The sequence below is a fragment of the Choloepus didactylus genome, chromosome 5 (genome assembly GCF_015220235.1).
Source record: "Choloepus didactylus isolate mChoDid1 chromosome 5, mChoDid1.pri, whole genome shotgun sequence".
In the NCBI taxonomy this organism is placed as follows: domain Eukaryota; kingdom Metazoa; phylum Chordata; class Mammalia; order Pilosa; family Megalonychidae; genus Choloepus; species Choloepus didactylus.
Window position 1 is genome coordinate 153,871,629 of NC_051311.1, and position 288,358 is coordinate 154,159,986.

General features: G+C 40.2%; 1 protein-coding gene and 1 pseudogene across 4 annotated transcripts; one reads left to right on the top strand and one right to left on the bottom strand.

Annotated features, from left to right (window-relative positions):
• Window positions 1-1,645: 1,645 nt before the first annotated feature.
• EGFR (epidermal growth factor receptor) lies at window positions 1,646-236,460 on the bottom strand. Of its 4 annotated transcripts, none has more exons than XM_037837162.1 (28): window positions 236,100-236,460; window positions 92,202-92,353; window positions 90,353-90,536; window positions 87,069-87,203; window positions 82,422-82,490; window positions 81,413-81,531; window positions 79,518-79,659; window positions 77,651-77,767; window positions 71,093-71,219; window positions 70,920-70,993; window positions 70,004-70,094; window positions 65,381-65,580; window positions 64,329-64,461; window positions 52,830-52,920; window positions 50,677-50,834; window positions 37,940-37,978; window positions 35,683-35,824; window positions 34,630-34,752; window positions 33,817-33,915; window positions 25,752-25,937; window positions 18,028-18,183; window positions 16,924-16,999; window positions 13,153-13,299; window positions 11,481-11,578; window positions 10,538-10,705; window positions 10,211-10,258; window positions 9,386-9,488; window positions 1,646-7,824 (listed from the first exon to the last, which is right to left on the bottom strand). In XM_037837162.1, the coding sequence occupies exons 1-28, from the start codon at window positions 236,185-236,187 to the stop codon at window positions 7,463-7,465; spliced, it is 3,627 nt and encodes a 1,208-aa protein (XP_037693090.1). In that variant the 5' UTR covers window positions 236,188-236,460; the 3' UTR covers window positions 1,646-7,462. The 4 variants fall into 4 exon arrangements, with proteins under 4 accessions (XP_037693090.1, XP_037693089.1, XP_037693091.1 ...); XM_037837161.1 differs by having other exon boundaries at window positions 9,386-9,491; XM_037837163.1 differs by lacking the exon at window positions 236,100-236,460 and adding an exon at window positions 112,759-112,883 and having other exon boundaries at window positions 9,386-9,491.
• Window positions 52,955-56,984, top strand: LOC119534798 (annotated as a pseudogene).
• Window positions 236,461-288,358: the final 51,898 nt, after the last annotated feature.

Below are 288,358 nucleotides of genomic sequence, written 5' to 3' on the forward strand. Positions count from 1 at the left end.
GTGGAAAGGGACAGCAGGAAGGCAGGGAGGTCTGTAGATATCCACCCAGGACCCTGGGCCCTGAGGAGAAGGCTGGAAAGTTCCCAATTTGCTCATGCTTCCAGGACCTGGTTTGTCCGAAGTCCTGCTTTCACACGAAGTTACAGTCCACTCTTGGCCCAGTGTTCATACGTGGGCGATCGACGCTCTTCACGATGAACACGAAACAAAGCTGTGATTTTCCTGGAAATGATTAAAGTCAACACTGCACGCATTGGGGGTGGTCGGGAGCCAGCAGAGCCTAACTCCTGCTCTGGGCTCCCCTGTGTGGAAGGAAACAAGGTGGAGCATTGTGGGAAGAAGCAGCTGGGCAAGAGGGAACTGCGGCAGGGAGGGTCGGGGCTTGATTCTCTGGAGTCAGAGAAACCAAAAGCCCCTATGGACTTTTTCAGTTGGCTGGGGCAGTTGTCTCCAGGTGCTGGTTCCACTGTCTCAAGCCAGTTTAGTTAACTGCATCCCCCTTCTTCCTGCCTTGTGCTTTCCCACCTCCCAGCCATGTGAGTGGCTCAGTTGTTGATATGGGGTTTCTGGAGGCTTGCTTCTCCTCTTTAGTAGTGTCATTTGCTTCGTCGATAGATTTGTTTTTTTTCTCACTTGTTAAGATGAATTCAAAGTGAGATGAATTTCTCACTTCTCACGACTAGTACAAAAGGATAACTTTTCTTATTCATTTACCTATTTAAGCATTTGAACATAAAGCCTGGATTTTCATAGAGCTCTTACCTCATCACAGTAGGTTAATTTCCTCAGCACTAGAGGTTAGTGTCCTTGATGTATGAGTAGAAGCCTGAGTAAATGAAATATAGCATGTGAAAAGTTCTCTTCGTGTGAAAGTTCTGAGTGGACTGTGAAATCCCTCATAAATTTAAGACTGGACTGTGAAATTCCTCAGAAATGTAAGGCAGATTGACAGTGAGTTGAACAGTTAGGTATGAAGCCCCTTTGCACAAAATTGTGGTCCATTCATTCCTCGGACTTTTAGCATATGTAACTTAGCAGAATCACAGTAATACTTCTGTTTGCTTTTATGCACCAAGGAAACAAAACCTTGGCTTGCCAGAGACAGGTCTCTTACAAGGAATTCCTTCTTGGCTCGGTGGAGGTGGAAAAACTAGGAAGGGAATCTTGGAAGGCGGGATCTTGGGAGATAGTGTGAAATAGTTGTGAAAGGTGTGCAATATCTGAAGAACTTACTTCAGAATGTAACTGTGAACGGCATTGCATATGAGAAGAAACCTAAGGAACTAAAAGGAAAATGGGTCCTGATTCCAGTCACACAAAGGAAACCTTCAAACTGGCTTGTAATTTTTTTTCCATTAAGATGTTATCAGAAAAAAAAGAAAAATCTGTAGAGCTGTTTAACACAGTGAACTCTAAGTTAAACCATGGACTACAGTTAATAGTACAATCATAAAAATGTGCTTTCATCAGGTATAACAAATGTACCACCCAATACAAGGTGTTAATAATAGGGTGGTATACGGGAACTCTGTATTTTAGGCTCAATTTTTCTGTAACCACACAACTTCTCTAATAAAAAAATGCTAATGAGAAAGAAGATCTTACAGTAGGTCAGATTTGATTAATAACTAATATCAACATTGCATTGTAACCACAGAATACAATATTATTAGAAGGTACTTACAAGTAAAGAACAATGAATAATATACATCTAATTTTTAAACACTCAATATACAAACAATATCTTCTGATCAACAGTATAATCCATGTAAAAGAGAATTTTGCTTTTCATTTGTACAAATATTGTTTTCTTCATTGCAAAATTTTAAAATGTTAAAATGTACCATATATAGAAACCATAAAGCTTTTGCTTGAGTTTTCAGCAATGAAGTTACTGCTGCCTGTTATTAATCAGTTACATTATCATCTCTAATATTGGTCATTAGATCCATGTGCCCTCTTAATTTCTGAGAGATTATGTTATATAGCAAGGTTATTTTGTAGCCAAATAAGGTCAATTGAGTTGCTTTCTTTTTTTAAAAAAATGTGTATATGTATTTAAAAATATTTGTATTTATATTTCCCTTGTAGTTTTATCTGCTGGGTGACAAAGGGCTGATTCTTAATACTTCTGCTTGAAATCCGGATAGGACAGACATGATAAAAGAATAAAAACGTAACTAGTTGTTTCAGTTTTTATCCCAGGTATAATTTATGAATTAGATGTTAAAAATATTTTTTAAATGCACAAATTCTCTTCTTGGGCTCTTGGTTTTATAAACACCATGCAACTACTCATGTGATCCTCTTACTGTCCCTTGTAATGTTAACTGATAGGTCGATGTTTTCTTTCACCCTGGAAAATAGCAGTTGCTTGGTTGCTATGAGAGGGCAACAATTTAGGGTTACACAAGGAGCAAGAATGCTCACTATCTTTATTCACTATCAGGCCACTTTTGTAGAGACAGCAAGCTTAGTAAATGGAAAAAGGGTGGCCATTCTATATTTCCTTTCCTTTCATCAGTTAGGAAGATCTTCTCCTCTCCCATTCTCGGGTGGCCACATTGGAGGTCCTTCCATCAGGAGAATTTGCCTGCAAGTTCAGGCACCAGTGATTAAACTCTAGGCTGGTGGTTCTCCACCTTGTTACACATGGGAATGGTTGAAAGAGCTTCATAAAGTAGGGTGCCTAGGTTTCACTCCTAGAAATTCATATTTATTTGGTCTGTGGTGCTCTTGAACCTCAAGGTTTTTAAAAGCTCCCCAGGTGATTTCACTGCACAGCCAGGGCTCTTGGGTGGTCATCGTTAGACTTAATAAGTTTGTTAATGGATTTCATCAGTGTATTGAGTATTCAAAGAAGACTGAACCTTAAGAGGGCTTTCCTGAAATTTCTCAAATAGTCTATACTGGTAAATGCATATCAGTAGTAAATATAAAAATAAAATAATTTGTCTCAAAAGTCAGATTAGTACATATAAACCAACCAAGTGCTATGTTATTGCTTTTCTTATATTTACAGGGTCATAGTGGCAGGTGATTTGCATATGGAATGCAGTTTAGTTCTCTTATTAGTGATAACAGACAGTAATCCCTTTTAATTAACATTGCCCTAACAGACTTAACAGAACCTGATTGGTTCAGACCAATACTGAAACTAAATGTACTATTTCTGTATTTCCTAATTTTACACATATCAAAATGCTGATTCTCCTCTTTACCAGGCTGATGACCTAGCTTAGCTCTGCAATGAGATTGTACCTATGTTAGAAAAAGCAAAGGTTTCATTTTCAAATTTTGATTCTACTGCTGTTTTTCTAAAGTAAACTGTTTTTTTTTTTTAGTAGAAAAATGAGTTTTCCTAAAAATATTCCTTACAAAATTCTAAAAAGTTACAAAACTAGATTTACATTTACAAATCCTGTCGGAATGTGTTTCTAGTTGTCCTAACAGGTCCCCTTGATATGGCAGTTGTGGCTGATCAAAGAGGCAGCGATTTCTATTCATTGAGATTTTACAGCCCCCAGTCAAGGCAATAAAAACAGAGAATTATCTTGCAATAAAAATGTGCGCTTATCAAAAGATAGAAATGCAAGGTAGACTTTAAGGGCAACTTCAGCAGCTGTCACTTAAGAAGGAGCAAGCTGCTCATTCATTGGGGAAAGGTTGATTTTTTAGAACTTATTTCTTAAAATAAGTGCAAAGTGTGCCAGGACTCTAATAATGCTCAGATTTGGGTTATTTGCCACTTTTAGAATCAAGTGCTGGTGACAGTGAATTGGAGGGTTTTACTATGGGATCTAGTGGCCAAGTCTTGGCCTATTAGCAATTGCAAATTGTTCTGTCTGTTGCATCTGGGAATCTTTATCACACCGTTTCTTTTATGCTACTCTGCCTTTCTTGGGGGCACAGTGTAGAATCACAGGCTTGTATAACTGGAAGAGACTGTAGAGGTTTTCAACTCTGATTGCCCATTAGAATCACTTGGGGGAGCCCCTGAGATTCTGATTTAATTGGTCTGATGGGGAACCCAGACATCATTTGCTTTAAATTGAAGAGGTGAGGGTAGTGTGCAGTGCGGGTGAGACCCGTGAATCACCAGAGTTCAATGGCCCCATCTTACACGTGTGCAACCTGAGGCCTAAGGAGGGCAAGGAGTGAGTTGAAGGTCAACGGGCCCAGTGCTGTGGTTTTCCACTCTAAAGCTTTCCCTTTCTACCAGAACTCAGATGCACACCAGAATAACCCCAGGGAGCTTTTAAAGAATCCCTGGGTCCAGGCTGCATCTCAGACAAATTAAGTCAGAATCTTTTTGGTTGGGACCCAGGCGATTCCCGTAATAGTCAAGCTTTTTGTGCTTTTGCCAGTTCATGGTTATGTCTGTAATTTGGGGGTTGTTAAGGCACAGAATTAAGAACTTTCAACAAATACTTTGTCTTATTGTCATCTGGGATGTAATATAATGTCTCCATGGTGTTCATTGTTATGAAATCAGTGGCAATCTGGATTCATAGCAAATTTAACCTTTCTTTCTTTTCTTTTTTATGGTATAACTATAGGGACTCCTTAGAGATTAAATGAGAAAATGTATGTAAGGTTTGTGGCCATTGTAAATGTGAGCCCCCAACTCTTCACTTAATTTACCTTGAACTGTGTTTCCAAAGACCTGATCTGAGGCTGGGGTCATGGGGAAAGACTTTCCATACACTGATTGTGGAAGAAACAATAGATCGTTAATGAGGAAGAATGGAAGGGACAGATTCTAAACTTTGAGATATGTCCAATTCAGGCTATGATATTGAAATAACGGAACTCAGCTGAGTTTTCCTGACCAGTCCACAAAGACGAGGGGGGGTCTTGGAGAGGGCTGGGGCCTGGTAGATCCCACAAGTTCCCTGCTCCTTCCTGGGCAGACAGAGTGAGAGCATTTTGGTAAACACAATCTTAAAATTAATAGAATTTATCAACTAATTTTTCTGCAAGAAAACTGAAATACAAAGGAGAAGAAAGCTTGAATAGTTTTTGCTGTTTATTATGTTATAGTAAAATATTTCAAATTACAAAAATACTAGGATTTCACTTGCTACAATTTGACTGGGTTACAATTGCCCTCCCTCGATCATCTATCTCTTCTTGATAAGTAAGTGGTAGCAGAATAGATATCATTCATTTTCCACGTTCTGAATAAGCTATTTTCTGAAGTGAATGAAAAATGAAAGCAGTTGAATGACAATGACATGAAATTTCAAATTTGTTGCTCAGTTTTATCACTAATCATTTTCAAAGAAGACAGCCCTACAACTCCAATGAATGAATTCAAGGGAGTTGGGGAATGCTACAAGCCTAATTCCTAGACTTGAAGGAGAGTAGCTTGTTCAGATGACTTAACTCTGCCTTTAAAACTACTTTCTGAGTGGACTCTTCTGTCAGATGCTTCCTGGTTCAGAGTTCCCTCTCCTGGGAATGCACTTTCCATTCGCCTTCTGGCTTAAACCTTGGTCATCTTCCAATTCTTATATTGCCAACTTGATCTCCCCAGGTAGAATCCCCTCTGTGCTCTTGTAGTGCTTGGCCGACACGTGTGGCCTACCTTTGTTGTATAGTTTTAAGGCTGTGTTTATGAATCCATCTCCTTTGCTAAATTGTGAGTTTCTTGGAGCTGGGGATTATGTTTTATCTATTTTGCTATCTGTAGTGTCTGTGCCTGGCTGGTATAGGTGCTTAAAAGTATTTGCAAATGTAATGGAATTGACTAGATTATTGTTTTATTTCCACTGAGACAAAAGCCAATATTTTGGTGACAAAATATTTAAATAATTAAAACCACAAGGAAAAATTTGCATGTGTGTGTGGTTGAGCACGTTTGCAGTCCCAAAACAGTGTCTGAAACATTGCTTCTTTGAGAAACTGGAAAGGATGGATGTCGAGACTGAAGAATATTCAAAGCACTTTCTACAAAGGACTGCCGTTTAGCCAGTCAGGTTGCAGGGACACACAGATCAGAGAAAAAGTTGGGATCCTAACTAGCTGGATCCCCCAATCTCTAGTGAAATTATTTTAAAAGGGAAATTTTTTTCTTCTAAAACATGTTTTGATGTTGTTAAGGCAAGAGCATACATTTTCAACTCTAATTTAATATTTACCATTTAAATTCCACACTAAAATTATTTTATCTTTATTTCTGCCCATAAAACGTACCTACCATGCCTTGGGCTGTAAATTCTTGCATAGTTGCCATAGGACCTAGAACCTTTATTTTTCCCCCACGAAGGGCAGAGAGAGGCTTTCGGGACAGCTTAGCTGGGAGGCACAAAGTATTCCTTGAGTAAAAAAGTTTTAAAGTGAGATAAAAAGAAAATTATCTTCCATGAGTACCCTAAATTAATTTTTTGCTGTGGAGAGGGGAGAAGAGGGTAAGTCTGAATGAGTTTTAAGAGTAGCTTCATTTTGTAGTCTCCTGATATGTACCCCAAAGGACTTGATGCCTTTTATCTAAGACACAAAATCAGGGGCTGTGTTTCTGTGTGAACTTTTGCATTTTTGTTCCACCTTAATTAAAGGCTATTGGTCTGAATGTCGATGAATCAAATGTGAGCTAGACTCTTAGCTGTTTTTTGATGTACCGTCTCCTCTTGCTGACTTAATGACAGCAAGCCAGGGAAATCATATCAAGGTTCAAAACAATGGAATGCAAAATAAACAAGTCTAATACTCATGATTAGCAAACACTGAACAAACAATGGGGAGGAAGTACCATGGAGACACATTTGTACAAAATTTAAGTCTGAGGCAGAACTCCCCCACCTGTTTCTTTTTTGCCCAGGCAGGGACAAAGTGGCTTATCCTTCTGTACCTTGCCATGATTAGATATAGTACCAGTCAGCCTTCCTTAGAGCATGGAGGACTTCTTTTTTTCAACTGTCTTGAAATGGAAGAGTCTTGAGGCAGAGCCAAAGGGATCACATATTCGTTGGAAGACTTGTAGCCCATGCTCCTCAGTCACAGTTTGGCCTGGATCAACTCAGTGTAGCAGGTGCTACAGGCAAGTTTCTTCCTTGTTGGAAGAGCCCATTAAAAACAAAACAAATAAGGACAACTAAAAGCCCCAAAGATTCCCGAGCAATGAAACTCCCTATATATACATGCGTGTGTGTGTGTTTTTCCCAAATATACCTCATCGAGAGGTAAACTTCTGCCCAAATGGACAACATTCTTGCTGGGTGCATTTTTTGGAAAGCCACCCAGTTTGAAGAAAAGGAATGTACCTGCGACTTCCCAAAGTACATCAGAGCAGAGGGGCGCTTCCTGGTTGGAAAATGGGCCGATCAGAGGAAATGGTGCAAAATCAGTCCACGGGCCTGAGCGTTAACCGGGACGTGGCTATCAGTACTGTAGTAGCTGCCGTGGCTTGGTCCTGGGTGGCTGCAGAGTCTGGAATTTCTATGGCTGTTATCCTCCATTGTCATGCTCCAATAAATTCACTGCTTGGTGGTGCGACCCTCAGGTACTCTGCATTTTCCGCTGCCGGAACCTTAAAGAGGCCATTTGGCTTGGCTTCCTTGGGAAAGAAGTCCTGTTGGTAGTCAGGGTTGTCCAGGCTAATTTGGTGGTTGCCTTTCTGGGCCCAGGAGATGGGGCTGTCAAACACGCCGTTGACACAGGTGGGCTGGGAGGTGTTGAGATACTCAGGGTTGGCCACTGCGTTGCTGTGGGGATTTTGGTAGTGAGGATCTCTGCCAGGAGCTAGGTTCAGAGGCTGATTGTGATACACAGGGTTCTGGACCGAGCCCGCAGGCCTTTTGGGAACAGATTGGTTTATGTATTCTGGAATTAAAAAAGAAATCGGAGGTGAATGGATTGGCAAACCATCCTACCAAGCAGCTCATTCAGAAGCTTGTGAAAATCTACAAGGAGGCAACTAATGATAGAGGTCTGGGAAGTCTGGGAAGTCTACTACTGTGCTTTGCTGCTAAATGAATCATGTTCTTTTCTGTACTTTTCAAAGCGATGGTCACATTTGTCTTTTGCAAATTTAAAGCTCTTAGATGACAGCCTGCCTTGAGATGAGACGGGGTGGATGTGGAGAATGTGTGTATGTGTGTGTTAGGTGGCAGTGGGGCAGAGGTTGGAAGTGTCTGGAAATAAAGCTTAGGTTAGGAAAATAGACACTTCACAGGCTAAGAATGGAACAAGGAGAAGAAAGCCACAAGGAGAAGCCAGAAGCTGTAAGTCAACAGAATCCAAAAGAGAAAGGAGAAGATGCCGTCACGTCACGGGAAAGCCAAGGCACCCATGGATTATTGGCCAGCCAGAATTCTCCCAACCCTAGGAGGAAGCAGGACTTTCAGCCTCCAAAAGTGGTGAAAATCTCTCCCGTGTAAGTATTTGGAAGGTGACTTTCCAATGCTAGTCAGGAGAAAGTTGTGCAACTGCAAATTTAAGCCTCCACTATCAAGGCCCATTCTACCAGTACATCCAGGGGACACACTTCAAATGGACATGTATCCTTTCTCTAAGCAGTACAATATAGACTATGTTAGTACTTTGGCTTTTCCCACCTTTTCAATTTAAAGATGGTATATGTGTGTGCTTGCGCGTGGTGCTACACACCGTATACCTTTGTGGACACACTGAGGTAGACTGATTACACACCCTGATTTAGACATGTTCTTAACCTTAATCCATGTCCCTATGGGTGTGAACCCATTGTAAATGGGACCTTTTGAAGATGTTGTTTTTAGTTAAGGTGTGGCTAACTATATCAGGGTGGGCCTTAATCCAGATTATTGGAGGTCTTATAAAGAGAAGGCCACAAGGAAAAGCAGGAAGTCAATGGGAACCTGGAAAAAGGGAAAGGACATTGCATATGACAGGAAGCAGGGATTCAAGCTAAGGAACCCCAAAGATTGCAGTAAGCCTGCACCAGAATGCTACCAACCCTGAGAGGAAACAAGCCTTCTAGCCTCTGAAACTGTGAGACAATAAATTCCTGTTGTTTAAGCAAACAAGCAAGCAAAAACAGTGGATCCATGAGAGAAGAAGGATAGAATCTGTCATACATATATGTATGTAAATAGCTCTGCTGTTTGCTTCGAATTCAAGAAAGTCTGCAGATTCATTAATGGAACACACCTACAGCGGACTCCCCGAACACTACTTGAGTGCAACACAAAGACCTTGAGGACGCTGAGTCATTTTGTATATATTTGCCTCTTACTCCCTTAATGGTGCCTGCCAAGTTGCCATAATCGCCACTTCTGAATCAACATCAAGGCACCTCGGGTGGCAGGAAGCATCTGGCTTGGGCACCACGGGCCCGTGTGGATGTAGCCGGCTGCTGCAGATGGAGCTGAGGAGCGTGACTATTTCAGAGAAAGCCACTCACCTGGCACTGGAAGGAAACTGTCATCTATGTTGTCCTCGGTCAAGGCTCCCGTGGGGTCTGAACTGTACCGCTGCAAGAAGCTGTCTTCCTTGACTGGACAGCTCTGCTGGGGAGGAAATGGGCAAGTGAAAAAAAATCCAAGATTATTCTAAAGGATGCTTCTCAAACTTTAATGTGCATAAAAGTCACCTGAGCTCTGTTTAAAATGCAGATTGAGATTCAGTAGATCTGGGGCAGGGCTTGAGTTTCTGCATTTCTGATAAACTCCCAGCCATGCCCCTACTGCTGGTCCATGGACTACAGGGCAAGTTGCATGGCCCTAGCCAGTGCTGCCCAACAGAACCTTCTGCAGTGATGGAAATGTTCCATAATCTGTGGGGTTCAAGATGGTAGCCACTAGCCACTCATGGCTATGGAGCACTTGAAATATGTGGGGAGCTGAATTTTAAATTTTATTTAATTTTAATTAATTAAAATAAAATTTAAATAGCCATGTATGACTAGTGGCTTCTGTACTGGACAAGTGCAGGTCAAGATCAAGGCTTCACTTTCTCATGCCTAAGCATCACCCAGAAGGCTGGTTCAAACCCAGATCGCTGGGCTCCACCCCCAGAGATCTGGAATCTGTAGATCTAGGGGAGGTGGCCTGAGAATTTGCATTTCTAACAAGCTTCCAGCTGCTGCCGCCACTGCTGATCGGTGCAGGGAAGAAACCATATCGGAAGGAAAGTCACGGTTCTTTTGGTCAAGGTGGGCATTTTCCAGGTTCAAGAGAACGAGGCCACAGAGCTGTTTAATTCTGGTTTATTAGGTGTTCATACATACCCCGTTTCTGTCAATGCAGGCCACAGTGGAATTGTTGCTGGTTGCACTCTGAAAAGGAAATGATAAAGTTGCTCACGGCATGCTTGCATATTCTCACCCAACTCCATTGGATGCTTAACTGTTGTCTTCAACATCAGCTTTAGAAAAAGGGGGTTTAGTTCTGACTTAATTCTGTTCCTTAGCTGATCTGGAAAGATGACTATCAAGTTGTTGCAGTGCAACAAGTTTACTTCCTTGTTTCTACGTAAATTCCATTAGATGGGTGGGGTTTTCTCTGAAGCGCGATGCATTGAGACACAGCTTGAGAGAGGGTGGAAAGCTTCATACCAGAGAATTTAGGAGAGGGGTCCGAGATGTGGAGGGGCTGTTGAAGAATCCCTGCTGTGGGATGAGGTACTCGTCTGCATCTACAACATCTTCCATGTCCTCTTCATCCATCAGGGCACGATAAAAATTGGAGTCTGTGGGGCTTGGCAAATGCATCCTTTCATCCCCCTGGAGCAGAGATTTTGAAACCATTAGACTGCGAGTGTCTCTATAGAGACACTCTATACAGAATACCCCATTTCTTGGCTATAGGGTTCTATCTTTAACAGGTGCCTATAGGTTTGCAAATTTAGTTATAATAAGAACTCCTGGCTTTCTGAGGTAGAGCTGCTTTTACCCACTGCCTGTAAGATGGCCTGAAATGAAAATGTTAAAAATTCCTCCATATGAAATGCTAAACAGCTAAGGAGGGAAAAGAAAGGGAAAAAGCTGTGCCATTTTTTTGAGTATGAACTAAGTGATTAGGCGCTATGCAATATGTCTTGCATATATTATGTATTTGAATCTTTACAACAGCCTAATGAGGTTTTACTATTCCCACATTAGATGATGAAAATAGGTGGCCCAGGACGACAGACTAGGAAGTGGGGGAAGTCAGGGATTTGAATCCAGGTTTTCCTGTCCTCAGGCTCTGGCCATTTGAAATAGGAAGAGGACACCTGGAACTTGGTGCACGGGGAGAAGTGCGTATGCAGACTTCAGAAGGGGTTGGTGAAAATGGGTGAAAATGGAGCTGGGTGGGTACCACAAAGGAACTGCACTTTGGCTTAACCAAGCCTTGCTCTAATGCACTGGAGTTAATATCGTCACCTAGGAAAGAGGGAGGCCATCTGGGCAGAGGATGGAACACATTTATATTGGATGCTACCCAGAGACTCGCTTTTTTTAAATTTTTGTTTCTGTTTTCCCAATGAGAGGAGAGAGCAGCCTGAAGGCCTGGTACCTGAATGACAAGATAGCGCTGGGGGTCCCGGGCCATTTTGGAGAATTCCACGATCAATTCACGGAACTTGGGGCGACTGTCTGCATCTATCATCCAGCCTGGGGAACAGACAGAAGAGACAATGCAATTAGAACACTGGGAGAAAGGCAACAATGGTATTGCTTTAAGGCACTCAAGATGAAACCCTTTCACACCAGCAAATGACCAAGAAACCTAATCTCTGCCATAGACCTTTCAGTCTTGGCATACTAGCACTGATTACTATTTAAAGCTTATGATAGCATAATTTGTTTAATTATGATGAGACCGTCACATCCTTTTGTTTTTCTATGTTCTACTCTTCCTATGACAAGCACGCCTGCCTTATCACTGTGAGTGGGGCAGGAGTGTCACTATCCCCATCTCTATTTTTTTTTTTTTCTGAACAAGTGAGTTTCTGCTTTATATTCCTAGCCAGAGTACAAAGTGACTGGATATCCTTATCAAAGCCAAGCACAGAAACAAACAAACAAACAAACAACAAAAAAAGAACCACCATGAAGGCAATGACACATTAATGCCACCCTCCCTGCAGGCTGCCCTTGTGCCTCTGCATTCACCTTCATTTATACTCAGGAGACTCTTAAGCTGGAAAGCAGATTTCATTTAGAGAAATCTAGAGGCTTTCAGGAATTTGAGGTTTGCCCTCTGCCCCATTGGTGCTTTCTTTGTGCAACATACCCAGTAACCATGTGTGCCCATCAGCAGGGGTGGGTATTTCAGTATTTTCCTTGGGAGGATACTTTTGCTAATGGGCCATTTGATTATAGAATGATTTAATTTAGATTAAACAAGCTGGAGAAACAGCTAGAGACTGGGAACCCTTGTGCCTCTTGAGGATTTGCATCTATTTTCCATCAGCAGGGTGCTGAGATATTTTAAGGCAGACTGCCTAGACCTAAGACAAATCATATAACCTCTCTGGACCCCAGCTTCCTCACCCAGAGCAAGGAAGTTACAATAAGATTTAGTCTGGGGTCTAAAGTTCAGAAATACATTAATATTTATGTTAACTTGGTCCCATCACATAGTCTCCATGTCACATTCTTGTGTAAATGCTTATCACATAAGCAATTTTACCTCCACACTACTGAACTTGTGATTCTGGTGGAATAATAGCATCAATCAAATCATCCACTCTTATTCGGATTAAAATGTTTAAATGCCACACTGCAGAAGACCTCACATAAATTCGCTGGTTGGAAGGACTAACCAGCAATGTTGATTTTATCAGCTCACGTGGTTACTCATTGTTAAGCATTTAAAAAACATTCAGTTTCTGGTAACAGGCTTCAAAATGTGAAGTAGCCTGACATTTCACTGAGCAACTCGGAGAAGGGAATATTTTGGTGTAATGGCTTATGGAGGACATTTATTTGTTTGTAAACGTGGGTAAAGGTTGGGTCACCTTGTTCAAGGAGTCAAGTAAGTGCCTTCTGAAGACTGCCTGAAGGGCTGTTTACAGATGTTTCTGGATTTGTGTGTCTGGCTTGAAAACTGTGACAGCTTTTCTACAGGGAATCAAAGCCCATGATTGTGTGACTGACAGTGGCAAGGCCTTTGTGGGCACAAAAAGGCACCCGAGTGCCAAGGTCCAGCCGAGCTGGCGTGGATGGCCGCCGGGCCCACTCACATTTGACCATGATCATGTAGACATCGATCGTGCATATGGGTGGCTGGGGAAGGCGCTCTCCTTTCTCTAGGATGGATGAGATCTCGCTTGCAGGGATTCCGTCATAAGGCTTGGATCCAAAGGTCATCAGCTCCCAAACTGTGACACCTGAGAGGGTGATGTGAGCAAAGTAAGTGGTCACTTTATGAGTCAACAGTAGTAATACCTTGTCTTTATTCACCGGTTTATATTACTGTTTCTCAATAATCTATTGCTGTGTGGTATATCCATACAATGGAATATTATTCAGCTGTAAAAAGGAAGTTCTCAAACGTGGAAAAACATGGATGAATCTTAAAGACATCATGTTGAGTGAAATAAGCCAGACACAAAAGGACAAATAATATTGTATTATTTCACTGATATGAAGTAATTAGGAAAAGCAAGTTCATAGAGTCAGAAACTAGAATACTAGAACAGGTTACTAGGGGCTAGGGTGGGTGTAGGGAATGGGGAGTTAACATTTAATTGGTGCAGAGTTTCTGTCAGGGGTGATGGTGATTGTGAATGTGGTAAAAGGGGGGAAATTTTAGGTTGTATATATGTTACTTGAATAAAAATTTAAAAAGAAACAAACAAACATAGGACAGTACAACACAATTAACCCTAGTGTAAACCATGGACTACAGTTAACAGTACAATTGTGATAATATCCTTTCATCAGCTGTAACAAAGTTACCACAATAACACAAGGTGTTAATAATAGGAAGAGTATATGGGAATTCTGTATTTTTGGTATGATTTTTATGTAAACCTACAACTTTTCTAATAAAAATGTATAATTTTTATCAATTTATAAATAATAAATAAATAAATAAATAAATAAAATATTTAAAAAAATCTACAGCCTCAGGCTAGTTGCTTGACTGCTTGAAGCTTCAGTCTTGCCTCTCTGTCAAGTGGCATGACAGTGTTTGTCTCAAGGGGTTGGTTGTAAGGATAAAATAAGATAATATAAATAAAATGCTTAGCACAATTCCGGCAAATAATAAATGATTGATTAACGTGAACTTTGATCATAACAAAGCCACAACAGCAACAATAAGCATTATTATTCATTGGGCAGGAGTTTATAACACCCAAACTGCTGGCAGTGACCTGTATCTAAGGAAGTGAAAAGATGGAGATTTTGAACAACGTTGTAAATTGCAGAGTTTTAAAATAATTTTAAAACATGGAAAAACTCCCCTCAAATCTGTTTCTTTTGATAACAAACTCTTTATATATTTAAAATTTCAAAATCATTTGGTTACCATAATTAAAAAATCGAAGCAGTGGTCATTTTAGAATAAGTGTTTTTTTTAGACCACCCCAAGTTCTGATGGTTCTTCCATCTCGTGCCCCCCTTATGGGAATTCTCTGCTCTAGAAACACACTAATGCTTGTGAAAGAAAAATGGAGTAACTTAGGCTAAGAGACAGAATGGAGTCTGAGAGCTGTGCATACAGAAGGGCCCTCACGCCACCTGGAAGCCCCCAGAATGGCTGATATAAGCAAAACCTAAGCAGCTAAAACCGTTCCCCCCTCTAGATTGTGTGGGGACCCAGGGCTCTGTCTCACCGCGGCCACCTCCTGCAGCATCACAGGGCACCTTTGCATCAAGGTAGAGACATCAGGGACCAAGGAAAGCACAAACTCTCAATATGGACTTGGTGACAAGAAGAAAATCACATTTCCTTGTCCGTGAAGTCATTTAATTCTAGGTGTTTAAAAATGCACAATGGATTCCCATGGAAAGGCAGGTCTTTTAGGTCTCTGAACAAGTAGTGAGAGAGTGAGGAGGTGTGCACCTGGTAGAGGGATAAGAGTGGGAGTAGGGGCTTGGTGTGAATTCCTAAGCAGAACATGCTCGGTCCCTAACTTATTAAAATGAATATTTTGCCTTGACTGGAGACTAGAGAGTGGAGTCATAGGATATGCTTTTTTTTAAACTAAAAATTCAGTCTCATAGTCTAACAATTTCAGTGTATTGCCAGGGAGAGTGGGTTATAATAACGGAAAACACAACTTCCAATGCCATTAAAGACACACAACCATTATGGTGATGCTTACTTCCTGATATCAATTGTAAACTTTTAAGGTGACTGACTTCAAGAGGGTTTTTATTTATAAGAAATAATATAAATACCACACAGTGTTGGCTGTGCGTTGGCATCTGCTGCTGGGGCACAGAGGGTGGGTTTGGGGTGGGTCGGAGGAGTGGAACAATGTGGTGTTGGAAAGGTGAGAGGAGCCGGGTCATTTATTAGCTCATTGATCATAGGGGTTTAGCATTTATTTGGAATATACTGGAAAAGAATATACTGGAAAATCAGGGAAGGATGTTGAAAAGAGAAGCAGAAGTCTAATACACTTAAAAGATGTACTTTTGTTGCTGTCTGGGATATAGATGAACGGGAGGGAGAGGATCAATCAGGTGGCGATTGCTGTGGTGTCACATTGGCTGATGTGGTATCATGGAAAGGGCCCGGGACAGGACACTCTTGGGGAGCAGATGTACCTTTTGTAACGGACTCAATAACAATGCATTGGAATAGCTGTATTTCCCTATTTAGTTCATTTATTGCAGGCGGCTCACTTATAAAAATTCACTTATTCACAAAGACCCTTGTAGAGCTTACATTCTAGCAGAAGATATAAAGACCCATGAAATTAAAAAAACAAAACAAAACACCTGTTTGGAATATTAGAAAGTTAATAGTGCTATGAAGAAAAAAAAATAGAAAACTGTAAATGGATAGTATCTTGAATGATTTTGTTTTTTGTGAAAATGACAAATTCCTCTTTCACCATTACTCTCCCAAAAGCACATTTCTGTGGTGGTGGGATGGACAGATAATTCTAAAGCTCCCTTTGATGTAAATAGCTAGGGAGGGACAGATAATTCATCAATAAACTGTAGTAGGTAAGGCATTTTTCCAACCTCTTGGCAGATTGCCGGTTGAAATCTGAGGACCAAGTACAGGTGAAAATGCCCAGTACAGCAGTCAATGAACATTTGTTAATGATACTTCCTTAAAGGGTGAAGGCCTTGTAGGCTCAGGACATGAACTATACACAGGCAGTGGGGCCAGAATATAAAAGGAGGATTAAAGAAGACCGAGGCACCATGTGAGGATGGAGCTTCTGGATCTGTAACAGAACTGCCTATGATCCCACGGAGGACAGAGAATCAGATCCTTCTGAGATGGTCCTTATTAGTGCTAGAAGCAACAACTCTCTCTCCTTACCTTTTTTCCCTCGGTCACGTCCTCCAAATGCATTGCGTCAAGCTATTATCTCTGATATACAAAGACTACCATTCAGTAAAGGAAACAATAGCCCCTGAGTTAATTCAACATAAAATCCAAATTATCTCCTGGGAAACTCTTCTCCATGAAACCTCATTTGTCATCTCTCTTTGATTTGCTTCCAATTCATGGCAAGAGGTCAAATTTGGTTTGATTTCCAAAGGCAGAGGCATTTCCTAAGTTCAAGTTCTCTTTCCTTCCCACTCTGTCTCTCTCTCAGAAGTTCATCCGTATCTTGAATGACAATTACTATGGTAATTCGACTCAATTGCCTGTTTTTTTTTTTTTTTAGTATAATAAGTAGATGGCAAATATTACATTATTATTAGTCACTGTCTTGAAAGAAAATACTTGGATGACAGCTCATATAATGTGAATTAGCAAACAATGAAACCCAGCTTAGCCTCAGTACAAATTCATTAGCATCAGGATTTTGACTCACCGTAGCTCCAGACATCACTTTGATGGGTATAAATTCGGTGTAAAATTGATTCCAAAGCCATCCATTTAATAGGCACCTTGGGATGATGAGAAATAAAGCAATAAGACAACTACTGGCTCTCTTCTTATAGAAAACAAATTAAATCCCCTTGGGACTAATTAAGAGAGACAAAAGACTAATAAACAGGGGGAAGCCAGGCCCCTCACCCCCCATCCCCAAGGCCCTGTGCATTCTTCCCAGCATGGGGAGCAGGTTTTAAATCTAGTGGAGAAATGGTTGCTCTGCACCCAGAGGAAGTTCTCTGAATACAGAGCTGAGGACCACTGAGCTACAGGCAACCATGGCTGAGCTGCGTATACATGCTGGTGGCTTGGGGCTCTGGCTGCACCCTGAAGTTCTTTCACTCAGAGTTTGTGCGTGTTTGCAGGGGCCTGTGGTCAGAGGGTTGACAGTTGTTTGGAGCTCTGCGGGCCACAGTGAAACCTAAGAGGCATGTCACTGATCTAGCCAGACGCTTGGCCGCGGGTGAGCATCCTGGGGGTGGTGAAAGGGAGCCGGGCAGTGTTCTCTGCATCCCTGGAGAACGTCAAGCCAGAAAGAGAGAAGGGAAATGTCTCCATTACTCTGGCCTCATGCATGGGTCACAGAGACCCTGGGGAGCTCTCAGAAAAACACAGGGAGTTTTTTGCATCTCTGAGATGTCCCAGACAGCAGGGGAGCCACCAATTAGCTATGACAATTTCCCCGCTGTTCTTTTGAAGGGTGCTCATTCCCTAGAAGGGGAGGTTGAAACCTAACCTTTGCTAATGATCACCTGGATGGAACTGAGGTTATGTTAACTGTCTTTGGCATCCGGACTTGCCAGAAGCATTCTCCCCGACTCTCCCAGCAAATCCTGCTCCCAAAGCAGCTCTAGCTTGTACTGCTGGAAGAAGACCCTGGCTAGACCAGGAAATCAGGGCAGCTGCTTGCCCTCATCCAGAATGTTCTGAGAACACCCCCTACATCAGTTAGAAAATATGGCAAAAATATGGCTAACAGGTAGGGATCCGTGGTCTCTGCTGTCAGGAAAATGCTCCCTGGTCTTCAAAAATGTTCCCTTACTTTGCCTCCTTCTGCGTGGTATTCCTTCTCCTCAGCCCCAAGCAGTTTGGCCAGTCCAAAATCGGTGATTTTGACATGCTGTGGCGTCTTCACCAGGACGTTCCTGGCCGCCAGGTCGCGGTGCACCAAGCGGCGGTCTTCTAGGTAATTCATGCCCTGAAATACACAGGCACTGGGTGAGGGGGCAGAAAAGTCCTGCATGCCTTCAAAACTTCCCTGGCAAGGGTGGACACCGAGGTTCAGGCAGGTGGGTCAAGGGGTTACTCCTGGGAAGTTGGCTCTCGCGCACTGGAACACAGTGTCATGTACACTCACGCTCAGCTCGGAGCTTCTCCCTGGCAGGGATTATGTCTGGATTCATTCTTATACTTTACTTGACAAACACAGGAACTTGCACATAGCAAATGTTAGTAACTATTTAGTGAATGAATGAATAAGGTAAATCAATAGAGATATAACTAGCTGCTGATTCATTAACATTTCTCCATCCAATTACTGAAGTTAAAAAAAATAGATGTAACAAGTGGAAGAGGACAGGAAAGAGCAGATGCTTGGCTGTCGGGCTCTGGGACTTTCCAAACATGTGCCCTCCTGATTCTTACCTGCCCAGTGCTGGCTTTCTTTATCTGTGAAGTGGGGAGATGCACACTGTGGCAAAGCAATGCTTCTCAATGTTTCTAAACCATGAACTACAGTCCTTGCCCACAGCTTTAGCCCTTTGGCCCTGTCATGTGCACCTTCCTCTCCCCTTCTGGCCTACAGGGGCCAATCCTGGCCTCTACTTCCCCTTGCTCGAGACACGCGAGCTGAGCCAGGCCCCCTGGATCTTACCAAGTATCCACCTTTTGACATGAGCTTGGCAGCCAACACCTTCTTTGCTCAGAGCCCAGCTGGCAGGACAGGAGTCCCCGGGCAGGAGTCACATTCTGCAGGAATCTGTTGTGGTTCTGCCACATTCTTTCCCACTGACTCACAAGTGTCTCACAAATGCACCCATCCACTCTCTCAGCCAAGAGAGTGGGCCCCATCTCCAGTCTCCAGCGGACAGGAGGCACCACAGAAATGCTGACTGCACTTCCCCAGATGGAAATAAAGGGCTTAACCAGCTCTGCTTTCCTCGCTAGCATTTTTGGAGCGGGGATGGATCTCCATTTTAAGGCAATTGCAGGGATGACCTGGTGATAAGAATGGATGCCCCGTTTTTTTTTTTAAACCAAATTCTTTTCTTTCTGTATAGATAGCAAGTGAAAATTATGAGTTGACTTGGCACATCAGGGTGAAATTTACATCATATGAAAAAAACAGGATCTCATAAAGATGTCAGCAGGGGTTAATCTTTGGGGGTTATTTTTGAGGCCTTTAATGTTTGTCTCTTTTTGGGAAAAAAAAAGGATTGCTTCCCATGTCTCAAATACATATGGACGACTTCCTTCTCCCTTGTGTTATCTAGAAAGCTCCTGGATATTTAAGATGCTGTTTGATTTAAATGCTCCCCTTCCTAAGGTTTCTCACTTGTCAGGAAATAAGGTTAAGGAGGCTCATGTCTACATAAAGGGAAAAGAGTTCATCTCTTGAATGGCACTTCCTAATGGGGAATTATTATTTGGGGATGGTGGTGGGTGGGGAAGAGGTGGGAAGATGCAGAAGCTGAGAAAATGCTTCGCAACAGAGCACTTATTTACTACTCCCTGTCATCTTGTGATGTCCTTTCCAAGGCTTGCCTCTTCCGTTAGCTTCAATCTTCCTTTGAGTTAAGAGACACTGATTGTGTTCTGTGCTCTGGTACCCCAGAATCTTCCAAAATTGTAAGGCTATTTATTAAATCCAATGAACTTTTACCCATCTAAAAAGGGTTTGTTATGCTTGGTTTTTTGCTCAGGTAGACTTGTCACCTGCATTACAGGCTGTTCTATTTCCTGTTTCCCCACCTCTCCTATCTTCTCATGTTTTTTGTTTTTTTTTTTTTTAAATTTCTCTTTCACCCTTGCTTTTTCTCCTTCCTTCCACCCTTTACTCCTTTCATTCATTCCTTCATTACACATTTCCTGAACTCTTCTCTGCATCACTGCTGCACATACTTACAATAATGAATCACAGGTAAGTCCCTAAACCATAGAAACAGTCCTTCTATTCTCTTCTCCTCCATTTATTTAAAATTTGTGTCTTTAATAAGCTCATCAAACCCACCAGGGGGACTTAAGAGGGCATTCCAGCTTCCATAACTACCAACACTAACTTTCACTGGGTCTCTTTAAATGCCTAACCATGAACCCGGGGCACAGGAGATATTTTTACTAAAGTTTGCTGAATGAATGAGTGAATGAACAAATGAAAGAATGGATAATAACAGCAGCTGATGATTTCGAGCACTATGTACCAAGCATTGTACATCACAGTGGAAGCCTCTTTTGATGCTGGCAATCCAGGCGCCCACTCCACCTCCTCCTTGGGAGGTGACTCAGCGAGTCCAGAGGTGGGCAAAGGCTATGTCACAGACCAAATCCTCTGAGACCCTGAGACCACCACCTGGGCCATGTCTGTTACTCCCCCTGTGGGGCTCCAAGTGAACCTTGTCTGCTTGGGTTGAAAAAAAAAAAAACAAAAAACACTCGGCACCTTGGCCCTGTGCCACTAAATTCATTTCACTGTGTAAACCTAATAAATCTAACCGAGCTCCACCCCAATCCAGTTCCCCCACACCCCTTCTCCAGGCCAACTCTTTAAAGGACCAGAGCAACTTTAATAAATGATGACGTTTTCTCAGGTCAACATCAGTCTTCAAAGAAGGCTTAGGAAAGGGGAGGAAAGAGCAGTTTGCATATTTTCCGGCACACAGCTAATCAGCCAGAGGCTCTTAAATCAGAGATAATTTTGGGACTAAGAGATTAGACCTATCTGCATTTAAATAAAACTCTATTCATCGGTCTCTATCCCACACTATCTTGAGGCAATTTGAAATGGCAGTCTCCATACCCCAAAGAGTTATATTTTAACCAGTTACCAAAGATAAGAGCCATAATATTACTTGTGAACTCACAGAATCTAAACAAAGACACCACAGGAAATAATATAAGAACAAGCCTCAGTGGGGCCTCATTGGAAACTCATTTCCTGACTCTTCTCCAAGATCCTTATTTTAATTAGTTTAGTTTAATGTGGTTCTTTTTATTAATTACCACAGGACAACTAGGGTGGAGTTTGAGATACTGAGGTTAAAAGGGAATTTGAAGAGCCAACCTGGAACCTAAACATAAAGAAGAGCATGGACTTATGTTTCACATGGATATTAAAGATTTTTCTGGCAAAACAGCTATGGAAAAAGAAAAGACACGTGGGTGGTTGGATTTGACCTTCAAAGAGTCTGGAATAGGATTCAGTTTGGTTCTATTTTATAAATTACTGACTCAGTGAACACGAAAATGGCAGAAAGTCAAAAAAGGAGAGGCTGGTGGAGGGTTTTGGTAAAACAAAATCATGAGGTGGCACCTAGAGCTAAACACAACTTTTCTGGAACATTCTGGCTCCATCAGAGTGATCAACTTCCTTCCCCTCCTCATCTGGACATAACTCACAACTGATTCTACCCATCTGTATCCAATCTTCCTTAGCAGCTCTCAAATATACTGGTAGTTCTTATAAATGTGTGCTCAATTAAACCTAACACTTTTCAAATGATCTTGAATTATCCCATGGACTTGAAAAGTGGATCCTTTGAACTAATTTTTTTTTTTTTTACTTTTATCCTTATTAAGATTTGTCTCATTGGTTGAGTACACTTTGGTGCTTAAAGAGTTGGAGTCAGAGAATGATATGCCACACATCAGTTTCCTCCTGAGAGCCTCAGCTCTCCCAGGCGCCAGCTATTTGCATATCTCACCAGGGCTGGCCTCCAGGATCTAATCAGTCAGTATGGCAAAACTAAATTCTGTGAGACCTTAATCTGTGTTAGGTGACAAAAAGGCCCTGTTGGACAAAAGGTTTGGGAAACAGTAGATTAAGTAAAGTCAAAGCAGCTTTAGTTATTGCAGTCCTTGCCATCATGTGCATTGTGCTGCTCCAAGGAGGAAAGTGGGGTAGGGTAGGCAGCGTTTTCCAAAGGAAGTTGATCACAGGATCTTTTGCAATACATCTGGGGTTTATTGGCTGGTTTATATAGTCATTAAGAGGGGATGTACTTTCTTTAGCCACTAACTTACTCCCAGTGAGTGAAAGACTCCCATCATCTCATGTGTCAGGAATACATGAAAATCTGTTCACTCTTTTGAGTTGGGGAAGCAATGGTGTTTCCACAGGCAATGAGACCAACGTGGGGAGCAGAAACCATTTGCATCATATATGGCAAGGGGGCACATCTCTCTCTCCCTGCTCTAAAATCCCACCCGGATTTCCTCCCAGCCCAGTACAAATTTTTTTTATTTTTCCTTCTGCCTAGATGATATAATTTTATTTATCCTTTTAGCAGTTTAGTCAGGACAATAAACTTGCATGATAGAGGCCGGCCCTCACTTCTATATTTAGAAAACTTCCCAAGAGAGTCCATGCCTTTGTGAATCAACATAGGACGTTTATAAGTCAATAATTCTCACTTTAAAAATGCCAGGAGTTTAGTTTCTGGTCATCGAACTAAGTGTTCCTGGTTTGTTTCACTTCAAGCTTTCAAGAAGAAAATTGTTTAATGCTCAGATAAATAGTCACTAACCCAAGAGCAAATCACTTGCTTAATTGGGGAAATCATTATTTTCCTTTCCTTCCAGAGACAAACAGTTCATCAGTCACAGTTATTGGAATACATTGGAATAAGGTTTCTTTTGTGAATTAAAGGGCAAATCTATCACCCAGAGAGAGTTAGTTAACTGTTCATAGTGTGTAAAGACTTCAAATCAAAATAAAACCAAAGTACAACAGGTGCAACAGTGGCTTTAAATAACAGGTTGATTTTTGAGTAATATTTTATAGAAAACTAACTTGGAAAACTTTCAGGTCCTGGAACTTCCAGTTACCTGGAAATTTGGTAACTTGTCCCTGAATGGTGCCCTTGCAAAAATGAATTCTTCTCTGAAGTAGATGCAGTTATATAAAGTTTTTGTGTTTTTTTCATTGTGCTTGTATAAGGCTAATTCTAGAGGTTCAATGAGCTTCCATTTATGTAGACAGTTGAGGTCAGGCAGATTTGAAAGTAAGTTTGCAAAAGAGAGGAGGGGAAAAGCCATTTCCTAAAGGTAAGTCACAAATAATAGAAGACTTGGAACAGGAGAAGCCACTCTAAGAAATAAAAGTTGATGGGGGACTTAAGACAACGGCTGTTTCAGGTTAGATTTTAGTCATCACTCCAACTTACTTTAGCTAAAATATGGGAAAAGGAATGGAGGAAGGGAATGAACATTGAGTGAGCATCTGACGTGTGTTAGAACCTGTGGTAGGTGCTTCATAGAGGCCAACTTAGCTCACTGTCACTACCCAGAAAGACCAATGACAAAATCCCATCCCAAAGAGGCTGGGTGCAAAAAGATTAAGAAGCTTGCCCACAGTCACATAGCTCATAAATCCTAGAATCAAGAGTTGAATCCACAGTCCACTGGAATCATAGACCTGGTTCTGTACTGGGCAAAACTCCTCTGAGATGACATATCCCTCAAGGTGAAACTGTCACATAACATTTCATCGTGCTTGTACGGGCCTTTTCTCCATCTAAAAGAGTCACTTTTGGGAGCCAGGCATTCACATAAGATAATTGGAGAAGAGATGCTAAATATTTTGGTTGTCTCTGGTGAAATGGATATTATGAATCATGTAGGTGAAGCTGGCCATGGTGTGCAGAATTCTGGTATCCCAGACCAGGGGTGGGGGGTGCAGACAGCACCACCCTAATAGAGCTTACATTCTAGCCAGGGCAGGCGGGGGACAAACTCAAGCGAGCATGTAAAATAAATCAGATCTTCCCATGGAGCAATATCTGCTTAAAAATAAATAAATGAAACAAGAGGTGTGCTAGAGATTGCCAGGGGAGGGAGGGCAATGCTATGGATTTCCTGCCTTAGATAATCAGGGAAGAAAGCCGAGGAGGACTTTCTGGGTTCTGGAGTCAGGACATGAGTGGAACCTTTAGGAATAATTCTACATTTGGTAAAACCTAATCTGAGCTGACCACCTCCAAGCCAGTCATACCCAGAAATAGCAAGCATTTTCACGAAACCACACCCTCCAAGGTGCACAGAATCCTTTTCCAGTAGAGTCATGTAATAACTGGATGATAAAACTTCACTATTCTGGGGATCCAGAGTTGTGACAGTGAGAAAGATGGCAGGTGACCTTCTCTGGGGAGTTGAGAGAATGGGCACGCCACACCCTCTGTGGTGCTGCAAGCCTTCAGCTGCTGCTGTTGAGAAACGGACACCAGACAGGAGGGGAGGAAACAGGATGTGCTGTTGTCCAGTTGTCCTGGGCAGTGACCTTCTGCTTGGCCAACCTGGGCCCCAGAACCTCTGCAACAGGGTGGGGCCGGACTCGCCCCACATCTATGTTCTTAGCAAGAGCCTGTCTTGGGGCATCATGAGCCAAGAGTGGGTGCTGGCAGAACCATGCTCAAACATGTTTTTGTTTATCTTATAAGTCACCTTCTCAGTCTGCCCGAAGTTGGGTGAGGCAAGTTCAAAGCATCCTCAGGAGTAATTCAGCAGGACCAAACTGGTGCCATTGACCATGGTGGATGTGAGGAATGCAGAACTGGACAAATCCTGGTGGCTGATCCAGTCCCTGCCTCCATGGCCATTGGCACCTGCTGCCTCATTGTCTGCAGGGGTTGAAGGGCACTGATGTGCCCTCAGAGGGCTCGTCCGCAAATTCTTTTTCAACCAAGTGAAATGTACAGCCATTGTCAGAAAAAAATAAAATTTAGCAAGGTGGGTTACAAGTAACTGAAATCATGCTGGAATTGAGGTAGGAAAGGTTTGAAATGAAAGTAGAAGTCCTTTCAAGGCAGTGTGAGCAGTTAAATACCTGCTTGTGGCTCTGCACCTGTCCTCAGCACACAGGAGGGGCTACCTAGCCACTCCCTGCAACTCAGCCCCTCCCTGGCTTTGGATCAACCCTTTAGACAAGGGGACATTTAAAGAGCCCCATCTAAGTGGCACAAGCATCTGCTCACATGGGTCAGTCCTCCTCTAACCTGCAAACCCAGACCTTATACCTGTACCTGCCCTGCCCACCTGGCCAGGCCATCATTTGAGTCCCATTCAGGCCTCTTTACTTGTCCTGTCATCAAGCCCTTTACTGGGTGAAAACCACAACACCACATCTACTACAAATCACCATAGCATTCAAGAAAAAAGAACTCTGGAGAAATAAGAACACTAGCATTAAACCATACTGAGTACTCAATAAATAGAAAACTGTTCAAATGTACCTGAGTAATTAGATTTTCAACATGAAGTTGGACCAGTATCAATTCAGTGCAGAAGACAATCAACTCAATATATTCCAAAATGAGGAAAAGGGTATATATCTTGTATGCACACATTGACACATACATCCTCTTGGCAAACTCTTTGTCAACCCAGGATGGAGAACCTAATTGTGGATTTTCCACTGGTTTTCCTTTTTCCCTCTTCTCCCTGACAATGAGCATCATGACCCGAACTAGGGGAGAGGGAGCGGTGGGCTAAGGGAGCTGCACTTCCTGCCTAGCTGAAATATCTCCCCTTCTTTTCAAAGCCTTTTCGATTTACCTTTGCGATCTGCACACACCAGTTGAGTAGGTACTGGGAACCGATGTTGTCCTTGTGCTCGCGGATGTAGTCCAGGAGGCAGCCGAAGGGCATGAGCTGTGTGATGAGCTGGACCGTCGAGGTCAGGCAGATGCCCAGCAGGCGGCACACGTGGGGATTGTCCACACTGGCCATCACGTAGGCTTCCTGCACGGGGAAGAGGAGAGAACGGCATGAGAAGGGCTTCTCAGTGGTTGGCTAAAGGGAGAGGCAGGGAGACCTCTTTCCACGTAAAAAAGCACAAACAGGATTTTGAGTTTCAAAATAGATACATGTGAGGGGCAAGTTAGTCCATGAAACACACCTAGTGCAATGGATATTTATGAAGGGCTATGAAATGACAAGACGCTTTGAGGAAGTCAGCATGCTCCCTGGGGGCACCTAGGGGATTCCACCCTGCAGAGAGACCCAGGTTCATTTACTGTTGGCACACCACTGGATGGAAATGGGAATGGAGCCCCCCTGATGTTTCCAAGTTTGAGCACTGCTGATGTTGTTGTTGTGAAGACCTCAGCCTCAAAGTCAAAGATGCTGCAGTTTAAAATGGTGCCAGGGCATGCAGACAACCCATGGTTGGGCGACTGGATGCCCTGGATATCGACTTGCCCACTCAATCAGGAACCCTCACTATGGATACTCTGAGGCGTAACAGCGAGAGAGCTTCAGGGGTCACCCAAATCAGGAGGCAGCCAGCAAGGAAGACTTCATTTCTCATAGAGAAACTTGTCCTTGACTGCATCAAGGGCAATGGTTAGGGGCATCTGAGGTAGGCACCCAGTGCTGTGACCCTGTGAAGGGTAACTGGAGAAGTCATCTGGTACAGCTGGGTCCCCTTTCAGGGACTGGCTCTGAAATGAACTGACAGCACAGACTTTAAAATACTTTACATCTCCCATTCCTACAGGCTCCACTAGCTGCCCAGGATTCATTTCTAAAGAGAGGATGTCTGTGTTGCCCCCCTGCTTCGGTCTGATGATGGGAAAACCATGCAAATCTGCATAATGCAGCCCCCTCACTACTCCAGGCTGGCTGCCAAGGCAGGATCCTTTGTTTGACACAGATCCATGAATATAGACTTTATTTTAACCCTTCTGCTATTCTTGGACAGAGGAAGCTGAATTTATTTATAATCATTCACACAATGGGACCTTCTCTTCTATCTGACTGAGAATTAGAGAAGCCTCAACTTCCACCCATAAATTCTTCTTTCCCTTGAAAATACAAATGATGGTGACCTTTTATTCAGATGTGAAAGGACCACATGGACTGTGAGAGAGAGAGAAAGAGTTCAGAAGGCTCCTTTTTACATCTCAGCACCCCTGTATTTTGAGTGTGGACTGAGCAAGTTAATCTCTCCAGGCAGAAGCAGACAGAGGCTGGGTCAGCTAAAGGCATCAGAGAGGGGAGTGTTTGCTTGGGAATGCTCTGGAATAGCCCGGAACACTGAATGGAACACCAAATGAGCTGGGAAGGCTGGTCAGTGACCTGAGGTTGCTGAAGGGAGACAGTGGTGATGGCGGTAGGAGGTGAGCGTGGGGGCAGAGATAAAGCCAGCCAGAAAGCTTCAATTGGTCCGAGGTAACAGGCAGGTACACAGAGACCACGAGGGGTTGCCTCCATATATTAGAAGGTCTTTGTACCCACTATGCAGTTTTCTCATTTGCAAAACTGAGCACAATACTGAAATTGTTCTTAATTACTAGTAGGTTCTGTACATAAAATTATCTTTCCATAACTGTATAACACTGAAACAACTTACTGAATGGTTAAAAAAAAAAACCACCTGTATTTACATCAGGCCTTGAGCATTTTACCCCCAATTTCTGGCCCTGCCTTCCTCACCTTCATACACCATAGGTGTGAAGTGACATCTGTCATATTTCTTTGTGATGGTTAATTTCAGTGTCAGTTTGGCTAGGTTATGGTGTCCGGTTGTTTGCTCAAGCAAGCACTGGGTGATTGTTACTGTGAGGGTATTTTGAAGGGAGATTTATGTCATTAGTCAGTTGATTGCATCTACAGCTAATTGCATCTACAATCAACAAGGAGATGGCCTTCAGCAATGAGGGGAATCTCCTCATCCAATCAGTTGGAGGCCTTAAAGCAAGAACTGATGATTTCCACAGTCAGAAAGAAGAATTTCTATTTCTACTTCAGCCAGCCAGCTTCTGGGGAATTCGTCACCTTCACTGGAGTTTCCAACTTGTGGCCTGCCCTATAGAATTTGAACTTGACAACCCCCTTGGTTATTTGAGTTAATTCTTATAATAAATCCCTTAATGTTTGCATATATATCCGGTTGGTTCTTTTTCTCTGGAGAACCCTGACTAATACACCTTCCCTGTCTATCCACTAGGCCATGGGCCTCATTACTTCTGCAAGTTTCCATCATTTTCTTATTTCCAGATTAGCAACTTCCAGCCCAATGCACTTACAGGCACAATATTCAATTTCTTAATTACATTGCATTAACCACGTCACACTGTCATGCACAAAACTCAAAGGTCACCACAAAACCTCCTCACATCTAAGTGTGGCTTTCAATGTCTGCTCACTCCAGCAGGCTCATTTCTCGCCCCCAAACTCTACACATCAAACCGGATACAATACCAATGTTTGTAGGACTCCCGTGGAATCCATCATTACTGTGTAATCCATTATTATTCTATATTGTGGTTATTTGTGCAGATAGTTCCTTTTCCACTCACTTGTAAATTTGAGGTGAGAAATCATGCTCGTCAATTTGTGTATCCTATGAGAGCACTAACCGCTTAGTAATGAGCAGTAACAAAATTGAGCATGTGCCCTCCCAAGTGCTACTCAAGAGGCCCTCCAAGGGCTTTGCAAGTCTTGATGGTTAATCTCCATGATGATTAATCTCCAAGCACTGGAAGTAGGTAGAACCATCACCCCCATTTTAGATGAAGAAAGTGAGGGGTGAAAAGATAAGGCTGCATGTTAGAAGGTGGTGGTGGTATGCAAGGTGTGTCTGATGAAAGTTGAGATGACGAAGGCAGTGTCTTAGCTCAGTACTTGGAATAACTCAGAAACCAACTGCTCTCAATAATTATACCTCAATGTGTGTTCTTTGGGTGTGTGCATGCATATATATTTTTTAGATATGATCACATTGCTTTTCTTGTTCAAACCCTTCAGCTGGCCCTCTCTGCTGTTGGAAGCTCATAGGCGTTGCAGTCTGGCCCTTGTGCTCTCTGCTCTCAGTCTCACTCTGGCCCCCGCAGGCCCAGGGAGGTGAGCCCTTAGTCTGGAATGCCCTTCCACCTCCTCTGACCACGTGAGGGGCAAAGGAGCCTCCTCGGATTCCCCAACCTACCTTAAACCCTCAAGGCTTCAACATTTTTCCATTAGAGGAGCAGCATCAGCATTGCCTGGAAAATTGCTAGAACCACCCAAATCTTGGGCCTCACCTCAGGCCCTACTGACGGAGACACCTGGGGTATGGAGTGCGGCCCAGCAGTCTGTGTTTTAAGAAGCCCTCCAGGGGCTTCTGATACTTAACGAGGCTGAAGAACAACTCCTTTGGAACACTCATCATAGTTTGTACTTACAGTATTTGTGTGATTTTTTAAAAAAAATGCCTTTCCCCCACAAGCTCTTAAAGAAAAGACTACAGGCTCAGCTCCTAGAACACACCTAGCAAATAGTAGGGGCTCTCGGGACCGTCTACACTGGCAAGCATTTGCTTGTATATTGCTTTGAATCCACCCCCTCTAGCCCCATCTGTGTTTACCTCAGCGAGTGTGGGAAACTCTTTGAGACACGGGCCTGGAGCTTTCCTTCTCCTGTCATCCTGACAGTGACTAACACAGATCTAGGCACACAACTGCCTCAGTGATTTCAGGATTGAACTACACTGAAAGAACGCAAAGCCAGAGATTCGTGCAAATTCAAGACCCTGCCATTTCCATCCATGACAACAAAAACAAAAAAAACACCACAGCTTTAAAAATCTCTTGCAGAACTCTGATTTGGATGTTTCCTGAGTGTTTAGGCTCTCTTCTTTCAGGCAGCGTTTGTGCTTTATTTACTTTTCTATTATAAACATAGTACCAAAGCATTAAAGAGCAGAGTATATATTTAATACCTATGTACTCAGGAGACATTGAAAATATCCCTTCAGTTCAGAAAAGTGTTTATTTACAAGTCAGAATTGGAACAGGCCTGAAGTGCGTTTGGTCTGATGCCACCACATCAGAAGAGGAAAGTGAGGCCCAGGGAAGTGAACACCATACCTGAGGCCACATGACTTCCCAGCATGAGAACTGGGGCCACATCTTGGTCCCCTCACAACCCAGACCTGCACCCCCTTCACAGATCCCTCTGCTCACCCCAACCTGACACCCCTCCCCATTGGGCCCAAGGTATGGCCAGGAGATGTGTGACGTCCTCACGGGTGCTCTAGTTACAAGGAGAATAGCAAGCATTGGATTTCATCGTACCCACGTGTGTGTACATGGCACATATATAAATGTGCTTTGCCTTCTCTTTCCATTGCCTTCCCGAAACTTAAACTGGAAAGTCTATGCAAAAATTAATAGGCCACGGGATTGCCAGGAAAGCACAAATCACGCCTCTCCCCAGAGTCTGGGAAGCTGTACAATCATAACACCAAAGAAATCCTCTGGCTGTTCCCATTTTCTCAAGATCTGTTTGAGATTTGGGTACATATTGCATTCATTTCAGAGGGGAGAGAGAAATCTGCAAAGCTGAGTGGTTTGAGATGCTCATCTGTTGCAGAGCCAGCGAGGGGCTGACCTGGAACTCAGGGGATTTGGAGCGTGGGTGTCAGGCCACCCAGAGCCAGGAGCCCTGCCAGGCCCCCAACGCCCATTAAAATCTGACAGACCAGCAGAAATGGGGCCATCACTTCCTCCCTGCCCCCCCAGGGCACAATGGGAACGCTGTTTGGTCACGTTCCTGGTTCAGAGTACGCAGACATTGAAATGTGCTTTGTTTGTGGCTGTTTATCTTGGAAATCTTAAAGGTACACTGTGACCCACGCTAAGCATGCTTGGTTATCCGACAACAATCTTGTGAATTAGCCTGCCCCGACCAGGCCACCAGGGGACCAGGAGGCAGGGCTCAGCTCACAGACACGACGGCTATTGTCTGAGTCCAGGAAGGTTGTCCCTGAGCTTCTGGTGACCTTGAAAGTCTATTATTCTGTCCCAACCACTGGAAGGATTTTTTTGGTTCCTTCCTCCTTGCTCAGCTGCCTCATCTTTGAACTAGTTTACTTTCAGGATTGGGGAAAAAGGATTGCTCTCAATTTTTTAAACTCCGTTCTCTTTGTCGCCCTAAGAATGAAGACTAGGTGGCCCCTAAATTAATAAAGCTCCCAGTTAACTAAGTTATGAACAGCAACGTCCACCAGGAGCTACAGTTTAGTGCGCTGAACACAAGTGCCTGGCTTCGGTAGGGGGACAAGAGTGTTGGGTTGTTGGGAACAATTTACGAGTGTGTGTGAGTGTTTCAAAGAACGAGTTGGCCCCACTGGCTATCCTGTCTCAGGGTTAACTCACTATTTAGCTCCCTGTTGAAATTGGCCTTGGAATCACTGGGTTTTGCAGAAACCACCTCTTTCAGCGTTTTTCCCTGTCCCTCAGGGGGCTCTCCATCACCAGCGTGTCACCCTGTGCTGACGTGACTATTTGTTCATGCTGGGCAGACGGAACTAAGTTTAGGAAAAGCAAACGAGAACGCCTCCCTTATCGTCCACTGACAGGAATAGCCGTAACATTTGTTAGAGGAGAAGGCAAAAGAGGACTAGAAGAAAGAATCAAGGAATGAAAGGAGGTTAAAACAGTGGGGGTAGGAACGAAGACCAGGAGACAGCAGGAGCAAGAGAGAAAACAGGTGATATAAAAAAGTTACATTTCACATCTAAGTATCTACCACATCCCTACCCCCACAAAAGCAGATTTCCGCCAATTAAAAGGTCTTGGGGGCCCCTTTTCAGTAAAAACTACTTCCTTCCCAAAGCACAGCTATTGTCTTAAAATACTTCAAAATCCTCTTTAATAAATAATTAAATATTGTTTAAATTCACATTTCAACATTATTTTGTGAAAGTTATTTGAATGTCTTGAAAGGATAAAAAATGAAGTAAGGAAGCAAATTCTGCAAAGACCTCTTTTTTTTTTTGACTGCATAAGTGGGGTAGCAAGAGATTGTAAGTGAAAAGCTTTCACAAATGGCTCGTCCAACTTTTATTTCTTTGTGGTTATGTTAATGGGACTTGACGTTATGTTAACAGGACTTGACATTGATTTGTAAACCATTAAAATGGAAAGATAATTTTCCATGAGAAGTATATCATCAATGTGCAAGATTTTCTGTTGCATTGTACTAATATACCATCTTTAATTTAGAAATGCACCACTGGGATTTTTTCCCCCACTATAATATAAAGGAAGGAAAACTTATTAAATTATGAAGTGCAGAGTGTTTTGCCATTGGGAATTTCACAGTGTTTGAACACATTTTATAAAGGTCTATGTTTGGTTTATTAGATTTTCATTCTGTGGGTTAGATATAGGATGGGGAGCGAATATTACCAAGTGGCTTTTGACTTCTTGGCTGTAAGTTCAACTAAATTCTCTAGATATTTAAAGCAATAATATCAGCCATTTTTCATTTTCTTTGATTCTGTTTCCCTAACCCACTGCCTGAGCCTTCCCTGCCTCCTCTTTCACTGGCTCTGGCTCAGGGCTAGGGCAAAAGCCTCCATCGAGCTACTGCAAGCTCAGCCCAACGCTATCAAAATCGACATGACCCAAGCGGATTTGTCCATTGGCTCTTCCTGAGCCTCTACTTGATACAGGCTCTGACAAATTCCAGAACGGCTCCTCTTCTTAAAAGGGTATACAGCCTTCTTAAGAGGCCAGTGACAGTCCAGAGTTTGATGAGAAAAGTTCAATAGGATTGAAATTTAAAATGTAACAATAGTCTTATGGAACATTCCAAAGACTCAATCCATAGGCAGACAGGGGAGAAAGACATTAAAATAATGTTGGGAGAAAGAAAAAAGGCTGGTAACACTTTATGGAGTGGGCATCGTATATCCCGGGGACCTTTAAAAAGGCCACTCCAGTTAGAAGGAAAGAATTGAAATGGGAACTGTAACCCATAGCATCCTTTAGAATTTGTTCTATAGCTACTTGTTAAATTGTAATTTAAAAATTATACCTTTTTATATATATGTTAGATTTCACAATAAGGAAATAACCAAAATGATGATACTATAACTCATAATAATTTGAAAATTTCCTATATATATATACTTGTTAAATCATACTTTGAAAGATTTTTATACATATGTTATAATTCATAATAAGGAAATAACTGAAACTGTGGAATTATAACCTATAATATTCTTTGAAATTTGTTCTCTTCTTGTTAAATGGCACTTGGAAAGTTATCACTTCCATGTATATATGTTATATTCTATAATAAAAAATATGATTAAAAAATAAAAATAAAAAGGCCACTTCAAAGTCTGTCTGGTTTAGGTCTGAGGAGGTGGTAAGATAACTTGGTGGAACAAAATAAACATGAGTTTTGGAGAGAGAAATATAACAATGGGCTGGAATTTTACCCCAGCTGTGGCAACCTAAGCACGATTCTCCATACTCCAGTTTCCTCAGCTAAAGAATCCTGAGCACAATATCCATCCCAGGGTTTGTCATGAGCATTCACTGAGGTAATGTGTAAAAAGCATCCAGAACAAATGCTGGGCCCAAGTAGGTGCACAGCAATTGTAAGTTTCCATCCTTTTGGGGAGATAATAAAATAGAATACGTGAGGCTTCTCTACAAGAAAAGGACCAGCAGGGAATTAATACCAACTATAGCTAAAAGGAAAAAAGACATGAAATGTGAACATTTAGAATGGGGTCATGAAAAAGCTCTAAAATAGAGCAACATGCTGACAGGTCAGTCTCAGAAAAGATGCCTTCTGATGTCCAGGGCCCCTGGACGGCTAGAGGAACAAAGCAGAAACTCACATCAAGAATCTCCTTGTTGGCTTTTGGAGACGTCGCCTCCCGTAATTCCTTGATAGCCACAGGAATTTTAACCTTCTCTCCTTCTGGGATCCAGAGGCCCTGTGACAGAGCAAGACAGAGAACATTAACTGGCAGTCTCCATTCTATTCAGTATGCTGAGAGCCAGATGGATTTTGTTAGTGACACAATCCTAAAGGGTGAGGCATGTTGAAGCCACATCTGCCCTCCAAGGCCAATGGCACCTGGAACCAGGACATCTTAGCAGCTGTACTGCTATCAGGCTCCAACAGTCACAGTAGTTACTTAGACAAAAACCCCAAGTTGTTGCAGTTTTAAAATCAGTGTGGGTCATTCGGTCCAGAATTCTAAGGCGCTGGATCTAGACTTACTTGATTAAATCAGACTTTATACAAAGAGGGATAAGAAAAAAAAATTAAGAGAAACCTATTTTGACCTGGGCTTTATTCTGACATTATAAAGGAGTGAGAGGGAAGCTTCCTTTAGTCCTCATGTGTTACTTTCACTAGCCTGTGACACACTTCCCTGTAAAAGATCAACGTCATCTTCCATAAAAATGGTTTTGGTTTGTGGTCTTGTAGGACCACTTATTTGTCACTGTGATTATAAAAGATTTCCTTTCAGCAACTTGGGAAAAAATTTGGAATTTCCCAAACTCTTGGTGACACAGAGAGTACCAGATGATGACAAATAAACACCCCCAGGACTTGTCTGGTTCAGCCACACATAATGTGAGGGGCATGGGGAACCTGAGATCCCCACCGCCTCTGGATGGAGTGTCCCCAGTGAACTTACCTTGTACACGGTGCCAAATGCTCCTGAGCCAAGCACTTTGATCTTTTTAAATTCTGTTTCCTTTAAGATCCTCAAGAGAGCTTGGTTGGGAGCTTCTCCGCTGGGCGTAAGAGGCTCAACAAGCTGTTGAAACATGAAGGAGAAGATGCACTGATGCCCTCTCAGTGCTGACAAAGGAGGTGGATCGTGGATATTACATAGGTTCAGAGCTAAACAGCTGGAGACCAAAAGTGTGTGCTCATGGCTTAGCACAGAGAACTCATCAGACTCATTCATAAGACTAACGATCTTTAGTCTAATGGGACACAGTAGAAACATGGTTTCTATGACTACAGGCAATTTTTTAAAAAGCAGAACAGCTACATTTCAACAAAAGGAATTTCTATTTCTGTTTCCGTGACAAATGGCTGGAATGAAAAATTTTGGTGAGGAAAATTTTTATTTGGTGGTCATTTTGGTGACCTGTTTGGCCACGTATTGCAAAAGCACCACTATGATTATAAGCAGCTATGGGTCTGTCTTCCCAGTGACCCTGGCTTCCACAGTGCTAGACAGGGAAATGCCAGCTAACAACTTATTCAAGGGATGCTCAGAGCCAAGGGCAATTCCAATTACAAATGGGCAGCTAGAAGAGGAAGAGCCATTTGTGTAGACAATGGCAAATTCCAAAGACACTCAACCACAATGTCTTCACAGGAGCTCAACAAGTATCTATTCACAGCCTTTCTCCTAAGCATAGATACTATATACTCAACAGGCTTAGCTCTACATAGCTTTATAATCGTTTGGTATGATCTACCCTAGAAATATTAGCACTTCATTGGATAGATGTACCCAAATATAACCAATCACTTATAATTGGACGTGCAAAGATTCTTTCTAGCTTTTCATCGAAACAACTAATGCATAATAATATGGTTACATATTTAAAATGCAAAACCTCAAATTGCAAGTCTTCATAAGGTTGCCCTTTATTCCCATGCTGGAGCACTGCGGGTTCCTGAAGGCGGCTGCCCCACCCAGGGAGGCCACCGGGACTTCGTGCCCACTCACCTCTCTTTCCTGCAGCAGTCTGCGTAATGTGCGCTTCCGGACAATGTGGCGCCTTCGCATGCAGAGGCCAATCCCAAGGGCCACCACCACCACCAAGAGGAGGCCGCCCACAATTCCAGTGGCAATGGATGGGATCTTGGGCCTGGAGAGACAAGGGAGGGTGAGGCTTGCTGATTGATTTCATTGCATTGGCTTTTTTAAGTATTTCATTCATTGACATCATCTAAAATTATCCCAGAAAGTGTGGTATTGCACAGCTTCTAAAGGGAGAAGAGAAAGCAGACCAAGAGTTTCTAGGAGAGTGGTTCTTAGCAATCTTGAGCATGACTACGTCTTTCCCTCTACTTTTTTGCATTTTTAAAACTGAGGCATCATCTGAACCTGTGCATATAATAGTAATCATTTTTTAAATCTCTTGCTTAAGAAAGTACATGATTCAAAAAGTAACTCGGACTTCAAGAATGCTTTTTATATACATTTGTATTTTGTCCTTCCCAAGAGCATTTCCATTCATTCGAAGAACTATATTCCAAATACATGAGATCTATTTTGTCCACAGGCCAGGCTGAGTGTAGAGACCCTTTCAATAATGTTCAGACTCCTCCAGGGGTCCTTGCCTCTCCAGTTGGGACCTATGGCCATGTGAATGAGCTTGGATGTGGTTATAAAATGATGGGATTTAGACACGAAGAATATCACTGCCATAGATTGGTGATACCATCATACAGTTCTCCTCCTATGGAGATCATGTTTAATTTCAGAGACAGCAAAAAACAAAACAAAACAAAACTTTGGTTCTCAAACTCAACTCACCAGGGAAAGGACCATCTGAATTCATAGATGATGAGTTTGCAACATTTATAAAGTTATTATTTTCAACTATCAATCACATTTGAGCTGCTGGCAAACTGACTCACATTTTCTAGTAAAAATGATAATGAATAATGAAGATTGAGTTGCTAGCAAATTGATCCATATTTTCAGGTGGAAATGATAATGAGTATCAAAGATTAATTAGCAGTAACATTTGCACATCAGAAAATGTGCCAATGTCCTTACAAAGTTCTCTTGGTGGGTCATATGTAATTCATGAAAATGATAGTCTACAGTACTTTCTTGTTAGGGAGTACAAAAGTCATCTCCCATGTTATCCCCAATGAAAGTATTTTGAAATAATGAGCATTTACTACTTTGAAGGGAAAAGTGGAAGATATCAGCACAAATTTGTTGCAGAATATGTGTTCCATTGGGAGCCATAGTATGTGTAAAAATAAGGAAATGAGTGTTAGATAAGAACAAAGAATCAAAAAGGGTAAGTATAACAAAGAATGGTCATTGACTATTGTCAAGGTGTCTGTGTGATGGAAAACCTCATTACTAGGATAGTGACTGCGTGTGAAGATATGAAAAACCGTGCTGAGTGCCCCTGTAAGCTCAGTAAACAGGCAGGGGTGAAAGGAGATGTATAGATATTGCAGAAAAAATGCCTAATTTCTCTTTAATATTTCAAATGATAGCAGGAGAGACTAGTTATCATGGTTAATTCTAGAATAGAAGAGTGCTGAAATTGAGGAAGGGTTGTTGAGGGAAGGGATTTGTAGAAATGCCAGAAATGGCAGAGGCATCTGGAAATTTGGGTCATATTTAAGGATGTCAGGAACAACCAATAGGTGTCTTGTGTACAATTTCCTGATCCATAGCCAAATTGTTAATTGATAATGCCACTCAATTAATGCCAATCAATTAATGCCAATCAAGCAATGATTGCCAATTGATCAGAGTTGAAATGCTGAAGGAAGTTCATGTGCCTTTGCTGGGCAATGTGCTTGGAAAAGGAAGTAAGGAGAAGGAATTAGAAAGCCCATTCAAACACAGGTTTGTGATAGGGCCAATTGGGTGAGTGGGGAAAAAGAAAATAACGGAAGAGAAGCTAGGAGAAGAAAAGGATCTAGCAAAACTAGTGGAACCCAAGAAGTCAGAGGGTTTACGGATAAAGAGAAGGAGCTGGGCACTGAGTGCCAGCTCTCTATATAGGGCATGTCCAGGGCCTCACATCCTGCTTTCCTTCAACTATAGCAGACCCAATAAAGTAGTGTTGGGAGGAGAGTGGAACCAGAGAAACAGACTCTGCTAGGGATCTTAAGTTGGGCCTATGCTGGCCCAGAGAAGTTAGAACTTGACCAAGTTAGAGGATAATTAGAGATACTGTAAAGTTTAGCTTTGCACATAACGTTTTTATTAAAGCCGTAACACTTACCCATTTGTTGCACAGCCTTGAAGACCAGGCCCAGCACAACTGTAGGAATTGAAAGAAAAATATATATTTGCTTATTCTACTTCTTTAGTGGTTTTTTTTTCTTAGAAATTTTTTATTAAATCAGAAGTCAATGTATCTTAAATTCCCTTCAAGTCATCAAAATCACAATGTGTCTCGATGTTGGGGTAGTGATGAGTCATTTATTTATTATTAACTTATTCATTTGGTCATTCATTCAGCGCACGTTTTTGAGGGTCTACTCTGGGCCAGGACTGTTCTGGCATTGAACAAAGCAGACAAAGTTTGTGGCTTTCACTATTAAAATGTCTTAATGTATTTCTCTGACATAGCTATGGTTGTCTCACAGCTGGCTCTAGAATTTCAATGTCGAGAGGGAACGGGAGGGAGCCAAGAAAATAGATTGTCTTCTGGGACTATACTGATTAAGGAGTAGGTGGGCAGTGGAGACACTGCATGTTTACAATGAAGACTGCTTTGAAGAGTCATCCGGTAGCGAGAGACAGGAGAAGACCGTGGTCATAAGACAATAACTAGGACACTAATTAGGATGAGAGGGAAGGAACAAGCACTGATGACTTAAGGAGCTGCCAATGGGAATGGAAGAAAGGAAGGGGATATGTGACACCACGTGAATCTGCAACCCACCTGAAGGAGTAGCAGAAAGGACTAAAGATGTGGAAAAGATGAGTGAAGCGGTGAGTTTGGGTGGCAGGGAAATGAAGATGATTAAAGACACAGAGAGCCAGGAGCAGGAGCTGGCTCATCTACTACCAATAACCTCAAATGATTTTTATGTGAAGGATAGGCACCATTTGTCTTAAATGTTCTTCCTGCAGCAGCTGTGTACCCACCACCAACCAATACTTTGATTACTAGATGATGGTTAAAAAGGCAAAGTAAGTTGGCATTGGAGTAAAGCAGCATTTGTCAATGCAACCATCAATTAGGAAAATATAAACTATTCTAGTTACATGGAAAGGGTTTATATTTCATAGCTTGGAGATAGATGGATAAGACATTCCAAATATGTGGATGAGATTAGGGGGATTCTTGTTTGATACTGTCATCCAGTCCTAAGCATTTTCTCTCTCTATTCCCTGGGTCTCATAAAAAGGAGTTCATCTCCACATCCTACTTTTCTGGGTTTTGGGATCTGAGCTCTCCCTGTTTCCGTATGGGTACATAATGCTGTCTTGCCCCCTGGTGTGTTAGGGCTTTTATCCATGCATCAGACACTCATACTTCTTCAGGCAGTGGAGAAGACTGGGTAGCCTTGTTATGTGACAATCTAACATATCCTGGAAAAACCAAAGTAGTCAGAGATAAAAAAAAATTCACAAATGAATGGACAACAGATAAACTTAGACCCTGCTGTGCCAGTTTGTATATATTATGTCCCCCAAAAAAGCCATATTCTTTAATGCAGTCTTGTAGGGGCAGATGTGTTAGTGCTGATTAGGCTGGAACCTTTGGATTAGGTTGTTTCCATGGAGATGTGACCCACCCAACTGTGATAGCTATGATTTAGATAATTTCCATGGAAGTGTGGCCCCGCCCATTTGGCATGGGCCTTGATTAGTTCACTGGAGCCCTAAAAAAGCTCACACAGAAGGAGCTCACTGCAAGAGCAACAGAGAGTGACATTTTGAAGAAGAGCAGCTAAGAGCGGACAAAACTCCAAGAGCAACATTTTGGAGAACACCATTTTGAAACACAACCTGGGAGCCAGCGGACACCAGCCACGTGCCTTCTGAGCTAAAGAGGCTTTCTGGATGCCATTGGCCATTCTTCTGTGAAGGTACCCTATGGCTGACGCCTTAGCTTGGACACTTTTATGGCCTTAAGACTGTAACTTTGTAACCAAATAAACCCACTTTATAAAAGCCAATCCATTTCTGGTATTTTGCATTCTGGCAGCGTTAACAAACCAGAACACCTACTGAGAAAATCTCTCTTCACTGGTGTTTTCTCCCATAATGTCTGGGTCTGGTTGTCTCTCTCTGATTGTTGCATGTAATACAGTGCAAACACAATGCAAAGAGAGGGCAAACTGAAACTGCAAATTGTGGACAAGATGCAAGATTTTATGCAGCCTCTGACAATGCTGATGGAAAACTGCAGGGGATGGCTAGCTAGCAAGGAGCTATTGACGAGTAAGAGCTTCCGAGGAAAATTCAGCTTTCATTTGAAGGGGCGACTGACAAGAAGAATGAGATGGCAGGTGTTGCAAGGGAGGATGATTTGAATATCAAAAGATTACGACACCCTTGTATAATTCTGCAGAAATGACTGGGACAGTAAGTTGAATATGAAGTAAAAGAGGCCATATAGTGCTATCATTTAATTTTATCATTAATTAATTTTGTCATTCATTAATTTTGCCATTTAATTTTTGACATTTAAATTATTCTCAGCCCCCATTTGACTTATTCTATTTTGTGAAGAATTAGAACATGATTATATATATGTTTGTGTAATTATATTTAATGATAGTAACTAAATTTTGTTACTTATAATAAAACATTATTTACTTTATCAGGATAAAAATCCTAAAGAAATTTTCTCCTCATCATTCATTTATTATGAAAATATGGTCACATTTTAAAATGAATTTGCTTTACGAGTTCTTATCCATCACTCTTGGAATCAGGTAGGCTGCTATGTTACATCTGGGTTCTGACACTTCCGGTTCATGAATTTTGGTGATTACTGAACCTCTTTAAATAAAAACTTCTTTAATTAAAAAAAGGGAGGAAGTAATACATCCTCTCTGTGCCGGTTTGAATGTATTGTGTCCCCCAAATGCCATTATCTTTGTGGTCTTTCTTCTTGGTGCTGGTTAGATTTGCTTGGAATGTGCCCCACCCAGCTGTGGGTGGTGACTTTGGTGGGATACTCCCATGGAGGCGTGACCCCACCCATTCAGGGTGGGCCTTGATCAGTGGAGCCATATAAAACATGCTGACTCAAAGAGACTGGACGCAGTGCAGCTGTGAGTGATGTTATTTGAAGAGGAGCAAGCTTGCTAGAGAGGAATGTCCTGGGAGAAGTCATTTTGAAACCAGAACTTTGGAGCAGACGCCAGCCATGTGCCTTCCCAGCTAACAGAGGTTTTCCGGACGCTATTTGCCATCCTCCAGTGAAGGTACCCGATTATTGATGTGTTACCTTGGACACTTTATGGCCTTAAGACTGTAACTGTATAGCCAAATAAACCCCCTTTTTATAAAAGCCAATCCATCTCTGGTGTTTTGCATTCTGCAGCATTAGCAAACTAAAACACTCTCCAAGAAATCATTGAGAAGATGTATTTGATCATGCTATGCTCATCATAAATATACAAAAAAAGAGCTGTTTTCCTATTTTCCCTTATACTCATAAATTTCTCCACATTTTACAAATTGACACTTTCTATCATGTAACTCCTAAACAATTAATGACTTTGGGAAAAAGATACAAATAGCTAATAACAAGATTATAAAGCTATATGTTCTTCCCCCAATAAAAAAGCTTAGAATCAGGAAGTAATTAAATATATGAATGGTAAAATATTCAAGAAATTCTGTATGTCAAATGCCAAAGTATCAGGTTGTTATTTGAAACAGAGAGAGAAAGACAGAAATTATAAGAAGGAAACACAATTTTGGTCGGATATTAGATTGGGAAGTACAATTGCCATGGGAGACTGAAGCCAGACCATGAAGATTTTTTTTTACCTGGAAAACAATAGTAAGAAATTGGAACAAATGACCATTCACATTTTTAATTTAAATCTTGAGTAAATTCCCTCTTTCTATGTTTTGCAAACTGTCTCTTAAATGGAGGTAAATTTATTGAAGATTCCAACTGCTCAAAGACTTTCTGGACCCCTTCTCGTCCCGAGAACATATGCTAACAAAAACACAGACATATACACACCTACATTTATTTCCAAAACATAGAAAAATGGGGAGAGATACAGCCTTTATTATATGCAGCTAATGTAATTCTGCTATACAGAATCTGCTCTAAAATAATTTATGAAAGAAATAAAGTGAAAACTAGCAAATCATAGTTTATATTATCTAGACTGCAAATTGGTCAATATAACCAACATGTTGATATATATCCAAAGATAAAAAAATATGAAAAAAATCTCAAATTGCTACCAAAAAAGCATTTGGTAACATTTAAAATCCATTCTGGATTTTAAAAAAAAGTGAAAAACTAGGAATAGATGACTAGTTCCTTAAAAGGACAGTAAGTATCTCCAATTATAGCAAATGTTGTTCTTGATGAATCATTACAGGCATTCCCAAGAGCATGAGATGTAAAACTTTTATGTCTACTATCACTGTGTTTGATATTGTTCTGGAAAGTCTGACTCCTGTAATAAGATCTGAAATTTTTGGAAAAGAGATGATATGATTGTCTTCCTGGAAAATTCAGTATCATGAACTAAAACACTGCTTAATTTCAAAGGAAGTTCAGTAAACTGTATCAATACAAGATAAATATGCCTCCCCTCCCCATCCCCAATCAACCCCATCCCCAATCAACAACTGTCTTACATATTAGCCATAATGAAGTAGAAGAAAGGACAAAAGAGATGAAAACCAAGATCCAATTCACAATAGCAAAAATAAATACAAAATATGTAGGCAAGGCATAAAGGAAGAAAACTACAAAACTTTTACAGTTCAGTAGAAAAGATAACTTCAATATATGGAGAAATATATCATCTCCTGAATGGGAATATGGAAGATTATAAAGATGTCAACCCTACTCAAATTAATTTATTGGTTTTTGTTTTGAGGTGGAAGGGTGTACATGATAATATATTACAAGATTATTTGGAGAAAGTCAATGGTTTAGAAGAAAATCAGGGAGAGGAGCAAACCATCTGCACAGCATAGAGGAAATGCCCAGACTTACTAAAGTTAGCTGTGATTTACTTTTTAAAAGAACATTTTTTAGAATAATTTCAAACTCACAGGACAGATGCAAAAATAATACAAACCAACACAAAAAAAGTCAACATACTTCTACACTCCCAGGCACCCAGAACCACCAATTTTAATGTTTTATCACCTATCTATCTATCTTTCTGTCTGTCTGTCTGTCTGTCTGTCTGTCTGTCTATCTATCTATCTATCTATCTATCTATCATTCTCTGAACACTTGCGAGCAGTTTGTACACATCATACTCCTTGAACATATAAAATCCTGTGAAGGATTTTCACTTATATAAAAACCTTAATTGCATTTATCAAGTTCAAGAAATTTACATTAATATAAAGTTTACATTCCATATTCCCATTTTTTTCTTATGTCCTTTTGAGCTTCTTCCCTCCATCCTTAAAGCCTATCCAGTATCATGTATGGTATTTAATTGTCATTATCTCTTTAGTTTCTCTCTCTTTTTTAAAAAAATTGTGGAAACACATATACAACATAAATCCCAGCCCTTCCCAAGCATACCATTCAATGGCATTAATCATATTCATAATGTTGCAGTACCCTCTTTACCATCTGATACCTTTCTCTTCAACCCAAATGGAAACCCTACACTTGTTTTGCCTTAAATCCCCATGGCCCCTGCCCCTACCCCTGGTAACCTGTACTCTACTTTCTGTCTTCATGAGTTTGCATATTCTCTGATGTTTTCTTTGTGATTACCATGTGGCTTAAATTAAACATCCTAAATCTATAACAATCTTGTTTGCTTTTATAGTAACCTAACAACTTCAATAGCATATACAGCTATGTTTCTACACCCATTTGTCTCCCCACCTCCATGTAGTTCTTGTCACAAATTATATATTCATACAGTATGAGTCCCAAGCCATTGATTCCTCATTGCATTTTATACATTTGCTTTTAGATCCTGTAGAAAGTAAAAAGTAGAGTTACAAATCAAAAATACAAATAGTAGTACTGGTATTTATATTTATCCTTATCACTATCTTTACCAGAGATATTTATTTCTTCATGTGGCTTCAATCTGCTGTCTATTTTCCTTTCCTTTCAACCTGCAGAATTCTCTTTAGCATCTCTTGTAGGGCTGGCCTGCTGGTGATAAATTCCCTCAGCTTCTGTTTATCTGGGAATGTCTTAATCATGCCCTCATTTTTGAAAGACAGTTTTGCCAGATATAGAATTCTTGGTTGGCAATTTTTTGCTTTCAGGACTTTAAAATGTCATCCCACTACCACCTTCATGGTTAGGATGAGAAATTGGCACTCAATTTTATTGAGGCTCTCTTGAATGTGACAAGTTGCTTCTCTCTTACTAATTTTCAGAATTCTCTAACCCTGGTATTTGACCGTTTGATTATAATATGCCACGGGGTAGTTCCATTTGGGTTTATCCTGTTTAGGGGTCTCTGAGTATCTTGGATGTGTACATTTGTCTTTTGTTAAATTTGGGAAGTTTTCAACCATTATTTCCTTGAACAATCTCTCTGCTCCTATCTCTATTTTCTTTCTGAGTCTCCCACAATGAGTATATTAGTAAGCTTGTTGGTGTCCTACAGGTTTCTCAGGCTTTGCTCACTTTTCTTCATTTTCTCCTCTTTCTGCTCCTGAAACTGGATATTTCAATTGTCTTATTTCAAGTCCACTGATTCTTCTTCTTCTTTTTTTGGACAGTGTCTTTATTTACTTATTTATTTTTGATTTTTTTTAACTTTATCAAAAAATTAAAAAAACAATACAAAAACATTTCAAACAAAACCAAAACAAAGAAATAAGAAAAAACAAATAAAAAACCAAAAATAACTACATTGCGTCCAACATGTTCCTATCCTACCCCAAGAAAATAAACAGACTATAACCCAACAAAGGAATAAAAAAAACAAATAACCTAAAATAACTACAATTCTCTGAACTTGTTCCTGCCATACCCCACAGAAATTAACAAACCATAGTTGTTCCTGAGCATTCCCAGAACATTAAGTTTACCCTCCATAACTTATCTGTTCTTATTAGATTATCGTTCCCCTTTCACTATCTACAGTCTGTTATTAGGTCCCCTACATTCTACAATATAAACCATTTATTTTACATTTTTCACAGTGTTCACATTAGTGGTAACATATAATGTTTCTCATTTTGTGCCTGGCTTATTTGACTCAGCATTATGTCTTCAAGGTACATCCATGTTGTCATATGTTTCATGACATAGTTCCTTTTTACTGCCGCATAGTATTCCATTGTGTGTATATACCACATTTTGTTGATCCACTCACTGTTGAAGGACATCTGGGTTGTTTTCATCTCTTGGCAATTGTGAATAATACTTCTATGAACACTGGCGTGCAGCTATCTGCTCATGTCACTGCTTTCACATCTTCCGGTATATACCAAGAGGTGCAACTGCTGGATCAAAGGCTAACTCTATATCTAGTTTTCTAAGGAACCACCAGATTGTCTTCCAGAGTGGCTATACCATTATATAGTTCCACCAACAATGAATAAGAGTTTCAATTTTGCCACATCCTTGCTAGCATTTGTAGTTTCCTGTTTGTTTAATGGCAGCCAATCTAATTGGTGTGAGATGATAACTCATTGTGGTCTTAATTTGCACCTCCCTAATAGCTAGTGAAGCTGAACATTTTTTCATGTGTTTTTCTGGCCATTTGTATTTCCTCTACAAAGAACTGTCTTTTCATATCTTTTGCCCATTTTATAACTGGGCTGTCTGTACTATTGTCATTGAGTTGTACAATTTCTTTATATATGCAAGATATCAGTCTTTTGTCAGATACATGGCTTCCAAATATTTTTTTCCCATTGAGTTGGCTGCCTCTTCACCTTTTTGACAAATTCCTTTGAGGTACAGAAGCTTTTAACTTTGAGGAATTCCCATATATCTATTTTTTCTTTTGTCTTTTGTGCTTTGGGTGTAAGGTCTAGGAAGAGACCTCCTAATACAAGGTCTTGAAGATGTTTCCCTACACTATCTTCCAGGAGTTTTATGGTACTGTCTCTTATATTGAGGTCTTTAATCCATTTTGACTTAATTTTTGTATAGGGTGTGAGGTAGGGATCTTCTTTCATTCTTTTGGATATGGATATCCAGCTCTCCCAGCCCATTTGTTGAACAGACTGTTATGTCTCAGTTCAATGGTTTTATCAAAGATCAGTTGACCATAGATCTGGGGGTCTATCTCTGAATTCTCACTTCAATTCCACTGATCTGTATGTCTATCTTTGTGCCAGTACCATGCTGTTTTGGCTACTGTGACTTTATAATAAGCTTCAAAGTCAGGGAGTGTAAGTTCTCCCACTTCTTTTTTTCTTTTTTAGAATGTTTTTAGCAATTTAAGGCATCTTCCCCTTCCAAATAAATCTGATAACTAGCTGTTCTAGTTTGCTAATGCTGCCAGAATGCAAAACACCTGAAACGGATTGGCTTTTATCAAAGGGGGTTTATTTGGTTACAAAGTTACAGTCTTAAGGCCATAAAGTGTCCATCAACAAAGGGTGCCTTCACTGGACGATGGCTAATGGTGTCCGGAAAATCTCTGTTAGCTGGGAAGGCACCTGGCTGGTGTCTGCTCTAAAGTTCTGTTTCAAAATGGCTTTATCCCAGGACATTCCTCTCTAGGCTGCAGTTCCTCAAAAATGTCACTCTTAGTTGCTCTTGGGGTGCTTGTCCTCTGTTAGCTTCTCCAGAGCAAGAGTCTGCTTTCAGTGGCCATCTTCAAACTGCCATTCATCTGCAGCTACTCTCTCAGCTTCTGTGCATTCTTCAAAGTGTCCCTCTTGGCTGTAGCAAGCTCGCTCTTTCTGTCTGAGCTTATATAGGGCTCCAGTAAACTATTCAAGGCCCATGCTGAATGGGTGGGGCTCATTTCCATGGAAACAACCTAATCCAAACATTCCAACTTAACCCCCACTAATATGTCTGCCCACACAAGATTGCATCAAAGAACATAGCTTTTTCTGAGGGACATAAGATAGACAAACTAGTACACTAGCTTTTCCAAGTCTGCGAAGTAGGTTGTTGGAACTTTGATTGGAATTGCATTGAATCTGTAGATGAGTTTGGGTAGAATTGACATCTTAATGACACTTAGCCTTCCTATCCATGAACAAGGAATATTTTTCCATCTTTTTAGGTCCCCTTCTGTTTCTTTTAGTAAAGTTATATAGTTTTCTATATATAGGTCTTTTACATCCTTGGTTAAGTTTATTCATAGGTATTTGATTTTTTAGTTGCTATTGAGAACGGTATTTTTTTCTTGAGTGTCTCTTCAGTTAGGTCATTTCTAGTGTATAGGAACATTACTGACTTATGTGCATTAATCTTGTATCCTGCTATTTTGCTAAATTTGTTTATTAGCTCAAGTAGTTGTGTCACCGATTTCTCAGGGTTTTCCAGATATAAGAATATATCATCTGAAAGTCTACTGATACTTTACTCTGCCAGTTCCAATCTGCTGTTTAACTCTTCTAGGGAATTTTTAGCTTTTCTTAGTGTGGTCTCCAGCTCCATTTGACTCCTTTTCACAATTTCTATCTCTCTATTGATATTCTTTTTGTGCTCATTTATTTAGTTCCTTGTCCATGTTTCCTTTAGCTCTTTGAACATATTTAAGGCCATTTTAAAAAGTTGCTGTTAGGAACATTCCAAGTTCAAGCCTCCTCATCTGATAGTTTCTAATGCTTTAATCTTCTCCTTTGCCAGGCCATCACTTTCTTTTCTTTGTATGTTTGTAATCTTTTGTTGAAACCTGGACATTCTGATATTTTCATATGTTATCACTGTAATTTAAACACCGAGGCATTTACTTTTTAAGCTTTTACCCAACTAGTGTTAGGACAGAGCCTTTTTTGAATGCTAGGAGCTAACAATGCAAAGCAAAGCAAAACAAGACAAAAAGGGGGAAAAAAAAAAAAAGAAAAAGAAGAGGAAAAGAAAAACACCTTTCCCAGTCTTCGCATATTGACTTGTGTGAGTGCTCTCCTTTAGAGTTTATCCATACAACCAGTTTACAGAATAGTTTCAGGCCAAAGCAAAGCATAGTGTCCTCCTTGGTCCTTTTTGTCTTGTCTTGGGCATGCATGTTTGGTCTGAAGACTTCCCACTTACACGAAATAGAATGTCCTCCTTCCTAGGAAACAGTCTCCTTGCAGTCCAGTCACTGCACTCTATGTCCTACAGCCAGCAATTCCTTGCCCCAGGCAGCTTTTCCCACAGTGTTCTGTAGGTAGGAGAGCTCGGTGAGCTGTCTCCTACATGCAGGGCCAATTCTGGGAAGGTGAGTCCCTCAGGCCAGCACCAGACAGATTGTGCCAGGTATTTATGCTCCCACCATATGCATGAGGGTTACTCTGTTCCCTCCAGGACTGGGGCCAGGGATCCATACGGGGTTTGTGGACCAGCTCCAGGCCAAACCGATGAGGAGTGGGAAAGGGGCCAGCCAGGGCACCAGGATATCCTATTGCTTATATTTTTTTTTAAATGCATTGGTATTGAGATATAGTCACATCCTATTGCTTTTCACTGTCCTTTTTCTTGATTTGGCATTTGCCCTGTTGTAATCCTTTAACTGTTTTCAGGAGCTTTAAGAAAGATGTTTCCACCAGTTCTTGTCAGTTTCTCAAAGCTTCTTTGGGAGGACAGAGACCTGAAGCTTCTCCCTCCACCACCTTGATTGGGGCAGGTGCCTGTGTTTGTACTTTTTAGTCACTGAGGATTGAAACCTCTGGACCACAAGAGTCGTAGACAAATGGAGCCCTTCCATTTATTCCAAGGCAGCTGAAACCCAGGAGGGCGAAGTGGCAGAGGTGGACAGGAGAGCAGTCAGTCCCAAGCCCAGGCCACCTGTCTCTATGCCCTGGTGGTTCCACAGAAAAGCAATAAAAAATTTTTCCTTCCGTGAACAATAAGAGTGACCATTTTAGCCCAAGGGCTGCACTTCTTTCTGCTCATAAATCAAATCAGATATTGCTTGTGAGTGGTTACGTTTTACCAAAAAGTTTGACGATGAGATTGACCCTTTGTCACAGCCCTAATGATGGTGTTTTACTAGGTTACTAGGTTCATGTCTATCAGTTCTATCATTACTTCTCTTCTGGTGAACTTTGCATGTACTTGGAAAATTGTTCAGGACTCATCATTTCTGGGAGTCTAATTGGAAGGTTTTGCATCCCTTAAGAATAGTAACTATAATCATCGTCACAATCATACTCATCACCACCTTCCACCAACACCATCATCACCAGCATCATCGCTATCATTTACTGAGTGTTGACCAGTTTCCAGGCACTACTGAGTCCCTCACACATATTAACTCCTGATCATTATTACCCCAATTTACAGATGAAGAAGTGAGGCAGACTCAACTTGGCAGGTGAAATCACTGCCCTCCCCACAAAGTGGGATCTGACACCCAGGGGAGTGAATCTCCCTGGCAATGTGGAATATGACTCCCAGGGAGGAATCTAGACCCGGCAGCGTGGGATGGAGAACATCTTCTTGACCAAAAGGGGGATGTGAAAGGAAATGAAATAAGCTTCAGTGGCAGAGAGATTCCAAAAGGAGCCGAGAGGTCACTCTGGTGGGCACTCTTACGCACAATATAGACAACCCTTTTCAGGGTCTAATGAATTGGAATAACTAGCAGTAAATACCTGAAACTATCAAACTACAACCCAGAACCCATGAATCTTGAAGACAATTGTGTAACAATGTAGCTTATGAGGGGTGACAATGGGACTGGGAAAGCTGTATGGACCACACTCCCCTTTGTCCAGTGTATGGATGAATGAGTAGAAAAATGGGGACAAAAAAAAAAAAAAAAAAGAAAATGGCACCCAGTGTCTTTTTTACTTTTTTACTTTAATTGTTTTTTCACTTTAATTTTTATTCTTATTATTTTTGTGTGTGTGGTAATGAAAACATTCAAAAATTAATTCTGGTGATGAACACACAACTATATAATAGTACTGTGAACAACTGACTGTATGCTTTGTATGACTGCATAGTATGTGAATATATCTCAATAAAAATGAATTAAAAAAAAAAAGTGAGGCAGAGAGAGGTTAAGATACTTGCCCAAGGCCACACAAGTAAGAGAGGGGTCCAGATGAAGAAAGGAACCATCCCCAATAAGACTGAGGATTTTGAGAGATACACGGTAACATGAAATAGTATACATGGTTACTAAGGAAATATCCAGGTGGATTGCCAAAGTTATCATTACAATAAATAAGAGATATACCATTAGAATGTCATTTTGATTCACTTAGTAATAGCTCAGCAATCAACTAGCTAAAAGAAATTTGTCTTTAAAAAAAAAAAGCTAGGAAATATTACCTTTTGTTAATTGTACAACAGAAACAAAATCAATTGCCATACGAATCCTGATATTCTGGAGATACACGTAAAGACTTTTGGAGAAAGGCAGTGGTGGCAGCTGGCAGGGCCTACATTCTCCAGTGACCACTTTCTCTTTCTGGGTTGGGCAAGCTGCCATTGCAGAACCGAGCACTGGCATGACAACCATCACAAGAGGCAGAGGGGACTCCCCAGCACCATCAGCTGCCCACGAACAAGTCACTGCAGCTGCCGTGCATAAAACACCTTAAGCAACTGACTCAAATACAAACCCCTGCAATTTATTGCCTGGAAATTTGAGACATTTGCAATTTGTGAATTTGCAAGATAGGAAACATCTCACCTCAAACTTCTGTATTTTCTTTTCTAGGCACAGAGCCCGCACTCACCCGTAGGTACAGTTTGGATGGCACAGGTGGCACACGTGATTGGCATCCGCGTACTTCCAGACCAGGGTGTTATTTTCACCCATGATACCAGCCGGGCAGGTGTTGACGCAGTGAGGGCCGTCAATGTAGTGGGCACACTTTATGCAGTTGTCAGGACCCTGTAGCAAGGTGTAGAAACAGATTTATGTACCCCTATTTCCATTTCAAAACAGAAGTACCGTTTTCTTAAAATACATGCTTATTGGGGAAACAGAAGATACGGACATTCTGAGAGCAGAAAACAACAAATTCTGTGTTTGCAGCTCAGTGCAAAATATTCCTGACTTTAAATTCATATAATATCTAAAATCGTAAAAGAAATCATACTGTACACTTCATTGCATTTTACTTAATACACTGTGGTTCTTTCCGTGTCAAAACAATCTTGATTGACCTACATGGTCTTTATGTCCTTCTTGGTCAGATGCTTTCTTATATACTTGAAGGTCAAGGGAAGCCCAATGTACTGAGACAAATTTAAGAAAACCAACATCTACATTTCTCCAGGGAGAAGAGGGTGGCGAAAGTGAGTGTAGTGGTGGTTACACAACTAACTATGTAATATGCTAAATTTGGTTCTGTTTGTAAAACTTACAAAAATGAAAGAGCTGGGGCTGCTTGGGCTGCGTCCCTCACACTTCATAAGGGTAGGTACTGAAATAAAACTTTTTTGGAAGGATTTTCCACTGGCTGGGTTTTCTAATGTCTCAGTTTTGTCCACTCAGTGCTGAGTGTACCCAAAGTCCAAACAACTAGATGACTCAGTCAATATCATCAATTATCTTATTTTGATGATGAAAACCTAACTAAACAACATGTAAACCTAAAATCCAATGGTTTACTTTGTAACCAGCCCTGCTGGCAGTCTGTACCTCAAACCACAGTCTCGTCACCTTCTGTCCTATTTAGAGAGAATGTTGAGAAACAGTTTCATTTAGTTGCTCAAATCCAAACAGAGCTCCTTATATAAATGTGGAGAATTAGCGTTAGGATATTTGGTTAATTAGTTAGGTTTCGTTAATTAATTAGTTTGGCTAATTAGTTAGGTTTAATTAATTAGGGAGCCCTGAATTCTCTTATCACTCTTTAAATGATTATTATTGAATGGTTTGTGATGATGGTATTGTGAATGTAATTAACATACTGAATTGTATATTTGAAAGTGGTTAAATGGGAGTCTGTTACCAAAATAAAACCAAAAAAAAAAAAAAAAAAGAAAAACCATCATAGGAGTGCACAACAGTGAACTCTAATGGAAACCACGGACCCTATTTAATGGTATAATTATGATAATACTGTTTCATCAATTATAACAAAAGTACCACACTATTTTAAGTAGGGAAAGCTGCATGAGTGAGGGGAGGGGTACGGGAACTCAGTACTTTCCACACGATATTTCTGTAAACCTACAACTTCTCTCTAGAAAAAAAAAAAGACTGAACAAGCAGATACGAAACTGCAGATTTTGAAAACATTTGCTAAGAGTTTCTTTCAAAGTTCTCCAAATAACTATAAACTCATGTTAAATAAGAATTTGATAATGTTGAATTAACTGCTAAAGCCACAGTGACAGAGTACGGAAATAGTGAAACGACTTGCCAGTATACCAAGTCCTCTGACTTCCTTTTTTTCCCTTTCCTCATCTTTCTTATTTTTCTTTCCTTTCTTCTTTTTTAATCAAAGAAATTGTGGGTTTACCAAACAATCAAGCAGAAAATACAGAGCTCCCTCTACCCCTTCACTCACCCAGTTTTCCCTATTAGTATCACCTTGCGTTATTGTGGTACTTTTGTTACAACTGATGAAAGAATATTATTATAATTGAACTACTATTAACTACAGTCCATGGTTTACGTTCCTATCACTGCGTGAGGAGAAACCCAGAGGGGAGATAAACGCCCACTGCAGGCTGGCATGTCTTGGGGTAAGAGCACAGGCCTCCTGAAGCTGATTTGGGGACGTCTGCCAGGAAGGGGCAGGCTCCTCCCAGGGTGGGCTGTGCGATGGCTTCACCGCAAGCGGCTCTAAGACCTCACCGCCCCGCATCGAGCTGCGGGTAGGGAAGGCGGTTTCCCTGAGGCGTGTGAGCGAGTGACCGCGAATGTGCTCCTTACACGTCCTGTGCAGGTTATGTTCATGACCTGGGGCAGGCACTCGGGATGGCACTGTAGGCACTCGGAATTCTCCACGAACTCCCGGGGCTCCCTGCGGGAAGGAAGAGAGGACAGGGATCAGTGCCATGGCTGGAGATCCCGCTTCCAGGCGCGGGGCGGCGGGGACGGTCTTGGTGGATCTGTTTGAAACTCCAGGTAACGCAAACCACAGCTCTCCTGTTCAAAATAATTTTAGGTATCGGTCAAATATTTTGGACTCTAGGTTTATACTTTAATGTGATAAACTGATTCTATTAATTGAATCTTGGGCCATCCTCCCCTTAAATAAATGCATAAACTTCATTTATTATCAAAATACCTTTCCTACAATTTTCTATGGGCATAGTTTTTTTTTAATTTTTATTTTGAAATAATTTCAAACATATAGGACAGTTGCAAATACAATACAAACCCCATACAGAGAACTCCAACATGCCCCCACCCCCAGCTATCTGTATCTACCAATTTTACATTTTGCTACCTTTGCAGTACCTTTCCTTCTCCTTCCTTCGTTCCTTCCTTCCTTCCTTCCTTCCTTCCTCTCTCCCTCCCTCTTGCCCTCCCCCCTCTCTTTCTTTCAACTATATCTATTACCTTTCTATCAGTTATCTATCAACCCATTTATCATCTTCTGAACATTTGAGAGCAGGTGGCATATATCATACTCCTTGAACTTCCATGTACATTTCCTAAGAACAAGGATATTAACTTATATGTCATTAACTTAACTGCAGTTAATTCAAAAAAATTAACATGGATATAAAGCTTAAATTCTATATTCCAAATTTTCCTTTTGCCCCCTATAGGCATAGTTTTTACATATAAGCAGGAAGTCAACAAATGAAAAAATAAAATGTCCTACAGGATCCCCTTCCCCTAAAGACCAAAGCCATGAATCTTTCAATTCAACAGGAAAGAAATGGTAATCAGAATAAGGGATAGGAAAAGGGAGGAGAGATATGAAAACTTGCTCAAATAGTTATTACTGAAAATAGTAAATATGAAACACAGGTGTGAAAACAATGTTGTTGGTAATATTTTCAACATTCTTCAAAGGTGTACAGATCAATGTTAAGCAAGAAGCCGATGTTTGACTGAAAAGACAAAATAGTTGGGAAAGCTGTTAGGAAGAGAGAAATGTGCCTGGTAATTAACTACAGGTCTTTGTTCCAAGTGGTGAACAAGGAGTGTTTAGACACCCAAAATGTGTACCACACGGTCTCTCTTTCAGGCCAAAGGAATCATTTAAATCAGATAGGATACCTGGATTTTTTTTTTCTTAAGGTTGCCGTCTCACTAAGGGAGCAGGTAGGTGCTGCTGGAGATCACGACACTGTTGTCTACACTAACAGGAAATTCACCAGGGTACCCCCACCGGGGCTACTTTAATTACTTTGTCTCTGTAAAGAGACGGACACTGAAAACATGAGAGTAATGACTATTTGTAGCAGTAAGGATTGCACCAATATTTCTTCCTGGAAGTTGAAATGGCAACATCAGTTATACAAATGTCCCTGTTAGGTTATTAATGATCACATCAGCTAAAGGATTCTTCCAGAATCAAACTGGTCTTCTCCTGCTCTTGAAAAATTCTGGACCCAAGTTGTGGTACAAGCCCTGATCATGCAACAGGAAGGAAAGTTAACTACAGTCATCTTTAATATTCCTTCTGGAGCATCTCACACAATTTCTCTTTTTCCTTAAATTAAAAAAAAAAAATTGCCTCTGCCTCTATCCTTCAAATTTAACTTTCATATTAATTTATTTATAGTCATTATTTGTGGTCATTCAAAGCCTTTCATAGACATCAAGTTATCATATTCTTGACAAGAATACATTTTATTGATTGCAAAAAAACTCAACAAACATTTATCTGATCACTTGTCTCTTTGCCCATCATAATATTTAAGGTTATCACTATTCAGTGTTTCTTGAACATAAAACATCAGGAAACATTATCAGCATTAAAATATTTTGGAACATCAGGCATAGTATACTGCAAAGAAAACACCAAATAGCCATGGTCTTGGCCATATGAACCATTTAGGATGGTTCTCCTTGGTCAGAAACTCTGTGCAGCTTCCAAAAGTATAAAATACTTTCAAAAAAAGAAGTCTAGAAATTATTGAATTTGAAATACACAAAGCATAATTTGTTAAAGGATGCAGATGCTCTCTGCTAAGAGTAGAATAAAAGGAAATGAGTTTACTGTGCAACTGAAAGGATTTTGGTTGAAACTCAAGTGCATTGTCTGATGTTGAATGTTAAGATGGATAAGAGAAAAGTCAGGGAATCTCTTGGACTGACCATAGAAAAAAGAAGCATTCTTTGTAGTTTAACTGGGATACTTAATGTAGCATCTTGCTATTAGCCTGATCATTGTATAATGACCAAACACACATGGTGATAACGGTGTCTCTGCCCAGCCCTATAAAAAAAGAATTCATTTCCAAGTCTCATGATCAGCGGCATTCACTTCACTGGAGGATTTCTCAAGCAACTTAATTTGGGTTTACATGGAATAATTTATTTTACAGAAAGATATCCCCAAATCTATATAATGTTTACCATTGACAAAACTGATGGTGCCTGTGACAATGAAAATGATGCTAATAATGGCATCTAACATTTTTTAGCATCCCTGTGAATTGACTCATTTATTGTCATGACCAATATATCTGGTATGATCCAAATTTTTCAATGAGAAAACTGAGGGTTAGAGTTATGTATGCAAAAATATTGTTAAAGATTTGTGTTCACACTGTGCAAAAAGTTGTGGGGAAATTGAAACCATTATGCATTGTTGGTAGGAATGTAAAATGGTGCAGCCTCTGGAGAAGTCATTCCTCAAAAAGTTGAACATGGAATATCATATGATCCTGCAATCCCACTTCTAGGTATACACCCCCAAAATCTGGAAGCAAGGACTCAAATAGGTATTTGTACCCCAACATTCATAGCAGCATTATTCATAATAGCTAAAAGGCAGAGGCAACCCAAGTATCCATCAGATTGATGAATGAATAAGCAAAATGTGGAACATGTACACAATGGAATATTATGTAGCCATAAAAAGGAATGAAATTCTGATTCATGCTATAACATGGCTGAACCGTGAAGACATCATATTGAGTGAAATACATCAGACACATAAGGGCAAACATTGTATGATTTTACCTATAAGAAGCGCCAAGAATAGGCAAATTTATAAAGACTGATAGTAGATTGCACGTTACCTACTGGAGTGGGGGAGGAGTTATTGCTTAAATGGGTGCAGAATCTGTTTGAGGTAATGAAACCTTTGGGTGATGGATGGTGGTAAGAGTAGCACAATATTGTGACCGTAATTAGTACCACTGATTTCTACACTTTAAAGTCATTAAACTAGAAGAACGCTCCAAGAGATGCCTTGGTGATGGCACAGATCCTGAAAGATAAGGGAATTATAGAGTATGAATCAAGGGTTATAAATCAAATGTTGGAATCTGCTTTCTGATATGTGACTATAATTCTGGATGATGCAAAAATTTATTCAAGCCAAGCTAAGAAACCTAATGTTGACGTGGATGATGTGAGACTGGCAATCCAGTGTTGTGCTGGCCAATCTTTTCTCTCTCCTCCCCTAAGACATTTTTTACTGGATATTGCAGGGCAGAAAAATCAAATCCCTTTACCAGTGATTCAGCCATACGCAGGACCCAGATGGCCACCTGACAGATACTGCTTAACAGCTCCAAACTACAGACTGATATCCTTGATTAAAAAGGGACCTAACCAAGGAAGACGAGTTCCACGGTTAAGTGTTGGTGCTGTTAGTAGCAGAACTACAGCTCCAACTATAGCGGCCCCACAAATAGTATCTGTCCCAAATAAAGTTGCAACTCTAGTGTCAGTGACAAGCCAAAGATTTACAGTGCAGACTCCACCTAATCAGTCCAGAGCTGCCAAACCAGTTCCTGCAGCCAGTGCAGTTCAAAATGTTCTAATTAATCCTGCAATGATTGGGCCCCCAAATATTCTTATTACCACCAACATGGTTTCATCACAGAATATTGCCAATAATCAAATCCACTGAAGAGAAAACATGAAGAAGATGATGACAATGATAGTATGTAAGGAATGTAGTCTATCCTAGATGCATTTCAAAAGTTTAGTTGGTTTTGAGCCCGGTATACTGAACTTGAACATTCTAGATATTCTCAAGTTGTATCTTAGAAACTTAAATGTAGCTGTGGTATTTTTCACTTCAGTTAAAACTGTTAGATTTCATTAGTAAAAGTAGAAATGTTAGGCTTTAAATACAAAAAGTTAAATAATTTCCTTCTTAAGATTTTCATTAATGCCAAGGCCTACCATGGCAAATCCTATTTTTGGAAGCAGTTTTCTGCCGTGTATCATTGACAGCAGCACTTAAATTTCAGTTACTACAGTAGGGTCAGATAGCATAATTTTTAATCTACATTTAAATACTACTTTCTTTGTAAGTTAAATAGTCACCTTTTTGTCACTAAATTCTTTGACCATGTCTCTCAATTTAGAAAACTTTTCTGAGATTGATTTAGAGGAATTCTAAATCCATTTTGAATGTATTTGTTTTTTGGTCTTTTCTAACTTCCCACTTCCTCTCAATACCCTTTCTAGATCCCATTCGTTTTCTGTACTCCCTACAGGCTTAAATTTCTCCTCATTCCTCTTAAATTAAAAAAGCCCAAACTGGAAATTTTGAAGTATCATTCCTGAATAGTACAGTTGAGTATCATTTTCATATTTTTAAAACACCCTTTACATGCCTGATGTTGGTTCACTTAAATTAAATATTATATTTGCTGTTTTCCTCTATTTACAAGAGCAGTTTGGTTTTCCCCTTGTCTTTCATGCCTGTTGATTTTACTCTGCTTTTGACATGTAGTCAGCTACATTCAGTTTCAGTCTTTTATTCCAAGTTGGTAACTATACCCATTCCTGAGTTCTACATTTAACATAGAAGATGCGATAGCTTATTAAAATCTGCCTTGATAAGTATATTTACACTAGACCGAGGCAAAACCACTGTAGAGCAACAGCTTTCATCCTTTATAGCACATGCGCTGTGCTTTGATCACTACTGCTTGAGCCATCCCTATTGGTATAATTCATATCCTTTTTCCTAGCTTGTTGCTGGGGATGTCACACATAAGATGGGCTCAAACCTCAAAGTAGATTGTTATGGTTCTCTTTCCTTGATAAGACCAAGAAGGAAAACAAATTTGCGTGATACGACTTGCAGTTAGGTGAACCCTGCCTAGGTTTCCCAGTATGGCTATGTTGCTAAACACTTTTCCCTATTTCCCATTTACACATATCGAAAAATTTTATTGGGAAAGATTGCAAAATGTTCGCAAATATAACCAGACCTGTTCTGTGTTTTTTGAGTTTAAGTAAATTTAACTTCAGAATACTTTTGCAGAATTTTCTAAAATAAATTGTTCATATAATTTAGAATTTATAGCCAAGGATCCCGAAAGCTTAAAAACATCAAGTTTCATCTTAGGATGGTGCTTGATAAGTCTGAGAGAAATCATTCTGTAATGGGGTAGAAATGTCCATCACAGTTTGAGTGTTTTTGGATATTAGGGAAAAGAGGTATAAAACTTACTAAAAATAAACCTGATCAGCATCATAGATGAGAAATGTTGATTATATAGCACATGATATCATAACTTGAATGTTCTCAGGGAGCCAGCATGTCCAAAGGACAAGGCTTTATTCACGGCTCCATCATTTACTGTGTGACCTTATTTCACCTCTGAGCCTTGTTCTCCTCTCCAGTAACAGGAAAATAACACCTACTCTGCTTACCTCACAGGGGTGTTGTGAGGGTTTAATTGGTATACGTGAACGTTCTTTTAAAATTGTAATATGCTATACAACTGTAAGGATTTACTATTGTATTTGTTCCAAGGTTATTAATAAAAATCTGAACATAAAATTTAAAAAGTGATTAAAAAGGAAATTTTTGTTGCATATAAGTTACTTCAATAAGAAGTTTTAAAAAAAATTCAAGCAGTTTGGGTAGAACGAATCTTCTTTGCAAGGAAGGAACGACCACTGGTTTCTTACTGGGAAGGATAACTCAGCATGCTGTGAGTGTGGGATTCTCTCCAAAGTCTGCTATGGAGGCTGTGTGTGTTGGGCAATGACGTACTATGTGTGACCTTGTAATGGGGAGCTTTTGGAAGACCTAGTCCCAAGAGTAGGAGACAGTGGGGAGGGGATCTGAAGGAGTTTTTATAGAGTATTCCAAAGTGGGTAGGTAAGACTTACAGGTTATGCTCAGAAGGTTTTTATCCAGTTGAAGATTAGTTTATAACTTATGTTTAACAGATTGAAACTGGGAGGAAGGCAATACATCTGGAAAGTCTGAACTGTTGGGGTGGAGGGTAGAATACATGTGCATGTGCATATATATGTGTGATATGGATTTTTTTTTACATAGGGGAAATAAGTGTATGTACTGGAATCCTGGAAAGTAAACAACAAAGAAGACCAATTCCAAGTTTAAACAAAAGGCATGGTGAAATCACCTGGTATAGCAAAGCTAGACAATAATGCTTGAAAATGTTCGCTAACTTGGCAAAGGTAACGTGTCCTGATCTCGGGATAAGATGCTCAGTAAATTCCTTTGAAATTTTTATCCCAATTTTGGAATTAGGATACTCCAGATAAAAAAAGCTATACCTTGAAAAACTTCAGAGCGTATCTGCCCATCTTGCTGTATACTCACCAGCACGTAGTATTAATAATTTTAAAGGTCAATTTGATAGTGGGCTGGGGTTTTAAGGAGCATGGTGAATCCAGGCAGGATGGAAGCAGGTGGAATCATCATAAGAGAACTACACTGAGGCAATGAACTTCTTGGGGAAGGACAATATGGCTTGTATATCTCCTTCTTTGCATTTGGATTTTTCCTTGCTTATCTTCTGTTTGTTGTCTACAAAAGACTGCAGATTGGGTACCCCCTTAAAGCATTCAAAGCAATTTCTAACAAATTTCTAAGCAATTTTCTGAAAGACTTCTAACATGTGCAGAAATGCTTTCCAGGATCCCAGGAAGGAGTGAGCTGTATAGATAATGTCTTTGAGTACAAGGCTGCCAAATGAGGCAGGGCCTGGGACCAACACATGGGCAAGCAGGGGCCATACAACTGGAGTCATCCAGTTTTGTGTTCACCTTCAGAACAAGGATGAAAAAGCATGGGGGAAGAGATGAAACGCTACATTCAGACACATTCATGAGTTTGATTACAAAGTTGGATCTTTAATATGTTTAAGAACTGTCCTTGAGAGAATCTGAGCCATTGGTTTTCTGTCATTAGAACCCTCAATCAATGATAAGAAGGATCAGGGATGTCATGAAAGTCTTATAACTGTGCATTTGCTGGGTGTCATATTTTAAATTGAGTTATGCATCATTTGATATACCCAGTAGCATTTAAGTAATGTTTTATGTTCAAACTGCATTTGAAAGTCCTCTTTCCTTTGTTAGAACAATGGTATCGGGTGATAATGAATGCTCATTTTGGGTCTGGCACTCTGCTAACTGCTGTAACAGGGCTGTTTTCTCTGGTGACAATAATGAAAACAACAACAGAAAGAAAGATAATTTCTCATACTTTTCACTTTCAGAGTCCTAATAAGTAATAATGAGAAAAGCTTGTTCATTTCCTATTGTATTGAACAATTTTCCAAAAAAATAAAAAATAAAAAAGGAAAAGCAAAGACTTAACAATGGACCTGAGGAGAACCTAAGATGGTGGCTAGGAGAGACAGGGCTAAAAAACACCTCCATGAAAAATACTAGATAAAAGCCAGAAAGTGACCCAAAACACCACTTCCAGCGACGCACCAGCCGGACAAGTTCTGCTAATTCCACGGGGACCGTGCACTTGGTGAAACTGGGAGTCTGCATTCTGAAACAAGTGAGTAAGCCTGCTGAATGTCCGGCAGCCAGGCTGCAGTGTGGAGAAACTGTGGGTTGGTGTTTGGATGTGGACTAGTTCTTTTTTAAAGAAACCCAAAAGTGGCTGCAGATATGGCGTGAGAACTGCACAGTGAAGTGCGGCGGGAATGGGCTGTGCAAATGCCTCATTATCTGGCGTGGAAGATAGCCTTTCGTGCAGCCACTGCTAATTGTCTCGGAGCGAAGAGGGTAGAGGGGAACCAAAAGGAGAAAAAAACTACACCCTTTGCAGTCATCTTCCTGGCGGGCTGGGAAGACTCCTGCTGAGTGCCGGAGCCACGGACCAGAGCCACGGACCACAGCCACGCCAAGGGACCCAGTGTGACACGAAGTGTTTCCAGCAACACCACCCACATGCCACAATATCAGGTGTGGACAGTGGCCTTTCGTGCGCCGACATCTGGTTGTCCCAGAGCTGGGATGGCAGAGCTGAGCGAAAAGGGGGGGAATCAACATGCCTCATTCAGCCATCTTTACAGCAGGCTTAGAATGCCCCTGCATGGCCTGTCGGCCCAGGGCTTCCCTTGAGGGACTGTGTGCACTTGTGATGTAGCACAGCCTTCCCCCAGCAGAGGCCCTGGAAGGGCACGGCTGGGAAGAGGGACCCACTTGGAAATCCCAGGGACCCTATGCCAACACCAAGGACTTGTGGGTCAGCGGCAGAGACAATCTGTGGCGAGACTGAAATGAAGGTTTAGACTCTTGCAACATCCTTAAATCTCCAGGAACACCTGGGAGGTTTGATAATTAAAGCTGCTCTCCCTCCCTAACCGCTCAGACACAAACCCCACATTTGGGTGTGGACAGCACCAACAACACAGCCAAACTTGGTGCACCAACTGGACCCCACAAGAACCAGACCCTCACACACCACAAAGACAAAGTTGAGGAGAACTGACTTGAGGGGAACAGGTGACTCGTGGATGCCATCTGCTGGTTAGTTAAAGTGTATGCCACCAAGGTGTAGAGACTGGGATTTGAAAATTCTTCATATTCTAAAAGAACACTATCAAGTAAAGCAAATGCCAAGAGCCCAAAAACAACAGAAAATTTTAAAGCATATGAAAAAACCAGATGATATGGATAACCCAAACCCAAGCACCCAAATCAAAAGATCAGAGGAGACACAGTACTTGGAGTAATTAATCAAAGAACTAAAGACAAACAATGAGAGCATGGCACAGCATATAAAGGACATGAAGAAGTCCCTAGAAGAGCATAAAGAAGAAATTGCAAGAGTAAATAAAAAAAATAGAAGATCTTAAGGAAATTAAAGAAACTGTTGACCAAATTAAAAAGATTCTGGATACTCATAGTACAAGATTAGAGGAAGCTGAACAATAACTCAGTGCCCTTGAGAACCACAGAACAGAAAATGAAAGAACAAAAGAAAGAATGGGGAAAAAAATTAAAAAAATAGAAATGGATCTCAGGGATATGATAGATAAAATAAAAATCCAAATATAAGACTCATTGGTGTCCCAGAAGGGGAAGAGAAGGGTAAAGGTCTAGAATGAGTATTCAAAGAAATTGTTGGTGAAAACTTCCCAAACCTTCTATACAACATAAATACACAAAGCATAAATGCCCAGTGAACTCCAAATGGAATAAATCCACATAAACCCACTCCAAGACATATTCTGATCAGACTGTCAAATACTAAAGAGAAGGAGCAAGTTCTGAAAGCAGCAAGAGAAAAGCAATTCACCAAATACAAAGGAAACAACATAAGACTAAATAGTGACTACTCAGCGGCCACCATGGAGGCGAGAAGGCAGTGGCATGACATATTTAAAATTCTGAGAGAGAAAAATTTCCAACCAAGAAGACTTTATCCAGCAAAGCTCTCCTTCAAATTTGAGGAAGAGTTTAAATTTTTCACAGAGAAACAAATGCTGAGAGATTTTGCTAATAAAAGACCTGCCCTACTTCGGATATTAAAGAGAGCCTTACCAACAGAGAAACAAAGAAAAGAGAAAGAGAGACAGAGAAATTTAACAGACATGTATATAACATTACATCCCAAATCACCAGGATACACATTCTTCTCTAGTGATCATGGAACTTTCTCCAGAATAGACCATAGGCCGAGACATAAAACAAGCCTCAATAAATTTAAAAATTGAAATTATTCAAAGCACATTCTCTGACCACAGTGAAATACAAATAGAAGTCAATAATCATCAGAGACTCAGAAAATTCACAAACACCTGGAGGTTAAAAATGAGGGGGAGATGAAAACATTTTCGGATAATCAAAAGCTGAGGGACTTCATCACCGGTAGATCAGTCCTATAAGAAATGCTAAAGGGAACTGAGCAGGCTGAAAGGAAGGGACACTAAACAATTGACTGAAACCACATGAAGAAATAAAGATTTCCAGTAAAGATCACATGGTAAATATAAATACCAATACTACTGTATTTTTGATTTGTAACTCCACTATTTACTTCCTACAGGATCTAAAATACATAAACTGTAATGATAAATCAGTGGTTTTGGACTCAATGTAGAGTATGTAATTTTTGACAAGAACTACATAAAGGTGGGGGAATGGAGGAGTATAGGAACATAGTTTATGTGTCCTATTGAAGTTAAGTTGGTATCAAAGAAAACAAGATTGTTATACACTTAAGATGTTAAATTTAAGCCACATGGTAAACACAGAGAAAGTAGCAGAGATATGATCACAGAGATGAAAAGTAGAGTATGGGTTATGAGAAGTGGGGGAAGGGGCAATAGGGAGTTAATAAGAAATGAGTGTAGGATTTCTGTTTGGGGTGAAGGGAAATTTCTAGTAATGGATGGTGGGAAGATGATGGCATTGCAACATTGTGAATGTGATTAATCCCACTAAATGGAATGCTTGGGAAGGGTTGGAATGGGAAGATTTATGCTGTATATATGTTTCCACAATTGATAAAAAAGACAGTCTAAATAGATAATGACAAGTAAATGCCACAGATGATCCTGGATAAGATCTAAGAATAGAGGAGAAAAGGCTCAAAAGGACACAATGGGGACATAAGAAAAAAATGCAATATAGAATGTAAGCTTTATATCAATGTTAAATTTCTTGAACTTCTTAACTACACTTAATGTGATTACATAAATGAATATTTTTGTTCATAGGAAATGTATATGTGAATTATATTATTTGTTCAAGGATGTGTGCTACTTGCTCTCATATGTTCAGAAGACAGAGCAATAGATGATGGATGATAGACAGGGAGGCAGGGAGGGAGGGAAAGAAAGAAATGGTAAAGTGACAAAATATTAAAGTCAGTAGATCGGGGTATCGGTGGAGGGGGGTTGGGGTATGCTGGAGCTCTGTGTATTGGGTTTGTATTATTTTTGCAACTGGTACTGTAAGTTTGAATTTATTTCAAAATAAAAATTAAAAAAAATGGACCTGTGTTTTATTTTTGATCAGAATAAAGGGATTATAAAAACAACATCTTACCCTTCCAGAATGTTGCACTCCTTCACACATTCCTTGCCACGGCTGACATTCCAGCAGGAGACACAGTCTTTGGGCTCTGGACCCCAGCAGCCCTCTGATGAGCACAAGGGATTACAAACATGGTTTATGGCCTCTGAGAAAGCAGAAAGGGTAACAAGGGGTCAGGTCAGGGACAGTGATCAGAGTGACCATTAGGACAACACCGTTAAGGATGTTTGAGGGATGCTATTCTCTGCAGTCTCGAGTTGTGCAGACAAGAAGCAATGCCAGGAAGCTGACTGCAAGCTCCATGTTTCCTTATTGGGTTCCCAGACCTGCCTAGTGTGGGTCGTGGGAATTATGATGGACCAACACCCTGCTCTTTAATTTCTTGAAAAATGCCAGTAACAACTGGGAAGGCTTGCTGATCGCTTGCCATGTGCTTGGCATCATACTAAGTGCTTTGCATAAAGAATTTCATTTAATTCTCTCAACACCATCATCTCCATTTTATGGACGAGGAAGCCCAAGCCTGAAGAAACTGAATAAATTGACCGAAGTCTCAGAGCTAGGGAGGGCCAATGACAGAATCTGAATTTAGGGCTTTATCTGCCAGAGGCCAGGTCCCATCATCAGGTTATCATATACCCCCAACCTGAGCTTAGAAATCCAGTTTAGGGCTCTAGAATCAGAACAGGAAATGTCAGTCCTATTGTATGTATGTGTGTGTGTATGTGGATAAAGTCACTGGAGGCTGAAATGAGCAGAGAGAAACCTAGAGATAAAAATGCAGTATAATTAATAATAAATTTAGTTCTGTAAATGACAAATACTTAGTAGCTTAAACCTCAAGGCAAACTCATCCTATGAAATGAGAATGATCTGGAGTCAATTCTGATGAACTTTCTGTGATAACATCACAATTAGGAATATACTGATTTATTTAATTTATTTCTTAAGGAATAAAAATAATAATAATTTAAATGTTTGGGGATGGCCCTGCAATATTTTAAATCAAAATAAATGGCCCGATGGAATAATCTGAACAATGAAAACAGAAGGTGATAACTTACTGCACTCATTTACCGCTTTGTTGTTTACAATTTTCGTTTTCTGACTTGACGTCCCAAATAATTTTTTCCAGTTTATTGTATTTGCATAGCACAGTTTCTGATTTCCTGAAATTATCACGTCTCCATCACTTATCTCCCTGAGGGAGCGTAATCCAAGGGATGTTATGTGCAGGCCCACCACCGCAAGAGAAAACTGACCACTGCATTGGAGAGACGAAAAATAACATTGTGAAAAGTGAAGGAAACATTATATCACTAAGAACTCTATTTGGATTTTCTGGACAGTCTCAGATTTATTGCAAACTGCCTTCCACTGGGTAAATACTACATTGTGGAAGGTGTATATCACAACTTGTGAAAATTACAAATTTTTTTAAAGCACTTCCAGGGCAAAGCCAGTCCTTGTTCATCTTATTATCTTTAATCTAGTGCTTGGCAGAATTGGGGACTAAACAAATGTCTTGAAAGTCATGATTTTATTTACTGAAATTCTATTTTGCCTGAGAATTTTTTTTAACTCTCCAACATCCAAATATACTTCAAAGGTTGTAGTTTCATCCACCCATCCATCAATCCATACTTCCATCCATCTATCCATATACTTATTGAACAAACATTTGAGATATTGTGTGCCAAATGCTGGGTAGGTTGAGAATCCATTTCTTACTCCCAAGGAACTCTCTGTCTAGTAAGGACACACCACATAAGCAGATCATCTGAACCTAGCATGGTGAGTGTGGTGACAGGGAAATACGGAGGGCATTTGGAAGCACAAAGCAGGGGCCTGGCTAGGAAGGGGTGGCTTCCTCGAAGAGGTGATGCCAAGGATTGTGAGACCTGGAGAGCATGAACTGGGCCAATCTCTTCACCACCCAGTTAAGACTCGACAAGGTGATCTACATGTGTTTGTCAAATGATTGAATGAGAAGTCTGCATACAGTGATCCAGAAGAAAGTTAAACCCCAGGAAGGCAAGGAACCACGTGATGTGTGCTGAGAACCACAAGCTACCACTGGGCCATCAGAGGGGAGGCAGGAGGGTTCAGAGAAGGGCCTAGAGAAAGCATAAGACACTAGAGCACAGGCCTTGCACACTTCCCAGAGTAATCTGACTTGTTGTTTGGAAATGATGAGAAACCACAGGAAAGAGACTTGCATTCTTAGGGAGCTTGCTGGATACTGGCAGGGGGAGTGGGGCGAGTGGAGACAGGACTGAATGAAATGGCTAATAATTAAAGATTTAAGGTATCATTTGGACACTGTCTCTCCATGTTTCTCTCTTCCTCCTACTCTTTCTCCACAGACCAGAGAGACGCAAGGGGCTGGTGTAGGAGACACACATCTACTACTGCTAGTAATTCTGGCTGTTAGTAATTTTCTGCCAGCAGTTGCCTGGGAAAGCCAAGACACTGTGGGTGAAGTGGGGGATGAAGTTGAAGTCTCGCTGGTAAGATGGGCCTGGAGTTTGGGTGAGCCACCCCCAGGAATCGGGGTCATTCTGCCTCAGGAAGCTGAGAGAGATGGTCTTTTAAGAGGTGACCACCTTGGCACAAACTTACTTTTTCTCTCCCTCATCTTTCAGGAGAACGCACAATGAACACATTTTTCTTTTTTATGAGTCCCTCATGCTATCCCATTCTCACTGACACACTTCAACTGGGAGTAAAAAGATACCAAGACCATTCTTGCTTTCTTCCACTTCTAACTGGTGGTTACATTTTACACCTTGACTAATAAATAAGGCATAACATGACACTAAAATTTAGCTTTGCACAGTGCCCACCTTGAGGTGCCCCTTCTCTGCAAAGCTCAGTCCCAGCCAGCACCTGCTCCGACCCACACGTGTCGGAAGATGGATGGGGCTGCTGGACCTCTTGGGCCTCCCTCTCCCGCCTGGAGGACTGACACCACTCTGCCCCTTGCTCTTTCCACTTGCCCCTTTTTGCTCCCTAGGCCAGTTCCTCCCCATCCCGACTCTTCTTTTCCCTGACCTGACAGCATTACTGAGCTTGTGGCCTGGCTAGTGCACACATCCCACTACAGCAGACATTCCGGAAAGTCTTCAGGCCTCAAATGGATACAGTGAAAACGGTGGGACATCCACAGCGAGTGGACTTAAAGTGCAAGATACTGTCCAGTAGGAGGCTGCTGAATCTGACACCTCGTAAAGCTGATAACAAATGTGGACCCTCTTTTGAGGGAGAAGCAATTTCTGAGTATCCCACGGTGGAGGGTGGGGGTTGGTCTTTCACACCCACTCCTAGGGGACAAGTCTCCACAGGAAGGAAGGGCTGTGTCTTTCCCCTCCATACCATCCCATCGACCTTACACAGACCCTAAGTGCCCCAACTGTGTTGCCAGGGATGGAGGGGGCTGGGATGTGGGGGGACTAAAGCGGGAGGGGACTTCTGGTTAATGAGGAGAGAAAAAAACATACAGTACAGGTGGATGAGGAGAAAGCTGGAGAGATTAAAATTTTTTTTTTAAACCACTAAAAATAAGAAATTAACTTGTAAAACTAGGCTAGAGAGATTTAAGCACTTTAGTACGAATGGCTAAAGGTGCAGGAAGTGGAATGTGTTCCCTGTGGGAATGCTGACATCACCCATGGAAGGTTCTGGAGCTGCTGGGATGTGTAGTAACAGCAAGGTGAAAAAAAAGTGCTTGGAATTAACTGTCTAGTCAAGTTCAAGTTCCTGGTAGAGAAGCACCAAAGCATTGATTTCTTTTTCTCAGAAACAGTGACCGTGTTTTGGCCACAGAGGACGTCGTTTTGGGTGAAAACCCATCCCTCCTCTTCTGTCCCTGGTTCTGCCTCTGTGGTTCTGATATGGCACCCTGGGGTGCTGGCCAGCAAAGGTGTTTTGGGAGCACCTTGTTAACCAGAGGCATCTGGGAGCAAGTCACACAAATTAGACATACCTGTCCCAAGACTTCTCCTTCCCCAATGTCTCTGACAGCAAGCATGGAGTGCTGACAAGCAGCTGGGTATCCCCTAGAGCAGACCTGTCCCACCACAAGGCAGGCAGGTGTTATTTTCTTCCCTTTCCTTCTTTTTCAAGGCAAAGTATATTTCAAATATGTTTTCCAATTCTCCCGATGGAGATGAGTGGCCATGTGACATGTTTTAAGCCTACAAGGGTAGGTGGATGTGTCTGGATGGTAAAGAAGAGGGAGGCTCAGCTGCCTGCCCCATTGCTCTTTGTCCATTCTCCCTCCACCTGCCTAGAATATGGGTGTGATGGTGAGCACTCCAGCAGCCTTCTTGGGAGTATGAGGTTGAGGGCCATGCCCTAAAAATGTTAGAGCAGTTGGTTAGGAGTCTGGAGACATCATGAAGCCATTACATCCACCCTCGACTGTGTCATTAAATGAGAAGAGAAAATGACCTGTGTCTTGTTTAAATCCTTAAAACCAAGCCTAATGGTATAATGTTTCCTACCAGTCATTCAACAAAAACAGTATAAATCTCTCATCTCTACTTGAACCTTAGGCAGAGGAAGTGTTCCTGAGAATTCAGAGCAAAGGGCAGTTTTCTGGGGAGCTATGTTAGTTGCATGTTTAGTATCAGAGGTGTATAGCCAAGACAGTATTTGGGTAGCAATATATATTTTATACATAGAGTATTCTGATTTTCTTTAACATTACACAATATTGTACACTACTTTTAGGGGTCAATTATGGGAAACAGTTCTAGTAAACAGAATATTTCCAAGGCTGGTTGGGCGAAGAGATTCCCCAACACCCCCTCCTCCCAGAAAGTTCATCATTATTCTTATCATATTAAAGATGCTTGTGTTGATATATATTTCAGTATTGGAGTGGAAAAGTGAGTATCCTGAAAAAAATTTTTAGTGTTCAAAAATTTCTGAGATGAGATATCTAGAATAAGCAAATTCATAGAGACAGAAAGATTCTAGGTTATCAGAGGCTGGGTGGGGAAGGGAAATGGGGAGTTATTACTTAAAGGACATAGAATTTCTGTTCAGAGTGGTGAAAAAGTTTTGGGAATGGATGGTGGTGATGGTTGTGTCATATTGTAAATGTAATTAATGCCTCTGAACTGTACACTTAAAATGGCAAAATTTATGTGCTATATATGTTACCAGATACATTAAAAAACAAAACTTTTCAGGTCTCCTTGATATGATAGGATGTGATAAGGACATATCATCTCTGTGCTATACTTGCGAAAGATGCATAACTCATTCCAATCACGACAAAATGTCAGACAAACACCAAGTAAGAGATATTCTACAATATACCTGGACTGGTATATTTCACAAGTGCCAAGGCCATGAAAGATAATAAAAGACAGAGGAGCTGTCATAGATTGGAGAGGACTGAGGAGACATAACAGCTAAATGCAATGTGGGATCCTGGACTAGACACTGACAGAATAAAGACATTAGTGGAGAAACTGGCAAAATCTAAATACAGTAGTTTAGTTAATAGCATTGTACCAATGATAGTTTCTTCATTCTGATGATTGTACCTTGGTTACGTAAAAAGTTAAATTAAAGGAAGTTAAGTGAAGGATATGTACTATCTTTGTGACCTTTCTATAGGGTAAGCCTACATTTATTTTAAAATGAAAAGATTTGTAAAAGTCTGCCACACTTACTGTTGCTTTGTTCGGCCGCGTATGATTTCTAGGTTCTCAAAAGCGTGGAGGTCAGTCCTGTTTTCAGGCCAAGCTTGAATTAGCAAAAACCCTAAAAGGCAGAAAGGAGGCTCAGACACACACCACCTACAAATCCTGGGATTCTCATTAGACAAAAATATGAGCAGGAAATGTGAAAACTTGGGATTCGATTCTTTCTATCATCTTGATTGAGAAAATACACAAAATCTGCAGGTCCAACCCAAGGCAAAATTTTACAACAGGCATCCTGCCTTTTGCATGGAATTGTGCATCCCTCGCTAGACATCTCCCACCACCCAATTCCCACCCAACGGCTGTCCCCATGCTGCGGACCCATGCTGGGCACCACACCCAAAGACTCCAAAGGGGCTCCCACTCCCAATCATAGCTGCCCTTTATTGAGCTGTTATCACATATAAGGAGTTTTACATAATTTCATTATTTAATTTCAATCTTCACAACCACCTCGTTATGTAGGTTTGATGAGATAAAGAGAAAATGGAGTCAGCTGTAATCTTGACCCCACATCTGTTAGTGGCTGCATAGCAATTTGAAGTCTGGTCTACAAGACTTCAGTGCCCACGCCCTTCTTCACCTCCTTCCCAACCTTTCCTCTCCCTGTACCCGCTAAAGCTACCGGACCTTCCAGATGGCTGGTCTGAGCTTGGGAGGTCAAAGGATTAAACATTTTCCCATGAAATCATGAATGACTTGACCCTTGGCTTAAAGTGTTAGCTCGTCTGATGCGTGGGAAATGACACTTGAAAAATATCAATTCATCATTCATGGTAGTATTTCAGAAGAAATGCTTTTATGCTGAGAGGGAAGGAAACATGTCTATTAATTCAGCAGATAAAACACTGATTTCCCATTAGGGTTCAGCAATTGTACAAACCTGTTATTTCCTTTACAGTTTTTAGAATATCCAGTTCCTTTGGATCTAGAGGTGGAGTACGTGTGAAGGAGTCCCTGAAATAAACAACAGCATACTATTGATTAACAATCTCTATCACTTAAAAAACTGATATACATTTATTTACTGTACAAATAACTGAATCTGTTACTTACCCCCTAAATGCTACTGGCAGGATATGAAGATCCCCACTGATGGAGGTGCAATTTTTGAAGTGTTTAATATTTGTAGCATTTATGGAAAGTGTGTCCTTAAATTCACCAATTCCTATTCCATTACAGACTGTTAAGATAAGAGAGATGTTTATTCCACTCACATTTGTTGAATTAAGAATAACGCGGATTCAACAGGCAGAGGGATGCAGGGAAGGAATCAAGCAGTGGGAACTACCACTGCCCTGTCATCATTCATTCACTCCTTCAACCATTCAGCAAGAATTTCTGGAACTGTGACAGGCTTTACGGTTACAACGGTGAGAGGGGACACCATCACTGCCCTCTGGGAACCAGATTATCCTCCTCAATATCTATCCTTTGAACCACAGTTTAATAGCTCTTAACTATTCTTGGTTCCTCTAGCTTCTTTCCATGACAGCACAATCCACAAACTGCTGTTGGTGATGCTTCTGAGCACAGCTTCCATCAGACTATTCCCCTGATAAACCTTCCAGTGCCCCAACTTGATTTTGCAGCTTTATTTTCTATTTTAATAAAAGTATATGCATAGGAGCTTCTGATTAAAAAAGTAAGAGGTGTTCCTTTAAGAAAATGTTGAAAACACAGAACATGAACAAAGAGGCAAAAAAAAAAAAAAAAAAAAAAAAAAAAGACCAGCAGTTCCACTACCCATGTTAACATTTTGGTAATTTTCCTCCCAGTTATTCTCTACTACTAAATCACACTGGATCTGTAAGTTGACACGTTGTTTTTCTCACTCATTACACTATGGACGTTTGCCATATCATTACAACTATTGCCAAACATGTTTTTTAATGGCTGTCTAATATTACATCATAGGGAACACTGTAATAACTTTTATCAGAGAGTTAAACAGCTTTTCTTCCACTATGTTTATTAAAGCCAAATGCTTTGGTCTGTGTACTATTGCTACATCTGTCTCAAATGTCCCTTTCCACACATATGCACTGAGTTCATTTATTAATTTGTACCCACTCATGAATTTCCAACTCGAAAGCCATCTAGATACAGATACAAAGCCCATGTATATGTAGCTCTCCCTCTTTGGAATTCACACAGCAATCTTTGGTCCTGTCTTCTGGACTTTATCCTACTTGACCTCAAAGTATAATCATGGATAATCTACTTGTATTCTTAAAGCAGGCAGCAATTTTACTCATCATCCTCTTCTCTTTGGGAAGGGGTCCTTTCCTTCCTCCCCTTTGTCTTCCTGGGGATGTGATCAGGCCCCAGTTTTCCATCATCTGCCTGTGCTCTGCTCTCTGTTGGGAACCCACTTGTTGCTTGCAAAGAGACCTCCTGATGCCGACTCCTTGGCTACCAGGACCCGGTCTCACCAGCTGTTTCTGGGTCTCCTGCCCTGCCCCACATCTGGGCTCAGTGCTCGTCTGATCACCGGCTCTAACAAGGCCTGCCACGAGCAGCTCACTCAAACCTTTCAAGATTGCAGCAGTGAATACACTGTGGGCTGTGAAATTCCATAACCACAGCTTGCTTAGGATTCAAAGGATCTGACTGACAAGGAAGAATGGGATGGTTTCAGCAAGACAAGCACTGTGGCAGACAGCTCTCATTTGGGGAATGTTTCTATTTAATCACAGGTCCATGTGTCTGAGGTTGCCAGAAAGTCTAAGCTTCAGGTAATACTCATTCTCACTCTGTTTCTCTCTCTCTGCTTGCTTGTGATGGTGAGTGTGGACTTCTTCTGAATTTAAGATAAACTCCAAAGCTCCCCCTTTATCCAGGGCCACTGCCTTATACCCCTAGGGATTTGAGTTGGCCACTACTACCCAGACATGAACTGGGGACAGGTAGAAAAACAGAGCATGGTAACTGTAGGAGAGCTGAAATGATTTTTAACCCCAAATAAAAAAAAACTTAAACAGAAAAAATTTCCCATATTTTGAATTCACTTGAGGTCCTGTTTTGGCCTGTTAACAGTCTTTGCAATTTATTACATGAAGCACAAGCTACACCTTTTTTAAAATTTGCTTTCTTTTTCATTCATACTTGCATCCATACTTTAAAATAAAGCAGAACCTAAAATGCTGAAAGATTATGGAAAGTCTCCACTTGGGAACAAAATTGAGGATAGTATATGCAAATAACCAATCTCTGATGTCATATTTTCTTTCCCAAACTAGGAGACTTTAAAATGCACCAAGCTTCTCTCTCTTTCTCTGTCTCTCTCTTCAATGGTTTAACTTGTCTCTTGTTAGCTCCTCTATGCTAGATCCTGCCCCAAGTTCTTTTTTTTTTTTATCTTCATTTTATTGAGATATATTCACATATATTCACATACCACGCAGTCATACAAAACAAATCGTACTGCCCCAAGTTCTTATTTTCCTTCTTCCACGTCTCCTTTTCTAGGATGTTTAGTGAGGCCAAGGACTGTTATCTATCAGGACAAGGTCCCAGAATGCCCCATGTGGGTTACAAGATCATAAAGCCATAAACCCTGCTTGCAGGTAATTCATAGGTCTAACCTGGGACTGAGATTTCATTAGCCTCAAGTATTGATTCTACCAATCCTAGCTGTTGGATCTTGGGCAAGTGAGTTACATTCTCTGTGACTTAGTTTCCTCATCTGTAAAATGGGTATCATGATAGCAGAGACATCACAGAAAGGTTGTTAGGATTTGATAACTGGAAACACTATGGTGAGTTTGCCCCATGATATAATTCACAAGAATATGTCCTTCAGAGTTCACAGGAGGGAGGAATTAATTTCAATTGAAGTCATGGAAGGCTTTGTGTGTGGGAAAGGTTGCATTTTAAATGATATTCAAGGCAAGCATTGTTCATAGAGGCATTGTTTGTAAGAGCAAAATAGTGGAAACAATCCAAAAGACCATTAAAAAAAGAGACTAGTTGGAAAAATTATGGCACAGCCACACAGGGGAGTACTATACAGTTGCAAAACAGAATGATTAATGATTTATGATCTCATCTGGAAAGATTTTCATGATCTACTAGGTTAAAAAAAGCAAGGTACAAAAAGCATAGCTAATATGCTGCCCTTTGTGTAAGAAGACATGATGGCAACTTCCACGTGAGACCAAGGGAAGAGACGGTTATCTGACGCAGGATTTATATTTTCTGTAGTATACTAAGCAATTAACTTGTGTAGTCAGCTTGTTCAAGCACCATGACTACATGGAACTTTGAACAGGAAGTGAGATCTTGTAGGTTTGCACAGGTTAGTGTGAAATAGCGACACATCCCACAGTAATTTGGGTGGAGAATGAAAACATATATGCAGGGCTCCCCCCCCCCCCCCGAGGAGCTGGGGGAAAATGTGGAAGTACTGGGCTTCCTCACCTGGATTGTTGCTGATGTTCTCATAAACACTGAGGGCTGGTGGTTTGGTATGCTGAGCCTCTATCATGGGACCTGCCCTTACAAAGCTCATTGATGCAAAGGAGAGGTTAAACCTGTTTATGATTGTGGCTAAGAGTTTCCCCGAGTGCCTCTTTGTTGCTCAGATGTGGCCCTTTCTCTCTAGCTAAACCACCTTGGCGGGTGAACTCACTGCCCTCCCCGTTACGTGGGACCTGATTCCCAGGGGTGTAAATCTCCCTGGTAACGCAGAATATGACTCCCGGGGATGAATCTGGACCTGACATCGTGGGATTGAGAACATCTTCTTGATCAAAAGGGGGATGCAAAATGAAACGGAATAAAATTTCAGTGGCTGAGAGATTTCAAATGGAGTCAAGAGGTCACTCTGGTGGGCATTCTTATGCACTATATAGATATCCCTTTCTAGGTTTTAATGTATTGGAATAGCTAGAAGTAAATACCTGAAACTATCAAACTCCAACCCAGTGGCCTTGACTCTTGAAGACGATTGTATAACTATGTAGATTACAAGGGGTGACAGTGTAACAGTGAAAAACTTGTGGATCACACTCCCTTTACCCAGGGTAAGGATGGATGACTGGAAAAATAGGGAAAAAAACTAAACAAAAAATAGGGTGGGGGGGGGTGGTTTGGGTGTTCTTTTTTCACTTTTGTTTTTTATTCTTATTTTTATTCTTTCTGGTACAGAAAATGTTCAAAATGGATAGAGATGCTGAAGGCACAACTATATGATGGTGCTATGAATAGTTAACTGTACACCATGGATGATGGTAGGACTCAGTAAAACTGAATTAAAAAAAATGTAAAAAAAAAAAAAAAAAAAAAAAGAAGACATGATGGGGTTATGGCAAAAGGGGAGACAGAAACCACTTGAAAGGCTCCCACCAGAGACATTTGAGACAATTTGAGCACCAAAGTGCGTAATGATAGGAAAGGATTCCAATAAATTGAATAAAAAAGGATACCATGTGTGCCAGCTTGGAGGTATTATGTCCCCCAAAAGGCCATGCTCTTTGATGCAATCTTGTGGGGGCAGAGGTATTAGTGTTGATTAGATTGGAATCCTTTGATTGTTTACGTGGAGATGTGACGCAATCAACTGTGAGTGAAACGTTTGAATAGTTTCCATGAAGGTATTATTACCCTGCTCACTCAGGGTGGGTGTTAATTGGATCACTGGAGTCCTATAAAGGAATTCACAGACAGGGACCTCAAAGCAACTGAGAATGACTTTTTGAAGAGGAGCTGCAGCTAAGAGAGGACAAAATGCCCAAGAGCAACATTTTGGAGGACATTTTAAACATAACCTGGGAGCAAGCAGATGCCAGCCACGTGCCTTCCCAGCTAACAGAGGTTTTCCAGATGCCAGTGGCCATTCTCCAGTAAAGGTACTCTATTGTTGATGCCTTACCTTGGACACTTTATGGCTTTAAGATGGTTACTTTGTAACCAAATAGACCCTCTTTATAAAAGCCTATCCATTTCTGGTACTTTGCTTTCTGGCAGCATTAGCAATCCAGAACACTATGCCTTCCCATGTGCTGTGGCTTGGAGCTGTATGTACCCTAGAAAAACATGTTCCTAATCTTAACACATTCCTGTGGATTTGAACCCACAGGAAATAGGACCTTTTGATGAGGATACATCAGTTGAGGCATAGCCCAACTGAGTCAGGATTGGTCTTAATCCTATTACTGGGGGCATTACAGGGAAGGTCACTGAGAGAAAATCCATGGGAAGCAGCCAGAAATGGAAGTCAACGGAACTCGGAGGAGGAAGAAGATCCTACCAAATGCCTTGCCATGTGATGGAAATGCCAAGAACCCCGGAATCCTGATCAGCCAGAAGATACTGACCCTGGGAGGAAGCAAGTCTTTTAGCCTCTGAAACCATGAGCCAATAAATTACTGCTGTTCAGCCAAGCCATTGCAGGGTATTTGTTTTAGCAGTCGAGAAATGGAAACACCCTGGGCACTAAAAAATAATTTTAAAAAGAATGCCAACTGATAAATGTATAAGAAATAGTAGAAGTAGTAAATCACTATTTTTTAACCACTAAGAAATCTGGCAGACACTACTTTAATTGAATTATCAAATTTATTAACATCAGTAATGGCATTAAATGACATCATGTGCCGCCTGATGTGATACAACGAGAAGAAAACAGGTCAACTATGCAGTGATCCTTCCCAAAAGGTTTAACCTGAATCTAATTGTGAGGATATACAATAGACAAAGCCAGATTGAGGGGCATTCTGTAAAGCAAATGGCCTGGACTCTTCAAAAATATCAATGTCATGAATGATTAAAAAAAAAGGGGGGTGGTGCTGGAGGGCAGTTGAGGAACTGTTCTTGATTTAAAAAAACCCATGATTCTTGATTGGATTCTGGTGGGGAAAAGAAAGTAATCATAAATGACTTATTGGAAATTAGAATTATACTGAATATTAGAAAATAGTACTGAATTGATAAATTGTCTTTGGTTATACAGGAGATTTCCCTCAGATTATAGAAGATGCATGCTAACATATTTAAGGGTGAAGATTGCAATATGTGTGATCAACAGTGCATAGTTCAGAAAAAAAACAACACACACACACAAATATGTACACATACACACCCATATATAAACACAATGTGGACCGAGTGAAAGCAAAGTGCAAAATATTAATTATTGGTGAATTTACGTGAAGGGTGTGTAGTGTTCATTGTACCATTCTTGCAACGTTTCTTGGCGTTTAAAATTTTCCCAAAGAAAAGATAAAGTAAAAGTAGATAAAAATTAGCACTGACAATATGTCAAGCTCTTTTTTACTTTAATTTTTATTCTTTTTCTATTTTTGTGTGTTAATGGAAATGTTCAAAAATTGATTGCAGTGATGAATGCACAACTATATAATGATACTGTGAATAACTGATTGTACACTGCAGCTGACTGTATGGTTTGTGAATGTATTTCAGTAAAATTGAATTAAAAATTAGCATAGACAATACGCCAAGCTCAGGGTACAATATAAAGAAAAGAACAAGTATCTGAGATTTACTCAAATTCACTCTAAGGGTGATGCTGAGGGAGCCCTGAGGTGGGCAAATAAACCAGATTCATTATCAGAGAGAAAGCCCTGCGCATGCCAGGTGGAGGTTCCCCACCTTTGCGACAAGGCCCTTCGCACTTTTTACATTTGCGGACGCCATCTTCCTCCACTTCATAGCTGTCAGGTCCACAGGAGCGGACGCACGAGCCGTGATCTGTCACCACATAGTTATCTGAGGAAGAAACAATGAGAGGAGGTGGTGAAAGTGGAACCAGGTGTTCCCGGGCCCCACACAGACGCTCTCACATGCTACAGTAAAGAGTTGATGAAAAGGGCCCATAATCCTTTGTGTTTTTTTTGTAAACTTTAAGGGCTGAGAATGAAAGATGGCAAACAGAAAAGGAAATCGAGTTCAAGAGTTTAATAGCATTTGAGACTGTACTATGGAGAAATAAAGATATTTCATCACAGGCAGGGGATAGACGTTTTGGGGAGGAAATATTGTGTGTTCCCACTAGCTTAAAGCACCTTTTGGCAACTCACATTTTCTTTAGGTTCTGTCTTTTGAACTTACAGCTAAAGCTTGAGTATTTATTAAAAAGTATGTCAACCTCAACAAAGACCACACTTTTCCACTGTGGCTGCCATATTTGAGATTACATTCAATTCTCCTGACAGATATGTGTTCCCTTTCACTGGTGCTTTTCAGATCTGACAATAATTCCCTTTAGCTAACTGGTTCAGCATCACAGCCAGATACCTCCATCCTTTTCCCTGCCTCACTCACCCTTACAGTAATTTATCTGCTTTAATATTAACTTCCACTTTATTTTTGTAGGAAATCTACATGTTCATTTTGATTTTTCCAATGAGATCCTTAAAAATGTTCAATAGACAGTAGATTTTTCTAGTGTGAATTGTGTTTTTTGTTTTCTATTGATGTCTCTATTAGGTTCTTTTGTTTTTCCATGGATTTTTAAGTTCTTTCTATAAGTCCTATAATATCAACACCATAACTGCGGCAAATTTTTCTTTATACTAGTTTTCCACATGTTGTGCATTGCCTTATCATTATATTGATTTATTATTTTTTCTGTACAGAATTAAAATTTCTTTACATACACAAACCTGGTAGGGCAAATCTTCCCCTCATAATTGTTCATTTAAAATTTTTTCTTAGCTAATCTCATCTATTAGAAATCAAGATTTTATTTTTTTTCTACAGCTCTTGAATTAGCTAACCCTGCACTTTCTTTGCTAGGAATTCATCATGTCACCGTTTCCCTTAACTCTATAGCCACCACTAGAATGCAAAGACAAACAAACAAAACTAAACCCAAGTGATATGCAAAACTATGTGATGATACTGTGAGCCAGTTACTGTATACTTTGGATGGCTTGTGTGGTGAGTAAATACATCTCAATAAAGTTGAAAAGAAAAAAAATCAATGAACCAAAAACTCTGCACTACCCCTAAGAGGCATAATTTCCACCGGAATTTTAAATGCTCGAGACGGCATGTCTCCTGACATCCTCTCTAATTTAGTGTCCTGTTAAATAAACGCCTGGTCCAAGAGTGAAACAGTGTAATGGTCCAGTGGACCATGGCTTGCTGCCAATCAGGCAACTGGATATCCCGGCCTACTGCAGCTGGACGTGAACTTCAGTGGGTGGAGCAACAGGTGTTTTTGTTCTGCAAGGCAGCCTGGCCACTGCCGGCATAGAACCAATGTTGAGGACGACTTGGCTCTGTGAACAGAACATCATGCACCTTACCACCTTGCTTTGTATACCAGGCAGCTCACCCCAGCACTCTGGATGTTCACTGTCCTACCTGCCTGTCCACAAGGCAAATCCAAGCACTTATCAGCAGAAGAGACCCAAGGACTACCCCAGACGAGCATCCTCCAGGGTTCCAGGGGGAGACAAAATAGGAAACTGATGCTTGATAAATCTAAAGGTTTTGCATGCAATGAACTCACGTGGGCATTTCTTCACACACGTGGCGCCAAAGCTGTATTTGCCCTCTGGGTTCACATCCATCTGGTATGTGGTGGGGTTGTACAGCATCAGGGGCGGGCAGGTGTCCTTGCACGTGGCTTCATCTCGGAACTTGCGGCAGGCCTGTTGTGGGAGGGATGGCAAGCGGCTGGGTCACACCAGGCAAGGATGCTGGGTGCCCAGGACAAATGGCACACAGTGTGGTTTTTCCTTTCTAATGCTCACAGAGCAGTTCTTATTTTTTTTTTTTTATTGTGGTAGAACATATGTAACATAACATTTCCCATTTTAACCACTCTCAATTATACAATTCAGTGTTGTCAATTACATTCATGCTATTGTGCCACCATCACCACCATCCATCACCCCAAACAAACTCTGCACCCGTTAAGTATTACCTCCCCATTCTCTACCCTAAATGTCTCCCCTCATAGCCTCTAATCAACTTTCTGTCTCTATGAATTTGCATATTCACGTAGCTCACGGTTCTTAATGTTCAGGTGTTCCATTAGAGGGGGAAAGTCTAGGCAAGTTCTTTCAGTAGAGTCACAAAGACCCTTCTCTTAAAAGTATGTTTTTTGTTTTTTTTTTAAAATATACAGCCCTTTCAAGACAATTTATGATCAGAGAAAATACTTCTTTCTTTGTTATTAATTTACAGAACTGTGAAGAAGTTCACACTTCTAGTAGTTAACCCTAGAGTAAATTTAGTTTTAAGACTCAGTTTATCAATGGGCTTCCCTTATAAAGAAATTTGAGGATGCATTTGATAATTTATTTATCGATTATGAAAGGTGCAGTGCAAAAAGGTCCAGATGGAATACCATGGGGGATCTTCCTAAGAATCTCATGTACACTCTCTCCCCTCGAGCTGTGCATTAGAATCTATCCAGACTGACAGAATCAGAATCCCTGGGGTAGGGTCCAGGCCCTGGAATTTAAAAATCTTTCCCTCTCTGAAACCAGAGTCTCCACCAGCTTCAGGATTGAGAGGCTTCCTGTGGGCTAAGCCATGCAGAGCCACTGGATTCAATCCTAGGGTGGAGCAGGTACCTCACTGCACTTGGGGAGGACCCCTTGGATCTGGTGCCAACTCCAGGGTTCATATCCAGTAGCCCTGGGGGTCCCAGGACTTCCAGGGGGCTCGTGATCTGAGATGCATCCTACATGCAGTGCCCACAGCCCCGGAAGGGGCACCCAAAGCTTTGTGTGCTAGAGCTTCCTGCAATAACAGGAACAAAAATGAGTCCTCCCAGGCCCCTTGGGAGGGTGCAACTCAGGAGGCACCTGAGGGATGGTGGAAAGAGCAGAGGGATTAGTGACAGAAGACCCACAGGTAGTTCCAGCCAAGCCACTGTCAATCAGTGGGCTCTGAACTGGTCTATTAACCAATGTGTCCATCTATATTTTGGGGAATCGTACAGTTTCAACTCTGCAGATTTGTAATGAGAAGAAAGCAAAACAATAAATATTGTGATGTCACCGATGATGGTGGTGGTGGTCCAACAATAAACATTAATGACAAATAACATGTATTTAGCGTTTGATCTATGCTAAGCTCCTTGGATATCACATGTATTACATCATATAGATCCCATAAAAAATACTCTATTATCCCCAATTATGAGATGAGGAAATTGAGGCACAGAGAGGTTAATAATTTCCCCAAGGTCACACAGTAGGTCATGGAGGCGGCACAATAAAAAATACTCTCACCTGGCAAAGTTAAATATCCATGTCTATTGCTACAAAAAGGTAGTTAACTGCTTCCATAGCAAGCCCTTGAGATTTATCTTGGGGGCCAGAGAGGGCTGGTGGGGGGGTGGGGGTGGGAAGTGCAGCAGGTAGGCTGCACAAACACCCTGGCTCATCTTACCAGGCAGTCACTCTCCCGGGGGCCTGTGCAGCCGGCCGCACACTGGTTGTGGCAGCAGTCGCTGGGGGACCTGCCCCGGCAGCGCTTTGAACACTGCTGGGCACAGATGGTTTGGGTCACTGAAAAAGAGCAGAGATGTTCCATCAGCTCAAGAGTGAGTGGAGGAGGGAAAGCTCATTCCTAGGGTTGGAGGCCACTGGGCACTTGCAGACAGTTGACAAAAAAGTGGAAAAAAGGACAGATTCAGTATGCTGCAGCTCATTAAAGTACGCCAACATTCAAGGTTCAGCCAAATGAAATAAAATCTTTGCCTTTCCTCATTGCACCTTTTTTACCCCCTTCCTATTTAGTTAGGAGAATCGTCTGGATCAAGTCTCGATCTAAATAACCGATACAGGTTATGAGGTAAATAATCAGATACTAGATATGATGGAGCGTTTGAGTAAAACGGAAAGCACTACAAATAAGAAAAGTACCTGTCAGAAAGTAGTGTTTAAATAAAAGCACATAACAGCAATGTCACAATTAAAAGTAATGCAGACAGTTTTCAAGAGTCCACGTCCCCAGGTTTTTTAGACACTGAGAATCCGGAGCCAGACAACCATGCAGATATAAATTAACCTTTCTCGCCTAAAGTGGGATTTAGCCGGAAAATCCCTCTTGCTAAACATTGTTCATGCTCCTATGTAGGTGGGAACCAGAGAGAGAAAACAAGAAGTCTGGTGACTCATGTAAACAAAGACAAGTCTTCCTTTCCCTGGAAAATCTGCTAAGCATATTGCTCAGAAAAGAATGACTGGTGGCTGCCTTCCACTTATTTATGACAGCCTGAGGTGCCAAAAATAGCCTTCACTGGATTAACCGCATGCAGTGAGATTTGCAAGACTGTCATTCACATCACTGTAAACATCTGTCCTTATAATCAAGAACAAGTTTTGAGTCTTCAAAGGGAAAACAAATCCAATCACCTAAGTAACAGGTCTATTTGAAACTCTGCTCACTGACTTACGTTTTTGGCAGTTTTCCTCTCCTGCACCCCAACAGCTTCCATTGGGACAGCTTGGATCACACTTTTGGCCTAAAATATAAAATAGGGAAATTTCATATCTCAGTGAAAGGAAACTGATGAGGAGAAACTGACGACACCATTCCTAACTGTCTGTACAGATGAACATTCTAGAAATAAAGTAGAGTTTTCAAATGTCTTATTCTCTCTTGGTTGGTTAGTTGGTGTGTAGGATGATTGAAAAGACCCGTATAAGAAAAAAAAAAGATGAACCGAAGAACCTTGTCCTCCTTTTATTTACATTTCAGCTGTAGAAATGGAGGCAGAGAGTAATTATTGATTTGTCACAGGCCATGTAAGCTGGGATCCGAACTGAACTCAAGGTTCTGGATTTCCAGTTTGCTGGGTATGGTGAATTTTCCAGTGTCTTCCACAAAAATCTTAAGGGTGTCTTATCTGGTTGATCTTCTGATGTGCAACCATTATAGATCAGTCCTGAGTTACATGACTGGTTACTCATCCTACTTTGTTGGGGTCTGACATTAAATCTTTGCCTGACCCTATTGTTTGTAAACAAAATTTCCTGGACTCCAAATCAAGGTGAAAATGTTAATGGTGTGGATTTTGTCGATTATCTAAAACCTCAGCCATTGATTTGCAGGCTACTGTATGGAAATATTTGTAATTGATCAATTAATATTTGTGGGTTTCATACTTGATGAATTACAAATTACAGCTACAAAGTTGTTTTTTTTTTAAATTTTTTATTTTGTAATATGTTCAAGGACAGTTACAAAAGTAATTCAAACTCTATAGAGAAAACTCCAACACACTCCCATCCCCCTAGATACCCACAGCCACCAGATTCAACATTTTGCCACGTTCCATATATTCTATCTATCCATCAGCCTATCAGTCTATCGATCTATCTACCTACCTACCTACCTATCTGTCTATTTACCAATCCATTTTATGAACACTTGAGTGTAGGCTGTATTCATCATGCTACTTCAACATGTAGTACCGCCATGCACATTTCCTAAGAACAAGGATATTCACTTATATAACAACCTTAAGTGCAGTTATCAAGTTCAAGAAATCTAACGTGGATGCAAATCTTACGGTAAATATTCTGATTTTTTCATACGTCTCAATAATGTCCCTTTGATCCTCCTCACCTCCATTGTTTGATTCCACCAGGATCATGGATTGCCTTTAACTGTCATTTTCTCTTTAGTTTTTTTTTTAAAATAAATTGTGAGAACATATATACAACATAAATCTTCCTATCACAACCACTCCCAAGCATACATTCAGTGAGATTAATCACATTCACAATGTTACAGTACCCTCACCACCTTCCATTACTTAATCTTTCCCATCTCCCACACGGAAACCCTACACCCATTTTGCATTAACTCCCACCTCTTAATTTCTATCTCTGGGAATTTGCATAATCTCATATTTTCTTTGTAGTTACCATGGGACTTAAATTTAACATCCTAAACCTACAACAATCCTGTTTGCTTTGATACCAACTTAACTTCAAGGTATATACAAACTATAATCCTATACACTCCCCAACTTTATGTAGTCCTTGTTCCTAATCGCACATTTCTATACTATGAGTCATAAAACCACTGATTTCTCATTATATTTTATGCATTTGCCTTTTAGATCCTGAAGGAAGTAAAAAGTGGAATCACAAACTAAAAATACAATAGTACAGGCATTTCTATTTACCCCTGTTGTTACCCTCACGAGAGATCTTTATTTCTTCCTGTGGCTTCAATCTATTATCCATTGTCCTTTCCTTTCAACCTGCAGAACTCTTTTTAGCATTTCTTTTAGAACTGGTCTAGTGGTGACAAACTCCCCGAGTTTTTGTTTTATCTCAGAAGGTCTTAGTCCCTTGCCAGATATAGAATTCTTGGTTGGCAGTTTTTGCTTTCAGTGCTTTACTTTATCATCACACTGCCCTCGTGCCTCCACGGTTTCTAATGAGAAATCAGCACTTAAATCTTACTGAGGCTTCTTTGCTTCTCTTGCAGCTTTCAGAATTCTCTTTATCTTTGGCATTTGATAGTTTGATTACAATAATCCTCAGTCTGGGTCCATTTCTGTTTAACCCATTTGGAGTTTGTTGAATGGCTTGAATGTGTAGATTCATGTCTTTTGTTAAAGTTGCAAAGTTTTCAGCCATTATTTCCTTGAATATTCTCTCTGCTCCTTTCTCTCTTTCTTCTCTTTGGAAGATTCCTGCCACGTGTATATTTGTACACTTGATGGGTTCCACAGGTTCCTCAGGCTCATTCTTTCTTCCTTCTGCTCCCCAGACTGGATGATTTCAATTGTCTATTTTCGTGTTTACTGATTCTTTCTTCTGCCAGCTCCAATCTTCTGTTAAATGCGTCTAGGGAATTTTTAATTTCTGTTCTGTGGTCTTCAGCTCTGTTTGGTTCCTTTTCATAATTTCCATCTTTCTATTGATATTCTCTTGTGTTCATCTATTATTTTTCTTTAACTCTTTAAGCATATTTAGGACCAACATTTAAAGTTTTTGCCTGGAATGCCCCAGGTCTGGTCCTCCTTACTGATGGTTTCTAATGTTTTAATCTTCTCCTTTGCCTGGACCATCATTTCCCATTTCTTTGTATATTTTTTGACTTTTGCTAGAACATTTGCTAGAATTTAGACTCTGAGGGGTCTGGTACTTAAGGTGATAACCAGCTAGTGTTAGGATAGACCATTCCTTGAATGTCAAGGGCTGATCCAAAAAAGAAAAAGAAGGAAAAAAAGGAAAAACTTTCCCCAGCCTTTGCAGATTGACCTGTGCAAGTGCTCTTTTTCTGGGCTTATCTACACCAGGTGTCTAGAGGATAGCTCCAGGCTGAAGTACAGGGGCCTCCCTCCTAATCCTTTCTGGGCATGCATCTTGTCTGTGTGGCCCTGGGAATTTCCCCAATTACATGGATAAGAATGTCCCCTCTTTCCTCCTTGCTGTCTGGGCTCTGCACTGTCTGTCCCACAGCCAGCAGGATGTGCTGGGGCACATTATCTAACCTTTCCCAATCTCAGATCCCTTGTTGATAAAATACTTATTTTATCTCATGGGGTTTTTTGGTTAAATGATATAAGGTACTCAGAAGCACTGTGTGGCCTGCAGAGCACTAGGTAAAGGTGTGGGATTTCTCTCTTCTGCAAGGCCCGGTGGTAGATTTCTAAACTCACCATTAGTGAGGGAAGTAACAAGGAATATATACATGTCAGGTGGATGGTGATTTTGTACTTTCTGATACATATGACTAACCTAATATACCTAGTTCCTTTAAAAAAACTTTAATTGTTTAGTTACTTTGATTTTTCTCAAATAGTTAAATAATTCCAGAACAATTTCTTGAATAATGTATTCTTCCTGCTTTCATTTGAAATGTCACTTCTTTATGGATTAGTTAGGCTGATCTGCTTGTCTATTCTTAAAACAGTACTATACTCTACACTTTACAGATGTGCAATATTTGATATTGTTATTGCAGAAGCCTGTCTAGCATTCTTCTTTTCCAACTTTTTTTTTTTTTTTTGGTGGGTCTTTCCCATGGTTGTGGTGGTATTCAGTGTTGGAGGTGACCATTTTGGTGTTGTTTGATCTGATTCACAGCAAAGCCATATTAGCCTCAAAATCTTTCAAGGAGTATCAGTTTCTTTTTTTTTTTTTTTAATAAATGTGCACAATTTAACGTCCTCATAGACCAACAGGTGATTGAGGAAATGCTAACCTTGATCTTATGGATAATAAAAAATCTTGTATTTTAAAATAAAGCTTTCAGTTTCTTGCAAACACGGTAGGTGCCAAGCTGGGTATCTGGCAGAATAATATAAAACAAAGGGGCTCTCATGGACCATGTTGGAAATTCATGATAGCTCCAAACTCTCTGAGACCAGAAACCAAATATGCTACTGCACTGGTTTAGGGAAACAGAGAAGCAGGAAATGGTGACTAGCTTTTACTTTAAAGGATTATAAGACCAGGGAGACCAAGATGAGGGTGCTTGATAAGAGTTAGCAAGTGTTTCCCACACAGTGTTGGCAACCAGGCCAGGGCTTTGAAGCTGACCTGCTGCCTGGTCTACTTTCCAGAATGTACTCTCACAGAGACTGAGGATAGGGCTCCCTCCCTGTCCCTGTATTCCCTTCTGCCTGAGGCTCTGCGTGGGAAAGTCAACAACACCAGGAGGGCAGAGTTCAGCCCCAGATTTCAGGAGGGTCTGGGGGCCACTTTCAGGCTTGGTGCCAAGTTAACAAATGCAGAAAAGTTTGGCAGATGTTCACCAGGAAGGATGGGAAAAGCCTACGGGTGCCAAGGACTGACAGGCTCTGACTCTCCCTGCCCTGCAAGCACCAGGTTCTTCTCAATGTCCATCTCAGGGCTTAGGTGCTGGCAAACCACAATACTGTCCACCACAAAATCAGATTTTTCCCTCCCTCTTAAATAAATGCTCTTCTACTCCTCAGATAATTTATTTATGACTTATTTGTGTTTTAGGTTAATGTGTCCTAGAAAAGATGTCAGACATCCCTTCTCTCACTCCACCTCCACTTTCAGTTTTATGCCACCAAAGGAACTGGAGGCAGAGTTTGTAGGATACTTACAACTGGCCAGATTGTTCTGAAAGTCTACTGACATATTGCTCAGAAAGTCACTGTGGACAATGTCCCGCCACTGGACAGTCTCCACGTTGCAGAGGACAGGGTTGTTGCTGAATCTCACAGCACCAAGCAGGATTTCTGCAAGACAAAGGAACCCACGGTAAGGAAAAAGTAGGTAGCCACAACTTTCCATTTTTCTTTAAACTATTATGAAGTGTGTAAGTATTTCTTTACATTGGACATTCTGCTAAAAAAGATGCAGTGTATAAAGGACAGCCCCATGACTAGGGAAGTTTGGTGTAGGCAAATGAGAAATCTGTTGATGATAGTGCCATGGGGGAAGTTAAGATGTCCCTTGAATGGGACCTTGAATAACAATTAGAATTTGGAAATACAAGAGAGAGGGAAGAGACCAGTCTAGGCAATGGGCATGGCATAAATCGCAGTGTGGAAGGAAGGGAGTGGACAGTAAGTTGGTGATTCCAGGGTAGGCTGGCCCAGGCTGGACTGGAGTGATGCCATGGAGTGGAAGGGCAGGTAGAGCAGGACAGGTGGGTGGCAACCAGAAGCGCTGTAGACTCTGAACACCAGCATAAGGTGGTGAGACTTAACCCGACATGCTGCAAGGGGCCTTGGAGGATTTTCGGTGGAGAAAAGGTAACAAGTGTGCCATTGGGTAAAAAGAATCTGTAATTATGGAGAATATTGCTAGCCATGAGTCATGAGTAGATGTGGCGATGGTACAGAGTGGAGGAGGGAAAACAAAGGACATAAAAGACACTACAGTTATTTCAAAGGAAGAATGGATAGGGTGTGAAAAATCAGGGATGATAAAGAGTCAAGCCTGAGCAAGAGGAGAACTGCATCAATGAAGTTGAACAAAAACATTTACTGAACAACGTACATGTACAAAACATTTTAGCAAGGGCTGCAGGGTCTACAAAAGCGAATCAGACTTTTGCTTACATGGGGGAAAGGGGCGGGAAGGAGGGAAGTGGTGGGGTGGGGAAGGGTGAGGACAGACGTCACCTTGTACACAAAGACCACAGATACACACTGGAGGGCAGTAGGACAAGGCCAGACCCTTGCATGGGCTGTGTACTGTGCTAACTGGTACCTCAGTTGATCTGCACAGTGGTTCAATGACTATCTGTAATTTCAATATGACAAAAATCAATTTAGATACAGTAAACAATGCCCAGAATCCCACAGGCAGGGACTGTGTGTACCACGTGTACAAGTACCAACATGGAAAAGGAGGTCAGTTAGGATGGTGGAAAGAGAAGATTTCCCAGAACACTGACAGGCACATATCTTAGAGGAATAGCGGTGAGGACATTGCAGGTGGACAGCAGCAGACCCCGAGCGGAGGCACGGTGGGCGAACAGGATGTTTATTCAGCGGATGGTGGAGAATGAAGGAAGAGCAGGAGCAAGGCTGGGAGCACAGAAAAGGCCAAACTGCAGAGATTTGGATGCCAAACGGAGAAGACTATGTAAAATCAGAGATGACAGCAGGGCAGTCCGGTGAAAACATTAATTAGGGAGCCAGAGCCAAGTGGATGAAGCTCTGGCACAAGGTCAGAACTGGAAATGCAGGCAGAATAGGGATGTCAAGGCTGCTGGGACAATTAGCAGAACAGATCAGGGTGCCAAGAGCTTTTAAAGTTGGAAGCGTTGAAGATGGAGCCCTACAGAACACCTACAATTCACAATTGTGAGAAGGGAAAGGGGACAGCAGGTGAAGGAGAATTCAGTGGCCACGGCCAAAGCAGCTTAGAAGACTAGTCAATTGTTATTTTTACTTTCACCATTTAAGGAATGCTTACTACGTGACAGGCACTGGGTTAGCGAATAATGAACAGTACCGTATTAAATAATCTGGATGGCTACAACCTCAACCTTGGTTGTAAAAGATAATAATAGCAACAACAACAGAAATAGCTCCTGAGCACTTTACCTACAGCAATTCATTTAATTTTCTCAAGAGCTCTTGGAGGTATGATAAGCATTATTATCCACATTTTTGAAGATGAGCAACCTGAGCCACAGGGGTGTTAAATCACATACTCAGAGGTTCTATGGCTGGTAGGCGATGGAGTCAGGGCTGGACGGAAACCAGACAGTCTGGCTCCAGGGTCTGCGCTCATCCATGGGCTGCCTCTCACTGTGATACAGTTGTGAGGCAAGATAGGAAGATAGAAACCCACTGCATGCATATAACAGGCCATTACACAGAAGGCCTGTATAACATAAGTTTGTGTTAGCATAAACACGGGAACGTGCACATGCATGCCCTGAGCAGTTAAAGTGGCGGGTGGGAATTCTTAGGGAAGTTTCAGAGAATGGCAGAAGCAAGGGGCCACACTAGAGGGGAGCGCCCAGCTGGATCTGTTCTCGTCTTTGGAGGTAAGGGTCAGATCTCAGCATCGCCATACCTGTGATTGGCACCCAATCACTTCCAAACATGGAATGACTCTGCTATGTATCCGCTCCTTTAATCACATCCTTGCCTGGTCTGCAGAGCACATGGGGAAGGGTGAGGACTCTGGGGACAGAGATGTGAGGGCTGTACCTGGCCTTTCTACCATTCCATTGACTAGTTTGGGACCTTGAGAGACCCTGTCACCATTTCTTTAAATGGTGGTGTATAATATCTGCTCTGGAAATGAAGCTATCTATTAAACATGCTTGACATCAAACCTGCCACAGAGCAAGTGCTTAATAACTGCTAGCTTCTTTTTTTTTTTAAATCAACTTGCCTTCTTTTCTATCATCTTCCATAGTTTCTTCTCATAAGGACACTCACCATATCCTACTCATGAAAATTCAGACTTCTCCCTTAAGACCTGCACTCCCTGTCCTTCCTCAAATGTGGGTTGCTTTTTAATGTATGTCTCTTATCCCAAGGCCCAAGTAATAAGGTTGACAGTTTATTTTCTCCTTGTGCATGAAAGCTCTCCATTCCATGCTGGGTCATCTGGTCATTCTCTTGTCCCCAGAATCTTTACTGTTTCTTACTAACTCTCTGGAGATTGTTCTATGTTCGTGGAAGAGCTGGTCCCTGACTTAGATCTCCCAACCCCATTCTATCATCCACCCTCCTCTTGGTAACCTTGACCTGCTTATATCTGATACGCAACTCACACTCAATGTATGTGTACTTGACGAATGAAAGTCTTCTGCAAGGTGGGATTACAGAAAGTGACAAGTGCACAGGAAGAAGGGGGAAGTCTCTCTCTGCATTTACACCCCCCCCTCCCCGGAGGATGTCAAGGGTGCCCTCACCCTGTAAGTTTCGCATGGGCAGGTCTCTCAGTCCAGTTTTATTTGTACCATAGTTGGATAAGACCGCGAGGGCATAGGTGTTTTCATAGAGCACATTTCCTCTGATGATCTGCAAGTTTTCCAAAGGAATCCTCTCCACAGTGTTGAGGGCGATAAGGACATAGCCTGCAACCTCCTGGATGGTCTGAGGAGATAAAAAGTGACTAGGTTATTTCTCTTCTGAGGAACTCAAGAATGCAAGGTCTAAATGCGTCAGAGAGCCCAAGACACCTAATGTGAGTGTTCTACAGATGCAAAGCCTGCAGATGATAACAACTGAGGAAACAGGAAGCAAGTGGATTTACCATAGTCCCTAAATTTTAGTGTCTTGAAATCTGCTGCTATTAACAAAGACCTATGTGATTATTTAGAGATGCTGTCTCTTGTTTTACTTGGTGTTCAAACCCTCAGATGAAAATGGAACAATTTTATTAGTTATTTTGTATCTATCTTGTATGCTTTCTTATTTCAAAAAAATACAAGGCTAGAAGAAGGTCAAGCAAATCCAAAATTCAACTGCCACCAATTTCTGAAGCTCAGGAGAGGCTACTATTAAAAATTCTGGAGTATTGTGAACTGTTTGTTAAACTCTTGGTAGCATGAAATCAGCCATGCTGGGAGTATTTATACCAAGGAAATTGGCAAACACTACAAACCAGGGCTTGTTTTTCATAACAGCCAGTTTTGTGGCACACCACTGTAACAGAGAAATTAAGAATTAACAAATGCTTATGATTACTGAATCATCATATAGATGTTTTTTTCTTTCTCTGTTGTAGAATAGGCAGAAGTTAATATCTGAAATTACTCAACCAGTCTCAGCCCTGTGTATATTTACATTGTGATGGTTATTCTAGGCTGCTCCCAGACCTGTGTATACTTACCAATGTAATGGTCATTCTAGCTTAGTCTCAGCCCTATTTACAGTTACTATTGTAATGGTTATTCTAGCTAAGTCTCACCCCTGTTTACAGTTGCTATTGTAATGGTTATTCTAGTATAACCATGGTTATTCTAGCATAGTCTCAGCCCTGTGTATCCTTACTATTGTAATGGTCATTGTAGCTTAGTCTCAGCCCTATTTACAGTTACTATTGTAATGGTCATTGTAGCTTAGTCTCAGCCCTATTTACAGTTACTATTGTAATGGTTATTCTAGCTTAGTCTCAGCCCTGTTTACAGTTGCCATTGTACTGGTTATTCTAGTATAACCATGGTTATTCTAGTATAGTCTCAGCCCTGTGTATGTTTACTATTGTAATGGTCATTCTAGCTTAGTCTCAACCCTGTTTACAGTTACTATTTTAATGGTTATTCTTCCCTAGTCTTAGCCCTGTTTATACTTGATATTGTAATGGTTACAACTCCATCTCCCCTTGTTTGAATCCATAAAAACCCTGAATTCCTTAGACTAGGTAAGACAGATTTTTGGGCTGGTGAGCCATCTGGTCTCCTATTTTGTGCAATAAATCCTTTCTTTGAAACCCTGGGGTCATGGGTTGGCTGTTATGCACAACAGGCAGAGAGCCCTGCATTTGTTTGGTATCACCACTGTCTGAAGCAATGCTTAAGGGATTAATATCAGTGTCTATGAGGATACTGGAATGCCAGATTAGCCTATTTCTCTTTGATATTCTTTTCCATCTATAACTTGGCACTTGCTGGTAATGTGGCCTTCACATAAAATGCTCAATTATAGTTTCCTAGAACTCATAATTGCTATAGCAAAAGCATGTACATTTGAAGTTAAATTCTTCTTATGTTTACCTCTATCATATTTGGGTAGGACAATCAAATTCATTGAACTAACCTTTAAGAAGGAAAGGTCATAATTCCTCTGCACATACGTAATTTCCAAATTCCCAAGGACCACTTCACAGTTATTGAACATCCTCTGGAGGCTCAAAAAGTGGTCTTCAAAAGTGCCCAACTGGGTGAGCTTGTTACTTGTGCCTTGGCAAACTGGATAAAAGAAAAAAAAAAAAAACCACATACACATGAAATGTCAAATAAACTAGAAAAACTAAAATAAAACAATATGCATGGATATCAATAACTTTCTTAGCATTAGTGATCAAAAGGCACTTCAAGGCAAAATGTGGTAAAGGATGTATATTTTAAGTTTGTACAGGTGCAGTTTATAGTAAGGGATAGCTCATTCCTCTAATACATGGAATTATATCAAAATACCCCAAAACATTAAATATTCAAAGGGAAATTGGTGAAAATTCTGCAAAAGTCATTAAGACAAGATAAGTTGATTAGAGTTCCAGTAGACAAGAATTAAAATGCACAGGGCATTTAAGTAGTGTAATTGCAAGGTAGAGTTAATAACTATATAATGAACTTCACAAAGAGATAGCATGTCACATTATTGTGTGTCTAAAGAACACTTACAAACATAACAGATGCTAGAGGATATTTTCTGACCATAACATTGTAAAACGTGAAATCAATGACAAAAGTGTACATTAAAAACCCCAACTGGCAGGAGATTAAAACTATTCTACACAACTGAGGAATAAGTCAAAAGATCTAATTATGGAATATGCAGATATTTGCCAAAATGCAACATAAAATTTAAAAACATGCTTTGCTAGTGAGATCCCAATGTTGTTTGGTCACACTGCTTGGTAATCCACCCAACATGGGTGTAGGTACAATTGCTTGCATTACCCTCCAGTACAGTCTGGGCACTCTTCAATCCTAATGTTTCAAGATGTCAAATTCAATCCAAGAAACCATGTATGTTAGGTGACCAGGCTCGACTATAGAATACACTTGGAGAGTCTATATTTATAAGCATAGTATTACAGCAAACTTGTAGCTCTTGGAAACGCATGTTTAGGCAAGTATAACAAAACAAAGAAGTTTGGGGCTTTTGAAGCAGGGAGCTTGTTACAAACTTATCATGAGAGTGAAGAAATAATGGCCTCTGGCTTTGGGTTAGATTCAACTACGGTGAGAGGTTCTTCCTTGTTTGTCTGTAAAGGAGCTACTGCAATCCCAAGTGATCGGGTGGTAGGACAAGAGAACAATACCAAAGTCCGTAAGCAGGTAGTTCCTTCAGAAACTCCTTATAAATATAAATTTCTATTTTATTAGGCTTCTCTATTCCTTCCCCTTGGGAATTGTTCTAGAGAACATCAAATGACTCTCAGTTCTTGTATGGTGGAGCCACAGAAATGAAACAAGTGTACAGACACCACATAATCAACCCAAAACATTTACACAAACATGGAGAATGAAGCAAACTTCACATCATTGTTAACTCTGCGGGGATTTCCCTCTGCTTCTCTTTCATAATCTCATCCAAATTTGGTGGTAGAGAAAACTCTCCCATGGCAACTTTGAAAGCTGACACGCTGGAGTCCCTATTAACTTGCTCTAGGGGCTGAGCAATCCTGTAAGTTTTCTAACCATAACTTTGAATTGACTCAGACATCTGTCGTTTGCTTTTACCCAGGGGCATGGCATGCTTTGATTGCAACCTCAGGCTGGAACAGTTGTACGCAATTGGCAGCCATGCATGCATCTAAGGCTGCACTGATTTGCCAATTCCAAGGTCTTTAAAGATGCCACCACTAACACAGGCACCTGGTGTTGACAATAATGCATGACCTTTCAGATGGCACATCTTGGAACTAAAGCTGCTTTCCTGGCTGACAGCCCTTCTTCTCTCCCTTGAACTTGCAGTCTAACTGATGGACTGTGGTCTAAGTAGCCAGAAGCTTGGGTCTTGCCAGTCCTGCCAGCCAGGTGAGCAACGTGGATGAGGATGTAGGGTTAGAGCAGATTTCAAAAGAGTTTTTTTAATACACAGAGAGATGAAAATAAAGGGAGGTGCATTCATGTACAGTGTTCAAGGACATCAGCTCTTAAGTTTCTCTCAGCTGAACCAAAGAATCTTTATTATTAAATCAATAATGAGGTAACTTTTGTTGGTAAAATAAAGGAAAACACACCATTTAGCTTAGTTTGTAACAGTACTGAAAATAAATATAAAAAATGGCTTCATTTGTGTTTTCACTCATTCATTCAAAAAGTATTAAGAGTACCTCAAATATTTATTTGATGAGTACTTATCACGAAACCTTATTGGCATGAATTACTTTTCTATTCAGAATAAAGATATTGTAATTGGAAGATAAAACTGACATTATATGTGATTGATGTGAATGCTAATTAATAAAACATTTGGCGAAGCAAACAGACAACTTGTGTAAACAAATAAATATGCCCAAATTCTATGTCATAACAATTCTACTTTGGAAAACTTATTTTGAGTAAACAGACCTAAATATAGAAAAAGTCTCATGCATTTTGAATTCATTACTTAATTTATTAAAAATAGCAAAAAGTTGCAAAAAAACTGAAATGTCCAACTGCCCAATAAGTCCATTTTTAAGAATATGAAAGCAATTGATATATACATATATTTTTTGTTTCAGTATAAGGCAAGTCCATCTTGAATCCTATCCCAAGGTTAATTGCTAAAGTATCAAAAGAAATCACTATAAAGCTGTTTCTTCTGAGACTTAATCCTCCCATATACCTAAGTGAAGTCTAGGATAAAAGAAATCAGGATGACTTAGTCTAGGTTTCTTGATTGAAACCAAGTATAATCTTGGTTCTACCTTTACACCAAATATCTCATGTTACAAATGTAAAGCAATAATAAAATTTAAATGTGAGACTACTGACATAAGTAAAATTATTTAAAACTTTTCACAAGCTAGTTGGGCAGATTTAAGACAAAGCTGCAAAGAACAAGAGCTGCTCAATTAATCCAGAAGAAACTTTTTGTTTCGCTACTTCCTCACTGGTGATCTTGAACTACTTTCTCAAGCTCTCTGCACCATGCTTCCATCTAATACAAAGAGGTGGAAAATAATATTGACCTCCCTAAATTGTTTTGAAGACGGAATGAATATATAAGTTTTGCTGATTCTCTTTTGTTAAAATTAACTTCTGAGAAAAGTGACAGTCAGATAGCATCTGGGCAGATGTTAGGGTACCCCACTTGATGTATATTTGCTCTAAAGTACTGTCTAAATTGGAGATGTTTGGATTTGCACATCCGTAGGCTCACTCAAATATAGGACATTAAGCAGAATTACTTTGAAGGGTATTTGTCAAACTAGAAAGAAAGAAAGAAAAAAGGAAAACATTGTACTTTGAGAATTTCAAAAAAGTATGCATTTAGAATTGGGTATATTTAAGCAAATACATACACCCAAATATATTGGGTATATTTATTCAAAGAGAAGTTTAATATTACTTTTGGACTGCACATTTGTAAACCATACAAACTGTGTGCATCAAGCTCCATAAAAAAATGCTAAACTGAAGACAAAGTTACTGAATCTAGAGGAGCAGACCCTTATTATGCATACTTTATTTGATAGCTTTTTGTTCCCAAATTTTATTTTGAAAATTTACAAATATATAGGAAAGCTGAAAGAATCAGTGAACATCTTTATATCCAACACATTAAAATTTTGCTAAATTCATTTTTATCACAAATCTTTCCACCTATCTACCCATCTATTTTCTGATGCATTTAAAAATAAGGTACAGCTATCATTATACTTTATCCTGCCATATCATTGTCTGCAGTTCAATATTACAGATTTTTTTGAAGTAACATTTACAAACAATGCAGTGTTCAATCTTATGTGTAACATTTGATGAGTTTTAATAAATGCCTTCATCTGTATAATCTAAACCCCTTTCATGATACACACAGAACTTTACCATCACCCCAGAGAGCTCCCTCATGCCTTTCCCAGTCAATCCCCGGCCCCATAAACCAGATGCAACCACTGTTCTGATTTTTTTCATAATAGCATAGTTTTGCCAACTTCACATAAATGGAAACTTGCAGTGTCACTGTTTTGTGTATGGCTTCTTTTACAGAATAGTATTGTTGAGATTCATCCATGTCATTGTGTTGTGCTTAGCTTTTGTTTTTTTTTAGACAGACAATTTTTTAAAGCAATTATTGTAGGTTTACAGAAAAATTATGCATAAAGTACAGTTTCCATACATCACTTCTTCCCCTCCCCCTGCAACACCCACAGTTTTCCCTATAATTAACATTTTGCGGTAGTGTAGTACATTTGTTACAACTGATGAGCCAATATTATTATAACTATATTATTAACTAAAGCCCATAGTTTATATTAGGGTTCACTGTGTTGTACAGTCCTGTAGCATTATTTTATTTTACTTTTATTGTGGTAACACATACGCAATATAACATTTCCATTTTAAAGACTTTCAAGTACACAATTCAGGGGTGTTAATTACATTTGCAATGTGTTACCAACACCACCTCCACCCATTTTCACTTAGATTTTAATGACAGATTTGGGCAGGTGTGCTGTGGGATGTTTCCTGCACATTATCTTTGAATATCTACGACTGACCCCTAGTCTAGCTATTCTTGCTCTCAAGAAAACTCCCACTTTATTCTTAACTGAAATAAAAAATGTCTGCCTCCTTTAAATCTTCAAATGTCCCTGATTTTATGGGGTTCGTCCTGTGGTGTTCCTATGTCATTATGGGTTTGTACCCCTCACTTTGCCCACAAGCCTGGGCAAATCCGTGCCACTGATTAAGACACCACATTACAACAAGTTTCTCCAGATTTGCTCAAATCTACTTAGACACTTTTGGGATTACCTAAGTAAATTTCTAATTATTTTAATTTGTTGTTTTCTCAAGTGTACATTAATGGCTGCCAAAGTAGTTGGACCCTCATAAAATTTCTCCTTAGTCTCCTAGTTGTCTTTGCTTCTACCTTTGCCCCATTTTCCACATAGTCCACTGTCTTGAAGCATAAACCACATCCCACTATACTCATTGGTTTGGACCACAGAGAAGAGTCCACAAATGAGTAGCACAAAGTACAAACTCCTTTCTGCAGCCTACAAAGCCCTACATGGTCAGACATGGGCATACCTTCCAGGGGTTGCTATTCAACTGAACCACACATGGTCACTACAGAAAATTTGGAAAAATGCAGAAAATATAAGGAAGAAGGTAAGAAAACTACCCATCGGACCACTATTGAATAGTGACTATCATTGTTAACTTGGTGAATTTTCTTCTTGTTTTATTTCTGCGCATTTTATTATAGTTGAGATCCTAACGAATGTGCCCTTATTTGGAGAGAGAACCTTTGCAGATGTAATTATTTAAAGGATCTCGAGATGATATCATTCTGGGATTTCCTGGGTGGGTCCTACATACAATGACAGGTGTCTTTATAAGAGTGAAGTGATATCACAGTCATTCCTCAACAGAGGACCCGGGGTGCACAGCCTGGAATAGGGACCCACTCACAAGTCTCAGGGGCCATATGCCAATACAAAGGACTTGTGGGTCAGCAGCAGAGACAAACTGTGGCAGGACTGAACTGAAGGATTAGACTATTGCAGCAGCTTTAAATCTCCAGGAACACCAGGGAGATTTGATTGTTAGAGCCGCCCCCCATCCCTGACTGCCCAGACACACGCCCCATATGCAGTGTGGGCAACATCAACTACACACGCAAGCTTGGCACACCAATTGGACTCCACAAGACTCACTCCCCCACTCACCACAAAGACAAAGCGGGGGGAGAACTGGCATGAGGGGAACAGGAGGCTTCTGGATGCTACCTGCTGGTTACTTAGTTAAAGTGTACTCCACGAAGCTGTAGATCTGACAAACTAGAGATAAGGATCTCAATCAGTCTACAAATCCTAAAAGAACCCTATCAAGTTAAGCAAATGCCAAGAGGCCAAAAACAACAGAAAATTTTAAAGCATATGAAAAAACCAGACGAAACGGATAACCCAAATCCAAGCACCCAAATCAAAAGATCACAGGAGACACAGTACCTGAAGCAATTAATCAAAGAACTAAAGATGAATCCCGAGACCATGGCACAGGATATAAAGGACATCAAGAAGACCCTAGAAGGGCATAAAGAAGACATTGCAAGAGTAAATAAAAAAATAGATGACCTTATGGAAATTAAAGAAACTGTTGACCAAATTAAAAACTTTCTGGATACTCCTAGTACAAGACTAGAGGAAGTTGAACAATGAATCAGTGATCTGGAAGATGACAGAACAGAAAATGAAAGAACAAAAGAAAGAATGGGGAAAAATTTGTTAGTTGTCTTTTTCTTACGCCCTTGTTATGGTCTCTTTGAAATGTTCTTTTATTGTATGTTTGTTTTCTTTTTAACTTTTTTTCATACAGTTGATTTAAAAAAGAAGGGAAAGTTAAAAAAAAAAAAAGAAAAACAAGGAAAAAAAAAAGATGTAGTGCCCCCTTGAGGAGCCTGTGGAGAATGCAGGGGTATTGGCCTACCCCACCTCGATGGTTGTTAACATGACCACAGACATAGGGGACTGGTGGTTTGATGGGTTGAGCCCTCTACCATAGGTTTTACCCTTGGGAAGACGGTTGCTGCAAAGGAGAGGCTAGGCCTCCCTATGGTTGTGCCTAAGAGCCTCCTCCCGAATGCCTCTTTGTTGCTCAGATGTGGCCCTCTCTCTCTGGCTAAGCCAACTTGAAAGGTGAAATCACTGCCCTCCCCCCTATGTGGGATCAGACACCCAGGGGAGTGAATCTCCCTGGCAACGTGGAATATGACTCCCGGGGAGGAATGTAGACCTGGCATCGTGGAACGGAGAACATCTTCTTGACCAAAAGGGGGATGTGAAAGGAAATGAAATAAGCTTCAGTGGCAGAGAGATTCCAAAAGGAGCCGAGAGGTCACTCTGGTGGGCACTCTTACGCACACTTTAGACAACCCTTTTTAGGTTCTAAAGAATTGGGGTAGCTAGTGCTGGATACCTGAAACTATCAAACTACAACCCAGAACCCATGAATCTCGAAGACAGTTGTATAAAAATGTAGCTTATGAGGGGTGACAATGGGATTGGGAAAGCCATAAGGACCACACTCCACTTTGTCTAGTTCATGGATGGATGAGTAGAAAAATAGGGGAAGGAAACAAACAGACAAAGGTACCCAGTGTTCTTTTTTACTTCAATTGCTCTTTTTCACTCTAATTATTATTCTTGTTATTTTTGTGTGTGTGCTAATGAAGGTGTCAGGGATTGATTTAGGTGATGAATGTACAACTATGTAATAGTACTGTAAACAATCGAAAGTACGATTTGTTTTGTATGACTACGTGGTATGTGAATATATCTCAATAAAATGAAGATTAAAAAAAAAAAAGAAGACATTGCAAGAGTAAATAAAAAAGTAGATGATCTTACAGAAATTAAAGAAACAGTTGACCAAATTAAAAAGATTCTGGAAACTCATAGTACAAGACTAGAGGAAGGTGAACAACGAATCAGTGACCTGGAAGATGACAGAAAGGAAAATGAAAGAACAAAAGAAAGAATGGGGAAAAAATAAAAAAAATTGAAATGGACCTCAGGGATATGTAGATAACATAAAACGTCCAAATATAAGACTCATTGGTGTCCCAGAAGAGGAAGAGAAGGGTAAAGGTCTAGGAAGAGTATTCAAAGAAATTGTTGGGGAAAACTTCCCAAATCTTCTAAACACTATAAATACACAAATCATAAATGCCCAGAGAACTCCAAATAGAATAAATCCAAATAAACCCACTCTGAGATATATTCTGATCACACTGTCAGATACAGAAGAGAAGGAGCAAGTTCTGAAAGCAGCAAGAGAAAAGCAATTCACCACAGACAAAGGAAACAGCATAAGACTAAGTAGTGATTACTCAGCAGCCACCATGGAGGTGAGAAGGCAGTGGCATGACATATTTAAAATCCTGAGTGAGAAAAATTTCCAACCAAGAAGACTTTATCCAGCAAAGCTCTCCTTCAAATTTGAGGGAGAGCTTAAATTTTTCACAGACAAACAAATGCTGAGAGAATTTGCTAACAAGAGACCTGCCCTACTGGAGATACCAAAGGGAGCCCTACAGACAGAGAAAAAAAGAAAGGACAGAGAGACTTGGAGAAAGGTTCAGTACTAAAGAGATTCAGTATGGGTACATTAAACGATATTAATAGAGAGGGGGGGAAATATATATGACAAACATAAACCAAAGGATAAGATGGCTGATTCAAGAAATGCCTTCACGGTTATAACATTGAATGTAAATGGATTAAATGCCCCACTTAAAAGATATAGATTTGCAAAATGGATCAAAAAAAAACAAACCACCATATGTTGCATACCAGACACTCATCTTAGACACAGGGACACAAAGAAATTGAAAGTGAAAGGATGGAAAAAAATATTTCATGCAAGCTACAGCCAAAAGAAAGCAGGTGTAGCAATATTAATCTCAGATAAAATAGACTTTAAATGCAAGGATGTTATGAGAGACAAAGAAGGCCACTATATACTAATAAAAGGGGCAATTCAAAAAGAAGAAATAACAATCATAAATGTTTATGCACCCAATCAAGGTGGCACAAAATACATGAGAGAAACACTGGCAAAACAAAAGGAAGCAATTGATGTTTCCACAATAATTGTGGGAGACTTTAACACATCACTCTCTCCTATAGATAGATCAACCAGACAGAAGACCAATAAGGAAACTGAAAACCTAAACAATCTGATAAATGAGTTGGACTTAACAGACATATATAGAACATTACATTCCAAATCACCAGGATACACGTTCTTCTCTAGTGCTCACAGAACTCTCTCCAGAATAGATCATATGCTGGGACATAAAACAAGGCTCAAAAAACTTAAAAAGATTGAAATTTTTCAAAGCACATTCTCTGACCACAATGGAATACAATTAGAAGTCAATAACCTTCAGAGACTTAGAAAATTCACAAACACCTGGAGGCTAAACAAAATGCTCCTACACAATCAGTGGGTTAAAGAACAAATAGCAAGAGAAATTGCTAAATATATAGAGACGAATGAAAATGAGAACACAACATACCAAAACCTATGGGATGCAGCAAAAGCGGTACTAAGGGGGAAATTTATAGCACTAAACACATATATTAAAAAGGAAGAAAGAGCAAAAATCAAAGAACTAACGGATCAACTGAAGAAGCTAGAAAATGAACAGCAAACCAGCCTTAAACTAAGTAGAAGAAAAGAAATAACAAGGATTAAAGCAGAAATAAATGACATAGAGAACAAAAAAAACAATAGAGAGGATAAATATCACCAAAAGTTGGTTCTTTGAAAAGATCAACAAAATTGATGAGCCCCTAGCTAGACTGACAAAATCAAAAAGAGAGAAGACCCATATAAACAAAATAATGAATGAGAAAGGTGACATTACTGTGGATCCCAAAGAAATTAGAAAAATTATAAGAGGATACTATGAACAACTGTGTGCCAACAAACTGGATAATGTAGAGGAAATGGACAATTTCCTGGAAACATATGAACAACGTAGACTGACCAGAGAAGAAATAGAAGACCTCAACCAACCCTTCACAAGCAAAGAGATCCAATCAGTCATCAAAAAGTTTCCCATAAATCAATGCCCAGGGCCAGATGGCTTCACAGGGGAATTCTAACAAACTTTCCAAAAAGAACTGACACCAATCTTACTTAAACTCTTTCAAAACATCGAAGAAAATGGAACACTACCTAACTCATTTTATGAAGCTAACATCAATCTAATACCAAAACCAGGCAAAGATGCTACAAAAAAGGAAAACTACTGGCCAATCTCCCTAATGAATACAGAAGCAAAAATCCTCAACAAAATACTTGCAAATTGAATCCAAAGACACATTAAAAAAATCATACATCATGACCAAGTGGGGTTCATTCCAGGCATGCAAGGATGGTTCAACATAAGAAAATCAATTGATGTATTACACCACATTAACAAATCAAAAGGGAAAAATCAAATGATCATCTCAATAGATGCTGAAAAAGCATTCAAAAAAATCCAACATCCCTTTTTGATGAAAACACTTCAAAAGGTAGGAATTGAAGGAAACTTCCTCAATATGTTAAAGAGCATATATGAAAAACCCACAGCCAGCAGAGTGACTGAAAGCCTTCCCTCTAAGATCAGGAACAAGACAAGGATGCCCGCTATCACCACTGTTATTCAACATTGTGCTGGAAGTGCTAGCCAGGGCAATCTGGCAAGACAAAGAAACAAAAGGCATCCAAATTGGAAAGGAAGAAGTAATACTGTCATTGTTTGCAGATGATATGAGCTTATATCTGGAAAACCCTGAGAAATTGACGATACAGCTACTAGAGCTAATAAACAAATTTAGCAAAGTAGTGGTATACAAGATTAATGCACATGTCAGTAATGTTTCTATATACTAGAAATGAACAAACTGAAGAGACACTCAAGAAAAAGATACCATTTTCAATAGCAACTAAAAAAATCAAGTACCTAGGAATAAACTTAACCAAAGATGTAAAAGACCCATACAAAGAAAACCACATAACTCTACTAAAAGAAATAGAAGGGGACCTTAAAAGATGGAAAAATATTCCATGTTCATGGATAGGAAGGCTAAATGTCATTAAGATGTCAATTCTACCCAAACTCATCTACAGATTCAATGCAATCCCAATCAAAATTCCAACAACCTACTTTGTAGACTTGGAAAAGCTAGTTATCAAATTTATTTGGAAAGGGAAGATGCTCAAATTGCTAAAGACACTCTAAGAAAAGAAAAACAAAGAGGGAGGACTTATACTCCCTGACTTTGAAGCTTATTATAAAGCCACAGTTGTCAAAACAGCATGGTACTGGCACAAAGATAGACATACAGATCAATGGAATCGAATTGAGAATTCGGAGACAGACCCCCAGATCTATGGCCAACTGATCTTTGATAAGGCCCCCAAAGTCACTGAACTGAGCCATAATGGTCTCTTCAACAAATGGGGCTGGGAGAATTGGATATCCATATCCAAAAGAATGAAAGAGGATCCCTACCTCACACCCTACACAAAAATTAACTCAAAATGAATCAAAGATCTCAATATAAAAGAAAGTACCATAAAACTCCTAGAAGATAATGCAGGGAAACATCATCGAGACCTTGTATTAGGCGGCCACTTCCTAGACTTTACACCCAAAGCACAAGCAACAAAAGAAAAAATAGATAAATGGGAACTCCTCAAGCTTACACGTTTCTGTACCTCAAAGGAATTTCTCAAAAAGGTAAAGAGGCAGCCAACTCAATGGGAAAAAATTTTTGGAAGCCATGTATCTGACAAAAGACTGATTATCTTGCATATATAAAGAAATCCTACAACTCAATGACAATAGTACAGATGGCCCAATTATAAAATGGGCAAAAGATATGAAAAGACAGTTCTCTGAAGAGGAAATACAAATGGCCAAGAAACATGAAAAAATGTTCAGCTTCACTAGCTATTAGAGAGATGCAAATTGAGACCACAATGAGATACCATCTCACACCGATTAGAATGGCTGCCATTAAACAAACAGGAAACTACAAATGCTGGAGGGAATGTGGAGAAACTGGAACTCTTATTCATTGTTGGTGGGACTGTATAATGGTTCAGCCACTCTGGAAGTCAGTCTGGCAGTTCCTTAGAAAACTAGATATAGAGATACCCTTTGATCCAGCGAGTGCACTTCTCAGTATATACCCAGAAGATCGGAGAGCAGTGACACGAACAGATATCTGCACGCCAATGTTCATAGCAGCATTATGCACAATTGCCAAGAGGTGGAAACAACCCAAATGTCTTTCAACAGATGAGTGGATAAATAAAATGTGGTATATACACACTATGGACTACTACGCGGCAGTAAGAAAGAACGATGTCGTGAAACATATGACAACATGGATGACCCTTGGAGACATAATGCTGAGCGAAATAAGCCAGGCACAAAAAGAGAAATATTATATGCTACCACTAACGTTAACTTTGAAAAATGTAAAACAAATGGTTTATAATGTAGAATATAAGGCAACTAGCCACAGAGAGCAAATAAGGAAGGGGAAACGATAATCCAATAAGAACAGATAAGCTATCATGGGTAAATTTAACTTTCTGGGAATGCCCAGGAATGACTATGGTTTGTTAAATTCTGATGGGTATAGTAAGAACAAGTTCACAGAAATGTTGCTATATTAGGTTACTTTTTTGGGGTAGAGTAGGAACATGTTGGAAGTAAAGTAGTTATCTTAGGTTAGTTGTCTTTTTCTTACTCCCTTGTTAAGATCGCTTTGAAATGTTCTTTTATTGTATGTTTTATAATTTTTTTTTATTTTCTTTATTTTTTATACAGTTGTTTTTAAAAAAAAAACAAACAAGGAAAAAATTATGCAGAGCCCCCTTGAGGAGCTGGTGGAGAATGCAGCAGTGTTGGGTTTCCCCACCTCAATGGTTGCTGATGTGCTCAAAGATGTTGGGGACTGGTGGTTTGATGGGTTGAGCCCTCTACCACAGGACTTTCCCTTGGGAAGACGGTTGCTGCAAAGGAGAGGCTAGGCCTCCCTATGGTTGTGCCTAAGAGCCTCCTCCCGAATGCCTCTTTGTTGCTCAGATGTGGCCCTCTCTCTCTAGCTAAGCCAACTTGAAAGGTGAAATCACTGCCCTCCCCACTACGTGGGATCTGACACCCAGGGGAGTGAATCTCCCTGGCAACGTGGAATATGACTCCCGGGGAGGAATGCAGACCCGGCATCGTGGGACGGAGAACATCTTCTTGACCAAAAAGGGGAACTGAAAGGAACTGAAATAAGCTTCAGTGGCAGAGAGATTCCAAAAGGAGCCGAGAGGTCACTCTGGTGGGCACTCTTACGCACAATACAGAAGACCTTTTTTAGGTTCTAAAGAATTGGGGTAGCTGGTGGTAGATACCTGAAACTATCAAACTACAACCCAGAACCCATGAATCTTGAAGACGATTGTATAAAAATGTAGCTTATGAGGGGTGATAATGGGATTGGGAAAGCCATAAGGACCACACTCCACTGTCTAGTTTATGGATGGATGAGTAGAAAAATGGGGGAAACAAACAAACAAACAAACAAAAAGAGTGAGGCAGAGGGGAATTAGAGACAGAAGAGAAAGACAGACACACAGAGAAGGTGATGTGAAGATGGAGGCAGAGATCGGAGTGATCTATAAACCAGTAACATCAAGAATTGCTGGTAGCCACCGGAAGCTAAGAGACAGGCATGGAATGGATTATCCTTCAGAGCCTCTAAAAGAAACCAATCCTTGATTTGAGACTTCTGATCTCCAGTGAGAGAATAATTTCTGTTGTTTTAGGGTGCTATATTTGTGGTAATTTGCTATATCAGCCCAAGGAAACTAATACACCATGTACTACTTTGTAATAAAAAAACACCTAGGAGAAAATTTACAAAAATTCAGGTTGAACAAGGCCAAAAGGTGCATGTCTTAATAGAATATATATTCTTTAAAAAATGGAGAATTGAAAATATAGAGCTATTAAGAGCCTCAAAATTTTGTATTATATATGTTAAATAACTTTTGTGAATGTGCTTTAAACATTGGAAATAAAGGATGAACAATGAAATACTGCATACAGAGAGTGTTCCAAAAGCGAGAAAACTGTAGTTTACTAACCTTCTTATTGTTTAGAATAGTTGCATGTGGTGGGCTGTTGGAAAACATGTACTACATAAAGATACTTTCATCTCAAATGGTGAAGGAGTTGAAGAATCCCTGAATGTTTTTCCTGATCACCAAGGATATTTATCTGGTTTTGGGAATACATATATCCCATAGAAGTGATGTTATAAATTGTGATTACAGTACCAGACAGCCCATGAAACTTATTTAATCCACACAATAGTTTGTAATCATAGGTAATCATGGTTGCAAGTCATAATGAGAATAATGGGAAAAACAGTAAAAGTAAATACAAAGTAGCAATTAAATCTTCCTTGCGGGTTTGTGGGTTTAATCCAAGTTTCTGTGGAATGGGAAAAGTCTCATTATAATGGTGAAGCAGATTTTCTGCATTTTCTAGAACTGTATGTTTTTATCAGTTGTGTCTTATTTTATCATACTTGGTTTCCTAACCAATAGATCTTGGTTGGTAGGTATCAGAAGATACGTATATTGAATTAGAATCTTCTCTGCAACCTGGAAATGTACATGTAATACTCAAAAAGTCCTCTCAAATATCTGATAATTGGCCATGGGTAGGGTAACATGGCTACTGGACTAAACAGGCCAAGTGTTAGCATGCCCCAGCACAGCTGCAAACTAAAGTAACTCCAATTAAGTTAACAAGCAGAAGACTTTAAAATAACATCTTTTCATTTTTGAATTGTGGAAAATAATATTGAAACTGGTCAATTTCCATCTTCATGGCTTTCCTCCCACCCATCATAATAACCCTAAAGCAAGTTTCTGATTTTTAAAAAAACCAACCAAGTACAGTTAGGATACATTTGTTTTGTTGGTCCCACACTCTTGGGGGCTAACTGAGGTTCTGAAATCCCAGGGAGACCTGTTCTAGGAGGGACTATGGAATATGTTTTCGCTGACATCACTAGGCATTGTTCTACCGGTGTGAAGATTGTAATAGTAACATTCTGGAATGCTCTCTAGCCAATTACCGAAGCTCTCTGGGTCTCAGACCAGCCCTAAGCATTTCAAAGAGTGTTATGTGCAGATGAGATTGCAGCCCTGGAAAGTGGTTCCTAAGTAACAGATCTCTCCAAAAAGTGTAAATTACTTGACACTGAGGCTTTATCACAGCACCGTTCACAGCCATGAAGCCACTGCAATCTATTTCTGCCTTTGTGTCTTCAATGATTCCAGCAAACTATTTTTTTTCCCACTGATTTTTTTTTTAAACAGACTCAGCAGAATCGATGGGTTGTGTTAAAGTTACAGATGCTGTAAAATTATTATAGGATGTTTATTAGCAATGGAAATTAATAATCTTAAATCCCAGGGCAATCCACTCCAATTCTGGGGGGTGGGGTTGGGGGTTGGGCATTTGCAAGTCTAGTAAATCAGAAATGAATTTGACCAATCATTGGACTATTCTACACTGATGTGGACTAAAAGCGATTTCAGAAAACAATACCTACTGCTCTTTTAGTCATTCAATCCAACAAATATCTCGAGTGCCTGCTATGAGACCAGGAACACACTTTGCCTTGGTAAGTATGCACTGAATAAAAATTCATGGATTGAAGGCAGATTATTTAGATAGAACCAGATCTGTATGTGGCTCAAGTGTTCCCTGACTGCATATTGAATAGCTGAGCAGGGCACACTAAAGAAAGGACAGAGTAATGGACTTGGTGTAAAAATCTTTCTAGGTGAAAATATAAACACCAGCGAATGTGGTCTGCCTGGTTTTTCCTCCCAAGATATATCCTCTCCGGCCAGGGTTCTGTTTTTTCAATCTCTTAGCTGGGGACGATTGCTTACTCATGTTCATGGGCTCCTGCTTTACATATAGGCATACTTTTGCAGTGAATAATACCATTTCCCTTCCAAAAGTCTGTCAGCCAAACCACCACACTTAATATCCTTTGCCTCCACTGCAATTTCAGCACTTCTGACCTATTTTTTCAGAGCTTTGTGGCTTTCCCTGGATTAGTACTTCAGACTTACCAGTGAAGGGCAGTGCAGAGTCAAGAATAACACCAGTGCTTGACATTTGCACCAGGATTCGTTTTTCAAAGCCATGCCTATGGTGCAGGCATGCAGACAGGCATCGCTTCAAGAAGGATGTTGCCAAAACCTGCATGTTACCTGGATGTGGAAGAGGTGGGAGGGACCCCTGATGCAGTCACATGGGCTTGCTCACCTGATCAGGTGGCTGTCACCATGGAAAGCTGGCAGACTTGAAAGAATGGGCAATAGGGGTGAGTGGGGATAAAGGAGAAGGGAGTGATTATCAGAGAGGGGAGGGACAGAGAGAGACTGGTGAGAGGAAGTGGGAAATATAAGACCCCAAAATGGAGGTGGTATCAAAGATCCCTGCTTGAAAATCTGCTTCAAAACCTGACCAACGTTTGACTTCAGGAGAGCTGGCTCTTTGTGTGAACTCAAGATTGCCCTCTCTTGACCACCGTCTTTCACTCGAACTTCTCTTCACTCTTTGTGGAGTAGAGAACTGGTGAGCAAGACAGGCTGCAGGTGGCCGGGAGCTGGAGCCCATGGACCCAACAATCTCTCATAGCCCTTGGGTTGTAGAGATGGCAACTTGGTTTTTCTTCAACAGTTTCTCTTTGGACAGTCAGAGCTACCTTATCACAGCACAGCTTTTCTCTTCTTAGTCACACCCTCGCAATCGATGTCATTCCCAGTAGGGTGATGTGGGGATAAGGTCAGGCATGGCCTCCAAGATTTCCTTACTTTGGGCCCAGTCCCCACTCAGCTCACACATCTTCTCTTTTGTATTCTGTTCAGACCACATGCCTCACTCCCTAATGGCAAAGGCTGAGGAACAGTATATAGATTTCTTTGGGCTGTTTATTTGCTGGCTGGGTTGTCCCTCTAGAATCTACTCAGATGCTGTGCATGACTGAGAAGCATCATGGTGAGGTAGAGTTGAGAGTCTCAGATGTAACAACGGTGGTAACCGATGCCGTCCACTCCTGCTGTTCATTCTTTCATTCATTTATTCATTCATTCAACTAAGACATATTTATTATAATAGTAGGAAGACAGTTGCCAAGGATGAATCAGAAGTACTCACTGCCCCAAAGGAGTATATTAGCCCTTTGGGGTGATGACTTTACACATGAAATACTTGTAGGACATCCCCAGCCAGGCAATGCGGACGTGCTAAATCAACACAAGTCAGAAAAAGGAGCCATAACCAAGTTATCTGGGAAGGGGTTACCAATGTGGCTTACTACCAAGCAAATGAAAACACCATACTTTATGTTTAGATTAATATAATAAATTGCCTACAAGTGCCAACTGTTGGGATAGATGATTTTACCACACATAGTACCAAAATTTACCATGCTAAGAAAATAAGGAAATTATTTCATTTCTTTTTTTTTTCTCCCTGAGTTCCCCTCCTCTAGGTCACTGTCCATTTTAAAATTTTGGGGTACAGGTGATCCATTCTTCTTTGTTTATGGTTATCTATAAATCTATAACCATCACTTCTCCATTCTTTTTATGGAAAAAAAATTCTGGAAAAGATTTGTAATTTGAAAGGAAATAAAAGATTTCCACTCTGAAATAGTGAGTTAGTGCCTTTTTGCAAGTCCTTCTCTTCAAAGAGACCCCATCTGGATTCTCTGTGGCAGTGCATGTCACTCCCTTCTCCCCTCCTCTTTGCCCAGAACCCAAGAAAGATTAAACATTCTTTTAACGTTTTTCTTCTATTTTTACCCATGTTCCACCTCTAAGGTACAATTGTGTTTTGCGATCATGTCTATAGATATGCACACATTAAGACTGGCTTACCCACCAGCTTTAGAAAACAAACATAAATAATCCCTTCCTGACTCTCCAAAAAAAAAAAAAAAAAGAAAAGAAAACAAAACAAAAGCAAACAACAATAAAACTAAACAAAAGAGCACACATGGAGAAACCAAGAGAGGGTCATTTTACACCGGTGCTTTCTTTTGAGAACAAAGACACTCCTGCACTCCTCCCCTCTCTCCTGCTTCTCCATCTCTGCAGCACTTTGCCATTGTAAGGTCATGTCTTAATTCCTTAGCTCCTTAGCTATCACATACGAGAATTCACCATCTTGCGCAGTCTTTGCTGTGGGAATGCTTCCTGAATGCTGATTTTGCAGAACCACATAAAAGTCCAGATGATGGGAGAAGTCAGTTCAACAGAGGACTTGTTAACGCTTTTTACCAGGTCAAAAGAAGCAAGGGCAGATCTGGAAGCTTCCCCTGAGGGTCAAGCATGGAACCATAGGTACGTAAAGAAGCAGGACAATTAATGAAGCAAACATGTAGGGGAGGCAGAAGGAAGCTCAGTCACTACACATGGGGAACTCGGAAAAGAAATGGATTTGGGAGACAGGGCTTGGGTGCATGTGGACAAATCAAAGCCGACAAGGCAGAGATTTCCAAGCTGCTTCTCAAATCCGAGCTTGCACTGTGCTACCTCATGCTTGGATATTTTTTCCCCTCTGTATGGTAGCCATCTTAATCTTTTTTATTGCTGGGGACAAGTGAGAAGCAATTGCTGGCCCGATTTCAACAATGAGCTTTTTTTCACCCAAGTTACAGAAACTTGCCAGGTCCTCAGCAGAAAGTATTTGAACCAATACTTTGTTTGTGTCATAAAGTTTTTGAAAAGTAAAAGAAGAATGAAGAAAATAGAAAGCTAATCCACTAGCTATTTGATGACAGAACAATTAGCAATCCAATTTTTATTGGTGCAGGTCAATGACAACTGGCCTTGGAGTCACATGGCCTGGATTGGAATCTCAGTTCTACCATGGCTGAGGCAACTGCCTCATCTCTTTGAGCCTCCTTTTTCCTTCATCTATAAAACAGGGACTTATATACCTTATGACTCTTGGGAGAATTTAGTAAAATGGGAGAATCCCTGATCAAAGTACCTGACACATGGTGGGCCTTTAATAAATATTGCAGTAGAGATTTGAATCTGAATTAAACCTGAAATGCATCCCAGCTGAATGAATTGCTTCCTTCCCTCCATGCACTCTCAGAGTTGACCCCTTCTAACCTTCTGCTCATAATGCTGGTGTGTGGCCTGGCTAGGAGCCATGAGATCTGGCTGCTGAGGGAGGAACAGCTGACGTTGACCACAGCTAACTGGTCTACCTTCGTCAAACGGACAAGTCTATGGCTTGAAAGGAAGGCATCTGGACCCCTCTCTGGCCAGGAAGCCCACGCTGGGCACAGAAAGCTGAAGCCGCCACACCTCTTGTGTGTCTTTCAGAATTATTCCCTTAAGAGGAATCCCAGCTCAGAACATTTTCTACTGTTGTTATTTTTCATTTGGAAAAAGGCCTTGCCTGACCCTTTGTGGTGGTTTTATAAGCACAGCAGAATGTGTGTGCTGTGTGCACATGTTTTTATTTAATGCTTGTTTAAAAACGAACAATCTTTCCTTTACTCCTACTTAATTTAAATATCTCTTTTAAATTTCATTTAAAAATGGGCAAGAGGAAGTAGCAGTGCGAAGAGCAGAGTTTTGAAGGTAGACTTTGTCTCAGTGGGGAGGTCTGAAGTCTTCTCTTTCCATGGATAGCTCTATAGTCCAAAGCCCCTTTCCTGGGTTCCTTGACTAGGAAAGACTGACTGGAAAATCACTAACAACTACCAAGTAAACTCAGGAGAACCCCAAGCCAAGTTTCTGCCACACAAGAATCTTAATTTTGGCACAGAAAATTGTTGCAATTGAGCCGTACTATTATTTCTAGAACATATTAGACCCTCCATGGGGAGAACTATAAACTGAAAGTGACAGTTCTCATAAATAACCGTGTGAGATTGGACAGTCCTCCTGTCTGAAAAAAGAAGTACGTGGGTAATGCCAACTAGAGCTGGCTTTTTACTGCTACAGGTCTAAGTCTAGAAAATAGAGAGCCTGAAGCCTCCTTTAGGAAGTTCTAGAGCAGGGGTTGGTGAACATTTTCTGCAGAGGGCCAGATACTAAATTGTTTCTGCTTTGTGGGTCCTATGTTCTCTGAACAACTACTTAACTCTGCTTTTGATAGTGTGGACATAGCCATAGCCAATACATAAATGAATAGATGTGGCTATGCTCCAATAGAACTTTATTTGCGAAAACAGGAGGCTGGCTGGATTTGACCCATGGGCTGTAGTTTGCTGAACTCTTGTTTTAGAGGAAGGCCTAAGAGGAGGCCAGGAAGTAAATGATTCGAGTCCCCTTTATCTTGGACTTTTTAGAAGATAAACCTGATTAAAGTGAGTTATTTTCACCCCATCTCCTCAGGTCAAACTCCAAATTTTTTTTTAGGGTTCAGATCTTACTATTTCATTATCAACTAAATGGAAGAGTTGCTATCAAATACAAGGTATTGAAAACTGACAGGGAAATGCTGGGTTTGTGGATTGTTGTGTGTGTGTGCGTGTGTGTGTGTGTGTGTGTGTAGGAGGGTGTTGTGGTTCTGAGCTAGAGCATTCAATCCATCCCCACACTATATCAAGCAATCCTATCCTTTCATACTCTTCACAAACGGTTGTCAACTCCTGCTTAACCATTCTGAGTGACTGAGTTTTTTTATTTTGCGTAACAGTTGGGAAGCAGGGCCTCATGGTATTTATAATTCTCTTACATAATTATTCCTTTCCTTAATCTGAAATTAGTTCCCTGATAATGTCCTCTGGCTTAACACAGAGGCAACTTGTTTCTTTTCTACCTGATAGCCCTGCAGGTATTTGAAGACAACAATTGTTTCTTACCCCTTTTCTCTCTCCAATGCTTTCCTACAAACTCCCCTCTTCCTCAGTCCTCTTGGGAATTCCGTGCCCTTGGCCATCTTCTGGAAAGCCTACCCCAACCAGCTCTTCTTCCTGACTGCCTCGGTCCTTTAGGCTGTAACGTATACATTTGCCCTTGCGTATTTCACCATGCTTGGGTGGTGAAAGCATTCTGTTGCTTCGCAGTACATTCTGCCTCTTTAAAAAGTTAATATGTCATCTAAGAGTAACAGCAACTGTTTTTGTTTCCTTTGCCCTCCTTTTAGTTCATTCTGTTGAGAGATTCAGCAGGCAATACAAGAGCAATAAATATCACTGAATTACTGAAATAGCTGCATTACTAGCATACGTAAGTTTTTCCAATGACTTGATTCACTTTTTGAAAGTTTAATAACTAATATGACAATTGAGCAATGAGAATGGAATCTCTGTTATATCTATTAATAGTAGGCTGATGGTAAATTCCTCTCAAGCTTGGATGAGGAAGTATTTTTCCTAGCTTAAGTTTCTCCTAGGTTTTAGTTTCCTATCACATCCTACAAACCAAAGAGAATTAGATTTGCTAGTGCTTGCAGATATAAAATTTTATTTTTGAAAGACCATTTTCTGGGTGAATGTATCTGAGATTTAACCAGTGTGCTATGGTCCAAAAATTGCATACAGATAATATATGTCAATGTTCCAAAAATGTAGATATACAGAATAATAGATGAGAAAACATAGCATTGTTATTCTTTTCTGAACTATGATCATGCAAGAGAATATAGGTGATTTAAAAGGCATATTTCATCTTTATTTTTCATGCTACCTTTGAACTTTTATTTTATGTTTTTCTCTTGCTCATGGGAAATATTTGTAATTCTCTTCTTTGTTAAGCTTTCTGAAACAGCCTTCTCAATTAAGTACAACAACTGGGGTGAAATTGCTCCACTATGACAATAAAGAATACTATGAGTGGATTTTATCAAAGAAACAGTTTGAATTATTTTTTCCTTGGGGACACTTAGAGACTAATCACAAGTAACAAGGAGCTCCATATCCTGCTTTTGATCATTAGAAGTGTTGTTCAAAATGCAGACCCTATTGAGGGAATCTACAAGGCATTCACGAAGATGCTCTGCAATAAAAGAACTCTCATCCAGTTGCTTGTCACCCTAAATTTAGGCAGACTCCTGGTAATTAAGTGAAAAGAAGAAGAGTTGGGTGATGGAGTTGGAGTCAAGTCCCTGGGCCTTAGAAAACCACTGAAAATGAAAGCAGTTTACCCCATGGTAGGTCTGAGTACCAAATCCAGGCTCAACAACTCACTCCAGGAGAGAAGAAACCTTTTTATTTGTTCTTGTGCCAAGCCTGGCTTCTTAGGTTGTCCTATTCAATCTGGCAGAACATGATGACGGAGATAAAGTCATTACTGGCAACTCGGGGCTCTGCATGTCTCTGCGAGGCCAGTGTTGTGTGAGGCTGGTCTCTGATGGCCTTTTAAGTGATGGAGAGCCTAGCAGCAAAGGACATATCTCAGTAAGTCTGTAATCTGTAATCTAAAGCAGGTCTTTCTTGAAGCTGACTGCCTGCTTAGGGAGGCCAGTAACCAGGGAAGTGACAACTGTAAGAGCGTGCTTTATGATTTAACTGAATTCATCCTTGAGCTGTTTATCCTGGCGTGTTGTCAAGTCACTGAAAAAATGGGGAGGTGGCAGAAGGGGCTACTCCTGAAGGGGTTGTGTAAGTGCCTTCTAGTGAACTCATTTCTAGGTTGTTGAATGGTCCTTCAAACCAGATTTTTTCCCGTCAAAGCTGAGAAAGTTTTGTACACAAGGTTTTCTTTGTAAGCTCAATTAACTTTCAAAATAATTTATACTTTTAGTTTAGGAACTACAGATGTTGTGTGGGTAGTGGCCAGGAGGAGGGGGTAGTAAGGAGAGGAAGAAGTAAGGATATAGGTGCATCCCACTCTGGAAAATGTGATACTTCTTTTCCTGGAAGAAGCACATCAATGTGTAGGATTACTAAAAATTTTAAATTGTTCGTGAAACAACTTGAGAAAGCCATGGCTGTTTGGTTTGCAGGAGGTAAGACTGGATCTTCTCCCATAGCCTGGTCCTATAATGAAGTCCAGATCTTTGTGACAGGATTGTCTGTGATTGTTAATTTAATGCCTGGAAACAGTCCAAACTCTGGGTAGCAGAAACCCGCCATTCATGAAACGCTAGCTTACTTTGCAAAAGAAATACAAAACCAAAAATATTACATAACTGTTAGGATGTGTTAATAGGCCAAGGGGCAGAATGACTTTATTAACTAGACAATAAGTTAATTTTCACGGGGGAATGTTTTTCACCACTAGAAATACACTTGTACTTTTTTCCGCCGAAGTCTATTCACTGATTATTTAGTGTTGAGTTTATGGGTAGATGGGGGTGTTTGGGGTTTGCTGAATGTTTTTGGCTATTTCATAGTATGATTTCTAAGTACATTATATACCCCAAATCACACAATAATTTTCATATAATGGCTCATCAATGCCTTTACAAATAAAAAAGAAAACATTTGTAAAGTGCTTTATAGTTTACAAAACACTTGCAAATAATCAAAATTTTCAAGTCTACCTAATATTGAAGCTACTAAAAAAATCAACCAATAAGAAAACTATTGAGAATCAATCTCACTAGAATTAAAGCCTCTTGTAATCTTTTTTGTATACATAGGACTTTAATGAGAATAGTTAATCACAGCTCAGAAAACATGGCTCTCATTCATTCATTCTCTCACCCATCCATTCACTCCGGGAATGTTTACTGAACATCCTTCATTAGTTGTGGTTTTGAGGTATGCAGAGATTGGCTATCAAGGCAGAATATTCTTGTGTTTCCACAAGAATTTACCTTGGGCAAATTACTTCACCTCTCTGAACCTCACTTTCCTTATCTGTCAAATGGGGATAAAAACAGTGCCTCCCTCATGGAGCTGACATAAGGATTAGATTGTTAATATGTGCAAAACATCTAGGAGACCATCTGGTTCCTGTTTGCTACCATAATCATCAATTCAGTACTAGTGTGTGCAAGACAGCATGCTAGGTCCTGGGACAGAGGCTCACATGGACAGAACCCTGCTCCTGGCCTCATGAAATTTACATTCCATTGGGGAAGGCAGACGTTAAGCACGGCACCCTCTGATTTGCTATTGAATTGGTGGGAGGATGCTGTGACAATGTAGAAATCTGGTCCAGTCTGAGAGGAAAGGGCAGGATTCCTTGAGAAAGCAGCAGTTCAGGTGAGCTTGGAAGGACTAGAGAAGGTTGGACAAGTGTGAGCCTCAGGAAACTTCCCAGACAGGAAGAACAGTGACTCTAAATGCCCTGTGGCAAGAAAGAAGTATAGTAGAGATGAAACTGAGCGAGCAAGGGGAAATGGGAGGCTGAGGCCCAGCTGACGGGCTTCTTATTAAAGAGGGTGGATTTTATTTTGAAGGCAATGAGAAGTCACTAACAGTTTTTAAACAGGGAAAGAACACGCTCAGATTTGCCTTTTAAAACCACTTTCCTGCTATGTGGGAGATGGCTTCCAGAAGTGGGCATGTCTGTCTTCCATGCCTCGCCTGGATCAATGCCAGTATTGTGGTTCTTATATGGCAAGAGGCTGCCACTGGGAAACTGGGTAAAGGAAGGGGTACTGTCCATAAGTAGTCTGTGTGCAAGTCTACAATTTTCTCAAATTAATAAGTTGATTAAAAAACATTGGTAGAAGCTCAAGCTGTAAGGCAGAGCTCTTGCAAAGAAATGTCATCTCTAGGTATGTGTCAGTTTTGTGGGAGGAACCAGCATCCTAAATTGGAGGCTCCAGTGCTGCTGATACAGAGCTTGGCTTCTGGCCGTATCTTTTAAAAAGATATAGGATGTCTGTGGACCGAAGCATCACCAGTGCATGACAGGTGGCTCTTCCTCTCCAATTGGGATGGATGGAGTCTGGCACTGTAGTTTGTAATTTTCAAATACTGTGAGTTTTTTCTTATAAGGAGAGAAGTCATTATTTTTAAAGCATGTGCTTTCAATGATGCATTCTTGATTGATGACTAAGAATTCTTTTTCTCTATGCCATGTTGCAGCCTCATATAATTAAATGGTCTCCCTCTTCAACCGTAAAGAAACAAAACAAATAAACACTGAAAGCAACCTTGCTGCCATGTGGAGAAGGGCCCAGACGGCATCCAGAGGGAATGCAGGGATACCAGTTAGGAGGCTGCGGCAGGCCCCTTGAAGCTTCATGACCCAGGGTGTGGTCTGTGGACAAGCAACTTTGGCATCACCCAGAAGCCTGTTAGAAATGAGGCATCCTGGCCCCATCCCAGACCTGCTGAATCAGAATCTGCATTTTAACGAGATCCCCAGGTGATTCATCTGCCTGCTAAACCTCCTGAAGCACTGCACCAAAGAAGTGGCAGAGCAGATGTTGAGAAGAAGACATCCCCAAAGGACATTAAGGAGGTTGAATCAACAGAATTGGGTGATGGCTTGGTTATAGGAGTGAAGACGAGGTGGTGTCAGGGAGCCACTGATTTTTGCAGGTGAGAAACTGGAATGCTGGAGCTGGTCATGGCAGTAGGGACTATCAGAAGCTGAGATTTATAGGGAAGACTTGGTTGGTGTCCAGTCTAGGACACAGCATGAGTGGTTGCCAGGCTGGTTCATGCCTGGTCTCCCTGCTGGGCTCGAGATGAGGTCAATGCATCCAGTGGACAGTCACTTGTTGGCCCAGCCACTGCTGGACACAGCCTACTGCACTGCCCCAAGCAGAGTTAGTTACGCCCTATCCAAACCTGCATATGATGATTATGCAGATTTCATAAAAATCCCGAGATCCATGGCTATTAACACAGGGTCTCCTATAGTTCTCCAGCCCAAGACTGCAACCAAAGAATATCCTTAACAACACCATCAGCTTAGAGCAATCTGCAATTGCAAAACTCTGAGAACTTTTTACAACTGAGTCAAACAAGTTGCCAGAAACTTGGCCCACACTTTAGGAACTATATGCATTGGATTTTGAATGATTTAGTCAAATTCACAGCTAATCTACCTCTACAAAACCTGGGAAAGATTTGAAATATATTGACATCAGTAAAACAAGCTGAACAAAGCTTTTACATTTGATTAAAGTAGCTAGGAATGTCACGGGAACATTCTATAACAATAGCACAGGGGAAAATTATCAACAAGTTTGAAATTTTAAAAACCATGACTAATCTAGAGCAAGGTATTTTCCTGTAATTTCTTGTTCATATCCCTATTCCTTATGTACTTTCCCTAAATAGAGGCTAGAATTACAAACACATACAGACACACAAAGGGCATTAATTCTGGTTTTGAACTCGGAAAGATCAGCTGCTCTAGTCTTTTTTAACACACACACACACACACACACACACACACACACCCCACATACACACCTTTCGATCCCTCTGTTTCCTCTTAAAAGCTGCATCTTAGATTTCACTGACGTTCATATTAATAAGATATTGCAGTTCTTAATCTCTTCTTACAAAGCCTCATGACATATATGAGATGAAGATCCTCTGCCTGTTGCCCACAAATGTTTACATATACAAGTAGACTCTGAAAACATCTTACAAGGAGGGACATATCAAAAATGAATTTTGGAAAGTAATTTATTTATTGCTTGAATAGATATTTATTTAGGTGCCAAAGTTTTCATGGATGCAAGGAAGGGTCTATAACTACATATCACCTTTCTTGTTTGTTTCCCAGACATGACATTTAAGACACAATCTTTTAAAATGGAGGGATCATTTTCAAGATCTTCTACAGCAAGCCAGGAGACTAGAAAGGAATTGATGAACTACCCTTGTAATTTTGCAGAATATATTAGCCTGGCGTCGTCATTCTAAAATAAGCCAGCATAAAATGTGACTTTTGCAAGGCTGTGCTCCTGTAAAGTACTAACCAATTAACTAATCAATTCATCCATTCATCAGCCTCTCACTGAATGCAAGACATGGTGCCGGGCCCCTGCCCTCAGCCAAATGGCAGAGAAGGAAAAGTCAACTGAGATTACTCTGCAATGTAGTGGGGACAATGAGCACAATATTCACGTGAGGTTCGAAAAGAAATCATGGCAACTGTTCAGGCTGCTAATTTTCAGCTCAGGGAGGAGAGAGGGGCACCTGAATTGGACTGAATGTCTGGGGAAAGTTTCCCAAAGGGATTTGACACTTGAGCTGCATTTTGAAGAACAGCCAGGAGTTGGGCAGAGGAGAAAGGGGCAGAAAGGGCAGAGGGAAGAGAATATGAGAAAGCACAAAAGTGGGAGGCAGTAAGAAGCCACCGGCACATCTGCTGAACAAGGTGGAATCCAGATGGCAGTCTGCGATAGCTGCTGATAGAAACGAGAGACAGCGCTGGGTGGGGGAAGGAAGTGAACAGGAAGGGACAGGTGCAAAGGGACAGGAGGCTGCCCCGGGGCCTGCATGGCTGGCACTGGAGGTTGTGCATTTCTATCAGCAGCCGTGTGGTTTTCTCCAGCTGCCTTGGAGGGCCCCAGGTGGATCCAGACTGCACTGCCCCAGGTGTGGAAAGATAAGGGAGGAAAGATGAGGAAAGTTGAGATGCTGGCTGGTGTGAAACACTGCAGCGTGCAGTCTGCTTCAAAAAAGGAAGCGAGGCCAGACAGGAAGTGCCAGATGCAAATTTACATTATCAAAAGATAAGGACGAGTAAGGACTGACGCGTCCCCATGAGTCAGGGTCAGAGAGCCGGAAGGACAGAAGGTGAGAGGGAGACGTGATTTTACAGGCGGAGCCCTCTGAGTTACGATAAAGTCTTGGTGGGGAGTTGTCAGTAAAAAAAAAAAAAAAAAAACCCTAATGTGATTTTACAGGTGGAGCCCTCTGAGTTATGATAAGGTCTTGGTGGGGAGTTGTCTTTACCCATTTTCCAGAAAAAAAAAAAAAAAAGCCCTAATGTGGACTAAAGGGAGATACCCAGACTCTAATGGGCTGAGCTATCCATCAGCTGGGCAGAAGGGACAGATCTGCAAGTTGCGGTCTGTACGTGTGGACCCGTCTATCCAGAAGGAAGGTTGCCCCTTCCTAGCCGAGGTCACTGGCCACATAAGAATGCCAAATACATTTGTTAAATGTACGGATTAGCTTCAGTGCAAATTTGATCACATCCCTTAAATGCTTTTTTATTCAAGTAAGGAGAAGTTCTTCCAATGTTACCCAGGAAAGCTTGGTAATCCAAAACCAAAGAAAGAAAACATCCAATATGCTGAAGAATGCTGCTTTCCTAGCCTGCGTTTAATGGTGATTCACTGAACCAGGAGTTCCGGTGGAGAAGAAGGAAGACTAGCAACAGACAGTCTGGACTGGTAAGGCAAATGAAATGCCTTGAAGGGTGGGACATTTTTGTTCCTCCCACCAGGGGTAATGTCAAGATGTGTAAGGTGTTCCTCTAATGGCCGAGCTACCCAGCATTACCCAAGAGGAAGGGAAATATGCAGTGCCATTGAAATGACATACAAGTCTTGACTTTTTTGCTAGGAGAAGAAAAGGAAGCAACTTTCTCTTCAAATGTCTGCTGAAAAACAGTTTACTTTCTCTTTGGTATCTAAGACTCACACCAAAATCCACTTGTGGCTGTAAACAACTAAGCACTCGGAGGTTTGGACTGTATGGGCTTTCGAGAGAAGACAAAGGGAAAATATTTTCGGGAGTTTTAATGTTAAATTAGGGATCTAATTACCCTGCATAGTAGGAGATATTTCCCTATGTTGTAACACTTGGATTTAGTTCATGGAATCTTCCAGGCTTTCAAAACAGAGACCTCTCACCAGAAGATTCACTTATCTCTTCTCCTCCACCCCCCACCCCCCTGACCCTGTGAGCCACTCCAACAAAGTCCTAACTTGAAACAGACAGGCAATTCACTCTGCCCCAAAATGGAGTTATCTAATCTCCCAAAAATGACACCTGGCAAGTTTCTAACCATAATGCTATTTGGTTAGAGTTTCTTCTTACAAGCAATATAAATGCCTTTTAAGTCTGTAAGCACCACAACTAGTGGAAACAGATAATAATAACAACAACAACAGTAATAATAATAATAAATGGCCTGATACACAGCCTCCACTCTCATTGGGTGTTTTAATGTATGTCAGCAATGTACCAAGGAGCGCTGATCAGATCATTTATCATTCATCAAGTGTTTACTATGGCAGCCCTCTGCCTGTTGCTAGAGATACAAACGGTCTCTGCCCCCATGGAGCTGATAGTCTAGGAAGGAAGACAGACATTAAATAAATAATGCAGTTTAATAATTTTCATACCACCCCACATTAGCTGATTTAAAGGGAAAATGTGTAGAAGCCTTTTCAGATCAATGTCCTCCTTGTTGTAACATATTCTTTTCTCTACCAAGGTGAATAACTTTCCAGTGAAAGAATGGAAGTGATTACTTGTCAAACCAAGAAAGTACTTCCCTTTGTTATTCATAAAGTTGCTCAACACCCATGCAGCCACCTAGGTTATTCACAGAGAACATCAGGAAGTGGAGACTAGTCACAGATAAGCCCGCTCTGGCCATCCCTGTGTAGACAGACAAGGGTGAGCCAAGTGGGAGGGTGGGGTCCTGTGAGTCTTGGAGAAGAGGCTGGTCACCCTGTAACTGATCCTCCGGCCAGACAGGGTGGCACCTGAGTTTGTGGAGATGGTCTACACAGCAAGGGGAGGCAAGAGGGAATGCCTAAGGAAAAACCACCTGCTCCGGCCCAGGTGGGTGACCTTTGTCCTACCAAGGCTCAGAAGAAATAATAAGAATCTCCACTTGCACCCAGCCACCTAATTAGCATATTGACCTCAGCAATGAGTGCACTTATCAGAGGACTTCTGGCACCCATTAGACTAGTGCTTCTCAAAGTCTAACAGGCAGACAAACAAAAACCCATAGGACTGTTCAGCACAAACAATGAACCCTATTGTAAACAATGGACTATAGTCAATAGAACAATAATAAAAATGTTCTTCCATGAATTGTAACAAACATACCACACAGATGCAGGGTGTTAGCAATAAGGTGGTATATGAAGATTCTGGATTTTATGAGTGAATTTTTCTGTAAACCTACAACTTCTCTAATAAAAAAGACACACAGAGAGAGAAATAGAGAACAAACCCCAACTTTAACAAGTATGTGTGTTACCTGAGAGCTTGCTGAAGTGCAATTTCTGAAATACTAGAATATGCAGACTCACAGAGTAAGAAATCAGAATACAGCTTACCAGGAGGAGGGGAGGGGTAATGGGGAGTAAATGCCCAGAGTTTCTGTTTGGGTGATGGAAAAGTTTTGTAATGGATGGTGTTGTAGGTAGCACAATATTGTGAATGTAATTAACACCACTAAATTATATATTTGAAATTAGTTAAAGTGGGAAATTTTATATAGGATACATGTTACCACAGTAAAAATTAAAAGGGAAAAAAAAAGCAGATTCTGAGATCTTGAGTGGACCTGAGATTGGGCGTTTTAAACTAGCCCCCATTTGATGGGGATGCGTGAGGCATTAAAAAGTCAACACGATTTCAGAGTAATCACCTTTTGCGAGAGAAATGAGCCCTCTGCGCAGGGGAGGCCTTTAAAAGACACTAAAAACGTGTGATCAAGGGTGTAGGTGATCCAGGAGAGTGAGGGGTCAGGAGACAAAGAAGACAGAAGCAGAAAACCATGTCCTCAAATGTCAAGCCAGGTAAGGGCTGAAAGGTATTTACTGGATTTAGCTACAAAGAGATTGCCATGATACATTTTTTGAAGCTTTTCCAGATGTGTTTCAGTGGCATGATTAGAATAGAGATATTATATTCTGAACAAATTCAGACATTAAACAGGAGGAAAAAATGTACACAGATATATATCCTCTTCTTACAAGATTTGCTGCCATAAGACTTTCTCTGATTACACTGATATTCTAGTTTCCAGATCTTATTAAACATTTGTTGGGGATGCATAGTGTCTAAGCCAATGCTACTCTTATGTATGTTTTAAACGCTTCAGGGGCTGGGCTGGTATGAAGCACTTACGTCATAACCTATCGTATCAAAGTAAAGAGACTGACATTCAGTTCTCTGAGTCTGTAATCTCACCATGTTAACATCTCATGGGCAAGGATTTGTAAGTTACTATATACACTGTATGTAGAGAAAAAGAGTACCCAATATATTATTAGAGAACTTTTTCAGCCGGTCTATAATCAATCAAAAAATGAATTTTGTAGCATTCATAGCTCATTGGATTCAGCATATTATAAAATTAATGTCTAAATAACAATACGTTTCTTTTCTTACAATGAGAACTATAATAACACTTAAATTGTAAAATGAGCCAGCAGGGGTACAGGATGAGAGAGGAGCAGAGTTTTTCTGCCTTATCTAATCCACACTCATTGACCTCTATTCTTTCTCCTTGTCTTTGGAGGAATGTTAGGATTTTCTTTCTTTCTTTTTTTTTTTCCTTTTTTTAGTTTTTTTTTCAGTTTTTAAAATATAAACTCTAGCTTTCCAGTTTGAGGTTTTAAAAGAAAATAACTCAGCTATTTTCCCATTGGTTTGGTACCAAGAAAACATTTCTGACGAAGGCTTTTGGATGCCTCTCAGCCTGGAGCCTCTATGAAAAAGCCAACTTCTCATTGCTCCTTCCCTTCTTGCTCTGGGGTCACCTTCCATGGAAACCTTCCCTTCGGCCCAGACAGATTCCTGCCCCCAGCCTGTCCCTGGAGCACTTATCCCTCTGAATAAGTGATTTACTAGTCTGTGTGCCCCAGAGGCTATGAAATTTCTGGAGCGTAGGGATGGGGTCTGTTTGACTTGCCAACCTCCAGTCAGTGCCTTGTGAGTAGCCTGGCCAGTGACTGGCTGACACATTTGCTAAATGAATAACCCAAAGGAGATAAACCTACCAAGGAGCGGGGATGTGGTTTCCACCTCCTTCCACTCTGGGCTTTAGGATAGCACCTCCTGAGCCTGCCTTGCTCTAATATTTCTGTTTAAAATCCCAAGGGGTAACTTCCTCCTAGGCAGTTTAGAAAGACGAATAACTGATTCATTAATAAAAGTTTAACTTGTATTAAGGATTTCATTCCAAGTACATATGTGTGTTTTAAATCCACATGTATAAAGTATAATTATAACGCAATTCTAACAGTACCTTACTACAATGGGATTAGAGCTGTTCTGAGCCCAAGGGGTTTTTGTCCATATTCTCATTGGATTCCCTTCTCTCTGTTTCATCTGCAAAATCTCAGCTTTAGAGACGTCCACAGCCCCAACTATGCACTTCATCAAAGGCTCCCTACAGCCCTGACCATATCACTCACAGTCACTGTAGCACAGACATTCACAAATGCTAAAGCCTCAAGAGATGCGGTTTCCCTTGATACTGTGTTAAGGGTGTTCTGCAAAAATGCCTGCAGACGAGCATGAGAATGCCGTCTAGAAATTGCTCTCAGCCAGATGCCTGCTGCGGCTGCCTTTGAATTATTCCACACAGTTCTTTTAATTAGGAGGCGTTTCCTCCCTGAAGGAGTTTCGCCATCATTCAGAAGTGGTTTTCTCCAGGGTGGGCAGTCGCTTTCCCGGTATCAAATATCTCCCCTGCAGCGGCAGCCATAGGCAGAAGTCATTTGGTTTTGACAAGTTGCCTTGCTGGTATTTTTGCAGCTTAACTGCGACATGCTTACTGAATGTGGGAGCTAGAAAGCGTGGATTTTCCCAGAGGAAATGCGCACCTCCCTTTCGAGACTGCTGCGTCTTTCACTGGGTGCTATGGTACCTCATTTGCTCACTCATTCATTCAACAAACATTTACGGATCTAAAAAAGTGGCAAAGAAGTCTTTAAGGACATCCCTGGACCACTTTATAAACCATCTGAAGAAAAAAAGAGTAAATAAATTTCCCTTTGAATTTGCTGATAGTTAAGTTACTGGTATGGAGGAGGCAAACGGCAATCTTTTTGGGATTTATTTGCAGCAATTTGGAAATCTGGGGCATTACTTTATGGTTAGCTAATGCATATGTCAGAAGTTATTTTCAATTTATTATGGCTTAAAAACAGATGTATGCCTTAATTATTAAAGGCACCAAATATTGTGGATAGAGCACTAGAAGTAGATACAGAGGGTCTGAACTCTGGTTGCAATGGGGCCCCAAATACCTGAGGGGTCTTAGAACTGCCTTTAACTTCTTGGAGGCTCAGCTATGGTTTCAGTCAAGTGAACTGATGGCCTGGGTGATTTCCAAGCTCTCTTTTGAGTGTCATCCTCTATGATTTTATGAATGGCCTTGAAGAAACTATGAAAATTCATATGATCTTAGCAGGGAACAATACAAAAGAGATTACACATCAGCTCATTGTCCTTGACCATGGTCGACTGTGGCCGATGGCCATACCCAACCCTCATGCTTTCATAGAGAGAGCAAGCTTTTCTGTAGCAAAATGAACTTGTTTTGAAAAAAAAAAAAAAAAAATCAGTAGGAAGTGGGGTATGAACAACAAACCATTATTAAATCCACTATGCCTCAGGCTTTGCTGTTGTTTTGACAGCCACTGAATCTTTACTTAATCCTGCGGTTTATTCTAATTTTACCAAAAAGCTGTTAGAGGTAAGTTACCTGGTGAGCAAGGGGCAGAAATCTGACGTTATGGTGTACACTGTCCAGGGCACCACATTGTCTCCTAGGCACTAAAGGCTATATTTACAAATTTAAGTAGGTGGAGAATTTTAGTCCTGACCAGAATGGCTAAAATGAAAAAATCAGCAGATCCCACTTGTCGGAGAAGGCAGCAATGGAAATTCTGAAACATTGTCAATGGGAGTGTAAAGTAGTTTGCTATAAACATGTTAGAAAACTTTTTGGCCATCTCTACTAAAGTTCAGCAAATACATATCCTATGACCCAGCAGCTCCCTTCCTAGATCTGCAACAGAAATGCAGACAAAAGTGCACCAAGAGACTTGCACGATAATATTCATAGCAGCACTACCTATAATGACCAAAAAAGGCAACAACCCAAATGTCCATCGATGGTAGAATGGATAAACACAAGTGTGGTATGCTCATATGATGTCACTATACAGCTAGGAGAATGCAAGAACTGCAGCCACAGGGAACAATATAAAAAATGCTAAATACGTAATGTTGAATGAAAGAACCCAGATGCAGAATAGTACCTCCCAATGATTACGTTTATGCAAAGTTCAAAAACAGGCAAAATTAACCATGGAGGCCGAATCAGGGAGAGGTGTGGTTACCTCATCCTGGAAGGAACCACAGGGGCTTCTAGGATTCTAGTAGTGAACTGTTGTCCTGATCTGGGTTGGCTACAAAGTGCACACTTAAGATCTGTGCACTTTTCTGAATTTCTGTTATCCTGAACTGAAAGTTGACTTGAAAAATTTCCAGGAAAGTCACCCCTGCCAGGAGAAAATCTGCCTGGGTGGAATGGATCCTCTGTCAGAAGGGACCTGTGCAGGGTGTGTAAAGGGGAGGGCACTGAGGAGGGGCACAAAGATGGGATCCAGCCCAGGACATGCACAGACTCTCACTAAATGACCTTCCAAAGTTGAGATGGCTGGTGCAATTGGATTTCTTATGGATTGCTGCAGGAGGTGGAGTTTTGAGCACAGTGTGGGCAGGGAAATCGCAAGAGCCTGCCGTGCAGCAGAAGTCGAGAGGGTGGGAAAGCCTGGGCTGCCCCAGAGCTTGAGATCAGGGTTCCTACCTGCGTATTTCAGTTATTTATATGGAGGAAATATAAGTCTTTATTGAAGCAGTGCTGCCAAGTCTTTCTTTTCCTAGGGTAATCTGTCTTTTCCCAAGATAATTAAAATGTATTTTCAAGCTTCAAACAAGAAAGGGTATAAGGCTATGAACACACAAAGTTCTGCCCCCATTCCAAATTGAGTAACCTAATAAAAAAACACTGGGATCCTTTCCTTAGGAATACTTTTGTGTCAAACTTCAGATGCTTATCCAAGTTACTTGGGAAGTGTGTGTATAATGCATCTTCCTATAACATGCTGCCATTTAAAACTTAAAACCGTAATAATACACGATGACCCTGAGGATTATAAGGTTTGCTGTGTCATTCACCATTTCAGTTAGGCAATCTGAGAGCCAACCAGCTGAACTACCCAGCAAAGACCCTGGCAAAGACCCTGGTGCATTGTTGAATGAATGGTATTACATGGAAGACAGGTAGGCACACAGGAAGTTCTAGATGTAATTGACAAATCGAAGCAAATAAATGACCAGGTGCTGACGGCAGCCACCTGAGCATTTGGAAGGAACCTGTGGGTGGAAATATGAAACCTGTGGCAAACACGTGTCCCTTTCTGGTCCAAATAGCCCCTCTGCCACAGGACTGATGGATTCCTGACAGTCTCTGGCCTTCGAGAAGACTTCCAGGAAACTCTTGAGATTTAGAGATCTATGAGTCACTCAGAAAGGCAGAATACCTAAAATCTTAGGTAATTATGAATATAATTTTTTACATGCAATGCAGGACAATAATATTTGTTAAACTGAATTAATAAAAATATTGATTGAATGTTTACATTCTGCACGTTTGGCGTTTTTACAATAATCTGGTGGATAAAATGTAAAAATGATCCTTCCCCACAAGACTGCAGTGAGGATAAAAGAGATTGTGTCTGTAAAGCATCTGACCCACTGTTATTATAGGTAGAGTCTTGGTGATATTTTTATTTGTGGCATTTTTTGAAATCATAATAAGTTTTCTTGTGAACTTAAAGAGCAGTAATATAAATAAAAGGCCACAGCGCTACATTATTTCTTTGTTAACTCCCTTCTCTCAAAAGTTGATATGTATATAGGTTCTAACTACATATTTAGCTTTATTTGGGAGTGGGGGGAGGTGCCAGTAAACATGCACATGCACACATTGATTAACACTTTAAATCTTTTGGAGATGGATACTATAGAACGGAACGAATCCTCCAGTTACATAAAGCAAAGGTCCCTTGTTATAACAAAAATCAGAAATACAGATGTTTTTAATAGCGAAAATCAAAAAAAAACTGCTAAATGTCCAATATCAAGGAAACATTAAATAAGTTATTGTAAATCAGTGTAAAATTTAATACTGTAAGTGAATAAACATGTTTTAAAATGCTAAACGATATGGGAAAAATCTCTGAATATGCTGTTAATGAATACAAAAACAGGCAATAACAATAAATATAATGACCATAACTTTTACAAAAAGTATCCACAGACACTGAAAAACTATTAGACCAATACGTACTAACATGTTAATAGTGGCTATCTCTGGACAAGATTATGTGAGATTTTTGTTTACAACATTGTACTTTTCTATATTTTTCTAATATTCCCTGGTGACCATGTCTTACTTTTTAAATTGAGGGTTAGAAGGGAGGAAATAATGTTAAATGTGGAGAGAAAAGAACTGAACCCATTATTAGGATTTCTTTGGAGTGGTGTTTCTCACCCTGGCCACACACTAGAATCACCTGTGCAACTGAGAACCCCCTGCACCCCAGGCAACACCCTGCCCAATTAAATCCAAACATTGCAAGCGAGGCTTGAGGGTGCTGAGTATTTGTTCAAAGCCCCCAGATGATGGCAGGGAGCTCCAGGGCCGAGAACCAATGCCGTGAGCTTACTCCCTGCTTTTGTGAGGTTAAGTGTGCATTCGGACCACATGTGAGCCCATATCAAAAACTCCAGAGCCCAAACACAGCCAGCCCTGTTTCTTATCAAATCACCTTGGGGCTTTTGTCAAAGCTATATATTCAGAAATGTTTGTATCAGGATTTAAGTTCTGTGAACCCATAGGGCAAGAGTGTTGAACAAAAGCTGGCTTCCTCAGCTATGCTTTCAGATCAACTGTGAACTAATTCTGAAGCTCTGAATGAATTTCTCCTTATTAATTCCTAGGTAAAGCTGGTATGTTAAAAAATATTGAGAATGTAGAGAGAAGAAGGGTTACTTGCCTATAGGCCCCAAACACAGTGTTTATACACATCATGTTTATACACATCAAAGATATTGCACACTTCTGTGGGGGGTGGTATACCAAATCCCAAAGCACCCTGCTGCAAACACATGGGGGTGGGGATAGAGCAAAGGGGTGTTTTCAGTGACGAATATTCCATACTTAAAAGAAGGAAGACACCTAGGTGCTAGCAGATTTGATAGGAAAATGTGTTATAGGGTTATAAAGACAATAATATGTTTATCAAATGCTTGCTATACAGCAGCCATATAGACCACAACCATGAGAGACTTAGCACTATCACTAGTATGGAATCATTTTTACTAAGAAAATTTTTAGGGAATGAGCTGTTCTGATCCATTTAACTTTCGTCTTCACTGAAGGTTACATAACAAAACCTCTTTCCAACTAGACTTTTGAAAAATTTTCTAAAACATATCAGAATCACCGTTCTGCTTTAGTAAAAACAGAAAAGCTCAGGGGATCCTGGTTAGCCCAGACAGTCCTGCTTATGCTCCTTGTTCCAGTATCTGATCCAGTTGTCTCCCCGTTTTCACTCCCCAAAGTGTCCTGAGTTTGGACAGAAAATTCTACGGTCGCCCTGAGTATACAGAACATAATTTTACCTTCTTCGGTGACTATCATCACAATACAACTGATTCCTCTCACAGAAGACCAGGGCTGGAACCCTGGGGCTTCAGTTTGCTCTTCAGTGTGGCTGGCAGGCTGGAGCTGTTAGGAGAGCTGCACAGATTGAAGTCAGGAGGCCTGGAATGCAGCTAGCTCTGCCTTTAACTGCCTGCATGACCTTGGGCCAGTTACAAAACCCCTCCACACCCCAATTTCATCATCTATAAGACTGTCCGCACATTTCAGAGTATTAATAGCCATTATCCTTTTAATGTTTCAATTCTATTACAGATCTTGAGAGACAGGTGGGGAGACCCTCCTCTCGTGTTTCCTGTAGAGATACTGATGCACAGACCGGGGTGGCTTTTGGCTTTGGACCGGCAGCCGCTCTTGCATGATGTTTCTGTCTGCCACGGAGCCCCACAGGTCTGATTCTGAGGCCACGTCTAGACGACGCAAAACCCTTGACTGAAAGTGACAACCCCCACCTAATCATCTGTTTGTTTTGACCCCAAATTACGGGGTTGAGCCACTGTCCTCTCCCACCAGCTGCGTCTATCCTGTGGTTTGTTTGCTCTCAGATGGCCAAGGATTTGTCATCGCCAAAAGGGACACTGACTATTGTCTTGGATAACTGCACTGGGGTCTCTCGGATTATCCCGAAATATCAAATACCTGGACAAGGGAAGAACACTGAGCTGTAGCAAGTACAATATCATGACTAAACAACCCTGAAAATAGTGTTGAGATTAATATGACTAACTGACGGTGACTCTCAGGGTACATAAGACAACGTGGACAAATCTGTTAGCACAATTGCTGGCACAGAGTAACAAATAATCAATGGTACACATTTTACCTCCTTCTGATTTTAAAAAAGTTCCTTTTTATTGGCATCATTCCATGCCCTTCTAAAAATGATATTTATGTCTATTTAGCTGGTGGGCTGTTGATGTAAAGGGGCAGCTCTTTTATGTAAGAGCTCTGCAATAGAAAATAGTCCAGAACACATTTCACGTTAACATTTGTCTGTGTCTGATAATTATTCGATCCTATCTTAATTTAACTGAATTCACTTACTCCGGAGGTAAAGCCAGCTAACTTACATTTCAAGTAAAGACTTCACTTCTATCAGACTTCATTCAACCTGGATAGTAACACTATTTTTAGTGCTTTTTAAAACCAAATTTTGGGCAGATTAAAACCCACTTCATTGCTTCATTTTATTCAGGAAGGCTGGGTGGACCCTGCTCTCAGCCTGTCTGAATCAGTGGAAACAACAGGCTCAGGAAAACTGGAATCCAAGTCTAATAATAATAATAATAAAAAGGTGTGAGATTAAAAAAAAAAAAAAAATCCAGCCAGCAAGATGAAACCTGCCCCATCAGGCAGCTGCTCTGCAACGAGTTACTGTGGATTGCAAATCATACCCTGGTTGATTGGGCCCCAAACCACAAAATGTCTAAAGAATGAAGCAAAACACTTTAGTTCTAGTGCACTTTGCTGTAAGATGTGAGTAAATGGCACTTGGAGGACTCGATCAGACCGGTGGAAGAAAGCACACACCACCTGATACCCCAGCCCAGCTGGCACAATTTCTTGGGAAGAGTGTAGTCAGCTGTCTGCTAGCATTCAACGATTCCAAATCTGATTTCTATGGTTTCTGAATCAGTTCCTGGGATATAAATGGAAGGGGGAAAAAGCAACAATGATGCGTCCAAGAATAAAAGCAGTTGTATGTCTGGAAACCCCCCAAAACTCCACTCACTGGAAGGAAGCTTTTCTGAAGGCACTTGAATCCCCTTCATTTCTGCATAGATTCAATGGAAAATGAAATCACTCCCATCTTGGCTTTGAAATGCTTCTCCAGTTACTTCACACCTGGACCCAAGATCTGCCAGGGGCCAGATGGTCATTGTGCAGTGTTTGGCGGCTGGTGGCCAGCGAGAGGCAGGGGGAAGGAAAGCAGGGGTAAAACTGGCCTTAAGTGAGGCCTGGAAAACAATATTTAAAATTCTCCTTCCACATATGAACTCGAACCAGTATGGAAACCTAGTAATTACGCCTTGGAGTTGCATTGGTCCTTGATTTTCCATTCACCTAGAAATGGTCACCTATGGATTCCTTGGTTATGTTAATTGAGCGATAAATAATGTAATAACCGTAAGACGCTTAAGATTTAAAACAAAGGCCTGTAAATCTTTGGAGCTAGTGCCAATGAAAATTTTGAGTTGTGCCCAACCTCTGCCTGCCTTTCCTGGTGGTGTAACTTTGGGGAGGGCTGTGCCCCGCTGGAAGGACTGCCCCGGAAGGCCAGTTGGCATGGCTACAGCGACCAGCCATACACTTCTGTTCTATCATTTACTTGGATTAGTGGGGATCAAGTCACAGAGGCATCTGTGTCTACAGAGACCTCCTTTCTCTCTTTTCAGCTACAGTCTCATAAAAATTCAAAACTCCTTTGGAGATTCTCACAAGATTCCCATGAATCTTCTCCCTACCCCCCACCACAGTATCTTATAATAGTAACAATAATAATGTTGGGGCTCTTGACAATTTATTAGTTTCTATGATTATATCTTGCATTGTTCTCTTTTGCTGCTCCCTAAAGTACTTTCACGTTTAGTACTTTCAAGAACTTTGCTGGGTGTGGAGCATTTGCCCGAGGTCACGCCTTGGGAATGCACAGCCTACTGAGGACCAGCTAGGACCTGGGTTTCCTCTTCCTTCTGAAGTTCAGTTGAAAGCCGTGCTGGTGGTACTCATTCCAACATCGAATGGTTTTATTTGTGTGCTTTTGTTGGTTGAAATACCAAATAGACCTCTTTGTCATGCAAATAAAGACTGGCCACAGTCCTGCCCTCCCACCCCCCAATTCATGGAATGATAGAATCCGTCCTTGGAGACACAAATTTACACCTAACCAGGAGGGACTGTCTCTTTAAGGGCTGACATGGTTTTAAGCCTCTCTGAAAAGGTAATATTCTGACTAACAATGACTCACATGGGAAAAGAGGGGAAAGCTTTGAATTACTGCTTCAGGACCTGTCTTGTCTTGCTTTCTGCTTGTCTGCTGGCAAAGTGGAGTGCTAATAACCAGTAAGCAGCAAGATTTGTGATCTGCACTGGGCTTTGTGGCAGGCCCTGAGTCTTTAGAAGAGGACCTTGCCATGCCTCAAGGGCATGGTGAGCCTGAAGTCAGTTATTTGGGGACACATCCCCAATCATCATCTTTCATTCCTCTAGATTTCCCTTCAGTATTTTCCATCTAGAAGTCAAGTATCCCAATTTAGCTACAGTAAAACTTGACACTTGGGAACAATGTGCAGTTCCCTTTTGTTTGGATTACACCTCTACAACTTATCCAGAAAGAGACTAAGTGACTCTACAGAGCACATCGTCAAATCCTCCATGCACATTAAGGTATTTCCTTTCACGCTTAGAAGGCTGGGGAGTTTGTTAACCTAATAAGGGAGACTTTGCTGTTTATCCTATTCAGTGTTGCCTCTCCTCCCTGCCCTGTCCCTTCCAGATACTCTCGATTCACATTCCCCTATTCTTTTTTCATTCAGCATGGACCAAAGCTGGAAGCTATTTTGTTAATTTATATGTTTACTTCTGCATTTTGTCTTCTCTACTAAAATGTAAGCTCCACGAGAGCAGCCTTGTGCAGCTTGCGTCTCTGCTGCCCAGGACCTGGAACGACGTGTAAGGAGCTCACTGCACATTGGTTCAATGAATGATGAGCTCAAATAACTCTAAGCCGAAGGAAGTCCCATTTAAGTCCAACATTGGTCCCGTTTCACTTCCCATTCATTGTCTCTTATTCTGCCATCTGGAGTCCTAATGATTAGATTGAATCTTGTTTTTGGATAGCAACCATTAGGAGATGTGGAGATGGCAGTTATATCTGCAATTCCTTCTGCTGCCTCTCCTGGCAAGCCCAAATAACCTCAGTACTTACAGCTATTTTTCGTGATTCCTAAGTATAGACTGTTTCCTTTAGCCTTACTGGAGTTTCTCAACCCACTTTTCAAAATGTGGCATTTAACCATATTCACAAACATATGACCAGAGATTTCATTTTCTAGGAATTACCCAAGAGAAACTGGCCTAAGTACATAAAAATATAAGGAAGCTCATTGCAGCTTCTATAAAAGTAACTGAACTATGCAATAGCAGAAGATTGGACAAATAAGGCTCCTCCATATGCTGGAATTCTGGGCAGCTATGAGAAGAACAGAGATAGGTCTCTATGTATTGACATGGAAATATATTCAAGCTGCAGTGTCATGTTAGAAGGAAAAGGCTTCTATAACGTGATATGAACATAACTTACAAGTTCTAAACTCTGATTTAAAAAATGAGCCATGATTGTATTTTTCTTGAAAGTTCATGATGTATATACCTGGTAAAGACAGGCAAAAATTTTGAGGAAGGTATAACCGGTTGCTTTTCAGTTGTGCAGGGATTTTCCTTTGTGTCATGTCTGTGTAATTTTTGAAGTTTTTCTTTACAAGGATCGTGTTACTTTAAATATCAGAAAAACAAACAAAATGTTACTCCAAAAGTGGTCTGGCTAGTAAAAAGCACATCAGTCCTACTCCCTTCTTTTTTCTGGATTTTAGCCATCCTTGCATTAGTTCATAATTGGCACTCAAGGAGTGTTTTTGGAATGCACTGTAAGTCTGCATTTGGTTTTGGGGTGGGGAGGGGAGCATCGACACATGGCTCTGGTGAAGCTTGCAGTCAACCACAACTACTGACTGTTCCTCAGGGTCCCCCATCCATTAGGCATTCAACAGTCAAAGGATGGCCACTTCCTATTGTTCACGGCTTTTCTATGCTGCTACATGAAAAATAGACTTGCTCAAGGTCAGAGACCCACTTTGGGAGTGAGTCACGGTGCAGCTAAGAATCACCTTTCAGAAGTTCTGCCAACTGACAAAGAATAGAACTTTTGTTTCAACTTCATCTTGCAAGAATAATAACTGAAAAGGAAACACATGAGTTTTCTAAGAGACCCAGTGGGATCCATTCACGAGATGCTTCACCTACTTAGTTGTGGTGGTGTTTACTGGGATTTTTATGCACAGTTTAACATCATGTACATGGAATTTAAATACTGTACATAGTCTGCAAACCATGTGCTTTTCAAGGAGGCCTACGTTTTTAGTGATTGTTCCAGATAAGAGGGAGAAAATCAAGGTAGAGAGAGTGGGCAGACTTCCTATCAATAGGTACTTGTGCAAAAATAATCTTGTAATTTCTAAAGGAAATATTGTTCTGTCTTCAGATCTGTGGCCACAGGAATTTGGAAGTCAAATGTACTCAGAACCAGGGGAATTCACTCCTGTACTTCACCACATGCTTTCTCCTGCACAATGGTGCTTGGGACGTGGCAGTCCTTAAAAACACTGGGAGAACGGGACTCCACTTACTTCCCACCCCTCACGGCATGCCTCACGTACTTGTTTTGTTTTGAGTTATAGTGCCAACATTTCACATGAAATTCACTTAACCTGAATACCTGAAATAATAGGTTTTTTGATATAAATTAACTCCATAATGTTCTTGACATTTCCTAAAGCTCTGGAAAAATAATATAAAGTCTGAAATAAAAAGGTCTTTATCACTGAAGAACAAAATCTAATGGACATTCTTCTTCATTGAGGGACTAATCTTCCAATGATCAATTGTTTGCTGGAATAATGGGAAAGAAGAAAATCAGAGGAGAAGGGAGGAAAAGAGGGTAAGTCAGGGAAGAAAAACATTTGCTGTTACAACATGAACTATTTTGTGTCAACAATGAGAATGGCCGAGCTTTAATGAACCAGATGCTACCAAACTATGATTCCTGTTATATTTTTTCTAAGCCTCTATTTATGGACAAAACAGAGAGAATTTTCCTGTTGTAATTTTGCTTGGAAAGGCAGAAAGCTGGAAATATACAGATGTATCTACTTACATATTTAAAAAGTATGTTATGAAAACGAATTCAGGAACAATTGAGTTACGAGTTGAAGACAATTCCACAGATAATACGGTGATGTCTTGATTCATATATTTTAACAGGAACTCTGAACACCATTTTTTTTCCACCAATTTTAAAATGAACACTTTACCATGTAGCTTTTGGGGAATGAATGATTAAATACCACACTAAGCACACATGTTGATTACAGGATGCAACAAACTTGCAGCGTTTGGGAAAAAAAAGTCTTAGAATCAAGGAATCTGGAAGGTTGCTTTGCATTAACTGGGTCTAGTTTACTTTTGCATAAGACAATTGATTCAAATGGCTTTAAGTCTTTACATCCCAGAAAATTTCCTCCAGCCCGCTGAACTGTGGCACATGCAGATGGTGCATTCCCGAACTTGTAACGTGATGCGGAAAGAAATAGGACTAAAGATTGATAAACAACCATTGGGTAATATGGCGCCCAAGGAAACTAGACCAATTTCCAGTTAAAGAAGCAGGGCAAAACTCATTACTGCTGTAAGTGTGAAGGGAGATGGATATGACCCATGGAAAGGACTTATTGGGGGTTCTGAATAAAGATGATAGGAGGATAACATCAGAGAATTCTGATGCAGAGAGAACGTGATTAAGAACGAGGAGCGCTACAGCCTTCCTTCCCTGTGGCCACTGGACTGTTCCCCCAGAAATGGCACCAAGAGTGGGCAGAAGTGGCCAGGCCGTGGGGGACACATCACTCCAACATTGACGGGGAGGAGATGATTTAAACATCTATGCTTATCTTTAATATCCAACTCTGTATTAGATTTGGAAGCACTTTATGATGAAAACTCCCTGAGTCTTTGGGTTCCCCATCCTGGCACAAAGTTTCTACTTCTACTCTTGCTGCATGGGTCCCAAACCTGGGTCTCTAAATCTCCTGGAGATTCTGTGCACTACTTTACATCCTTTACCAGATTGCATTACTGCTTAAATTACCTAGAATGAGTTCTGTCATTTTCAAGAACTCAGTGCTTATTTTCAGGATCCTACTTCTTTCATAGGAAGGGATAAAAATAACTAGTTTTTAAAAACCTATTAATCAATGAGAGTATTTATTTTAAGTTACATCTTATCTACCAACCAGATCCCTTTATCAAAACAGCTAAATTAAAATAGTTTATGCACTTGGAGCAATGCTTAATATAAATAAACTCTAGAATAAAATTAGAATTCTTTTACTATTCCTATGCCTAGGTCTTTAATTAGAATAAGAAGTTTTGCAATTCACCCTGGATGTGGTTGAACCTTTTAGATTAAGATCCACGTGGTGGAAGCTGGTACCAAAGTCCCAATAGCTGCTTCACTTGAGCTGTGCTCATAGCTTGTTCACTGTGTCTATCACTTTTGCAGGAGCAGTTTTCATGGAGAAAAGGAGTGACATAATTATGCCTACATGGAGGAACTCGATTTACGAAAGCCAGATTCTCTTCGATCATAAAAGCTATCTCCAACACTCTGTTTTTTCTCTCCTCACAACAGAAAACTATTTTTAACTCTTACAGCTGAGTTTATAAATCCACACAGAAGGAGGTAAAAAAAAACAACAACAAATGAACTAATTTCATCACAAATACTTTATGCAATTAAGTCCTAGCCATTTTGCAGTTTCCACATGAGTGCTCTCTATTCTTCTCAGCCATAAATCACAGCAAAAAGTATGTGGTATTTTTCTGAAGGAACTCCATGATAATTGAATGTGTTATTCCTGCCTAAAAATATGCAATAAAGGCAAAGATGAAACAACTATGAGCTCATTTAATAAAAATTTAAAATATCAGTAATATTCCAAATCCTACAACAAACAAACAAAACATCCATTGTACAATTAATTTTTAAGGAGCATCCCTGTATTACAAATTGAATACATTAACACACAAAAAATAAGGTTAATCATTAATAACATTTCTCACTTTGGAAAGCTTACTATTCCTACAACATTCCCCACTTCAACTAATTTCTTCTTGCCTTTTGAGTAGCTCCTGAAGTGTAGCTGATTTGCATTCAATCAATGCAGATCGAAGCCAAGCCATAAACAATAAATGCTTATAAATCACTTTCCCTGATATGCTGTCTGCTCCCAACTTCACTGGAAAGCAACAACCAACAACAAAATACAGGGTCATTAATATGGTTTTTGAATGAAAGGAGTCAAGAGCCCCCTCACAGAATTAAGGAGACAGGCCTGGCCTCACTTTGGGGGTGTGGGGGAGCCGGGAGAAGCAAACAAGTGAATCTAATCAGCCAGTCAGAGTGAAGTAGGACCAAGGTGACAATGCAAACATTACCACCCAGCATCTTTTTAATAAGACTAGGAATCACTGTTAACTGCATGTTGAATATTTATTATATGCTGGGCACTGGCCATAGACATCCCTGGAATGTTAAAACAACCCCAAAAGATAGGCCCTAATCTTTCTTAATTTACAGATGAGACAAATGAGGCTCCAGAAGGTTAACTTGCCATGGTCATACAGCCAGTAGGCAGGTGGGGAGGGATTCAAACCCCACCTCTCTCAGCACCCAACCTGATGCCAAGTCTCCATCCATGCGGGCATCACTCATCCACGGCAGCTATGGCAGAGGAGATGGCAACCAAGCGAGCAGAGCTGCAAGCCAGCTTGGCAACTTGGGAGCTGTGTGGCCTTGGGGAATTTACTCAAGGCTCTTGATGCCTCAGTTTCCCCACTGTGAACTGCCTGCAATGCTTTTTACGACATAGGGTTGTTAATGCAAATCTGAGGCACACCAGAGAGCTCCTGCAATGTAGTAAGCATTCGGTAGGCATTTCCTCTTATTATGAACAACAGGTGTTCTATTATATTCAGCATGTCCTTGGGTGCTGAGTATACAGGAATGAGTATTATATATCCTATAATTTGGGTTTTGTTTCAGACAGAGAATAACACTGCTATTTACTAGTGTGGGCACAGGCACATCTATCCTTCTGATATGGAAAAATAAAAATAATACAATGTAATGCAAATAATGAATTTTTAGAAAACCTGCCATTCAAAAAAAAAAAAAAAAACCTCATGAATTAAAATATGTGAACCTACTATATAGCATCCTTTATTCTTGCCACCAGAGATGACAAATCTAGATGAATATTGACAGATCATGTTTTTCAGGTTTAAGTTTAATTATATATAAAGATGTGAAAAGGAAGAGACAGGTTCCAGGATGTTTAGTGCTCTTTTACAGGACATTTTTTCTACAGACTGTGTTTGAAAGAATGCAGTGCAATGTAGCCCCTCCATTTTCTACATTCCTTTGACAATATTTCTTGCTCAGATTTGAATGCCATTATCCACAGGGACCTCATTCCTTTGCAAAGCATTCCAATCTGTGCGCAGATAACCCTGTTATACAAACTTTTTCCCTTAGATTGAGCTGTAAATGAAAATGCCAGCTTTCAACTCAGCCTTTTAACACAACATTTCAGGTTCATGGACACTTGATTAAATTGTGTACTGGTGTCTTATAAAAAATGCATTAGAGAACGTTAGGAAAGGAGAGATGTTTACATTTACGGAGCAATGATTACAATTATGGTCTTTTGCAATGACGCTGTCTAGAAAAAAGAGCAAAAAGAAAAAACCAAAAAAACCCCAAACATCCCTTTTCATATGATTCAGATAAGACTCACAGAGGATGCGCATTTAAAGGCTTGTCTAGACATGGCAACTTCACGAAGCTTTCTGGCTCTCCTATATAAAATTTCAAAAGGAAATGAAGTCTTACATGTTACTTTGGGATTGTAATTTATTGATTCAGTCTGTGAAGATATTGGATGCTGAAAGAATGTAGTGAGAAGTGGTTCTCCCCAGCCTAGTTTGTCTAGGAAAGCACTCAAGGCTTATGAACCAGGAAGAAGAGGTCTTTGAGAAGTTTAAGATATTTGGAAGCAGTTCACCATCTCAATGAATGAAATTCTGAAACTGAACCTAAGAACTTTATTGCAAGAGACACTTTATGATCCATTGGAGAGTTCTATTCCTTATATTTTTCTCTATCTTCACAAGTCCAGCAATTTCTTCAAAGGAGGAGACAACTATTTAAAAAAAAACACTTGAAATTTTGTTCTTTAAAAGGTTTTAAGGACTGCAAAATCTTTAGGAATTGATCTTCTACCTCATCCATGCTTTGAACAAAATTTAATTTTATGGTTTATCCTAGTGAAATATATCAGCTAGGAACTACATGGGGCAGCTTATGAAAATGTTTTCATGATTATCTTGAGAAATTTTTTTAAAAATATTAATTTAAGATATATACTTAGAGATGAAGACATGCACATTATATAAATTTCAATGTTTAGTTCTGACTCTAAAGATTGGAAAAAATCTTTACTTTTGGTAAAGAAAAAGTGTTAATTGTTAGCCATGATATTATAGGCTGAGCAGCCAAGCCATCAAGAAGCAGCAGACTGCAATTCAATGCTTACATTCCATTCAGTTTAGTAAATGAATACCGTGGACAAAACAGTATTTTAGCAGTGGTGAGAGAGACACAGTCTTTCATCTGTGGGGTATGACTTCTGTAAGATGAGGTGGACAAATGAATTAGGAGAAGGCAGAGAAGTGGCCTGCTGGAGCTCCAAGGTGGATTGGAGTTGATGGCACATGACAAACCCACCCTGACTGAGGGATAAGGAAAAACCTCCTGAAATGTCCTTTGAGATGAATCTTTGAGGGACAGCTAGGGGTCTTACAGGTGAGAATGGAGAAACCTATTTCAGGGTTCAGGGCGAAGGGAAGACAATGATCCAAGTCTTGGGGGAGATTAGGGAGATGGTTTTCTTTGGAGCCCAGTGTACCTACAGGGGAGTGCTGGCGTATAAATTTGGACAGGGTTTTTCAGGTTCCCTACAATATTTCAAGGCTTCCTTGGAAAAGTGATGGAAAACATAGCATGCTGTGGAAAACTGTTGACAGGTAAACTTGTTCTAATTTTCAGAAAGGGAATGAATATGGATATAAATAACTATCTCAGGAAATAAATATAGACAGATTGCTAAAATTTATTTGGAGTGATGGAAAGGTTTTGGTAATGGATAATGTTGATAGTAGCACAAAATTGTGAACATGATTAACAGCACTGAGTTGTATACTTGAAAACGGTTTAAATGGGAAATGTTATTCTGTATATAAAATACCACAATAAAAATTGGAAGACAATTGTACAACCCAAAGAGTGAGCCCTAATGTAAATTATGGACTACAGTTAATAGTATAATAATATTGGCTTATCAATTGTATCAACACTGACACAAAGTGTTAATAATAGAGAAAACGTGTGTGTGTGTGTGTGGTTGGGATATTACACAGGAACTCTGTACTTTCTGCATAATCATTCTATAGATGTATAACTACTCAAAAAAAAAAGCAAAAAAATTTGATGTATGTGCACTCAAAGGGGATCTATTAAAAGCAGATAATTGAAGTCTAATTATAGAATTACCATATGACCCAGCAATCTCATTACTAGGCATATACCCAAAAGAATTGAAAGTAGGGACTTGAACATGCACACACCGACGTTCATAGCAACCTTACTGACAATTGCCAAAAGATAGAAGCAACCCACGTGTCCTTCAACCAATGAATGTATAAACAAAATGTGGTCTATATGTACAATGGAATATTATTCAGCCATAAAAAGGAATGAAGTCTTGATACATGCAGCAAAATGGATGAACCTTGAAGACATCATGTCAAGTGAAATAAGCCAGACACAAACGGACAAATATTGTATGATCTCACTGATATGAAATAATTAGAATAATCAAACTCATAAGAGTCAGAATCTGGAATATAGGTTACCAGGGGCTGGGTCAGGTGTAGGGAATGGGGCGTTAGTGCTTAATTTTTACAGAATTTCTATTTAGGTTGATTGCAAAGTTTTGGAAATGGATGGTGGTGAGTGGATGGATATATTGTGAGTGTAATTAACAGCATGGAATTGTATATGTGAATATGGTTAAAGGAGGAAATTTTAGGTCATATATATCTTACTAGAATAAAAATTAAAACATAAAACACAGGACTGTACAACACAGTGAACCCTACTGGAAATGATGGACTACAGTTAATAGTACAATTATAAAAATGTTCTTTCATGAGTTATAATAAATATACCACACTAAAGTGAGGTGCTAATAATAGGGTGCCATATGAAAAAAAAAAACACACCCTAATGTAAGCTATGGACTATAATTAATAATACAATTATAATACTCTTTCATCAGTTGTAACAAAGGTACCACACTAATGCAAAGTATTAATAATAGGGGAGGGGTATATGGGAACGCTATATTTTTTACACGATTTTTCTGTAAACCTGCAACTTCTCTAACAAAAAAAAATTAAGAGAAATAGCAGATCATATATGATTAACTTGTTTTGTTTTTTTCAGGCAGAATTAAATAGTTGATAGGTCAGTTTATCAGCTGAAAGGGACAAGGTACATTGCTACAATGTATCTGGCAAATCTCTGTTCTTGCTGTCAACCAGAGAAATGCAGGTTGGCTGAGAGGATTTCATGGATTCATGATAGATAAAACAAAGCACACTGATGAGTGTACTGATTTCTTTGTTGGATGAGTGGTACTGGTGTGATAACGCAGAACTCAGTCTTGTTCAAAATGTTCATCATGACTCAGTAAAAAAAGCTATAGAAAGTACAAGTAAACAGCGTCAAGAATTGTGTTATTTGCTGGATGATGGAAGTGGACCTGACGTGACCAGGAGAAGCCAGAATGAAGAAGTGTCGAAAACAAGTACTTTACTTAGGTCCCAAACCTCAGTTATGCAAGTGTAGGAGATGCGAGCTGTGATAGGGCAGGGTTACTAAGTGTGGTACTTTCTCCCCTGGGCTGCTCAGACTACCTTGGAGGCACCAGGTTCCTCTCTGGGCAGGCTGTGCAGAGCTCCTCAAAGTGACAAGAGGCAGGGAGTTCAAGGGTCTGGGGCTATTTGGCTGTCTTCAAACTGAGGGGCTGACGCAAAGAAAAAAAAAATGTGGTATAAGAGGACCAGTGTAAAGCTGAGGCAAGGTTTTGCACATACTTGCACTAACAACAATTTTAAAAAGAATCATTTAAGCTGCCTATGGTGGTAGTCAAATAGACTTAGGGGCTCTAACACTTAGGTGCCTGAGTAGCTGACTGACTCCAAGGTAGAGCAGTACATCTGGAATTGGATCAGATGGCCGATTTCCAGTCCTGGGTTCCCCTCAGACACACGGACCCCTAGGAAGGTATGTGGAATGGCTGATGCAGTCTCGCAGGCAGGGGTTCAGTGCACGGTGCCCTAACGAGGGTGGAAGCTGAGATCCCCCTTTCAAAGCCTTGCGTAACCACAGCTATGATCAGGGTCACTCAGCAGTAAACAGCTGCGGTGGCTCTAAGACAATTTAGAAAACAGACTGATACAGGAGGGAGAGAATTTCCTGCAGACCTTTCTCTCGAGGGCCCTCCCGCCCACCTCAATGACTGCACCCAAACCCGGAGGATCTGGCCCGAGCGATGTTTTCAAGATGTAATTAATACAACTGTTTACAGAGAACATCTGCTGGGTCATAGATGATTACTGTGTGCACGATACAGCTGTGATTGGAGAAATCTTATGACTGTGAGCTCATGATTTACCCCAGGAAGCTCCTGACTCTGTGAAGTACTTGACATTATTAAAATTGGAAAGCTGGGTCAGGCTGCTCCACAGTAGTTGAGATGAAGGGTGGAAGGTCTCCCTGCATTTCCCTTTCTCCATGAGCAGATTCAGGTGTCCCAGGAGGGACGTGCTGAAACCTGAAACCACTGCCAGTCTCTGCTGAAAGAGCTGGATGGCCTGGGGAAGGCTTGGAGGTGACAGATGCCCATTCTCCATGCAGACTGGCTACCAAGCCCACAAAGAATGCTGACCTTTTTTGGCAAAACTGGCACAGCCTGCTGCATGGCATGGAATACTCCTAGACCTGGATTTTTTGTTTGTTTTTTGTTATAATAAAACATTAAAAAACAGAAGATTAAAACTGTAACATGCAGCCCCCCTACCCCCTGTAATTTCTGTAAACACCAGTGCATTTAACCCATTAGTCATATCTCTGAAAATTTGACACCAAGTTTTTCTATCGTTTTTCTGTCAAAGAGTTTTCAGTTACAAATTTAAGTTGAGAATGGAGGTCCTTTGTCTTTTTCTTTTCCTCTTCTGTTTTTTTTAACATTCCACATCTGTTCCTAAGAGTTGGCAAAATAAAAAAGACCGGGAGTGATTGTGAAATTCATACCGCGCTTTCTCACGGCTCAGATCTGGGTAGAGGGTGCACAGACTGTGGGTTGAGGGAAGCCATCCTCGGGACATCGGGGTCCCTCTCTGCAGCTCATGGCCTGGGAAGGCTGGCTCAAAGCAGAGTCTTTGTCAGTGACACCCCAGGCATTGTTCTGGGAAAGGTGGCTTGGCAATACGGGACCTTGCAGAATTCTGAATTGTAGCCCTTACTGCTACCAAGCACACAAATGCTCCTTTCCTAGCTAGTGCCTTGAATCCTCCTGTGTGCCTGGGACCCAGTGTCTTGCTCAGCTCTTCCAAGCACAGAAAGGAACCTTCCCATCATTATCGTGGCTTTTAATTCTTAAAAGAATGTAGCATTAAAAAAAAAAAAAAAAATCACCATCCCATGGCCTCAAGCAAAACAAAACAAAACAAGTCCGATGGGGCTGCCCTATCCCAGCAAGGGCACCTGTTATACAATCTGAAATATCTGTGCAATTGAATTAGATGTGGGTGAAGATCAACCACAGTCTTCATAGCATTTGGGCATGGAAGAGTGATCTGGTTAATTCCAGAGAATACATCAACAGAAGAATACAGAGAAAAACCACACACCATGACATGTGACAAGAGATCTTCATTTGCTCTTTTTCTCATGGCATATGAGAAAGAGGGCAAAAAACATGGGCATTTATTATGAGCCTGCTCTTGGCTAAGTTCTTTTCTAGGAACTTTGACAGGTTCTCCCATCAGACAGAGGCGGAACATTGTATTTTACCACCACTGCTTTGAAATCAGAAGCTTTTTCAAAGGGAGCCAGGGATCAAGCCACTTAACAAAATGGCCACAGACAACACTTGAACAGCTTTCATGGTTTACTTACTCACATATTATTTCAAGTACAGTTGTTTAACCTTTTTAAAAAGTGAGAAAACTGCAGCCTCAAATCATAAAAGGATAACAAATTGGAAATTCGGCTTTTGCCTGTTTGGCTTTCTTTCCTATTTACAAGATAATTCAACTATTTTATTTTTACACTGCTGTAGGAATATGTTCTTTGAAGCAAAATGAGGAACTGTAGATAAGCAAACAGAAAAAAGCACATGAAATGACCAACTCTATTCATGTGATTTATGTTTTCAGAATTATTTCTATGCATATATATTGGTAGATAGGGGTATTGATTTACAAAAAGGGGATTTTGCAACATGTCATTTTTGAAACTAGCCTTTATTCACTTAATAAGATATTGTAAAGTTTTGCATTTTAATAAACTTTTGTCTACAGATTTTTCTTTGAACAGGTTAAAGAGTATTTCATTGAATGAAGTTACCACTATGTATTTAACCAGTCCCCGAGAATTGGGAGATGACACATGTTTTTAGGGCATTAGAAATAGGTTGTCAAATTAGCACATAGAAAAGTTGCCTCAATTTCCACTCTCCCTAGAAGACTGTGAGGGGTCCCCTCTCCCTGATTTTGGCCCAACCTGGCTACTGAATTCCACAAGTTAGTGAAGTCAAGGAAATACAGGCAATTAAGGTGTTGAAAAATCAATGAACTTTCAGTTTTGAGTAAGGCCACCAACACTCTCATTTTTTTCCCTCTCCTTATGTTCTGCAATCACATGGAGCCTAATGGAGAAAGGAGAATTCTTTTTTTTCCTAGCAATTACACTGTCAGGGCAAAGTGCAAGTGAGGTATCTGCATTGAAAGAAATACCAATTACATACACTATAAAATATAAAATATATTATAAAATACATACACTATAATATATGAAATAGTACGAGTTATTGCTGTGAGGCATGATTTGAGAATTTTATTTTTTTCTTTCATATTCTCAATTTTTTTTTCAAATTTCCCTCTATACAAACATCTATACTTTTCTAATTAGAAAAAATAGTAGAATGAATATCACTTTTTCATTTTTTTTTTAAGATTAGGGAAAGATTCAAGAGTACAGAGGGCATGGGCAAAAATAAAAAAAGTTTTTAAATGCATGTAGACAAACATAAATAAATCTCAGTGCTTTTTCCTCCCACAAATAGGATCACCCTATGGGTATTGTTGTGCGAATTATAGACATCATTAATTTTGCACCCTGGGATTTATCTCAATCTGTTTTACAGCTGTGCAGGATTCTACTGGGTGACTGCAGAGGTGGGTCCCTGAGGCTACGCATACAAAATCAGGTATAAAGTGAAAGTGAATATTTAGAGTGAAAAATCATAAAAATTCAACATAATGTTTTCTTTATGCAAAGTTCATAAAATATATGACCAAGCCAGCACATCGACAGGGCCTGGCCCAGAGCCAGAGAAAGGATTTAAGTTTCTTTAGCTTTACCCCTTTAGGTGAAAGCACGGTAACTTACCTGCCCATTTGTTTTCTTTTGGAGGGTTGGGTTGGTTTCAGTTTTGCTTTGTTGTGTTATTTTCTATTAAAATAAAGCTGGGAAAAAAAGGTTGGAGGGCAGGGAGCTTTGCCTGCTGAGGTTATTATTGTGGAATCTGTGCTGCTGTCTTCCCTTTGTCTTAGAATATGAGAAAATCCAGGCCATCAGGCAAGCAGAAAGGAGGTGGGAGTTCCACATTGCAGGCAATATCACCTTAGGGAAGTGGTTATCACAGAGTGGCCAGCATCAGACTCACCTGGGGTGCTTGTGAAAAATACAGATTCCCGGGCCCAACTCCAGAGATTCTGATTCTATAGATCTGTGGTGGGGCACAGGAATTTGCATTTAGACAAGCACACTCAGGAGCTCCTTTCCAGGCTACAATTTTAGAAACAGTGATTTAGGTTTCAGGAAGAACACGGGCTACATGGCCTTGGGCAAGTAACAATTTCCCTTCCTTCCGTTTTCTTATCAATTAAAGGTGTCAATAAAAAAGCTGACACAGGGAATGTGGAGAGTATGGCACATGGTAGCTTTTGTTAATAGCTAATCAATTTAGCTCAGGTTAAAAAAAAAATTAATGGTTTCCTTGGTCCCTGAGATCACGACGCTTCATGTCTTCCTGGAAGTAAAACAGCCATAAATGGAATGTGTAGATTTTAAACTGGTGATCTCCCATCATCTAATTTCCATCGCTTGATGTTATTTTTATGGAGGAGCAGAAAAATTAAACAAGAAATCCAATGACAGACTATTCCCATTATATGCATGTAGGTTTTGGTCCACAGAGTGGCTCAGAGTTAACTCTAAAACAAATTTAAAAATACAGGGGTGTATTTTACAGGATTCTTAATTGTTGCCAAGTAGTTTGGTGAATGTAAAAAGGAAAATCATCTCAGCTACAAGTTTAAAGGCTTCTTTTTGTCAAGGATTGAAAAGGGACATTTTATTTAAATTAGCAGAAACAATAAGGGGTTTTAACTGTGGGAAGCACTTTAGTAATTACTGGATGCTGGGAAGGGTGAAAGCAGAACTGAACATGTCTGGTAAACCTGGTCCAAATCTCTCTTCATATACTAATATAGTGCCACAAGGTAGCACCCGGCCAGTGAAAATGCCTGGAACACTCTTTTTTTTTTTTTTTAATAATTTGTATTGTGGTGACATATGGAAAACATAACATTCCCCATTCTAACTACTTTCAAGTATACATTTCAGTGGTGTTAAGTATATTCACGATGTTGTGCTACCATCACCACCATCCAGTACCAAAACATTTCCATCACCCAAAACAGAAACTCTGCACCCCCAAAGCATCAACTCCCCATTCCCCACCCCTACCTGCATCACTTTTAACACAGCCAACAAAGTTTGCAGCTCTAGAATGGGAAATAGTGGACTGAGAACAATAAGAGGAGCTATGAATCTTCAAAGAGACAGCTGATTCCATAACCATTGCCATGGAAGCCAAGAGAGAAAGTTGCACTATCGACTTCTGAAGAAATGATGCAGAAAGAATAAGAATTAATCGGGAGGAAAAAGAGGAAACATTCTAATATGAGGGGACAAGAGGTCTATTATGACAGAATGAAATACTATGGGGTGTTTGTGCAACTAGTAGCTGCCCAGTTATTTTTTAAACCAGAATATCAAGTTTGGGTTTATGATATCAGGCAGTTAGATTTCTGAGGTGGAACAGCACCAGTGTCCTGAAAGTTGGCAGGAAAAGGGATTTGGTGTGGAAGGTCTTTGGGGTTCTGAATAATTCACCTCCAGGACATTGATTGGCTAGTTCCAGTTCTTAGAGTTTAAGAGTTGGGGTGATGAAGGAGGCTGAGAGCCAGTGACTAAAGGAGAGGGACCAACAGAGAAGAGGAAGTCAGAGGATGTTCCAGCCTGCTGGTGTGTACCTCCGGGAAGGGGGCACGGGCATCTAATCACAGGGAAGGAGCATCTGCCAGCTGTGGAAATGTCCTCCCTCCCTTACTGGCACCCAGGTACCTGAGATACAAATTATGGTGCAGCTACTTTAGATACTTTCAGAGGAGACCAAGAGGAAGTGCTCAGCGAGGAGGTTCAGGATGTTTTCTTAACACAGAACAGGACTCCATGGACACAGGACAGTGGGTTGGGGGAGAGAATACTCTAAGAGGAGTGTGGAAACACAGAGAACAGAAATGTTATTTGTTACAGAAGTGGTTAAGGACCCAGCCAATAGCATCTATGAGCATTTGTATCTCACATATGAGGACAACGAAACCTTACCAAAAGGTAACAATCAAGACAGCTGAGAATAGAGCCTGATCATGATTCCAAGAGGGCATTCAATGCTCTGAACATTAATAAGCAGGAGGACTGTACCAAAGAGAGAACTGGACAAGAGAGGGCTGGCTGTGCCTGCTTTGCATCAGTCTTTCCAGATGGTGGCATGTGCCCAGCAATCAACAAACACTCAATAGATGCTTGATGGATACTCGAATAAATGAACAAGAGAGGAAGTGCGTGAATGCATCCTGTATAGCCATCACTGAGTGTAACTCGAAGTATGCTGACAAGTTTTCTTAATTGAATATAATGGTAAACTGCTCAGAAAAGAACTGCACAATAATCATAACCCAGTGTCTTTTATTCTTATCATTTATCTGTACAGATTAGGCAGCAAGGAATTACTTTTTAACGTATGCTTTATTGATCAGACAGTTGCAGAGACAGGAAGAAGCTTAATCATGTATGAATCCACCCTTACATACTTGCTGGGGAGGCAAATTGCCCTTTGCTTTTCTAGAAAGGTTCCCTAGGCTGCATTTTGATTGATGGAGCCAACACTGCTATGAGATAACACCAAAAAGGCACCAAACCCATAAGACAAGATGTAGGAGTGCATTTACAACAGGCTCACCTGCACCTACAGAGAAGAAAATTGAAGGGGAAAAAAACTTGTCATCTGATATTTAGTGGGTCAGATAATTAGGTCAGTCATGCTAAGGCACTGGAGGTGGATAAAAAAAAAAAAAAAAAACCCAAAAAACTATTTGCAAAGGGTCTCAATTAATCATTCTGGGGGTGGGGGGTGGGTGCATTAGTAATTAAAAGTGCTTCAGGTGATTCTAATGAAGAGCCACTGTTAAGAACCACGACACCCAAGATTTGGCGAAGGGAGGAACAATTTCTGGTAGAAGCCTGATATTTTATCTGCATCCTCTTGACACCCATCGGGAGAGGCTGACATTGCATGCTGCCATCCCCCAGATCTAGCACAGGCTCAGGACTCGAACAGTACTGTTTTGTGTGAGTGTGCACATGTGTCTTTATGAAGCAGAGGTGTGTATGAGAAATCATTTTGTTGCTACCATATCCAATTGTAAACCTCTGAGCTCTTGACCCTTGAGAGAGTGTGTTTCTCAGTTCTATCCACTGCCCCGTTAAGTTAAGCTACATAGTCATAGTTGTTTCTTGCCTTCAAATCACAACAGGCTAACAGTTCAAAGAGGAAAATCTTTAAAAGCAAGCAGACCTGGACTTCACGCTTGTACATTACTGGCCTCAAATGGAGCCTCCATTGCCCCCTTCGGTAAAAAGCAAAGCTCAGTTCATCTGCTGAGTTCTGCAAGGAAACTCAGCACACTGGCTACAAGTTTTACTGATGTATACAAAAAAGAACAAAATTAAGTTTTATCCCTAGCTTTTCAGTCCAGAACTGAAACTATTATCATAGGAAAGGTATTTCCCAGAGAATAGGGCCCAACACATATTAAACTGTACTAATAAAATGAATCTCTTACTGCATGCCTGCGTGTAATGGGGAGAATAATAATAACAGCTGCTGATACGATGGGGCCTTTCCCACATGTCAGCTCTCCTTGTAATCCTCAACAGTTTCACTATTTGTCCTACTTCAGAGACAGTGAAATTGAGTTTCAGAGAGGTTAAGCGACTTGATCTTTTGAATTTTGCATGTTGGAGGATCAACTGGACAAATCGGTAACAGGAAGGACAATCTATCCCTGTAGGGGTGGATCCATGTATTGTGGGGCCTGAAACTTTTACAGTGTCTGTGCATGTGTGTAGGGGTGAGAATAAGAAAGTAAATATGGAATTAAGGGCCTATAAGAGACAGGCCCTGGAACCCAAGCTTTGTTAGCTTGAAGGAAAAACCAAAGGATGTGTCTTTGCTTTCTTTAAAAGATGAATCACTTTTCTGCTTTATCAGATGAGATGAAAATCCAGAGGTAAGAACCTGCTGGTGCTGGGTAACACCAGGGTTAACAGGCTCTCCATCTCCTATAAGATTTGAGGGCCAGCTTTGGGGCCCCACTCCTATCTCATTTCATTTTTCCACTGCAAGCTCTTAACACCTGAAATGGGCCAGTTCCCTGGGCACCAAGCAGAAACGGCTGGCACAGAGTTTGCAGGCTGTGTTTTATAGGACCACAGTGAGTTCTCCGAGGTGGGTTCATTGGCTAACAGGCCCTTCTGTGAGGAAACCTGACTTGCATTTGCTGAGACGATCAAAATGTTGGTAATTTCAGACTGAGACACAAATGGCCCATCCAAGAAGCTGGCAATAAGGGGCAGGGTGCAAGAAGGAGTGCCTTTGAGGACTAAATTAGATTCTTTTCTCAAAAAAAAAATTTTTTTTTGTTTCTGTTAGTCCCACCCAGGAATCCCCAATTAATTGCTTTTCCTTCCTCAAAAGTAAAGGGAAATACAAATTTCATTTCTGTAATACAGTTTCCTCCTTTCCTTGTGACATCTATCCAATCAAGCCTTCCTTAAATTCTTCTCCTTCTCAGTTATTAAGAGTGAATGAAACCTCAGGGCCAAACGTCCTCAGAGCACACAAGGCGGTCAGTGAGCATGGTGTGTCCATTTGCCGAAGCACAAAGGATCAACCTGCTTGTACACATGACTTTCCTGGTTAGTCAGAGATGATTCATTTTCCAGCACTTCCCAACTATGTATGTGCACAAGGGCACAGAGGTGGTCTGTAGAGACTGTTATCTTGGCCTGGTGAACTTACTCATTGGTCAAAGACTTTCAACCATGAGCTTGGGCTCCGAGGATAGTTACAAAGGAAGGAAAAACAAGATCAAGTTTTTGTCCTTGCGGAACTTACCATCTAATAGAAAATAAAGGAGATATGTGTGTGTGTATACACACATATGTATGCATATGCACGCACACATGTACAAATCCATTACATATAAACATATATGTAATGTTCTGGCCCATACTTGCAGGGCAACTGGAAAAGGGGCACAGGAAATTCAAAATGATTGAGAGCTTGATCCTTAATTTAAGGAAAGGTGAATTAAGAAACTACTCAAGGAAGAACTGATGGAGCTGCCTCTCAATGTCTTCCAAAGTCTTCAGAAGCCATTTTCCAAGTCTGGCTATCTACTAAGTATCCTTTCCCCCAAACACAGTTTCTTGTACTTAACTGAAGTTAGAGTCACTGAATTTGTATTATCATAAGACATCATTTTCAATGGTCCAAAATGCTTCTGCTAAATTAGTTTTGGCCCTTCTGATTTCTCAGAGATACTTGCTTCATTTGTCAAAGGGCAGGATCTGTCCAGGGTCCATAAAATAAACAAAAGTGAAAATATAATTCCATGGCAATTAAGATGTTGAGAAATATACTTAAAGCACTATGTATTTATTTCTTTTTTACCCTGCTTCTCTCCAAAACAGAACTGAAATGGCCACAAACACAAAGTATTGGGCTACCTAGCATAAATGAAAGATGAAATTAGAAATCTGTGGAATGCTCAGCAGCAAATTCCTCTTCTTACATTCATTATGGACTCTTAGAAAACTATGACCTTGATATTTTCTCTCCTACTTACTATGTAACCTGTGAGCTCCAATACTAGTCTACAGATTGCCCAAACACTAGATCCTTGAAAAACTATCTATGACTGGATCTACTGACTTGACAGGTTTGTCTGCCTCCAAATGATAACCTTAAAAGCAGGTGGGGGGTCCGAGCCTGTGAGGCCCCTTGCATGGCAACCAACTGCTCCCAAGAGCACTCTGTAAACCCCACACACTTGGCGCTCAGACAAGGCAGCTGCCTCTTGCGTCCAACTAAGAGCTGTGTCTCCTGAGGATGAGAAGCTGGATGCTGGCTTGCGCCAATTCATTTTTGTCTTCACCAGTCAATGGAAACTTGCTTCCATGGAATAATTTCCAAATGAAAAAATGCTATCACCAGATGTCATCCTGTCAAGCAGCCTCCCTTGAGGAAAAACTTTTTTCTTTGGAATGTGGAAAACTAACTCTCAACAGATCCAATACTGTTTTGTACAATAAGTTTTATTTTTTATATATTACACACACCTCATGCTGGCTGAATTGTACGCTCTTGGTTGAGGTGCTCGCTTCCCACTGGTGATTTTGCCATCATCTGCAATAAAACTTATGCTTTCTGAAGCCAATCGCTTAGTATCAGTTTGCAACCCCCTACTCCCAAGCTTCCTCAGAAATTCCCAGAGCTCCCAGAAACAGAACAGCTCAACTAGGCTGGCCAAGCATGTACTGAATTCAAACTTTAAGTATTAGAGTATACCATCTAGAACAAATTTTTGAAAGTTTGTCCTCATAAAAGAGACAAAAATTTCTGCAGCCTCCTAAATTAAGAAAACTCTCAATTAAAACAAAACAAAACAAAACAAAATGAAACATGCTAGTATCTGGCAGAAATTTTCTATCAAAATTAGAATGGGTATAAAGGCAACTTTACCCTCCAAATCTCTTCTTCTTCATTATTTATCACCCACAGATATGAATAGAAATTAGTGTTTACTGCTTCCAGAATAGAAAATTACATAATATTGTGAAAGTAGGACAAGGAAAAGTAGAGCAGAAGTGTTACAAGTCAGGCAGAGAGATGCCCAATTTATGTTTGCCATTAATCAGGACTAAAACGTGGAAACGGATGGTGGAAAGAACGTATGAACTTGGCTCCTCCATCATCTATGTTATTTATTATTTACTGCATGTTACCAATTTTTGGCCAAACAAGTTGTTTCCAAAACCAAGTGGGATAAAAATGACCAAAATAACCACCAGCACAAAAGCAATACCATGTAAAAAAGCATCAAAATATGGTTTCTATAACTTCAAACATGGAGAGGAGGACCAAAAGAGTTGAAGGCAAGCTCTGTTATAACAGATCAACACTCATAAAATTGTATTGAAAGCTTGATCCCAGTGTGAGTAGTTAACAAATCTGGCATGTGAGTTAGAAGGGACTCTAAGGATTTTCTAGTTCACCTTCTCTTCTCTAGATGTCAGCTGAGGAAATCAAGAATCACATGAATTAAATGATTTTTCAAAGTGCTATTTAAGTTCGGATTCTTTGGATTAAAATGAAAAGGTCCCTTTGAAAAGAATGGGCAAGTCAGAAGGATAGGACACATAAAGCTAACAAATTAGGTGAACCCGACACTCTGGTTATTTTTAGACATGCAAGCAATAGAAGCTCTCCAAGTTGCAAATCGCTAATTCAATCTCTAAATAGTCAGATCTTTAGTGGTATCAACAAAACCACATTTATTATTTGCAAATTGCAGGAGATATTGTCCTGGTCTTGAACTGGCCCCGCCCAGAGCAGCTAACACCACCACGAGCACACTCTTAATTACACCGGGAGAGGAATGACGTCTATTTGCTTGTCACTGTGCTCAGTAACATTTGATATGACGAGCTGGTTTTGAATTGGCAAAAAAAGGTGTATAAACTTATAATACTCCATAAAGATATTTTGTGAGATACAAAATTAGAGAAATTTCTTCAAAACCAATTTTTCTGTAATAAATACAGAAAAGTCACTTCTAAGGAAGGAAAAGCATTTTTTGGGGGCTTGGGAGGGGATAAAAATTCAGAGCGTTGGGCTCTAGAATGTAGCCTTGATTTGCAAATGCCCTATACTACGAAACTACAAGGAAACTGGAGCCTGAATGTGGTACTCTTAACTGCAGGGCTCCAAATCCGGCTGACCCTAACACTACTGATGCAAATCTTGCCACAGTAACTAAGGTGGATGCTCAACCTGACTGACCAGGCATCAGCTAATCTCACCCTCTAGGGCATTTCCTGGGCTCCTCAAATAAATTTGCAGAACTCAGCATCCAATTGAATTAAATGAGGAGAGGGACAATTGACAAAGTTTCACCCACAGGATTGTGTTACAGGTTCCATCCTCATCCCCCACTCAATTCTTAGCATAGCAGGAATCCTAGGTACAACGAGAGAACAGAGGCAGCTTGCATCGTGCAATTCTCTGAAAATTATGGGGTGCTACCCACTAAGGGGTTGTAAAATCAATTTAGTGGATTGCAAACAAATTTTTTTTGTTGGGGTATGCATCGTTTCAAACTTCAATTATAGGTGACTCTGTGTGTGTGTGTGTGTGTGTGTGTGTGTGCATACACATAAGGTTAGAGTTTGGATCAGCTGCTCTCGAGGACCTTTCTGTGAAATCCTTTGAGTGTGAGTCTTGCCACCTGCCACCTGCGTGCAGCAATTCAGAAGGCGGATGCATATTGCTTAAGAGGAGAGCAGTGCCTTAGTTTTATTCATGGACCCATTTGCCACTAATCTAAGTCAGATTTGAAAGCATAGTAGAAGCCTGTATCACCAAAGAATCCAACGCTTGTACAAAGCTTTGGTTTTTAGAAGACTGATTCATTTATATCTCCTTGGCTTTCCAATAAGGGGGAGAACTCTAGAAGATGCAGAGAGTGGGCAGGATGTGTCAGAGGGAGGTTGGAGGGGATGGCATATGACCAAGTGTCTCTGCTGAGCTGTTACTTCATCTTTCCTTCAGTGGGACCAGTTTCTTAATCCACTCATCTTTTTATTTTTATGTAAGGTTTTATTTGATTTATAAGATCATTCACAAAATACTGTATCAGTAGATTTACTTTCCATCATACAGAGGAATGAGTTGTGTTTGGAATTCTATCCTCAACCCACTTACCTTGCTTTGCATTAGGAGCTACTAGCAAGAAACATTCAATATAATAGCTGTTACCATTTTTTAACCCAAAATAGATCATGAGATGAAGGACTCATTTATCATTTTTCATCATCATAGCTCTTTCCTGGACACTGGGGATGCTTTTAACTCAAAAGGGCTGTTTTGCAAATGTAAGGGCATCCTCCTTTATAATATGGCAATGTAGAAAGAACACTGGACTTTAAATTGGAAACTTGTGTTAAAATTTTGGCTCTATCACTCACTAGCTTGGTGATGTTGGGCTATAGCACCTCTTGGGGATAGCACCCCTCTAGCTGCATTGAGAAGGTCAAATGAGATAATGGTGGCAGTGCCAGACACAGAGTCATCTAGAAGAATATTGTTTATCTTCGAAAGAAAAATCAGCATGGAAAAAAAATCTCATATGCAAAATTATCTTCTGTTTTCAATAAATTCCCAGTCTAGGCTGGGTCCTTGAAAATCAGAATGGATTTTTCTGTTCTTCTGAGTTAAAACAAGATTTCTTCCACAAATAGGATGTGACTACCTATTTGCAATTTTAAAGCTTAGTTTTGTGAACTTATAATGCTATCTAATATATTTTAAATAAAAATGTTTAAATGATATGAAAAAATTATTGCTGCAGCAAATACAATTTCACCTTTTACCAGACTTTTATTGCTTTAAGCCACTGGGTCATCCTTAAATATATATAAAATCCATGGAACTACTCTACACAGTGAACCCAAAGTTAAACCATGGACTTACAGTGTTCTGGGGGCTCAGTCCTATATATGGATAAATCTCAGCATGAATGTTCCCAGTCTTTAGAAAGCTTGAGAAGAGAATGGGGCCACTTCCAAGGAAGGAAGTGAGCTCTGCACCATATACTGTCTGATACTTTGCTTTATGCAGCTATGATTATCATTTTTCTTTAATGATTAATGTTGCATCCATAGTTTTTTTTAACCCAACTATTTCTAACTGTTTAATTGAAGTACAGCAAATATACAGAAGAATGCACAAATCTTAAGTGGATAGCTCATGAAATTATCATAAACAACATACTTGTATAGCCACAAACCAGGTCAATAAGGTAGGACATTAAAAGCAACTCAGCAGCCTCTATATCACCCAATCTCCAAACCTCCATCTCCTCAAAAAAGAAAGAAAGAAAACTCAAACCACCACCTACTGTTATCTCTATAGATGTGTGTGTAAAATATACAGACAAAATTCTGCAAGAACACCTCCCAAACTTTTAATGCTGTGCAAGTAGGATATGAGGATTGCAGAAAGCGTGGCTCTTCGTTTTTACTTTCTAACTTTCTGCAGCAGTTGAACTTTTTTACCAAGAGGACATATATTTGTCTCATGCAATTAAAACAGCCACATAAATAAATAAATTAGTGGAGAAAGGGGGGAAAAATAATGGAGGAAGTGGGACGGGAAGAAAAGACAGAAGGCACAGAGAGATGTCCAAAGGCAAACTGGCAACAGTCCAGAGCTTGATGATGTTTGTCATATTCAATGGGGACAGGGAGTGAGACTAGCACATTTCAGTTGAATCTGCAAAGGCCTTTCATTCCCCAGAGAAAACAGCGTCAGCATTAAAGACACGGCGTTGATAACACGGCTGAACTCTCCATTAGCAGAGACGGAAGGAGGCTTTCATCATGGCTGAGACGGGAGGATGACGCGTTCAGAGGTAATAACAGGGAAAGTCTCGCACAGGGACCTCACTGGACGATGACGGTAAAGGTCACGAGCCCGTCGGTGCTCCCTATAATTTGTATCGTGATGAATGATTAAGCTTAACAAAAATCACGTGCCAGGTGTTTAATTTGCAAGTGCAGATGCCTGACAGTTGACTTTAAAATTACTCTGAAATTACCCCTGCGTAATCTGAACAACCGGCGGCGCCACTGGCGCTTTATTAAGAGGCAATTGCACATAGGAGGAAGCTGCAAACTGCGTGGAAGGCATTAGACCCACGTGTATTCTGCTGTAGGGTACATCCTATTAAAGTTTTCTGCATCAGCTTTACAGGTCAGATTGCTGACCCTTTCATGGGTCCTGTGTGTGATGGGAGCCTCCTCTGACTGTACTTTAAGGGTAGTAGAAGTGGAAGTAGAAAGAAGAGTCTGAAACATTTTGGTTTTTCCTCAAACTTCTTGGAGCTAGACCATCACGTTCCTTTCTAGGATTTCTGGTTCTGTTGGGGCTGTTTGTCCAGCTTGGGAGAGGAAGGGGCGTTTGGGCAGGAGTGGATGCTGAAGGTGTGGGAGAGAGTGTTTGACAACCTCATATTAGCTCAGGATTTGAGGAAGGAAACACCGTCTCCGTCTTCATCTATTACCACCCCCATGGGCCGGCCTCTATCAGCTACAAACACATACCTGCTTTCTCCTTTGATTGAAGGATTAAGAAGATGCAAAATTCTGAATATCAGTCCCTTTCTGTGGCCTCCAACACAGGGAGGGAAGGAGGAGAGGCTGGACGGAGGGCTGAAATGTTCCTGGGCAACCCTGCACGGATTCCTGTAAGCCTTGACCCACGTCAGCCCTCTGTGTATCCTGACTGACAGCATCACTAGGAGAGCGGTCCTGAAATAGGTGAAAGCCTGTCCATGCTCTAAGACAACCACAGGGAGTTTCCAGCTCATTGCAGCACCACAGAGGACATATGTGCAAATCCTGGCTCTCTTACTTCTTCAAAGTTTGATCTTGTTATGAATGCTCCTAGTAACAATCAGAAGTCCTTGGTGCCAATAAAACACACTTGGCCATGCCTTTTAAATGTTTTACACTGCTTTAGTTAAAGTAATAGCTCTCAGTTTTAGGGGTGCATAGAAAAGCTGGTATTAGATAGCACAATGTGGCTTTTCCAATGTGGGGTTCAAGACGGAAACAGTCTCTGCCATTTGACTCGGTCCTCTGCTCAAGTTCTCCCATCCACGGTCAGATCTGAATAGCACACTCATGGTGACAGGGGAAAATATTTGTCCTTGTTTCAAGTGGGCAGTGAAAGCCTAAGTAAACCCTGGCCATTAGATAATGGCCATTATATCTCTGGATGACTTCCTGAATAGCCCTAAAAAATGGGTTTCTCATTTCCTGCCTGCAGAAAAGAGAAATATTAGGATGTGTACAAAGAAAGCAAGCACCCAGTGAAAAACGGAGAAAGGGAGACGGGAATAAATTGGGGAGGGAGGGATGGAGGGAGAGTAAGAGACAGAGGGGGGTGGTGGGTTGGGAATTCATAGCTTAGAAGAAAAAACAAAAAGAAAAGAAAAATTTCTTTTCTCTGGTGGGTCATCAAACCCACACATCTCACACTTCTCTCCTACTTGGCATGCCAGCCGCTGCCATATCAACAACTGGGATGCAACCCGTTCCGTTTGCTGGATCCATCCTCAGGAGCATAAAACACAGAGCCCAGCCCCGAGCAGCCCCTACCTCTGGTTTGCCATGGGAAATGAAGACCTCCTTGGCTTTGACCAGCACAGGAGCATAAAACTAATGGGGCAAAAGAAAGGGAAGAGAGATGAAAGCATTAAAGAAAAAAAAAAGTCACCCTGCAGCTCAAGTAAAAACAAAATTCTACTATAGTTGATTTTATGCCAAAATGCTGCCAAGAAGAATTGGCTCACAGAAAAACCACAACTTCATTTTTTCTCCCTTCCTCTAGTGACGAATTATTCCAATGCTCTTTTTTCCTCAAAAGGAGCAAAGTACTCTCACTTATTTGGATTGCTGCAAACTTTTTTTGAAAGCTATTTTACAACCCATAATTGCCAGTTATCAGATATTATAAAGTGTAGTGTCTTTCAGAGCACTTTGGGTGGGAAGCCTGCTCACCAGCAGCATGAACCGAAGCAAATGACACAATCTTTCCGAGCTTCACTTTCCTCAAATGTAAAATGAAGATATTTAGCAGGGAAAATTTGAGGCATGATAGAAATTAGATAATTCATAAAAATTGCCTAGCCCAAGGCCTGGCACATGATAAGCATTCAACAAATGGTGGCCATTATAAAGCTGCTAATAATGGTTTTGAAAAATGGTGCAAGACTTAAGTTAAGGGAGGTTAGTAGAGGATGTGGGTCACCTGTTGCTAGGGTGTGTGTGTGATATTTCAACACAAATCAGAAACTTGTCAAACTTTCTGCAACACGGCTAGTGGAAGAAACCTGGAGCTAAATGTGTATGAGCTCTAATCCTACTTCTGCCACTGAGCCTTTGGGGGTTGCTACAACCCCTATTTCTTTTTATTAAAAGATTTTTTTTTTTTTTAATTCTAGTAGCATATATACAACCTAAAATTTCCCCTTTTAACCACATTCAAATTTATTAACTCAGTGCTGTTAATTACATTCACAGTGTTGCACTACTGTCACCACCATCCATTTCCAAACATTTTCCATTATCCTAAGTAGAAACTGTACATTTTAAGCCTTAAGTCTCTATTCCCTACCCTCACCCCATCATCTGGTAACCTATAGTCCAGGTTATGTCCCTATGAGTTTGCTTATTCTCATTATTTCACATCAGTGAGATCATACACTATTTCTCCCTTTGTGTCTGGTTTATTTCACTCAACATGGTATTTTCAAGGGTCATCCATGTTGTTGCATGTAGCAGAAATTCATTCCTTTTTATGACTGAATAATATTCCACTGTATGTATAAACCACATTTTGTTCATACATTCATCGGTTGATGAGCACTTAGGCTGCTTCCACCTTTTGGCAATTGTGAATAATGCTGCTGTGAACACTGATGTCCCATTCACCACGTTTCATGTATTAGGACCTGATCTTGCCAACTTGTGTATTTTAATCCCTCCTGGTTTCTTGCATTCCCTAACCTGAGGTGCTCATTGGCACCAGAAGATTATTCCCCATGTCACCTGTTGAATCATCTAAATGATACTCAGAAACCGTCAGTTTCATTTCACCAAAGACTTCTTGGTGTACTTAAATGTCAGTGGCTGTCTGCGTGATATTATTAGTTCACACATTTTTAAAACACAACTTTGATTAATAAGCATCATTTTGTTTTCCAGGATAGCCTTCAGTTATCATTCTGCTTGGCTTGTTTTCTCTAAAGCAAGAGATTTCAGTATCAGTATAAGGAAGTAATAAATGGTTCTCCCTGCTATGTATTCAACTGTAAATACTGAAATGATCTTTGCTGAGTTGTTGGTTCTGCAGTAAGTGATGAACTTTCAACTAAGAGGAAGTGTATGTTCACTCAGCAGACCCACTAAAAGGTTTCCACATGTGCCTGGCAGCTATTTAACACTCAGGGTATAGCTAGCACCTCACCAGATTGTTATTATGGTTACTGTAGCAGCCGGGTTGATGTTCATGTGTCCCTGTAAGAGTGACCTACCCTGTGTCTTTCTTGTAACGCATTCACCAAAGAGGTTATTCAGCATCTGCTACATCCTCTGAACTGTGAAGGAGTCCATGGTGGAGCATCATGAAGACAATCCAAAAAAAAGCCCTTTACTGGGTTCAAGCCTGACTTATTGTCTGGAGACTGCTAAGGAAGTGAGCACAATGCTTTGAGAGTGTTTTAGAGCATGCATGCGATCGGTGACTTTGTTGACATGGCTTTGGTTAAAAGATCACAGTCTCTGAGGAGGGAGTAAAATGACGGCCCTGAACATCCTGCTCCCACCAGGCATCTTCAAAAGGGTCTCAGGCAGAGGTGATGTCCCAAGCGTTATAGAAGAGGGCTCTTACCAGATGCATGGGTAGAATGAGGGACCGTGAGTCTAACAAGGGTGATGGAAATGAAAACCTTGGAAAACCAGTCCATGTTTGAAGCTCTAGAAAATAACCATAAGAGGATGCCACATACTTTGTTCTCTTGGGTGCTTCTGATTGTAAGCAATCTGTTTAGATTTGGGTGCCATCAGCTCTGTTTAAATAAACTGTTTTTGTGTATGTCTCCAAAAGGCTATAAGGTTATAGGCAGGGGACAAAGGAAAGGAAAGGGAAACAAAGAAGCTTATTAATGAACAGGGGGGTGGGCAGGGGAGAGGAAGAAAAGGAAAATTGGGTATATATTATATCTCATCTTTTATAGATGCATGAGATGCAAAGACCACCTTTCTACTCATCGATGGGCCCAAGAATGATTCAAGTTCCCTCCACATATATGATATCATAACAGTTTTCTATTCCTGACTATGCCACTGAGTATCTTTATAAAATTTTGAGTCACTCTGGGTTCATCCCTCTTCTACTCTTGGCCTCAGTTTCCTATTCTGTGCAATGAGAGGAATGAATTAGACTGGTGTTTCAGTGAGTCCCAACCACTGTAGTGGATCAAGACCAACATAACAAAGGAGATAAAAAAGGAATAGAATAGAAAAGAGAAGAGAAAATAGATAATCAGAGTGATATTGTAAGGGAAGTATTATTTCATGAAACATATGCGTGTGTGTGTATACACACACACACACACATATGTATATGTAATGATTTTTAAATGCATTTTTTACTTTGGTAAGGTAAAAAATGTTTGAAAGCCATTGAACTAAGGCCAAAAATGTTTGAAAGCCACTGAACAAGATGTTATCTTAGAGTCTCTCCTTCGCCAACTTTTTTGAGTCTATGATTGGCTTCAAAATGCTGTGTAGGATAAACTAGAACACATTGACAGCATGTTCTGGGAGAGGAGAAAAGCTTTCAAATTAAAAATAATTTTTCACTACTTCAAAATTATCTTTTCACCCACTTGCCTTTCAGCAAACACTGAAGACATTAAATACAAAAAAAAAAAAAAAAATGTGCAGAAGCAACCCCTCCTTGTCCTGGGTTAGGAGGTGTGGTAGATTGAATCATGTTGCCCACAAAGACATGTTCAAATCTAACCCCGGTCCTGTGAGATGAAGCCATCTGAAAATCCTATTTAGATGAGGCCAAATTGAATCAGGTGAACCTTAACCCAATAAGGCTGAAGTTCTTATAAGCAGAGGAAATTCGCACGTGGTGAATTAGTAGATGGCAGAAGTAAGAGAAGTCAGAGGAGGGGACTCATGGAGACAGATCATCCTGCAATGGAGGATTGCTGGCAAGCCAGCACCCGAACACTACAGACCTGGGAGAAAGCACAACCTGCCAGACCTTGGTGTTGGACTTCTAGACTCCAAAACTGTGAGACAATAAAGCCCCGCTGTTTAAGTCAACCAGCGTGAGTTATTTGTCACAGCAGCGCTACAAATTAAGAGGCTAAGTAATGTGGCCATTGCTTGCAGAGGGAGTACAGAAGAGAAGTTTTGCTTTACCAGCGGGTACACTGAAGAGCCTCAGAATTCAAAGACCTTGCTCACACGTCTGTGTGGCAGACTGTGTCCGACAGTCTGATTCTGATGAGCTGGGCGCAGCTTATGTCAGATATTGTAGGCTCAAGTCTGTTCACCACAAAGCTTCCTTAGGATCTGGCCATTGTAGGGAGTCTGCAACAAAAACTGCAAAGCAGAAAGCTGGGATCCAGTCTAAACAAGACTCCTTCATACCACGAGTATGAATAATCAAAAGAAATATGCATGTCGCCCTGCTCAACCCCTGGTTCTCCTCCTCCTCCTTTCAGCAGAAGCAGAGGGAGTCTGTCCACAGAATCGAACATTTAGGGTATGTGCCCCAGAAGCATAAAAAAATGATGCTCCCTCTGCTGCTAAAAGTCCACAATTGATAATTTCCCTGTTAATCATTTCCATTCCTTATCTGCAAGGGCATGTTTAAAAACCCTTTTTGTTCAAATAAGATTGTTGTGGCTTTGCAGGAGGCAAAAGTCTCCTGGTTTGACACAGATGTGTCAATTAGGTGTGTTTTCCAAGCATTTGCAATCCAGGGATAAGTTTTCATTCTTTCCAGTACACCTCTTGCAGGGCATTTATGTAAGTGTGCAGTGGCTAAGCGGATGTGTTATCACCACAGACAGCCCCGGACATCCTGATAAATGATCAGTATCAGTAGGTCAGTGTGGGGTCCTAGTTCAACAAGGAGGAAATGGCCTCCATTCTGTCCCACACCTTGTCCATGCTGCAATGACGTGTATCAGGAACAAACCAGAAAGAAACAAAGACTCTTGATTATTGTAGCCGTATAGTACGTCTTCAAATTGGGGAGTCTTTTCAACAAGTGGTGCTGGAGGAACTGGATATCAATAGGCTAAAAAAATGAATATCGACCTAAACCTCACTCCTTACACAAAAATTAACTCCAAATGGATGACAGATTTAAATGTAAAATACAAAACTATACTACATTTAGAAGCTAACATAAGAGAAAACCTTTAGGACCTAGGGCTTGTTCAAGAGTTCTTAGACATAACATCAAAAGCTCAATCCAGGAAAGAAAAATAGTGGATAAACTGGACTTCATCATAATGCAAAACTTTTGCTCAGTAAAAGACCCTGTTAAGAGGTTGTGCAGACAAACTACAAGGTGGGAGTGAATATTTGCAAACCACACATCTGATAAAGATTCATCTATTCCTTATGCATTAAGAACACTCAAAATATACAAACGTTCCCTTCTGGCAACAGCCTAAATGTTTTCATCTTTGCTGAAGAGAGCTGGGGTGAGGTGGGGAGGTTGCTTTCTCGCATTCTTCTGGCCTTGTTTTCTTTCTCTTCTAAGGTACTATGTATATGATGACAGGTAAGAAGGAAGCAGAGCCGAGATTAGGGTGAGGCGAGTGAGGCAATTGCCTTGGGCAAAAAATTTAAGGGGGTATCAAAAGGCACAGTGATCAAGAGATATATTTAGTGCAACATTTAAAAAAATCAAAATCAATGCAACAAAATCATAATTTTAAAACTATCAAAATTTGAATGAAGAGAGGATCCAATCCTTCCTAACTCCCTCACCCCAATTCTGGCCCTAGAAGGAAGAATAGTTGAAAGATCCTATCTTTGGGGGATACAGAATGATTATAACATTCCTAACACCTTCAGTATATTTTCTTAAATATTTTTCACAACATAATCAGCACAAAATTAGTACCATTCGTGTTTCTGTCATCTTTAACATCAACAAGGCTCTTTTTCAACTATGTCTATTTTTCCCCAAGGACTAACTTCTTTAGCACTTCCACTTCCTCACCTCCCAGTCACTTTTTAAATGCAGGGGTCCCCTGTCTGTTTGCATCCCACTTGACTTTTCTGCAGCACCTGACGCTATCCGCTCTCTCCTAGACTTTTTGTATTCTTATTTCCCTGGATGTTCCAGCTGAAGCCGCTGTGTAGGAGGCTTTTCCTCCCCCTAGTCCTTGATGCTGTCCTCGCCCATGTCTTTGCCCTCAGTCTGTCCCTGTCTCCTTCTGCAATCTCCCAGCTCAGCTAATTTACTCTTGGTTTCAGGGAAGTGCCACGCTCTCTGCTGCTTTGAGCTGCTGCTGACCCAGGGTGCCCATCGCTCAGAGCAGGAATGAACAAAGAACTCCCCGAGTGCTGAATGCATTTTCTCTTCTCCCCTTTGAAACCAAAATGGAACAGAAGCGGTTTCCGCGTTGGCTGGAGGTGGGAAAGGGGGTAGGGAGAAGGGTCTGGTGCTCCAACCTTGTACTATAGTCTATGCCAGAGAGACGCCCCGCCCAGGAGACGACGGTGTGGGAGCTAAACAAAAGAGTGGAGTTCCCGAAGCTTTTCTTTTAGGACCTCCACTCCATCTCTCTACAGAGGGGTGCAGGGATGGGAGAGATTCCTGGGGCTCAGAGACCTGGCACTGCCCACGGGCTGCACAAACTTGTCTTGGGGCTGTCCCCCTCCGTCCCGAGCAGAAGCCTGTCTTGTGGACTTACCCCATTCCCAGGTTCCTATCAAAACCGACTTGTCCACTCACGTGGAGCAGTTACATAACTCAGCAGATTAATCAATGGTCGTGGTAATGTAGTTCCCAAACTGATAGGTGCACAGTAAAAATTTCTACAACTGTGGAAAGACACAAGGTCTGTAAACAGTGTTTTCTTCAGAGTGCTGGGATCAGATGCAGGAAGGAGGAAAGAAAGTGTATAAATTCTTCGTATGCTTACATAGCATTTGGCTTCCCACAATCGGAATACATTTTTACTTTGGAGGACTGTATGTTATGTGAATATATCTCGATAAAATTGCATTAAAAAAACCAGAATGTACTTTTAGTAATAAGAAAAATAAAAGCAAGAAAGTATTTTGAAGAAATATACTCCGTATTTTTGGGTCAGTGCCGAAACCTAAAGGCATGGTTGTTAAGAGGAAATTTCTGGCACTGCTGTGGACTTTATGAAGTTACTGGGGGTGGGGGAGCTGTCCGGGAAGGGGCGTGGTGGGCGGGGCAACATCTGCCTCCCACCCTTGGCTCCACAGCTGTCACCTTGCTCATCAGGTCCCTCCCCACGTGCACCAGAGTTCTCAAGTACTGAAACACATCGCAAAGGGGGAAAGGGCAAACACTCCTAAGTTTCTAGAAAGCCCTAAGGAACATATCCTCCCTCTGATGCAAGCAAGTTATTCTAAAGAAGTCTTCTCCCCAGCACAGTGAGAAAAGCCCAAGTGTACTTTACCCCAAACGTACCAGCTAAACTTGACCCGCCTCTCCCCCACCCTCCTTCCCCACCCACAGAGCCACTGACTCCCTGCAGATAACGTTTAACTGGTGCAACTGTGCAAAGCTTTTCTAGAGAAACAAAACAAAACCCCGTGGCATCCGCAATACCAGCTCAGAGTACAAGGTCCAGATCGTTGTAGTTACCTCAGTTTAAAAGGAAAGACAGGCTGCCTCTGGAAAATGACCTCTCTAGCTTTCTTTTTTTTGTTGCATTTGCCCACCTCTAGCACCGAAGGGTTGCTTTAACCTCCCAGAAGTTTTCTGTACTTCTGTAAGAGAACTGCTTACTTTCCAACTCTTTAGCAGGCCTTGCTCTTTCAGTAGCAACAGCTGCCTTGCCCTGGGTTCGCTGCACTCAGAAGTAAACATTTCTGTCATTTAATTACATCATAATCGTGCTAAGAGAAATTAGATGAGAAGGTGGGTGGTGGAGCGTGCAAAAGGACACGCAAACACATACATACTTTGCACTGTCAGAGAAAAAAATAGAAGGTGAAATCGAATTTCTATGTAAGTAACAAGAACCAGATCAGACAATTTAGTGATTAAACTGTAATAAAATTTATGCTGTGCTCAGTATTTGGTTCTTTACTATTTTCACCACCCAGGAAAATAATTTCACAGCCGCAACATGATCTTTTTTGCTGAAATTTTATTCAGTGATTTTCAAGGAATTTCTATGTGGCTGAAGCCCTGTGCTAGGCCCACTGACACCATTGTTAAAAAAAAATTCCATACCTATTACAGAATGTTAGTTAAACAAATAGCCAGATTTTTACCTAAATTTACAAAACAGGAAGGTCCAATCCAAATATCTTCTTTGGAATCTTTAGAGTCTATGTAATCTGTAATTGACCCCACCAAGACAAAAAATATAAGGAAAATATATGTTTTACATGGTATGATCTGTGAAACCCTCCATTATGACGGGGGTGCTCAATAATTGTATTACCATGTAGCATTGATGTGGGTCTTTGCACAACTTTCATTCTGCCCTTCTAGGTTCTACAACCAGTGAACTCGGTTTTACAGACACCAAACCAGAGAAGAGTTAGGCCTTGGGCTGCTACTCAAGTTCCCTCACTCCCTCACTGCTTCATTTACCAAAAATTTATCAACAGATTACATGACAGTGGGGCAATGGGGAAGCAGGAAGGGCAAAGATCCAGAATAAATAAGGAGCTTTCAGAGCTCTGATGGGCATTACATTCTCGGAAGGCAGGGGTGGTATCTAAACACTTAACTCATCAAGAGGAAATGGGTTGAACGTGCTGTAATAAAATTCAAAGAGGAAGAAATGATTTTTTTTTGGAGGGGAGGGTATAGCAAGCAGCAGGGAGCAAGCACACAGTATGTCTTTTTGACATGAGCATTTAGGGATTCGTAGAGATGAACCAGATGAAGGGGTGTGTGTGTGTGTGGGGGGGGTGTTGTTTGCATGGCTTTTTTTGGCTGGTGTGTCTGTGAAGATAGGTATATCAGGTGATAGGAACAAAGTCCATACACTATTAGAATCTTGGAAACTTTAATCATCAAAGTGAATAAGCATAGCGGTTACTGGAATTCTCTCTAACCAATGTCACTGGGAACCTTGAGTCTCCATAATGAAACTGGAATTCTCAACATCTGTTACCATTTCTGTTGATTGATTCGATGACTTTGAAAATCATACTTCAATTCAGAAGTTCAGCAGGATATGGCACGTGAAAAACTAATAAAGCTCATGTACTGATTGGATTTTAGTACATTTCAAGATGATAAAACCATGCTAATAGAGTATCATAATAAACAGCAGCAGTACCTTAAATGAGATGTTTTAATACCAAATGTCCCATTCATAATTAATTATGATGAATAATTGCTAGGGGTGGACAAGTAGACAAGGTAAAGAGCTCGGGCATTTCCAGTTGAATGGAAATGATCACAGTGTGCTTGCTTGTATTTTTCTTTAAAGAACTATTTTGCAAAACTATTTTATCACACTCCCATAAATTTGAAAGGAAGCACGTATCAATTTAATGGTTTTTCTAGCTCAGCATATTCTCATTTGGAGAGTTGATTTGCATGGATTTTTGTGCAATCCTATTTACAAATCTACTGAAAAAAAATTCCAATCCCAGAGTACATGCTGAGGCCCAGAGCTTGCCAGAGAAGGCAGCTGCAATGCACTTGTGATGTGATGGTTTCTGAGGACCCTGAGAGCTCTGTCCTCACCGCTGGGGTTGATTTTGCTTCCCGAAACCTACAAGTTAGAGAAACATGAGCTTCAGGTTACCTCCATTACAATTAAACCAGGCTACGAGTTCAAGAAGATGCATTCCCAAGATTTGGGAGGAACACCGTTCTGTATCAGTTGTGATGTCAATGTGACCAAATCTGGAGAAAAAATCCAGGTCAGCAAATTTCTTCCAGAATACATTGATTTTATCTATTTACTATGTGTATTTATTTCTGCTAAATTCACTCTCTAGTGAACATATTCTGAAACTCAATATAAACCACTTGTATTATGAAAGCCTGAAGACAGTAATTTCTGTCCTTGTGTTTTTACAAATTCCATTGATAAAATGACCTTCAGCAAAAATGACTCAGGGCACAAGGAACATGGTTACAGATGCTGAGGACCCCAGAAGCTCTGCTCATCGTAAGACAAGCATGAGAAAAGTACACAGAGTAGCCCAGCTTGCTATAGTTTGTGTCCCCGTGTTGATGTAATTATTTAAACCATTTGTTTCTTTTAGCTCTAGCTGTTAAAGTGCCTATTTGCTACTCCCTTTAGAAGAATGTCATCTAGAACTGCTTGAACATGTTCTCACAGCTAGCTGATGGTTGGAGCTATCTATCAACCTTTTGACCCTTTATTCCATTACTCTTTAAAAGGAGATTTAAGAGGGCAACAAGGTGACTCGACTAGCATTGTGAGATATTTTCTTGAGTTGTTCTTATATCAGTTTGCCATTAACTTGACTTTCTTAGTCAAAGATTTCTAAAATAGTTTTCTAAAATACCATATAATCTCAATGTTCAAATTCTGGGGGTAATGGGTTTTGTTGAAACACCTTCCAAAGAGGACTCTTTATTTAATAATTAGAATGCACCTGGCCACATTAAGAAAAAATGAGCTTGATCACCATTAATCAGCTTACTATTGATTACAAATTTCCTTTGATTTTCATGAGATGGTCATTTTGTAGTGGTGGTTTATCAATTAAAGTATGCATTCTCAATTATTAGGGATTCCTTTATAATATTATACATCCAAGTTAAAAGAAGTTAAGCATTTGGGGAACAGGGAAGATGTGTTTAAAATATTAAGTATTTTTTAAAAATCCATATTATCAAAAATATTTCTGGGAAGACTTTAGTAGCTTTTCACATTGAGTAAGAGAAAATGTCGCTACTTATCCTTTCTATTTTACATACATAAAGCGGACAAGGGGAATCAGCTGGAAACCAGCACTCTATTTTGATGACATCATCATAATTTTCAAAACTAACCTGGAGAAGGCATCATTTAAATCTAGCAAGGGTATTAAAGTCAGGAAGTAACTGATCAACCAGGAGGGAAATCAAAATGGGACCTCGTAGAGAACTACGTGATTCTACAGAATTTCTCCATGGATCTGAATGGGGACTCATCGTCAAAACAGATACTCTGAAGCATTTTCAACATGACTCAGAGGAGGCGGGAAGGGCGCAGAGCCAGCCTCTTTATTTTCTCATGGGGTTAACAGCGTGTACCTTAGAATGAGCCAGAGAACAGCAGGGATAACAGAATGTGGCTACATACCCCCAAAGAACTAGAAGTAGTGAACAAGAAAGCCATTGAGGAGGGCTGGACCAATGCCTAAAGAGCAACTACAACCCATAAACCACATCAAATTGTTTGGAGTGCCCCATGAACACCTCTTCCCCAACCAAGTGACGGGTGTGGCTCAGATGCACTTTTATTCAGAAAAAGCTATTTTCACTTGATCTCAGTAATGATTATTATTTCAATTCTAAGGACAAAGAAGTATGAATTGCACTTTAATTATAATTTGCCCAAAATGTATTCCTTGTAGAGGACACATATCACTAACAGTATGCAAAGTTATGAAAGAAAATAGTGTGTCCTAATACCTGATGAAATGACAGAATAAACAGCAAGTTTGCTTGTTTTTTTTTACATGACACTGATGACATCTTAAAAGGTGGGGAAAACCAAGTCTAACATAGGTAAGGATGTCTCTTTGTAATTAACAGGGTGGCAAAAGAGCAGAAATGGGATTTAGGTGAGTTGAGAAAGTAATTTCTGCTCCTTTGTTTCCTTGTGGAAAAATGGGACAGGGTAGAGTTCATTGCCCATAGAAATAGCTAAGAACTGATCGTATTATGTAAATTCACAATTAAGTCCACATACCTTATAAAGTAAGACACATTTCATTCCTCTGCAGGCCACTTGCAAAATGTGAGCTGCATAAAAAGTCTTGATTAGGAAGTTTTCTTGCAATGTGAATATTCTGCAGTGTATACATTGGGTTCGGCATTGATCACAGGGATTGCAAAAGTATCTCTGGCATATCCATGTGCCCGGGTACTGTACCAAAGTTTTTCTGTGATTAATTGATACTATTCCCATAAAAAAAAATCTTAGTAGGAAGATACTTTAAACGCAACAATTTTACAGATGAGGAAGTAGGCTGAGGTTAGACAACCTGTGCAAGGTCACCCAGCCAGGAGGCAGATTTATCTGATGTTGATGGCAGCATCTGGACCACTGCATTAGGCTGCCCCTCAATATCGAATCACCCCTTTTTTGATCCTGGCCATATCTGAATTGAGAGAAGTCCTTCAGTATTTAGAAGAGTCATGGGTGATTGAATGGTTAAATACCAGAAAAAAAAAGCTGAGAACTTAGATATTTGCATCATTCCAAGGAAGGAGAAATGATGACTAGCTGGTCAGGAATTTAGTCAAAAGCTTGGCTTCCAAGAGTGATCAGATAGAGAACAATCTGAGACTTTTTTGTTTTTAATCTAAAAGTAACGAGATGCTCAACATGAGAAATTTTAGACTGACTATCAGGACACTTTCTAGACAGTGAAATGAATTGAACTCTAGCCATGTACCTAAAATTCCAAGAAATAATGAAAGTCCCTGCTATAGGAAGTTTTAGAAACTCATAAACACATAAGGAAAGAAAACAGGTCCAGTGGGAGATGTCTCAGAGATGTCAGATAACTCCTAACATCGGTTCATCTTTGCTGTCATCTTTTAGGGAAGTCTTCTAAGGACCAGAAAAGGAGATAAAACAGCAGATTGTTAAAGCATTTGTCAGAATTTATCTTAACATGATTAAGCAATTGATTGCGGTACAATCAGCAGTCCTAAAATGATTGACAAACCGTTCCCTATAAGTGGAAACAATGAATGGATAAATGAGCTGGGCTGAAGCTGTCCTTATGTATCTGGTCCTTCATAGGGAAAAAAATCACCTCTGTAAAGAAGGGACAACTATCACCACGACACAAATGATAGCAGTCAATACACCATGTGCCATTTACTGTATTCAGCACTTTGCAACCATTAGCAAACATGATCTGTGCCACAACTCGGTGAAGTAAATGCTATTATTAGCTGCACATTACCAACAGGAAAATGCAGGCTCAGATGGCTTAAGGAGATTTCTAAAGGTCCCACAGCTGGGAAGTGGAAGACCTGGGATTTTCAGCTGGTTTGTGGAATGTGGAACCCTGATATAATGGGGCAAATAAAGCACTAAAATCCACCTTAAGTAAGTTGTATATGTCAACGTATGTGCAAAGTTCTTTTGAAAAAATCAAGTCTCAAATTACTTTGCTAGTTATAGCTATGACACTTAAAATGATACTATGTAAATTCAAAATTAAGTTTGCACTTGGACTTTACAAAACAATATATTCCACGCCTGTGTAGGCCACATATGAAATGTGAGCTGCATTCAAAGGCCAGGTTAGGAAGTTTGTGGTCCTATGTATATATTATTGCAGTATCTATACTGGAACTGCACTGATCATGGCGTTTGCAGAAGTATTTCAGGTTTCTTGACTCTGTTTTTGCTGTGGTACTTTCTGATCCAGTCCAAGAGAAAAATGTGCTGCAATACTGGATCTATTCTGTTTATGTTGCTAAGTTACTGAATATTTTGCCTTGCCTTGCCCAGAAAACTGTGTTAATTGTCTTTAAAGAGATAAGCTACATTCTGGATGGTCTCTGTATATATGTCCTAAGTGCGCTGAAGGTATTTCTGTAAAATAAACTTTGTTTTTTCCTTCTCTTTCAAAAATACCATTTGGAGAGAATCATGTGCTGCTCTACTGATTTGAAACAAATTCCAAACATACTAGTATTTAAGCAGAAATATATCTATTCTGAGTCCTTGTGAAACACACACACATTCTGGTAAAACTGTTCAGGAAAGGAAGATCATTCACATTCTGAAAGAGAATGAAGCATTTTAATTATCATCATCTGCTGATATAGATAGGATGCGTTATGAGGTAGACAATGGGCTGTGCCTTATAATGTAATACAGCAGGTAGTATCTGTTTTCAGTTTTCATTCAAAAAAAATTCCAGGAGAATGTTCAATTTATTTCTTGAATAGTCTGAATTAACAATAATAACAAAAAAGAATAGGTAAACACAGTTATAAGTAACCAAAGGCAAACAAAAGCACATATTCACCATGATTATTTCTTTCCTCTTGTCCTTAAAGCCCTAAAGACAAAGTCCATTTTGGACATAAGCAAATGCTTTTATATATTTTATGAGCTTTCCACTACAGCACATGATTAATGGAATGGGATTATATGTCCCTCCGTTCCCCCTGCCTAGAAGTTCTTCCTGCTTTTTAACACTAACACAAATCCTCAAAATCTGTTTCTAGTTCTTCCTAACAATGCTGGAAACTGCCTGGATCTGTTTTGGTGGAGGTGATTGGGGACCCCAGACACTGAAGGGATAACAGAAAGGGCTGCCATTCTAATGCTGGGGCTCATCTCCACATTTCCTCCTGCTCTAATAATTTGGCACAGGTTTACCTGCCCCGAGCTATTGGAACATCCGGCAGGATGTGTCTACCCGTGTTGCCATGGAATTAAATCAAAACTTTATAGAGCTGGGATTAAATAGGCTTCTTCTGAATCCCATCTGTTTTATTCATTTCTTTCTTTCTGTTTCTTCTTCCACCTCTTTTCCTTTATTCAAGACTAGGGTGAGGAAATGAGAGAAATACAACAGCTGATCAATTAATGAAATGTTTCTGTTTGTCACCTGTGGATAGAAATAGTAAAACGCGAGAAAATCAAAGCCCTGGTATGTGTTATTTCTCCTTGCAAATGTTTGTATATTTGCTTCTAAAATTAGCACCAGCCATGAATTGTGAAACAAAGAGGAGGATTAGACAATCTTTTGCAAATGATCATCGGTGTATGCCTCAACTCTTCCATTTGTAAAAAGAGATCCTTGAACTGGGTAATTGCAAAGTCCTCTTCTAACTTCAGCATATTATTTTTTTAGTGATGGTTGCTACTTTATCTATCTGTCTTTCTATCTATCTATCTATCTATCCATTCATGCATCCACCTACCTACCTGCCTATATCATTTTAACCCTGGAATTTTAAATGCAAATTAGATAAGAAGTTTAACACCTCAGTTCTTTTTCCCATTCTAATTGTGCACTCCCTTGGAAAACTGATAATCTTGACATATTTTAGGTAGCAGAGGTATTGCTGAGGCAGCAAAGTTAGTGATTTTTATGAAAACCTAAAAGAGAAAAAGTTGATTACATTAAGTGACTCAGAAGAGTACAGTTTTAGTTATTAAAACCTATACTTGCCTAACCAGAAATTTTTAAAAAGATATTACGCACTGAAAAGTTAAGGGACACCAGAACTTCCATTACTCAAAAAAGACACGTCATATTCCCTTTTTTTTTCTTAGATGCAGCCTGGGAAGGGAGAGAAGGGTGGGGTAACACATGTGGCATTCTTTTCCTTTTGAAATAAATGGAGACTTATCAATCCACATGTATATGTGCTAATGTGCTTTTCAAGCATAGTGTTTGTAAGGTAACACAGCCTCCATTGCTCTCTCTATCTAATCTAAGGAAACGTCAGGTGATATCTCAGGTTGTTACATGATGCATTCTGGGAAACCTTCTCTGAAAGTAGACTCTGAAAGTTAAGCAACAGGACTGAGAGAGAAAGAGAGAAAGTATATGCGTGTGTGTGTGTGTGTGTGTGTGTGTGTGTGTGTGTGTGTGTGATCAATGTGTTTGGCAGAAGAAGCAGGCAGGCAGAGAGCTTTTGGGAGTTCCCTGTAAGGATTTTGTCCCCCCAAAATAGGGAAAGTCAACTCAGGCATCTCCCTGGGTTCACTGCCCCCCAAGCCAATGCTGCTGCAGTTGGTCTAACATTTAAATTCACCCTGATATCCCAGGTATCTGCAGCAGGGAGGAGGGAAAGGAGTTTGCCCATCACTGTAGCATGATTTGAAAGGTTCCAATCCTTGAGAGGAGGATGAAGTAGAGCAGGGGGTCTGGTCTTGGCGGGTAAAGTACCTGGTGGGTTTGGTGGCCCCATGGCGGGGAGTCTGGGGTGGGGTGGACCAGAGGGGCTCTTCTAGGGGTGGCCGTGGGCCAGGCACTGCCCCAAGCCCTCGCAAACACCCACTGCCTCTTAGAAAAAGAGACTTTATTATTCATTCAACAAATATTTATTGGGCATAGATTATGTGTGGCACAGCCACAATGAGAACTCAACCTCAACCATGGCTGGGAGGTCATAGACGCCTTCCCTTTGCAGTTCAGCATAGACTGCCTGGAACTCAAAGGGCACCTATATTAATTTTTTTCTCTTTACATGCAATTTCAGGAGGATGGATTAACTTAATTATCTGAGTTTTACAAGAAAAGTCACTGTAGAATCTTTACTAAATTTCCTGGGCTTTCCTGAAATGGGCATTTCATTCAAGAAAACAATAACAATAAAGCTTCAAACTCATCTTTGTAATCAAGTTGAACTGAACATCTCAAACGGTTTTAATAAGAAGACGTGACCCTTCTGACATGTCTCTGAAGACAGTCCCAGAAAGAGTGAATACTCTTCTCAGAGGGTTCTAGCAGTTCAGTTATAAAGCAAGCCCTCCCAGTTCCAAACATGTGACCAAATGCTTTTTCACTGTGTTCTCCTAACCACCCTGCCCCAACCACCCAGCCCCAGCCCCCTCCTGCCTCTTCTTTTCAAACATTCATAAAGTAAGTGTGGGTGAGGCCTTTTCATATCATCCTCTCCTTCTATTCCGAGCTTTATCCAAGTTAGTTCTTAGACATTAACAGAACACTGCCTCCTGGTAGATGGGGTTATGGCAAATATTTCAGCCATCCAAGGATGACAGTGAAATTATGACTACACAGCCACTGTGCTGGCTGTGTTGGCGTCAGTAATGGCTGGAAAAGAGGACCTAAGAACAGCAATGGTCAAGAGCAAATACTCATAGAGTTTTCAGCGACCTGAAGATCCCTGTGCTCTAGACATGCTGACACAAGCCATCTTCGGTTTAACCTTGCTCTGCATCTCACTCGGGATAATCTCTAAAGAAAACCACAGCCTAATCTGGAAATGCCACTACCAGAAACAACCAAAGCCAATCAAGAAACTATTTCTAAGTAAACCAGAGGTAGCAAAAAATGAGTTTAAAAAGAGAGTGTGATGACTACTGCTTAAATTTTCCAATCTTGTTTTTGTATCCTTCTCTATTTTCAGAAGAATCTTTCAATATCAAGTGCGAAGTTGGTGGAGAGTATCTGAAATAGAATGACGGTGTTTTTGTTGAGGATTTTTGTCTATAGAAAATTATTGTTGCCCAGATTCTAATATTTCCATACAAAATAGCCAAAGCCAAAACAGTGATTATTCTTTTGACTAAAAAGGCAAAGAGGTGGTTCTCACTTTAGGTCTTCAACCTAAAGTAATTAACCTTTTGGGGACTAATAAAATCATTTTGCTTATCTGTTCAGGCATTGATTTGCTTGAGGGTACATCTTCCATACTGATGACTTCCTCTAATAAAGAGAATAATTTGAAATAATTTTCCCTTGTGTAACAGTCCTCTTTTTTGTTAACGTTCCTAGTTAATTTTGAAGGCATTTTAGAATATAACAATGTTTTCCTGCAGATAGAACCAATTCAAAATTTTGTTCCTGACTTTTTGGTTTGATTCTGAAAGCAAAAGTTGAACTCACACCCTATTCTCTGCCAAGCACTGCAGTGCTGCAAGAAAGGTATCATTATCCCCACTATACAGATGAGAAAACTGAGGGTGCAAAATCACCCAAGATCATAGAGCTCTACTGAGCGGTAAAGCAGAGCTAGAAACACAGTTCTGTCTGAACGCAAAGTGCATCTGCCTCACTGTCCTGCACCCTGGAATTACCAACCTCAATATTAAGTTCTGTACCTTCTCTAGCTGGAGGTGTTACTTATTTTTAAGTTTTGCAATGTCTGGGTGAAAGAGAAATTGTGATTTTCTTGTGCTGTATCATTTTCAGGCTTAATAACTGCCTGCATCATCAGTTTTTGTTCCAGTCTATTTTGGAGGAAGAGGGACTATGCAACTCATTTCTGGGACTTGCCAGAATAATGTGACATTTACATTGCTGAGGGGTTGTCCCAAGTAGGCACCCTCTTATTTTGGAATCCATGCCACCACATGTTAGGAAAGGGAGTTGACATGAGCTCCGCCCCCAACACAGAAGGGAGAATTTACACTATTTTCCTAACATCAATCTAAGAAGCAAAGCTTGCGAACTGTCCTTTTTTTAAACTCAGAAAACAAACTTAGCAGTGAAGACAGAGGCCTTCACGAAGTACTTAATGATGATTGATAACGATGAGCTATAAGCTAATTTGCTCATAGAAATCTTGGTTTTACACCTTATTCACTTAGAACCAAGATTTTTCTGGTGCAGGCTTACTGCTCTGCTCGGCGGGAGATCCATGCAACAAACCTGAGCACCTCAACCTGTCTCCTCTGCTTACAACACCTCCCCAAGAGCACGGTTTCTTACAAATTATTTCTTTGCATTTAAAAACAAAAACAAAAAGCAAAGTACTGTAAATGACTGTATACTAGACGAGGCATGAAAGGGAACGGTGTTCTACTGAACACCACAGTATTTTGGTCAGAGTATTAATTCTTTGATTTTTAAAACATGGGCTGTAATTTTCAGAAACTAGATGAAGGTTATTTACAAATGTTACTTATATTTCTAAAGAGAAGAATACCAACTATTGAAAGACCAAAGAGCCTGTCTAAAAAAACTAAATGAAAAATAGGGTGGGAGGGGAAGAGATGATTTGGGTGTTCTTTTTTTACTTTTATTTTTTTATTCTTATTTTTACTTTTTCTGGTACAAGGAAAATGTTCAAAAAATAGACTGGTACAATGAATGCACAACTACATGATGGTACTGTGAACAACTGATTGTATACCTTGGATGATTGTATGCTATGTGAATATACCTCAATAAAATTGAATTAAAAAAAAAAAGAGCCTGCCTAAATCCAGGGAAAATGCCAACATGCAAAAAAAAAGAGAGGCAAGAAAGGAGTGCAGTGATACTTTATAGGATAACTTCTCCAAGTGTTCATAAGGAGATATTTTTAGAACCTTTTACAGATGTCATATCTGCATTGTAGTTTAATACTGTGCTCATTACAAGGAAAAATTTAAGTTGGAAACAATATATAGCTTTTGGAATAGTCATCTTTTTTTCATAATAAGGACAGGCCCCAGGAATTCTTCTCCAGAGTTTTAAAAGAAGGTAGGAGTGAAAAGGTCTTAGTAGCAGAGAACAGTTTTGGAATGCTAGAGGCTATATGACTCTGTTTCATTTGGTACAAGAAATTTCACTTATTTTGCTGTCCCCCAAGTCCTTCAGCCCTTCCATGTTTATGAAAAACAAACTGGTAGAGACGAGAAGTGGCAAAACAAAAACACTCACTTTTCTCTTGGGTAAATATGACCCATATCCCCCTGTTACCCCAACCCCATCTGGTCTATATAAGGTGATGCCTGACCTCCCTTCTGGTTTTATTCACAGACCTCTCCACAGTCAGAGTTAATATGTTTATAATATGATTCACTGTGCCATGATCCCAAGCTATTTTTTGTCTCTCTTGCAACAGGAACCTTTTAATGAATACTCTCAAAAAATGGGAAACTGGCTGTCAGTTTTCAGTGACTTTCCAGCCTTTGCTTTGTGCCTTTAGTCTTAAAATGCAACTGCTCTTTTCAAGGATGCACGTGTTAGTAGTCACCCAGATACAGCTAGGGGGCAAATTACCCTGCCGAATAATAAATTACAGGCTTCTAAAAGGGCCTTAACTCTAGAATCACCCAACGTGGTTCACTTGCACAGGGAATTTCCACACGGCACATGAGTCACCAGCAAAGGTTAATTGATGACCTCTGTTCCTCCTGAGGGAGTTACTAGCTTAAGACATCTAAGTGTTTATACATCAAAAACCCAGAATGCTGCAAGAATCTCCAGTAAGACTGAGAAATTCCAGAGTTACATGTCTGAGAAGACAGCGGGGAAATCCCTCATCTGGCACTCCCATTTATTAAGGAACAAGAAGTCACCAAAAAAAAAAAAAAAAAAAACTCCCAGGTAACTCAGATTATCTTCTGTAAGTTCTGAGAATGCTTATTTAAATACTTTTGGATAAGAAGACGAGCCTTCCTGGCAATGTGGGACACGGATTTCAGAAATGAGACTGACCCTGGCACCGAGGGATTGGGAATGCCTCTTTGACCAAAAGGGGGAAAAGAACGGCAACAAAATAAGGTTTCAGTGGCTAAGAGAATTCAGATAGAGTCAAGAGGCTGTCCTGGAGGTTACTCCTACGCAAACTTCACCTAGATATGCCAAATGATCACAGTATGATAAGCCCGAGTCAACAGTAGTCCCAAAAACCCTAAAGAATACCCAGATCCCTATCTGAGGCTCTATAAAAGTTTCACTCACTAAGTTTATATTTCAGAAACTTAAATCCTTCAGAGAACTCCTATGACAGCTAAATCCCAAAACCCAGAGACAATAAATGGCCTCCTCAAGAACATCAACCAGATGTGTCCCCTTTTCATATAACTTGACACCCCTTTTCAACATGAACAAGTTAGGGTGGTCACTAGACATCCCTGAAATTCAGGAAAGTGATTAAACTAGAGAAAGGGGCAGCAACAGACAAGGTGGAATTTCACTAAGGATTACAAATACTGAATCTCTACATGATTTTCTTTTCCTGAATTGCTAGGGTACTAGCAAAGCTAGGAGGAAAGAATTGAAATGGTGGAACTATAATCCATAGCATCCTTTGAAATTTATTCTATAGCTACTTGTTAAATTGAAATTTGAAAGCTATACCTTTTTGTATATATGTTACATTTCACAATAAGGACATAGCTGAAACTATGGTACTGTAACTCATAACACTTTTGGAAATTTCCTACAGAGCTACTTGTTAAATCATACTTTGAAAGATATTAACTTTTGTATATATGTTATATTTCCCAATAAGGAAACAACTGAAACTGTGGAATTGTAACCCATAACATTCTTTGAAATTTGCTCTCCAACTACTTGTTAAATTGCACTTGGAAAGTTATCACTTCTATGTATGTATGTTATATTCTACAACAAACAATATGATTAAAAAAATAAAACAAGAATAAAAATAAAAATAAATACCTTTGGATAGACACCTCTAAAACATTCACTATCGGCCATCCAACCTTGTCATATTTTGTCCTTGGGATGGCCCATGGGGAGCAGGGTGATTCTCTTGATCAAGCAAGTCTGGGACATGGATTCCTTGGGCTATTCTTACACATGGATTATTTGATATTTATGCTGATGACCTCTCTGCTAGGTTTGTGTCTACTTTTAAGGCTCTTTCCCCCCGATCCTTCCTTTGTTTTCTAGTTTGAAGTGAACATTTAAAATTCAGAAGTCTAAGACCAAGGAGAAAACTCTTCTTGAGTTGTTAAATAGCCTTTATTTGGCTGTATAATTGTTTCACTATGTCTTCTTGCTGCTGTCGGGCTTTTCCAATCCCCTCGTGGAAATATAAGAGCTTCTGGTTTCTAATTAGGTTTAAATTGTACCTAAAGTAAGAGCAAATGGACACTGATTGAGGGTTTGAAGGACCCAATGAGGGGGGAAAATGCATTAACTTGATTGGAATCGCTTTAAAATCTCCATTTGGTTCACATCTAAAGCAAAGGGGAGGGATGTTATAAAAGCACATCTACTGTTGCCTTCTTTCTGTCTGTGGTTTAAAATTTGCATTGACGTGAGAGAATTGAACTGATAAAGACATGCAGAATATGTACATTGTGTTCTTGTCTGTACTGCAAAAAGGGGCACGTGGACTATGAAAAAGCAAGGGGTTACTGTAAGTGAAAAAAATGTCTGGATACTAACATATCCTTCTTAACACGTCCATACAGGCTGCTATGTGAAAAATATCCAATTCTGGAATAACGCAATTTCAACGAGCACTCTATTAAATTATCTTCCATGTGTGGATGCCAAAGACTGCATAATTGGGTGGGGAATTACCCGACATCATTGCGAATTAAATTTACTTCCCTTTGACAGACACATGACCGTGAATATACAAACAATTTAGTATTAAGCATTTATTCTATATCTATAGGTTTGCATATGGGTTTGTTAATTATAATCCAAATATTGAGGGCATAGTTTAAAGAAGTATATTCCACTGTACATCAAAAAACAATGCTCAGTTGGGCTTGCAAGTTTTCCTTTTAGTCCATGGTGGAAAAAAAAAAGCTATCTCCTACTACATTCAGGCTAATAAACCCAAAAGACTTGATACAATTTTTCCTGCCTCCTGATCACCCCACAAAACAAGACATGGCTGAAACAAAATGTTGAAAAGAACGATCTCCCCTTTAGCAATGAGAAACAACACCATCCAAATGACAAATATTTACTGACACCTCTGATTTTCGTATTAGATTTTCGCCACCTGAGGGCTGCCTATGGAGCTGAAAAGTCAAGGAAAACAAGAAGTACATGAAATACCAAGCAATTAATCCCAAGAACTGCACTAAATTAACTTTAGTCCCTCCTTCTCCCTCCCTCAGTGCCAGTGACGCAGCTTTTTTTTTTCCAATTCATTTTTATTGAGATACATTCACATACCATGCAGTCAGAGTGTGCAATCGTTTACAGTACCATTATAGTTGTGCATTCATCACCAAAATTAACTTTTGAACATTTTCATTACCACACACACACAAAAATAATAAGAATAAAAATTAAAGTGAAAAAGAACAATAGAAGTAAAAAAGAACACTGGGTGCCTTTTTTTTTTGCCCCCATTTTTCTACTCATCTCTCCATATTCTGGACAAAGGGGAGTGTGATCCACACGGCTTTCCAAATCACATTGCCACCCCTCATAAGCTACATTTTTATACAATCGTCTTCAAGATTCAAGGTTTCTGGGTTGTAGTTTGATAGTTTCAGGTATTTACTGCTAGCTATTCCAATTCATTAGAACCTAAAAAGGGCTGTATATATTGTGCGTAAGAGTGCCCACCAGAGTGACCTCTCGGCTCCTTTTGGAATCTCTCTGCCACTGAAGCTTATTTCATTTCCTTTCACATCCCCCTTTTGGTCAAGAAGATGTTCTCCGTCCCACGATGCTGGGTCCACGTTCCTCCCTGGGAGTCATATTCCACATTAAATGGAGCAGCTTTTGTTATCCTGGCTGATGCTGTGTGCCCAGTTGATTTCGAGATGGCTGCATCTCAGAAGAGGGAGGGTAACTTCTGTGTGTGCTGATGGTAAAATACTTTGAGAGGACCTCAAGGGAAGGGAACTTTTTCTGTAAGTGTCGGCTTAGTAGCCACTTAAAAATATATCATTTTTGTTCGTTCTATTTCCTCCCCCACACCTGCTCTTTTATTCTCAAATACACACACACTCACTCCTCCACAGTTCCACTGCTGACCAGAGAATACCCTATTATTCTGATCGTATCAGCACATATGGTTTCATCTAAATTATGAGCCAAAATAAAATAAAAGCCTGGACCTTAATGACTTCACCAGGGAAGAGATTTCCAACTAGATCAAGGAGAAGACATGGGGAGAGAAAATCTGCCAAAAGGCAGAAAAGGATGGAAATTGAGAGGAGGCAAACACAAGCCAGCTTAATGAGGCCAGCTTGCTAGCTTCCGGGCATAGATTTATTAATTTCTCTTATAATTTGAAACTTGACCCCATCTGTTCTTTCAATTTGACCCTAAGTGAAGAGAGTGGAGATGCAATGTGGTGCAGTGCAGCGGACAGACTTTGGCAGCTTCAGGTCTTGGGCTTGGGTTTGGCTCTATGAGTTTGTAGAAATCACTCACCTTCTATGATCCTGTTTCTTCATCTGTAAAAAGGAAACAGTGATGCCTCTACTGCGGATTAATTTTAAGCGCTAAAGTGATGCAATAGGAGGCGGGGCAAGATGGCAGACTGGTGAGCTGTATGTTTTAGTTACTCCTCCAGGAAAGTAGGTAAAAAGCCAGGAACTGCGTGGACTGGACACCACAGAGCAATCTGTCTTTGGGCATACTTCATACAACACTCATGAAAACGTGGAACTGCTGAGATCAGCGAAATCTGTAAGTTTTTGCGGCCAGGGGACCCGCGCCCCTCCCTGCCAGGCTCAGTCCCGGGGGAGGAGGGGCTGTCAGCTCCAGGAAGGAGAAGGGAGAATTGCAGTGGCTGCTCTCATCGGAAACTCATTCTACTGATTCAAACTCCAACCATAGATAGACTGAGGCCAGACACCAGAGACTCTGAGAGCAGCCAGCCCAGCAGAGAGGAGACGGGCATAGAAGGAAAACAACACGAGAAGCTCCAAAGTAAAAGCAGAGGATTTTTGGAGTTCTGGTGAACACAGAAAGGGGAAGGGCGGAGATCAGGCCTTGAGGCGCATATGCAAATCCCGAAGCAAGGCTGATCTCTCTGCCCAGGGCACCTTTCCTTAATGGCCCTGGTTGCTTTGTCTATTAGCATTTCAATAACCCATTATATCTCTGAGGAGGGCCGTTTTTTTTTTTTTTTTTTTTTAAATCCTTTTTGCTTTTTCTAAAACAATTACTCTAAGAAGCTCAATACAGAAAGCTTCAAAGAACTGAAATTTGGGCACGTCAAGTCAAGAGCAGAAATAAGAGAGCTCTGAGACAAAAGGCAATAATCCAGTGGCTGAGAAAATTCACTAAACAACACAACTTCCCAAGAAAAGGGGGGTGTCCGCTCACAGCCACCATCCTGGTGGACAGGAAACACTCCTGCCCATCGCCAGCCCCATAGCCCAGAGCTGCCCCAGACAACCCAGTGTGACGGAAGTGCTTCAAATAACAGGCACACACCACAAAACTGGGCGTGGACATTAGCCTTCCCTGCAACCTCAGCTGAATGTCCCAGAGCTGGGAAGGGGGAGCAGTGTGAATTAACAGAGCCCCATTCAGCCATCATTTGAGCAGACTGGGAGCCTCCCAACACAGCCCAGCAGCCCAGAACTGCCCTGGGGGGACGGCACTCACCTGTGACATAGCACAGTCATCCCTCAACAGAGGACCCGGGGTGCACAGCCTGGAAGAGGGGCCCACTTGCAAGTCTCAGGAGCCATACGCCAATACCAAAGACTTGTGGGTCAGTGGCAGAGACAAACTGTGGCAGGACTGAACTGAAGGATTAGACTATTGCAGTAGCTTTAAAACTCTAGGATCATCAGGGAGATTTGATTGTTAGGGCCACCCCCCCTCCCCGACTGCCCAGAAACACGCCCCACATACAGGGCAGGCAACACCAACTACACACGCAAGCTTGGGACACCAATTGGGCCCCACAAGACTCACTCCCCCACTCACCAAAAAGGCTAAGCAGGGGAGATCTGCCTTGTGGAGAACAGGTGGCTCGTGGACGCCACCTGCTGGTTAGTTAGAGAAAGTGTACTCCACGAAGCTGTAGATCTGATAAACTAGAGATAAGGACTTCAACTGGTCTACAAACCCTAAAAGAACCCTATCAAGGACAGCAAATGCCACGAGGCCAAAAACAACAGAAAATTATAAAGCATATGAAAAAACCAGACGATATGGATAACCCAAGCCCAAGCACCCAAATCAAAAGACCAGAAGAGACACACCTAGAGCAGCTACTCAAAGAACTAAAGATGAACAATGAGACCCTAGTACGGGATATGAAGGAAATCAAGAAGACCCTAGAAGAGCATAAAGAAGACATTGCAAGACTAAATAAAAAATGGATGATCTTATGGAAATTAAAGAAACTGTTGACCAAATTAAAAAGATTCTGGACACTCATAGTACAAGACTAGAGGAAGTTGAACAACGAATCAGTGACCTGGAAGATGACAGAATGGAAAATGAAAGCATAAAAGAAAGAATGGGGAAAAAAATTGAAAAACTCGAAATGGACCTCAGGGATATGATAGATAATATGAAACGTCCGAATATAAGACTCATTGGTGTCCCAGAAGGGGAAGAAAAGGGTAAAGGTCTAGGAAGAGTATTCAAAGAAATTGTTGGGGAAAACTTCCCAAATCTTCTAAACAACATAAATACACAAATCATAAATGCTCAGCGAACTCCAAATAGAATAAATCCAAAAAAACCCACTCCGAGACATATACTGATCACACTGTCAAACATAGAAGAGAAGGAGCAAGTTCTGAAAGCAGCAAGAGAAAAGCAATTCACCACATACAAAGGAAACAGCATAAGACTAAGTAGTGACTACTCAGCAGCCACCATGGAGGCGAGAAGGCAATGGCACGATATATTTAAAATTCTGAGAGAGAGGAATTTCCAGCCAAGAATACTTTATCCAGCAAAGCTCTCCTTCAAATTTGAGGGAGAGCTTAAATTTTTCACAGACAAAGAAATGCTGAGAGAATTTGCTAACAAGAGACCTGCCCTACTGGAGATACTAAAGGGAGCCCTACAGACAGAGAAACAAAGACAGGACAGAGAGACTTGGAGAAAGGTTCAGTACTAAAGAGATTCGGTATGGGTACAATAAAGGATATTAATAGAGAGAGGGAAAAATATGGCAAACATAACCCAAAGGATAAGATGGCCGATTCAAGAAATGCCTTCACGGTTTTAACGTTGAATGTAAATGGATTAAACTCCCCAATTAAAAGATATAGATTCGCAGAATGGATCAAAAAAAATGAACCATCAATATGTTGCATACAAGAGACTCATCTTAGACACAGGGACACAAAGAAATTGAAAGTGAAAGGATGGAAAAAAATATTTCATGCAAGCTACAGCCAAAAGAAAGCAGGTGTAGCAATATTAATCTCAGATAAAATAGACTTCAAATGCAGGGATGTTTTGAGAGACAAAGAAGGCCACTACATACTAATAAAAGGGGCAATTCAGCAAGAAGAAATAACAATCGTAAATGTCTATGCACCCAATCAAGGTGCCACAAAATACATGAGAGAAACATTGGCAAAACTAAAGGAAGCAATTGATGTTTCCACAATAATTGTGGGAGACTTCAACACATCACTCTCTCCTATAGATAGATCAACCAGACAGAAGACCAATAAGGAAATTGAAAACCTAAACAATCTGATAAATGAATTAGATTTAACAGACATCTACAGGACATTACATCCCAAATCACCAGGATACACATACTTTTCTAGTGCTCACGGAACTTTCTCCAGAATAGATCATATGCTGGGACATAAAACAAGCCTCAATAAATTTAAAAAGATTGAAATTATTCAAAGCACATTCTCTGACCACAATGGAATACAATTAGAAGTCAATAACCATCAGAGACTTAGAAAATTCACAAATACCTGGAGGTTAAACAACACACTCCTAAACAATCAGTGGGTTAAAGAAGAAATAGCAAGAGAAATTGCTAAATATATACAGACGAATGAAAATGAGAACACAACATACCAAAACCTATGGGATGCAGCAAAAGCAGTGCTAAGGGGGAAATTGATAGCACTAAACGCATATATTAAAAAGGAAGAAAGAGCCAAAATCAAAGAACTAATGGATCAACTGAAGAAGCTAGAAAATGAACAGCAAACCAATCCTAAACCAAGTAGAAGAAAAGAAATAACAAGGATTAAAGCAGAAATAAATGACATAGAGAACAAAAAAACAATAGAAAGGATAAATATCACCAAAAGTTGGTTCTTTGAGAAGATCAACAAGATTGACAAGCCCCTAGCTAGACTGACAAAATCAAAAAGAGAGAAGACCCATATAAACAAAATAATGAATGAAAAAGGTGACATAACTGCAGATCCTGAAGAAATTAAAAAAATTATAAGAGGATATTATGAACAACTGTATGGCAACAAACTGGATAATGTAGAAGAAATGGACAATTTCCTGGAAACATATGAACAACCTAGACTGACCAGAGAAGAAATAGAAGACCTCAACCAACCCATCACAAGCAAAGAGATCCAATCAGTCATCAAAAATCTTCCCACAAATAAATGCCCAGGGCCAGATGGCTTCACAGGGGAATTCTACCAAACTTTCCAGAAAGAACTGACACCAATCTTACTCAAACTCTTTCAAAACATTGAAAAAAATGGAACACTACCTAACTCATTTTATGAAGCTAACATCAATCTAATACCAAAACCAGGCAAAGATGCTACAAAAAAGGAAAACTACCGGCCAATCTCCCTAATGAATATAGATGCAAAAATCCTCAACAAAATACTTGCAAATCGAATCCAAAGACACATTGAAAAAATCATACACCATGACCAAGTGGGGTTCATTCCCGGCATGCAAGGATGGTTCAACATCAGAAAAACAATCAATGTATTACAACACATTAAAAACTCGAAAGGGAAAAATCAATTGATCATCTCAATAGATGCTGAAAAAGCATTTGACAAAATCCAACATCCCTTTTTGATAAAAACACTTCAAAAGGTAGGAATTGAAGGAAACTTCCTCAACATGATAAAGAGCATATATGAAAAACCCACAGCCAGCATAGTACTCAATGGTGAGAGACTGAAAGCCTTCCCTCTAAGATCAGGAACAAGACAAGGATGCCCGCTGTCACCACTGTTATTCAACATTGTGCTGGAAGTGCTAGCCAGGGCAATCCGGCAAGACAAAGAAATAAAGGCATCCAAATTGGAAAAGAAGAAGTAAAACTGTCATTGTTTGCAGATGATATGATCTTATATCTAGAAAACCCTGAGAAATCAACGATACACCTACTAGAGCTAATAAACAAATTTAGCAAAGTAGCGGGATACAAGATTAATGCACATAAGTCAGTAATGTTTCTATATGCTAGAAATGAACAAACTGAAGAGACACGCAAGAAAAAGATACCATTTTCAATAGCAACTAAAAAAATCAAGTACCTAGGAATCAACTTAACCAAAGATGTAAAAGACCTATACAAAGAAAACTACATAACTCTACTAAAAGAAATAGAAGGGGACCTTAAAAGATGGAAAAATATTCCATGTTCATGGATAGGAAGGCTAAATGTCATTAAGATGTCAATTCTACCCAAACTCATCTACAGATTCAATGCAATCCCAATCAAAATTCCAACAACCTACTTTGCAGACTTGGAAAAACTAGTTATCAAATTTATTTGGAAAGGGAAGATGCCTCGAATTGCTAAAGACACTCTAAAAAAGAAAAACGAAGTGGGAGGACTTACACTCCCTGACTTTGAAGCTTATTATAAAGCCACAGTTGCCAAGACAGCATGGTACTGGCACAAAGATAGACATATAGATCAATGGAATCGAATTGAGAATTCAGAGATAGACCCTCAGATCTATGGCCGACTGATCTTTGATAAGGCCCCCAAAGTCACCGAACTGAGCCATAATGGTCTTTTCAACAAATGGGGCTGGGAGAGTTGGATATCCATATCCAAAAGAATGAAAGAGGACCCCTACCTCACCCCCTACACAAAAATTAACTCAAAATGGACCAAAGATCTCAATATAAAAGAAAGTACCATAAAACTCCTAGAAGATAATGTAGGAAAACATCTTCAAGACCTTGTATTAGGAGGCCACTTCCTAGACTTTACACCCAAAGCACAAGCAACAAAAGAGAAAATAGATAAATGGGAACTCCTCAAGCTTAGAAGTTTCTGCACCTCAAAGGAATTTCTCAAAAAGGTAAAGAGGCAGCCAACTCAATGGGAAAAAATTTTTGGAAACCATGTATCTGACAAAAGACTGATATCTTGCATATACAAAGAAATCCTACAACTCAATGACAATAGTACAGACAGCCCAATTATAAAATGGGCAAAAGATATGAAAAGACAGTTCTCTGAAGAGGAAATACAAATGACCAAGAAACACATGAAAAAATGTTCAGCTTCACTAGCTATTAGAGAGATGCAAATTAAGACCACAATGAGATACCATCTAACACCGGTTAGAATGGCTGCCATTAAACAAACAGGAAACTACAAATGCTGGAGGGGATGTGGAGAAATTGGAACTCTTATTCATTGTTGGTGGGACTGTATAATGGTTCAGCCACTCTGGAAGTCAGTCTGGCAGTTCCTTAGAAAACTAGATATAGAGCTACCATTCGATCCAGCGATTGCACTCCTCGGTATATACCCGGAAGATCGGAAAGCAGTGACACGAACAGATATCTGCACGCCAATGTTCATAGCAGCATTATTCACAATTGCCAAGAGATGGAAACAACCCAAATGTCCTTCAACAGATGAGTGGATAAATAAAATGTGGTATATACACACGATGGAATACTACGCGGCAGTAAGAAGGAACGATCTGGTGAAACATATGACAACATGGATGAACCTTGAAGACATAATGCTGAGCGAAATAAGCCAGGCACAAAAGAGAAATATTATATGCTACCACTAATGTGAACTTTGAAAAATGTAAAACAAATGGTTTATAATGTAGAATGTAGGGGAACTAGCAGTAGAGAGCAATTAAGGAAGGGGGAACAATAATCCAGGAAGAACAGATAAGCTATTTAACGTTCTGGGGATGCCCAGAAATGACTATGGTCTGTTAATTTCTGATGGTTGTAGTAGGAACAAGTTCACTGAAATGTTGCTATATTATGTAACTTTCTTGGGGTAAAGTAGGAACATGTTGGAAGTTAAGCAGTTATCTTAGGTTAGTTGTCTTTTTCTTACTCCCTTCCTATGGTCTCTTTGAAATGCTCTTTTATTGTATGTTTGTTTTCTTTTTAACTTTTTTTTTCATACAGGTGATTTGAAAAAAGAAGGGAAAGTTAAAAAAAAAAAAAAAAAAAGAAAAAAGACAAACAAGGGGAAAAAAAAAAAAAAAGATGTGGTGCCCCCTTGAGGAGCCTGTGGAGAATGCGGGGGTGTTTGCCTGCCCCACCTCCATGGTTGCTGGCATGACCGCGGACATGGGGGACTGGTGGTTTGATGGGTTGAGCCCTCTACCATAGGTTTTACCCTTGGGAAGACGGTTGCTGCAAAGGAGAGGCTAGGCCTCCCTGTATTTGTGCCTAAGAGTCTCCTCCTGAATGCCTCTTTGTTGCTCAGATGTGGCCCTCTCTCTCTGGCTAAGCCAACTTGAAAGGTGAAATCACTGCCCTCCCCCCTACGTGGGATCAGACACCCAGGGAAGTGAATCTCCCTGGCAACGTGGAATATGACTCCCAGGGAGGAATGTAGACCTGGCACCGTGGGATGGAGAACATCTTCTTGACCAAAAGGGGGATGTGAAAGGAAATGAAATAAGCTTCAGTGGCAGAGAGATTCCAAAAGGAGCCGAGAGGTCACTCTGGTGGGCACTCTTATGCACACTTTAGACAACCCTTTTTAGGTTCTAAAGAATTGGGGTAGCTGGTGGTGGATACCTGAAACTATCAAACTACAACCCAGAACCCATGAATCTCGAAGACAGTTGTATAAAAATGTAGCTTATGAGGGGTGACAATGGGATTGGGAAAGCCATAAGGACCAAACACCACTTTGTCTAGTTTTTGGATGGATGTGTAGAAAAGTAGGGGAAGGAAACAAACAGACAAAGGTACCCAGTGTTCTTTTTTACTTCAATTGCTCTTTTCACTCTAATTATTATTCTTGTTATTTTTGTGTGTGTGCTAATGAAGGTGTCAGGGATTGATTTAGGTGATGAATGTACAACTATGTAATGGTACTGTAAACAATCGAAAGTACAATTTGTTTTGTATGACTGCGTGGTATGTGAATATATCTCAATAAAATGATGATTTAAAAAAAAAAAAAGGGAAAAAGAAAAAAAAAAAAAGTTTTCTAATAACTGAATTGAATATGTTTTTTAGTTTAAATTAATTAAAATCAATTAAAAATTTAAATTCAGTTTCTCAATCACACTAATCATATTTCAAGTGCTCAATAGCTACATGAGGCTAATGGATGCCATTTTGGACAACATAGTGTTAGAAACTCTGACTGGCAGTTGAAAAAATGCCTGATTAGTAAAAATGGGAGAATGAATTATTACTTTAAAAATCATACCTTGGTTCTACATTAAACTTGGAATCTACTGAGAAAATTGACAAAAAGTGTTTCTTCGGAAGGAAAAAATAAAAAGCCCAGAGAGTCATGTGGCATCCCCAAACTGAAAGCCAGGAAGATCTGCATAATTTTTACCTTAAGGAATGTTCTTTTACAAAATTTCCTTCCTTTTCTTCTCTCCCTTACCTTTAGGAAAGCTGGTACTAAAAGCAACTCACCTTTCCCATTTCAAACTCCATGCATGCCATAACGATGATCTGGTGGGGTGGGGTGAGGGGGAATAGATAGAAATTTAAATGTCTATGTGGTTAGGAAGAAGAGTTACTGCATGGATCCCATGGCCAGAAGGTATTAACCATTCTTTTTATGTTTTGTTTTGTTTGTGTTTTAAACAAAAAAGAAATCCCAATAAATTATAAAATAGTTAAAAAAAAAAAAAAAAAATAAAGTGATGCAATAACAGGCATAAAGCACAGTCCCTGGCACGAGCTAAGCATCCACAACATGGTAGGATTCCTATCAGATGAGCAGAGAGCTTCCACAAAGTTTGTGCTAAAAGCACATTTTGAAGATCAGAGGATAGCACTGGATTTTAAGTAGCTTTTCAAAGATGCCACAAGACAGTTTCTGATATTTACAAAGACTTGGGGAAGGAAAGAAAGCAAAAGGGAATCTAGAAGAACCCCTATTCCCACCCTCCCATCCTCTCTATGGCAAAAATAATAGTGGATGTGCACTAATATGAGGGTTGGCTCTTTGCCTGCTTATCAAATATGATCCCAGTGGCACAAATGTAACGGAAACAAGCACCACAAAATTATACTTAGAAACCGATGCACACTTTTCCATGCAAATGAGCAGCCATGAAAGAGAAACCATAAGCTTGCTTAAGCACTATGGCATAAATGACCAATGTTTAATTTTTTTTTTTTTGAAAGTGTTTCTAGGGCTGTGATTTTAATTAGAGTGTTAATAAATGGGTGCATGGGGTGTGGAGTTCTCAATTTCTCCTCTGTTCAACCCTTTCATGTCTGTGCATTATTAAATTTTAATTTATATGCCTCTGAAGCCAAACCTCTGCCTCTTGCACAGTGAACCACAAATGCAAGTGATAATATGCTAAATCACCTGCCATTTCTTTGGAGTCTAATATTAATACAGAAATGAAGTTTCCTTGTCTAGAAAGTCTTGGCAGCTGCTGGAGCTGGGGTGGAAAGCAAGTTCTAGAAAAGTCCCTTCCCCCTTCCCCATCATTCTGCCATACCACGCAGGACTCCTAGGCATTAGCCAAGGGGCTTCCTAGTTCTTAAGGGGCTAGATTTCTTTTCACTTATCTCCCCAGGATTGTTTCCCTCTTGTTCTCAAGGGTCTTTTAGTTTTCCCCTCCAGGGTCCCCAAATCCCCTAGAACTGACATTGGAGTTCCAAGACCCCGGATAATTAGATCCTCCCCTCCCACCCACCAGCTGACAAAAAGTGACCTTTTGATTAAGAGTCTGTACAAGTCACCCATCTCCAACAATTATACTTTTGTATAATTTTCATCTTTGTGCTGTTTAAATAGGCTTCTTTCTTGGATGTTGCATACATTATGTCAATCAAATTATAAACTGCCTAGCAGGTGAAGTCAATTCCATCTTAGATGGCCTTTTTCAGCCTCTTGGCTAAGCTCCATTTGTCTTGGTTCCCAAAATCCACATATGGAAAATGAAGTTTCACACAGAGATGTGTTTATATTTGTATAGTGATTTATACAGATGACATCCATTGAGACCCTCAACCAAGGTAGGCAAGGCTTACTTCACACACAACAAATCTCATTTATGAGGCATTCATTTAATCAAAGCAAGAAAAATTCTGCAGCGTACGAGCTACGATAAAGGCGAGGGTTATGCTATAAAAGCATATCTGTTATTGTCTCCTTCCCCTTTGCGGTTTAAAATTTGCACCGACATGGAAGAATTGAATTGATAAAAACACAAACCAGGGTTATGCATATCTGGGCTAATTGGAAGCAGCTGAGAACAGTGGGAATAAAAGCTTTCCACATTTGGACAATCACTGTTCTTATTGTGGGTGGGCCACTTTGTTAAAGCCCCGTAGCCCTCCTAGGGCTGGGACCTGAAAACTGAATTGCAACACATAGTTTACAGGAAAGGCAGAATCTTCATCCGCAGATTGCGCCCATTGCAAAGCAGTCTGTTAAATAAAGTGAGCAAAATCCGCTAGGTTCTCCTTAAGTAATTCACATCGATGCAGTTGTTTTTCCATATTGGAATTGCTGGCGGAAGTCCAGGCATCCAGAACAGCAGGACTTGGAGCTTGGGTTGTGGTTTGCACTGACCTGGCTTAAACAGCACAAGAAGCATCTCCCAACACAGAGCTCACCTTCTTCTTTTGGGCCACTTTAAGAGACTGGCAGAAGATAAAGCATGGCACATTTGGCTGTCTCATGTAACATAATTAAAAGTAACAGTACTTTGTGGAGCTCCCCATAAATGCTAACCAGCACATGTATCTCATTTTTAATGCTTGTGTGGTCGCCCACTGACAGTGGGTAGAGTTTGGGATTTAGCCTAGTCTCTCAGGATCCAAAGCTCTTTCTCCATGCCATGTAGCATGCAGGGCTCCAAAAACCTACTCATATACTTTTCAGAGGGAACTGCCTGGTTCCATCAGGAACAAACCTAAATAATTGTCTCAACTATGGTGTCTGCCATACAGCCTCCCGCCCATAACCATCTATGGCTCCCGAAATACAAAATCAAAAGTTACAAGAAGTTTTTTCTAAAATGGAGGCAAAATAATACGAAACTCACCATGGTCATATTTATGGAGGGATATTTATTAGATCAAGGGTTCTTGAAATAGTCTGGTATTCCACAAACAAAAATGGAAGGAAAAGATACTAAGAAAAGGTCAACGTCAATTTTTGGGAGCCTCTTTACACTTTCCTTATACAATGTGGGATTTGGAAATATCAGCACTACCCTTTGAAATTCAAAATCTACCAGGAGAATATAGTAAATTCCCTACTTGAACTATAGTCCCAAGGAAAAAATCCAAAAAAAAGAAAATTAGTTTTGTAGAAAAATCTAACAGAGGCACTACTGAAAACAGGAATATCAGGAAATCACACAAATTGGAGCAATAAGAGAATGGCTGAACAAGACTTCTGAGTAAACAAGAACCAGGAAGCAAATTCTAGTGACCTACTGTGCATTTCCTTTGCAACCACCAGTGTTCATCCTTGATGCATTAATCTAATGAAATATAATCATATGACATTCAGTGACAATTTCATGATTAAAAGTACACAAAAGTGTGCACTTGGGAAAGGTAAGAAAATTTAGAATGATAGAGACAAATTAAATTAAATTGTTCTTTTGGAGGTGAGGGGGTCCCTGCAAGTCTTTCTCTGAATCATCTATAGATTTTCCTCAGGTGGAATAATACGTAGTTAGCCAGTAGCTCCCTTGAAGTACCCAGCAGACCCTCACTAAGTGCCACTCTGACTTCTGTCCCTCACTCTCCAGTGGCTTAGCAATGCTAGCGAATGCCACAGAATTGAGCGCCAGCTTTCCTTGTGTCCAACCTGACTTCCACCCTGTCCTCATCTGGGTCAAGAACACATCCAGTGTCCACTCAGCACGTCTCTGTGAGAATGACTGTTTTCTTATGATGATGCTGCAATAGATAAGAAATCTAGCAAAACTCTGATTATTCATGCATTCATGCAAATATTCATTCAGCAAATATTTAGGGAGCACCTACTACTGATTAAATGGTTTTATAGTACCAAAATGTGGTAAATCTACAGTAACAACAAATAGGAATAAATACATTTAGTAAAGAGTTCATTCTCTCACTCTCCATCTTGACTCTATCATCGAGGATAAACAATGGTGGGTGCAAAGCAAATATACAATAGGTAACTAGAATTTGCTTCCTGGTACTTGTTTACTTGGAAATCTTAATTGCACATTCTGTAGCTGGAAGACTTGTCCCCCAGAATTTTACAGGTGGCACTGAACCCTTTGTTCACTTCAGTCTTTTGTATTAGTCCTCACATGATTCTCATGCTCACCCCCAAATCTGAAAATTCAGGAAGGAACATCAAGCTCAATAGAACAAGAAGGATTAAAATTTTAAGCATGAATTTGATTTTCCTGATTTATTTCAGCCTTACCACCACTGAACACCTTATTCTTTATTTTATTTTATCTTCCAGAGCCCTTCAGACACATATTTTTTAGATGATCAACCCAAGATTTACCAAGTGAAATTTCTAGTTGAGACATTATTTTTAATATACTGTATTTAAGCCTCTCTTGATTTGGTGAATAACATAACAGGCACTTGCTTTTAGGCAACTTTGATCAACCATTTAAAAACGTCTGCAGCTACTGGACTTAGTGCTTTAATGTTGTCAATCTATGCACATTCTCTCCCATGTAGACAGTTTCTCTCCAAACAGGGGTTCTAATATGGTAGTAAGAGGCAGCAATCTATCTCCTCCTAGCTTCAAGGAAAGGTGAGAACAAAACGAAATAGCTACGGAACCAACAGAATTTAGAGTATAGAACACAGGAAACTCAAAATTTCCAGCACCACCCAATTTTATGTTAGAAAATCAAGCACCTGAAAAGTTAAATGACCAAAACAAGGAAGAGGGCAGATGAAAGCACATTTTGCACAGAAGTGTCAGTTCAAAGTGAAGTCCAATAAAATGCTATTAACAACCCCGCCCCACCTTCTTTTTCAAACCCATTTTTTTCTAACCTAAAATATTCAATTTTCCATAGTGCCTGCTGGAGAGCAGTGGGGTTTAATAGCTTCACTGAGAAATCAAAGCTGCAGATCTTAACACAAATAAAACGGTTTCTTGGAAATCTTGAGCTTTGTTAACATCTGAGGTACTTTTTTAAAGAGATACTTTGTGGCCAGTAAACCCAAATTCCTACTGCATGTCGGCATCGCCTCTCTGGAGATGAGATTACTAACAACCACCCATCCCATCCCAATTTTGCTTAAATGCTCCCAGGGTGAGGCATTCACAGCTTTATGAACAGAAAATTCCATTTTGGGAGGATGTTAACTGCTTATAAAATTCTTTCTAGTGTTGATCCAAAATCTGCCTCCCTTTCCACTCAGACCATTTGTCTTCGCTCTGGGCTCTGGAGCCAGGTGGGTACGTCTAAGACCTTTTCCACATTGTAGCACCTCAGATACTTGAGGACAGCTGTCCTATCACCCGCAAGTCTGTCCACCATGCTGGACACCCCCTGTGCCTTCAACTTCACTTTGCACGGATTATAAATCACTACTTCTTGGTAGCTCTCCACTCCATTAACTCCAGTTCGCCAGGGCCCCCTTTAAAATGTGCCTTGAATTATGCACTATGCTCCACGTTCTGATGGCACTGGGCATGGCTGGACGATTGCCTTTTGAATTCAGGGCACTGTACTTTTATTAATGTACTCCAACACCCACGTCACCCACTGTTGTTGGCCCACATTGAACTTGTATCCAACTAAAACACGCAGATCTTTTTCACACTTACGCAATGGTGTTTTTCTTTTCGTCAGTCACTCAGCAAATATCGCCTTCAAGAAAAGTATTTCCATACCAAAAGCTGACAATTTTCTCCAGGATGATTGGGAGAGAAACAGACTAAGGAGAACAGTGGACCTTTGACCTACAACTGAACCTGAAATTTTCTTTTTTTTCATGATTTCAAAAAGTAACTACATTATTTATCAGTTGTCAAAGAGCAAGACAAACAGAAATGTGTGAAAGGTGAGCCATAAGAGACAAATGAAGTATAATTCTGTCATGTTCCACTTGCATGTTCAACTGAGTTTATCTATAGGGGCACAAAGTATATTTCTGAGAAAGTCAGACCTTGACTATTGCCAGATTTAAAATCAGTGGAAATCAAACCTGTAAGTCAGAACTTTAGGTCAAAATATGTTTTTCTTAGAAATTACATAAAAAGCTGCTTTACTATGACACATTAGACAAGTTCCTTAATTTCCAGGTGCCATCCTATACAAAAACACAGGGAGATGTTTCCTACCTATTTTACTTAAATACCAAAAATACTCATGAGTTTTCCATAAAACAAACTGACAAAAAAGCTACAGAATCACAGACGCTTTTTTTAATCTGCCCTGGTCTATCTGGTTTTCCACATTTTGTGGCTCATTTGTCAGATGCCAAGGACAGAACTCATCTTTAGTATCTTTTCTTTATTTGGTTGACTATTGGAGGATATAATTACAGAGCAAATGCAAGCTCGGAGCTGGGAGGAACCCAATGAATCAGACAACCCAATGGCTTTATTATACAGGTAAGGATACTGAAACTCATAGAAGTTTTCATTCATTCATTCAGGTGTGTTTTACACAGTTCTATAGGCATTGAGAATGCATGAAGCTCAAGACACTGACCTCAAGTAGGCGAAACTCTAATTGAAAGGAGAAAACCTAGGTAAATAAGAGTAAATGACTCAAATCAAGTGTTCAAGGGGGAGATCAATGTCGACTGGGGGGGGGAGTAGTGTAATGGGGGAAGAAGGGGGAAAGGTGATAAAGAAGTTAGATGACTAAATATGGGTCAGTTCAAGGAAGGCCTCATATATCATGCATTGAAGAGGAAAATAGTCCTACGTACCACTGTGCATTTAATGTACTATATACAGCTAGAGTAAACTAAAAAATGTCCATGGGCTGAATGGGTTAATGCACAATGTAAATACATGTACAATGATTACTGATAAATTCAATTTTCAACTGTAGGTAAAGGGAGCCACAAAAAATGGATTGGCATTTTAGAACAACTCTAGCAACACATTACCATCTAGAGAGCTTTTAAGTTACCTATAAGTCCTCATCCCAGGCCAATTTGGATCAGCATCTCTGGGGCTGAGGCCAGATGATTCAAATGTGCAGGCAATCTACCGTAGGTTTTACCCTTGGGAAGTCGGTTGCTGCAAAGGAGAGGCTAGGCCTCCCTATAATTGTGCCTAAGAGCCTCCTCCCGAATGCCTCTTTGTTGCTCAGATGTGGCCCTCTCTCTCTAGCTAAGCCAACTTGAAAGGTGAAATCACTGCCCTGCCCCCCTACGTGGGATCAGACACCCAGGGGAGTGAATCTCTCTGGCAACGTGGAATATGACTCCCGGGGAGGAATGTAGACCCGGCATCGTGGGACGGAGAACATCTTCTTGACCAAAAGGGGGATGTGAAAGGAAATGAAATAAGCTTCAGTGGCAGAGAGATTCCAAAAGGAGCCGAGAGGTCACTCTGGTGGGCACTCTTACGCACAATTTAGACAACCCTTTTTTAGGTTCTAAAGAATTGGGGTAGCTGGTGGTGGATACCTGAAACTATCAAACTACAACCCAGAACCCATGAATCTCGAAGACAATTGTATAGAAATGTAGCTTATGAGGGGTGACAATGGGATTGGGAAAACCATAAGGACTACACTCCCCTTTGTCTAGTTTATGGATGGATGAGTAGAAAAATAGGGGAAGGAAACAAACAAACAAACAGACAAAGGTACCCAGTGTTCTTTTTTACTTCAATTGCTCTTTTTCACTTTAATTATTATTCTTATTATTTTTGTGTGTGTGCTAATGAAGGTGGCAGGGATTGATTTAGGTGATGAATGTACAACTACGTAATGGTACTGTGAACAATCGAATGTACGATTTGTTTTGTATGACTGCATGGTATGTGAATATATCTCAATAAAATGAAGATTAAAAAAAAATTTCAAAAAAAAAAATGTGCAGGCAAGGCTAAGAACCACTACTGGAGAGATTTCTCTGGAAACAACATGGAGGCTAAAAGGAAGAGGCCCGAACACAGAGCAAGGGGAATGAGGAGGAGATGACTACAGCATCTGCATGGCAGATGGTTGGGCTAAGCCAATTCAGTAATCATGGGACCAAAGGACAGGATGGAGGAAGTGAGGAAAATGGGGGCATCTAGGAAGGCTCCCAGGTGGGCACCAGGGGAGGAGGTGCATCTGGTCAAGCTGAACCTGACATGGACAGAGGACCTACAAGTGTGGCACCCACTGGGTTCTATATACGTGGGTGCAGAAGAGAGACCTGGGTGGGTAGTGAGTGCTCCTGCACCCTAGGTCAGAGGTGGCATTTAACCAGGAAAACGGAGAAGGGCATTACAGTTAGTAGTCAGGGTTGTCCAGAGAAATATAAATATAGAGATATAAAGAGATATATTTTAAGGAATTGGTTTATGGCAATGTGGGGACTGTGAAGTCTGAATTCCATAGGGCAGACACTCAAGAAAGAGTTGATATGATAATGTCTTGAGTCTGAGTATCTTAGGGGACGCCTGGAGGCTGGAAATTCTGAGAAGAAGTGATGTGGTGTCTTGAGTCTGAAATCCATAGGTGAGGCCAGAAAGCTGGTTAACTCAGGGTGGAGTAGAGGGTGATTAGTCTTGAGGCCAAATTTCTTCTTCCTCTGGAACCCTCCTTAACTCTGCCCTTAAGGCTTTCAACTGATTGGATGAGGCCCATCCATGTCATGGAGGGCCATCTCCTTTACTTAAAGTCAACAGACTGTAGATGCTCTACAGCAACATCTAGGGTGGGGTGTGGCCAAACAATTGGACACCATAACCTAGCCAAGTTGACAGAGAAAATTAAGCAACAAAAGAATTTAGAATGGGAAAGCGGGACATTAAGGTTGGAACCTGGGGCAATGTTCAAGTGAAAATAGAAGCAGTGAGGCTCTGAGGGAACTGAGGACTCACCACCGATGTGTCCCTTGCCCTGTGTCCTAGGGTTCTGACCACAAGGGGTCCCAGATTTTCTTGAGCAGATTTCACACATTCTGGCTTGTTTTCAAGCCATGTTTCAGCACAATGTCCCAAGTTTTGGAATACAAAAATATGGTCAGTGTTGAAGGACCTCAAGCACCCTGAGAACTGAGCTGGCGTGGAGCCGTTGGTGAGAGATGCCACCCAGGAACACTTCTCTCTTTCTGAGCCCATGCTTGCAGCTCAGGCAGGCCCTGTTACATTAAAGTCAAGCTCTGCCCAGATCCACACCACTCCCATCTGCACAAACATGACTCTTCCTGCTGTCTTAAAAGTGGTTTTCAATCTTCAAGCAGTGTTTTTCAGGCAACATTAACAGTGCTGCACACAGCAAAGGGAGGACAACTTGGGGTTTAAATTCTGAGAAACTGGCTCAAGGTCACCCAAGGTCGGGTAAGGACTAGAACTAGAATGGTTAGGGTATTGCTACAGGCTGGGGTACTGGGTCCTTTCTTAAAAAGCTCGTTAAAGAGAGAATTTGGCCCTGGGGTATCGGAGAGGCACGATTTAGGTGGTCTAAAGAAGCTAAGCTTGCGGTGCCAGGTGTAAGCAGAAATGTTTAGACAGAGCACCTTCCAGAAAGGGGGTAGGGTGGGGATTACAGTCAGGGAATGAACAAGAACAGGTAGCCCATGAAGCCAGGCTTTTCTCTGCGACAGTGGATGGAAATCCCTGGCATCTACACCTCATTCAATCAGCGTTAATAGACACGGCAGATATTCCACTAAGATGAGAGAAAAGGAGCCTGTCTTCTTTGCAAATGAGAAAATGAAATCTCTTCCTTAGGAAATCAGCAGTCTCCTGGCAATCAGGAGACTCCTACAAAACTAGTTCATTGTAAAGCAGATCAGTTAAGAGCTGCTTTTTTTCTTTCTTTCTCTCTTTTTAAAGAAAGGAGTGAGCTCATGTGAATCACCTGAAGGGAACGGGAATGGGCAGGTAACCAGATGTCATCCTAGCTGGGAAAAGGGTGGCTGGGCTGGGGAGAGGAGTCGGCCAGGCCAGGCCAGGGCAATTGGAAGTCAAGGATTCACCAACTTTTACATTTTAATTCTAACATTTGCTTTTAGGTCCTGGGCGGCTAGCAAACAATTACATAATACACATTCCTCCCAGGTCTAGGGGACAGGGGACAGGAAAGCTTGGAGCAGGCTTCTTCAGGTTCCTAGCTTGCTGGTCTGTCCAGCAGGGAGCTGTTTCTAAAGCACCGCCATGCTCCACTCCTTTGTTCAGTTGAGAGTGTTGTTTCTAAATGGCAAGCAGTGTAAATTGAGCTCTCTAATGAAATGGGCGTTGTTCTATAATTGCTTTGAGAAACTCCTGGGAATTGAAAACATACACAGGAGGGGAGGGCAGCTCCAATGACTATCAAAACTGGAAAATTAAAGAGAAGGCCAAAAGACGCCCAAGTTGCAGAGTGCTGGGAAGCCCACAGGGCAATCCAAAAAAAGAAAATAAAGATAATCAAAAGCATCTTGACAAGTTGCCACAGGCAGATGGAATTCCACTGCAGACACTTGTAGAATAGGGCTCCATCCATTGGACTTCAAACTTCTCACTGTTTATACAGGCAGCAACTTCTAGACTTATTTCTGGTGGTCAAGGAGATTTCCCCAGCCCCTTAAAATGAGCAATAAGTTCCTGCAGGAATCGGTACCCCGAGTCTTATTTACTGAAGCATGAAGTTATGAACTGGAATATGTCATAGAACCACAGGGATTTTCCTTAAATAAGAAAAACATATATTAAGCTGGTAATAATTAAAACAGTCTGTCCTGAAGAATGTGCAATGGGTTGCATTTTTCTCCCTGCCCTAAGAAAGATGAATATCTTCTAAGAGGTAGAAAGCTAAAATAACATCTTCTCCATCAAAATTGCATCCCGAAGATGTTTAAAGGGCACTATTTTCAGAGATTTGGGGGCAGGGGGTTGTGATCTTCCAGTGATGGGAAGCAAGGTTTTATTTTCTTTTTTGTTTTCTTACTCACAACTTTGCAAATCACAAGCATGCTGTCCTGGACTTAGACTGAGCAGTAAACAAGAAGTCAAGGAAGGTCAGAAGTTGTAAAAGCTCTCACCTTCTACTTGGTTGGAAGAGCTCCTCCGCCTTTGTCAGTGGCATTACAGAACCTGGAGGTCATCATCACTGCCAGGGCCAGCCCCGTACTGGCTTCCACCTCCCATTTCCACAAGGCCCTCCTGTGAACTTTCCCTTGTCACCTCCCCTTTCCACAGGGCCTTTTTCTACATTTGGTCCCAGACCATTTCAACCAGTGTGTGCAAAACCCACACCCTAAGCTGCAAATGCAGATGGACGCCAGGCTTACTTCTCTCCTGGCTGCATTTCTTTCCTTGCTCCACCAGGGATCCACATACCTGAGCCTGGCAATTTTCTCCAGGCTTCTGGAGAAAGTGGCATTTCATTTGCTTTCAGCAGGACACAGCCAGCATGGGGGAAGGATAGCACTTATTATTACAAGTAATTCATTAATTAACTAATATCGAAACAATGGAAAGAAAAGCCTTGCTTTTGAAGAACAAAAAGGATTAAAAAATGGGGTCTCAGGCAGGGATTTCAAAGCCTGAACAAGGGATGCAACTGAGACTGCAGAGACATTGCTTCTGGAGGGCTCATGTCTCAGTGTGTATTTGGTTAATGTGAACACACTGTGCGTGAAGAAGGAATTCTGTGTTAGTCTCTCTTGCAAAATTCGATGCCAGGTATTCCCCATCATAGCTGTGCAGATGCTGTGCTTGGTACCCTTATATATTCCTTGAATCCCTAAGATACCTCAGAGAGGGGAATTTTATCATATTTTACTGAAGAGGAAAATAAGTTCCAGGGAAAATAAAGGACTTGACCAAGGTCACACAGCTGGAATAAGGAGATGGTAGAGCTGGCACTCAGACTCTCCAACCCAGTGCTCTGTGTCAACCCAGCTGCCCTATAGTGCTGGATTCTGTGTGCCCACAGATGAGTGAAGCAGATAAGAGCTCTGCCCCTGTGGAGTGGACAACCTAGTTGGAAAGACCACTGAAAAGCAAACGAGTAATCCTAGGAGACGAGAAGGCACTTTCAACTGAAGATCAGGAGGCAAGCTTTCCAGGCAGCGAGTACAGCTTGCACAATGGCCCTGGGGTGGAGAAGAACTTCAGTTTGAGAAACAAAGTGATGGCCAGTGTAGCTAGAGCTGACAGAGTGAGGGGGAGAATGGAGTAGTGTGATGTCTTTAGAAAATGGGCAGGTGTCAGAACACGTCAGGCGCTGCTCTTAGAAGTTTCATTTAACCTTCGACTTGCAGACTGCAAAGGTTTGTGACCCTAACTTGACCAAAGAAGGCTGAACTTCATTTTTTGGGTAAAGACTTCCTAGAATCATGGCTGCCAGCACAGGTCATTTCATTGGGGACCAGAAGAAAATCAAGCAAAGAACAATGACCTCGGTAGCAAATGGAGCATGCAAAATAATGACTCAACAAGGGCTTTCCTGTGGGCCAGGAGCTGTCACACTGCCAAAGGGACCTTCCCAGCATGTTGGGCAGTTCATAAAGAGCACACGTTTCAGCCCTCGGATTTCCAAAATGAACTAAAGGCTGTGCCCATCCAGGAGCTCAAATTCCAGAGGTGACACGCACATACCAACAATCCATTATGGGAATGAAGGAGAGGCCACTGTAAGGTGCTGTGGGAACATTGCCAGTAATTCTGCCTGGGTAGGAGAGGGGGCAGAGAGGAGGCATGTGCTGAAGACTTATGCAGAGGCCATGACTTTTGAGGTCCCTGAGTTTTGATTTTTTGAAAGAAGCAGGATTCTACTAGATAGAGATGATGAAATCAGCATGCTAGATGGAAGGCAGAGCACAGCACAGGCAGAGGGCTATGGAAATGCAAGGTCTACTCAAGAATCATGAGGAAGAAGACAGACAGGGGCTGATATTGGCTTTTTATCTCACACACTCGGGAGAGTCACTGAAAATGCTGAGCTGGGGAGTGGGACTTGATCAGATTTGGGGTTTCCAAAGAGAAGGGTGAAGCGGAGAAGGAGCGCCTGGACAGAAGAGTTGGGAGCTTGTCATGATGCCATCCTGGAAGTGAGATCAGTCTGTGAGGGTGGAGACAAAGGGACAGATTTGAGAGAGATTTTAGAAGAAATTGTGGTCCTCTATGGATGGTGAGGAGCGTGTGTGGGAAAATTGTGGTGAAAGACCATGCCAGAATTCTCGACTGGGATGAATTTTAAAGAATGTACCCTCTAAGTAACATGTGAGCAAGGGATTTGTGTTCCTCTGATCTTGCGGACACACAGTCCAGATTTCGTTTGAGTTTATCATTTTATTACAAATAAAAGAGCACAGTCAGTTCCCGTTATCCTGTTCCCGAGCCAGGCTGTGCTGGAGCCCAGGCCTGCTGGTTCTGGGCTGCTCAGAGACCTCACTCCTGCAGCCCTGATGGGTCATGATGGACCGAACAGGGATTGGAGCAGGACTGGACTCTGCTAGAAGCTAAGCAGGAAAGGGTTTGGAGGAGAAAAGGAGGCTAATGCATAGGTCCAATGCTAAGGAACACATAACCCCAACTGTTAAAAATGAATGATGGAAGAAGGATCAAATTTCTTCCTCTAATTTCAAATGGAGTTGAGAGGTCACTCTGGTGGACATTCTTACACACTATATAGATAACCCTTTTTGGGTTTAATGTATTGGAATAGCTAGAAGTAAATACCTTAAACTATGAAACTCCAACCCAGTAGCCTTGACTCTTGCAGACGATTGTATAACAATGTAGCTTACAAGGGGTGACAGTGTGATTGTCAAAACCTTGTGGATCACACTCCCTTTATCCAGTCTATGGATGGGTGAGTAGAAAAATGGAGACAAAAACTAAATGAAAAATAAGGTGGGATGTGGGGGGATGATTTGGGTGTTCTTTTTTACTTTTATGTTTTATTCTTATTCTGATTCTTTCTGGTACAAGGAAAATGCTGCAAAATAGATTGGGGTGATGAATGCACAGCTATATGATGGTACTGTGAACAGCTGATTGTACACCATGGATGACTGTATGGTATGTGAATATATCTCAATAAAACAGAATTAAAAAAAATTTCCTACTCTAGAGATGGTGTAAGGCTGACATATGCACTTGTCCACTTGGAAAGCCTAGCTTTCACCCCTTCAGTGCAGGGTGAGGTGGGAAGGCTTGGGAAGCAGAGCTCTCTATAGATCTATGCTTTGAGCTAAATGACGACAGGGAAACTAGATTGGTAGTGAATTACACTGGACATGACGGCAGTTTCTTTCAGGTTTTCCCCATATTGATGATATATTAAAATTCTATTCTTTGGGCCTCCTACAAGAGCTTATAAACATGGCGAAGAACCTTCTATGAAAATGTCAATGATCACTATTCCCATGTCCAACCGTACTACAAGGGAAATATTTCCTAATTTGGATGGAATTTATTTGCATATGAAAGTCATGTAACACTATACTGGATTAGCAGGATAGAAGTGCTTCATGTTGTGGAGCATAAATACTAAAAGTAAACATTTCCATTTAGTTTTAAGGCTGAAAATATGATTTAGAAACAGTATCTGGGGTTTCTAGTACTATCTTCAAGTACCGTAGAGCATTTGTTTTCTCCGTGATTCGAGTACAATCACTCCATGAGTTTACGCCACTTGAATGTCATCTTAGAATGAAGCCAGGGGAGTTGTTATTCTTTTAAAAACAGCTGGCGGCTTCTCTCTAAAGGGCTTTGTTTCTTTGGTCACAGAAAACAGAACTGAGGTCTAGAGATCCGGTTGTGATCCTAACTCTCCACTAAACAGTCCCATGACCTTGTGTACGAGTTTTTTACCTTTGGGATGCCAGCATCTAAGACTGCATCCAATTCTGTAACAGCTACAGAATGCAGGAACCAGTTCAGGCTATACACTTTCGCTAATCATTTATGGCTAATAAAAATATCAGTATATCACCTTTTTTCTGACTAGCCAAAGAAGATACAAACTCTTTCAGACTTATTTTTCTTGTCCTACTGAGTGTGACTATGTGTGTGTATGATAGTTGGGACTTATTAAGTATTTCTAATATCACAAATACAACCATGCTTACTTAAAAAATCATGAGGAATGAGGTACGTAGTAGGTCTTAGACACAACACACATGTTTAACAATATTTTCTTTTAAAATGTAAAATATAGATTAGATACCCCAGACATGTGTGCTAGCTAAAACTGACATAGTGTGCACTTGGGAAAATGCAATATGACCCCAATAAAAGTTAAACTCAGAGAACAATTTCATGCATTAAATCAATTAAAGCACAGTTAAAATAACTCTCCCTAAACTGAGACACAGTTTGTACAGGATTAGGTGCCTCAAAGGAGAAGGATAACAATAAATTGTGTTGAGTTGATTTTACATTTCACAGGCATTATAGAGGCAGCCTGGTTATAACCAGCATTTACCAAGCCTTGGCAATATGCTTGGGGAAAAGATTTAAGTTGTAGTGGCTTCAAGTTCAGGCAATAATGATCTGAATATTTTAGATCAGCTTTAGAAGGTAATAATTCAAAAACGCGGTCCATAAAACCAAAGACTTCCCTCTCAGTCCAGGTTCTTAGCTAGTATTCCTTAAAACGAGGCAAACAATCCTTAGGATCCACACCAAAACTCAAAAGAGAAAGTTTGGGAAATATTTACTAACAGAAAAAGGAAAGTCTGGCTGAGCCCTGGTTTGGTTTGTCTAAAAGACACGTTCACAGCATTTGGGGTAACAGTTTTGCTTCCTTAAATTAAGAGACAGAACTGTCTTATTTGAGGTACAGCTCCTTCTTCTTGAGAGTCATCATCTTTTTGATGCTATTTAAATTCTTATAGTCATTCCAAAGGAGAAAAACCTGTTCTAGGTCATTTAGTTTATTTTACTCCTTGTTTGAGTTTTGAACCAGCTGTTACTATATTTTACCTAACAGGTGCACAAACTGTGTCATACAATAGCAAAGAACATATGTGAGTGCCCAGTATATGGCACGTACAGTGTTGAGCTGAGCACACGATCCCATTAACGCTCCATCCTCATTTCAAAGTTGAGGAATCTGATGCTTAGAGCTTACCCAAAGTCACACAGCCAGCAAGACACAGCCTCAGTGTGAATCCAGTCTGCTCTAAAGAGAAGCCTCTAACCACTGTATACTGTTGGCACACATGAAAGACTGTTAACCAAAAAACAAATAGACAAAACCACTTTAAAAACATCATGGAGGGTCCCACCATGCTAAAAAAGAAGGCACATTCATATCTTCAAAAGTCAAGTCCCTCATGTCCAAGGTCACCCAAAGGCCATCTGGGCAGCCCCAGCTGTGTTTACCTAAACTTCTTCAGCTTCATCAAGGCCTGAATCTCTGTAAGAATTTGTGTGGCCCCACATTCCATGCAAGACCATGGGACCAGCTGGGGAGTGTTCACACGTGCTTGTCACCCCTACCACATCTCCCCCCAGTGCAAGGCACGTGTCATTTGAAAAGTTCTTATACTCATCACCCCTCAGGACTGCTTGAGAATCAGTGGACTAGACATGAGAGGAGTAGAGTCTAAATATTTTGAATCATTATCTCTATTAGCAAAACATTTTAGACCATCCCCCTAATATATGAGTAGCTATTTAAAGATGATGTACAGACACATATCAGTCTACTCACACATTCTGTGCATTATGCGCCATTCACAAAAGAAATGGAAAATGGTGACATAAAAATTAAAGTTATGACATTATCTTCCTGCTTCCCAATGGAATATTTTCCTAGTTTATGAGCATGTTGGGAATTTTTACTTATTGACTGATTATGTTCTAAGCATGTCCCATAAAATGTGTTCAGCTGACACAGAACACAGATTTCGCTGACTCCAATTTTAATCTTTTAAAAGAAGCAGGCCACATCAAGAAAACACACAATATATTTTCCATGTGAAAAAACATTCTGCCTTAATGCATTAGATTTCTTCCTTTTCAGGCTATTTTCGAAAAGAAGTTTTTTGTATAATGACACTCATTGTCTTTGTTTGTTTGTTTGTTTTTAGTTTTGCTTTTGCACAGCAATGTTCCGGTAATGCATTATCCTCTAGCTGGAAATTTGCAGTAACTAGATGTTCTAGGTGATACCCAGAGCTGGCCTTGCATAACCGTGTCAGGTAGCAATCAAACAAGCCCTGGAGTAGGACAATGAACCTGCAAAGACCTTCACTGCAACTAAAGGATCAAAGCTGATTTTCATGCTCAACTGCGGCAACCTCCATTAGCCTACATTTTCTAGAAGAGCAATCTCCTTCTTTTTGACTGAGTTCTTGTGACTTTGCAAACCGCTGTAATGGCCCTATTTAATCTCCATAAGATGCCTCAGTGATTTTCAGGAAATCGACTAGTTATAAATAAATATACACTTATGGCAGATCTTTTGTCATTTTTTTCTTTGTTACTTAACTAAACAAAAATTGTTTTTTAATACCATCCAGTAAAACAAGAACAAGGATTATATTACTAATAAGAGGTTGGCAATTAGCCTCTTTCCCCCACTTCATTGTTTTTAGAGAAGCATATTCATCAATGATTTCTTCCAAAGAAAGGAAATTGGAAAAGAGCCATTTCATGAACTTTTTCAGAGGGACTGCTTTAACCTATCCTTCCCTAAAAATGCTGTTCAGGGGAGTGGACCTTTCTCATTATTTAAGAGAGTGTTTCTCTGAAAAGTAAGGAATTGGATCTCACTTCATTTATTAGAAGTAGGTTTGTGCTTAAATATATTTTCCCCTTGGCTGGCAGAGACCATCAAAAGCAAATTAAATTCATAATTTGCCTAAATGCTTATTCTTTTCAATCGACTAACAATGCCCAACCCTACAGAGAAATATACCAGTGTATTTTAAAGCCTATAAAGATGATTGATTCAAATGAATATTAAAAAAATGATTGATTCAGGCCCAAGACCCAAGGACTGGAAGTGGAGACCAAGAGATACTTTAAGGTTCTAACAAACCCAGGTACCCTTGCTGCACACACTACCTGGAATATTAGTCTACGATTTTGAGCTTTGCTGTCCAACAGAAATAGAATGTGAGCCAGATGGCACATACATAGTTTAACATTTTCTAGTAGCCACATCAATAAAAAAAGGATAAAAAGAAACAGGTGAAATTAATTTTAATAATCCATTTTATTTCACTCAGTGGATCTAAAATATTTTCATGTGTCACTAATTAAAAAAAAATGAGATTTCTTCGTTATGTTCTTTTGCTTGTTCTAAGTCTCCAAAGACCAGTGAGTATACTTAGAACACATCTCAGTTTGGAGTAGTCACATTTCAAGTGCTCAGGAGCCATCAAAATGCGGCTCGTAGCTATTGCATTGGCCAGTAATGACCTAGAAACCACAGCATCAATAGCTGCAACGGCAGCAATAAAAGTTAACATTTATTGAGCGCTTGCTTATGCACCAGGCACTTTCCACCACTGCACGGAGTCCTCCCTATAACCCTATGCTTCTGGTTCCATTATTGTTGATGTTTGACAGGCGAGGAAACCGAGTCACCAACAGGTCCAGACGCCTCCACTCTAACACATCGCCATTAAGTGGTGATGCTGACTCGGGGATCCAAAGAATCCACAGTGAAGACTGTCTAGAATCCTCCTTTTCAGCTATTTTTGTTAGTGCCGAAAGGTATCTCAACCATCATGAAATGTAATCCCTTCTTTTATAGAGGAGAAAACTGGGGGTCTTTTTAGTGGAACAAAACATATCCTACACAAACTCAAATTAAGTTCAGGAAGTTAATATTTAGCTGGGTCTACGGTCACACTAAATTTGATTTAAATATGACTAATTTATTTTTAAAACTTTTCAGTTCTGTTCTCCAACACTTCTTAATTCACAGAGAATAGTTTTATTGTATTCATATAGAGATACAACAACTAATATATGTGATAAAAGTAAACAACTTGATTAAATCTGATTTAATGAAGTTAAATATTTGAAAAAAATATTTTAATAAGAATATTTATGTTGGGGTCTCCATCCCCAAACTTATTTTCTGGACTTTCTCAACTGGAGGTAATACAGACTTTGTGGGGTTAAAGCTTAAATAATTTTGGAGGTCCTTTTTAAGAAAACTGGGTGCAGCCCTGTGGACGACACCTTTGCCAGCTGAATGGTTTGTTTACATGTTTTTGTAGAAAGCACAAAGGTCTGTTTGGCCACACATCCCATGGGGCCATGCAACTAACTTTTTTTTACAGTCTTAGAACCTCTGTGGACCTCAAGTTTCTTTATCTGGTGTTATGGGTTGAACTGTGCCCACCCCCCACCCCCCAAAAAAGATATGCTGAAATCCTAACGCTCAGTACATCCGAATAAGACCTTATTTGGAAACAGGGTCATTTCTGATAGCACTAGCTAAAATGAGGTCATAGATTAGTGAGGTCCCTAATCCAATGTGACTGGTGTCCTTATACAAAGAGATCAATCTGGACACAATGAACAGATGTATACGGGGAGAAGACAGCCATGTGATGACACAGTCAAGAGACTGAGGTGCTGCAGCTGCAAGCTGAGGGAAGCCAAGGCTTGCCAGCAAACACCAGAAGCTAGGAAGAGGCAAGGAAGGTTACAGAGGTAGCCTGGCCCTGCCAACACCGTGATTTCTGACTTCTAGTTTCCAGAACCCTGAGACAACAAATTTCTGATGTGTTAAGCAACCTAGTTCGTGGTACACTGATAGGGAAGACAGCTGGTAAATGAGGGATTTGGACTACATAATATCTATCCAAATTTCCATCCAGTTCTGGACTCATTTGCTCACAAATATTTGCTATTGTATGCCAGGCCCTGTAATTGTTGTGCTTTACAATATTTGTTTCCCATGAGCAAGTGTTACTGAATTCAGCCTCACCACCAGATTTGTTTTTCAAGTTGGCCTCCTTTTCCAGCAGGACCCTGTGGCTACCTGCCCTGCCCAAATGCCAAGGAAACACCCCCAAGGCACCCAGCTCTGCACTCAAGAGTCTGGTAACTCCGTTAAAGTTGGACCCAAAGCATGGTGACTTCAGGCAGGTGGACGGGCGGGCTGCCTCAATTCGTATGTCCCTGTGACCTAAGCCTGGTGAAAACCTTCCTTTCCTTCTCCTAGGGTGGTAGATGCAGCAATCCAAGACCTGGAGCAAATGACGAAAGTACCATAAAGCAGAAACAGGGCTACTCTGACCATTCACGTGTCTCATTCAAACTCTTAAACACATTTGCACACTTGGGTAGGCTGCTGTCAAAAGAAGAAACACTTCAGAAAGGAGCAGCTGCCTTCTCTCCATGACAAAGCTGGGCTAGAACAAGCTGGTTTTCCCTCTGGCTCTGAGGGAGCCGTGTGGCGAGGACTTCTTTACCTAATCGCATACTGGCCTTGCCAGGAGGGGGGAAGAAAAGGAAAGAAGAAGAAAAAAGAAAAGAACATGCTTTATGTTAAATTTATGTTGTTTCTACGACAGTGCAAGCCAATTTTTAACTGCAGTGCCACCCTGATTCCTTTTTAAGTGAGTTTATGGGTGGGTATAATGAGGCGCCTCCACCGGCTCCTGCTTTCACTCGGTTAAGTATTCAGGTTAGACAAGCCGGTGCAGGTGAAGTTGGAATGTTGGCTGAAGTGCAACTCATCAGGAATGCCAAATTTCACGCTGGCTGTTGCACTTCTGGGCACACAGAAAACCCAGGCAAAGGAATAATTAACACCAAAGCAAGAATAATAGAGAACAAGAGTATATTATAATGCAGTATTAAAGAAGATGGATAAATGGGAGCTGAATATGGTTGACTTGGCCTAGTCCAGAGTTTCTCAGCCTCAGACTTCTGATGCCTTGGACTGGGGACAGTTTTTTATTGTGGGGCTGTTCTTGCACTATTCAATGTTTAGGAGCACCCCTGAATCTTTCCACTAGATGCCAGCAGCATGGCCAAGCATGACAACCAAAAATTTCTCCAGACCTTGCCAAATAGCTCTTAGGGAGGAAGGGGGCCAAATTGCCCCCGGTTGAGAACCACTGGTCTAAGCCACCATATTCCCAAAATACTAACTTGATCCAAGACTCAAGTTCTTGGCCATATTTTAAGTACTCATTTTTTGAGGGATAGTGCCTTGCATATGGTAGACACTCATTAAATAAGTACCACTGGGTCTGAAATAGGTAGATAAAAACTAATAGAGGGCTATGCTTTATCTTTTTAAAGGATGTTGGTTTATCATAATAATGTTTGACACCTTTAAATGTGATATTCTATTTAAAAAACAAAAGGATGTTCATATATAGCTTTTGCCTCCCAAAAGTCACTTGCAGCACTAACTTCCATTTCCAGAGGTAAAATGAGAAAGAACAATTTGTTAAACCTGTATGTGCAATATTCATCTCCAGCCTTAAATGTGGCAACAAAGTTTGACTCATTATTGTTATTTCATGTAGAGATTTCTTCTGATACTCAATTATTTTATGTCTTCTGGTTTTATGATTCAAAATTTTATGTCTTTCTAACTTCCTTATGCACTTACATAGAGTGACTTGCATTAACTCCCTTTGTAAAGGAGGGTCACATTCACATCCACGCCACATGGAAATCTAGAGGGAAAACAGGAGAAATCTTGCAATCACTTAGTGAGTGCAAAAAAAAAAAAAAAAGAAAAACATATGATACATAGGGTATGAATCACAGAATTATGTGGACTTTGATTTTTCCTTGTCTGTGAAATTCAATTCTATTTAATTAAATAAGTCATCATGAAGTGCCTGTGGTTTTTCCATCATTGTGCCAAGCTCTAGGAAAATCAGTAAGTATAGACAAAAGGACATGATTTTTGCCTCTTGTCCTTAATGAGTAACCACCAGTTATTTGATTTTCATGGCATACTGGTGTGCAGCAAGTTCACTGTCCATATTGTTTCTTGAGGTTACCAGTTCAAAGTTATTCCAAGGTAACAGAAAATCAAACTTATTTTTTTTCTCTAGTGTAATATTTAAGGGTTGTCATGGTCTCAAACGACCATTTATTATGCACTTAAAATCACTTTATCATATTCCATGCCAAAATAGTTTTTTTAATTACTAAGGGGATCCTGAGGATCACATTTTAATCCAAACCTGCCTGTCAATTTCTACTAATTTTAATTGCAAAGAAAAACAACAACAAAATAAGAAATCTATACCTCTTACATATGGTAGATTTTTTTTTGATGATGGTGAATACCACCATATCATTTTTAGACTAGCAAGATAATTCTCAGACCCTTCTGTATGAAGAGATCTTATCATAATTGCATGAAGATATGCTTTTCCTTAAAATAATTCAATTTTTAAAAAACTATTACTTCCTTAAAATACTTTTAAATCAATGTATGTTTTTTACTTAAGAGATGACTTCTCCAAAAAGTAAAGTAAGAAAACACTTGTTATACATACACCAATGTTTTCATAGAAGGGCTATATAACTCCTTTAGTTGTGACTGCTTTTCTAAGTACTCCAAGTTTAAGTACAACAAAGCACTTACGTTAGAATACTTATGAATTGAGATCATTACAATCTAATCATTTACTGTGTAAACGAAGTCTTTCTGCTTTTCAGTGAATGAAGATGTTAGAATTTCAGAAATTCATTTGAAATGCAATCACATCTGAGATGTTTTCATTGCATTCAGCCAGTACACTTATTTAGTGCCCACTATGTACAAATCCCGGTACTGGAAGTTATGGGTTGAATGAATTATACAGCTCCTTTTCACATGGAGTTTATGAGCTAGTAAGGGAGCTATATCAGAACATAAATAATGATAATACCATTTAAAATGTCATAAAAGAAATAGAGTATCCCAGGCTCACTCCATATTTTCATAAATAATTTCTACCATAATCAATAAATATGAAATCATGTGTATATTGTTGTAACAGTTATCATTCACAATAGAGACACAGATTGAACTTATGAAGAGTCTTTTCCTAAGTCCTAAGGTTTCCAAGACTGCCAGATGGCCCTTTTCCCAATGCAAAATCCCAGCTAGGGATCCAAAGACTAATCAAAAGTGTCAACCTGCCCTTGTAGAGAAATCACAATGATGCAAAAATCACGTTTCTTGCCCTTCGGATTAAGCAAAAATAATGTTCCCATCAAATGGTACATTTCTTTTGGAAGAGTTCAGAAGACTAGAAAAGGCAGCTGAGTAATTCACAATGTTTAGTAAAAGCTCTTGTTATAGGCCAGTGACACTGTGGTTTTGAATGGTCCAGAGATCTTTCTAACTTGGGAAAAGACCATCCCGTTGTCAGGGTTGTTGTCACTGAATGTAGAGATTCCCAAGTAGAAATACACATATTGTTTATCACACAGCTGATCTTATTCCCAGATGACATCTTCTGATAAATTCAGGAGCCTTCTTCACCTGATAATTTCTGGTTTATGGGCAGAATTCTAAATGTTCCAATGACCTCTCACCTAGTTAATAGCATAAAGTATATACAAAGGTTAACAAATTTCTCATGCTCCTATAAACAACATCAGATAAACAGCCAGTGCCTATTTAATGTTAACCTGAGATTTTCTGGGAAAAGGAATGCTGTCACAAAAACACAGTAATTCAAAAACATGTTTTACAAGTAGATACTGAAAAACAGAAGCAAAGTCCCTCTCCAGTTATTTAATAACTCAATGATGGAATTTGGAGTAAAGAAAAGAGTTTAGGAAAGCCCTTTTTAATATTTCGAACCAGCTCTGCAATAAAAATAGCAATGAGAAAAACAAACTGCAAAGTTCTAATCCACTCATTTGCATTTACCAAAGCTTCTCTCTAATGGAAAAATAATTTCCAGTTATCGTCAAATAGAGGACTCGTATAATTATGCAGGTATTCCCACCCCATTTTTTTTCCTAATTATCTCTGAATTCTACTCGACTTCAGCTGTGTCTCAGGACAAATATTTCTTTGATACAATGCAGAATATATAGGCAATATAGCTATACAGGCATAATCCACTTTTTATATTTTCCTTGGGGAAAAAAAATCATACTTCTGACCACCACATGGCTAGATTCACAGCTTTGCTGCAGACAACTCAGGCACTCCTGCCACAAAACTTTCCAATAAGCAAATTCCCCTGTTGGAAGAAGACACAATGTGTACAGTACTGATTCTAACATTAACCAAAACATGTTTGAAAACAATTGCTTACAATCTTTGACACTCTCAGGAAATTCTGAACAGCATTTTGCTGTTCTCGAGTTGGATGTTCTCATGGAATTTTAAAGACTTAGTGCAATAGCACACAGAATGAACGATACCGTCTGCCTCCTTCAAATGCTTCCAGAAAGGCTGGAAGAATTTCTGCTCCATCATCAGTGTATGAGTTAAGAGAACAGTCACGTGCCAGAGCTTGATTAGTTGGTTTATGAAAGGGAAAGGCATCAGTCAAGAGCAAATTCAAAGAAGACCCTGTGTCTCTCCCCAGTGCCCCTTCATTTTCAATTGCTTAGAAACAGCTCCTTGTTTGCTTGCTTATTGGGATCACAATTCATGGTCTACTTCCTTTTAACCACTATGACAGCATAAGAGAATATGCCAAGAAATAGGATGCACAGAATTTATTATTTCTTAAATACCTACATGCTCATGTATTTGTAGACCCTCCATTCTTACCTGCCTCAGTAATAACCCCATTAACTGACTGCTCAGTCTCTGAACACCTCCAGAGGCAGGGGAGCTCAACAAAGCACATCCTTTCTGGGTTACTCATCTGAAATGATCTGAAATAATCTCAAGTCTACCTCTGTGTGCCTTTTACTTACATTTTCTCGCCCTCTTCTCCATGCCAATCCTTAAAGGAGGATATGGCCAGCCCCCTAAAACTTCCTTTTCTTCTCATTAAATGTCCTCAGTTGTTTTCGTTCTTTAGGCTTCCATTCTTCACCATCTTTACTGCTCTTTACACCTCAGTTTTCCATGCTCCCCTTAAAGCCAATACCCCAACAGAACTTTAAGCCCTGGGTCTTCTTCTGCAACCTGAAAGTCACCCAAGCATTTAATGAGCAGGTCATAAAAATCCATATTGATGGCTCACCTGTTTGCTCCTCGAAGTTCCCATGACACCTAGGTCTCTGAGGAATGTTTCTCAAACTGAAGTAATGGATGAGCCCCTTTAACAAAAATCATTCCCACGGAACCCAATTTGAGAAGCACTGACTGTGGAACTAAGTTTTTAAAGTTACAAAAACTTCATTCTGAGATTTCTGCTTCTGGCCATTGCAGAGTAACTTGTACCAGACTTGCATCCCATTGTAAATGACCATTAAAGAAACTGAGCACAATATTCGTGGCAACTGTTCTCAGGCAATGGACAGGAGGCAGTGCAGGAATGAGAAACCTAAGAGAAGGGAAATGCATGGTAAGCATGTGGGTAAAATATTTTTAAAAGCCAGCTTGTAAACTCTTCTTAATTTCCTTGAGATACAAGTGATTTTAAAATAATATCATTGAGAGCTGGGGTTTATTATTCATACACACACACACACACACACACGCACAAAACTCACCCACAAATGACAACTGTGGATTTTTTGCTACAAAATGATTCATTCTGTACCTAAGGTCAAAAGAATTTAGATCAGCCTCAAATGAATAAACAAAATAAAAGAAAATCTAGTCATGTTCTCAGACCCTTGCCCAAGAGGACATACGTGGCACCCAGTTTGAGAAAACTACTTTAGAGTGGTGTCATAATTGTCCACTACTTATTAACCTTCATTCATATTTATATCGTACAAGCAAGCACTGTTGGTAGCACATAGTAGGTGTTCAAGAAAAGGTGATCATGTAAACAAACATACCTCCAGTGAGACCAGATGCATTCAGCAGCATTTGCTGGAATGGTTTTTCACTGGTCCAAGTTTTTCTTCATTTATACATAATTTTTACTCCACTGCCTTGCTGATACTGTTAGACTCAAGTTAGCAGTTTTCAAATTGGTGGAAGTGTATCCCAATGAGCAAGTAAGGACCTTCCCAGGAATACGGGCACAAAAGATCAATTTATAGATCTTCACCTTCCATTTGTACTCTCCCTAAACTGACCTGCCTGAATGTGCCATGGGTTCCAAATTCTTCTTTTCCACTTCCCTTGCAAAACCACCCTTCTGCTTTTCGAAATAAAGACACACTGCTCATCTGCCTTTAATCTTAAATTTTTCAGGCTTCCAGGATAAAATCGTCCAGGTATCACACAAGGGGCAGTCTGAGAGGAAAGTGCATGCAACCTGTCTTAAGTTTCTCCTAGGGCTGCCATAACAAAGTTCCACAACCTGGTGGCTGAAAGTGACAGACATTTATTCTCTCACAGTTCTGGAAGATACAAGTCCAAAATGAAGGTGTCAGCAGGGCCATCTCCCTCTGAAACCTGTAGGGGAGAAATCTTCCTTGCCCTTCCCTGGCTCTGGTGGTCTGCCAGCAATTCTTGCAGCTTGCAGCTGCAGCGCTTTAATCTCTGCCCTCTGTCATTATGTGGCCTCCCTGTCTGTGTCACCAAATGTCCCTCTTCTTATAAAGACAACGGTCCTATCGGGTTAGGGTCCACTCTAACCCAGTTTGGCCCCTTTTAACAAACCACATCTTTGAAGACCCTAATTCCAAATAATGTCACATTCATGGGACCTGGAGTTAGAATTTGTACGTGTCTTTTCAGGGACACAGTTCAATCTGCAAACAGTACTTGACTGCCAAGAAAGAATAACTTTGGAAATAATGAAGGATATCTTATTTCTTCCAAGCTATCAGTTGACGTAAAATCTCCTTGCCCAATCTTCCCATCGATATAGCAGGAGATCCATCTTGAAATCAGCACTCAGACATAGTTCTCTTGAGGCAGATAGTCACAAGATTTTGTTTTTATTAGAAAAACAAAGTCAGAAGCTTTCTGGCAGAAGGTAAATCTGAGTCAGCTAACTGCTTTGACAATGAGGATGAGCGTTATCAAATAATTGAAATGATATCTTTTGCAACTATTAAGTTTAAGGTAAACATTTTTTAGATGTCAACTTAGAAATGTGTGAAGAGGGTACAGAGATTTTCTAAACTAATTTAGGCCTTTTGTGAGTACAAAAGCTGCAAGGCTCATCTACTGCCTCATCCAGATCAAGAGATCAGAAGGGAAATGAGGCCATTCTCACAGTTATTCAAATGAAATAATGCATGTCAAAGACCTTGGAGAAGGTTGTGCGATGTCCTCCAAAGCAAAGTCATGATGAACATTCACACGCATGCGTTTTAGTGAACCCATTCTGGTTTCTTGTGGCCGTCATTTCCGTTTTTGAAGTATTCACAACCCACGTTAGACTAAATTCTCACTGCCGGGAATGTGAAGGAATGAATGGGACTCTGGATTACAGGCTCCTTAAGGGTAGACACTACATCTTCTGTCCTTAAGGGCAGACATTACATCTACTACATCTGCTGTCTGTCACCCAGGATCCAACAGCTTGTGGAAGAGAGTATTCAGTGGGCGCTTAATGCATGCCTACTGAGTTGAATTGAACTTAAAAATGAAAATGAAACATGTAAATACGACTCTGCCAAATTATACCAATCTATTAAAATAAACTGCCCCTGCTGGTATTGCAAATGTAGTTTATGGTTGTGTAGTACAATACGTGTAAGAAGCAGGGTTCAGAATACTTGGAAAGCTGAAATGTTACGGAAATTCCCAAAAGAGTATTTGTGGTATGTGTTGGCATCTGCCATGTGAATTGGGGAGCTTTCCTTTACCGTGGGGTTGGTTGTCTCTTTCTTTGTGTTGGTGTGAATAAGTCCCCACAAAGAGCTTGGTAGTGGGAGATAGACACGGAAGGGAGTCTTGGTTATCCCCAAAATGACTCTGTATTTCTGCAAAGTTTCTGCAGTTGATCAAGATCTATAAAAAAAGGAGGCTTTCCTTACAGGGATCTATACATATGTAAAAGAAGTAGGAGTATGCTTCTTTGTTGCTATCCTTTTTCATGTCCTATTTTAAAAATCATTTATATTTAACTGAGTAAATTGAAGTTATAACAATAAGAAGAGTCTCACTTTGAGTTAACAGATCTTTTGGCTACTTAGACCAAAAGAAAAAATACATGCATTCCCTTGTAATCCAGTACTTCTTTGGGATCCTGGGTTTTTTAATTAAAGTCTTGGCTTTTTCTGCAGGTTTCCCACCTTCTCTACCAAGTGACTGTGGGTCCAGGAGCACCCATTTAAAATTTTTCATGACAGTATATCATACATACAGAAAAGTGTACAAACCAAAAACGTGCAGCTCCATGAATTTTTCACCAAATGAATAATACATCTGTGTAGCCAGCACCTTATCGAGAGATTGACACCACCACCATTTCAGAAGACCCTCAGTTAAAGCACCCGTGCTTAAAGATGGTAGAGTAGAAACTAAACATAGGGTAGATATATTGACACACACACAAACTAAACAACTTGTGATTTGAACAGAATATTAGTATAGCACATATAAATTAATCAAAAAATACAAAGAGGGTTTGGTTTGCCCTATCTATCTATCCATCCATCTATCTACTTCCTTCATTGTCTACCTATATATCTGTCTATTCCTCTCTACCTCCTTTCCTTTTCTTCCTTCTGCCTTCATGGCCTCCAAATGTTAAAAGACCAAAACATTTCATTTAAAAAAACTGACTTTTAAAAAATTTTGAAAGCCTACAATTTCTATACTATTGCCTTGCTAGTTAATTAAAATAGAGAGTCTGACTTAAGTTCATATTAGATATAAATGTCAAAACTAAATATGTAAAACTTTGCTACTAAGATATTACCTTTAGGACAGGTTCATGAGATCTCTCTACAAATTTTTTGGAACTTTCTTCCAATTATAATTATTTCAAAATAAAAAATGTTAACTACAACAATAACAAAACACTTTGCTATTGCAGCAAACCACTGTTTGATTTATTTAAGGTAGTCAGTAGTTTTGTTGTTTTTTTCAGTATAACTTTCTAATTACAAAAACAACAAAAATTTATTCTTAACTTCTCAATTAAAATAAAACACATTCTTGGGGAAGAAATAACGATCAGAACATTATGCTCAAACAATTACTGTCCAAAAATGTGTTTCAAAAGTATAGAACTTATTATTTAAAACCTTTATCTAGAGGACATTCAGTCATTAACATCTTTTCTTAATCCTTCCTTCCTGATCACACATTTTTCCTCCTCTCCTAACACTTAAAACAGAAAAACAAAACAAAACAAAAAACTTCGCTAACCGTAAAAGTAATATTTAAAGGAAATAAAACATCTTGCCTCCCCAAAGGATTACATTTTACGAGCAATGGCCACTTCCCTTACTGTTTCTCCTATTTTTAAATGGAATGTTACCAAGTATATTACATCATCTCCATTGTGCAGTTGTAATTTTGAAAATCTCATGGATGGCTAAAACTGGCATGAAAGTTAGACCTCCTTTCAAACCACTTGTAAATCAAATATAAAATAAATCCTCTCACTGTTTAACACAACTATGCCACTAGCAATGTCTCTGAAATAAATGATCTTAGAACTGTTAGCTTTTCCATTTTTGGTGTTTCTTGCAGCAAAAGCAATTTATTTTTACTCACAGATTTAAAACTAAAAATAACTTTTATATGCTGCTGGTAGCAAACAGCAAGTCGGGAGCATATGTTAATTCATCACCAGTCTGTTAGCTTGCAAACTGGAAACAATGAGAGATATATAAAAAGACATATAGTTGGTGTATTTTTATGGTTCCATTTAGCAACTGCAGGCTTTCCTAATATGAACTAGGTGAAAAGATGAGGAAACCTAAGGAAGACCTGAAGACAGAGTCCCAGATGAAAGCAGCAGCCCCTGAGTACGGGTATGCGAAAGGCTTAAAATCTATCACAAGTGCATTTAAGCAAGACCTTAAGGAGTTTAATTAATTTCAGATCAAAGAATAATTGAAAAAGGAATAAAAATTCAGTCTTTTCTCTCTTTATGAAGCTTAACGGTTGCTGAAGGGGGCCAGTGTTTGACGCATGGTCTGTGTGCCTTCCTACTTGCTGAGATGGTCTTTTCCAAAGGCATCCTGGGGTCCATTAAGACATAAAGGTTGTTCTTTTTGGAAATGACCATGGTTATCATTACCACATCTGGTCTAGTGATGGTGGACGAGAAAGGATGAGCAAGAGAAAACCAACAAGAAATACAGTCCACAGTAAATAAAAGTCCAAATATGAAAATAGCACAGAAATAAATCTTAAGGGCTATACCGTGAAATGAAGAACATTTAAAAATTTTTCCCAGGGCTACACAGGGAAAAGAACTCTTTGAAAGGAAAGTAGGGACTACTGTGGAAAGAAAGAGGGGGTTCATGAGAAGTGCTCTGGAAGTCCCGTCATGAGGGGTGTCTGAGTTTGTGAGGGCTGCTATGACAAACACCACACAATGGGTTGGCTTAAACAATAAGCATTCACTGGTTCACAGTTTTGAGGACAGGAGAAATCCAATATCAAGGTATTGGCAAAACCACAGGCTCTCCCTGAAGGTAGTGTTCTGGTGCTCGTTTGCCGACAATCCTTGGGTTCTTTGGCTTTCCTATCAGATGGTGATGTCCTCTCCTTTCTCTTCCAGATTCCCAAAGACTTCCTGTCCCTGTGACTTCTAGATTCTATTAGTGCTCCAGTAATCCAGATTAAGGCCCACTCTGGTTCAGCTCAGCATACCTTAAAACTTAACTAGGGAGCATGGGTTATCAGGGAAGGCTTATTGTAAATGTTCCTAGATTGTAGGCTCTTACAGTAGTCACATTTATTCATGAGTCATGACTGTTATTTCCAAATTCTGAGATGACGAACTGTTTGTGTGTGACTTGATCGGTCCCTGGAGCTTTGGGTGTCTGTCTGGCACTTGGGATTTGGAGCCAGAGTTCGGCAGCTGTGAGTGCTGGCATTGCCCCGTGAAGCAACTGTTAAAGAGGCTGAAAAAGAGATCAGACTTCAATTGGATATATGAATGAAATGGACTTGGTTCAGACTAGGGTAGATGAGACTAAAGGGTGGAGGATGATATAGACTGTATTTTAAAACTTCAGCTTCTGTGTGGGACTTAGAATTCTAAGGCCATAAAAGTGTCCAAACTAAGGCATCAATACCTTCACTGAGGAAAGGCTGATGGTGTCCAGAACACCTCTTCAGCTGGGAATGCATGTGGCTGGTGTATGCTGGTCCTTTGCTCCCGGGTTGCCTTTCAGAATGGCCTTCTCCAAAATGTCTCTGGGCTTCTATACCTCTTATCTTCTCCAGGGCAAACTCTAGGCTTCATCTATTAGCTTAGTATCTCCACACGTCCTTCTGTCTACATCTCCAAGCATCTCCAAGCATCAGCAAGCATCTGGATCTCCTGGCTTAGCATATCCTGGGGCATTTTTGTCTCTCTGCTCTCTGTGTGAGCTCCCTTTAAAGGACTCCAGTAAACTAATCAAGACCTATCCTGAGTGGGTGGGGTCAAATCTCCATGGAAACATTCAATCAAGAGGTTACTCCCTAATCAAAAAGACTAATAACTCTGCCTCCACAAGATTGCATTAAAGAAAATGGCATTTTGGGGGACATACTATCTCCAAACTGGCACAGGGACCAAAGGAAGAGATGTTTATTTGGTACAAAATCTATATTTTCTGTAGCACACTATAATTTAACTTCTGTGATCAGTTTACTCAAATACTATAATTATATGGAACCTTGAACAAGGAGTGAGATGGGGTTAGTTTATACAGGCTAGTGTGAAGCCCCAATACATCCCAGAGTAATTTTGGCAGAAAATAAAAAGTATTTGCAAAGCCCCCTTGAGGTACTGGGGGAAAATGCGGAAATAATAAACTTTCCCAGTTGGGGTATTCCTGATATTTTCACAAGCATTGGGGACTACCAATTTAGTAGACCGAACCCTCGATCTTGGAGCTTGCATTTATGAAGCTTGGTCCTGCAAAGGAGAGGCTAAGCGTACTTATAATTGTGCCTGAGAGTCACCCCCAGAGAACCTCTTTTGTTGCTCAGATGTGGCCTCTCTCTCTAAGCCAGCTTTGCAGAAAAACTTACTGCCCTCCCCGCTATGTGGGGCATGACTCCCAAGGGTGTAAATCTCCCTGACAACATGAGACATGACTCCTGGGGATGAGCCTGGACCCTGCATCATGGGACTGAGAAAGCCTTTTGGGCCAAAAAGAGGAGGAGAAATGAAACAAAATAAAGTTTCAGTGGGTGAGAAATTTCAAATGGAGTCGAGGTCATTATGGAGGTTATTCTTATGCATTATACAGATAAGTCCTTTATAGTTTTTATTGTATTAGAATAGCTAGAAGGAAATGTATGAAACTGTTGAACTGCAACCCAGTAGCCTTGATTCTTGAAAACAACTGTATAACTATAAAGCTTATACAGTGTGACCATGTGATTGTGAAAACTTTATAGCTCACATTACCTTTATCCAGTACGGACAGATGAGTAGAAAAATGGGGTAAAAAACTAAATGAATAATAGTGGGGGAGGAGGGGTATGAGATGTTTTGGGTGTTCTTTTTACTTTTCTTTTATTCTTATTTTTACTTTTATTGTTTGGAGTAATGAAAATGTTCCAAAATTGATTGTGGTGACGAATGTACAATTACATGATGATACTGTGAATAACTGTTGCACACTTTAGACTGTTGCACACTTTGGATGATTGTATGGTATGTGAATATATTTCAATAAAATTGCATTAAGAAAAACTTAACTAAAAATATCACATCTTCAAATGGTCCTATTTACAATGGGTTCACACCCACAGGGACACGGACTCAGATGAAGAACGTGTTTGGTGGTGAACATAATTTGATCTAGGGGGGAGAGGATGGTCACAAAGGAGACAAGCTGACAGGAAGCCGAAGGAGGGCTGAGCCCTTCTCCTGCCTGGGTCCTCATGACCTCCCGAGGGTCCAGAACGTGGTGGTGGACATCTAGAGCAGAGGTGGGTAACTGTAAAGAGCACAGGCCCCCAGGTCAGATCCAAGTCCCTGCTGCCCCTTTCTAGTTGGATGTAACTTTGCTAACCCCTGGGGCTTCATCTATAACATGGGTCTGAAGGTTGTTGTTGGGATTAAAGAGCATAATGCAAGTGAAGCACTTAATGGAATGTGTTCCAGGAAAGGGCAGCGCACACCATACTTTACAGGAACCACCTCATTTAAACCTCTCGGCAACCCAATGAGATAAGCACTATTATTATCTTCATTTTATAGATGAGGAAACTGAGACTTGCAGCAGTTGCACAACTTGGCCAACGTCACCCGGTGACCAAAGTGGAGCCTGGGTTCAAGTCTAATCAGTGTGACTCCAGAGGCACTGCTCCCACCTGTCACATCACGGAGCCTCCCTGTGCATGGGAGGATGGCAAAGGATCGATAAATGGTATGTATCAAAAAAAAAAAAAAAAAAAAAAAGGACCACAGAGCAGGACTAGAGACTTTTGGGGTACATTTATCATTTTTTATAGTTATATTGTCATTCTAGGTACACATTTTGTCTCCCCTAATCATAACAAATGGAGTATCAGATAGATGTCAGGAATAAGAGAGTTAGTGCCTTTTCTAGAACAAAAAACTCATCTATAGGCTGTTTGCAGTGATTAGTCCTAGAATCACAGGTTTAATACATTCTTTAGCCAACATACTAAACCTCAGATAGGGAAAACTATTCATAAATGTGATAATCTTGGATAAACTTAAAACCAGTGGAAGTTTTCAAACAACTCCCTAGTGGTAGAGTCTTTTGTTTTAAGGGCAAAGTTATTCCTAGAACTCTTAAAGCTTTGCAGAGGTGGCTTATTTTTTGGACCTCTGGCTTGGTGGGTCCTGTCTGCCTCCCAAATAGAGATTCCTGGTTAAGGAAGTTCCCCCAGTATCCCCTCCCCTCCTTGGGTCAAGAAACCACTGAACATTCCCCTATTTTTGATAAATGGTGCATACATTGTATTTTAGAGCCAGGAAAAAATAGAAATGGACACAGAACCTTGAAGAGAACCAACTCCTTACCAAAGAGCAGACATAGATAAATGACAAATGACCAGAAACAGCTGCAGTAAAATAACAACAACAATAAACAGTGTAGTAGAGTCAGGGAACCGTAAAAAGATGTCAGCACCAGCTTAAACAGCCATGGAAACAAATAGTCACATATCTTTGGAGTCAGAGTGTGCAAAACTGTAAGTATATCCTGGTTATCTATGTCATAATTCATATCCCCCCACATAAATGTCAGAATAAATCAAGATTACACCAGGGTTCTGCTTGCTATAGTTTTGAAGTCTCTGTACAAGAGTGTGCAGGTGAAACTACTCAGAGGATGAAACTTCATTAGATCAAACTTTTTTTTTTTAAAGTTCTGACACAACTTTCTTTTGTTTTTTCTTAGAGGCCCATTAAACCTCTACACAGCTATGCTAAGCTGTTTCCCCAGGCAGAAATGGACTTAATGAGTTAATCGTTCTCCCTCCATCACTAAGATGACGCTACTAAGTTGGTATGTTTGATGTCTCATTTCAAAGTCACCTGGTATTAATTAATTATTATCTGTTCCTTTGAAAACTACTCTTAAACTTAGCCTGGGCCTTTTTGGTTTGGCAGAACATCTTGTGAGTTGCACACGTGACCATCATAAGATCAGTACTACTACATTATATTGTACCTCGAAGTTCCCTTTTAATTAGAAATCAACCTTGTAAATAGTGCTCAGAAATCACCCTCAAGCCTGTAAAACTTCTACTAGGTTACAAACATTTGCATTCAGCTTACTTTTGTTCACCTGTGGTAACCACTTCTTTCCTTATCAGCTAGATGAGAGAACACAAGCACTGGACTGGGAGAAAAAAAATGTCAACCTCTTCCCTAAAATGAAAAATTCCAATTCTAATCTTTCCCTAATCTGGGAAAACAAACAAACAAACACCAAAACCAAACCAAAACAAACAAACAAACAAAAACACCCCAAACTACAACAAAACAGAAAATTGCAAAAGAAGAATACACTATGGGCAACTTTGCCCTCTTGGTACCCCAATGTCATGGGCTCCATTAGTACAGTTCAGGCCTTGGATTCATGACTACTTATTTCCCTGGCCATAGTTTGAATGTTTTCTTTTTGCAACTGAGCCATGTTATGAATATTCAGTAGCCACTGCCCAATAATTCTACAAGTCTAACCTTTCTAACCAAGACTTTAAAAACAATACTATGTAATGAGGGAGGATGGATGTGGATAATTACCCAACTCTTCTGCCCATCTGGGATTTTTCTCATTTGACTGCCTCTCCCCCAAACCAGGCACATCACTGTTTGCATATGCACGAGGAAGAAAGGAGAAGCCAGCTAACTTGAAGTGAACAACCGAGCAACTTGTCTAACCGACTCTCTATGTTGCCCTCACTTCACCAAATTGCTCAACTTTCTGTTCTGCCTTGGCTGGGTAGGCTTTTGTTGCTTTGAGGTAAAATGAGATAGCTTTTGCCCAAGTAACTTGTGCAAGACTTGGAGGCCTAATTGCCAAAGCCATACCATAAGCACAACCTGAAATCAATACTCAGCTGCCTGTCTGCTGGGAGGGTTTATTAATTCAACAAGAAGTACATCATCTCAGGCTCTAAAATTCAACGTGTTCTCTTACTGATGGTCTCTAAACTTGCACTACATCAAAAGGGACTGAAGTTTTGGCCCCACATCCCTTCTTCGTCCTTGAGTGTTACTGTCATCGTTCCTGATAAATGCTCATACATGTGGCTCTGAGTTATTCTCCATACATACCTGAAGATGTCAGATAACATCCAGGTAACTGATGTGGGAGAGCAGGGAGGCTGTACATGCTGAGTTTCAAGAAGTCCAGTATCACAGATAATAAGTTTGACAATAACCTCATCAGCACTATTAAATTTTCTGATGTTAAAAAAAAAAAAAGGAGTAACTGAAGATCAATTACTCAGAATACACAAGGGACTTTTTCCCATTTTACTTTATAATTAAGAAAAGATAAATAGACTTGGGAAATTTCTATTAGAGTACTGAAAAGTTTTCACTATGCAGGGAATAAGCAATAACAAAAAAGCTTCTTCTTTCCTTCCTGGAGGGAAACGAATGCTGCTATATTTTGAAACTTCTAATGGGAAAAGTATATTACAATCGATAAGAAAGCTACTTATGGATACATTTTACATTCCATTCATCAACCACAAAGCTCCCCCAAAGTGAATAACTCTGATGTTTATGATAATTTCTCCTTAACAGTCAATGCTTCTAATTACAATAATCCCAAATAGCTAGAAAGGCTCCTTATAAAGAATGTGCAGTCCTCGTGTCCCACACTATTTGATAGATCTGTCTCTTTTAAAAGAAATTTTTGAGGACTACTTTGTGTTAGTCTATTGATTCACAAATAGGACTAAAAGTGATAGAAGGTACTGAAAGCGTAAAACTAGTGAAATCTCAAAGGTAGAAGTGTAGAGAGTTCTTGGGAACATTTGAACACTGTTTCTTGGCATTGGCAGTGCATAGCAGGGAAAGCACATGGGTACCTAAATGTTGACTAGCCCAGTGATTACGGGCAAATCACAGAATTTCTCTGAGCCTGGGTCCCTCACCTTGAAATGTGGAGAAATTGCAATCTCCTAGGGAGGTTAGGAGGCAGAGAGAGACGTGTAAACTGTAAAGTGCTGTGCAAATGCAAGGTGTTATTACTATTATGACATCAATGTTTTAGCATCTAAATTATAGGGACAGTGCACTTACTATCAGCATGTTTAAATTCATATATTGCATGTATTCAGATTTGCTTTTAATTTCATAGATGTTTTCAGCTGTAAGGAGACTTGGGATCACCTAGTTAGGGTATTTTGTGGAGATGAAAACTGGGAGAGTGGATTCTAACCTGTTTTCTCTTTTCATTTTGACTTGTTAGTTGTTAGAGATTCCAGAAAACAATATACATTAAGCCTTCATAATGTAAAGCTCCTTAAAATCAATTCCTTAGACACCAATAGGTAATACAATAATTCTCCAGTGACCATCTCTTTTATTTATTATAATTCATTTGGACTTAATCAAAAGTGGATAAAATTGGAGGTTCTGGGATATTTTTCCTATAAGACATGCTAATTTAACTTTCTAATATTTTATTAAAATAAACTTTAGTTTCGAAAAATGCAGTTGAAGTCATTAAATGTTGCAAGTTAGTATTAGCACGGACTTGAAAGCAAAGGATTTTTTTTTCTAATTTACCTTGCTAAGTACAATTTTAACCATTTACAATGGTTTATGGTATATGAGCGTAAACCAGTAGGTGTTGTGTAAACACAGAGAAGCCACTGTAACGACCACACACACGCCCCACCACCCACCCCTGCAGCTTTCAGAGATTCAATATTTGCTGATAAATAAACAAAACCAGGTTTCTGACATTTAAACAAGTCATTTTGAGAAACTTTTTGAAAATCCTGTTTACAATGATCAGACATTCTCAGGGCACATTCCCTTGTCCTTAAGAACCTGCACCAATTCAATAAATGGTTTGTTTTTATTCCGGATGCTAAAAAGTGAAGAATTTATGAGTATGGGAAGAAAAACTAAAGACATACGGTTTTTCACATACAAATGTCAATGCACTGATTTTCTCCAAAACCTGGAGTAAAAGCAAGGAACTTTATTTAGCAAATGGTCATGATGATTTCATATATAAAGAAACAGAACTGCTAAACCAGTTGTGACACCAGCCTTCTGCTGTGCAGGCGTGCATGTGCATAGCAGTAAAACCAGCAGGTATCACCTTTCTGCCTTCAAAATAAAATTCCTTATAAATGCTCTTAAAACAACAGCAGAGTAAACGGCAGTCCTTACTTCTGTTTCCTTTTACATAAATGCATGAGAACAGAAGGTCATACCAACAGCTATATTTTATCCTTTACTTGTTACTAATCTACCTGTTTGTTTCCAAATGATCTCTGCAAATAAACAGGTAATTCTGTGCAATTTTCAACCGCGAATCAGGAAGTATACTGCTTCTAACTCACAAGTGGCACTGTCTCAATGAACTTGAGAGACATTTTCTGAGTTCAGTGCCATTCAACAAGTATTTATTGTGTCAGGAATTGTGCAGACTTTTTGTTTCCTTTCTTCTTTTGCTTTCTGTAGCAGGAGTTAAATAAAGGATGCTAAATAGTCATTTTGCTTATTCATAACAAGTTTTGGGGACAAATCATGCAATTGGGGAGAATGTTAATTCTATCAACCAAAATCTAGACTTTAGTCAAATTCTTCGCATTTGGCTAGTACTGAAAAAATATTTATTTTCATTTTCAAATATAAAAAATGCCACCTCTGAGACACTTTACTTCTGGTACTTTAAGTTTCTTCATGGTCATTTAGAGAAACAAAACAGAAAATTGTGAACCTTAGCATCTATATAATAAGACATTCAACGTTTCTAGAAATGATAAGTAATGGGAGGCTTGATGTAAGAGCGTGAGATGTACAAGTACATTCTCATTCTTTTCCCTTTGCCTGGAGATGGGGCAAAGATCTCATTTTTCAAGGCCCAGCTTAAATGTTCTCTTTTTGAAGACCTGCCCCAGTCACAAGGTAAAAATGAATCAGCCCATTTTCTGGGCTGCCACTGAAATCCTCAAATCACCTCTTTCATAAAACATTGCATTACAGTTATTCATGCACCTCTCCTGTCTCGACTTTCCAAAAGTTGAGTCCAGACAAGTGTGAGATTTTGTTCCTCTTATACAGGTAAAACCCAGCATGAGACGGACCAGGGGTTCTCAAACTCTGGCCCGTCCCAGAATCTCCTGGAGATCACGGATTGCTGGGATCCACCTCCCTCCTATCTGGTTCAGCAGGTCTAGGGTGGGGCCCAAGAATGTGCATTCCTGTAAGTCCACAGGTGCTGCTGCTGCATTTCTGGTGTCCACACGGAGAGCCACTGCAGGAGACCTGGAGTGGATTAATTCATGAAAAAAATGACGTGGACTTAGGAATGAAATATCAAACTGTTCCAGCATTTTGAAGACGCTCATAAAGTGAGTGTGAAATGGGGGTCTGAGAGCAATGACAAAATTTCTTCTCTGCCACGAACTACATGCAACTTAATCCACTCATCAGAATCACCCAGGGAGCTTTAAAAACAAAAAAAAAAGTATATGTCTGTGCTCTATCACCCAGATATTCTGATTCAACTGGAATGGGGTGCAGTCAGGCATCCTGTTTTTCAAAGGCTCCTCAGGTGACCCTGAGATTAGCAAAGGATGAAAAGCCACTGTTTTAAAAAAATCATCTCCTAGTCTCTTTGATTCAATCACTAGTGTGCAAACCAAGCAATCTGCTGCTGTCTTAATTAAGAAATAGGGCGAATACTATCTGAGCATTTGCAGCAGTATACACATATGACTCCTAACATATGTATATGCACAGTTTATCATTCAACAGTTATTTGTTTGCTTCTTTTTTCCAACTATTGCAGCCTAGCCCAGAAAGAAGTTGGTAATCCAGAACCCCAGCATGGCTCAATATTGATGACGACACCAAGCACAAGACTGGCAGGGACAGGAGGCTGCTAATGGGGTCAGGGGCTGTTCTATGGCCAAGCACAAAGCCCCCAACGGCAGTGAATATTAAAATAGCATCTCAAGGCCACACTACTCAACTGTGCTCCAGATCTGTATATTTTACTGCCTCCCAGACTTTTGTATCTAAGCACTTTAAATGCAACATGTCTAAAAGCTGAATTCATGCTTGGCTCTCCTCCCTACCCCTTTACACAAGGAAATCTGCTCCTCCTAGAGTATTCCCAATCTCTGAATGGTTTCAGAATCATCCAGGCTTCCAAGACAGCACATGTAGCCCCAGAATTCTCTATTTCTGTACTCCTTGCATATAATTATCCATCAGTTCTACCTCCAGATCACGTGAGTCACCTGGTCTGCCTCATCGTTCCTGCGTCAGCATCTTGTTCTTACCTATAATAGTAACCGTCTCCCTATCTCCACTGTTGCCCTACATGGCTGCAGGAGTCACCTTTCTGAACCACCAAACACATCGTGCCATTTCCTAGCTCAGTGCTCTGCATTGACTCCCCATTTCATGCAGGGTAAAATCCAAAGCCACAGGGAGGACAGGGGAGCTCTCTATGAACTGTAACCTTACCAATTACGTCTTATCCCAGGATCCCAACTCTTCTCCCATCCCTCATCAGACCTGGGCTTGGAAAGGCACTTCTCCTGGGAAAGGGCTATCACTCTTTGCAGGCTCAAATGAGAAATCCCTGGTCCCCTCTCCAGGTAGACCTAAAAGCAAGGACTAGTCTCAAAGACTCCCTTAACTTGTGTAGATTCCTATCCTTGCTCTATGACAGTGACACTTATTATCTCTGGATCTCCCTTCTCCTAATTGACTATAAGATACTTAAGGGCAAGTGCCAGGTCTCATTCATCTCTACATCTTGAAATATGCATGAAACAGTTCAAATCTCTCACCATGGCACCAACATAAAGGAAAAAAAAATGCAAATTAAAGCCTAAGTTTTAATAGGTACCAACACTTGTCTTTAAACTTGAAAGCTAAACAACAGTCATTAGCTCATTTAATTATTTGCATTAAATCTGAACTATGTTGAGGAGAAGGGAATGATGGCCCATTAGTAGCAGGGTGCAATTGCGGATGTATTCAGTACTATACGCAAGACATTCTATCTACTAGTCTGCTAAATTGCAATTCGAGGTTCTTGTTAGTGAGAAGCTCCGCTATTTTCCGAGCTTGAACTCTGGGTCTTTCCCGGAAAACCCATCAGGGCTACAATTTGGAGCAAAGAAGGAAGGAAATTCTACAACCTCCCCTCCCCCACCACAAGCTAACATTCACAGATGACTTTCTGAAGCAAGCTGCTGAAATCTGGTAGGAATAAAATTTATTCTAAGCATATGCAATTCATGTATCTTTAGTCAACAAGACCTGGCACTTGATACTGTACTTTGGTGCCTTTGGAGATTAAAATGTGAAGGCCAGCACTTAACTTCCAACAGGATTTAGTAAATACACCCCACCACTCCAGGGCCCCTCCTGCCCCTCCCGTGCCTCCCACTCCCAGCTGACTCAGGAGCTTTCTAGATAACCAAATTGAGTGCGTCTGTCTAAATGTGTAGGAAAGACGCTAGCCCTACTGACTGAAAAAGTGAAAATTTCAGTCAAACTGGTTATTTGACTACATCTCGAAGCCTGGATTCTTGCCCAAATTCAAAAGGACCAGCATGTGCCAGTGTGGTGGATGGCAGACGATCCTGAAGTGTTGCCCAAAGAGCCAACTGTTGACATTTTCTTAGAAAAAAAACCAGCCTTTTAGGACAGAAATGAAAAAGGTGTGGACATAAGCTACTATGTAAAGTGGGAACAGCCTATGGGACCAAGCTAAGATTAACACTCTATTCTGTAGGTATTGGTTCAAGAGTAAACCAGTAATAATTAACTGAGACTAAAAGTGTTTCTTAGGATAGTTTCAGATGTAGATAAATGACAGAAGAAAGTAAAATGGAATTAGGTCAGTACAGATCTGGGAAGCAGAAGCTATGGAATTTAAAATTGTATTTCATGGAAACAATGCATAGAGTGAGCCAAATTGTAGAACTCTGAACTCTTCTCTAAACATACCTCTATTAATAAAACCTAAACTTAAAGAGGCCCATGTCTACTATACTTATTAAATCAGAATTAAAACATGCACATACAGCTTTCACAGCAAGCCGTGCTGCCGTAGCCAACTCTTTTGCAAAGGCCAAATGATTTTATTTTGTAGGTGAGCCTTTCAATAGGCTGAATGTTCTCAATTCTGATCCCATCTTTGTCTCTGAGCCTGGGGCACCAGCCTGGGGCTACCTTCCTTTAATCGTCAATTATCTTTAATACAAGAGTTGGTTTGCAGTTCTCATCTTCAAAAAAGTTTCAGACACTAGCTGCTTATCCTAGAGCTTAGATCAAAGGAAAAACAAAGAGTATATTCTTATCCAACAGGGCGGAATCCTTCACCTTCACTGGTACTACCTTTAAAAACATTTCAAACATGTTAGTGCTGGGTCACGTGGACAAACTCTAATTATGTAAGTACAGCAGATTCTATCTGCTTCAAATTTCAAAATGAGTACTTCTGAAAAATTATGGATTATGAAACTAAATATTTGAAGTCAGAAATGACTATTAAAAACCTACTGGGGCTATTGGCCAGTTACTACGCTAGGCTGTGCTGCGCTGTTGGGGATATATATATATATATATAGTGATGAACAATGTATTCATCATATTTAATTAGCAGCTTAAAGAATCGCACATCTAGAAGCAACAGGAGAAGGTGGGGAGGGCCTCTGCTCACAAATCCCTGTTCTCTTCCCTCGCCATCTTAAGTGCATGATGGCTGGCACATTCTAAGCAATCAATAAATATTTATTGAACTTAAAAATGAGGGCTCAGAGGCCTGGAGCAGTGCGGTGATTTTTCCTAGCATCACTTCAAGGCAGAAAGAGAAGACTGGCTACGACTGGGCTTCCTTAGATCTGATCTACTTAAAAGAAAGGAGTGTGGTGGTTTCCACCTTAGGTACAGTTCAAAATCCCTTTAGTACAGCTCCGGGGCTAGGCTCAGAATGTTTTCAGATGTGGGGCCAGGGCAACTTTATGTCTGCAAGGCTTACTGGGTTGAGAATTCCTGCACTCCTAGGAATGCCAACTAGGATCTCTTCTAGAGCAACATCTTCACTGCTCCATTTTACAAGAGCAAGGGGCTTGCTCAACATCCTTGCAGCACTCTCCAGGTTCATTGTTTAATGTGGTAACTGAGCTGCCTCCATCAAAGGAGTCCAGAGTGACTACTGGGTAACTGAGCAGGAGTCTGGACCACTGAACAAGTAGACATTTGTTTCAAGTTTCAGACCAGGAACCCATATTAATGAGCTGGGTCCCTGTTCCTTTTCTTTCCCTTTCCAGCTTCTGACGCTAGATGTTCCTACACACCTGACCTGGCTCTCTGAAAAACCAGGATTCACATAAGAAAGTAGAATTTGGTGATTGAGGGAGGGCTCTGCAGCCTGCAGGTCTGAGTTTGAAGCCTGGTTCAACCTCTTACTAGCTGTAGGAAAATCACTTTAACTTCTCTGTGCCTCAGTTTTCCCATAGATAATGAGAGTACCCACCCACTATCCTAAAAGGGAGGATTATAAAAGCACCTAAAACAGTGTCTGATAGTCTTAGCTATTAAGTGCTGCTTGTATTTACTTAAAGTACGGAAGATATCACATCTTAGAAAGAAATAAACAACCTCACTAAAATGAGTAAGTCTTCTTGAACAAAACTGACAGAGTTGTATGGGTCCTCAATATTTTTTGTGGAAAAACCTACACATCTCTTGTCTTTCAATAATTTGCCTCTTACAATTTAGTTGTTCCACGTTACTTTAACAGAATGACATTGATTTGTCTATTCGCACGATTTTACCCATGAGCACTCTGTTTCAAGTGAATTTATACAAATAGGCAAATAAAGTGGTATTTATATTTTTCTCAGAAACAAATTTCCAAGCACTAATCATAGTATGGAAAGTAGTACCATCAAAGAGCTGGGAAAAGGTTTAGAGTGAGAAAAGTGAAGTTTTGGAGGCACTCTACAGAGTTTAAAGTAAGGACAGGGGTTGTGTGAAGCACAGCTGGAGTAGGTAATATCTGCCTAAGAGGACCATATTACCAGCTGGTTCCAGAACGGAGGAGAAGAGCTTCCCGGTGTCACAGGTAGGGAGGTAGGGAGGAGGGGAATCGCTTCAGACTCAGGGATGTGAAGAAAGGTTTTCCACTGGCACCTCAGTGAAAAGACTAATCCCTTAATTTTGCACACACCCCTCCCCTTTCCCCTTCTCCTATATTTTGCAAGATTATTAAAGTCCAGGTGTTACAAAAGGGATCTTTATTTGGCAGGTAATCTTTCCAGGGACTTTACCAATCATTCCTCTGTGCCAATGGTTCCCAAACTTGGCTGCCCATTAGAATCACCCAAGTTGCTTATAAAATCCTGATGCCTACGTCTCTCCCAGGACAAATAAATCAGAATTATCTGGGAGTGGGAATCTGAAATAGTTTGGTGTTTTTTTGTTTTGTTTTTGTTTTAGATCCCAGGTGACTCCAACATGCAGAAAAGTTCAGGAACCACTGCTCTCTTGCTCTATGCCTTAACCCTCGCTCAACAAAGAAGCTCACCACCAAACCCTGACTCCCTCTGCCAATGACATCAACAGCATGTATGGACCTGACTCTTGGAACACAGGCTCCGCAATTTGGAAATTGTGCAATTAAACCTTCTGAGCCATGCTTCTGTGTCAAATGGGTTTATGGTCGGTAGTCACGGAGCCAGACTCTCTCATGTTCCTTCTGGACATTTGGCACACGTGGACCATGGACACCGATTTTTTCAAATTATGTATACTATTTTAGTTGGCCCAATGTGGGGTTCTAGAAAGAAAGAAAGAAGGAAGGAAGGAAGGAAGGAAGGAAGGGAGGGAGGGAGGAAGGGGAGAGAGAGAAAAGAGAGAGAGAGAGAGAAAGAAGAGAGAGAGAGAGAGAGAGAGAGAGAGAGAGAGAGAGAGAGAGAGAGAGAGAGAGAGAGAGAGAGAAAGAGCCGAAGGAGGAACTATCAGGATTGTGAGAGGAAAAGTTTGCCATGAGCTCTACTTTGGAAGACCATTGAGGGTCTGGCCGAAAGGGGAGGGGAGACCGCTCCTAGGCGGTTTGGCACAAGGACCCAGCTGTCCGTGACACGCAACCAAGGGGCTGCCCAAATGGAAGGAAACCTCAGGAGTCCCCAGAGACACCACGGGGCGAAACGGCGCGGGCGCCCAGGAGCCGACTCCTGGCGGGAGCGAAGGATGCACCTTACTGGGCAGGAGGACCCGGCTTAGGGAGAGAGGCTGGGCTCCGCGCCCCACCACCGGTCCGACCCCAGGCCCCTTTCTGCAGAAGCAGAAGCGGACCCCAGCCCCGCGCTGCCACAGGTAGTGGCAGGCACGTCTTCTCCCGGTTTCCCGGGGCAAGGCTTTAGCTCCACACACAGAAGTGCCCGGGCCCGGCCTGCAGGATTCAAGAGTGACACCTGGGCGGAGGACGGAGGTGACTAAGATTCGCTCGGAAGCCGCCTGTCCCAGGAGATCCGAGAGGTCCTTCCTCAGCTTTCCCAAACCTCGCAGCCCCGGCAAGTGGGACAACCCGGCGGATGGGTTGTGGCCCCCGCGCCCCGGCCTCGCCCCTTGAGCGCACAGCGCCGGGCACACGTGCCGCCCTGAGAACAGGCACCGTGGGAGCACAGCTGCCCAGCGCCGCCCGGCACCCAGTTTTCGCTCTCGGACGTCCGCCTCCAGGCTCCTGCCCAGAGCAGGAAGGCAGAAAAATAAGGAAACAAAGTTGCATGCGCTCCAGGGGTGCCTGAGCTCCCTGCAGTCGCTCCCCGCCCGTTGGCAGCCCCGCTGCTCTGCGCCGAGCGTCTCCCCTCCCCGGACCGCCCGCAGACTCGCCCGGCCCAGAAACGAAACGTCCAGTTCCTCCCACGGTCCCCGCCAGAAGTGCAGCTGATCCTCAAGGAAACAGGAAAGGAGGGGCTGGAGGAGCGGGACCCGGAGCCAGTGCGCCGGCCGCGCGGGGAAGGCGGCGGCTCCGGGTCTGGAGCGCCCGGTGACGGCCCGACACGCCCTTACCTTTCTTTTCCTCCAGCGACCAAGTTGCCTGGAAGTGCGTAGCCAGTAGCACCAGGAGCGCGGCTCCCGCCGTCTCGGAGGGTCGCATTGCTGTCCCCGAAGCGCTGGCTCCTGATCTCCCTAATTAATCCCGGACAGAGTGAGGCGGCTGTGCGCGGTGGCTGCGTCTCCTGGCCGCCCAGAGGCGGCGGCGGCGGCGGCGAGGCGGGGACTCGGGCGGTCGCCGAGGTGTCCCGTCGGCGGGTCCGGGAGTGCGGTAGCCGCCGGGGCTCGCTCGGACTAGTTCGGGACTCCGGCCGCCCTGACCGCGGGCGCGCACACCGTGCGGGGGGCGGAGGCTGCCGCTGCGGCGCTGCGCCGGGGGCTGCCCAGACGTGGAGCTGGCGCGGGCGGGGGCGCCGGGAGGCAGGGCAGGAGGAGGAGGGACCAGGAGAAAAGTAGGAGGAGGAATTGGCAGGAGCACAGGAGGAGGAGAATGCGAGGAGGAGGAGGAAGAACCAGCAGCGAGGACCGAGGGCAGGCAGCTGCGGAGAGGTGACAGAAGGTGGTGACCCTGAGGGCCAAGTGCTTGGGGGCAGCGTTAGGGAGCCGAGCGTCACTCTTGGCACGCGCCTGCCTGCGTTTCCTCGCGGGTGCCCTTAGGAGTTAATTTCCGAATGGGAGCGTTTTCGGCGCTGCCTTTCAGGACCCTGTCCTCGTGAAGTTGAATTGCTGTCGAGGTGGCCCAGCCTCTGTGGCGCCAAATCACCACCAGGATCCCGGGTATCTCCTTCCTCCTGCCTCCAACTTTTAGAGCAAATTTGTACCAGCTCTGGACAGACTGACTGAGTCCTGAGGCCAAGGACGGATAATGGCACAGAAGGGGAAAACACCCCTTTTATTCTGTTCCCCAGCTACCCCTCAGCACCCCTAGATCCTAATGGGGTCAGAGCCGCGCTCTCCAGTCCGAGGGTCCTTCAGATCCTGTCAATCACCCTTGAGATGGTCTGAAATGAAGGCATCCAACTCCTGGCACAGGGACTAGCCTTGGTAAATGTTTGATGGATGAATGCATGAGTCCCGAGGGAGCTCACAGAATTTCATATACAAGGGAACCGGAGCCAGGATTCCTTGAAAACCAAGAAAGTGCGGTAAATTGCTCCTCAAAAGCAAAGCGCTTCGAATAAAGGTTTGACCCAAGCACTGGGGGAGATGCTTTTAAAGAAGTTAGGTGTCCCTCTGCCCCTAGATGGCCACGTGTAACTCAAGCAGGAGAAGAGCGACAATTCACTAATAATCCCACTGAAGAGCTGGCCGGAAGAAATTTAAGTTTTTTCGGACTGCGGAAACTTCAACTAAGCGCCTCTCTTCTCTGCCCCCACTGCCCCTGCCCCTTCACTAAGGAAGAAATGTTTTCCGATCCCCTTCCACGACCAGATCCCCTCCTCTTCTCACAATATTCGCTGGTAACACTCAGGCCTAGTTTAATGCTGATCTCTCTGTTTAAGCAGGAATCACAAAATATAAATTAAGTGGAGCTAAGGCCCAGATCTTTACTGTCGCTGGAGGGCAGAAGGAGCTTTGCATCTTTCCTTTCAACCCAGCGATATGGTTGTGCATGAGTTTTGCACTTGCACACCCAAGGATTCTCACCATCTACAGGATCTTTTCATTTATTCTATGATTTTAGAGTCATTTGTCTGTTCCTTTGTTTTAACAAATCAAGACAACCATGGACTGAGTGCCCTGAGCTCATTTAGCCCCTTGATGAAGGTTATGCATATTCTGCAGACCATGTATTGTGTGTGTTCTCTCCATGTGTCCAGAACAAGACTTATGGCAATTAGTAAAGAAACACAGATGCAGGAAAATAACACAAATTAGAGAAAGGTAAACAAGAAACACAAATTGTCCAAATTCCCATAGTGTACTGAGGCTAACTTTGACTCCAAGACAGAGCCATGTTCTTTATCACTCTTAGGCTGAAACGCCTCTAAACTGGAGCCAAATGATGGAGTCAGGACCCAAGATTCTGTTTCATAAACCTTGGATGTTTCTTAGAGCAAGTGCAACCAAAATTTGTGCTTGGTCAAACAATTCTGGATAAAACATCATGTACCCTATTAGCAAGCATATATTGAGTATTTCCCATATCAAACCTAAGAAGGGACCCTCGATTTTCCCAATACAGGTTGTTTGTTCTCTTTCCCAGCAACAAATGGGAAACACTTTTGGTGATTCTGATGAGCAGGCTTTCTCTTGGAAAAGGTTTCTGGGTAGTTTAAATAAGATTTTTGTCTGAAATTTGGGGCTATATAATATAGCTAGAAAAGAAGGGCCATGGTGGCAAAGTCCCCTGAAATCACACATTCTGTGGGATGGGAAGAGAATGGGTTACTTGGCAGGATGAAGATAGGAGAGCTTCAAATATTTGAAGTTCCATCTTAGGCAAAAGGCATTTGACCACCTGTTTTCTCTGGCCTTAGAGGGCAAAGCAAGGACTGATGAGGACATAAACAGAGTGGCAGATTTCTCCATAAGAGTGGAATGAACTCCCTCAGAGTGGAATGGGTTTCTCCAGCCTTAGAAAGATTTTTAGGCTGGAGCAGTACTAAGGGATGCTATGCATGAAGGATTGAATGAAATCCCTTCCAATCCTAAAATTCCATAAGAATATGCACTTCTAAAAGAGGCTTCCATTTAAATGCTTGTGCACTTAACAGCTCTTCTAAAGATATATTTTAAAAAGATAGGAAAGCCAGGTGGCTGGGGGCCATGGATAGGAGGGTGTCTTAGACTCCTAAGACTGCCTTCACTAAGTACCACAAACTGGGTGGCTTAAAACAGTTGAAATTTAATTGTCTCATAGTTCTGGAGGCCAGAAGTCTGAACTCAGGGTGTTGACTCAGCCACGCTCCCTCTGAGACCTGTAGGGGAGAATCCTTCCTTGCCTTTTCTCAGCTTCTGGTGTTTGCTGGCAATCTCGTTGGCAGTCCTTGACTTGGAGATGTGTCACTCTGCCACCTCCATCTTCACATGGCCATCTTCCCAATGTCTGCCTCTCTGTGTCCAGTTCTTCCCTTCTTGTAAGGACACCAGTCATGTTGGATTCAGGCCCACCCTAAGACAGCTTGGCCTCATTTTAACTAAGCACATCTTCAAAGACCCTATTTTCAAATAAGGTCATTCATAGAACTAGGGGTGGGAGGTTGGGACTTGAACAGATCTTTTGGAGATACAGATCAACACATACGAGAGGGAGACCTGGTTTTCAACTCCCTGTCCTTTTATACCTTTGGAATTTTGTATTGTGAGAATGCATCATCTATTACTGTAAGGTAAAGGCCGGTGACCTCAATATGGGCTCCTGCTGGGGCTCAAGGTTGTTCCCAATGGCAGGCTTTTATGGTTTCTTAGGCCATTTATTTCCTCCTTCTGAGTCAAGTCATTTGCGTTTGACCCTGGTTTGAGCCTCATCTCTTGCAGAGTATAGATTCAGCAGCTTCTTCAGGGATAATATGTTGGCACAAAACTGCTGAGGCATTTTCCCCTTCATCATTAGTTGTTTCCATTTTCTCTAGGATTGAAGGTTCTTGTTTCAAATGCTAGGTTTTAGCGTTGTTGGGATGTTTGCTAATTACTTTGCACAGGGATCTTGTAGGAAATTTCTGGACCCTGCATAATGCTTTATTCATGGTACAGATTTTACAACTAAGGTTAAATTATTTTGTCAAAATGTCGTTACTTGTCTCAGGGATAATTATAATTGAAACACTGGCCTTGAGGTCACTGTTGGTGGAACTATAGACCATATTTAGGATACAGATGTATTTTATGTAAACCATTAAGTATTTCTTTTAATTGAATTAATGGCAGCATTTAAAAATCAGGAGATATCCCAATGAAAATGCAGATTTTTGTGTTTCTTTGAAAAATGGAAAGTGCTGGCCAACTGGGTCTGCCCTCACACCATGTGACAATTGGCTGGGGGGGTGGGTAACTCTCTGTCTTAGAAAAGGACTTTAAGTATCCAGTTAACCGTGTTGCCAACAAACTTGATTCACTTGTTCAAGGGCCCTGCATGTCAACTGTTGGTGTTAGAATTTGTAGCCTCCAAAAGTCTAGACTTAGAGTTCCCACCTTTTTAAATAATGGTACTGCCATTTTATAGGTATAGTTCTCATCTCCGTTTATCTCTCTCCTTTATCTTCCTTTGTCTATCCAACTCATTCTGTTTTATCTCGTGTGTGTGCTTATATATATATATGTTAATTTATTTTGACCTACATTACATATTATGGTAAACTTCACTTCAAATTAGCATATTCCAAATATGGAGCAACATGAAAACACTATTAGATACCTTGACATTATTATGGTTGACAATATTATAGGCATAATTTTTGTTTTTTACCAATAAAAAATTATTAAGACAAATGCAGTCCTGTTGTAGAAGAGAAGAAGGGCCAAACCATCGATTTATAGTGGTTCTGGAGTGACCATTGTTTGAGCTGGCTTTGGAGAAACCACTTCACCACCCTACCACATCTCCTCTATGCTGCTTCTCTGGTAAGATTCTATCACCTATAACATGTTTTTAAACTCTGAAAGGAAAGTAAAAATTCTGGGAAGGAACCAAATTCCTGGAAGCTCCAACTTGCCTCACTGTCCTCCTCGTCCCCACCTCTTCTTGCACCTCTTGCCTCCCTCCTTAACTAGTAATTTAGTCATCCAGGCAGTCTTCTCTAGAACATGGACTGGGCAGACCTGGAAGAAAAAAATAGCTCCAACTTTGATGATTTAGGTCATCTCTATCCACATTCTTTATTTCCTACTGCTTGGGAGAAATATAAGGATATGGACCCCATTCTTAGAAAGCTTCTACTCAGCTTGTGACAGTCTGATACTGACATAAGGTGATATGACTTAATTCACAAATGAGTGGATAAAAATAGGTGGTGCAGGAATTTGGAGGCAAGACAATTATTGAGGTTTGAGGTGAATAGAAAACTGTGAGATTAATAGAAGAGGAAAACTCTTGAATTAGACCCCAAAGGAATATAGTACCTACTAAGATGTGGGGATCAAGATTTCAGAAAGCCCTCTGGAGTGGGGGAACCATTGAGCAAGCCATGGATTTAGGAATATATATATATATAGCATGTTTGGGTGAACAAATCATTTTGGCTGCACAAGAAATTTTATTCAATAGGGATTTCACATTACGTTCAAAAGATAGGAAAGGAATATACTGCATTGACCTTTGAAGACCAGACTAAGAAGTATGGACTTTTTTTTTTTTTTTTTTAATAACTAGCCAGGTAAAGTTTTTGAATAGGGGAGGCTGTGGGTGTGGTCAAAGTGGTAGTTTTAAAATGTATGTAAATTAAGAGAAAAATCCTTGAATAGTGGACGATGACTGTGGTTAATTGTACAACTATAAGAAAGTTCTTACATGAACTGGAACAAATGTACATGGCTATTACAAGGTATTAATAATAGGGTAGTATATGGGAAGAAATACAATTAATGCAAACTAAGGACTACAGCTAACAGCGACATTGTGATGTTCTTTCATTAATTGCTACAAAGGCATTAAAACAAAGCTAAGCATCAATAATAGGGGGTTATAAGGGATATGGGTTTTTTTTTTTCTGAAGAAATGAGAATATTCTCCTATTGATTTTGGTGGTGAATGCATAACTATGTCATTATACCAAGACCCATTTATTGTACACTTTGGATGGATTTATGTTATATATTTGGATCCCTGAATTAGGAGGTAACTTAAGGAAGATCCAAGACAAGGAGACCAGTTATGAGATGTTCCAGTTTGCTAAAGCTTCCAAAATGCAACATACCAGAAATGGACTGGCTTTTATAATGGGGGTTTATTAGTTCACAAATTTATAGTTCTAAGGCCATGAAAATGTCCAACTTAAGGCATCAAGATGTAGATACCTCCTCTGAGGAAAGGCCGATGGCATTCAGGGCTCATCTGCCGCATGGGAAGGCACATGGCTGGAGTCTGCTGGTCCTCTCCCGGGTTTAGCTTCTGGTTTCTGTGGCTTTCTCCAAAATGTCTTTGGGCTTCTGTCTTAGCTTCTCTCATGGGTCCTTCTTGCTTCTCCCCAGGAAAACTCTGGATTACATATCTTAGCTTCTCTCAGCTCCGGTGGATCCTCCCTGTTTCTCCCAGGGGCAAACTTGGGATTACATATCTTAGCTTCTCTCCAAAATGTCTCTCTCAGCTTCTCTGAGCTCTCTTCAAAATGTCTCTGCTTTTTATCCTTGCATAGAGGACCCTAGTAAAAATGATTAAGGCCCACCTTGAATGGGTGGGGCCACATCTCCATGGAAACAATCTAATCAAAATGTCCCACCCACAATAGGTCTGCCCCCACAAGATTGGGATAAAGGAACATAATTCTTCTGGCGTACATAGTAGATTCAAACCAGCACATGAGAGTTTTGCAACTTCTAAATGGGAAGCTATTACTAGGTGGTGGTCAAGAAAATGTAAAGTAAGAAAGAGGCATGAATGCATTGGGAAGGGGAAGGAGAGACAGGGAGTGTCAATGGTAGCTTCAGGTTTGTGACTAGGGGAAAGATGAGGAGCTCAGTTTACACATTTGATGTGACAAAAGGTGGCTTAACCACATGGAGGTGCACAGCACAGTGCTGGAGATGAGGGATTGGCCTTCAGAGGCAACATCAGGCCAACTGTACTGTCATCATGGTAGTTGAAGATCTGAGAGTGAAAGAGGTTTCTGAAGAAGGAAGTATAGAAGGAGAGCACATATTTCAAGAATGGGATTTGCCTGAATTTACTAGATGGAGGAGGAAGTAGAAACTGGAGAAGACATAGAAAGAGCAGAGCAGTCAAGGACCCTAAGAAAATGGTAGTATATAGTAAGTATGGATTGGAGATCACTTTCCATGCAACCAGTTGGGTGATTTTTATTATTATTTTCAGACAATTTAACAGACTAGACCTCAGTATTCAACAAAAATGACAGTTGGACCAGACCAAAAGCAAGGCAGCCATGCAAGAGAATTAATAGAACCTCTAGAAGCCACTATCTGGACTGTCATCTCACCATTCCCAGGTAGTATTTAAAAGTACTTAATGGTGCTGAACCACATACTGTACAGAGGAAATTGAAAAACATGATCTTTGACTCCAAGAATTTATGTAACTGGATCCAGGCATGGTGCCTTAAAGATAATTCATTCAACCAGGAAAAGTCAGGGGTGGGAAGTAGAAGTTTAGGAGGGTGGCTGGACTCAATGTTATTGTTTATCTTCTAAATCAGCAAGTCTATTAACTGTAATAAGTGATAGAATGTGAGTTTATTAGGATAAAACTAAAGAGACATTCTGAGACATTTTAGACATTTATTTTGTAGTTTTTTATTATTATTGTAATGAAGTCTGACCTCATGTAATAAGGTCAAGCTGTTCTCAAGCTTATATTATTCTAAACAGGAATTCAGGACACTTTATTAAACCGAGAAAGAGTTGTGTTACTTTACTTTTCTTTACAAGAAATATAGACGTATAGATTCAAGATTTCACTCACTATAGAAGAATAGAAATAACTTTTGAGAGGATGTCACCAGAAGTTTGATTCAAAGTGGCATTTTTGATGGTAGCGAATCTGGAGGGTCTGAGAGGGCAAGGCTGTGGTGGTTAAAAATGATTGACTGGGCTGGAGAAATCCAAAGCAAATTGGTCTGCTATTCCTGTAGCTGAATAGGAAATTAGAGTCTCTTTATAGGACCAAAAACAAAAAGTAGAGCAGCAGAAAATATTGCAGTTGTTACTCTTATAGAACGGAGTCACAAGAAAGCCGGGACCATGGCGACTTAGATATGGGAAGGAACTTAGAGAGGGCTTGTGCCATTTTATAGATGATGGGGTAAGTACCTAGTCCAAAGAAATTGTTTCAGGGAGAGAGAGGATTAATAAATGCATTTCATTTATTTTATTTTGTGCATTGTATAAATAAATAAAACACATAGGGGTTTCCAGATTCATTAGCTATGTCATTGAAATACAGAGCTGTAATAAATGGCATTTAATGAACACTCATTTATTGAGAGTTTAAAGTCACTGGGAGCACAGAGGTCAGTTACTAGTTCCTGCTGTCACAGAACTGACAGTCTTCTTGTAAAGGATCATCTAGACTAGTTAGGAGTGTGTGTGTGTGTGTGTGTGTGTGTGTGTGTGTGTACCTGTGTAAGAAGAGGAAGCTTTCCCTTTCTATTCTTTCTTAATAATCAATTCCCCACACTACTGTGCTGATTTGAAGCTGTTTGGACCCAGAAAATGCCATGTTCTTTTAATCCATTCCTGTGGGTGTAGACCTATTGTGGATGGGAACTTTTGATTAGGTTGTTTCAATTGAGATGTGACCCACCCCATTCAAGGTGGGTCTTAATCCTTTTTTGGAGTCCTTTATGAGAGGATAAAAGGCGGAGACATTTGGAGAGAACTTAGAGAGAGAAACACCCTGGAGAAGCAAGAAACGACCTACAGAAACTGAAAGAACCAGAACCTGAAACAACGAAACCTGGGAGAGGAGGATCAGCAGACCGCGGCCTTGTACATTCCCATGTGGCAGAGGAAACCCGGGTGCCAGCAGCCTTTCTTCAGAGGAGGTGTCCTCTTGCTGATGCCCTAATAGGACACTTTTCACAGCCTTAGAATTGTACTTGTAACCTAATAAATCCCCATGGTAAAAGCCAACCCATTTCTGGTATATTGCATTTCAGCAGCTTTAACAAATCAAAACCACCACCAAAAAATAAGTTGTTTTGCTATTCCATGATAAAAATACAAATGTTAGAATTCTCAGAGCCTGCATTAAGGGAAATTACTGTATCATTGGAGATTAGCAAATTGTTCTGACATTGTGGCATTTAGCTGTGTTACTGGTGAGAACTTTTGGGAGATGTGTGCTGCTTTTCATTCTTAGTAATGTCACTAAGACAAGTTCCTTGTTTCCCAAATGGAGAAATTTGACTGTGTCGCTATTCACCAGTATTTGCTTTCCCTCCCTGCAGGAGGATGATGTTTCCTGTCCCCTGGAAAGCAGCCTTAGACTTGTATAACATGTGAATGGAAGGGACACAAGTCACTTCTGGGCAGAAGCTCTAAGAACCAGGGCACGCTTCACCATGTCACTTTTCTTCCTGTCATGCTGAGTGAGGATGGTGATGGGGAACAAAGCCTCCAGCTGGATGTATGGATAGCATCTGCTTGATGGATATGTAGATGGAGAGAGCACTCAACCTTTGTTAAACCGTAGAGGTTTTCAGGTTGTTACTCCATTGTAACTTAGCATGCAAGAAGGTGTTCAGCCACTTATTAAATTTTTAAATTATATATTTCATATATATTTTATGATTAAATTATTTGTTCACTGTATGTTTAATGTATGCGCATTCATATAATATATAATTCTAAAATACATGCATATTTTTATGTATAGTGTATATATTATATAGGTGTGCATGTGCATATATTTTTATATGTGTGTGCATGTATATTCATGTATATATGTGTGTGTGTGTGTGTGTACACGCATAAGGGGTGGGTGTGAGTACCTGAATGAACAGGGACCTACAAATGCTAGGGCCATTTGCCATTAACTTTGAGCATGTTTAATTTTTCAGTCTCTCCCACCAAAAAAGCCTTAGTTTTTCCCTCTGCAGATTGCCTCCCAGGATTGTGATAACTTGAAAACATGTAGGTAAAGCACCTAGCACCTAGAAGTCACTTGACAAAACTCCTGTGTGTGTGCAGTTTTGGAGCTTATGAATTGCAGACATAACATTCTTTCATTTCCCCGGAGATTTTCCAAAAGCTTCAATATAGGCAGATAGAGAAACGAAACATACTGAGCTCATTGGCTCAGCTCTGAGCCCAGCGGCTGAGTCCAGCCCAGTAGATTTATCCTTCAATTAGTCTTCATGGTCACACGAACAATCTAAACATAGAATTAATTATTAAAAATTAAAAAGAAAAAGAAGTCTTCAGCCTCACAACGGCACAACTTTGTATCAATGATTTTTTTTCTCCTAAGATTTCTAATTATGACCTTTGAAGACCACGCTGTTCTTTGCCTTCAAAAGAACTGCTATTTGTTGGAGCAGCTGAAAAGAAAAAAAAAAGAGAGAGAGAGAGAGAGAAAAGAAAAGAAGGCAATGAATGTCAAAATGCCCAATGCAGGCTGAACTTTGCAGCCTACGTTCACACTGTCAGCAGATGGCAAATGGGGGCCCTAGGATGGATGGAGGAGATAAACTGGCAGATTCAGTGGTTAGGCTGGAGGAGACCGGCCACCCTCAGTCAATAGCAGCCTGGGATAGTTTTTCTTCAAAGATCTCTTTGAATCCTGCTTCCCTTCATGCAGGGTGGGGGTGGGGGGATGTTTCTGGTTCCAGATGATGTTGGGACTTCAGAGCAGGTGTGAAGGTGGATGTTTTAGCTGTATTCATGGTGGGAGAGATTTTTATGACCAAGTGCAGGGACATGTGACCTGGAGGAAGAATGACTTGTTGCCCAGAAGGCTTTGCACAGACAGACAACTGGCGAAAACCCTGAGAGGCACTTTGACCAGGGATATCAAGGGGGGTTTGAAATTTTTGAGAGTTGCACTTGAAACTCTGTGCTAGAAAGCTTGCCTTGTCTTTTCCAGCTTCCATGAATTTTTGGGATATAGTGATCTTGTGAGCTATTTCCAATGTGGCCAGAGGTGATTTCTTGACCCTTTATTGTGTTTTGCTTAGAAAGGAATTGTTCAAAACTGCTTCTTCTTACTATTTTGGTCTGACCCCACCCCCAACCCCCACCCCTTTTTTCCCCTTGGAGGACTTTCTGGTTTGTTTCTTTTCTAAGCTTTCACTTTAGAATGAGAAATTGGAACTAGCAGGGGATAGTTGTGAGTTTTCCCTGATTTCAGTCAGGATGAGGGAGGGGAATATTAGATGTGCTTCTTTTTTTTTCTCCTTTTCTGAGATTTGAAAATGTTTCTCAAGCTTGTTTTTCAAATTGTGAGTTAGTTTCCTGATGTGTCTTTTGCCCAGCACCTGCCCAGGAGAGGGGGGTCAGTCCACATCTCTAGGGAAACTGCTCTGTGGGAGTTAGGGGTTGAACTGTGTTCTAGTTTGCTGATGCTGATGGAATGCAAAACACCAGAGATGGATTGGCTTTTATAAAAGGAGGTTTACTTGGTTACACAGTTATAGTTTTAAGGCCATAAAGTGTCCAAGGTAAGGCATCAACAATTGGGTACCTTCACTGGAGGATGGCCAGTGGTGTCTGGAAAACTTTTGTTAGCTGGGAAGCCACGTGGCCGGTATCTGTGCCAAGTTCTGGTTTCAAAATGGCTTTCTTCCAGGACGTTCCTCTCTAGGCTTCAGCTCCTCAAAAATGTCACTCTTAGTTGCTCTTGGGGTGTGTTATCCTCTCTTAGCTTTTCCAGAGTAAGAGTCTGCTTTCAATGGCCGTCTTCAAACTGTCTCTCATCTGCAGCTACTCTCTCAGCTTCTGTGTCTTCTTCAAAGTGTCCCTCTTGGCTGTAGCTCCTCTTTAAAATGTCACTCACAGCTGCATTCAGTTCCTTCTGTTTGTCAGCTCATTCATATGGCTCCAGTGATTTAAATTAGACCCACCCTGAATGGGTGGGGTAACACCTCCATGGAAATTTTCCAATCTGAGTCATCATCCACAGTTGGGTGGGGCACATCTCCACGGAAACACTCAAAGAATTACAATCTAATCAACACTGATAGGTCTGCCCACACAAGATTACATCAAAGATAATGGCGTCTGGGGGGACATAATGCATTCAAACTGGCACAAACTGTGTCCCCCAAAAGACAGTTCAAGTTCTAACCCCTAGTCCAGTGCATGTGACCTTATTTGGAAATAGGGTCCTTGAAGATGTGTTTAGTTAAAATGGGGCCAAACTGGATGACAGTGGGCTCTGATCCAATATGACTGGTGTCCTTACGAGAAGGGGAGAGGAGACAGATGACACAGAGGAGAAGACGGCCAGGTGAAGATGGAGGCAGAGATTGAGTTGTGCTGCCCCAAGCCAAGGGATGCCAAGGATGGCTGGACACCTCCAGAAGCCAGGAGAGAGGCGAGGAACAGACTCAACCCTACAGACTTCAGAGGAACCCGGCCCTATCGATACCTTGACTTCACCCTTCTAGCTTCCAGAACTGTGGGATGATAAATTTCTACTGTATTAAGCCATCCAGTTCATGGTAATTTGCTATGGCAGCCCTAGGAAACTAAGAAAGGGGGATTTCTCCTTCATGCTGGCAGCAGGATGGGGACAGTGTCTTGTCTCACCTGTTTTTGAGAGACCAGCAGTTTGGAGCAGTAGGATCAGCCTTGGACTGTAGCCCTACCCATGTCCATCATGGTTCTCTCTCATTATATGTGGTGCCTCAGCCAGAGCCTGGGATTTGAAACATGTCTTCTTGCTCTACTTAAGGCTCTGAGTAAGGAGTGCACATCATCATGCATGGCGCTGAGCTAAGAAGGGCCAGGGGCCAGGATTGGGATATCCTAGCTGCTGAAGCCTGGGGCCACCTGCTTGGCTGCTTGCATCTCACAAGTGTGCTGCGTAAATGTACTCATGGGCTCTTAGGAGGGGAGACATCAGAAACCTTTTCAGCCACCATATTTAAATTGTTCTCCAGGAAATACAAATGGGCAGGCCTGGCCCTCTGAGCATAGCTCTACCAAGTCTTTTGGGAAGTGCCATGTGATAACGTGGACATCCTAACCCTAACTCATTCAACTTAAATGATTGCCATTTGAGTGAGGTTAGACAGACATGCCTTGAAAAACATCCAAACCTTCTATAGCAAACTAATGTCTTCTGTGCTGAAACTGGGGACAGAGCAGCTCTCCTATGCTCCTTGTCACCTGGTTCCCTGCAGTTTCCACCCTTTGGGTCTTCTCATAGGTCAGTTGGCCTAAAGAGACCTAATGACCCCAAATTCTTGATCAAGAGAAATTCTGTGGCATCAGAGAATGTCATGGAACGATACTGGTCAGTGACATGTCTTCCACTAAACCAATGGCTTCCCCGAGGTATAGAAGAAATAGCAAGAAGCTATCTTCTGGAAAATGCAAACTTCTCGTGGCATTCCAGCTGCTTATGTCCATGCAGGGTCCCTTGCACATTTCATCCTGGGCTTAGGATTCTGGCTCAGAAATGTTACCTGACCCCAAGCCAGAGTAATTCTGCCTCTGCTATGAATGGACTGTCTGATTAACCCAGTAATAGCTCTGGCTCCAGAGTCTTTTGTCCTCTCTGAGCTGCTTTTATATGTAGAAACTCTCCTTGCACAGAATGGTTCATCAAGTCCTTTTGTCTGGTCTCCATCCAAGACAGCTGCACACACTCACGCCTTGCACACCAACTGGGGGACTTGGATCTCTAGAGTATAGACCTTTGTCTTGGTTTCTATGTTTTATGTGGATTAGGGAGAAAAGTGAGTGGAAAATGGCCTCATAAGTCACTTCAGCTAGTTGGAATTTAATGAGAGTTGTTTTGTCATCACACATGCACGCACACACTCTGTTGAGGAGCCTCTGTGCACTGGGGACGGCTTTCTGTTCCACCCTAAGTTGTTAGAACAGTGCCCAGCATCTGTTCTAGTGTGCAGCAGACTGTCAGCAAGCAATCAGCAAACATATATGTAATGGGGTAAGTGCTATGCAGAAGAATGAACTAAGACAGGAGCCCATAGCTCAAGGCTTAAAATAATGTGTTCAGGGAAGGCCTCACTGAAAAGGGGCCATTTGAGTCAATACTAGAGAGAGGAGAGACAGTGAATCACCCCCTTATTTGGAGGTGGAGATTCCAGGCAGAATGAACAGAACATGCAAAAACTCTGGACACAGGAGTAAGCCTTGTTAAAACAAGTAACAGCAAGGAGAGCGTGTGCCTAGTGCTCTGTGGAGAGAGGGAAAGTGTCAGGGGAGGAGGGCAGGAGGTGGGATTTCTGTAGGCCTTTTTAGGCCATTGCAATGCCTTCAACTTTTGTTAAAGAAGCGATGAGACGCTTCCTAATTCAAAACTTAACTACAGTGCTACAGTAATCAAACCAGCATGGTACTGGCAAAAGAACAGACATATAGACCAATAAAATAGACATGAAAATCTATGGCCAACTGATTTTCAACAAGGGTGCCAAGTCCACTCCATGGGGAAAGAATAGGCCCTTCAACAAATAACGCTGGGAAAACTGGATGTCCACATGCGAAAGAATGAAATCGGACTCCTACATCACAACATATACAAAAATTAACTCGAAATGGATCAGTGACTGCTTTAGTCAGGGTTCTCTAGGGAAACAGAACCAACAGGAGATATCTGTAAATAGGATGAGATTTTATAAAAGTGTCTCATGCAACTGTGGGGACACAAGAGTCCAAATTCTGCAAGGCAGGCTGCAAGCTGGCAACTCTGATGAAGGTCTTCAATGAATTCCCCAGGAGGGGCTGGCTAGCTAAAATAGAGACAAAGTTTTCTCTTCTGACTGCTGAAGTCATTGCTTCCCCTTTAAAAGCCTTCAACTGATTGGGTTAAACATCTCTCAGTGTGGAAGATACTATCCTTAGCCAACTGCAGATGTAATCAGCCACAGATGCAATCAACATGATTTAAGTCCACAAAATGTCCTCACAGCAACAGGTGGGCCAGTGCTTGCTTGACCAGATACCTGGGCACCATCACCTGGCCAAGTTGACGCATGAACCTAACCATCGCAGTGACCTATCAGTATTTAATATCTATCAGTATTTAAGAGTGCCTCTTCTTTTCTCCCCCACTCCCTCCCTCCCTCCGTGCCTCCCTCCTTTCTTTCTTCTTTTCCTTCCTTCCTTCCTTCCTTCCTTCCTTCCTTCCTTCCTTCCTTCCTTTCTTCCTTTCTTTTTTTCTTTCTTTTTTTTATTCCCTTTAATGTATAATTTATTTACCTTGTTCTCTATTGGAGGAGATTTAGACTATTTCTAAACAATGCTAAATGACTAACCTGTAGTACTGATGTCACACATTTCTGAGTGAGTAGAATTTCTACTGCTGTTTCTGAATTAAAAAATAAATTTTAGTTTCCTTCTCATTTTAAGATCTGTACTTTAAACCTCGAGGCATAATTTATGTACAATAAAAGTTACACATTAAATATGGTGTAAATTTGCATTTCTCTGATGTTTTCTGATGTTGAGTTTTCATTCATATACATACAGGCGGTTTTTGAAGTATCTGCTTAAGTCTCTTGCCAATTAAAACAATTATTATCAACTTAGTTGAGGTATAATTTACATGCAATAAACGACATCTGTTTAAAGTGTACAATTCGATGAATTTTGACACTGTAAACACCTCTGACGCCACTACCACATCAAGATGCATCACATTTTCGCCACCCCAAAAGTCTTCCCATGCTCCTTTGCAGTCCACCCTCCCTCCAGCCCTGGGCATTTACTGATCTGCCTGATGTTACTATAGATGAGCTTGCATTTTCCAGAATTTCATTATAAAAAGAATCATACAGGATGAAATATATTGTATGTGACTTCTTTCACTTGGCTGAATGACTTTGAGATTCATCCATGTGGTTGCATTTATTAGTAGCTCGCTCCTTTTTATTGCCTAGTAGTACTCCATTGTGGATATACCACTTTTTATTTATCCATTCACCAGTAGCTGCACATTTGGGTTATTTCCAGTTTTGGTCTATCGCCAACAAAATTGCTATGGATATTCATGTTCAAGTCTTCATATGGATGTATGCTTCATTTCCCTTGAAACCTAGGAACAGAACTACTAAATGACTTGGTAAATGTCTGTTTTACTCTTCCATATTCCTCTTCTGCTGCTCTATCATGTCTGCCTTAAAGTTGCTATATTTAGGTGAGGTTACAAAATGTTCTGGCCATAATTATCAAGAATAGTTAATGACTTTAAGGTAAATTAGGTGTTATTTAGACATTTGACCGTAGAGCTAGTATAATTTGAAAGACACACAGTGGTTATACTTGAAAGTTGGCAATACATTTCTTTAAACAGTGTTTTATCTTAACAAGCTCTAAAAACATAGCATAGAAAAAATTTATCAGTGTTTCAGGCTTCCTATAATTTGTCTTTGGTAAGTATGTCCAGGTTGGATTGGCTATAATAACAGTAATTTCCATCAGGGTAGGACAAGTTATTAATAGCTCAAGAGTGTTGTGTGTCCTGCTGGGTTCCTTCGGGTGACTCAACATGCCTGAAAAGAAACAACAGAAAGTTAGTGCCTGGTAGTTGTCTCTTTGTAATCAACTAGATTTGATTCATTCTAGGAATCACCTAGAATTTAGTGCAGGTCTTGCCCACATCTCATTGCAACATTGAAAATCTGACGTTAATTGGTAAATCAAAATTGGAGACAAATTTCTCTTTCTGGGGAAAGAACACTTTTTCAGACTTCTTGGGAAATCATGGGGAGACTAAATATAACTCAAACTGCACAGCTTATTTCTCATAAAATGAAATAATCTAAAAAATGTTTAACTGTACCTGCAATGAAAACAATAGAGATGTCAGAATGTTTGATTATAAAGATTAGAAAAATACACACAAACTATAATGCTAATTACCAACCTAACAGGATCTCTAATATCCAATTAATTTGATATGTAAATTAGTAAATATTTTGAAAGGGCTTAAAGTAAATACAAGTGATATTAAAAACTAGGATATTCACCACCCATCTTAGATGACAGTGTGAAAGGAAATGGAGTATAATCCTTACATTAAAAACTATAATGGCAAAGACAGCAGAGAAAGATAACTAGAGAATGAACAAAACAGAATCATGAATGACAGTGAAGGAAAAAAACAGAATAAACTGAAATAAATGGGTATATGATGTGAATGCATAACTCAAATAGGGATAAAAATAGAAATTAAAAATATTTTTCTTTCTTAGGAGTCAAATAAGAGAACATTTAAATAATCACTTTTCAGTGGTTATTTATAATACTGGTGAGGTCAGGGTAGCTTCCTCAATTTCTAAATCTTTGAAAACAAAATGGCACAAATTTCAGGGTCTGTAAAGACGTTGGAACCATTGGACTCATTGAGTCTTAATGCAAGAACTCAAGGAGTCATTGTGTAGCAATAGTCCAAATTATACCTTTCAAGGTGTAGCAGATTGTTATGTATCCCAAGGGAAAAAAACCATATGTTCTTAATCTTAATCCCATTCCTGTGTGAAACCATCATAAATAGAACATTTTGAAGATGTTATTTTTAGTCAAGGTGTGGCCAACTGAATCAGGCTGGGTCTTAATCCTATCACAGGAGGGATGAGCTGAACATCAGATGTCAAGGATACTCTCCCTGTGACACAAAAGCCCAGTAACCCAAGGATTGGCCTCTGAATCCATCAGCCAATAAATTCCTACTGCTTAAGCCATTGCATGGCATTTGTCATAGCAGCCTAGGAAACTAAAACACAAGGTAAAGGACAAATATACAAACACACAAACATGCCAAAGCCTGAGGTCTGCCATTATAACCTAGGAAGATACACCAGCCCTAGCTCTTTGGTAGGCAGGTCTTTATTAGAGCAGACAAATGATTTGGTTCTTGGCCTAACATGATCCTGGGGAGACACTGCAGCAAAAGACACATTAGAGCATTGTATTGTTTTCCTAAGGCTTCCCGGTTTCAATTTCCCGGATTTCCTGACTTCTTAACGTTTGCTCACAATTGCTTCCTGGATGTTCAGAAACTGGAGGAACTTGAGTCATCTCCAAATCCTGCGGAAGCTATGAAAGTGACCCAGTGAAAGAAACTGTAGTGTTTATTTGGCTCAGGGACTCTCACTTCAGGTGTCACCTCACAAACAAAGCCCTGCTGCTGAGTTGCCTTTGCCAGCTGCTCTCTGACTATTCTCCACTGTGGGCAGAGAGACAAAGAGGAAGGTGCTGGCAAAATCTCAAAAGTCTCTCAGTCCACCACAAACTGGAAGCTACCTTCACTGATGTGCTTAGTGTCCTGGCTGTAAAAATATGTCTTTAGTTAAAAGCAATAAATCTATGGCTAGCTAAGCAACTTGTAATGGAATTATTGCTTTGTTTTCGGTAAATCCATAAAATTGAAGAATAAACCAATATGATCCAGAAGGAAGAGAATAAGACAATTGCTAAGTCCAAGATAGAACTGCTTAATGTCCAGGAAAGGGATAGTAAAGGGACCAAAGGGTCCTTTGGGGTTCTCAGAAATACACACGTGTATATTTAGTGGAGTATTTTCTATCACATCAAGAAAGTACAATCAACCTCTCTGTCCATTATATAAGGATTGATTTAATCTATAAGGTACTGTAATGTTTTGTGATGAAATTTTGCAATTTTTTCCCCACATCTCCAACAAATTAATTTTGTTTGAAAGGAATGGATTTTGATACAAAAAAACATTACATATGGATTTAATATATAAGGGAACTGCAATATTTCATACTGTAATGTTGCCAAGAAAATAGTCATTATGAAAACTATAGATAGGTGAAGCAATGCAAAATTTCTATGGCAAGCTAAAATAGAAAAACACACAGTAATATGGATCCTATGGTGCAACAGTGTGAAAGTATATGTATTTCTGGAAGATGATATGCTGCCATGTAAGTAGTGATTTCATTAAGTAGATGAACCAGAGTAGCATATCATTATTAGATTTTTTTAAACTTAATGCTTTGTTAGTTTTTCAATACATGATTTAAATGTTCTTTCATCATTAGCTTGCTCTTCTGAGTACAAAAGAGTCAACTTTTGGGTGTGCATACTGTTAAAAAATTTTCCTTTTCTCAAAAGCAATTTTAGGCATTTATTTAGAGATTGTGGTGTATAATGGGTTAATTATTGGCATAGAGATCCCATTTATTATAATTATTTGCTCACTTTACTTCTCTTTGTTGCTTCTTTGCTTTAAATTAAAAGATCAATTTTAAAATACCAAAACCCAACTTAATTACTACTGAAGAAGTAAGGGGCAGAAAGAATAAGAAGTAACTGACATAAACAAGTTGAATTAGGAATTAATGACTGAGAGTATTGTTAAAAATGCTATATTTGACACATATTCAAGGTTGGTAATAAATTCTACCTGAAACCACAAGAAAACTATTACTATTGAAGTCTAATGTTACATTTTTTAGTCAAGGGAGATCAACCTGGAAGGGTCAAAGACAAATAGGTCATCTCAAATAAGTTCTTTTTATCAAATCTCAAGCTTTTAAGTTAATAAATTTATAACTAACTGTCTAGGTATTTTACTAATAATGGTAATGCATTCAATCCAAGCTTCACAATGTATCAGCTAAGGTATTATCAAGCATTTTTTTTTCTAGCTTAGCAAATGTAAAAAGAGTGGTTTAAAAGGTCTTTTCTGTTAAATCTTTAAGACCTTTTAGCTGTTTAAGCTAAGAAAAGAGAAAAACTAAATCCCAGGCACTAAACATGTGGAATAAGAGTCAGGACCCTTTCACTTGCAAATTACCACAAAAACAAAAAACCCACAACTCAAATCAACTTACGCCAAAAAAGAACATTTACAGGCTCAGTTACTGAAATGGCTAGAGCAACCATTGGCAACTACAGCCCCGTGGGCCAAATCTGGCCTATCATCTTTCCAAGCAAGTTAAGAATGGTGTTAACATTTTTAAATGGTTGGAGAAAAAAATCAAAAGAGTAATATTTTAGGGCATGAGAAAATTATATGAAATTCAAATTTCAGTGTCCGGAATATAGTTTTATTGGAACATAGATACACTCATTCATTTATATTTTGTCTATGGCTGCTTTCATGTCATGAGGGCAGAGTTGAGCAGTCAGGGCAGAAACCATTTGGCCCACAAAGCAGAAAATATTTACTGGTTGACTGTTTACAGAAAAAGTTTTGACTCTGCTCTGGAGGCGTTATGGTGCCAGCACTCAAATTATGTTGGCTAACATCATTTCTTTTTCTCCCCACTTCTGTTTTTCTGAGCGTTGGCTCCAATTTCAGCTTGTGAGGGCAAGATGGCAGCAAGCCATCACACACTTACTTCCTAGCTACTCATCTGAGGAAAGAGGAAGGAGAGCTTCTCTTTCTCAGTTCAAAAAGCCGGAATTCAACCTCATTGGCCTCTCCAGATACTATGTCCATCTCTGTGCCAGTCATGTTGGTTAGAAGATGTTGTACCCAGGCAGGATCACTTGTCTACCTCTGGAGCTGGGGGTTGGGTTAGCTCCATCCCAACCACATAGATTGAGTTGGAATGGGCTTAAGAAAATCAAGGTGCTCTTATTAGAAGAATGGGTATTGGCTACTGGACCAACCAAAGCAATAGAATTCAGTGGTGATGCTCTTCAGACCTTGCAGAAATCTCTCTTACAGGGGAAGGAAAAGTTAGAGGCAAAAGTAGGAAACGAGTCCTGGAGTTGACTGAGTTATCTTATATTTATGCAGTGTTGCTCTTGATAGTAAAAACACATCCAGCACAACCTGGCCACCATTTTAACTCCTCTTTTGCCCAAATGCTTAAAAATTAAGTTTACTGCACATTTCTATAATGGAAATATATCTTAAATTCTGAATTGAAAGTTAATGGAGAAATACTCGACTTACCAAACTGGCTCAATCAGACTATAAAAAATTCATTAGCAATAACTCAACTTGGGAAAGTTGAAGATATCTAAAGATGGAGTCATACATTTATTGCCTAATAAATGAATGACATATACTCCCCACTGTTAACATGATCGCCCTTGCTTTAAGCCAGATACACCTGGGCACTGACTACACAATGACTGATATACATGACTATGGAGACCTCCAACCCCCTTGTGCCTTCAGGACTTCCTCCTTCTGTCCTTCATTCCTTTGATAAGTTCTTCTGAAGCATCTACTATTTACAAAATACTGTGCTGGCCACAGGGATTCAAGGGCAAGCAAGTGTCATGGCTCCTGCTCTTCCCGTGCTCATAGTTCACTAAAAGAGAAAGACATCAACCAAATGATACAATAAATAGGGACCTATGAACAAGTATATTAGGGGGGCTTGATCATGTATGTGTGTGTGTGTGTGTGCACATGCACTTGAGGATAGAGGAAGTATAGGCATTCCTGAGGAAGACACAGGAGTTGATATCAAAAGGATTGACCAAGTGAAGGGTGGTGGTTGGGAGATGACGGCATTCTGGGCAGAAGGACAGAGGATGTCAAGGTCCTGAGGCCAGAGGGAACATGATGGAAACTGAAAGAAGGCCATTGGTGGCCTGGAACCCAGAAATAAGGAATTGGTTATAGATTAAGGTGGGCCTACAAATCAAGGCAGAATTCAGATCATGCAGGAACATACAGACCATGTTAAGGACCTGGGATTTATTCTAATGGTTAGTAGGATGATATAATAATATTTATGTTTTAATAAAAAGGTGTCTTTGGTGGCAACGTGGAAAACGAATCAGAGGAGCCCAAGAGTAGAAGTGAAGAGACCAATTAGAAGAGGTTAAGGAAACAAAAAAATAGATAGTTTCTTCAATTAGGATGGTGGGTAGAGAGAAAGAGATGTGGACAGAGGTCAGAGATACTTAGAGTTATTGATAGGCTTGTATATTGAGGGAGAAGGGGAAAACAAGGATTTGTAGTAGGTTTCTGGGTGGCCCCAAGTGGGCAGATAGGCTCATTCATGAAGATGGAGACTATTGAAGAAAATCAGGATTGAGATGATAAGTTTATTTTTGAACATTAAATTTGAACTTCCTTTGAAATAGCCAAACAGCAATGTGAAGCAGGAAGTTGGAAAATTAAGCCTGACACTCAGAGGACTAGAGTAGGATGGGAAATAAGAAAGTTAAAAAACCATCTACCTGTTAATAATATTTAAAAACATGGGAGTTGGCGAGTTTACTTAGAGAGAGAGTGAAGACAGGGAGCAGAAGACAAGGAGGTCTCACCTGACCTTGAAACCCACCCACACTTATTACCAAAGTGCAGGAGGGTGAAGCAGCAAATGAGACTGAGAAGGAACGGATGCACAGGTAAGAGGAAAACCAGGGAAGAGTGGAGTCGTGGAAGCCAAGACAGATCAAGGGAGTGTGGGGTCAGGAAAACCAAGGAAAATCAATGATTCATGGAGGAGGAAATGGTCATAATGGCAAATGCTGCTCAGATGCCACCCAAGATAAAGACAAATATTACCCATTGGGTTTGGTGACGTTGAATCATTGGTGACCTTAGTGAGAGCTGTTTTGGGAAAGCATGGGGGTGGAAACCAGGTTTGAGTGGGCCGAAGAGTGACTCAGATCCTGTTTTCAGAGGAGTCCTGACTGTTGATTCTGTCCTTTTATGATTCCAGTTCTGCCCTTTGAACCTGGTCTGCCCAACTGGACTCTCAAAGACTTGACTGAGCTCCCATCCACAAGGCCTTCCTGGCTACTCGGGTTGAGGATCCCATTCTAATTAGCTCCTTTGGAACCCAACTCTTAGTTCTGACCTGTCCAGCCTCTCAGGCAACACTTGAGCTATTCCTTACGTAAAGATAATTGAAGCTTTACTCCCTCAGGTAATGAAGTATGTAACTCAGGTTCGAATCAAGACTTTTCCATTAATTGCATGAAATTGGAGAGTTGCTTAACTTCAGTTTCTTCATCAGTAAGGTGAGGACTAATCATGCCTATTTTACCATGTCATCAGGAGGATTAAATTTCCTGGCACAGGATGTTTGCTCAATAAATTTTGGTTGCTTCCCCCCACGTTTGCTGTCTTTTGAGGAACCAAACTTCATTTTAACCATCTTTATATGGAGCATTTCTAACCGTAAAGAAATGTTTCTAAAGTAATAGACTTCCTGGCCTTTGTAATCAAGGAACATGAGGACATTTCTTTATTCATCCAACATTTTGGGCACCTTTTATTGGACAAGCACAGAGCTAGCTTTGGAGCAGTCAATGATGCACAAAATGGGCATGGCTCTTGGCCACGTGAAGTTATCATCTAGTGCAGGAGGTAGAAACATAACAATGAAGTAACATAGCAATGAAGTGATAACATGATTATAAATTTTAATAGATACTACGTAGGAAATACAAAGTGTGCTGAGTGACAGAGCAACAGGTTAGCGCTACTTTCAGTAGAGTCAGTGGGGAAAGTTTTCCTGAGAATTTGATGTGTAAACTGACACCTGAAAGACATGAAGAAAACAAAGAGATTCATGAACTGATAGGCTGGGACCCGGAGAAGCCACTAAAGTTAATGAGCCCCTAAACTGAATCCACACCTAGCAGCTACGCATTTATTAACTTTTAGTGTGTTCCTTTCCCCTTCACATCTGTCAGGTGATCAAGACAGTTGCCTTTTAACAGATGCTATTTTTAACCTATTTGTGGATCAGGAAATCCTTTAATCCTGCTGGTTTGAATTACATAAAGGTAAGAATGAAATAGCTTTGAATGAGGCCTCTCCCATGCATAAAATACCTAAATTTCAAGGCTTGACCTTTGCAACATTTCATTGAGTTTCTCGGGGACCAGTTTTCCTCCTGGGTTCTTGGCAAAGTTCTGGCCAAGCAAGGTTCTAGGTATCTGACCTCTGAACAAGTGAGTTGTTGCAGTGCAATCCTAAGCAATTATGACATATATTATCATTGCAAGTGAGATGACCAGTAGGAATCTGTATAGAGCCCTAGTGTGCAAAGAATTAGTTGTAAACCTGGGAGGGCCCTGGGCAAACACACTGACTCGTTCCCTATCTGATTTTGTGGTATTCTATCTCTCAGTGATGCTGTCACTTCTCCCTGAGGATAAGATCCTGGCCATCAGGAAATCTGCACAGTATTTCTCTGCACAGTCAGTGATACTTAGGAGATCTGTGCTTAAAATACGAGGAAACAGGCTCTGAGGGAATGCCTAATGGCCTCACCTACTGTGTCAAGTTCATGCTGTTTAGAGACTCGGAGGTATTTTCCATTTATTTGAACTTGAGCTTGACTGAGCACATAGGCAAGGAAAATGAAGAAGCATATTTTTTTTGGCAATTTCTTTTCCAGTGTCTACATAATTTCACCTGAAATCCACTGTCCTCTCCCATGGAGTCCTAAATAAATAATTTTCCTTCCTTTAAGAGAATTGGGGATTTTTGGGTTCCCTGTCCCTTCTTTAATATCTCTGTCACCAAGCAAGAGGATTTCTTTAGTATCTTTCCAAATTGTCTCCTCTACTCTAAGAATACCACTTCCCTGTCAGATAACCCCAAGTCAGGGCCAGCTGGAGACATGGGGACACAGGATAGATTCCATTTTGAAATGTTTTTATTTTTTGCTATTAAAATGCTCTTCCAAATTACGTAATAGAATTATAAAATGTCTCTCTCCTAAGAAAACAAAGAGTTCAGCCTCAAAGAGGGCTTAAGAGCATTACAGGACAAGTTTGCCTCTTTGCATCAGGAACAATCTATGAATTCAAGACAGAAAGGTAGTATTTGCATAACCTTTCTGTTAAAGCTTTCCAAAAAGCTTACCTAGCCCAAGAACTGAGAACTCCAGAGAACCTCCCGGACCCCAGAGACTAATTTTAGTGACAAATGATTGACAGGCAATGTGGTGTGGAAAACTCTAGAGCCTATCCAAAGTCCAGCAGCAGAGGTTGACACCGAGACCAATTCACTGTGTGACTTCGAGCAAATTACATAATTTATTTTGGCTGTAATTCTCTCATTTAAAAAAGAATGAGACTGCATTCTTAACAATCTTTATAGACTCTTTCAGCTTGAAAATGCCAATTTTGTGGCCAAATAAGGCATTTCTAGGGCCAGTCTAAGTCTACAGTGAATTTAGAGAAGTCCTAAAAATAAATTTAGATATTTTACACAGGATAACATAGTTGGTAGAATGAGAAATAATTTTACTTATTGCCTAAGGCTATGTGGGTTAGGAGTGGTGAGTACCAAGTGGCAGCTACATGATTGTGCTTCCCAATTGGCAGTCATTGTTACTGGTATTACTATGTTTATAATCGAAAATTCTTATGATGCTACAATGTTTCATATAAAACCGCAACCCAAAAATTGTACGTATACTTGATTACAGCTATGAAAGCAAAACCCCTTCACATATAGGGAAAGTGACTGTAACAAATATACTCTTTTTAGAACATGGTTGTATTTGGACGATGGAGCTAAGATGTGACTTTCTCTTTTTTCTATTTCTCTCCATTTTTTGAAGTTTTCTTTAATGAGTATCTACTATTTTATAACCAATATACTAAACACTATTTTATTTTGAAATATTTTATATTTAAGCACAAGGCAACTTCCTTTTACCTTGTAAAATAATAGTGGCAAAAACAAGAGTAGAAAAATTATAGCAACCTAAGTGATGTAACGAGTCTTAAGAAAAACTTCAAATCTGTCTCTAAGGTTTTGCATTAGATATTTAATTTCTATGCAAAAGCTTGCCTTTCATAGAAAAATTTGAGGCCAAAGCAGCAATCAGTTTTGTAGTTTTCTCAGTGACATTTTAATTGAGGAGATTCATAACTAGGTGAGAAAATAGGAAAATTTCTATTTGACAGAATTTAGGAAATATCAGCTTTCTAGAAAAAGAAATATACCATACTTAGAAAGTCAGCAGTTGAAGTGGCTTGCTGGAATTTTGGCATTGGACTTTCTACCTATTCATTTCTTTCTTTTTTTTATTGAAGAGAAATTCACAAAACATAAAATTAATCATTTTAAAGTGAACAGTTAAGTGGCATTCAGTACACTTACAATGTTTGACAGCCGCCACTTCACTTCTCTCTAGTTCCAAAACATTTTTATCACCCCAAATGCAAACCCTATACCTGTTAAGCAGTCACTCCCCATTCCTCTTTACCAACCTCAGGCAACCACCAACCTGCTTTCTGTCCATGAATTTGCCTATTCTGGAGATTTCATGTAAATGGAATCACACAACATGTGACCTTTTGTGTCTGGCTTCTTTCACTTTGCAGAATGTTTTCAAGGCAGTCTCTTTCTTAGGATGGGAAACTGGAAAAAAGTCTAAGTTCATTCTTGCAATAAAACGGTCATTAAGCCCTCATTTTTCTTTATTTATATTGGTTCCTACTCAAGACTTCTCTCCCTCTAAATTTCTAATAAAGTCAGTTCTTGTTATTCTATTTTTACTGCTAGCCCCTTTTCCTGCTCCTGCCCTCTACCAAAATATGAAGCTTAGATTTCAATTGCTGGCTGAAGGGCCCACCATGAGCTTCCTGGTTTTCCAGTGGGATCATGTTTTTCGCTTTCTTTGAGGGAATGAATTGAAAGTGATCTCTACCCTCCCCATTGGGATGTCGGAGGGGACTTCTTGGGAAGGAGCGGGCCGTAGTCTTCCGGGCAGTGATGGCGGCCAGCTGCATTCTATTTGACGCTTCCCTTGAAGAGCCTTTTATGTGCGCTGGCAGCAGAATGCCTGCCATCAGCTTCCATCCAGCAGGGCTTCTCAGCAGTTACTCCTGCCAGTTGCAGCTGTCCATGAGCTACTGTCATTTATGCAGTTGCCATCGGTGGTTCCCATTGGCTCTTAGCAGCAGCAATTCCCCAAAGTGTCTCTTATCTCGAATGCTCTAATGAGGGAAGTCCAGTAGCCACCATTGCTGGGAACTTGATAGTATTCTCTGTTTTTCCAGGCAGCCTCACATCTTATATCACTTACATTTGCAATGTCAAGAAAGTTCAGCGCTACTTCAAGGGTAACTCTTAGCTTCATTCATGCAGAGTCCCATGGTGACGGCTAACTCGGTACCAAACTCTTTCAGTGGATATCATTCATTCATCCATTCATTCATTCAACAATTGTTGATTGAATGTCAGTTATGTGACAGATGCACTGCTAGGTGGTAGGGATTTCCAAAGAAAAAAATTTTTAATGGCCTTGCCTCTAGGGAGAAGACTAGAGGGAAGATCCAAATTAAAAACAAAACAAAACAATTAAATTGATTGGGCAATAACCTAATTAATTGCCTAGTTAAATAGGCAATTAATGGATTTAATTTAATCAATTCAATTGACTAGACGAATCAAATAGCACAGAGGAAGCAAAGATTAATTCTGCCTCCAAGATCCTCTCAGTCTTCATGGAAGAGGCAAATGTTCAACCCCTCTTTTGGAACAGAGTTGGCAAGAGAGCAAATAGGGCATGTACAAAAGCAGAGAGGGATGTAACAGCCTACAAGTTTTTCAGTATTGTGGGAACATACATTTCTAGGAGCAAGAAAGTTGCAGAAGATAAAGCTAGAAAGAAAGACAAAGTCTAGTCATGATGGGCACTATATATACTTTGCTAAGGAATTTGTATCTATTCTATGGGAGCTACCACTCTAAAAACAGAAAGAGAAATACTCACACCAGTTACTCTGAAAGATAATCCCTGGCAGAGTGGAAAGTGGGTGGGCAGAAGTAGATATCTGGAGGTAAAATGACTGCCTGTATTGAATTAGTTTTGCAGCTTTGGAAGCACTGGGGACAATGCCTGGGCTACATGCTTTCAGTGGAGCAGGGACTGAGAAGAGGCACCCAGGGAGACGGGGTGGGCTGGGGGGTGGTTCCCAGGCAGGTAAGGGTGGATTTCCAGGTGACAGGTGCTTGCTCCTGAGCATAACTGAAATGCCGTAGGGGCCTCCTGAATTTATTAGGTAGGGGTGAGTAAGGATGTGTAGGTAGCCAAGATCCCATGTGAGGTAATGGGCTGTTAGAATTTGATTTTCAATTCTACTTGCAAGATGGTAAACATTCTGGGGAGAGTTGCATTTTTGTTCCGAGGCCCAAACATCATGTAAAAGAAGTGTTTGTCACACAGTAGAGTCTTTACTTAATTTCCTCAAGTGAGATTTTACTTCCTATTGCCAAAGACAGTAAAATCCACTGAGATTAAGTAATTTGCCCAACATCACAAACCAACACCCTTGCTGCTTGTCTAAGGATAGAATCTAAGAGTCTAGGCTTAATTTCCTCTTCCCTCTCCACTAAATAGCAAGTTGTTATTGAATTTCTACAGGGAGCACAGTAGTCGCTTGTGCTGATGAAATTCAAATATTGTTCCTTAATGAAAAAACACTAGGAGCAAAGTAGTGCTTTAAATATTGTTGAGAGTATAATTAATAGGAATCTCATACACTATAAAAGTTTCACTCACTAAGTTTATTCATCAGAAACATAAATCCTTCAGAGTGCCCCTATGCCAGCTAACTCCCAAAACCCAGAGGCAATAGCCTCTTCAAGAACATCAACTAGATGTGTCCCCTTTGCTCATAAAGTTGCCACCCCTTTTCAACATGAATTGGTTAGGGTGGTCACTCCTAGACATCTCTGAAGATCAGGAAAGTGATTGAACTAGAGGAAGGGGTAGCAACAGACAGGATGAAATTTAACAAAGGATTATGAACACTGAATCTCTATACAATTTTCTTTTCCTTTGTTGCTAGGGTATTAGAATAGTTAGAAGGGAAAAAATGAAATGGTGGAACTGTAACCCATAGCATCCTTTGAAATTTGTTCTATAGCTACTTGTTAAATTGTAATTTGAAAGCTATACCTTTTTGTATATGTCTTAGATTTCACAATAAGGAAATGACTGAAACTATGGTAATATAACTCATAATAACTTTGGAAATTTCCTGTATATCTACTAGTTAAATCATACTTTGAAAAATACTGCCTTTTTGTATACATATTTCATAATAAGAAAATAACTGAAACTGTGGAATTGTAACCTATAATATTCTTTGAAATTTGCTCTCCAACTACTTGTTAAATTGCACTTGGAAAGTTATCACTTTTATGTATATATGTTGTATTCTACAATAAAAAATATAATTAAAAAAAAAAAAAAAAAAAGAAAAAACACAGCACGCTTCTATAATAACATTTGTATAAAGATGTGGTTTTCAACAAACCAGTCTAACACACAGGGTGATATAAGGCCCCGCCTCTGTCCCCACCCTCTCTATTTTTCTAAACCATTAAGAAAAAAAAACAAAAAAAACTCCAACCCAATAAACTAGAAGCATATAGGTTCCAAAGTGCAGACATAGCTATTTACATATACACATCAGGAAATACAACATGAGGTTTTCATAAACATTACTAAGCCACGTGATATGTATTTTGAATTAAGTACTCCACAAAAATCATCACATCTGGTCTTCAAAAATGACATTTCTTTTATGTGGCATGCGGACAATTTTGCAGTTATATACTGTGGGGCATTAACTTGTGCAACTGGTTCAAACCATGTTTTCCTTGTTATAAAAAACAGCATTGAGTACCCACATGTTCAATGTGTTGTTTCAGACACTTGAGAACTGGTAAACCCATACAGACATCACCACTGAGCAGCTTACACTCCACAGTTACATCTGTCCAATATTCTACTAGGCAATTCAGTGCAAAAGGGAAAATCCATTGAATCCACTATTTGCAAGACTGACAGTATTGCAATAGGTAGAAGTATACTGATGTAATCTTCTCACCTTCCTTCTCTAGGAATTCTTAGACTTTCCTCAGTTTTCTCTGTGGCAATTACCAGTTCCCTATAGGCTAATGAATGACTTAAATCTCCGCTTCATTTAAGCTAAAACACACAGAGACAGGTGTGGAGTTAACATGCTATTATTTGTGTTGCACAAGGAAAAGCTACAAATTCCCAATATCGACATTCTTTGGGCAGGAAATAACTCAAAGACTCCTTTTTTTTCCTTTTGTTTTTCCTGGATTCTATCCTTTATTTTGGTGTCCTTCCTAAGAAGAATCCCGCACTATCTCAGTTCTGCTCCTTAGGCATGATTGAGATGGTTTTTGTTCTTTGCAAGAATATTCAAATCAGTTCCACCAATATATTGCTGCTTAGATTGTGAAGAACTTTCCAATCATTGGATCGACCACCTGCTGAGTGATATGTTTTCTGAAACCAGACCTGCTTAAGCAGTAGCTGAATGACCATATGGCAAGATAGTTGGCATTATGGGTAGGACTGGCCTGGGGAATGCCCAGCTACATGATATTACAATGGCCAGTTATGTCACTACACAATTAAGTCCTGTAAATAGATGGCGACATCCATAGTCAACTGTACAAATATTAGACATAGATTAAATGAAAGATTTCGATTATGCATCCCTGTTAGTACAAAGGTTTCTGGGGTGGCAGCTGGCCTAGGAGTAAAACTATATGAGTTGTATATTCAGAGATTAAGATAAAGGGATAAGTTAATACCTTCTTAATGATTGGGAACATCTCCAACTAATTATGACTGTTAGAAATCTAAAAGCTCTTTTTTATTTTATGCATAAATGGAAAAAAGTAGATTATGAGACACTTCAGGGTTTGGCTTTAATAACATATTTTAGAAAGATAAGAAGAAAAGGATTGTTCAAATGATGAAAAGCATCTTATTCAAATAGGGGTTCTGCTTATTAAAACTATTCTTTGCTAAAATAAATAACCAACATCCTGGCTTCCAAGTCTATGCTATTCCTCCTACAGTTTTTCACCTTTTACAAAGTCATTTCAGTAAGTTATCAAAACTAACCAAAGTGGATTTTACAGTGGAAAGTTTGACCTGAAACACGTTTTACTGCGGTGTGCTTTTTCCAGCCAGAACTTGTTATAAAATTACCAAGAAATGAATGTTTTAAAAAAAATATTGCAAAGCCTCCATCATCTCTCGGCAGCCTTCTTTCATTCCCAACTCAGGAAGCATACGTTTCTTCCTTCTGTGTGCTTCCATGGAAACTTTGACCCTCCTTTTAAATCTTTTGTTTACCTGTTTGTCTTTCTAGAAGGCCATGACCTCCTCAAAGGCAGGGACTGCTCTCTTAGCATTAAATTTTGTTTTGATATGGTTGTTTCTTTAGGATAATGGTTTTATTATTTTTGTAAAAATGATGCAAATTCATAGATAAAAAATCAGATAATATAGAAAATGAAAAAAAGCAGGTAAAAAAGCTTACATCAAATTCCATTACCAACAAATAGCCATTCTTGGCATTAGGCGCACATTTTTCTAAACATCTCTCAACGTGTAGTTGCAGGCATAAAGATAGAAAAATAGATAAATTTGAGAGAATCAGACATATTGCATATGTCATTTCAATGTACATTACATTTGATTTTACATGAACTTAAAAGAAACTAAGGAACAACTGAAATTTATTTTTATCACAATTCCAAATAATCTCTAAATTTAAGACAAAGTTTTTCAAAAATTTTAAGAGGATGCAGTGATTACTTTTGGTTAACTAAATGTTTCAACCTTACACTTTGGTTATACATTCTCCCATTACCCCACCTATTTCTTATTTATATTATTTTTTTAAATCTTTTAATTTTTAAATTATCTCATTTTGAGATAGTTATAGATTCACATGCAGTGGTAAGAAATAATATAGAAAGAGCCTGTGTCCCCTTCACCCAGTGTTCCCCAAAGGTAACATCTTGCATCACTGTAGTACAATATTGCAACCAGGACATTTACATTGATACAATTCATAGACCTTATTCGGATTTCACCAGCTTTACGTGCTTTAGCATGTGTATTTAATTGTGTGCAATTTTATCTCCTGTGTAGATTTGAGAGAGCACCACCGCAGTTGAGATATGGAACAGTTCTAGTTCAAGGATCCCCCATGCCACCACTTTATAGCCACAACCACTTCTTTTTCTTTCCATTCCTCTTAACCCCTTGCAACCAGGAATCTGTTCTCCATCACTGTAATTCTGTCATTTCAAGCATGTTGTATAATTGGAATCATACAGTTTGCAACCTTTGGGATTGGCTTTTTTTTCCCCACTCAGCATAATTCCCTTGAGATCCATCCACATTGTGGCATGCATCAATACTTTGTTTCTTTTTATTGCTGAGTAGTAGTCAATGATATGGATATATCAGTTTATTTAACCATTCACCCACTGAAGGACATTTGGTTTGTTTCCATTTTTTTACTATCACAAATAAAACTTCTATACACATTCATTGTGCTGGTTTGAAGGTATTATGTCCCCCAGAAAAAGCCATATTCTTTGATGCAATCTTGTGGGGCAGACATATTAATGGGGATTAAGTTGGAACCTTTGGATTAGGTTGTTTGCACGGAAATGCGCCGCACCCAACTGTAGGTGATAATTCTGATAAGATATTTCCATGGAGGTGTGGCCCCAACCATTCAGGGTGGGCCTTGATCAGTGGAGCCATATAAATGAGCTGGTGGGCAGAGCGAACTCAGTGCAGCTGTGAGTGATGTTTTGAAGAGGAGCTGCAGCTAAGAGGGACACTTTGAAGAAAGCACAGGAGCTGCAGATGAGAGGCAGTTTGAAGACGGCCATTGAAAGCAGTCTCTTGCTCTGGAGAAGCTGAGAGAAGACAAATACCCCAAGTCCAACTAAGAGTGACATTTTTGAGGAACTGCAGCCTAGAGAGGAACGTCCTGGGAGAAAGCCATTTTGAAATCAGAACTTTGGAGCAGACACCAGCCACGTGCCTTCCCAGCTAACAGAGGTTTTCCGGGCACCATTGGCCATCCTCCAGTGAAGGTACCCAATTTGGACACTTTATGGCCTTGAGACTGTAACTGTGTAACCAAATAAACCCCCTTTTATAAAAACCAATCTATTTCTGGTGTTTTGCATTCTGGCAGCATTAACAAACTAGAATATTTGTGTACAGGTGTTTGTGTAAACCAGAGTTTTCATTTTTCTGGGATAAATACCTAAGGGTGCAATTGCTGGATGGTACAATAAAGCATATGTGTACTTTTCTAAGAAACCAGATTGGCTGTACCATTTTCCATTCCCACCACAGTTTATGAGTGATCTAATTTCTTTGCATTCTTGCCATGCTTTGGTGTTATTGTTTCCATATATTATTTTTAACTGCTCATGGTCATAACATTTATATCCTTTCCTATAATTACTATTCACAGCAATTGTTTCATCACATAGTTATATACTCAAATGGGCTGAATATTCAACACCAATCTTTTCCCCATGGAAAATCCCATTCCTGACTGCTATATTTTGATTGATTTCGTGGAGGAACTTTATCAAGCATTTTGTTTTCATTCTTTTTCTTTAAAAATCTTATTTAAAAATGTTATTGGTGCAGTGGTACCTAGATTCTTAGACGATTGAGAATACTTGCGGCCTTATGCTTGAAGGACAAGTTGAGTATGTGATAATTCTTGAGGGTATTGGCTGATTGTTCTCTGGCATTTCTGGTTATTTTAGGGAACCTGACCTCTCTTCCATAAATGTAACCTGCATACTTTCATGATTCTTTATCCTTGAAATACTGTAATTTTCCTGGCTGTGTCTTGCTGTGGATTTTCTAGAATGTGTTTATTCTGGGTCAGTCTGGATATTTTCTGTGTACTTTGTCCTGTTCTGTTCTTAAGAAACAACAATTCATTTAAAAGCTGCCAGACTTCTCTAGAAACGGCCAGTTGTTACCACAGTCCTGCCCCTCATATTCCACAGTGTTGAAATGGGTCTTTAGAGGGACATTCTGCTGTCCCCATGGCCTTGGTGCATCTTGAACCTCTGATCCAAATGCTGTTACTTACGTGTCTTCTGATTGTGTCTCTTCATCCTGTTCTACAAAGCTCAAGTCTCCATCTAGGCTTGTTTTAGTTTGCTAAGCTGCTCAAAGTGGATACCATGCAATGTGTTGACTTTAACTATGGGAATTTATTCGCTTACAAGTTTGCAGTTTTGAAGCTGTGAAAATGTCAAAATCAAGCCATCACCAAGATGTTGCTTTCTCCTGCAGACCGGCTGCTGGAGATCCTGAAGTCCTCTGGCACATGGTGGGGTCTGCTGGTTTCTCCTTTCTCTTCCGAGTTCCCTTGCTTTTAGCTTTTTTGCTTCCTTGGCTTTCTTTCTTCTCTCTTTGTATTCATCCTGTTTATAAAAGACTCCAGTAAGAGGATTAAGACCCACCCTGGGCTACGCCTGAACTGAAATAACCTCATGAAAACCTACTGACAATAGGTTTACACTCACAGGAATGGATTAGCTTAAGAACGTGATTTTCTGGGGTACATGCAGTTTCAAACCACCACAAGACTGTACAACATTCACTGTTACATTGTGTATCACTGTACGTGGCACAGGATTTTAGAAAATTTTTTCTTCATAAAAATGGCATTTTCCCCAGTACCTTTCATCTTGTTTTGGTTGTTTTTGGAGTGGTTGAGGAAAGAGAATAAGCAAAATGCCCTTCCCAAATGTCTTTAATAGGTGGCACCCATGACCTTGTCTTCATCTTGCGGTCCTGTAGAGTGTTTCGACACAAAGCTGGACAATCCTTATTGAATGACTGAAGAAACAAGTAAAATGAACAAATCGATTACATTCTTTACTAAGGGGAAATCATTGAGAATGATAGTGGCTGCAATCAGCTAAAAGTAATAAATAAGACTTTCTCTGATCATCGTGATTGGGCAAGCCATTCAAGAAATTATTTGATATTTTTGACCATTTCTAAAATTGTCTATATACAATTCAAGCCAATGAACCATAACTAGTCCATTCCCATTGTGAAAACTGCTGAAATAAAAGGATCATTAAGGTCCAGTAATTTTGGTCATAAGAGTATAACTATCTTCATTAAGCTTCCAGGGATTGCCAGATACTAACTGTTGTAATTCTAATGAAGTTTCATAAGGAAAAAGAAATAAAAGAAGTTTATGCTTGCAAGTCATCTGACCACCACAGCATCAGGTTCTGTGGTTTTTCTGATTGACTTTGTCCTTTGCATTTGACACTGGACTGGGTACATGAGGTATCAGAACTTTTATTTTCTGATAACAGAAAAATCAGGCTGAATAATTGCAAAATTTAGAATCCTGAAATCCTTTTGTTTTAGTTAAAAGTATTCAAGTGAGTCTTTTTTAAACTTCACAAATGCCAACTAATGTGCTGACCGAAAAAGCAAATGAACCAGTATGTTTCTCCAGAGGAGTCAAAGAGGTACAACCATTGGAAAAATGAACTATCAAAGTTGAAAAACATTCTCTGCAAACCAGCAATTTAACTTCTAGATATAGAGTTGACAGAAATTCATGCCCACGTACACCAAAAGACATGCACAAAAGTATTCACAGAGACAGCATTGCTTGTAATAGCCCCAGATTAGAAACAACCAAGATGTTCCTCAAGAGGAAAATCGATAAATAAATAGTGGTAATCTATATTATGACATGATCTTGGTAATAAACATGAATGAACTAGAGCTACATGGATGAATCTCACATAAACATAATGTTGAATGAAAGAGGTTGGGCACTACATTATTCCTTTTATATAAAGTTCAAAAATAGACCAAATCAATATACGGATTATAGACGCTAGCATTGTGGTTATCTTCAGGGTGGAGGAAGGGGTAGTGATTGGGAGGAGCCTGAGTGGAGCTTCTGATGTGTGGGTGATATTGTATTTCTTGACCTGCATGAGGCTTTCGTGAATGTGATCTATTTGTGATCATTCATGGAGTTGTTCACATGTAATTTGTGCATTTTGTGTTATGCATGATATACCTCAATCAAAAGTTGAAAAACATAGAGACAAATTAACAGAACAGAGGCTTCTAGATAGGAGATGGTAAAAAGAAGGAAAAAAGAAGTGGGAAACAAACCTGGCAGTTGATGTGTGTGTGGGTGTGAGAGAGTGCGTGTGCGTGAGTGTGTGAATAAATGGATAAGGGTATTCAACCCAGGAATAGGAACTACACATGAAACAAAGGGATATCCTCTGAGGGAAATCTTGGTAAGTACTAACTCATCACAGCAGAACACTGGAGTGCCTGGGGTGGGGCAAAGAGGGGGCATTTGGACAGGCTTTCAAGGATCCAACGGAATGGGAGACATGAAGGGTGGGGAAGTGAATCTATTTTGAAGGCACCCTTTTGCTGTTGAGTTGTGATCTAGTGATGAAAGACAGTTTTGTGGGGGGAAATAGTTGGTTCCTTATTTTCAAAAATAGTAGCATTGTATGTATCTATCTCCCAGAGCAGGGAAAAGGAAAATTACAAGAATGTAATGGAAAAGTACAGTAGAAGTTAAAAAATAATCATGGGGAGATGATTTTTAAGATTTCAAAAAGCAATAACAAAAGAATAAATCAACAAATATAAAAAATTAAAAAAGGAAAAAATGAAAATGAAAAAGAAATGATAAAAATAAAAGGAGAAAACAGCATTATAAACATTAGTAACACGTAATAGACAAAATATTTCCTGGGATAATACCGAGTGTATTAGCCACTACACTAAGCATCGCAGGCAGCCTCTAGATGGCGCTGGTGAGTCCCATTCTCGGTATTCACCGCTTCCTGTATTCACCACTCTCAGTGCGGGCTGGACCATGTGACTTGCCTTTAACCAATAGACTGCAGTGAAAGTAGTGAGCTGTTGCTTCCCAGGTTAGGTGACAGAACAAGGGGTTTCTGTTTTGGGCTACCCTCTATTACTCGATTCGTCTTGTGCTCTGCCCTGTGGTGAGCTGCCCTTTGGAGAAAGTCATACGAAAAGGGACAGTTGTCTTCATCCAGCAGCTAGTGAGGATGCTCGGCCGGCTGACCACCTGGTGAGCAGGTTTGGAAGCAGATTCTCCCCCTTGAAATGAATGAACCCCTGGCCAACACCTTGACTGCAGCCTCATGAAAGACCCTGAGCCAGAGGCACCCAGATTAGCCTCTTCCAAATTCCTGACCTCCAGATACTATGAGCTAAGATACTATATTATGTGCATAATTTATTAAGCAGCAATAAATATGCTACAATTTAGTATGAAAGGTGATGTCCATAAAAGACTATCACATTAGGTAACAAAAAAATTTCAGCAATAGTGTGTTTGAAAGAAAAACTGAAAATTTGATAAAGAAAGTGGAAAAAAAAGGAAAAAAAAGTGTTATATTTAGTAAATGGATAGAAGGAGAAAATCCATATATAAAAACTAAAATGTAAATTTATTAAAATTTTTTGACCATAAAAAATATATTAAAATGTAAAAAAGTTATCTTTATCATATTTTCTTTTTTGTAATTTTCTCTTTTCTAATTTTCCTACTGTGAACATAATATTTCTGATGAGAAAATATAAGAAAATAAAAAAGTTTTCCTCTTTCCCTCCTTAACCTTCTCTGTTCCTTTTTCCCTTTATTCTTTCCTCCCTTCCTCCCTTCTTAAGAGTTGAAATCATTTCACTGTCTTAGTGTTGAGTTCCTTTTCTCAGCCTTTTATTTTGATGCTTATAATTTCTGATTCAACCTTTGAAGTCATTACTCTTCCTTCCCATTTTATCTTCCCTTTGTCCTTTTGATATATTCCATTTAACTCTGTTTTCTAGCTACTGCCGAGCTCAGTTTTCAACCAACATTTCTAGTTCTAACACACTAATCCTGTGTGAGACGATCTTGGGGAGAAAACCCTCCTGGCTAATTGGATTTCAGCTCTTTTCTTCGTCATTGCTTCCTCCCTAAAACCATAGTGCCACTCCTGGCTCACACCCCAGACTTCTGAATGTAAACTGTACAGATGGAGAGGCTAAAAAAATTGACACTCACAAATTAACAAATAGATTTGTGTCAAATATAGATTACACAACAATATTTAGTTCAGCACAATTAAATAATTATCACATTCATCTAATTGTAAGACTGTAAAAGATTAGCTCAGATGGCTCTTAGTCAAAACAGATACAAAAACATAACATGTGGGCATGATAATTGGCCATAACTGGCATGTTCGTAGACAGCTAAATTAGTGGAAACAATAGGGGTGATCATTATGGACCAATGATATGTGAGAATTTAATAACAGTTTTAAAACGCACTTGAGGTGCTTTATAACGCAAGATGAATTTAAAACGCCTTGTAAAAAAGAAATGTGGGATTGGAGAAATCGGTTAGCAAATTATTATTAATTCAATTACTTATCTAATTACTAACTCTACAAATAAGTATTAAACACTTCCTGCTGATGTGTTCCCGGCATGAGGGTAGGGATATGTCACTGAACAAATTGCACAAATCCCTGCTCTCACAGAGCTTACATTCCAATGGGAGGAAAAATTTAGAAAAATTACAACTTACCTAAGAGTTGAATAGAAAATAAATGATTGGAAAACCATCAGAAATTATGTTTAAGAATTAACTGGTTTATATCTCTTATTACTCTAAGTGATTGTGCTGGTTTGGATGTATTATGTTCCCCAAATGCCATGTTCTTTGATGCTATCTTGTGGGGGCAGACATATTAGTGTTCATTAAGGTGGAAACTTTGGATTAGGTTGTTTCCATGGAGATGTGACTCTCCCAACTCTAGGTGATAACACTGATTAGATAACTTCCATGGATGCGTGGCCCTACCCATTCAGCTTTGATTGGTTCACTGGAGCCCTATAAATCTCAGAGAGAGCAACTAAGAGTGACATTTTAGAGAGCTGCAGCTGAGAGACACATTTTGAAGACGGCTGTTGGAAGCTGACACTAACGTTTTGGAGAACGCCATTTTCAAACATAACCTGGGATCAAGCAGATGCCAGCCATGTGCCTTCCCAGCTGACAGCCACCACTGGCCATCCTCCAGTGAAGGTACCCTGTTGTTCATGCCTTACCTTGGACACATTATGGCCTTAAGACTGTAACTTTGTAACCAAATAAACCCCCTTTATAAAAGTCCATCCATTTTTGGTATTTGGCATAATGGCAGCTTAGCAAACCAGAACAATGATGAAGTATGAAGAGGAACCAGATTTGGTTATATACAACATTGTTTCTTATTTAACATTTGTTACTTTTTTCAGATCATAAAAATAATGTAGGCTTATTTCAAAAAATGATGATAAAGTAAGATTTCAAATCACTGGGGAGAGAATGAGGCTTATGGATACCTTACTAAAAATGCTAGATCATGTCACATATAAAATAAGTTCAAATGAAATAATCTTCAATGTGTTATAAAACAAAATAAAAGAGGATAAGAAACCATGAAGGTAGTAAAAAATTAGTAAGAGATTGTTCCTATAATTTGAGGGTAGAGGAACTTCCTAGGTAAGCCAGTAAATCTATAACAAAAGAGAAAGTGACTGTTAGAGCTACATAAAAATATGTAAATTCTGTATGGTGAGATATAGCTTAAAGAAGTTAAAACTGACGATGTGGGGCTGAATTAGATAGTTGAGGAAGAAGTTATAGGTGGAAGAGAGAAGATATCTGGTTGCCTGAAATATGCTCACCTATAGTGGCTGGCGGGGAGAGGAGGAGGATTTTGCAATGGAGACAAAGAAGGAGGCAGTAAAGAGGAAGAAAGAGTTTGAAGAGTTCAAAGAGTTTGAAGAAGGAGGGAGAGGCTAAACAAGAAAATCTACTGCCTGACTTAGGAAAACAGCAGCCTTTGGTGATTTATAAATGAACACTTCCTGTGAAGTTAAAAGGCAAAGGCCAGTTTGGAGAGAGGTATGAGTGGGAGGTGAGAAATTGGGGACAACCAATATAGACAACACCAGATAACGTTTTTAAGAGGAATGGTGTTTTTCATAGCAAGAGAAGAATAGAGAGCAACCATACAGGTTGATGTGTGTGTGTGTTTTTAAAAAAGGATGTTATTTGAGTGTATATAAGAGTGCATGGGAAAGATCCAGTGGTAAGGCTAACTGGGGACGTGCTACTTGTGCAGGTGGACAGAGATGAGTTCCAAACCCCAGCTGAACTCATTGGAAAATAGACATTTTCTTTTTATTGGGTGCATGAGCATATAGGCTGCTTTTATATGTTTCTTGTCCAGACAATGAAGAAGTAACCTCTGATGTCTTCAATTCTTTTAGACTTATTTTACAAATTATCATGTAGTTTTTAAAAATTAAGCTTAACTGGTGTTAATGTTCAATATCACTTCTGTGTACCATGATTTTCTCTTTCTAACTTTAAAAATATTCCTTTATCTCTAGGCTAATAAACAGATATTCTTGAGTAGTCATCAAAGTTTGTGCTGTACTTTCTGATTTCTTGAATATCTGAAAATATATCCTTGTTGTAGTCTCACAATTTCAGTTATTAAATCTTGGGTCATAAACTTTTTAGCTTAAAAATCTGTAGAAATTGTTCCCCTGTGTCAATGTTCTTTATTTGTTAATTATTCTAGATACTTAATGAATCCTAATAGTTTTTAATTTAGGTCCTTATTTATTGTATTAGTGTCCTATTGGTGTTACTCAGTTTTGCTTTCTTTTTGAGCTTTGTACAAACATTATACCATGTTCTCTATGTAGTTTTGGAAATTGTCAACTTTATGCTTCTAAGATTCATCCATGTTATTCTGTATACCTATAATTCAACCATTTTATTGCTGCATAATATTCCATTATACAAAAATACTTACATTTATTTAACCATTTTATTTGCAAACATGCTTGTACATGTTAACTGGAACACATGAATTGTTGGCTTCTAGGATACATGACTGTTCAAATTTACAAAATATTATCAATTTTTTTCAAAAATAGTTATACCAATTTATATTGCATTATAAATTCTTATTGATCTACAGTCTGTTTGACAAACTATACTTGATCTCTTAAATTTTGCTTCTTTTGAGTGGATGTAGAATGGTATTGTTTTATTTTGTCAATATTTGTCTTTATTTTGACAATAAAATAAAAATTCCCTAATTATTAGATTGAGAATTTTTTCTTTTCTTTTCTTTTTTATAATTTCCCTCCCTCCCTCCTTCCTTTCCTTCTTTTCTTCCTTTCTTTCTTGCTATTAGTATTCCTTCTATTGTAAAATGCCTATTCATGTCTTTTGCCTGTTTTAATATCGGGTTATTTGTCTTTTTCTTAGTGATTTCAAAGTCCCTTTCTATATTCATTATTTTATTCCTTTGTGGGATATAATGTCACAAATACCTTTTCCCAGATTTTGGCTTGTCTTTTCACTTTTTTTATGATGCTTTTATTCTAAAAGTTTTAAATTTTACCTGTAAATCAAGTTTTGTAAATTCCCTCATACAGATCTTGCACATCTTCTGTTAGATTTTTACTAGATATGTTATAGAGATTGTTGCTATTTTCACTGGTGTCTTCTTTTAAGCATTATGTTTTTAAGTAATACATTTTCTAATTGATTGTTGCTGGCATATATAATGCAGTCACTCGCCAGCTGCTTAGCAAACTTTCTTAATATTGCTAATAAATTTTCCATGTATTCTTTTGGGTTTTATAAGTAGGGAATCATCTACAAATAATGATAGTTTCATTTCTTTTTACTCTTTATGCCTTTATTTCTTTATCTTTTGTTATTGCTCTGGGTAAGAGCTGCAATTCAATGTTGAATGGCATTGTGGTAATGGACATCTTATCTTGTTCCTGATTTTAAGGAGATTAAAGAGATTGATTCAAACATATTACCATCAAGAATGATGTTTTTTTCTTCTGTCAGTTTTTGTAAATAACCCTTCATCAGGTTAACGAAGTTCCTTTCTATCTGAATTTCCTAGGAGTGTTTTTTGTTTTTGTTTTTGTTTTTGTTTTTTTATCATGACTAGATGAATTGCCAGATGTTTTTCCTGCATCTGTTAGTGTTCATATGATTTTTCATCTCTAAGCATTTAATATACTAGATACTACTTATAGTTATTTTTAAAATGTTAAAGTCACCTTGCATTTCTGGTTAATGCAATTTGGATGTGCTATATTCTCCTTGTTATGCCCTATTGGATTCAGTTGCTAATACTTTAATTAGATTTATTTTTATAAATTTATAAATTTTAGTTAAGATTTAGGTCTGTATCTGTTCATTGAAGGACATTAGTTTGGAATTTTATGTTTTTATACAGTCCATATCTGTTTTTATTATAAAGTTATACTGATGTCATAGCATGAGTTACTAATTTGTATTCTTCTATTTTCTAGAAAAGAATTGATAAGATTGTAATAATCTGTTCCTTGAAAGTTCATAGAACTCATCTGCAAGTCATTTGGGCCTTTTGTTTTTTATGGTAATATTTTAAATTGCTAATTTAATTTCTTTAATAATTGTAGGAATATTAAGGTTTTCTATTTTATCTTGAGTCTGCTTTGGTTTTTTTTTTAGAAATTTTTTCATTTATTAAGTTTTAAGATGCATTAGAATAAAGTTGTCTCATAGTTCTTTCATTATTTTAGTCTCTGGTCTCTTTGTAGCTATGTCTGTCTTCTTACTTCTAGTATTATATTTGTGTGTGTTTTCTTGATCAGTCTCAGCAGAGTTTTGCTGCTTTATTAGTTCTTTTCAAAATCCTACTATTTTAGCTTTGCATATCCTCTCTATTTTATCTTTGTTTTCTATTTAACTGATTTCTGTGTTTATTTTTAATTTTTCCTCCTTTCTAATTTGTTTGGCTATATTCTTGTTTTCTATTGTAAGCCTCTAGAGATATAGATTCTGGTAGTATGTGTTTGGTAAAATTTTTAATCCTTTAGTATCAACCATTTTGTGCCCTTATGGTTTAGCATCTTTAACTTAGAGATGGGCTCTCCATCTCCCCCACCCCTTTTTTTTAAAATTCAGTTTTATTGAGATATATTCATATACCATACAATCATCCATGGTGTACAATCAACTGTTCACAGTACCATCAATAGTTGTGCATTCATCACCTCAATCTATTTTTAACATTTTCCTTATACCAAAAAGAATCAGCATCAGAGTAAAAAATAAAAGTAAAAAAGAACACCCAAATCATCCCCCCGTCCCACCCTATTTTTCATTTAGTTTTTGTCCCCATTTTTCTACTCATCCATCCATACACTGGATAAAGGGAGTGCAACCCACAAGGTTTTCACAATCGCACTGTCACCCCTTGTAATCTACATTGTTATATAGTTGTCTTCAAGAGTCAAGGTTACTGGGTTGGAGTTTGGTAGTTTCAGGTATTTACTTCTAGCTATTCTAATATATTAAAACCTAAAAAGTGTTATCTATATAGTGTATAAGAATGTCTGCCAGAGTGACCTCTTGACTCCATTTGAAATCTCTCAGCCACTGAAGCTTTATTTCATTTCATTTAGCAACCCCCTTTTGGTCAAGAAGATGTTCTCAATCCCACAATGCTGGGTCCAGACTTATCCCTGGGAGTCATATCCTGTGTTGCCAGGGAGATTTACACCCCTGGGAGTCAGGTCCCACGTAGAAGGGAGGGCAGTGAGATCACCTGCCAAGTCCACCTTTCCTTTTGAAACCAGTCTGACACTCTCTGTATTTTATTGGGAGAGTTTAAGCCATTTATCTTTATTGTGGTTATTTATATAAACTTGTTTCACTCATTTTGCATTTTTTCTTTATTCCAAATTTTTGTTTCTTTTCTTTGATTTATATTCCATTTATTCCTCAATTTATTTGGAAGTTTAAGCTGATTTTTATTTTTTGTGTTAAATATTAAAATGTTAACATGCTCAGTTAACTAAGTCTTAATTTAATATCTTAACTTCTCATCCAAAATCTACGAGAAACTTGGGACATTTTAGTTTTGATTATCTCTTCTTCCTTATATTTATTTTTGCCCAGAATTTAAGGGCAATTTTAATTTTGACATAATAGTTATATTATCTTAGATTTACATGTTATCATTTTCTTTTCTTGCCATTCTTTTGCATCTCATAACATATTCCTAAGTTTTTTGTTATTATTGTTTTTTACTTTCTGAGGAATACTGTTTAGAAGTTCCTTTACTTAGATCTGTTGTTGATAAACTTTCTAGTTTCCATTTACCTAAAAACTTCTTTATATGGTCCTGGATCTTGAAATATTTTTGGGGGAGATACAGTTCTAAATTAATAGCTGCTTTCTCAGCTTTTTGAAGATATTATTATTCTATTATCTTCTATACCCTTATTGTTGAGAAATCTGTTGTCAGTCTTATTGTCATTTCTTTTTAGGTGATTTCTCTTTTCTCTCTGGATAATTTTAAGATTTTTCTATTATCTTTGGTATTTTGCAGATATACCATATTAAATTTTTATTTACTATTTCTTGAATGCATTTTTCAGTCAGTTTTCTAAAATAAAATTAACATTTTTAAAAAAATTAGGTAATTACAACAATTTTAGTAGTTATAATTCCTAATATATCTGGGAATGACTTTCTGTATTAGCCTTGATTTCCCCGTGTGCCAGTTTGGATATATTATGTCCCCCAGAAAAAGCCATGTTCTTTGATGCAATCTTGTGGGGGCAGAAATGTTAATGTTGATTAGGTCAGAATCCTTTGCTTGAGTGTTTCCATGGAGATATGACTCAACCAAGTGTGGGCAAAACTATGATTAAATCATTTCCATGGAGATATGGACCTCACCCATTCACAGTCCATCTTGATTAGTTGATTGAAGTCCTGTTGAAAGAGCTCACAAACAAAGGGACCTCAGAGCAACTGAGAGTGACATTTTGGAGAGGAGCTGCAGTTAAGGGAGACATTTTGGAGGATGCCATTCCCCCCCCCCCCCCCATTTTTCTTCTCATTCATTCATGCACTGGACAAAGGGGAGTATGGTCCATATGGCTTTCCCAATCACATTGTCACCCCTCATAAGCTACTTTTTTATACAATCATCTTCAAGATTCATGGGCTCTGTGGTGTAGTTTGATAGTTTCAGGTATTTACTGCTAGCTATTCCAAGTCATTAGAAACTAAAAAGGTTGTCTATATTGTGCGTAAGTGTGCCCACCGGAGTGACCTCTAGGCTCCTTTTGGAATCTCTCAGCCAGTGAAACTTATTTCATTTCCTTTCACATCCCCCTTTTGGTCAAGAAGATGTTCTCCATCCCACAATGCTGGGTCCAGATTCCTCCCTGGGAGTCATATTCCACATTGCCAGGGAGATTCACTCCCATGGGTATCAGATCCCACGTAGGGGGGAGGGCAGTGATTTTACCTGCCAAGTTGGCTTAGCTAAAGAGAGAGAGAGGGCCACATCTGAGCAACAAAGTGGCATTTGGGAGGAGGCTCTTAGGCACAATTATAGGCAGGCCTAGCCTCTCCTTTGCAGCAACAGACTTGCCGAGGGCAAGTCCTGTGGTAGAGGGTTCAGCCCATCAAACCACCAGTCCCCTATGTCTGTGAGCACATCAGCAACCATAGAGGTGGGGAAGCCCAACACCCCTGCATTCTCCACTAGCTCCTCAAGGGGGCGCTGCATATTTTTTCATTGTTTTTTTTCTTTTTTTAAATTAACTTTTTTTTAAATTAAGTATATTAAAAAAATTTTAAAAAATACCATAAAAAAACATTCCAGACAAACCATAACATAACAAGGGAGTAAGAAAAAGACAACTAACCTAAAATAACTACTTTACTTCCAACCTCCTCCTACTCTACCCCAAGAAGATAGCCTAATACAGCAACATTTCTGTGAACTTGTTCCTACTATATCCATCAGAAATTAACAGACCATAGTCATTCCTGGGCATCCCCAGAACGTTAAATAGCTTATCTGTTCTTCTTGGATTATTGTTCCCCCTTCCTTAATTGCTCTCTATTGCTAGTTCCCCTACATTCTACATTATAAGCCATTTGTTTTACATTTTTCAAAGTTCACATTAGTGGTAGCACATAATATTTCTCTTTTTGTGCCTGGCTTATTTCACTCAGCATTATGTCTTCAAGGTTCATCCATGTTGTCACATGTTTCATGAGATCGTTCCTTCTTACTGCTGCGTAGTATTCCATCGTGTGTATATACCACATTTTATTTATCCACTCATCTGTTGAAGGACATTTGGGTAGTTTCCATCTCTTGGCAATTGTGAATAATGCTGCTATGAACCTTGGCGTGCAGATATCTGTTCGTGTCACTGCTTTCCGATCTTCCGGGTATATACCGAGAAGTGCAATCGCTGGATCAAACAGTAACTCTATATCTAGTTTTCTAAGGAACTTCCAGACTGACTTCCAGAGTGGCTGAACCATTATACAGTCCCACCAACAATGAATAAGAGTTCCAATTTCTCCACATTCCCTCCAGCATTTGTAGTTTCCTGTTTGTTTAATGGCAGCCATTCTAATCGGTGTGAGATGGTATCTCATTGTGGTCTTAATTTGCATCTCTCTAATAGCTAGTGAAACTGAACATTTTTTCATGTGTTTCTTGGCCATTTGTATTTCCTCTTCTGAGAACTGTCTTTTCATATCTTTTGCTCTTTTTTATAATTGGGCTGTCTGTACTATTGTCATTGAGTTGTAGGATTTCTTTATATATGCAAGATATCAGTCTTTTGTCAGATACATGGTTTCCAAAAATTTTTTCCCATTGAGTTGGCTGCCTCTTCACCTTTTTTGACAAATTCCTTTGAGGTGCAGAAACTTCTAAGCTTGAGGAGTTCCCATTTATCTGTTTTTTCTTTTGTTGCTAGTGCTTTGGGTGTAAGGTCTAGGAAGTGACCACCTAATACAAGGTGGAGGGCACCATTTTGAAACACAACCTGGGAGCAAAGGAAGAAGACATCAGCCAAGTGCCTTCCCAGACAACGAAAGTTTTCCAGATGCCAATGGCCTTTCTCCAGTGAAGGTACCCAATTGTTGATGCCTTACCTTGGACACTTTATGGCCTTATGACTGTCACTTTGTAACCAAATAACCCCCCCTTTATAAAAGCCGATCCATTTCTGGTCTTTTGCATGATGGCAGCATTAGCAAACCAGAACACACCCAAAAGCAAAGGCTTCCATGCAGATAGTGTATTGTGGGAACTGATCCCAGAAAGAAGAAAAGCGGGACTGGGATGAGGGAAACAAGGATGGAGGAGGGGCCAATTCAAGGGTACATTATTGATCTGGTCATTGCTGTGGAAAATTGGGGCCAAGCCCTGTGACCCTCTCCTAGGTGCTTTATAGAATGTGCCTCAGAATTGCCTATGTGGGATGTAAGAAGGGAGCATTTATACACCAGTCCCCCACTGGTCAAGGATTGTTCTATGAAGTGCTCACCCCCTTGAAGTTCAGGATTGCTGCATGTGTGGGTGTCTAGCAGGCACTCACCTACAACAGACAAGTACCAGACTGAAAGCAAAGGATATGAGTTTTAGCTGAGCCACGGTGCTGTCAGTTACACTTGCAGGCAGGTGGTTGCCTTGGTAATGACTGGAGTAAAGAGGGACCCAGAAGATGTGAGACAGGTCACGAGAAGTGGCTGAGATACTTATGTTTTCAGTTTGGTATGTATTGTGCATCCTGAATCTGTGGATTTTAAAAATAAATTCTGGAAATTTCCCAGAAATTATCTTTTCAAATATTCTCTTCTCCTCCTTTTTCTGTTTCTGTCTCTCTTTATCCCTCTTTCTTTATCTTCTTACTTTCTGGGACTCTGATCAGAAAGAAATCAGACATTTTTTTTTTCCTTCATAAATCTTAATTTTTTTTTAAAGTGTTTTCCATGACCTTGTATCTCTCTGCTGCATCTTGGATAACAACTTCAGCTGTATCTTCCAGTATCCCATGTGTCCGTATGTGTGCATGTTTTATTTCAGTGATTACATTTTTTTTTCCTTTCTTCGAGACTTAAAATCTTCTTGATTGTTCCTGCTAATCTCTTCCTGTCAGTTCCTGGGGGCTTAAATGTGTTATTTGTCATTTCTGCTGTCTATCATTTATGTGGCTTCCTACCCCATATATTTGGTGATGGTTGATTGTGGGCTTACTGCTTGGGTGACTGTGGGCTTACTGCTTGGTATTCATCTGTGTGTATCTTGTAGACTTAAACTGAGAGTGCGCATCTGCTTTGGTCAGGACCCAGGGTACCTCAGGCTTGGGGACAGTGGTAAGCAGAAAATGCCTCCCCCCAAAAAAAATTCCACATCCTATTCCCTGGAAACTGTAAATGTGTTACCTTACATGGCAAAAGGGACTTTGCAATGTGATTAAGATAAAGACCTTGAGAAGGAGAGAATATTTTGGATTATCTGAAGGGGCCATTGTAATCATGAGGGTCCTCATAAATGGAAGCAGGAGGCAGAAGAGTGGAAAACCACAGGGATGCAGTTTGTGAAAGACTTGGCCCTGCATTGCTGACTTTGAAGATGGAAGAAGGGGGCTATGAGCTAAGTAGTGCAAGTGGCCTCTAGAAGCTGGAGAAGACAAGCAAAGAATTCTCCCCTGGAGCCTTCAGAAGGAATACAGCCCTTCCAACACCTCAATTTTAGTCCAGTGAGACCCATTTCTGGACTTTTGATCTCCAGAACTGTAAGATAATACATTTGTATGGTTTTAAGCTACTCAGTCTGTGGTGATTTGTACAGCAGCCATAGGAAACTAATGCAGGGCCACTGTCGCTACCCTAGAGAGCCCAGGCTTTATCAGGAGCTCAGCTCCCCCTCTTCACTCGAGGTTCAGTATCTTGATTGCTCTGTGACTATTGTCATCTACTCTCAGGGAAACCCTGTCCATCTCCTCTGTCCACTAGTAGTCACTCCAGCTTCTTTTCCAATTCATCATGGGTTTTCCATTTTTGGGTGGGTGGGAGGTTTCACTGGAGAACTCCCCTTCCTCTAAAGAACCTAGAAATGAACCAGATTATTCTTATTCAGAAATTAGTTGTTCTATATTGAGAGGAGCAGTGTCTAGTCCAACATACTGAAAGAACCATACATTTTGGATAGTTTCTTCTTCAGTATTGCTTACATGTTTTATAGCTGTTCTGTGTCCTTTAATTCTGTTGAGAATACACATAAGAAATTATTTTAAAGTTTTCCCCTGCAATTCATGGTAAGTCTATTTAAGGAAAAGGCAATTACTCTTCAACGTAGCCCCCTTCTCTTGAAATTCAGTATTTTTTGTTTATGGAATACATTAATATTTTTCTCAGAAATGCATCTCTTCTGCTGGATAATTTTGCTGCTTTTATTTTTTGTCATACAACAGTTTTTTTCTCCCAGTCTTTTCACATGCATCATTGACATCCATGTCTTCTTCACTGTTTGGTCAAATGCTAGCCTAGATATTGTTGTGAGGGTATTTTGCAGACTTGATAAGTATCTGCAATCAGTTGACTTTAAGTAAAGAAGATTACTCTCAAGAATGTGTGTGTTCAATCAGTTAAAGGTCTTAAGAACAAAGAAGTGAGATTTCCCAGAGAAGAAATTCTGCCTGAAGACCACAACGTCAACTCTAGCTGGAATTTCCAGCCTGCCTACCTCCTGTATGGATCTCTAACTTGCCAGCACCCACAATGGAATGTGTCAGTTCCTTAAAATAAATCTCCTTATGTAGGTCTCCCACTGGTTCTGTTTCTCTGGAGAACCCTGACTGATATACCAACAGATCCACTTTTTTGGTCTTCTAATATCATTTTCAGAGTAAATCAGCTCACTAGGTAGTTTATATGCAGTCTGCTTTTCACATAATGTCAAGTAGGTTTTGGAAAGGGTTCTCTTAGTGATTGGCCAAGAGGGGAATTCACATTCACTCTGAATTTACATACCCATGCCAGTGATCTACCAGTTTTGAAGAAAAGATCCGATGGCATAAGACAATTATCAGAAAGAGAACAATAGCAAACTACTTTTTACATGTTACCTCTTGCACAAACTTGAATTTCAGACTTCCTCATGCCTGACTAATCAGCCATCTGAAGATAGAATACTGAACATGAATGAATGCTCATGAACAGTAGGTGGAGAAATAAGAGAAATAAGAGGGCTCAGAGCCTTTGGCAGATCTGCTGGTGAGACTTACTTCTGTGGGCTCCTTTTGGTGTTTTTGTGAAACTGGCTATTGTGGCATTTGGCTTTTTGCTTGCTATCTCATTTTATGCCGAGTGTAAACATTTGTGGGGTTCCGATGTCACCTCAATCCTCCATTAACGTCCCTTAGATTCCGTTCTTTCTCAAAAGGATAGGGGGATGTGGATCAGCGCTTCTTCAGTTTGACATTGTCTCAATTTTATTTCGTCAATATTCCTTAAATTATCTGTCATGCTATTTATTTGTCACTAGTTTTCAGGGTTCTTTCATGTGTGGAAATGTGGGCACAGAAAGAGGTGAGATCTCCAACTGACTCATAAATTATGAGATTATAAAACAATGTTACACAAACAAAAAAATACTGATCAAAAGTAAAACAGGTGACTTGGAAAATATTTTCAGCTAATATGACAAAATGAATTTGTAATTCAAACTATTTAGTATGCACTAATATCTCAGTTTAAGAATAGGAAATTTGCCTAATGGGAAATATTTTTAATAGGTAAACATCAGAAGATGGTCAACATTGTTAGTAATGAATAAAATTACATTTAAAAAAACCAATGAAATGTCTTTTAGGCTTAGTGAAGTAGCAAATATTAAAGTAATATCCATTACTGGTGTGTTTGAGGTGAAGGTTGTAAGTCACCCATAATATACATAAGGTAAATTAATGCAATTCTTCTTGAAATTAGTTTGGCAACATCTGTCATGAGAAACAAATAAAAACATACACACTGACAAGCAAAAATACCTTTTGAACAGAATTTTACTTCTGGGAATTTAAACTAAGAGCTTTGTCTAAAAGTAAAAAGATAATTATGGTATTTATATATAAGAGCAAACTATTGCATACAGAATACAAAATTTAAAATTGTAGTTATCAAGTTCACACAACATAAAAATGCTTGACCTTACCACAGGTGTAACAGCAAAATACACGCTTCTGTCTGTATCAATAGCATAACTCTAAAGGAGTTATTTTCTTTTTTCTGCAACCCTGAAAAATGTAAATAATCTGGCATGTTGGGACATTAATATTGATTTGAAAATATACAGATATTATTGCATGTTGCATATGGAATATAAAAAATTCTTTAATTCCTTATGATTGGCATTGGTGGCATTAAAAGTTTTTGCAAATGTCACTCCTGTATCTCCCAACCCAGCTGGGCTACACCTGCAGGTTTAGCCCCAGTAATTTTGCAATATACACAGTTGGGACCTATTGACTACTTCCAGAGAGGCTGTGCAAAATGAAGTCTGCAAATGGTTTTCCACTCTGTACCTGGGAATGGGGCTGGGTGGTTCTTATGGGAGCACTGGGTTCAGCCTCCTCTCTCCTCATCACCAGGAGTGGTCAGGTCCCATGGTGGACTTTGGCTTACACTGACTTCCCACTGGAACTATGGTTTTGGAGAGATCCCTACCCCCATCAGGTTCTTAGTAGACTCTTGTGCCTGGAATCACTCATTATCTGTCAGGAAGTTCAGATTAATCTCCCTTCTCTGAGCTTTAAATGCCCACCAGATATCAAGAACTGCCACTGCTCCCTTCTCTTTCACTTGTGATCAAATTCCTTGGCAACTGAGTCTGTGGAAATCTAGAGCTCCATACCCCCTTGGATGCATTTGGGGCTTTTGAAAATCACTGACCTAGTCATGAATAGACCCGATTACTGCTCTATGCACCATCTCTAAAAAACTGAACCAGACGCTGTGGCTTCTCCTGGGTGAAATTTATTTTTTAGCCTCCATCTAAATAATACTTATTTGTGGATGTTCACCATGTGACCCAGAAGTTGGGAGGATGACTTTCCACCTGAGAGCATGAGTTGCCCCAGCATGCTCAGGCAATGGGGCCAGGAGGCTGTTTTGGTGCTTGTTTGTTAAGGTAGGTGTGCTGAACCATGGAGACAGCTGGAATAGTTGGCTGGCTGTCTGTGGCTTGGCAGATCCCAAGGACATGTTCAGGTGTGCATTTCCCAGGCTACTGCAAACCATTGCAATGGGATTTTCTGCTGGCATTAGAATAATTTCAAACAGTGCTAGGTACAAACTTCTCATGAACTTTTCTTTTTCTCTGAACTCCCCACATAGCTATTGAAGGCCAAACACTCCTCCCTCCAAAGAAGAAATTGACCAAATAAACGTCACAGATGAGTAACCATGAAAGCACTTCCACCTGAGACAGGTTAGTGTCACTTGGAATTCAGATGCTTGGCTGAAACTTGGTGTCTTGGAATTGGAAGGGAAAGACTAAAAAAGAATGTTCAATTTGTCCATTCAGAAACGTGACATCCAAGGACTATTTAAAGAAACGTTTTTGATTAATTTGCATATGTAACATTTTGAATAGTCTTTCTTGTTAATTAAAATGATTATATCTTTTCAGTCATTTTTGTGCATCTCAAAAGCTGCCCAGAAATAATTCGCTTATTGTCCATTATTGACTGATCTGTTTCATTTATAGCTATATTATA

Coding starts and splice junctions, on each gene's coding strand:
- EGFR (XM_037837161.1), bottom strand. CDS start 236,187: ATGCGACCCTCCGAGACGGCGGGAGCCGCGCTCCTGGTGCTACTGGCT. Junction 34,753..35,682: donor GACTGCTGCAGGAAAGAGAG/GTGAGTGGGCAC, acceptor ATGTTTCAACAG/CTTGTTGAGCCTCTTACGCC. Junction 13,300..16,923: donor AAGTGATGTCTGGAGCTACG/GTGAGTCAAAAT, acceptor TCACCCTCTCAG/GTGTCACAGTTTGGGAGCTG.